Genomic DNA, 288358 nt, shown 5'->3' on the forward strand with positions numbered 1-288358 from the left:
ACATAAAATTGTAAAAGCAAAAACTTCCTAACGTAACATACAAAGTTATAAATCTCGACGTTTACGTTTAATTCAGAGCTCCAAATTCTTTTCGTCATGCGCTCTTTTTAATACAAAGATCTAATGGTGTAGCGATAAGGTTGATTTTTCTTTGGCAGTTTGTCGATTACGTCTAAAGAATAAGACTGATATCGGTAGACCGATTTAAAAATGGTTACCTAACAGAGCGTAACACAGATCCTACTCAACGGGAAATACCGTACTATAAAGACAATTGCAAAATAGTTGTACAGTAAACAAAGAATAACAATTATTTTCAACAGAGTGTAATTAAGATATTATATGCGGTAATTAATATGGATATCACATCTAATCTTAAAAGTTTTGATTTAGAACAATTTATTTGGTTAGTTTTCAATAGTTTTCTTGACTGTTCTTTTTTGTTTAATCTCATATAGATACATTTTCATTCACAGACCTAGAAGAGAATATAATATATAAATAACTAGAACTACTTACATTTCTTTAAAATTTTCAATAATATCAATATGCATACGTATTTTACTAAGTAAAAGGTGATCGAGAAAGTTAAAGGGTAGCAATAACAATCGGAGCCGTAGACTTTTGTCGCTTGAACTGCAGAAATGACGCCAGTTATTTGCAACACAAACGATAACAGTGAAAGCAGTAGCGGTTTTTTACTATTTCTTACTTTTATTGTCGTTCAGAGTCACGAATATAATCTAAATCTAACTCCATCATCAACTGAACTGAACTGATGGGATTTGCCTAATAGTAGGACATTTATAGGCAATAAAGTTATTAATTATTACGCATAGCGTATAATAGATATTATCATATAATCAATTAAAAATTAAATTGTACCAAAACAAAATAAACCCAAATATTCAAGTGAAAACAGACAAAACTTGTAAAAAAAACTAGCGTATAAAGTCCATGGGGAAATAGCATAGTTTTGTTTTCCGCTCTCTAACTTAATCACTCGCAGCTTTGCGAGCCAGAGTGGGAGGGGATCTCATTCGAGAAGTTCAGTGGGAAACCAGTTACCTTCTGACTACGTGACGTGCGCGTGAGTGCTTTGACCATAGATTATACACTTATATATTGGGCTTTGACTTTGACTGTTTGTGCCTGTGTTTCAAACAATGTTTAATGTCGATTGAGGTGAGTGACATAATATTTATGAAATGCCGTATCTCAAAAAAAAATACTAGTATTTTTTTTTCGTCAATGTTGTGTACAGCTTTATCGATCTACATTTAAAGTTCGTGTTTGTTGACTGGACGCCACTGTCTCATAATTTTGTTTCTTAGTTTTTGATATTCAAAAAGAAGTTATAAATATTAAATGATTGTAAAAGAAACTATAATTATTATTATTGTATGAATTTATACAGATATTATAAGAATAAGACTAATTATAAGTATTGTTTACATCAATTACATTTTATATAAAGCAAAACCTCCGCTACTTTTGATTTAAACTGATACAAAATCGTGTTGTTTAACCGTAAGCATAACATAAATTAATAATATTAGTCATTAAATTACAATGAACTTACGTATTCAATCCCAAGAAAAATCCGTGGATGTTCATTTTTGCAAACAAGGTTGTGATCGAAGAAGTTTTCTCTTTAGCTGACATAGTTTTTGAAGCATAACTTTTTACTCTGTTTGTTGGTAGTAATTCATAATAATACGGGATATTCTAGTGAACAAAACTTGATATACATGTATGTCAACATTAAAAAGTATTTATTATAATCATGATTAAATAATTATTAATTAAAAAATAATATACCTATCATAATTTTTTTTGTAAGATTTTATTTAAATTGAGGAGTTATATTATTTAATCTTTATTGAATACTTCAAATTAAGTTTTGTGACACTATCATAAGTTAAATCAAGCATCTTTTAAATACTTCAATTATTTGAGTAACACCCAATAATTTTATATTTGATATTATTTACACTTGATTAAGAATATATATTAGCTAAAATAAAGATAAATAAAAAGATATGAAGTATTTCAAATCTTTTTAATCCTTTTTATATAGTTAGAGTTAGTTTACGTTCGAGGGTTCGAGGGTTTGTTACTTGCCTTATAAAGACGTTTTAGATCGAAGTTACTGTGTGAGGTTAATGCTAAATAATTTTAAGCACGTGTACGTATAAACGGAGTTTGCAGATTCTCACGACTATTCTAATTCACAAGTGATAGCATCTTGGAAAATAATATTTTTTATATCCATTACTTACCGTTCGACAAACAAAATATAAATATATCTATATATATAATAAAATGGTAGGAAAGTCAAAACTATACATTGGATATTTTTTTAAAAGAATACTTGGGGTGTGATCTACAATCGATACCGAAGCCAAAAATATAGTTTTTAGAATTTTTGTCTGTTTGTCTGTATGTATGTCCGGGATAAACTCAAAAAGTACTGCATGAATTTACTTCAAATTTAACACGAATATTATTAAGAAGTCGGGTCAACATATAGGCTACAAATTATCACGCTATCACCTACGGGAAACGAGCAGTGAACCTTTATTTCTTCAATGCATTCTGTAACAACGTGTAATCTAACGACGCATATTTGAATGTTGTTGTTATTATGTTAATAACCATGCTATAAGCTAGCTTCATACTATAAATAAAGACATTCTGTAGTATATTTAGTATCAGCATTGCACCCGTGCGAAGCCGGGGCGGGTCGCTAGTACCTAATAAAGTAATGGCCTCCAGACCATAATTTTTTTTGTCACGATAGAAACGGATATCTTTAATATCTTTCTTTATCTTCTAACAAACACAGCCATCTGTTTCTAATGTAAGCAACTTATTGCTTGTGTTATAGATAACAGGCGACTGATATAGCTACAAATATGTATTTCGATAAATATACATATAAATAGAGCACAAAAATCTTAGTATATTCTGTATAAACATTAACAAAAAAAAATATTCAGGTTACTTTTTCTCTGTTGTCAATGATTACTACTACTCTATAATAAAACATATTGTATCAGTAAATTTTATTAATTAAATTCAAATTATTCTTAACTACGTGTCGTTTAAGTTTCAAGTTTTCATAGTTATTTACTATTTTATTTTGTTGTGCATACATTTATTTCTGTTTGTTGTTTGTCAGTAGACACATTAACGCCATAAATGTTCACACACCGATGCGGAGTGGAGAGTTGAACAAGTAGGTCGCTCCATCTTGTTCAACGTAATGGTATTCAGTTTAAACGTTTATTCGGAGAATGAAGATAAATATTATAATTTAATATCTCTTGTAGACTGAAATATGCTTTCTGATAATTTTGTTTAGTTTAGTTTTTATGGCGTAATCGCTGTCCAGTACAAATTTACGTTATTGAAATTCAGTAAAAAGTTTTCAAATAAGTCCATGTCGCAACTATTTACTTAAAACAAAGGCCATAGTTATTTATTAAACATTTCTCTGAACTAAATATTACACAAACTTTCTTTTAAATCAGGTTTTAGTTGACAAACTAGTTGCGGTTTTAGATAAACCTGCGCCGATCTTTCATTATCCCTTACTCTAGCGTGCAAACTAATCTCTATTACTATTGTCGTAGAAACCACCACAGAGTTACATTCAGTAACTTAATTTATTTTTTTATTTGGCTTCAATTTGGCCATGTCTTTTCATCACGACTTTATTTTGTATGTAAAGCTTGTGTGAAACAGTGTCTGAACTTTGTACATATTTATACTTTCAAAGCTCTTACTGAACGATCTTACTTACCTATAAGTGATATATTATATGTGTTTTTGTCAAGCTTACATTTATAGTATTGTGTAGCTACGGCATCAAAGAATATAGCCGTAAGAGGCGAGGGATAACACAGTGCCACTACCACCTTGGAACTTATAAAGCCAACCGATGGTGGGATAACCATCCAACTGCTGGCTTTGAAATACACAGGCCGAAGACGGGCAGCAGCGTCTTCGGTGCGACAAAGCCAGCCTTGCGGTCACCAACCCGCATGCCCAGCGTGGTAATTATGGGCAACACACATGAGTTCACGCCATTATTGGCGCGAACTTGTGGAGGCCTATGTCCAGCAGTGGACTGCAATAGGCTGAAATGATGATGATGATGATATTACTATATTTTTTGAAGTAAAACTTTTTTCGCACGCTTAACTTGGAGAGTAAGCTGGTGAATGCGTGACGTGAGCGTTACGAAAAGTATGATCGGACGAGGCGAACGGACGTTTAATTAATTATATCACTGAATAAATTTATGACGCTCGCTTTCGCTGACGCTATTTTTTAAGCTCTGGTGTAATGGTGTGTGTGCAGTGTCGGCGGCGCCTAAACACCGATGGTCGTGGATTCGATTCCCGCTCGGAGTGGATATTTGTGTTTATAAAAGTATTTATTACCGGTTGTTATCATGTACACCTGATAGCGATCGTTACTCATAGTAGGGAATATATTCACCGACCCGCACTGCAGCAGCGTGGTGGAATAATCTCTGATCCATCTCCTACATGGGAAAAGAGGCCTATAGCAGTGGAATATTACATGCTGAAGCGAATAAAATTTTACTGTGCAATATTTTCTATTATTTGGATATGACTCCATATCAAGTATAATAGATCCTTCATGCCTTTCACGGCACGCTTAATGGTTGTCATTTCGAAGTTGTATTCTAAAGATGATGAAATAAAATTATAACAAATGAAGCGATTGTGACGTCACCGTCATCGATACTAGTAGACGAGATCTAGACACTAATACGCTAACGTGGGAAAACTTATCAAGTTTTTGGAGCATTGTGATCTTGATTTGCTTGATGATTACCACTACACGAATGTTAGTGTACTTCGCGGACATATTAGTTATCGCCAAAGATATTGTACCCCAATGATGATTCTGCTGCATGCAAAACCAATTGCATAAGTTAATAATAATAATAATTATAATAAAACTTTATTGTACACCAAGAAAGAAGAAAGTAATATTAACAATATTTAGTAGAAAATGTACAAAAAGTGTCCCTATTACTAAAAAGCAATATCTTCTAGGCAACCTTAGGGCAAAGGAGATGTTTTGATAGTTGTGTGGTTGGGCTGATAATACTTTAGCTGAAAATACTGGTCGATATTGGCAGTGGGCCTATGTTTTCGATGATCTAATTTTATATTCGGGTTACTGGGTTGATAAGATGGAGTGCTCTCGCACATTGTACTTGACTTTCTCGCCAAAGTGGTTCGCATATATACAAGCGTTTTACTATTAAAAAAAAGCTTTGGATTCATTACAAAGTGAGCAAGTCAGCGTCAAGTATTCTATACAAAGTGACACTAAGAGGTACACAGTACATGATTGTCTTCACCATGCATCATTGTGATAGGATGCAATAGTATAAGTTAAGCGATTTCTCCAAGGTTCAATTAAATAAAAGTACATGCACAGCAATAAGAGAAGGTATGTCGACGAACGACGTACGCAATCTAAGTTTTCTACTTCGTTCGAAGAAAATGCCAATTGTTTCATTCTATAATGGGTACAAAAAGTAACTTTTCTTTGAATACATATATTTTTTGTATTTCGCTATTGAAATATCAATCATTATGATATCAATCATCATAAGCGTTTAAAGAAGACCATATTGGTAATGGCGATACGACACCTATATTTTAACTAATATGTAAAAATAAAACGTTGTACTTACAGCATGCGCGTCACAGTCAAACTTATTTGAAGGATAAAGTATATAGTTAAATTTTAACTTGACTTCATTCACTTAAGTTATTTCGTTGAAGCTAATATATATTTATCGTTTCTTTTAATAAAATGTCCTATCACAAGAGTTTGAAACATTATCTTATTTCTATAGAACGTGTAAAACGAATTTAGTTCCCACGCAAAAGAAGAACTTGTTTTTAAGATACATCATACCAAAATAAAATACAACGGTCATTTAAATATTTTCCCTCATATGCGCAGACAAGTTTAAAAAAAAAGAATAATTTTCCTTAATTTTACGATGATGATTAGATTTATAATTTTTGTAGAACCTGTTACTAGACATAGCAGGTAAATTAATTCTTGCATAAAGCTCGAAATTTGATTTTATATTTATTTACTAGCTGACCTCGCAAACGTTGTTTTTTAAACCCCCTTACCCCCCTATAACTTAGGGGTATGAAAAATAGATGTTGGCCTATTCTCAGACCTACCCGATATACACACAAAATTTCATAAAAATCTATCCAGTCGTTTTGGAGGAGCATTTTAACTAACATGACACGAGAATTTTATATATAAGATTTGTGTTCGCTATTGTCAAAACAAGATTGGTAAAAAAGAAAAAACTCGATATATAACGAAAAAAAGAATGGCGATACGAAGTTCGATAGTATGAAATAAAAAATGAATTAGGTATGACTACACTACTTTGATTGTTCCGTTATGTAATGCGTCCCAATAGCATTGCTACTGACTCATGAAACTTGAGTAATTATAAAACTACAAACAACAAATACTGTAAAACAGCTTTTTATGGTCGACTTCTTTATTACTTTATTAAAAAGCATGCTAAAATTAAACGCATATTAAATAATGCACACAAATAAAAAGTAGAAATTAAGATTCACTATAATAAAAGAAGTAAGCAAATTGCTATTGTGTTATTTAGGTATTTGTAAATATTTAATATTGCTACTTAAGTATAATAGCTGTATAACTGTTTAGGATGACCGACTACGAGCGTATTAAGGCAAGTTGCCTACAACGGCGTGAACTGTGGGAAGATCCAGACTTTCCGGCCGTTCAGCCTTCTGTGTTCTACCATCAAGTCCCGCCTTTCACCTTTGAATGGAAACGAGCAAAAGTAAGTACGCTATTTTAAATCGAACAGAAGCGATGATAATATTCTTATGCTTTCTATATCGTGTACTATAACTGGTACCTACCGACTTTTAGGAACCTTAATTAAATTATTTTAAATCAGGATTATAAAAAAAAAACTATAATTTAAATGTTGTCCTAAAAATATAGTGAAACAAAAAATATAATATTAAATAGACATATAATAACAGTTTAAAGTAATATCTATAGTATCTGTATAAAATTATGTTGCATAACCCACGTGTTTCTTGAAGAAGAACCAAGTGCTATTTTTTGTCTTATTGTAAAAGTGAAGTTAATGTCAAATCAAATTACTTATTCTTGTTAGGATTTTCTCCTTCACGCCTAAATTTTGTAACATACATAATATACATATTATATATAATATATAAACGCAAGTTACAGTTTAGGTACTCTCTATTCCAAGATACGTTCCAAAAACGTATGCTAATGCCGACTTACATGTCAATTGTAGGTCACTGGCCACCTGATTACTTTCACCTTTCCTTTATGTATATTCATAAACAAATCGTGAATATAAATAAAATCTCAGCAACACCATGAACTGGTGTTGCTAGTGTGAATCGTTTTTTTATTATGAAGTATAGAATTTTTAAATGTTGATGACAACGTAGCAAAAAGAAATAAATACGTGTTGTTATAATCTATGTATATCTATACATAGATTATAACAACACGTATATTACTATACTATACATTATATAAAAGCGAAAGGTCACTCATCACGAAACCTCACGAAATTTGGCCGGTAGGTTCCTTATAAAGCGTAGACATCCGCTAAGAACGGATTTTACGAAACTCGACCCCTAAGGGGGTAAAACGGGAGTTGGAAGTTTGTATGAAAGTCCTATGTTTTTGAAGTAAGAGACTTGAAATTTAAAATGTATGCTCTATAGATGGAGAAAAGGTGTCCAAATAATGTATCATTGGACATAAACTCCCTTTTGGGGTTAAAACGGGGGATGGTAGGTTGACTCACTCATCACACAATTTCAGAAACTATAACAGCTACAAATTTGTATTTGGCAGGTAGGTTCCTTATAGGGCGTAGACATCCGCTAAGGACGGATTTTAGGAACCCAAGGGGATAAAATGGGGGTTGGAAGTTTGTATGAAAATCCTATGTTTTTGAAGTAAGAGACTTGAAATTTAAAATATATGCTCTATAGATGCTGAGGAATTGTCCAAATATGCATCGTAATCTATATATATATATATATATATATATATATATATATATATATATATATATATATATATATATATAAAAGAGAAAGGTCACTGACTCACTCATCATGAGAATCCAAAAACCGCTGGATGCTCCCATCCATCCAGGATGGACAAAGATGAAATTTGGCAGGGAGGTAGATTATAATTAGTAGACGTCCGCTAAGAACGGATTTTGCGTTATTCCACCAACTACTAATGTTCGGGAATAACTTCGTCGTTTATGAACCGATTTTGATAATTCTTTTTTTGTTGGAAAGGAGATATCCCTAGTTTGGTACTATAATAAGGAAACTAGGATCTGATGATGGGGTCCCAGAGAAATCGAGGAAAACTCTCGAAAATCCGCATAACTTTTTACTGGGTGTACCGATTTTAATGATTTTTAATTTAATCGAAAGCCGATGTTTATCGTGTGGTTTTATTTAAATTTCATCGAGATCTGCCCGAGTATAAATTTTTTCGTCTTCCTTAGAAGGACCGGACCAGGCATGCCTGATCAGAACTAGACAAGGCATGTAACGCAGATGATTGGTCTGGACCTGATCAGGATAAGATGAGATTTCCTGATCGGGTCCAGATCAGGAAATCTCATCTCATCCTGATCAGCCGGTTCGGTCCGGTCCTTGTAAAAAACACGAATGTATATTTTTAAAAAATTGTTTACCAAAAAAAAAAGCGAATTGATATTATAAATATGTTACTTAACATAATTATTATGATATTTATTTCCGTTTATTTTTTCCAATGTATTATTTATCTATGTTTTTACTTTAAATATTAATTATTTTTATGTTATTAATTAATTATTATTGTTAGTTAAATTTTATTTTATAACTTCTAATAATTAACTACTAATTAATTATTACTTACGACTGGTCCACTCTCTAGAAATGGACTCCCTGCTAGGCTGTCCTGATAACTGTATATATACTAAGTGCGCTTAAAAACATCAATAGCGCGATTCAGGCTCAGTTTGCGTAATTTCTTTCTGGCTATCCTGATCTGGACCGGACCGGGTCCTGATCCAGTATGCCTTACCATACTTGATTATATTTTACATCAGGCTATCCTGATCTAAACCGGACCGGGTCCTGATCCAGTATGCCTTACCATACTTGATTATATTTTACATCAGGCTGTCCTTATCTGGAGTGGGCCGGGTCCTGGTCCAGTATGCCTTACCATACTATATTATATTTTACATCAGGCTATCCTTGTCTGGACCAGACCTGGTCCTGATAGAGCTTGCCGGATTTGGCATGTCTCATTCTATCCTGATCCGGTCCAGATACATGATCTGGTTGAGCCTGACCTTTTTTCTAGTCGGGTGATTACAACTTTTGGAGTAATCTTTGATAATGCGTATTTACTTGACTATTTTTTTGTCTACCTACATATTCGGTCGGTTTTTCTTCGTATGCCTGCAAACACAATTATTGTGATGTGAATCTAGCAATTAATAAACTGTATTTAATACAACTGTGCAAAATTTTGTTATAATAAAGCGAAATAAAAATAAAACTTGGAAACAAATCACAAAATATAATAATTATTTCTTATTCATGTAGCTTTATTCATGGAACATACCAAATAGGACTGCTTGATGCTTCGTCGTACATATGTTTTGTAAAAGAATCTCCTGTATTATACATCAACATAGGTATCTATCTGCTAATATAAAATATTCAATATTTTATGCGGAATATGTCGGTTTGTTTCTCAAAAATAAAAATCATTTTCTGAAGTTGAATAAAATTAATTATAATAGCGTTTAATGAAAGCCTTACTTTGTTATCTTTGACACTGCAGAAGATAAGGCAAAATACAGTTTTAATTCGCTAACAATGCGTATTATCAACTAATTGTTATATATTAATTACTTATCTTTTATGAAACAAATAAGTTTAATAAACTTGTTTTATAAGTACTTTTATAGGACATAGGTTTTTATAAAATATATAATAGGACATTGGTACAATTTATAAATACTATTAATTATTTTATTTACAGTTATTAATAAATATTTGATACATTTTTAGTGTCTTATGATTTTAGTTTATTTCCCATGATGTAGGAAATGTATAATTAAAAAAAAATTATAAATTTTGATATAAACTAACATACCTATTACAACAAACAGTTTTCTTAGAATAATTTATTACGTATTTCTATAACGTTTATCTATTTTTCTATTACATATTGTAAAAAGAACGTATCAAATGTGAATAAATATAAAATATATAATAACTAAATTTATTATTTTTTTGATTTCAACTACCATATTGTGTAATAGTGATAACCCATCACTTGAGACTAAACCTCAAACAGGGTAGGTAAGTTTCTAATTATCATATAAAAGGAATTTCTGTCGAAAGCCTGCTGCTATATCTTATAATTATGTATCACTTGGGTCTTTCGTAACGAAGTTGAACATGAAGGAAACATAACAGTTTTGCTTAGTTATTCAATTACTCGTTATTAACTAAGTCAAAGAATTTAGCCACCCCCTCTCTTCCCATGGGTGTCGTAAGAGGCGACTAAGGGATAACAAGGTTCCACAACCATCTTGGAACTTAAGAAGCCGACAGATGGCGGGATAACCATCCAACTGCTGGCTTTGAAATACACAGGCCGAAGACGGGCAGCAGCGTCTTCGGTGCGACAAAGCCAATACTGCGGTCACCAACCCACCACCACCAGCGTGGTGACTATGGGCAAAACACATTAGTTCACGTTATTTTTGGCGTAAACTTGTGGAAGCCTATGTCCAGCAGTGGACTGTATAGGCTGTAATGTATGTATGTATGTAACTAAGTCAGAGAGAACAAAACTTCATAACTTATAAAATTTTATTAGCAATTCCAGACACGATTAAGAAAAGGCAAGAACATGTTGAAACGGACAAGTTATTACCGTTATCCAGTAACCACGAAGCGCTAAGCGTTTTAAGCGGTGAAAAATTTTGCTACAGAAAACCAAATAAAATATGAAATAAAACTTTGAAACTAACCGATATCAATCACTTTTTACATTTTTAGAAAGGTATTTTAGTCGTAGAATTTGTAATAAGCACATAAGTTTCAAGTGAAATAGTGAAAAGAGAAATAATCATGACATTTAGTATTAAATAATTTATTTTTACATGTTTTACATTGAAAAGGAAAAGTTGAGTTCAACCTGAATTTCGCTCTTTTTTTTAGGACAGTTTTAGAAAACTATTAGAGTCACAATAATCATCTTGTGCTTGATTTTAAAGGTATAGTATATTAATTTATTTGCATTTTTCGTTTAACAAACGCCTACCTTTCTCCTTCTTTGGAGATTGGCCAATTCGCAATGATTGCTTAATAAGTTTCGATTTTTCCGTGCTTGAATGTAACCAAGGCCTCAGCCGTTGACCTTCGCTATTTAGCTGCCATTCGCGGTGACGCGTTCACATTAACGTAATATAACACAAGTTCATAAGCACATGGCGACTGATTGATGTAATGAATTGGTTTAATTTTTTTTTTCTAAAAAGAAATTAGTGAAAGACTTTTAGGCATTTACGAAAACAAGAAAAATGAGAAAAAATTACAGGACAATAGAAAATACGTTATTTTCGTACCATTTCTATTGTTTTTAGTTTTTTGTTTTTACATTTACAATTGCTCTCTATAAAGGGCCGTACCGTTACTTTAAAATTAATTTCATTAAACTAATCATAGAGATAAATGATAAATAATCGAGTGTATTCATATTAAACCTCAGTGGCGTAGCGAGGGGGAGAGCAATCATCTGAGTGCAGGCATCAGGCCTCGGGCGCTACTCACAAAGGGGCGCCAAATGGTCCGCAAAACAAAAAATTGCTGGACATAATTGTATAGTTTCGAAGGGAGCTAAAAAGGTATTGTGCCCCGGGCGCGAGTGAAGCTCACTACGTCACTGGTAATCTTTTATGTTTCATTCTGCTTTACTCATACAGGAAATTAATTAGGATTTATCATGATAGTTAGACGTACAAATATTTTATATTAATTCATCAATGCATTTTATTTATATAAACATAATATTTATAGTCAAAAAGAGATCTAATTTATTTATATTTTCATTATTTAATATTTAAGATCTTAGAAAATTAAATAAACCACCTGTAATATTAAAAATTATATATATTTAATGCTTATCGAATAGACTCTATAATCATATCAAAAATAAATAAAAGAGCAACTTGGCTTGTGTCTCTGACCAGATCATCAACAACAAACAGTTTAGATGGAAATATAATGTTATCACCCGCTAATCAAGGTCGTCCACTACCTACGTATACTCGAATGTATGTGCAGTAATACTTTGAAGCTGTTGTTGGTACTAAATATGCAACCACATGTCGCTTTTGGTATTTCCTACCTATGTACACATTGTGTGGCATACATATATGGCAATGTATTATCGTTAATAGTGTATGTAGGTTAATATTTATTGCAAACTGTTTAATTATGAAGTGGTACAAAGTTTAGCCTGTAAAGATATTAAAAGATAAAGTATCCTATAACTGACTCAGAACGGTAATGGAATTTGTAAGTAAAAGGTGCATTGACTGCAACAGGCCGTCTGCATGTCCACCAAAAAGTTATGTCTTTCAGGCAACCTGTGGGGCTTTGAGTAACAATACTATGATTACTTTTCTCTTAACTTCTGATCACCTATCGCTACCTTCCCAGCCTAGAATCGGAAATTAATTATTATCTGTATAAAGTTTTTACAAACTGATTGGAATTTATTAATTACGAATCCTGACTACAATATACAATCCATCAACCCGCAGTTGAGCAAAGTAAATTTAGAACCAGCTTTTATTTCGATGTAGAGAAAGCAAGCTCGATTCAATTCAATTTATTAGGATTATATTCTTAAAAAAATATTTTTATATTTTCAGTGACTACCTATCGATATACTACTATACTAATATATATATTTTACTTTTGTTAGAACAAGTTTTGAAATTCCGAACCTACCTCAACTTTTGCTTGTTTAACGAGTTTCGTAATTGTTCACAGGAACTGTACACAAACCCTAAGTTTATACTTGACAGCAGCGATACTTTCGACGTAGTAACCGGCAGACTTGGTGAGTTTATGAAATCCTAATCCAAGCAAATAACTCTTTCTTAAGAGTAGTTCTCTTAAGATATGACGAATTAATATTCTTATACTTACGTCATGGGTCCTTAAGCTTTTTTCTAAACTAATTATTTTAAGTAAAGTCGTATGATTTTATTAAACATGTTATACCTTACAAGTTATAAAAGGTAAAAATAAGCTGCAGGTATACATATATTATAATCTCGACGATTTTCTCATTATACGTATCACAAGAGAAAGTAACTATGTATTAGGTACTTGTTTTTCATAAATTAGACCGATACTACTTTTTTTACTGCTTTAATTATGCTTTTCTACAAAGTTTTTAGGCATAAAGTTATGCTATGCGAAAACATTTTATAATTTAGCTAGTAAATTTACATATTTTAATTATGTGCAAAGCGAATATGAAGAATACATTAATCTTCCTAGCAAACATGAATGGTGTGTCTAGTTGCTATCCCAAAATCTATACTAAAATTAGTTTATGAAGTTTAAATTCAAACGTATGTAATAGAGCCTTTTTTGTATAATATTTTAAAAATAATTTACACGTAGGAGCTGTGCCATAAACAAAAAATATCGTTGATTCTTTAAAATGTACTTGATTAATTTTAAATCTTCAAATATGTACTTAGAACGCATATAAAATCTTATATTGAGATACGATCCAAACTGTTCCATTTACTGCACTATTTATCTTTTCAGTTCATTAGCGAAGTATTTAGTTTCAATTTTACGCTTTAATAACGATTTTATAAAAGGCTTTGCGAAGTAACATAGTTATTCTAATACTTACCGTAAGTATTAGAATAATTATCTTATAACAAATATTAGAAATATTTTAAAAAATTGTTGCAGGAGACAAATGGCTGTTATCGTGCGTTGGAGTCTTATATCTATGCAAAGGTCTTTTCTATAGAGTTGTACCCGCGGACCAAAGAATAGACTCTAATTATGCAGGCGTTTTCAGGTCTGTTTACACCTAACATCGTATATACGCTTAGGTTAATATGTTTGCCACCCTTTTTAGAAAAAAACAATTACTCCACATTAATTATATATAATTTTATAGATAATTGCTTGATCTACCGGGATCCACAACTAAAAAATTTATCATTGCTTTTATTTTTATAAATCAATTTATTATATAATTCTATATATGACGGCTTTAATTTTGAAACAACGTCAACATGATTGCCGGACGGTAAATTTTTTACTTATTTAATGCGAATTATTCGCACAGGTATTGCTAAAAAGATGAGGATAATATTCTATATTATGTATTGTAAATCGTTCTCGGGATTGAAGACAATATGAGTTTACCGTCATTAGAATATTAATTCTGACGAACGCAAATTGCACAAATTATAATTTTGTCTTTATTGTTTTTTCTATCAGCTACCTGATGGTAAGCGAATATCGTAGGGTGTAGCTTAGGAGTATAGTCGCTTGCAATACCAGAAGCATCGCAAGCGCGTTGCCGACTCCAACCCCCTCAAGGAGCTCTGATCACCTTACTTACCACAGGAACATCATGCTTGAAATCGGTATAATTTAGTTTTACATAAATTAAGATAATGTTACAGATTTCGACTATGGTGGTGTGGACAGTGGGTGGAAGTTTTGGTAGATGACAGGCTTCCGACAGTACATGGAAAACTGGCGTTCATGCATTGTAGTCATTCAGAACAGCTCTGGCCAGCTTTATTGGAAAAAGCTTATGCGAAGTTAGTAAAATAAATTTAAATAAAAAATTATAAATAAATGTCTTATATTCATCCCCTTAATAAGATGGAAAATCTCTGTTAGGACTTACTTGGGACTATAATTTAGAAATTAGTATTAGTGTGACCTTTAAAATGACTAAATTAACTATAGAAAACAAATAAATCGTAAAAAATAATACATATACATAGCTAAAATTATTCAAAACGGTATTTTAACCGTGTTTTGTTTTTCATTTTGCGTAACTCGATATTTCGACATTAGTTATAAATGTCTTGTTCACGACACTGAAATTTGCGGGTAGATCTTGACGGCATTAGCAGTGTCCATACCGGACTACCCCTTATCTCGTCTAACATACAAACGCAGCATAACGTACAAACGCACCAAGACATTCGTAGCTAATGCCGAAATATTGAGCTCTGAAAAATGAAAAAAAAAACAGTAAATATCCCATTTTGAATATTTTTAGCAATAAAAATAACCATTTTAATTTAAAATCTCATACATATGTATTCAAATAAATAAATTGTTGATTTATAGTATAATTTTTGTACTTGTCTATTAAGGAGCCAAAAAATCATCACATTGTCAGCTCATCAATAGACTTGAATTGATTTTATTTTTTTATTTGTATACATCTATTTATGTATTTATTGACTTATTTTCTATATTACTAACAGAATGCATGGTTCTTACGAAGCACTTAAATACGGCAATCTCCTGGACTGCCTGGCAGATCTCACGGGAGGTATAACAGAGTCGCTGAACGTTGCAGATCTTAAGGACGCCGCCGCCCTTCACAACTTAATGAAAACAACGAGTGTTGTTACAGCGTATAGATTACCAAATGTAAGACTATAAAAACATATAAATACTTGTTTGCAGTTTACTTTTTCTAATATTATTACATATATTTACAGGCAGTATCTCATTCCGTTAAAAGTATAGAATCGGGTATGAATTACAGACTTTATAACGTGGAAAGGGTAAGTTTAGTTATCTTCTAAAATATACTTAAATAGTCAAAAATAAACGGTAGCATCACACGAGATATGTTTTAAGTTCCTGCAATTGCTTATTATGTAATCATTTTATAATAAATATATTTTAATTATTTATTAAATAAAATATAAAAATGCTATTTTCGTTTTCAGATAGAAACAATAGATGGACCAGTATATCTAGTGAGATTAGCTAGACCATTAGCGCCGGGAGACACGCATATCACACATTTTATTTTAGACCATGCAAGGTATCTGTTATAATGTTTGTTAATAAATATGTATTTTGGTGCTTATCACCACTTAACACATCTATACAAAAAAATAAAATTGGAGTGTCTGCTAAAATAACCGCTTTTTACGAAATGCATATGGATGCATGCAAATACGGTACATATTACCAAAATAACGTTTTTTTACAATTTTTGTCTGTCTGTTTATCTGTTTATTCCGGCTAATCTCTGAAACAGCTGAACCGATTTTGACGGGACTTACTGGCAGATAGCTGGTGTAATAAGGATTAACTTAGGCTACTTTTATTTTAGAAATTTATTTTGTAACTCTGCGACCTGAAAAATGTTTTTTGTTAAATTACACGAGTACAAAGTCGCGAGCATAGCTAATTAAAGAAACAAAAGAACATTTTGAGTATCTGCAATTTTAGACAATTATAAATTACAGCTTTAATTACCGTATGGCTATGGCAGAATAGAATATAGTCACCCCCTTTTTTTCCATGGGTGTCGTAAGAGGTGACAAATGGATTACAAAGTTGCACTACCAACCTGAAACAGGTGCAGCCGACGGATGGCGTGATAACCATTCAACGGCTGTTTTATAAATACACAGATCAGAGACGGGCAGTAGTGTCTTTGCTGCGATAAAGCCAGTCCTCGGTCATCAACCTGCATGCCAATCGTAGTGAGTATGGGCAAAACCCTTATGATTACGTGGTGATTATGGGCATTATCCCTATGATTTCGAAGCATGCACTTCGGCCCTCAGTCGCGGCAACGGTAGGACGGAGGGCGCTAAGAACTCAGTGAGGGTTACAGGAGGTTTATACCCTACACTACATCTGATGACGTATAATGGACGGACGGCTAGACCTCACCTCACCGGACTCGAAGTAAAACTATGTCGTATAACTGGAGTATACTGGGGTTGTCTGAGGTCTGAAGAGAGGGCGAGAACACGATGATCCTGGACTCCGGGTACTTATTCTACTGTCGTGAAAGTGATGAGCTTTCCCAAGTAGCGTTGGTTTTCTGATTCACAAGTCTCTTACTAGCGACTTTGTGGAAGTCAGCAGTGTGTCGACCTGGGTAATGTACTTAGTACAGGTAATCCCGCGGCACAGATGCATATCCGCCGACCTCATCACACTCTGACAATGAAGTCGAGGCCACGTATGAGGATATTTATTGGAATTTACAGGAATCACAGAATGCTGTGACGAGGAACGAGATAGATTTCATCATAGCGGATAAGAAACGCATATTTAGAAATGTCTCCGTGGTAAATATATATAACAACTCTTAATGATAAGATCAGAAATGAGACTATCCGCGAGAGAACAAAGGTCCGACATAGCCTGTAAAATAAAAGTTGGAAAATAAAGTTGAAAAGGCGGTGATCACTCTGTCGCAGGACCGATGGCCGTTGGAGCTGACGTGTCCTGGAGACCGCGTGTTGGCAAATGAAGGACGCCATCCGGCCCGTGGGACCAATGATCTGTGTAAGATCGCCGGTGGGGGCTGGATGAGGACTGCGGAGAACTGGGAAGTTTGGTACGAACTTGGGGAGGCCTACGTTGAGCAATGCACTGGGATAGGCTGAAGTGAAGCAAAATAATAAATTGCAGATATTCCTCACAATATACCGTTAAAAAATATATTTTATATTGTTTGAAGAACAAAATAAACATGTTTCTTATAATTTTCATGATACATTCTAGTTGGAGTTCCATATCAGTCCACGAACGTGAACGTCTAACATCGACAACAAAAGGTTTCTGGATGTTGTACAATGACTTCACATCAATGTTTTCACGAGTAGAAATGGTACATTTAGACGCAGAAACGAGTAAAGCTGAAACTTCGCTAACTGACAAACAGAAGTGGCAAGTAAAGAGTCATCAAGGGCGGTGGAAGAAAGGCGTTACGGCTGGTGGTTGTAGAAATCACGTTAGTAAGTAGTCATGGTGTCTGTATATCTATTAATTTAATGTGTTTTATAAAAACAAAGGAGATGGAAACGATTCTATACATTCTTGGGCCAAGATGTAATGAAATGAAAATGGTATCAGTTATTTCATTTACGCTTATTGATCCCTCGCTGAAAATTATCTATATTTTGGCTATCAGAGAGTGGAGTTATTAAACTCTTTGTAAAAGTGAGGTTATGTTACAATGTCTATAAAAAAACCCGATCACTAAGTTCTTGTAGTACTAATGTTTGTTATATTTAGTGAAGAATGTTTGAAATCTCATTACAAATATTAATATACACTTGAAAATAAAAATAATAAATAAATATTAGGAATGGACTCAGAATTCATCGGAAAACAGTAAACACGAAACGAGTGACGGACACAGTATACTATTAGTCAGCTGCAAACAGCAAGCAAACATTTTTTTTTTAATTCTGTAATCGATTATAGTTAAATCGCTACCCAAATAATTTGACGAAAACTATTTTTCTCAATTTCCTCCGCTTCCAGATTCAGAATTGAGCTGATATTTTATATTTTAGAATAAAGAAAATATGACCAATTTTTTAAACCATATCTCTACTCATTACATTTTGGCACAAAAGTTCCCATCTCCTTTAGGGATTTCTAAAGTACGAATATCTGAAACCCAAACCTAATAAAAACCTAATAAACATAATTTTGTAGTGCCTAGTCCGTTTTGTTTAATATCGAGACTCCTGTACAATTTGTGTATAATCTTAGCTATAGAGCTAAAGAGTCTTATTTCAAAGTGTCTTGTCATGGCATAGACTCAATGATGTCGTAAATAAAGAGTATATTTTTATTACAGATTTCTTCCACATGAATCCACAAATACAAATCTTATTAAACGAACCAGACACTGTGATCATATCACTAAACCAACACAGTATCATGGAACCCAAAGTTATAGGATTCAGTATTTATAAGATTCCAAAAACATTGACTGAAACGGCGTCACCCTTATTTTTCAAGAAAACCAAGAGCTCCATCAATTCACAGTACACGAACAGCAGGCAAGTCAGTGAAAGGTGAGTTCTAAGAAAATAAAATTGACACTATAACAACGCGAAGCATATAGCTTAAAGCATAGTGCCGGACTGCGGCGAAACTAAATTTTATATTGACCTTTGAGCCATGCGAAATCATTTATTAACGAAGAAGTTTCGATGTTAATTAAATAAAAAAGAGTAAATCTTCATAAACTATTGTTCTTATTGCAAAATCTCAGTTTAATTTTTTTGTAATTGCGAATAGGGAAGTAGATAGTTTTCTGATAAAGGTTGTATAAGATACAGAGAACCCCCTTTCAACAGGTCCCTTTTAGTTATTAAGTAACATAAGACATAACATTGGAAATCGTGAGGATTTTGTTTATATACCAACAAAGTTTTAACGTATTAGCTAACGTATTTAACTATATCTATGAATCTATATTTCTAAGATGTGTGAAGCATTTATTACTATAATACACGTAATTTTCAGATGTAGCCTCGACGCGGGCGCCTATTTAGTGATACCGACAACATTTGAACCAAGACAGGAAGCAAACTTTTCATTAAGAGTCTATTCCATAAAACAACTTAAAATGAGAGTATTAGATTGCACACCGCAAATGTTGAAAGCAGCAGTGCTTAAGGCGCCTCCTGGTGTTGAATCAACTAGCTTTGCTCAGTATGAATCGCAATTCCTTCAGCTAGCAGACGAACATAAAACCATAAACGCTTTCGAATTGCAAGAACTCCTCGAAAGATGTTTACCCAATGACTACATCAAAAGCTGTGCGACAATAGAGACGTGCAGGCAAATCGTATTGTCGATGGAAGTATCCTTTAAAATAATAATCAAATAAATATTTTATACAGCATTAAGTTGCTTACTTTAGGAACAGGCGACAGTGTGTGTATTGGGTAAAAAAAAAAAAAAAAACGATATATAATTAAGACGAATTGGTGCAGCGATCACAGTAGTGTCTGTTCCGGGTTCCATCCCCACCCCATATAGCAAAAATTGTATAGGTTATACAAATATTTATTGTGGTCGGAGCATCTGTGGTTATGTATTGTACCTATGTGTTTCTAGATCGCGAAGTGACAGGTGTAAATCCTAGTAAGGGACGCGGAATGTCAAGCGTTTTTTAATTATTTATATATTTGAACTATTCGAAAAACACTGAATATCTATTTATTGAAATAATTTAGAACTTCTTTGTTTATCTGTTTTTACGTCACTTCACGTTACCTTTTATTTATATGGTAGCTACAATTCGAAAGATATACATAATACGAGCAATGCCATTTCTTAATGTTATAGTTCTCACATAAAGTATGATTTTTGTTTATATCCAATTTTTCCTAAATTTTAAATTCAGAAAGATGGTTCCGGCCGTATAACTCTCTCCGACTTCAAGGACCTTATTTGTAGTCTAAAGCATTGGCAAGTTGTTTTCCGAGCACACGCACCAGAAAAAATGAGTGTTCTTAAAATTGAAAAATTTCGTGATGCTCTGCGTGACGTTGGTTTTGTTATACCAGAGCGAGCGTTGTCTCTACTGGTTCTAAAGTATATGAGAAAAGACGGCATGTTGCGATTTGGTGATTTCGTCTCGGCAGTTGTACTCCTTCATAGAGCTTTTCGTAAGTTTATAAAATAGCCATTAAGAAATTGTACCTGTCTATTTTTTTATATCTTAACAATATTTAATTTTAGAATTACGTATAATATTTTGACTAATCTATATATTACTAGTGGTCGCCTAGTGGTCGACCATAACCGGTTGGAGTAATTCGACCATAATTAATTTAAATTATAAGTATGAACAAAAGAGTATAATATGCGTGTGTCAAATATATGGTAGTGTTTAGTTTCACGTATTATTATACGCAAAGCAAAAACTTTGTACCCCTTTTTACAAAAATTGCGTGGACGGAGATGTATGAAATTTCGCACACTTATGAGTAGTTTATGTAGAGAAAGAGTGCAGAATGTTAATTTTTTTTTAATTATGCATAAAAATACAATAAATCTATAAAAAAAAAAACAATGCACACACTACCATGTATTTGACACACACCATATGTACTCTTTTGTTTATTATTATAGAAGTATGTATATCTTTGACAACAGAACCTTGATAATGTTCAAATTTATAATTTAAATTAATTATGGTCGAATTTCGACCACTGAGCGACCACTAGTATACGTAAATACGTATTCTAACACTTATCGTATATAATATCGCATTTATAACTAATTCATATTTTATAGGAAGCTCGGTTGTACCCTGAACACAAACAATAAGCTTGCAATAGCTATGGAAAACTTTATGAACTTTGTTGTTCAGGTTATAACAGTTTCCACTATATCCTGCATTAAATGATCCCAAATTAATTCGCTTACTATTTGATGGTTCCGAAAATTAACATGCTTGATGCCCATGTCAAATTTCAGATATGTTCTTCAGTAACTGCTCTACGAGTACTTTCAAAGTTAATTTAACATTTGCGGAGGTAGGTACATTAGTATTGCTTTATGTCGCTAACCATCTTCCAGTCTTCTGCATCTAATTAAAGCTAACTGTTACGTGAAAATAGCATAGTAATCATACGCTAATGTGCCTGGTGACAATCGTTGTCGATTTAGTTTTGACAACACGTTAGCGGCAAATTTACAGCGCTGGGTTGCGGCTGATGCGAAAGCGGTGGCGGGTTCGATCATATTTAAAAAATAAATAGCCGGAGTTCCCAGAGAACCAATATTTAGTGGAGCGAGGCTAATATTTGACTCACTAAGATAAAGGGTGGAGGCTGAGAAGGCCGCAATATTAATTGCTTTTCTTTTTATTAAAGATAAATCACTTTTTTTTGTATTGAATTATTACAAAAAAAATTGTCATTATAAGTACGCATAACACTCTAAACTCAAAATGCTAATATAAGAAAGACAAACTATTTTAATTTTATTCTAAGAATATGATTAAAGACAACATATTCAAATTTAATAAATTTTTATTTATTTATGCACAAAATAAAAATATTTTTATAACCTTGACATCCGCATCGGCGTATGTAATAATTTCGCATCCGCAAACTGCAAATCCGCAACAACAACCCTGCTATGAACATGAGACCAAATTCATACTTAAAAAATAATATATTGTGTCGTCTTTTTAACGGACCTTCAAAAAAGGAGGAGGGTCTCAATTAGACTGTTTTTTTTTTTTATGTGGGTGGACTGATTTCGATGACTTTTTTAATCGAATGGTGGTGAGTGTTATGTGGTCCCATTTAAGTTAACAACAAGAGAGATAAAACAAGAGATATAACAAGTATTTTGCGAGTTATCTAGTAATGCGTATTTAATTGACATTTTTTTTGTTGATTTACCTCATGTTTACCTATGTTTGTTCTACCTCAGCTTCTCACCGATTTTGATGATTCTTATTTTAAACTAAAGGTGATACTTGTTTTGTAATCTTATTTAAATTTGGTCGAGATCTGATGAGTACTTTTTAAGTAATCTTTGATACCGCGTCTTTGATTGACATTTTTTCGTCTACTTACGTTATATTGCGAGCAAACACATAATTATATTGCCTATAAACAATGTATAATGGTTACTGTATTACTTAATGCTTATATAACATTGAATATATCACATTGAGATTCTTACGTTATAATATGGTTATTATAAGAATACTACTATGTGGTCTACTGTGTGGCTACGGTAGTAAAGAATATAGCCACCCCCCCTCTTCCCGTGGGTGTCGTAAGAGGCGCCTAAGAACTTACAAAGCCGACCGATAGCGGGATAACCATCCAACTGCTGGCTTTGAAATACACAGGCCGAAGACGGGCAACAGTGTTTTCGGTGCGACAAAGCCAGCCCTGCGGTCACCAACCCGCCTGCCCAGCGTGGTGACTATGGGCAAAAAACACAAGTTCACTTACACAACTTATGGAGGCCTAAGTCCAGCAGTGGACTGTGATCGGCTGAAATGATGATGATGATGATGATGATGAATATGTTACAATATCGTTACAACAATTTTTGCATACGAGTATACATATGTCCATCGCGTCCATTTAATTATGCAGTGATTTGTTTTTTTTTTTTTTGTTTGTATTACAAAATTATTTAGTACTAAAAAACGTATCGCTAAAAAACTTCTAATCAATATTAATCTCATTCAAAGTATTGTAATCATATTATGTTTATTTTTTTCAGTGGCTGAGGTCGGCTTTGACATGCTGATGTTAGGATAATAGTACCTATTTATGTATAAAATGAATGCATTTAATGTGTCACAGAACTTAACTATAAATTGTTTAAGAAATGTTTGTACTAATTTAAACTTTAATTAATGCTGTAAAAATATCAGATTTAGAAAAAATATTTCTTGTAACTTTTTTTTTGGACCTTACTAAAAAAAATCTATTTGTGTTATATACTTTAGGACAAGATTACATAAACCTTTTATGAACTAATTGTAAAGCTTTGATCTCTATAAAATGAATCATTACTTAGATAGTAGGTACAACATTATAGATGGAAATAATTTTTTTTTTCAAAATTGTACATATTTGTACTGTTATTTTTTTTAATTCCACCGATTCATCATCATAAAGTCATGATTTTTTTATATGAAAATGTTTGTTAGAGGTTTAAACCATTAACTTAAAATCTTAGGTAACTAATTGTTTTCACTTAGGAATCTGTAAATAGTATCTGTATTTTATAGATTGGTATAAGTTCTGTAGTGTACTGCATACTAAAAATAAGTTATAAACATATCGTAAAGCTTTTAGAATATTATACGTATGAGAGATTGTACTTTTAATATCAAAATAAAATATACCATACTTGTGGCAAGTATTTTTATTTAAATAATTTTCAAATAAGAAATTTTGACGAACAACCCCTTTGGTGTAGTGGTGAGAGTAGTCGCCTAAAGCACGGAATACCATTGCGGGTTCGATTCCGCTTGGGATGGATATTCTTACCGGTTTCAATGTCTATTCTTGACTGTCTGTTGAAAAAAAATGCTAGTTATCGTTTAATTCATTTATTCTTCTTTCTAATGTACAACTAGATGGAATAATATTCTAAACTTGGTAAAATTTGTTACTTAACATTATTATTAAATACATTGACTAAACTATTATTGTACTTAAAAATAATGCAAAAATTGCAAGGCCATTGCTACAAACATTTGTAAAAGTTAAACAAAACATTGACACTACACTTTGAAAGAATACAAGGTTTGAAATATTAAAATGAATGTAAAAGATTTTCATTGCACGTAGTCACGTAGCACGTATCAGTACCTCATTATATATAACAAGCAATGTGATAGAAGACTATGGTATTTATATAACATTTGTCAAGCACTAGTGAGTTTGTAAATTGAATAGCCAAGGTAATTATCACAATTTGTCTATATCTTTGAACAGCGTAGTTACAGATCACACATTTTAAGTACATATCGATGCCTAACAGCCAAAAAGGGTTAAGCGACATTTTTTGAGAAACTGAGTTATATATATAGTTTATATATATAGTTGTATTCGATTCTAACTATATATATAACTCAGTTTCTCAAAAAATGTCGCTTAACCCTTTTTGGCTATTAGGCATCGATATTATACTTGTGACAAGAAATGTAATTAAGCCGTTACATAAAGCTTCTAAATTTTACATAACAATAATACTTTGTCTTTATAACTAAAACATTTTATTTTAGTATGTATGAATCAAATACAAACGCCACATTTATTTAATTACATTATTTTTTTGTCTAAATAACATTTTCTATCTATCATTATTGTTTTTATTGGTAACGTTGATTTGTTTGGGATCATCAGACTGCAGCGAGGTAGCCTTATGTAGTTCATACAACTGAACTAACTGTTCATCAGTCATATAGTCTAAGATTTTTGGGTCCAAATATTTTCCAAGAGTTTTCTTTTTAGCCTGATGCAAAGGCTTCGTCTGTTTTGCTAACTTGATTGCATAATTCTAAAAATAATAAATAATTTAATAATTACATGAGTTTTACACATTCTAATAGTTAAAGGTATTAAAAAACATTGGGATTTTAAAACCAACAAACCTGATAAAGTGATAAGTCACATATTAGTAATAGTGCAGACAGTGGCAACAAAATCTAAACTACAAAGTAACTTATTACAACAATATTGATAGTTTAAAACATGTATTATATCTTGGTAGTAAAAATATCAAATATTACTTACAGTCCATTCATGAAGAAAAATACTAGCTTCTTGCGGGTTGCAATTTTTATGTCTCTTGAATTCTTCTCTTGCATAGTTATCACCTAATATCCGGAGTTCAGCAGGCATGGCTCGATGCACACGAAAAATTAATTTATACAACATTCTTACTCGTAATGCATGGTCTGCAGCAAACATTTTGAAAAATTTCATGTACCTTATTTCTTGTTATTTAACCTGAAATTACATCGCAACATTTTCAGAATTATTGACATTTTAATATTATAGAAATGATATCACGTTCAATTGATAAAGTCTTTAATTTAAATATAAAAAACAATTTATAAAAAGTAGCGAATTTACTAGTGTGTGATCACTTTGTAAATTGGATAACCAGAATAAGAATAAATTAATGACAATGACATACTTATTATTAACAATAAAAATTAAGAAATAAAAACGGTAATTGTAAATTTTATTTCTTCATATTCAATTATTCATGTTATTTTTAGAAAAACATTATCCAATTTATCGATTGGTTCAATAGCTTTTAGTCGTGTCCGTGAAGCGCGGTTGATTCCACCAATGTCAAAGAGTATGAAAGATAATGGCCAATTTCACTAGGTATTTCATTTTAGCTACTTCACACTCTCACTTTCTCTACTTTTTGATTTTGGAAGAATAAATTGACAGCAAGGAAATTGACATTAATTGTGCTGTGTTTCCATTCTAAAAAAATGATACTTAATTCCTTTCTAATTATAATTTCTCGGCGCAAATAATATGAGTTAGCTTATTTATTACTATTTAAATACAATGAAATATCCTGAAAATATTAACTGTGGTGACGCCACACTTAATACTTGATTCTTATTTGACTGACTGATTGCAAAAAATAAATGTCTATAACGTTTTAATTAAAGTAATGAAACCTGTAAATTGTGCCAAATAGATGTGCAAAAAACGGTTAAATTTCAAAATAAATTAAGCTAGTTCTCAAAGAAATGTGGCACAAGAGATGGTGGTTTCGATAAATTTATCATTTTAGTAAAGTATGCAAATATTGAGTATTTTTATATGAAAATCCGTTTTTAGTTCTTAATGTATAGAATTGATAAAGGGAAGTAAATTGACAATAATTTTACGAAATATTAAAACTTCAGCTTGTAATATCACCCTGATAGGGCTCTTTACCCATGTAGGAGAAGGATCAGCAGATCTTAATCCACCACGTTGCTCCAATGCGAGTTGGCGGATAGCAAAATAATTATACCTTATTAAAAAAATGTTGCTTGGAGATTGAAGATGAATTGTACAGTTTGTTGAGAAAAACATATGGAAATGTACTTTTAGAAAATTAACTATTAGTTCCGTATGTACCGATGCATCTGCTTTGTCGTGTCTTGCATTTGTGCTGACATAGGAAAAATATTGTATGGATTTGATTTTGCAGTAAACTCAATAATTACGATAGAAGCGATAAGTTTGTTCTTAATGCAAAATTAGTTTATGTTAAATAAATACAAAATTATTGCGAGCTGAAAACTATTGCAAATAACAAAAAAAAAACAATATCGATAGATACAATATGACGACATAAGTGAATGCGATTTTTTTTAGTACATTGTTAAGAAACTTGCCAATCATATGAATAACATAGGTAGTCCCAGTGGCGGACTAAAGGGGGGGGGGTGGAAGGGGCGGCCCGCCCCGGGTCTCCGGTCCTGGGGGGCCCCCAAATGCCTCCGCGTTCCCTTGATCAAATCCTAAACAAGACTTTAAAAATGTGCTACATAATTTCATCAAGATCAAAACACTACAGCCATCTAGACTTTTTACGCGGTACTAATATTCTTTTAATATTGCTGAACGTGTCAAATACGCTGGGGGAATTTCCGTCTTTGTAGCGGGTATTTAACAAATGTAGTGCAAAAAATTCACTCTTATTCGCTTACATTAACATTCACTACATGTCTTTTTTTCAAATTTTGAAGTAATAAACGCGATTTTCCCAAAATCTCTCTGGGTACAGGAATCACCAAACTAAAGGCCTTGAATGAGTATTTAATGACTGAACGAACCAGACAAGAACGACAGAAGAATCAGATGACGCTCTAGCTGTAGCAGTTGGTAATCGGATAGAAATTTATGATGAATTTAACAAGGAGCAAGTTCCTCAAGAAGTAAAAAGGTACTGCAGACATGTGAAAGCCACTGATACGAAATGGAGAGCCCAAGAAATCCTTCAATTTATAATAAAATTACTTAGTAGTAGGGACTTTAGTGAATCGCTACCCTCTATATCGCTTATACTTCAATACTTCTTAACCATTTGCGTCTCGGTTGCATCATGCGAGAGGAGTTTTTCGAAACTTAAACTAATTAAAAATTATCTTCGGTCCACAATGGGTCAAGAGCGACTGGTTAATCTAGCCGTGCTTTCAATAGAAAGAAAAGTTTCAAAAGAAATTGATTTTACAGAAATTATTGAGGGTCTGGAAACACACACAATACACATACGCCCATACCACGACAAACATCTGTATGGCCAATACAAATTTTTGTCATGTGCGGGGATTGAACCCGCGACCGCTAACGCAAAGGCCAGTTCTGTGACCACTGCGTCAACGCCTCGAATACGTTGAAGTTGTTGAACACTTGTCAGATTTTAATGAAATAAACATAAAAACTACACTTTTTTAAAGCTAGGGGGCCTCATTCAGCTTTGCCGCCCCAGGCCTCTAACGGGCTTAGTCCGCCACTGGGTAGTCCTTAACCCTTTAGTATAAGTAATTTTTAACCTATCATCTAAAAGAAAGAACTCTGTTGAAGTACAGTAAGTAACATTTTTATTTTTCTAAACATATTTTTTAACTTATCTGTTGATATTCGTGTAAATAAAGGTACCCAGATGAGGGAGGTCGAATACTATTAAAATTATTTTTAATAGTCTTCTCTGTTATTTGTTTCATTTTAAACTATATCACGCTCGTATAAAATTCTATTATACCTTTAGCAAAAAAGTTTTTATAGCACTTTAGGAATTATTAAATCAGTTTTTATCGTCAAGATACGCTTCCTAATTAAGGAACTCCTTTTCCTTGGGTATAGGTATTCGTGAATTTTTCCTTACAAAACCCATTAATTCATCAAATATATAAAATTCTCGTGTCGCGGTCTTTGTAGTTAAACTCCCCCGAAACGGCTTGACCGATTCTCATGAAATTTTGTGTGCATATTGGGTAGATCTGAGAATCGAACAACATCTATTTTTCATCCCCCTAAATGTTAAGGGTAGTCCACCCCTAATTTTTTTTTAATTTTAAGATTAATTATTTATTTTTTATTTTTTTATGATACAAACATTAAAAAATACATACAACCCTAAATGTTCACCCTTCTACCACTAACCCCTATTTTTAAATAGCGTTTAGCGGCAAGACAACGTTTGCCGAGTCAGATAGTTTTATTTATAAAAGCAAATATCTAACGTCGTAAAGATGCTACGAGTATATTGCTTATTATTGTAATAAGCAAATTTCTTACTATTTGTAGAAATTGGGTCATACCTATTTATGTATATGCGGTTCTTTTTCTGCATTCTGAAGACAATTCAGAAAAGTTTAATGGTAACTTAAGTTTCTAATCACCACATTCGCTTCAGCCTGTAACATGCCACTACTGGGCATAGGCCTCTTTCCCAATGTAGGAGAAGGATCGGAGCTTAATCCACCACGCTGCTCCAATGCGGGTTGGCGGATATATTCCCTCCTATGAGTAACGATCGCTATCAGGTGTATATGATAACAACCGGGACCGACGGCTTAACGTGCTCTCCGAGGCACGGTGGGGAGACCTATAAGGACTGCACAAACACCCAGACCACGGCAAACACCTGTATGGCCAATACAAATGTTTGTCATGTGCGAGGATCGAACCCGCAACCGCCAGCGCAACCGGCATAATCCATGGCTGTGACCGCTGCGCCAACGCGGCGTCGACCACATAATTTATAACGATATTTTCGATATTGCTATAGGAGGTGAAAGTATTGGTATCAATAAACCCCTAATCTTACTGTTTCCTCTCTTTTTCTTTTTCCGTTTTTCTTGCCAATTCTTCCTCCGATTTTTCTGATCTTTCTCGTTGTTGATACTTTGACCCTGCTCCTTCACTTTTTTTATTATTTATATTTTTTCTAGTCTTTTGTGTCCTAACTTAAAACAACTTCCTCTTGGCTTTTTGCTAACGAACTACCTAAGGGTAAAATTATAATTAATTAATAAATTAAATATATTAAGTCTTTGATAATAACCCTATTAAAATATCTATACAAATCTGTAAAATTGGGATGTCTGTTTGTAATATTAAAATAATCGCTTGTTACTAAAGTCGTATGGATGTGTACACGGTACATAAACTAAAATAATATTTTTTACAATTTTTGTCTGTCTGTCTGTCTGTCTGCCTGTCAGTCTGTTTATTCCCGCTAATCTCTGAAACGGCTGGACCGAATTTGACAGGACCTTTCACTGGCAGATAGCTGATGTAATAAGAAGCAACTTAGGCTCATTTTATTTTAGAAATTTAAATATTTTTAAACTATTCGAACTGAACAAAAACTTTTTTATTAAATTCCGCGCGGACGACGTCGCAGGCACAGCTAGTCTATTCGTAAAGTAGCTTAAACAACAACAATAACATTGAGGTCAAGTTAAAAAGAACGTCAGATTGTGATACCTAAACGTCATTTTAAAAAAAAGACACACTTATTTCAACACACCTATCCTTGGGATCAGTTAGATTGTACTGACGCATACAATCCCCGGGTGAGTTGTTTTTGACATAAACGTTTTTGTGTGATTTACGTTAGTCTGCGACTACAGTTTATGGAGAAATTACCGTGAACAACATTTAGATACAAATTACTCAAAATATATGTTTTTTTTTTATGTATTGTTTCAATAACGTTAAATTTAAGAATGTGCAGAACTATTGTTATAAATTGAAGCTCATATGTAAGATTTCTTTTTTTATAACTTCCAAAAGTATTGAGAGAGAGATATCTTCTAATAAGAAGAAAAATCTAAAAAATATTTAAAGAGAATCTAAAAAAATATTTAGATTCTTATTTTTACGCCGCCTCTATAATAAAAAGTTTGTTATAGTAAAATGCAGTCCAAAAATTGGCAATTAGTATTTTAACTCAGCGTACCCGCGACTTCGTCCGCGTTTAATTTAACAAAAAAGTTATTGTTCAGTTCGAAGAGTTATAAAATATATAAATTTCTAAAATAAAAGTAGTCTAAGTTACTCCGTCCTACATCACGTCAGCTATCTGCCAGTGAAAGTCTCGTTAAAATCGGTCCAGCCGTTTCAGAGATTAGCTGGAACAAACAGAAAGATAGACAAAAATTGTATAAAAAATATTTTAGTATACGTATTTAATTTATTTATTTATTCTTAATGTACACCAAAATACAGACACATATAAAAAAAGATACAATACAAGATGTACAAAGACGATCTTATCGCTAAATAGCGATTTCTTCCAGATAACTTTTGGGTACTGGACACGATACAGTAGCAGCGGTTAGAAGTGTGCACAAATTATTATTATGCATTTAGAACAAAGTGGTTATTTTAATATTACAAACAGACATTTTATTAATGTTATTTATTTATTTTTTAATAAAGAATTTCTTTTAAAATCTGCTTGACTAGTTACAGTGCCACAATTTTCAGAACTACGTAAAATTAAATTATATATGAATATTTTTAAAACAATTAAGTATCACACTTGCATAAATTACGTTTAACTTCAATGAGCCGACAAACAATTTCAGTATTCGTTAATTTTTACTCTTTCCTGTGTGCATAAAAATGACATATATAATACATACATACATTTTTTTAAAGTGTATATTTAAAAATTACTTGTGGCACTTTTTCAAACCCAGACAAGATGACAATATAAAATACTTTCAAATTTTTTTATACATTTTTGTTTATCGTAAATATCATGTTTTCATATAGATATATTCTGCGTTGCATGCCTTATCCGGTCCGAGCATGCCCGGTCCGGACTTTCTAAGGAACACGAAAAAATTTCTACTCGGGATAGTGCTAAAATAGTTAATTGATTAAAAAATAAAAACTAAATGTTCTTAGTATTATTTTACTATTGATGGTTATAAAAATGGGTTATACATAAAACTAAAGTTATTGTTTCAACTCAAGATACCACTCTTTTAACGAGAGAGGTATAAAAATAAAAACACGATCACAAAGAGGTTCTCAATTCGGTTGGTATTTTTTTAAGTATGTAGGTACATCGATTATGCCGAAATTTCTGATCCAATTTTAGTTAATATTTTTTTGTTCGATGCGGAATAATTTCCATTTGGTCTCATAAAAGTTTAATACAGACTCGGTATTTCTTTTATTTTATACGCTTATTTTTTAGTGGGTGTACCTTTATGATTATTTTTTTTTAACCCCCGATGCAAAAAGAGAGGGGTATTATAAGTTTAACGTGTCTGTCTGTATATCTGTCTGTGGTCCATACCACAAACAGATATACACAGACACAGATAGCTCCCAAACGGATGAACCGATTTTCGTTTCGTTTTTTTTTTTTTGTTTCATAGAGAATTTTATCCCGAGTGTTCTTAGCGATGTTTTATGAAAATCTGTTCAGCCGTTTGAAAATCATCATTCAGCTCTTTTCTAATTTAGGAGGGTATCTGACTAATTTCATTTTACTTTTATTATTAACTGAATGCTGTGTTTGTCATGTGGTCCCATTTAAATATAATCGATATCTGACAAGTACGTTTTGAGTTATCTTTAGTAATGCATATTATATGACTGTTTTTTCGTCTACTTACGTTATATTACTTGCCAAAGTTATTGAAGTTGGCTTTTTTTTTCGTTGGCGAATAAAATACTTTTTTTTAAGTCAACCACGCTGCTCCAATGCGGGTTGGCCGATATATTCCCTACTATGAGTAACAATCGCTATCAGGTGTAGATGATAACAATCGCGACCGACAGCTTAACGTCATCTCCGAGGCATAGCGGGAGATCCACAAGCACTGCACAAACGCCCAGACCACGACAAATATCTGTAAGACCAATACAAATGTTTGTCATGTGTGGAGATTGAACCTGCAACCGCCAGCGCAACAGCCACAAACCAGTGCTGTGGCCGTTGTGCCAACAATTATAAACTATTATTTTTATTTCAAACAGTAATAAATTCATTGTGTTTTTTAATTTAGTTAGTAAAAGTGTTTTTAAGTAGACGTCTTTTTTCCTTAAATCTTAATCCTTAAACTTTGATAAATTGTTACGCAAATAGGTAATTAAATGAGTGTTAATAATGTACATATACTTTTATAAATAGATATCAATATTATTAGTGAACGTTGATTGGTATTGATTTGCATTATAATTTACTGAGATACATAACTTTATATGCCTTAAATGGAACCATCCATGTGTTTTGTCCCATGTGTAATATGTTATGAAGTTGTGTGACATTGTGTAATGTATTTTAATTTTGTCATTCCATATCCAAAATTATTGTACATGCTAACATTTATAAGTAGTATAGTAGTCGCAAAAGAAATGTTAATAGATATTTATAGTTTTATTTTCTAAAGTATTTCTTTTCGCATCGCGCACCAGTTCACGGGTAGTACCTAATTACTTGCGGCGAGTGGTGCCATCGAGTGTCCGTATCATAATGGCTTACTTTTTCTATGAACGTGAAAAATTGATTAAAATTCTATTTATATCATATTTTTGTTCTGTAATAGGCTTTGAACATTATTATTTTTTGATTTGTTAGTATAAGAGTATTAGTATAGGTATTAGTATGAGAGTAGTTGTAGAGTTATGTATAGCAATAGAATATAGTATTGTAGTCTATTTGCATTAAGAAAATAGTGACTCATTCACTTAGTTTAGCAATTCTCTTTGGTCAAAAAAATCGTAATAAATTAGAATACCTTTTTTTTAGCGTCGGGAAAATCCTCATGGACACCCTCCGGCGCGGGGGCACCAGAAGGGATTCAGACTCCTACTGAATAAAAACCACCACGTGTGTTCCAACTAGGCGCCTATGTGGCGGGGTCGCGGGACGCTGTACCCCACCCGCAACCCCCACCGACGCTTGCCCTTGCGGGCCCACCGCGGTGCAAAGCACCTCGGAAGGCGCACTCGAACACAAAGCGCGCCTTCCCCGACATGGGACCGTGCAATGCGAACGACGAATCCCCAACCCATCGCCCCCCCCGCGGGCGGGGATTAAGCCCCCAGCCCGCATACCGCGCCATACGGCGCTGCGCCTCAACGACGCAACCTCCTCGCGCCACCCCGGCGCTCCAGGCATAGCCCGAGGCGGACAGTGCCAACCTGGATCGACAAAGGCCAGGATGACCACACCGGCTGACTGCAGCATCGGTGGGAGGGCGCGCTGTCGCGCGCCTTAGGGCGGGCGAGCGAACCCACCCACCCCGTCTTTCACGTGGGGGAAGGAAAAACCGACTCCCACGTCTCCGCGCCATCTCAGCGCCACATCCATCGCCGCACCTCCGTACCAAAACACACTTGATCTCACAGGTCCACTCTAATGACCAGAACGGCACCCGGAGCGCATCGTCTGGTTTTGGTCCGCAAGGGTCCGAAGACCCCTACCGCCTCCACTATCCGCCAACCCGGGGACGCGCCTAGTAGAAGTCCAGCAACTCCTCCCTTTGGGGCCTAGGCCCTAGGCCTAGGTCTGGGCCCAGGCCCCAAGCGGGTCTGGGAATAAATTAGAATGCCTGTTTTAGCTTATATATATTCTTTATTGCACTTTTAAAAAATTTACAGTTATTTGTATACAGATTTAGTTAGCAACGGTGGACTTATCTCTAGAAGTGATCTCTTCCAGCCAACCTGTGATAGTGAGAACTAATGTTACATAGCAGGCGGAGAGAGTACAGTAATGTAAACATCATACAGAATCTTGAAAATAAAAACCTAATTAAATCATATTCATAACATCATGCAATATACATATACATACTACATATACACACCACTGCTTATATAAGAATATACACATAAATATTACTTATATATTTATATAAAATACATACATATTAGCTTAATTTATACAAATAAATAAAATTGGAGTATCTGTATGTAATATTAAAATAACCGCTTTTAACTAAATTCATATGTATGTATATACGCTACACATACACAAATAACGTTTTTTTTATATTTTTTGTCTGTCTGTCTGTTTGTTCCAGCTAATCTCTGAAACGGCTGGACCGATTTTGACGGGACTTTCACTGGCAGATAGCTGATGTAGAAAGGAGTAACTTAGGCTACTTTTATTTTAGATTTTTTTATAACCCTACGAACTAAACAATAATTATTTTGTTAAATTCTCCGCGGACGAAGTCACGGGCCCAGCTAGTTCGATAATAAATTTTAACACGACATTATTCACCTACATGTTTTTTTTTTTTTTACGACTCATATAAAAGAAGCAGTAAATGTTAATAGAAGTAGAATAGCAAGAATCGGGTTGTCAGCTCTAGAAACCTCAGCAATTGCCCGTTGTTGATTCTGGACTAATGTGCTATTTACCGACTTGGGCATTAGGTAAAGTTTTTTCTTCTAAACTGAGTAAATTAAACTTAAACAAAGTGAAAGCGCACATTGAAACACGTTGCTACTCCACCTTATTATCCATTTACGAGTATTCAATATATTTCCGCCTGAATACATCATATTCTATTAAAAGGCTTAAGTAATAAAATAAAATAAATATTTTTCATATATTGCCTGAACCTTTTAAGTATGGCATAAAATACCTAGGTATTCTATAGAATCCTGGATATCATTTTCTCGATATATCGTTTACCCCTAACATAATAATGCACATATAGCCTTGGTTTGAATCATTGTGTTATGCCAGGGTATGAATTACGATCTCGAAGGGGACTTGTCACTGCTGAGCGTTATCACCGCGATGCTCGGCGACGACGAGTCCTGGAAGGCGATGGTCTCTTTCTGTGAGACAGTAATGTCCCAGAAAGAGAACGACGAGCGGATGAGAGAGGGGGCCGCCGACGAGGCCTCCGTCCGCAGGTGACGAACGGGGGTGCGTAGGAGGCGCTACTTAATGCGTTTCCAGTAACGCCCCTGTGCCCTGTGGCCGGGATGGGAACCCGGTCCTGCTAGACATGGCGTCGTCGGGATTGTTCAGAGGTGAGCCGGACAGTCCGCATGGAGGAGAAGTCTGGTCTTTTCGCCGAGGCCAGCCTGTCGCTGGAGGGATCCGTTGCCTGCAGATCCGGGACCCTCCGATTAAAGCGGCTGAAGGATCCCGCAAGGGTTTTGGTCGGTAGTGCACCCCCAAGTGCTGAAGCCGACATACGGTCTAGGAATGCCTACCCGGGCATCCTGGATATCACCCGTAAATGGCTTACCATGCGATATCAAAAAAAGGGTATGAATTACGATAGTACCTACCTAACATATACAAAATTGAGGCACCTTGTATACAAAAAAAAATCAAAATAACAATCAAGATTAGAGATTTAGATTAGCAGGTATATTAAAGAAGGGTTCAAAAACATTCATAGACTTTTTTCCCTATTTACAACAAACACACACGGTCATCGGCTCCTAAAGTAAGCAACTTAATGCTTCTGTTATAGGTACCAGCCCACTGATATAGCTACATATTTTTAAACTATCAGAAAGATACTGTGTAACGTCTCATGAAGCTGAATTAATTAAAAAGCAAAAAAGAGTATATAGAAAACAGTTAGTGAATAACAAAATTCCACTGTGTGCAAATAGTTTCGTATCTAAAATACCTCAACGATATTAGTACGAGTGTAGTATAAAGAGTACATATGACTGATAACGTTTTAGTGATTTTTATCTTATATGTTAGTTATATTCAAGATATTTCACCTCATTAAATGTAACAGTGTTATGTAATTCACGAAACAACAAATATGTATTGTTGCCATTTAAAAAAAAGATTCTGTCATTCTCACTCTCAGTGCTGTAATAGTAAGCGCGGGCGCGGCATTTTTCTCCGGTCGTCTCATGAGCCTCGAGCAGTGTGGTAGTGTAGTGTACGTTAGTGTGGCCTTCGATTAACTAGGTGAGTGATTAAATAATTTGATTTAAAAATAAATTTCATCGTTACACTGCAGCGTATTAATATTTTTATTTCGCAAATCCAACTGATTATTTACTCTGCACCAATATTTATAAAACTAAGATAATTGTACTTTAGTATATGCATATATTCTTAGGTATGAGAGCAGATAACATAATAAAATATAATTAGATTAGGGACGCAATTATGTTAATATATATAGGAGTTGTAATAATTATTCTTTCTGTATTTAATCACTGAACCTATTATTAAATACGAGTATAATCAAGTATAATTAGTGGTGAACGCACTACTGCAAGTAGTGTTCAAAAGCAGGCAGACTGCTTAATTTGTCCCTTTCAGTCGATTATAGTATTATTATATTGCTATTGCGTATTGTGTGACGTGAATATTATTTATGTACAGATGTTAAATATTCTTTACAATTAAAAAATATTTTATATTTATAAATAGTATGATTGATGAATTTGCTAAGCGAAAGCATCTAATTAATTTGTTTTCAATAAAAGTTTAGGCCATGTGAGGAAAGCAAATGCTGACGTTCCTATGTAACGTGAACCCACCGGATTAGTTGGCCATGCGATCGATAAGCAGCGTCATGGAATCTGTACATAATTAATTCACCAGTAAACAGTCAAGTATCTTTAATGATAATTGTTGAAAGGTATCATTATGTTGTAACTAGTAAATAATCATAATAATTTATCAGTGTTTGAAAAAATGTGCGCCTGCGATGTTTGTATGTGCATGTAGTATAATACCAAAAATATATTAAAATAATTCTATACATTAAATTACATAGATACTAATCCGATCTGGGTGTTTTAAACGAATAAAATTAAAAATAGATCACATCATCTGTAACTGACAAAGAAAGTTTGTTATCGTTTGTTTATTGAATATTTCAAATGTAAAGCTTGCGACATTAAGTTTAAGCGTTTTTTGCTCCTCGAACTTGCATAATTTAAATTATGTCATAATAAAATCATAATATCTAACAATAATTTTTATAATAATTAAATAACTAACAAGAACAGTATCTAAGTAACCACAAAACCATTACATTATCTTTTATATTTGGAGCACATAAACGACGTCGTTTGAGTAGTGGTCATAGCAACTGGTTATTTTAAAGCGTTCGCGGGTTTGACACTGTTGTCATAAGTTTGTACATGTGGTTACTGATCCTCGATGCACTTTCCTTTTTTGGGGAACATTTGATGTAAAACGTATATTTCTTCAATGTCAGACAAAATGCAAGCAGGCCAATGTCAGGCAAATTTTAAGTTTTATGTATAAAGTAAGTTATATAATTATGTACAGAATAATAATAATTATTATTAATTAAAATTAAAATATTGTCCATTGTTGTTTGTGACGGAAGAAACAGTTTAAAAAAAGTTATAAAGTTTTTTATAGGAGAACATCGAGACACGAGTTTAAAAAAAATATTAACTTATTTGTAATTTATATCAAAAAGAAGAAACGAAACGAAAAACTTTCCAGATCTATCTGCTTGTTTCTATTTTAGTCTTGTTATATAGAGACGCCAAACATATCAAAATCGCATGATGCGTTTGTATAATACGTTAGAATAAAGAAGCCCAACGACCGTATAATAAGCAGGTATTATTCATGTGACGTTATGTCCTTTGAGCAAACTGAAAAGTCTATATGTCAAGTCGACAATCGTTGCTATTTATATTTAATTTACAATGAAAAACTTCTGTACAAAGTATCTAAAGAGTTTATTTATCCTGTACACAAAAGCGTACAAAATTAGCTAACCTAAGATGTGAGATATATTGAGATATATTGAATGTCACAATATGTATGTAAATTTTCCTAAGATTTGAACTATAGATATATTGTGTCACAACATGTATATTAATTTTTTTATTTATAATCTATGTTACTTATTTTGTTTATCGACTTTATGTTTTCAACATAAACAAAATAACATATACGAACGCGAGTTAATGTTACGGTAGTGAAAGCGACCGGGCACGCGGTGACGAGCCAATTCTCACTTTCTCCTCAGCTGATGTTTGGTATGACCGCGATGAGTTCTCGTCTTGCATTTAGAATGTCACTATAAATACATATATGCCTTTTAATTTTAAAGAATCTACTTTTGAAGCCTAAAACGACCTCAGCTTATACAAATTTAAAAAAAAATCTTAATTGTAAGTACCTAAAGACTAATATAAACGCGTGATAAAAATCAACTGATTAAACACTCATTTAGGAAATATCGAACATTTTCACGAGTTCTCGAAAGTGATATTCTATAGATCAGCGAGTAAAAGTAAATGTTGGCGAGCAGGTACCTCGCAGGTACTCGTATATTTTTACTTATATAACTTTGTTAGAAATGCGACATAGCATTTCTTAATCTATTTGTTTCAAAGTCATTTAATATTACTTAGTGTCAACACAATCTATGTTATAAAACGTAATACGTTACATAAACAATATTATTATTATAAATAATATTAATATTATTTAGAAACTCTGCGTACTACACTGGTATAAACAGCCGGTTACAAAGCTTTTATTATTAAAAACAGAATTCAGAAATAAAAAAAAAATATGATCTCTTCACAAAATTGACAAAATATTAATAAAATTGCACGCCTCATAATCGAAGCGGATGAGGTTGTGCTCTACACTCGCTTTACAATAATCAAGCGATTTCTTTAACTAAAATTGTCTTTATTTATTTTCTATCGCACTTGTAGAACAATCTAATATATAAAATTCTCGTGTCACGGTGTTTGTAGTTAAACTCCTCCGAAACGGCTTGACCGATTCTCATGATATTTTGTGTGCATATTGGGTAGATCTGAGAATCGAACATCTATTTTTCATCTCCCTAAATGTTAAGGGTAGTCCACCCCATTTTTTTTAATTTTTAGATAAATTATATATTTACAAAACAACGTTTGCGTGGTCAGCTAGTATATACATATAATGCAAAACTCTGCCGGGTCAGGTTATATATTTATAAAGTTAAAATTATGAGAATCCGAATATACTTATTTAAAATAATTAATGATTCGATTGGACTAACGTCATTTCATAGCGTATTAATATAAAACATTAAATTATAATAAATCTTCATATTTCAACTTTATTCTTTTGTAGCGTATAATCACACGGTCTGAAGGAACCACCCTAGCGATGCGAACTAAAGTTATTGAAACGTGAAGTTCACAGACGGATGTATCGATATTACTGAATAAACATCGTGCAGGAATCTCATTATCGACACTTATCATTATTGATAAGATTGTACTTATGTACAATCTGGTGTCAACAAAGTTAACAGAACTAGGCGATCGACGCGATTTTATCAGCATTAAAATTAATTACGAGTATACGTTGTATGAAAAAATTCGCACAAAATTGTTGCACAAGTAAAAAGTCCTTTGAAAAGAAAAATGGCATTGAAATGAGAAAAGACATTAATTTTTTTTTAAATAAACTTTTAAACCGAATTAATTAATTTAAGTCGATATTGAACCAATTATATGGTAGGTAGGTACGTTATTCTTGTCGCTGGAAATATAATTTTCATGTTAATTTACTGTATTTCGATTCTAAAAAGCTATATAATTATATTTGGTCCAATAAAGAATTTATTATTTATTTAATTGTAAACTAGTGGTCACCCAGTAGTCGAAATTCGACCATAAATAATTTAAATTATAAGTTTGAACATTGTTAAGGTTCTGTTGAAAGACTACTTCTATAATGATAAAAGAAAAGAGTGTATAAATCGTGTGTGTGTGTGTGTGTGTGTGTTTGTGTGTGTGCGCGCGTGTGTGTGTGTGTGTGTGTGTGTGTGTGTGTGTGTCATGGTAGTGTGTGTAATATTGATTTATATATTCAATATATTTTTAGCATTATTTTAAAATCTTAGCATTCTGCACTCCTTCTCTTTATAAATTATAAGTGTGCGAAATTTCTAACTACTCTGTCCTCGCAATTTTCGTAAAAAGGGGTACAAAGTTTTTGCTTCACGTATTAATATATAGAAGATAAGCTAAGTATATGTTATCAGACGATTTTTCACTATAATGTTATTGCTAATTAATACCATTGCATCTAAGAAAAACAAATGGTTAAAATAACTTTTATTTTGTATGTATACAAGGACCTATATTATATATATCTACATTATTATGGCAATCCGTAATCACTGCCGTACCGATCTAACAAGGCGTAATTCGATTTATATATTGTCAATAACTTTAAAAGACAGTTTAATAAAAAATATCAACAGCTATATAAACGTAAAACTGTTACTAATTAGGTTCAATAAAAAATTTTTCTCCGAGTACGAATACAGTGTAGCATAAACGGATATAACTTTTAACAAGTTTGCCTCACAAAACACGTAGTAAGGAGGAAGTTCCATTCTGCTTCAGAACGTCTAATTAATTGTTGAATCATACTGTTTATTGGAACGAAGTTGCTTTCGACAGGCTTGACATTTGGCTAGGTGACCGAACTGAGAAAAATGTGAGACTAAAACCATAAGAAAAATATATAACGGAAGTGACGTAATCAGTCACACGACTGTATAATATGACGTTTGTAAAACTAAAATATTACTAGTAAACTTTTTTAAATTATTTATGTAATTTTATACTGTCGACAAAAATAAATAAAGACATGTTTTTTATTTCACTCAATACTTTGAATTATTATTATTATTATTATTTTGTTTGATTTATTTTATTTTACGGTATTTATTATTTTCTAAAATACTAAATTCCCTCAATACTTTGATGTACTTAATTAAAAACCAATCAACAAAATTAAAAATAAAATCAAGAACTAGAAAATATATATATATATAATTCAATTTTTTTTTCAAATTGTGTTACTTCTATACTATCCGAAGGAACTTCGTTCCCATAACACCACATAATTTTAATATCTATTTATTTTGTTTAGTTGTTGTATCAAAATAACACAATATTAACATATACTTTTAAAAAAATGTTGTTAAGAACGTTTTAAAAAATAAAAAGAAAACGCCTTCGTTTGACTGTTCTAATCGACTTCAAAAAAAAAGAAGAGTTCTCACTTCGATAGTATTTTTATTTCATGTCTATTTTTATCCTTTTACTGGTTATGCCGATATCGATAATTCATTTTGCACTCGAAAGCTGAATCTCGTCATCCGAACTCTTTGAATTTTAATGAGACGTTGCAAAAGAGAATTATTCAGTTATACCGAATAATGCGTATGTATATGAAGTAATTTTTTTTCTTGTTTGAGAAAAAACACAATTATATAAGATAAGGCTGTACTTTATGTATATGTGCTTAAATTAATAGAATGAGTGTAACATTTAAAATAACGCTTAGGTTTTAAGATCTTTTATTTATGATTATATCTGTCTATTGTCAATGTCTATCTTGTTGTTATTAAATTCTAATATATAAAATTCTCGTGTCATGGTGTTAAACATTGAACTCCTCCGAAACGGCTCGACCGATTTTAATTAAATTTTGTGGTCATATCGGGTAGGTCTGAGAATCGGCCAACATCTATTTTTCATCCCCCTAAGTTATAACGGGGGGGGGGTTGAGGAAGTTACTAACATATATTGCAAAACAACGTTTGCGGGGTCAGATAGTAAATAAATAAATAAAGCTTCGTATTCCTTCGCACTGTAATTGATTCACAGAATTAATGCACGTGTGAGGCAAGGTGAGAGATCAGTGTGACATATCGATCAACTCTATCAATATACGTATAAGTTTGCTGAATTTTTTTTTATTTATATAATAATTTCATTTGTATAAAACTACAGTGCCCTATGCGCGTTGCTACGCTTTTTTGTATTTTTATTTGTTTGATTGTATCAACTCAGAAACCTTTGTGGGCTCATGCACAACTTTGCTGAAGATCATGACATGATTAAATGCATAGTTTACGATTCTATTAAGGTCATACAGACAAACGTTCATTTATATATATATAGATTGAGATATTATTGAGATTATAAGGAAGCTATTTTCTGAAATTCTACCACCAAGTGGCTTAAATAAGGGTTGAAAGTTTGTATGGTAAGTTGTTTATTAAGTTAGAAGCGTTAAATTACTATATTCATAGTATTCTATATATATATTACTTTACTAAATTCTACGCTTAAAGTTGTAAAATAGTTTTTGAATGTTTATATTTAAAGTCCGTCATTTTGGAAGTGATAAACGTAAAAACTTGTTTAAGCGAACCTCCTATAGCCACATTTTTTTCTATATATCACCTTTTTTAAGTTTTCTTTTATGTACCTTTTCCTGACAGTAATGAAAAACAAGAATTATTTAGCTTGGTGCAGTCGTTCGCAAGTAACGCACGTACATTCACTTCGTTAAATCATTTTTGTTTATATATGTAGTAGGTTGAACAGTAAGTTGAAGAATAAATTATATAATTAATTGGTGCGCGAGCAAAAATGCAGCTAGTATAAAATATACTTAATATACTCTGTTATGTTGACTTTTCTTATAAATTGCTATCTTATTAGTATTTCCGGTTGAAGCTAATCAATACATATAATAAAAACGTAACGGATCGCTGTTTGTACATCGAATATAGGTATATGAGAAAAAACATCCTTATCAACACCCAAAACAATGATTGTTAGAATTTTTCTCTGTTTGTCTGTGCGTTTATGCATGATAATCTTAAAAACGGCTTATCCGATTTCGATGTGGTTTTCACTAATATTTTGTGTTAAGCTCCACTTAACATTTAATGTTTGTTTCACGTCAATCGGTTCATAAATAAAAATGTTATGTCAATTTAAAGCATCGCGTTGATGGTGACGATCGTCGTCATTATTCTACGCGGACGAGGTCGCAAGCACAGTTAGTATTTACTAAAATAATAATAAAGTAAAAGTAATTGACATTTTTAACGATATGCCGCTGGACATTGCAACATTTTTGCATTTCTCGATTCTATGAAATTCGCTTTAGTAATTGAAGAAAATTTCAAATAACTCCCTCGAGCTTTAACTTAATAAGATTTTCTCGGAAATATCAGTAATATACTCGTAAGTCAACGTATAACATATAATATTCCATTTTATCCAGAGTTATTTCATTAGGAATTTAAGTTTACTTATTGCGCTCTTTATTTTAGTTGTCGCAAGGATAAATGTTGGTTAAGTCACAAAATTTCTGATTATCGCCATTCTTTCATTTGTAACTTATTTTAAATAGCAGTTACTATTTTGAAATATTTTATTAATAATACATAAATGAATTTAATATTTTCATCCCATAAGAATCTTCTTCAAAGCAGTAGAGAAAACTTATGAAAAAATTCGGTTACTTATAATTATTATAGTTTATACAAATAAATAAAATTGAAGTATCTGTTTGTAATATTAAAATAACCGCTCTTTACTAAATGCATAATATGTGTATACACGGCACATATACCAAAATAACATTTTTTACAATTTTTATCTGTCTGTCTGTCTGTCTGTTTGTTCCGGCTAATCTCTAAAGCGGGAGACCGATTTTGACGGGACTTTCACTGGCAGATAGCTGATGTAGAAAGGAGTAACTTAGGCTACTTTTATATTAGCAATTTATTTATTTTATAACTTTGTGAAATGAAAAATAACTTTTTTGTTAAATTCCACGCGGACAAAGTCGCGGGCACAGCTAGTAGTTTTGTAAATCCTCTGAAACAGACAAGCAATTATTATATAACACAGCAGACAATGGTTACACAAACATTCAATCAGGTGAAAAACTCAAATGATAGAGCTCGTGGGGCGCAAAAATCGAAGGGTGTATCCCCTTACAAAACCCCCGAAGGCTGTAATTGAAAAATTGATTTTTAAATTTTAACAAACTTTTTATTAAAAGGTTCACTGAAACGGTTGTGTATAATTTTTGTTACATTTGTAGAGTATCGGTTACAAAGGAAACAGAAACAAAAATATCATTTTTTCCTCTTTTACACAGTGCATCACTGACTACCTATAATACCTTAAAACCTGTGTTTGACGTATGTTTTAACAGATTTCAATGCACTCACTGAAGGCTTTGTAGTCTACAAAAGCCATGTATGACGGCGCCGGGCGACGACCATTATACATTGACGTGCACTTACAAAGGATTTCAAATTGTAATAGTTTCATGGTGATTGGCAAGAACAAAGCCTTTATAAATATTCGATAACTTAATTTTTTGCTATTATACTCAGGTAAATATTTTTTGTCGTTTTGTTTTGAAACTAATGAATAATAAGTATCATTCCTATTATTTTAATAGACATAGTAAGCTTGACCTTTGAGATCTGGTAATCAGACTCTTGGTATGCGGAAGAAACGGTATTCGTTTATTAATTTAAGGTGAACAAAGTCAAGGAAGTTTAAGAGATTAAAGGTTCATACTTAAGTAATCATGATTCACAAACTGTCTGTACGCGTTGTAGACTACTCGTGATTACATGTTCATCCTCGATACATAATATTATAACAAATATTATTCACTTCACACATTTCATCCAAAAGTTGGCGCCACAAATCGCGTTAACTCTTGTGTGTTGCCCATAGTCACCACGCTGACAGGCGGGTTGGTGAACGCAGAGCTAGCTTTCTCCCACCGAAGACGCTGCTGTCCGTCTTCGGTCTGTGTATTTTAAAGCCAGCGGCTATAAATAAAAATAAATATCTTAAAAGTATAAATAAATATCTAGTATATATCTTTTTGTTTCATATTCTAAATTAATATTTAGTTCTTAAGTTTTGAAATATTGATAAATATCTTATAACATACACACACGATCGTCTGTCCCTATGGTAAACCACTTAATGCTTCTGTTACAGGTAACAGCCGGCTGCTATATTTTTTTTGATACATATATATAGAAATAACACATATATAAATATATCAATGCAAATATTACACCCAGACTCAGCTGGAATCGAACCCGCAACCCGCAGAACAAAAGTCAGGGACACTACAAACTGCGCCAACGGGCTAGTTGGATGCTTATCCCACCATTGCATCGGTCGGCTTTTTAAGTTCCAAATAGGTAGTGGAACTGTGTTATTCCTTACTCGCCTCTTACGACACCCACGGGAAGAAAGGGGGTGGCTATTCTATTACAGCCGTAACCACAATGCAACCAATTATTATAATGAGCTAATTCCAAAAAGTTAAGACAGAGGTTTTTATATAGACTTTAATATTTTAAATGACATTTTTCACTGAAGAAAAAAGTTCTATGTTGGTCTATATTTGTATTCTACGAATGGCGGCCATTACTAAAAAAATATATAATCTGTTGATTGAAAGAGTGATCATTTAAGGTGGTCCTATACTTAATAATGAACAAAACGACGAACCAGGAAAAACGGGTAAAGCTGAGCTGAGCTGCTGGTAAACGATAAAAGATAGGGAATAATTCTACGAATTACCGTACCGTATCGCCTTAGCAGTCACTTCGATGAAACAGTTCGTATTTAATTTATTTATATTTTCCTTTTTCCTTGAAGTCAGTACAATCGTTATTCTAATTATTTAATTAACTACTTAAGTAAAATTTTGTCCAAATTACAAATGGTTTTCGTATTTTTGTTAATATTTTAAGTATTGAAAGAGAAGTCGTACATTGTCTGGGACCATTAAAAAATAATAAATATGTACAAGTCGACTACGATTGCACAGGTTTAAACGTTAGTGGTTTTTTTTTTGTCGGTATTTTTTGTTATTCTATGTATTATTAATATTGTATAAACGATAATAATAATAAAGTATACGTAGCTAAAATCAAAAAAAATACATAGCTATACCAGTCGACTGTTACCTATAACACAAGCATTAAGTTACTTACTTTAGTAAAAGACGACCGTGTGTGTATTGAATAGAAAAAAAAGGATAAAAAAAAATTAACAATGCAAAACGTATTGTTGGGAAGTACGCTCGTCTTAAATATTAAATTAATTATGAACATTCGGAGTATTAAATTCTACTTCTTCATTTTTGTTTTTTTTTTTCAATTCATGCAAAAATGGTTTTTATCATTTTGTACTCTGTTATATAACGAAATACTGAAACAGATACAATCAAACGACGAAGGCAAAGATGCTACTTAAGTACTTCTGAGAAATATTTAATACCGTCTTCCTTGTAATCTAGGAAACTTGAAATAGAATTGTAGAAATGTTTTTCTTCAAGAAGAGCGAGCAGTACCTACTGCAATCTTTCTGGCGGCACCACTTTGACTAACGAAATATTGCAATGTTGATTATACGCTTCAGTCTGTAATATCCCACTACTGGGCATAGGCCTCTATCCCCATGTAGGAGAAGGATCGGAGCTTAACCACCACGCCTCCAATGCGGGTTGGCGGATATATTCCCTACTATGAGTAACGATCGCTATTAGGTGTACATGATAACAACCGGGACCGACGGCTTAACGTGCTCTCCGAGCACTCCGCACGGTGGGGAGACCCACAAGGACTGCACAAACACCCAGACCACGGCAAACACCTGTATGGCCAATACAAATGTTTGTCATGTGCGGGGATCGAACCCGTAACCGCCAGCGCAACAGGTACAATCCATGGCTGTGACCGTTGCGCCAACGCGGCGTCAATGTTGATTATATCGAAATGACAGTCTATCTGTCCGCCCTGTCTGACTGAGAGATTCCATTGAAGCAAGGCGTGAGACATGGATATTTTATCTCTCCGAAACAGTTCAATGTTTGCTTTAAAAGATGCTCTCAAGCTTCTGTAATAGGAAAGTTTTATTTCGGACCTATGTTTTAATCCCTATTAAGGACGGTCAATAAATTTTATTTAATATGTATTCTTGAACATCTTACAATTGATTATTTAGTTAAATTAGGATCTTAGTTTAATAATTTATAAACAGCAATGGTAGAATAAATAAATTTTTCATTGCAAGGGTTTGCAAATTATTGTTAATATGTTATATAATAAATATGGTTTTGTTACTAATTTTAATTGCATAAATCCCTTTTTACGAAAGTCTCATTCAAGTATGGTTTTTTACACATGCCCGTTGCAGTCGACATCAGAGATGACAATTTAATTATTTTGGGGTGATCTCAAAGACTATTAATTACATACGCTGTACAGTGCGTTGGACACGCCCTCCCTTTGATTTTGCTGCCGTGTGTCTACATTTCGGACGCGTTAATAATTCGTCGAACTAGATGGACAATAGTATCTATACATATAATAAAATGGGTAATGGGTATAAAAAAAGGGTGTAATCTACAATCGACACCGAAGCCAAAAATATAGTTTTTAGAATTTTTGTCTATTTGTCTTTATGTATGTCCGGGATAAACTCAAAAAAGGCTGCATGGATTTACTTCAAATTTTGCACGAATATTATTAAGAAGTCGGGTCAACATATAGGCTACATATTATCACGCTATCACCAACGGGGAACGAGCAGTGGAACCTTTATTTCTTCAACGCATTCTGTAACAACATGTAATCTAACGATTTTTGAATTTTAACGATATTTGAATGTTGTTGTTATTATGTTAATAACCGTGCTATAAGCTAGCTTCACACTATAAATAAAGACATTCTTTAGTAAGTATATTTAGTTTCAGCATTGCACCCGTGCGAAGCCGGGGCGGGTCGCTAGTAGACTTTATAAAGAGAAAGTCAACTGAACATTTATATTTACTTTTAATAATGGCTTGTTCGTGATAAAGATATCATATAAATAAACAATTTTTCGGTTTATGTTAGAACTACAAATTACTTAAGTTGTAGGTTTTTAATAAACTCGGATACGATTATAAGATTTTTTTGAACTGATCGAGAAATTACATATTATATTCAAAAACTTAAATTATGCTTTTAACCAAAACGTTAACCAATTAGGCGTGCACCAAAACTCAACGCCAATGAAACGGCGTAGGACGGTTAGTCCTGTAGCAGTATGTATAGAATTTCTAAATATGTATTCCCTAAATACAAACATACATGATACGGAAAAATAACCATTCATTAATATAATGATTTACTATATCTTACTTTAGTATGTAACAGCGTCACAGTATGTTTTGATGAATATCTTATATTTTTTTCGACGGTGCGTGGTTTCATTCGATTATAACATGTACGTTAGTGGGTGTAACCGAAACCATAATTTGTTTAAAATACTGTTTCTACTGAGTCTTGATGAATTACTTGAAATCGAATACTTCTTAATAATCACTAGCTCAATATCAAAATATCAAACAAATTTACAATAATAGCAGCAGAAGTGTTTTACTGCAAAAACATTACAAAACAAACATATATAGACTTTTATATTTTATGATTTATATAGTAGAATTTTTTTTTTTTTTTTTTTTTTGGTGATTTAATTTAATATGAATTTGTTATTCATAACTTTATTTGTATGTTGTGCGTCTGTTTTCTTATTCCGAAATGTATGTAACACCTATAATTAAGGCAACACTTGTACTTAATATTTTTGTAAAAATACGTTCTTTTTCTGATCTTGTTAGTGTATGTTTTGTTGGTGTTAATGTCGACATCCGGATCAGGATCCGGGACCCTTCAATTAAAGCGGCCGAAGGCTTCCCCCGCAGGGGTTTGGTCGGTATTTCACCCCCAAGTGCTGAAGCCAACATACGGTCTAGGACTATCCGGGCGTCCGGGATATACCCGTAATGGGTTCCCCTGCGATAAAAAAAGGAGTTAATGTCAAATAAATAAATGTTTAGTTGCTTTACAAGTTGTATTGTAGCGTAATGTGTCAGCCTTAACTAGTCGTAAGTGGACTGGACAAAAGCTTCGCCTCATATTTAAGAGAATTAAAGCGAGCTAGCTATGAGACTAAATTTAATATCATAGGGACGTGAAATCTTTTTACCCAGGAGCGGAATAAATATCTAAAAAATTATTTGAATTAGGGCGCCAAGATATTACTGCACAAACGAATGATGACGTATTTAGAATAAAACACAAGAAACACTTTCACTAAATACATATTATTACAGCAGAAACTAATTCACCATGATTGATGATATACAATTATTTCACTATTAGGAGGTAGTCTTAAATTAATCTAGTTTATAAAAACAGCAATCACACATAATCCAATATGTTCTGGATATCACCTGCACTGAACGGTGATAGCCGACGAGTCCATGTGTTTGCCAGCGTCACGATGAATACAGCACTGTGGTCATAATGTAATCCACCGACATACCCCATTCTTATGCAGCATTACAATATGGTAATAGGTAACTCAGATAATACATATTATACTTCTAGCCTCGTTAAAACAAAACTAAAAAAGCATAGACGTGCGGATTCAGATGAGGGTTATCATTCCCTTGTTACCGGTACGGAACATGTTTTGCTAACCGACTTCAAAAAAAGGAGGAGGTTACACAATTCGACTGTATACATGTACATACATATATTTTTTTTAATCTATGTTTGAGGATAACTCCGTCATTTATGAACCGATTTTAATAATTCTTTTTTTGTTAGAAAGGAGATATCCCTAGTTTGGTATTATGATAAGGAAACCTGGATCTGATGATGGGATCCCAGAGAAATAGAGGGAAACTCTCGAAAATCCGCATAACTTTTCACTGGGTGTACCGATTTTAATGATTTTTAATTTAATCGAAAGCCGATGTTTATCATGTTTAAATTTCATCGAGATCTGATAACAACTTTTGGAGTAATCTTTGATAATGCGTATTTACTTGACTATTTTTTCGTCTTCATACGTTGTATTACTTGTCGATATAATTGAAATCGGTTTTTCTTTGTTTGCCTGCAAAAACACAATTATAATATACAAGATTAGCGGATAGGATAAATGCATTTTGTGGCATCCTTTTATTATTGACACTAGTTGAAGTTAAATTAAAAAAAAAATATGGGCTCACGCCCAACCCAACAAGGATTCGGAACAGAGAAATGAATTTTATGTGATCTCATCTTGAGTGAATTAAAATTATTGAAAGCGAATGACATATCTTTGAGGTTTGACAGATCAAACAAAGTCTGCGCGTGCGACAGAACGCGTGAAGATATTTGTTGCTAGACTTAATTAATTGTGATTTTGTGTTATGTTATGAAAGTCACAAATACTAGACTTAACCAAAATTATACGAAAATTGCTGAAATGAAATTACAATAAGGCAAGGCTACGATTTCCCTTAAAGATATAAGAAGAATATATGCAAAGAACCTCCTGGAACACCTAAAAATGTTATAATACATCCTTATTACATCAGATAGGAAAACAATAGGTCTCGAAATTTCCGTATATACTAATAACATATACACGTAGGTGTCTTCTTGTAATATACATATTTCGCTTCACCGAGGAACGCTAGCTGAAATTCACGTCCATTTTTAAATAAATCTTTAAATATCCTGCGGTACTCATCTACACATTCGTAGATACGCAGAAACTCTGTAGCGGTACTCTAAGCGGACTTTTATTTTTAATTATATAATACCTATTTATTATCAATAATACAATCGAAATAATTGCTTTAATTTAATTTTATTGATGGTAACAATATTCTTATTCATTAAAAAATTATTCTACAATATTTCAATTTCCCGCCCTCTGAATTCGAATACCTAAAATTTTTAATTAAACATTTGAATCAGTCTGCCACTGTTTATAAACGAAATGTAAAATATTTTATTGTTGTTTTCTTGTTTCACTAATTAGGAATTTATTAATTCAGTCTGTCACTATTTAAAATTAATTATATTTTGTTTATAAATTGTGACGGACATTTGAATATCAAACAATTTAACAGTTTAAAATATTGTTTCGCCAATGTGAGTGACAATGGTGAAGACATGGAGATTATAATAATTGTAACAGTATTAGTTCAGCCTATTGTAGTCGACTGCTAGACATAGGAATCCCAAGTTCACGCAAAACAACGGTTTTCCGCAATTATCAACCAGCCTCTACCGGTAACCTTACGTAGATCGTCGGTCCAGCAGGCTGGAGGTAAACGCACACTGCGTTTGACAACACGTGGTCTCCACTCAATAACACACCTGGTTCAGCGACACAGATAACCACCCCACTACCACATTAACTTGCTAAATCTGTGGGATAAGTCGGTTACTTTCTGTCTCTGCAGATAGTCGCATTTCGTTGACTTTCGTCGTCGCGTACGTTGAGTGACTATATTTGCGGACTAATCCCCTTGTCAGCATCAGAGATCGGTCGGTTATTCTTAAAGAGAGACTTATCTTCCCACTCTTGAAGAATAGTAGCCCCACAATCCTAGTCCATGCCTCCGGCTTACCCGGCGGCCCCGGTAATGTCGGGGTTAAAAAACCTCGCCAAGGCCTTAAGGACCGGTCTTCCTGCGGCCTTAAGGAGCTACGTCGATTTCGTCGACTTCGATAGCCGGGATGTCTTCCAAAAAATGACGCAGCAGTGGTATACGTGGATCTTTGGTGTCACAAATGTCATGCGCTCGACGAGTACAACTGACTATAAAATGTCTCGACCTTCGAAGTAGTTTCATATATAGCCTGCATTATACCCTCCTACATGGTCTCGACATCATCGTTAGTGTAACGAGGTTGGCGCATATACCTTTCAGGGAGTACCAGTCAGTGTGTTTAAGTTTACACAATATTGCTAGTAAGAGTCTTGTAAACCAGAAAACCGACACCACCTTGGAAAAGCCCATCCTTCACGGAAGTAGAACAACTGCCCGGAGTTCAGGATCATTGTATCTTCGCCTTCTCTTCGGACTTTGGATAACTCTTATAAGTTCAATTTCATGTGTCTTAAGCTTTACTTCAAGTTCAGTGAATTAAAGTATGTCCATTAAATGTAGCCAGGTGTAATGTACTTGTTTGGCAGTATCTCGTAATCCCGAGATTTCTGGCTCCCTCCGACCCAACGTTATCGTGACCGCTGCCGTAGCTGAGACTAGATGGGCTGCCGGGAACTGCGGGCCGAAGTTCTTGCAACGAACTTACGAATTTAGCAATTAGTCACAACGCTGGGCTGGTGCCTGTCTTCGGTCTGTGTATTTGAAAGCCAGTAGTTTAAGAATTTATAAACTAAAATGTAATTATGTGCTAAAAGTCAATATATAATAATTAATACAAGACGTGTTACACATGAATGTCAATACTTGCATATAAAATTAATTGAATAAAACGAGTATGTCATCCTAATATGCTTACGGTACTTAATTAGTGCTTGAATGCCGTCGATCTGTTCATTTCTCACTAACTGGATGATTGAATTGATGGTCACCCCTGCCCAAACGCTTGCCACCCCATACTATGGGGAGAGGTGAAAATTTAATTTCTAAATTTCAATGCACTTTATATAATCACGTGTCTGCCAACATAGCTTGACCAAAACAGACAAAAGTTATACAGCAAATGATTAAGCTGATTTGAATGGAACTGTAAATGTTATGACTAAATTATTATATGTTATATTTTTATTTATCTTATCTTTTATCTAATTTGACTAACTATACTAACTATATATATATATATATATATATATATATATATATATATATATATACTAGCTGACCTGGCGAACTTCGTATCGCCTTATTCTTTTCTGAATAATAACATAATATATCAAAATAAAATATAGCCTATCTTTTAAGTTGGATCAAACTGCACACGGTGTTCAAATTTGATTAAAATCGGTTAAGTAGTTTAGGAGTCCATTGAGGACAAACATTATGACACGAGATTTATATATATTAAGATGTATTATTTATAAGTATATCGAAAAAAAAAATATGTTGCTATACCAGTCGGCTGTTAGATATAACACAAACATTAAGTTGCTTACTTTAGGAACAAACGACCGTGTGTGTATTGTGTAAATATTTATTTATTTATTATTTATTTATTTTATCTAATACAATATTTCTATATCTTAAAAATAATATAAAAAATTCAAATGTTTATAAGATATATTAAAATAATATCTTAAATATCTAATACGATATTTTTATATCTTTTTTATATCTCAAAGTTCAAAGCTTAAAACAAAAAACTTAAAGAAAACACAACAACTTAAAGAAAAATTTCAAGGTGATTATTGTGTAAATCAACTAACGCAGTTCGGAGTTTATATTTATACCATTCACGTTATACAACTTCTTTAAAAGCGTGGAACCGAAACCTTCATTGTACTTTGAACAATAAGTCCTGAAGTAAAACTTACTTCATGGATGGTTTTATAACATATAACTTTATTCAATTCAATATTTCAATAATTTCGTATAGTTTTAATAAACTAACTGCCCGGACAGACTCTTTCTGTCAAAAGTTAATAGTAATTTTTTTTAGTAGTAATACCTTCCGTGGGCCTCAGAGACCATAGAAATGTGGGCCTTAAGAATCATACAAAAAAATAAATAAGCCGAATTGTTCCAGCCATTCTCGGGTTATGCGCTTAGCAACATTCATTTTTATTTATATACTCGTAAAATATCAATATGTAGTAAGATTTATCTTACCCTCCAATGACTAATTAATTAAATACATACTACCTACATCACAATAATAAAATATAACGGATCGCTGTCGGTACATGGAAGATAGTTGAGATTTTTTTTTTTTTATTTGGGACCTTTATCAACGCAAATAACACCCAAAACAATTATTGTTAGAATCTTTGTCTGTTTGTCAGTCCGTTTGTGCATGCTAAGATTTAGATGTGGTTTTCACTAATATGTTGTGGTGAGCTTCACTTAAAATTTAGTGTTTGTTTCATGTCAATCAGTTCATATGTAAAAAAGTTCTGCCAATTTAAAGAATCACGTTGAACATGTTTCACTATTCAGCGTGGACGAAGTCGCGAGCATAGCTAGTAAGAAATAAAATCGTTCCTTATTTTTTTAACATTTAAATAGCCTTATTTTCATTAAAAAAAAAAAAGAATATTTTAACAATTCTTGTAACTAACGAAAGGGTGGTGGGTGGATGGTGGAGTTAGGGTGTGAGTCGTGAGTACTGGAGGATATATACGGCCAGGTACTGCCTCAGGTTTTCCATTAGATCCTAGGCAGCGGGATGAGTTGGTCGTTACATTAATAGTGCCGGCTTTGTTCTAAATTTTATTTTAAATTACAATGTTTTATTTGAATAAATTTGTTCGATTCAGACGTAGTCGCGGCCATCCTGTTGAAGATGTGAGTATAATTTTTCACATGGTTTTATAAAGAGTTTTCAGATTTTTTTTAATAGTATGCTAATATTACATTTATATATTTATTTTTGCAAATTCAGAATAACATTTAAAAAAAAAACAAAAAGTTTAAAGGCGGTCTATCACTAACAGCGTTCTCTTAGACTGACAACCGCTATCAATAGAGAAAATACTGATAACATAACAGTAAAGTATGGATATTAATTATTTAACAATTATTTATTATAGTAAGTACTGGAGCACTAAAAGATGTCTTCCATTGAGAGTAAAAATAAAACCACTCGCTTGACCCACGGCTATTTGTTTCACATACAGATCTACGTACATACATTTTTCCCCAGGACACAAAATGTACATACATTGATCATATTCTACATATCTCTATCAAAAAACTGCACTTAGTAGTTGGGATGGGTGAAACTTACAATATTATATGATAAAATACAAAAGTAGATAATACTTTTGATTTAGTAAAACTTTTCAATATTGTTATTGTTTATTAATATAACCTTAATTGTAAAAGTGTGAATTGTACCTTTATTTGTTACGAATAAAATACTTTTTTTTTTTCAATATACTGTGTGTAATTTGTATTCCACAAGTATAAATATTTCCATATTTAAATTTCAAACGGACACGTATTTACCGTTTTTCGAGATCTACGCTCTTACGCTAGTTTTAATTTTTTTGACTAATGCTATATAATAGATTTAAATAGTCACTCATTAATTTACAAATATTATAACAACTATGATTTTATTTTTTGGTTGATAAATATCATAAATTTTTGGCAATTAAGTAAAGTTGTTATCTTTATAGCTACTTAGCAAATTAATATTCCTAAGCAAGTTGTCGTATACCTTAACAGTGTATTTTGCTGTCTTATAAATCTGAATGATATTGGCCTACAGCACGTTGAACTTGCATTGCGAATAAATGCGCATAAAAAATAAACATATACATTACAGTTGCATAGAGGAAATCTAATATATAAAATTCTCACAGTGTCACAGTTTTCGTTGCCATACTCCTCCGAAACGGCTTGACCGATTTTGATGAAATTTTTTGTGCTTATCCGGTATCTATGAGAATCGGCCAACATCTATTTTTCATCCCCCTAAATGTTAGGGGTAGTCCACCCCTAAATTTTATTTTTTATTTTTTAGACAAAATTTTTAATTTCTATTTTTTTATGATAGAACATTAAAAAATACATACAACTCTAAATTTTCACCCTTCTACCACCAACCCCTATTTTTTAATAGCGTTTAGCGGCAACACAACGTTTGCCGGATCAGCAAGTTTTATATATTATAATGTATTTTCCATTTTAAATAAAATGTTTCTGACTTCGATTTGAAGGAAGTTCATTGAAATTTATAAATTTATAAAATCTCTTTATTAAATTTAATTAAATATACAAAATATTATACATATTTACAATTCACAACTTAAGAACTAAATATTTACAGATAGTTTTGGTATAAATCATGTCCGCGTGGAATTGTGCCAAGAATGCTGGCAGCATTTCCCCGTTGAATCGCTATGCCGATTCTCTGGGCAAAAAATGCACCAGCCCTCTTGTCACCAGTGGAGGCAATAAGGCGAGGTGTTATTTCATTTAAAAAATTTTTTGCACTGCTACTCCAAGGTCCAAGTGTTTCGACTGCAAACGGCACAAAGATGTAATTTGGAATTAGTGAAAATATGTTTTTGATTTTATGAAATCTGTATTAAATTTATAAAGCCAATTATAAAATATTATAATAAATAGGCTAAAAAAAAACTCTAAGTAGACAGCAACTACATTCAGGTATACATTCAAGAAGAAAATTACTCGAAGTAGTTTAACTCTAACTCCGTGGCACGATGAGGAGACCCACAAGGACAGACATCCAAACTGGATAGAAATATTTGTACAAATACAAATATCCACCCCGAGCGGGAATCGAACAAGAAATTGTCAGTGTTTTAGGCGACTACTCGCACCACTAATACACCAGATCGGTCTTCAAATAGTATATGACAACTATATTTATAGCAAGTGTCATCCTCTAATAATTTAAAAAATCTAATGCCTTATCCCACTTAAGTTAGGTGGCCACAACATGTTTTCCTCTTCCATTCCTCTCTATTATTCCTCACTTCAGCCCTTACTCCTTTCTTTCTCATATCCTCACTCACACAATCCATCCATTGCTTTTTCGGTCTGCCGATCGCTCTTCGTCCTTCGACATTCATCCCTAATATTCTTTTACCAACATAGCGCTCATCCCTCCTCATTACATGCCCACACCACGCTAACCTATTGCTCCTCATTTTCTCCGTCACGGGTGCTACTTTCAAACTTCCCCTTATATACCTCATTTCTAATCCGATCTTTCATTCTCATTTTATTCTCATTCACATCTTAGCATTCTAATCTCGACTGCGTGCACTCTTCTTTCATCTGTCACTTTCGTTGCCCAACATTCTGATCCATGCATTACGACATATTCCATGACATAAACATCGGTTTATACCGCCACTAACTGGTAATTTACATTTTTGGACTTAGTACATTTTAAAATATATAAATCACACTATAACTTAGTTAATTTAGTCGTAATAACTAATAATAATTGAAGTACCTAAAACCTATTAATACCGTCTAACAAATTAAAATAAATAAAATAATATATAACAGACATTTAAAAAAACCGATAAAATACGAGAAACTAAAATTTTACTTTACCATTTTTCTGGCATCATTATTTAAACTAAAATCAAATTAAAGGTTTCTAATACTTTAAGTGTCGGAGATACGCCTCAGACAGAAATATAGACAGAATAGTGAAGTAGGTCCGTATTAAATAATATATAAAAAAAACTCTTCAACTTTAGGAACTTATCGAGCGAAGTACTTATCTTCTAGGTATACTTACGTATATATATACTTAAGTACTTACGTATATACCTACTTATGATGTACAGGTAAAGTAACAATAGAGAAACTAATGACAATAGAATTAGAAATAACGGTCGCAAACATAAATTTCAAAGTTATAAGTCGACTTTTCAACTAATCGGCTTTTATATAACGAATTTAATTTAATTTAATTTACTCTTTATTGTACACATAAGAATATATAATATTAAAAAAATAATAAAGAATATATAATATACTGACTTGCTGTCGACAAGTCATAAAATTACTTTTGCTTTAAATATTATTATATTTCTGTAAATATATACAATTTCGTTACATTTGTAACGAAACAAAGATTTGATAACTTTATTTATGACACGCTGTCCGAATCTGCGATTTGACTAAAGTGCGTATGCGTTTTTACTTTTATCCCTACTCCCAAGATAACGATGGATTACGGGATAAAAAGTACTGTTTTTTTTAACATAAGTTAGTTAAGCATGCTCGCTTTTACACACTCTAAATTGACGTACAAAGGAATTATAAATGAGGAGTTCTAATTTATCTGAAGTATAATCCGATAAAGGTATAATCTGTTTTATTTAATGACATTTTGTATTTTTATAGATATTTCAAAACATAAAATTTATTTTTAGTAAATTATGTGTGTGGATCTTCCTGGCAGGCCCGAGGGCCTGTTTGGGTACGGGCCTTGAGGCTACACTCTTTACCCGGGCTTTCATCATCGGGGTACTTGCCTCCGGGATCACGTCATTATGGCCCGAATTAGGGCCAGGGTCCTTAGACCTTTAAAGTTGTTGCCTGGTTAAAATAAAACAGTCCTACCGTTAGGTTGTTCCCTCAGTTCCCATAGTAAATTAAAATAGAAAAAGAAATAAAGTTTCTTCAATCGCACAGATGGCGCTGCACGAGACGCCAATGTCAGTGCAGGCCGTCTTGCGCGAGCCTGCCGGCCCGGAGATGGCGCCGCGTGCCGAGCCAGAAGAAGACGACTTCCTAGAAGCCGTAAGTACTATTATATAAAAAAATAACAATAACATCAACCATTTGCGATTCGGAATTGCACACGAAGTATTGTCATACTATCATATAATGTGGTAAACATTTTATACATGGAGCCAAAATGTAAACGACAAGAAGAAAAAAGAAATTTGAAGCTAGGTGAAGTACTAGCAGAACGGAAGGCAGGTCGTATCTGAGAATGTCTCAAAAGTTGTACTTAACACAATTACTTGTAAGAATTTATTTTTTTAATTACTAAGTAAGACTTACCACCCAGGCCAGACCGGCTTCCTATGGAAAGTCAGCTACTGGAATATCTTTTAAGTTACGCCAAATTCAAACGATAGGGACATGGAATGTGCGTGGCTTACTTAGCCTCGGAAAACTTAACATCTTGAAGACGGAGATCTCTCCTTGCGGCTTTAACATTTGTGGACTCAGTGAAACGGATTGGAAAGGTTATGGATACTCTTTATTCACAATTTGGTCTTTGGTAGAAAATATTATTACTTTGTTCCTCCATCGGTCTTGCTCTGGACAGAGATGACCTCGCCGTAGGTCTTTCCTTGCGCTTCGTGAGTGGTCAAAATGCGTGACCATTAACCGGTTCCGTATCTTCCGATTTTCTTTTGCGTATAAACCAAGTACAGGGTTTCTCCTTGTGCCATCTCTATTAACGCGTCAGTATACTTATTCAATACTAGCCGACTCGTGCCCACTTCGTTGGGCGTTAATTATTATTTTTGTGATACAAATATATAGTAAAGTTTTCATCTCGCTCGTATTTCCCCGACTTGATTTACATATACTATTATTTTTCATTGAATTTTATGTTCAATAACAATAAAATATAGCGTGTATTACTCCTAAATAGTGTACCTTCCTGTTACTGAAAGAATTTTCATGATCGGATCAGTATTTGCGAAGATTACCCACTACAACAAAGACTAAAACAAACAAAGTTTGAAAATTTACCTCTTTATAATATTAGTATAGAAATGTTATTGTATAGCTCGCTAATGGCATAGGCTCGGCTGTGGGTAAGACAACCCCCAAGTGATATTTATTTGACGATGTAGAAATTACTTTTAATCGTACTTCCCAATTTATCCACATAACTTCTGGTATGCTAGCCCAAAAGATGATATGGATCTCAAGAATCGTGTCGTCCAACATTACTGTCATGCAATTGACAATCACTAGAATCGGGTCTTCTGTAGATGTTAAAAATTTGTATAGGGCAATGTTTATGTTCTGTAATGTTGGAAGCTACCTTTACGAAGTTTCTCGTCGTTATATATGTACACCGAGGTATATTTTCTCGTCATACTTGATAATCCGGGACGTGTTATTATGTGAATGCTTGCTGATATGTACAGGTATTTTTGCAAGTAACTTTATTGACTTCCCGAATCGCGGTTACTGTGAACAGAAAATGAACATAGTTTATACCCAGAGTTATTATACATAGTTATTATATTTATACCCTCTAGTGGCTTAAATCCTATCTAGCTTTCTTGGATAGTTCACCCATAAGAACTACTTTTTTATATTTATAGTAACATCCATGACCTCGTATTTGCTAGTGCGTTTTTAACTAAAAATATCTAGCATTTAATTCTTCTCCGCGAGCGGTTTTTTTATATTGGCATTTCAGGCCCGTGGTCCTCAGAATGCCTAGAAAAGCTAGGAAATTGTCCGATACTAACAACTTTTTTTTGTTACAAATTAATAAGACACAAATGTATAATTTTTTATAAACATACATTTTCATTTTTTTTTCAAATAAAGCTAAGGCAGTTCCGTCGCTACCACGTATACTCATCATCATCATTCAACATCATTACAGCCTATCACAGTCCACTGCTGGACATAGGCCTCCACAAGTTTACGCCAAAAATAGCGTGAACTCATGTGTTTTGCCCATAGTCACCACGCTGGGCAGGCGGGTTGGTGACCGCAGGGCTGGCTTTGTCGCACCGAAGACGCTGCTGCCCGTCTTCGGCCTGTGTATTTCAAAGCCAGCAGTTGGATGGTTATCCCGCCACCGATCGGCTTTTTAAGTTCCAATGTGGTAGCGGAACTGTGTTATCCCTTAGTCGCCTCTTACGACACCCACGGGAAGAGAGGGGGTGGCTAAATTCTTTAGTACCGTAACCACACAGTACACCACACCACGTATACTAATGACTGCTAACTGCGGTCTTTCAAATTGGGGGTTCGGTATTTTTTATTAATAATAATAATAATAATATTTTTTTGTTTTCGTGGGTTAATAAGAAGATGACATAATCTGATGGCTAGGGTAGGTATATAATTCAAAGAATCTATGGTCGTTGGGATCACAACATGCAAACACAAACTCAAAAGCGAATGAATGATGATAGTCAGTAGTCTCCACGTTGATAGACTGCGTTTAGCGAGACGTTCGTTGTCGATGGATTTTGTTGGGTATCGGTGGCTAATTCACCTTTACGTTTAAGTTTAGGAACCAGGAAAGATAATTGCTAGAGCGGCTGCCCCTTTTCTTTTTACGTGGGGAAAATCCATCATGGATACCCTCCAGCGCGGGGACGCCAGAGGGTTATGGCAGACTCTCACTGACTAAAAAACCACCACGTGTGAGCAGTCGTCCGCCTGGGTGGGGCGAGATAGTGTCGCGCTAGCATTCGCCACCTCGCCCGTAGGCCCGGCCAAAGCTTCCCGGCCCCAGCACAATGGTGGGGTGGCCTCGCTCACAACAAGGCCACCCCTCAGACGTCTGGGGTCGTGTCGGCCGAAGTCCCCCGACTATCGGCCGGCCCCACTGTTACGAGACGGTAGGAGGTGGACATACCGTCTCCTCCTTGCCCCCGTACGTCTACGCCGGAGTGGGTCAGCAGAGGCGTCTTCCTCTATGGCCCGCTCCGCGGTCTCCTTCTGCGTCATTGCCTCTTCGCAGAAGGAGACCGCCGCCTGCCACGATCTCTCGCTGTCAAGCATGGCCTTTACGACACTCGGCAGCGAGAGATACCGTCCGAGAACCGCTGAAAGCATGCGCCGCTGCGGTTCTCAAGCGGCGCACACCTCCAGCGTGTGGAGCGTCGTATCTTCTGGCGCTCCACACTCGTTACAGGCTGGAGTCGCCTCTCGTCTCGCGATTTGGTGAAGGTACTTACTGAAGCATCCATGTCCGGAAAGTACCTGCACCAGACGGAAGGTCAGCGGCCCGAACCGCCGCCTCACTCACTTCCGGAAGACCGGCTTCACTGCGTCCACCGTCCACTGCCCGGGGACTGGCAGGTCCTCCGTCCACCGCCGGAAAAGGGTATCCTGCGCTAGCCTCTACATGCGTGCGAGCTCCTCCCACGTAGGAGGCTCCCCCCGGGATTTCCTCGCCACCACAATATGATATGTTTCGGCGAGGATCTCCGCCTTTACTTTAAATATTATTTTTATTTATTTTTATGTTATTAATTTATTATTATTAATAATTAAATTTTATTTATTAACTTCTAATAATTAACTACTAATTAACTATTACTTACGACTGCTCCACTGTGTAGAAATGGACTCCCTGCTAAACTGTTCTCATAACTGTATATATACTAAGTGCGCTTAAAAACATTAATAGCGCGATTCAGGTTCAGTTCGCGTAATTTCTATCAGGCTATCCTGGTCTGGACCGGACCGGGTCCTGATCCAGTATGCCTTACCATACTTGATTATATTTTACATCAGGACCTTTTTTCTAGTCGGGTATTCCCTACTATGAGTAACGATCGCTATCATATGTACATGATAACAACCGGGACCGACAGCTTAACGTGCTCTCCGAGGCACGGTAGGGAGACCCACAAGGTCTAACAACCAGACCGAAAATAAATATTTGTATAAACACAAGTATCCACTCCGAGCGGGAATCGAAACCGAGACCGTCGGTTTTTAATCACCGCCGACACGGCACACGCACCATTACACCAGACCGGTCATCAAATTTCAAGTTCGTAATATAAAAAATAAAGGACTTTCATACAAACTTATAACAAAAAGCCCGTAGACCTTTTGATCCGGCCCTACTAAGAACCCCGGTCTTAGTGGACGTCTACGACCTATAAACTACTTCTCTGTCACATTTCATCTTTATGAGTCCAGTGGTTTTTGAGATTTCATGATGAGTCAATTGTCTAACAAATATATATATATATATATATATATATATATATATATATATACTAGCTGTGCCCGCGACTTCGCCCGCGTTGAAATCAGTGTGTCACAAAGTTTTCCCGGCAAACTTTCAGTGAAACTCTCATCCAAATCGGCTTAGCCGTTCCGTAAACCTTGAAGCCCTGTCTCCATTGGAGAAACCGCACGAAAATCCGTTCAGCAGATTTTGAGAGAATCGCATACACTTTTGGGGACTTTGTTTTATAATACACTAACTGTTGCCCGCGACTACGTCCGCGTAGTTATGAAGATATGCATTACTATTAAGATGTTTAACGCAAATTATTTTTTTATTTCAGTCACTTGAAATGCTTATCACACTGAGTAACTTTTTAAAAGGCACAATTTAGTATGATTTAATAGTTATTTTATAAAACCTCCATACACCACATTTTAGTTTTATTTTCAGGCTGCAGTATAAATAACCTATCAGGCTTATAGCTGCTGTATATGTTTCATACAAATTATCAACTCCAATTAAATCCAGCAGCAGTGGAATATCGAAAATCCGTTCTTAGCGGACGTCGACTAACTATAATTTACCTCCCTGCTAAATTACATCTTTGTCCATCCTGGATGGATGGACCATCCAGCGGTTTTTGAGTTCTCGTGATGAGTGAGTCAGTGACCTTTTTAACCGACTTCCAAAAAAAGAGGGAAGTTCTCAATTCGACTGTTATTTTTTTTTTCTTTTTTTTATGTAGTGGTGTGTGTCAATTGGTCCCATTTAAATTTATTTGAGATCTAACAACTTTTCGAGTTATATCTAATAATGCGTATTTACTTGACGCTTTTTTCGTCGACCTGCGTTGTATTATATCGCATAACTTTCTACTGGATGTACCAATTTTGATAATCCTTTTTTTGTTGGAAAGGAGATATCTCTAGTTTGGTACCATGATAAGGAAACCAAGCTCTAATGATGGGATCCCAGGGAAATCGAAGGAAATTCTCGAAAATCCGCAATAACTTTTTACTGGGTGTACCGATTTTGATAATTTTTATTTAAATCAAAAGGTGATGTTTATTATGTGGTCACATATAAATTTTATCGAGATCTGATAACTACTTTTTGAGTAATCTTTGATAACGCGTAGTTACTTGACTATTTTTTCGTCGATCTATTACTCGTCGATGTAATTGAAGTCGGTTTTTTTTTTCGTTTGCGAGCAAACACAATTATTCTTTTATATATATAGATTACAATGCATTATTTGGACACATCCTCAACATCTATAGAGCATACATTTTAAATTTCAAGTATCTTACTTCAAAAACATAGCCACGACAAACATCAATATGGCCAAAACAAATATCTGTCGTGAGTAGGGATCGAACCCGCGACCGCCAGCGCAACAGTCAGTACTGTGACCGCTGCGCCAACGCGTCGTCAAATTACGCGTCAAGTTATGCGCGTCGTTTTATCCCCTTAGGGGTCTAGTTTTGTAAAATCCGTTCTTAGCGGATGTTTACGTCCTATAAGAAACCTACCTGCCAAATTTCAAGTTTGTAGGTGTTATAGTTTCGAGAGTGAGTGACCTTTCGCTTTTATATATATATATTTATTTACTTATAAGGGATGGTACACAGCACAGAAAAAATTATAAAACAATGAATTGTAAATATGTATAATATTTTGTATAAATAAAAAAAAAATTAAAATTATATTTAAAAAGAATGGGGTTATTTTTACGAGTAAAACTAATACATTGACATTTCTAGATATAACATTTATATTGTTTTTTGTATAGTAATCAAATAGGTTGTTAAGATCATGTTGTAACCGCTTACAATCATCAACCGTGCGTACGCTCATGTATACTTTTTTGTCGTCAGCATAGAGTAAGTGTTTTGAGTTTACAAGAACCGCACTTATGTCGTATATATATATATATATATATATATATATATATATATATATATACTAGCTGTGCGCGCGACTTCGTTCTCGTGGAATTTAACAAAAAAGTTTTCAATTCGCTAAATTATAAAATAAATAAATTTCTTAAACAAAAGTAGCCTAAGTTACTCCGCATTACATAAGCTATCAGCCAGTGAAAGTCCCTTCAAAATCGGCCCAGCCGTTTCGGAGATTAGCCGGAACAAACAGACAGACAGACAAAAATTTTAAAAAAATGTTAATATGGTTTTAAGCTTTGACGCCGCGTTGGTGTAACGGTTACAGCCATGTATTGTACCTGTTGCGTTGGGGGTTGCGGGTTCGGGTTCGTGACAAACATTTGTATTGGCCATACGGGTGTTTGCCGTGGTCTGAGTATTTGTCCAGTGTCAGAGTGCAGTCCTTGTGGGTCTCCCCACCGTGCCTCGGAGAGCACATTAAGCCGTCGGTCCCGGTTGTTATCATGTACACCTGATAGCGATCGTTACTCGTAGTAGGGAATATATCCGCCAACTCGCATTGGAGCAGCGTGGTGGATTAAGCTCTGATCCTTCTCCTACATCGGGAAAGAGGCCTATGCCCAGTAGTGCGATATTACAGGCTGAAGCGAATAGCGATGGTTTTAAAAAATGTTATTTGGATTTATATGTACCGTGTATACATAAATATGAATTTAGTTAAAGGCGGTTATTTTAATATTACAAACAGACACTCCAATTTTATTTATTTGTGTATATATATATATATATATATATATATACACACAGAAGATTAAGCCGATACAAATATTAATATTTTCTTATTGTTACAGGAAGATTTTGAAGACGCCAGCGAAGAACTAATGTAAGTAGAATAACTTTTCGACTCTTATGAATTTTTCTCGTTAGCAAATAACTATCATTTTTGCTATAGTTCCATAAGGCATTATATAATCATTACAGCTTATACAGTCCACTGCTGAACATAGGCCTCCACAAGTTTACGCCAAAAATAACGTGAACTCATGTGTTTTGCCCATAGTCACCACGCTGGGCAGGCGGGTTGGTGACCATTGTATAATAAATAAGACTAATTATTAATCCGTCATACAATTTCTGTTATTGGGAATATGATGACGACATATATTGTGGGGAAACATATTTAATGTTTTAATTACTAGACATTGTTTTCTCTCTATTCACATGAAATATGCATAGATATACTACGAGTAAAACTGATGTGCTAAATGTATTATATATCTAAGAATTAGATAGTTTGTCATGCGTTGCTCTTCCTCCCTAATTAATTCTTATATATAAAATTGTCGTGTCACAATGTTAGTTACAATACTCCTCCAAAACGGCTGGATCGATTTTTATGAAATTTTGTGTGCAACTAGGGTAGGTCTGAGAGTCGGTCAACGTCTATTTTTCATACCCTTAAGTTATAAGGGGGTTAAGGGGGTTCATAACATATATGGCAAAACAACGTTTGCGAGGTCAGCTAGTGATACTCGTATTATAAATGTGAATGGAAGTTTGTTTGTTACACTTTCACGCGAAAACTACTTAACCGATCATCATTAAACTTTGCACCCATATTCTATATTATAATTAGAAGGTATTAGAAGTAATACAGGATACTTTTTAATTAAAAAAAAGTTCAATGCGAGTGAAACCGTGGGTAAAATATACATATGTTCATTGATTCCCTTGCTAAATACTTTTTTTTCTTATTAAACAAAAAGAAAACAATGTTTATCTCTTCGATTTTTTTTACACCTTTCGAAGAATTGAAATTTAAGGAAAATAAATAAATTGATAATTCTGAGAAACCCTTTGATACTATTTATAACTTTTCAGAGATACTTCGGCTGCTGTGGATTTACATTCCGCTCTGGAGGACTGTGAAAAGGCTATGACGCTATTTTTCAACAATCAAATAGATGACGCTATCGCCATAATGACTCCGTGGTAAGTGAAAAATTGTCACTCTCATATTGAAGGTGTGTACTTTTTATTTGACGCTGCCGTCTTCGGCCTGTGTATTTCAAAGCCAACAGTAGGAATGGTCTGAATGAATTATAAAAGTTAAATCAACAATGAGATGCCAATCTAGTAAATATTATACTTTATCAATTGAAGTACTCATATAAGTTTGACGCAAAATTTTACAAGTGACAAAAACCGTGCCAGGCTTCTGCTCTATCTGTGTCAAATAAAGAGTCAGGTCACTGGTTACACGCAATGCCGTCAAAAAATCTTAGAACACTTTTAGACAGTGAAAGTTTTAGAATTGCTCTCGGTCTCCGGTTGGGAGCTCCACTGTGCTTTGAACACAGATGTCCGTGCGGAAAAGAGGTCGATTCTTTCGGACTACACGGCCTTTCCTGTAACAAGAGTTCAGGTAGGTTTTCCCGCCACGGTTGCCTAAACGATACCATAAAAAGAGCTCTTGCCACCATCGACGTTCCTGCTCTTATCGAGCCTACTGGAATTAGTCGCAATGATGGCAAGAGACCTGATGGACTGACGTTGGTTCCCTGGGAAAGGGGACGGGCGCTTTTGTGGGACGCAACCTGCGTTGACACACTTGCTCCGTCTCATATCAGGGAAACAGCCTTAAAAGCGGGAGCCGCAGCGGAAAAAGCTGAAACGACTAAACGGCACAAATATTCGTCACTAATTCCAAATTACATCTTTGTGCCGTTTGCAGTCGAAACACTTGGACTTTGGAGTAGCAGTGCTAAATTTTTTTTTAAATGAGATAGCTCCTCGCCTTATTGCCTCCACTGGTGACAAGAGGGCTGATGCATTTTTTGTACAGAGAATCGGCATAGCGATTCAACGGGGAAATGCTGCCAGAATTCTTGGCACAATTCCACGCGGACGTGATTTATACCAAAACTATCTGTAAATATTTAGTTCTTAAGTTATGAATTGTAAATATGTATAATGTTTAATAAACTATTGTTAAAATTGAAGTAATGATACAATGTTCATGTCATAGTTTTGCAGTCTAATAATTACATTCAAGATAATTGGTTGTTTAAAATAATTATATTTTATCGAGGTTAAAGTAATACTAGTGCAGTGAAGACAAGATACTGTTTTAACAGTATCTTTTAATTATTATTAGAGTTCATAGTAAACAAAAATCAAAAAATAAAAAAAAACAGGTTAAAATTTGGGGGCTTGAAGAAGTGGTGATGATGATGAAGGTTGCGCTGATTTTCATGCTCGGGGTCACCAGTTTGGGGGAGTGAGGGAAAGAGGGTGTTGAGTTCCTATGTAGCGAGAATAGATGTCGCTACAGAGTAAGAACTGAGTTTCTTGCCGATTTTTCTCAGCAGAATCTACATTCTAAATAGTTGGAAGCTTCATATAAATCTTAATTTATTTTTCAAAGACTAAATCAAATTGTGATTTTTGTAATGACTACTTGTTTAAAATTGCTTAAAAAGCCTACTCGAATATTTGATTTTTTAACCGACTTCAAAAAAAGGAGGAGGTTACTCAATTCGACCGTATATATATTTTTTTTTTTTTATGTATGTTCGGGGATAACTTCTTCGTTTATGAACCGATTTTGATAATTCTTTTTTTGTTGGAAAGGAGATATTCATAGTTTGGTACCATGATAAGAAAACCAGGATCTGATGATGGGATCCCAGAGAAATCGAGGGAAACTTTCAAAAATCGTAAGGGTGACTAGTAATTTTAATCATGTTTTCATTAAGCACTATAAAGCACTACTATTTAATAAAGGTCTGGAGTCGATCTGATGATGGAAAAGAAAGATAGTCGAGGGAACTCTTCAACAATTTATAGCAATTACCTGCTGTTTGAACTTAATTCGTTTCTGTTGATGAGAACTTTGCACCTGTATGAGTTATAAGTGCCATTACAGTCTGATGATGGAGACAAAAGTTAGTCGAGGGAACTCTTTAACGATTTATAGCAATTACCTGCTGTTTGAACTTAATTCGTTTCTATTGATGAGAACTTTGCATATATATGAATTATAAGTGCCATTTCAGTCTGATGATGGAGACGAAAGATAGTCGAGGGTTCTCTTCAACGACTTATAGCAATTACCTGCTGTTTGAACTTAATTCGTTTCTATTGATGAGAACTTTGCACCTATATGAGTTACAAGTGCCATTAAAGTCTGATGATGGAGATGAAAGATAGTCGAGGGAACTTTTCAACGATTTATAGCAATTACCTGCTGTGTGATCATCTGTGTCGCAGGACCAGGTTTGATGATGGAGCCCATGAACACTCGAGAGAATTTCTCAACAATTTTCAGCAGTTACCTTTTGCTGTTTGACGACCGCTTTGATATAATGGTGCATGTGCCGTGTCGGCGGCGCCTAAACACCGACGGTCGCGGGTTCTATTCCAGCTCGGAGTGAATATTTATGTTTATATAAATATTTATTTTTGGTCTAGTTGTTAATCCTTGTGGTTCTCCCAACCTAGCCTCGGAGAACACGCTAGGCTGTCAGTCCCGGTTGTTATTACGTACACCTGATAGCGAACTTTACTCATAGTATGTCGACGCGTTAGCGCAGCGGTCACAGCACCGGCTGTTGCGCTGGCGTTAGTGGGTTCAATCCCCGCGCACGACAAACATTTGTATTGGCCATATAGATGTTTGTCATGATCTGGGTGTTTGTGCTTGTGTATTGTGTATGTTTCCGAACCCCTGACATAAGAGAAAAAGCATCCTTGTTAGGTCTACCCATCACTAAAAATTGTAAAATAAAATAATTTTTAACAAAAAAAAAACCGACTTCAAAAAGGAAACTAAAAAGTGAAAAATAAATTTACTTAGTACAAAGTAATTCGTATTTTGATTTAGTTAATCAGAAATGATTAAATAAATATTTTATAATTTTGAAGTTGGTGCCAAGTAAATACTACAACAACCTGGCTACAATAACAAATACAAACAACACACACACACACACACAACAAACAAGTACAAAAAATATTATTAGATATGTCAAAACAATAACAGAATAATAACAGTATTCAAACTAATAGTCAATGAAACAAATTATGAAAGAAAACTGAATACAACTTACGAGTAGATACTAGAGTAGTTATTGTTTTACTTGGCACCGACTTCAAAATTATAAAATATTTATTTAATCATTTCTGATTAACTAAATCAAAATACGAATTACTTTGTACTAAGTAAATTTATTTTTCACTTTTTAGTTTCCTTTTTGAAGTCGGTTTTTTTTTTGTTAAAAATTATCTATATTCATATTTTATACCGTTAGTCATAGGCACAAATGTATCAAGAGTAATTGTAAATACAACTACTCTTGATAAAACATTTATGAACTAGCAGTTATACCATATATCAAATTTACTATAAAATTTGTTACATAAAAAATAAAAATGCACCTAATTAATACGAACTGAGCTTCTATTTGTAGCATTTTAAACAATAACTCTTTATCACCCGTCAGCTAATTGCTGTCACAATATCAAATTAAATATTGTAATCATTTTCTTAATATTAATTGAAAATATACAAAGACTATGATATGATACTTTGTTATGATATATTTTAGGATTAAATTTTGATTTGTTAAATAGTTGTGAATCATTACAGTCTGTAATATTGACAAGAAACTCGCGCAAACCAACATAATTATTGTCGAACCCACAATAATTTAAAAAAGAATATAGTTTAATTAGTTTAGCAAATTAATCCTTACAAATTTTTGAATCGTTATATCTCAGAAACGGTGGCTCGTAGCAAAAGCATTTTTTATATATAATTTTGTCCTACAATTTTGTCTGAAGTATTTTTAACCGACTTCAAAAAAGGAGGAGGTTACTCAATTCGACCGTAATATATATATATATATATATATATATATATATATAGATAGATATATTATGTATGTTCGGGGATAACTCCGTCGTTTATGAACCGATTTTCATTATTCTTTTTTTGATGGAAAGGAGATATCCCTAGTTTGGTACCATGATAAGGAAACCTGGATCTGATAATGGGATCCCAGAGAAATCGAGTTAAGCTCTCGAAAATCCTCATAACTTTTTACTGCGTGTACCGATTTTGATGATTTTTAATTTAATCGAAAGCCGATGTTTATCATGTGGTCACATTTAAATTTCATCGCGATTTGATCACAACTTTTGGAGTAATCTTTGATAATGCGTATTAACTTGACTATTTTTTCGCCTACCTACGTTGCATTACTTGTCGATATAATAGAAGTCAATTTTTCTTCGTTTGCCTGCAAACACAATTATTATGACAAAACTTGCTGTTTTACTGAAAATCGCGAAAAACTCATTTTTTTTTACCTTTGACCTTATATAAAAAAAAACATACAAGGAATAGATGGAGAACTCTCAAATTTTATTTATAATTATATTTTGAACGATTTCACCAATTTTCAGCTTGTTGTAAATTTATGTAGCTTCGAATGTCTAAATTGACCGGACTAATAACATTCTTTAACAAAAACTTCGTTTGAAACATTCTGCCCTATTTCGGTAAAAGACAGTACTACGTTAACTGCTTTTGTAAAATTTTCATGTCATTTTATATTTCTTTTAAGATTACAATTATAAAATATAAAATACCATTAGACCTATATGATTAAAACTTTATTGTTATTATAATATCATTTATTTAGTTAAAACTAAGTCAAAACTTTAACTCAATTTTCTCAGTTTTCGATTTTGATACTCTGTCGCCTTTACCTAAGCACGGTAGCGTTGCTTTTGGTACAAAAAAGGTAAAATTGTACAATTTTTCCCAGGAAACACGTTTCTCTGTACCATGCTCACGGGGCGGCTATATTTGAGTTCATCCCAGCTATGCTGACTCTAGAGCCAGCTCAGATCCAATGCGCACACACAGCTTTACGTCACACTTTCACCCTCTGTGCTCGTATGCGCAGGAATTATACCTTCGTGCAGTCCATCGGCGCCATCATTAAGAAGGTTTGTATTAATAACCTAACTAATATTACACAATTGAAAGATTTTGGGGATGAATTAATGTATTTTTGTTTGTTACTCTATCACACAAAAACTACTGAATGAATTGTTATAATACTTGGTACATAGATAGCTAAAGATCCAGAAAAGGCTTAATTATCCTAAGATTTCCACGGGATCGGTAATTACTCGTGTCGTGATTAAATATGTTTTAATATACACACACATACTATCGTTTATTTCAAAGGTAAACAGCCAACTGATAGGCATTCATATTTTTTAAAGTAAATGCTTATAATAATTTGCAGCAGCCAGACACGTGGAGGGAATCGCATCCACAATACCCGGAGCAGTTAAAAAACTGCGTTAATAAAAGATTTCAATTAATATTACAGAAAAACGATCACAATGGTGCTCAAAATAACTTGTTTTGACATTGAAGTAGTTAGTTTTTACATTGTTTTATTTTTAAAAGAAGCGACGTGATAAAAAATTCAAAGTACAAAACATAATTACCTAAAAATTATTATTCTCTACAAGTAGTGAATGATGTATTTACATGGCGTCATGATTAACGCTTTGCGTGTGATCTTGCTAGTCTCGAATTTTTTGTGAACGCCTCACATTCAGTGGAAACTTCTAGTAATTTATTCACTTCTGTTTCTGGGGCCTACAATCACACAAGATACGCAAACATAAACTCCAGAGCACAACAAACACCAGTATAACTTGTATGTTTGAAAGGAGTGGAGATCTAACTTGTGACCGAAAGCAGAATATGTAGTCAGCAAAACAAACATTAAGTACTGTCAAAATTATTATAATAAAAATATACTTATTAACACGCTTTTATTGTTAGCTTGACCTTAGTTCATGTAACGGAATATTTAAACTTCATTTTCACCAATGTCATAAAGTCTGATTTACTTGAAAATTTGCACGTATTTTAAGCGCCGATGACAATACAATAATTTCTTAATTTCATACTAAGATCCTGAGTAGGATAACCAGAAAAAAAAATCTACTTTTTTTGTTTGATTTGCTATTAAAAGCGTGTTTCTTTTATTTCTTTTTAACTATATGTATTACTAAATACAATACAATACACGTACTATTTATGTCACACGAATAATAATCTTACAAGTACAGTGTAAAAATGTTTACAAAAGAAATGTACAAGAGGTAACCTTAGGTCTACGTCATTCATTTAAAGTAATTAACAAAACGGTGGAGGTAGGAAGCGTTGGCAAATTGACAAACTACTATTTAATTTTTTTTTTTTTTTTTTTTTTGTTAAAAAGCCAAACTACGGTGGGTATTCCGAAGACGAGGCGCACGCTGAACTCGTACATTCTGAAGCTCTACTACTTCTAGCTTGTCTTGGTGCTCTTGAAGGAGAAGAAAATATGACCGGTTTGGTTCGTGCTTCACTGCGTATTAAGACCTCGTTTAATGGTTACAAGTATGTTTGATCTAATTTTAAATTTGCAAATACTGAAAATACACTAATGAATATTATAATATTGGAGAAATAATATTCGAGTTTTGTTTATGATTAACTGTCGTTATATAATTCTCATGATATTTCGTCCCAAGATTCACCAATAAATAACTTCGTGTGCGTTTTACATCTAAACGATCTAGCCTAATTGGTCTTGCCCGAATTTCAACGCACAGCCAAAAATTTTCATAACAAGTACTAATATATACTTTTTACTATCTGTTATTACAATACAACATTATGATCTAGTAGATCTAGGATCTACCCGCACAATGACTCATAAAAAAATCTCACAATAGTCTTATCCAACTGTCTTTCAATCAGAAACTGTGCTAAGATTTTGGAAAAGAAGAGATGGGAGAGTGAATCCTCTCGCACGCACTTCGAGAGTGGAGTTCGCCTCGGCCTCGCCACCTTCAACGTGATGATATCGTTGTTACCGCCGAAGGTGATAACCCTGCTGGAATTCGTCGGATTCACTGCTGATAAGGTAATATATTAGCTTATGAGAATTTCACATAGAAATGGACGAAATTTTAACACAATCAAAAATGATGAAGATTGATGTGATGACTTTGATTCAAAATTTGAACCAGCCTGTTTGGAGAAGTATCTTAACCTTATAGAAGACCCCAGCCAAATAAGATTGTTCTTAAGAAGCTTTAAGTGAGGTAGGGTGCAGCCAAAAATAACCTGTTAAAAATATGGAGCAGCCCGACTGGGAAAGTACCTCGGCCTTACAGAAGATCACAGCTAAATAATACTGCTTTCAAGCAGTACTGTGTCCCTGTGGCGAATAAGCTGACCAAAGCTCCTGGGGGTAATTGAAGGTAGGGTCGGTAATGCGCTTGCAATGCTTCTGGTGTTGAAGGCGTCTATAAGCTACGGTAGTCGCTTACCATCAGGTTGGTTCCTATGGTGAGAGAGGTATCAGTGCTCCTGATGTTGTGGGCGTCTATAAGCTACGGTAGTCGCTTACCATCAGGTAGCCGACGGTAAACGTTTATCGTCAGGCGGATTGTACGCTTGTTTGCTACCTAGTTGCATTAAAAATCAAGTTTTTAATCTCTATCAAAAATTAAGATGTGTCTTAACCGATACTATTTCGTTGTTAAGAATTTACGACTTCTTCTACTAAATTTAATCAATAATCTATACAAATAAATAAAATTGGAGTGTCTGTTGGTAAAAATAACCGCTTTTTACTAAATGCGACACGGTACATATACCAAAATAACATTTTTTACAAATTTGGTCTGTCTGTTTATTCCGGCTAATCTCTGAAATGGCTGGACCGATTTGGACGGGACTTTCATTGACAGATAACTGATGTAATAAGGAGTAACATAGTATACTTTTATTTTAGAAATTTATTTATTTTATAACTCTGCGAACTGAAAAATAACTTTTTTGTAAATTTTACGCGGACGAAGTCGCGGGCATAGCTAGTTGTAGGATATAATTGTTGATCGTGTAATAATGTTTTAGGAGAAAGGAAAGTCCGAATTAATCAACGGCTCTCGCTCGCCCGGACTCCGGTCTGTGCTCTGTGACTTGACGCTGCTCGTATACTTCCTGATCATTGGTCACTTCGCCGCTATTCCTCCTGATTTTATTTTGGCTGAAAGATTGATAAGTAATGGTCTAAAAGTGAGTACGTACATCAGGATCCTAAATAAAATGCTACAAAAATAAAAAGCTTAATTTTTCTATATATATTATCTATCTAGCTATTTGTTAAAAATATCAAATTAGAAAACTGTATTAGAAATATGTATCCATTACAAGCATAAGAGGCTATGAATTAGTGAAATTAGATGAAATTCTCAAACTGATCTCCTGATTCATTGACTAAATTGATTTTATACCCGCAGCGATATCCAAACAGCGTGTGGTTCATAATGTTTAAAGCACGTATGCAAATGTTGAGTGGTATGATCGAAGAAGCTATAGAAAGCTACGAAACAGCATCAAGGACAGCTGACTTGTGGCCACAACTGAAACATCTCACATACTGGGAAATGATCTGGGCTTTCGCGTAAGTTGTTAAGATAATACAAGGTTTTTGTGATTTATGTCAAAACTAAAAAAAAAAATATCTAAAGAATTCATAACTATGATGAATAAAAACGTAATCTAATGAAATTTTATTACGTTGCAAGTAGATACGTAGGTACAGCTGAGGCAAACTAAATTAAATCGCTTGTAGTAGGTACATATTAGTTATATATGGATCTTGTGACTAAACTACTGCTTATAATTGGCTAATATTGTCTATTTAGCTTAGATATGGTATGTACTATATTTTAATTATTAAATGTCCTTCACAGGCCTTCACTTGTATCCACTCTGTATAACATATGACCATTATTACAGTATGATACAGTATTACAGTATGACCATTGCATATGACCATAAGCGATAATTAGCTTGTTTAGAGTTTGAACGGTTTTCTTATACAGGGACTCTTGTTCGCAAATTACTTGAACAGCTTTAAATATCGTATAATTTTCTGCAGGATGATGATGAGATGGTCTGACGCCGCGATATATGCATCGAAACTCGCTAACGACAGCAAATGGTCGAAAACTATTTATATGTACACGGAGGCCGCAATGAATCTTGAACGAGGATATATAGTTAGTATTGAAGAACGCAAGCACAATGCCGATCTACTCCTGTACGTATTATCAATATGTAAAAAAAGGAAAAAAAGTTCTAAATATACTCTGCAATATTTTATTTTATAGTAATTATAAATAGTATTAAGTTACAAAATGTTGTAATTAGTTTGATGCTGTTTAAATTATATTTTGTTGTTTTTATTTTTTATCTAGCTTTTTTTAGGTTTTTAAAAGAATTTTATCAGTATTCAAGTTTTATGGATTCAAACAAACAAGAAACTCTTTACTTCAAAAAATTTGATACAATATAAGATATCACATAGCTTGTAGTTATTACTAGCGCTTAATTACTTACGCAGTACCTACGACTTATCCGTTACTTTCCTATTATTTATAATGTACAATTTTATATATTTAATGTCTCATGCTTCTTGTAAATAATTATATCTTACTAAACAAATTTCATCAAGCGCTAGTAGAAACTATACGCCACGTTAAATTTATACCTGTGCATATTACACTCGACATATGCGGTAACAACTCGCTACCACTTGTTGCGTACAAATGTTTGAATATTAGGACCTATTTCATCGGTTGTCAATACAGTTAATTTTAAATACTTATAAATATATACATCGAATTTATCAGCAGGAAACAAAACAAAACCTTTAGACATTTTTCACGTGAACTAATATTTTGCGACTTGTGAAAGTCGCAAATATAAATACAACAAATAGGAGATAGTAACAAATAAAATCATAAACTTTTATCCGTTAGACATATTTATACTTCAGATGGCTTTATCAGCGAAGGGTGAAACAGGTCCTTACTGTATGAGATTAAAATATTTGGAGAAAATAGCACAGATACCTATACAAAGTCTCAAAGCGACACGTAAAGACCTATAATAATTCTGTTTTCTTTCGGATTTAAGCAACTTTGAAAAAACGTTTAAACGGTTACAACTTACTAATTTAAAAATAACTAATCTAATTATATTACGGTCTATTTTTACCTCCCAAATATACATTTCGCTCTCAGTTTAAGATTCAATAAGTGACTCTTACTAATTTAAAAATAACTAATCTAATTATATTACGGTCTATTTTTAATAATATTGTTCACCTATATACCTCTCAAATATACATTTCGCTCTCAGTTTAAGATTCAATAAGTGACTCAAGGATATGAATATATTCTCAGACCTACCCGATATGCACACAAAATTTCATGAGAATCGGTCAAGCCGTTTCGGAGGAGTTTGACTACAAACACCGCGAAACGAGAATTTTATATAATAGATTATAGATTGTTTAGTAATTTGTCGCATGTTAAATATTGATCTGTTTTTGCATGTTAATATTTTATTAGTGTATTTTTTTTTTCAAAATATTTCCAAGTGTATTATGAGCACGTTTTCAAGGTATGTTATGTCTATTTTTGTTTGCGCTTTTTATTTTTCGTTGGTTCGCTTACGTAGCATGGTGTTATCACAGGAATGCGTCATGTTATAGACAGCGGCTATTGGGGCGGTCTTTGCCAATGGAAAAATTCGTTATCCGTCGCTGCGAACGTTGGGCTCGACGAGGCTACCTGGTTCTACCTGGCGTAGAGATGGTATGTCTGTGGAATATGTTTCCACCTCTCGCCAACGAGCCCCACTACGCCGACCGTATGCTAAAGGTGAGCCTTTTTTTCAAAATATCGTTATTTCTGGATTTTTTAGCTTAATCTACCACACTACTTCACTATGTGTTGCTGGATAATTGCCCTTCTATGATAACAACCGGGACCGATATCTTTACGTGCTCTCCGCAAAGGTGGACTTATCTTTGGAAGAGATCTCTTCCAGTCAACCAATCGTCATGAGAATGTGTCATGTAGCGGCGTAGACAGTGCATGTAAAAAAAATAACTAAATAACTCCTAACATATTACATAAGTACAAATATGAATACATATGAATACAGATGCATACTTAAATACATAGTACTTGGGTGACCGACCTTAGCTCGGTATTTTTAGTAAATCGTGTTTTTTGGAAATCATATTTAAATACGAATTACTTATTGATAAAATATGAATAATATTTTCCGATTCTACCGACATAATAATAAAAAATATGAACTGATTATTTAAATAAAAAATCATGAGTGCAATTTGAAAAAAAAAACCAAATTAATCGATCTGGAGACATGGGGTTTTGAACCGTGGTCTTCTTGGTCGATTCCATCCGGCCGATTTTCTACCTGAGCTATTACAACTCTGTTGACAGTCGTGAAATTTACCTTCATATTCTAACGATATTGTAGCTATTTTTTTAATTGCCGAAAAACAGGAATAAAACGACATTTTCTAAAAATGAATTATAGATAGATCGATTTATCACTCTCGTAATCCCCTGCATACTAAATTTTATGAAACTCATTGGAACCGTTTCCGACATTCAGATTATATATATACAAGAATTGCTCGTTTAATAGTTTTAGATAAACATAAACATGGGACACCAGGTAGGAACACAATTTGAAAAAAAATGTTGAATTTTATATATTTTTTCTAGTTCTTGATTTTTTTTTTTTTTTTGTTGATTGGTTTTTAATTAAGTACTTAAAAGTATTTAGGAAATTTAGTATTTTAGAAAACAAAATAATAATAACAATAATTCAAACTATTAAGTGAAATAAAAAAAAAACATATGTCTTTATTTATTTTTGTCGACAGTATAAAATTACATAAATAATTTAAATAGAAGTTTACTAGTAATATTTTAGTTTTACAAACGTCATACATATTATACAGTCTTGTGACCGATATTACGTCACTTCCGTTATATATTTTTCTTACGGTTTTAGTATTACATTTTTTCAGTTCGGTCGCCCATGCCAAATGTCAAACCTGCCGTAAGGAACTTCGTTCCAATAACCTGATTAAACATTTAATTTATGTTTGAAGGAAACATGGGAAGGACTTTTTTGGGAATTTGTTCCACAGAAAAGAATCGCTTACTATGTAATTATAATTTAACAGTTATAAATTTGCAACTTATACAAACATTAATATCTGCTAAGAGCTAGAATCAAACCCGCGATTATCGGTGTTTAGGCGACTACACGCCGCTACATCCTTTTCTTACATGGAGTAAGCCCATGTTCAGCAGTAGGACGTTACAGCCTGAATCAATCCAATTAAGTATTATCTGATACGAAATTGTTTGTTTCTTATCTGATAAAATTGTTCACAGCTTATAGAACAAACGGATGACGAGATCCACAGCGTCATGAACTCAAAGTACGGCATAGATTCGGAGCGACGGTACACGCCTGCATTCGACTTGGACGATGTAGCACTGGTTCGATTCCTGCGCGGCAGCTTGTTGTTAGCCATGTCTCTGCCACGGCTTGCCATACGACATTTGGAATCTGTGCTCTCGTGAGTACTAGTTGTATAATTATGTTTGCTCGCAAACGAAAAAAACTGGCTTCAATTAGGTACATCGACAAGTAATAAAAATTAATTAGACGAAAAAAATAGTAAAGTAAATACGCGTTATCAAAGATTACTCAAAAAGTAGTCATCAGATTTCGATCAAATTTAAATGAGACCATAAGACAAGCATCAGGCTTCGATTAGAACAATAATCATTAATATTATGCTACTCTAGTGGAAAACACATACACAGCTCACTACGTTATAGTAGAAGTAGTTTTACTGGATATCTGATAGATGGTGTTACGAAAAAGCAGGCACCATCTCTTAAATACGCGTCTTCAATGATAACTCAAAAGGTACTTATTATATTTGATAGATGGCGTTGTGACAAAGTATTGAACTTATCTACAGGCATGTCCCCGCACCGGCAATGTAAATGCGTATTTAACATCAAAGATAACTCAAAAAGAACTCGTTATATCTCGATCATAGTTAAATGAGACCACGTGATAAGTATTAGCTTTTGATTTATAAAACAAACATCAAAATCAGGCAGGTGACGAAAAAACAGTCGACTAAATACGCATTATTAGATATAACTTAAAAAATTACTTGTCAAATTTCAATCAAATTTAAATGGAGCCATAAGACAAGCATCAGTTTTTGACTAAAACAAGAATCATCAAAATCAGTACATTAAGTGAAAAGTTATGCGGTATAATACAACGTAAGTCGACGAAAATATAGTCAAGTAAATACGCATTATTGGATATAACGCAAAAAGTACTTGTAAGATCGAATCAAATTTAAATGAGACTACAGTCTTGTAGTCACATCGCCTTTCGATTAAATCATCGATATCGGTCCATCCAGTCAAAAGTGCTGGGGTTACATTTCAAAAATACAATCGAATTGAGAACCTCTTCCACTTGTACCCTGACAAATACATAAATAAATTTTTGTTACAGTATGAAAGACGATATAAAAGAAAATACGTTTTTGTTACCATATGCGACGGTAGAGATGGCCATGGCATATTACGCTCTAGGAGATCCAGATCGAGCCGTAGAACTATTACAAGAGGCTAGGTAAATATTTACTATACTCTTGAGTCTATTTGGCGAAACTATTTTCAAAATACACTAGCTGATTCGTTTTAGAATTTTTTCAATTTTCTTACTTTCTTTTCCGTAAACACATTTTACCAAGTAAAACAAAACTTTAATAAAATACAGCGTGTGTTGCTGTCTTACCGCACGGTAGAAGTGAAAACTTCATTGGCAATCCATACCAATAATAACTATTAAATTAGTAATGACAATTATTAGGAACGTATTAATTGAATATAGTAAACACAACGATACAACAGCGAAAAGCAGCTGTCTGTATCTTTCTCGCTCGGGACCACTCGGCCGTCCCGAGTTCACCCTATCGAGCCTTTCGGAACCAATCTCAGAGCGTGACGGATCAGCCTAACTTACCACTTACGAAAAAATGTGTATGCGACGCGCCAAAAGAAGTTTTCACATCAAACAATTTTTTTTGTTAAATCTGTCCAGCCTTTCGTTATCCTTATAAACCCATTTGGCGATTCATTTTTATTCAAACAGAACATTAGAATATATATATATATCTATCCTCTAGAAAAAAGTATTCCGGCTACTTACTGGAATCTCGCCTACACTTCCGAATACACTCGAAGCTGGAATTAATACACGCGGGAGAGCAGAACACAGTAGTGCAAGGGACAACAGCGAGCGCGGTGGCGGTGTCAAGCGTGAACACGCTCGCTGCGAGCGCGAGCACGAGCACGGCCCCGGGTCAGCGTGTCACGTGAGGCCGGCTGCGGGGCAGGCGGGGCATGACCCGCGCTGCCCTGCGAGCCGCGCGCTTCTTCATCTGCCCCGCCTTCTACCCGGGTCACGGACAGGCCCGGTATGACGTAGACCAATAATTTATTTTTTTTAATTATAATTCTATCATATTCAATATTGTGCTTAACTGTGTGGACCTTAAAGGTAAAGTTAAGTAGCGTTCGAGGTAGCTATCTATAAACACTGTATTCATTCTACAGCTTCATTTTAGTGAGATAAAATAGCTTGTAACAAAAAAAAAATACAATATGCAGTTAGCATAAATAGACCGAAGTTTTAAATAAAGATGACATAAAATTTAAGATGATTGGTTTACTTCTAAAATTTTAACACATCATATAGGAAGTGGGAATTTTCAAAAATAGTTTTGGCAACCAAATGACACAGACAATTCACTACTTGCCGTATTTGAACGTAAACTTAAAATAAGAACAAACTTAAAATAATATTTGACTTAGTTACAAAACAGATAAATCACCATCCATTTACTTCAAATAAATTTAAATTTGTTTATAACTATTTTTGAAAATACCCTTCTGAATTATTCTCTGTTATTGGTAGGTATACGTACTCAAAAATGATATTGTCTTGCTTAAATAATTTATATTGTTATGTACAGATGAATCGTTTTAATTATTTTCGACAAATTAATTTAAGTGTGGTCGTTTATATTTAATAAACATTTGTGATAAATTAAGTTATAACCTTTTTAAATGTAAATTAAGTATGAACAAATAGCTTATATTCATGTGTATTGGCATCAAGTACACATAATTTAGTCTTTTAAGCATCTAAACGTTAATGTTTTAATATTTTTATTAATTATGCTTGTGATATACCTATGACAACTAGTATGTGGTACAAAAGATGTATTTAATTTTTTCGTTGGTTTTTAAAGATAAAAGTAAATGTACATTGTAATGTTATTATTTTTTGTAAATAAAATTTTCTGACTGACTTATATAATGGATGGAGTGTTTTTGTATGTTGTATTGTAGTGACGAACAAAAATAAAAAAAAGTTCGTGGGCAAGGTAACTTTAAATGTTTTATATTTGTACTTAAGATTTAAAAAAAAATGGATGTTCGGGAATAATATTATTCAAATTATACAAAGTAAATGTAAAACATTACGTGTCTTTTATTTTATTATTATGTAATAACTTCTGAAGATATAAATAGGTCAAACAATGGATATTAACCTACTAAACATTTTTCCTCTTCGATCAAGCCTAAGACATGGAGATTGAGCGCTATATCAATACCTAAGATTAAAAGGTGGCAAGTACTAACAATGATTCAAGTCTAAAGTTTTTAAGTCGAAAATTCTATAATAATCCACAAAAAGTTTTTTTTATCACACATACCCACAAATTCGTCTGTTTCTAAGATAAGCAACTTAATGCTTACCTTACGGCTGATACGCACCCAATATATTTATTTATTGTTTCTGAATAGACTATGTATATATATATATATATATATATATATATATATCAATGTTTACGTAAGCATGGGGGAGGGGCAGGCTTTTGCTGACTTTCGCTGACAAGGAGTTTAAAATTACTAAAATTCTGCTTACGTAATACTTGAATGACCCCTTTATAATTACTGGCATATTTTGTATGTCGGCCATGCTTCTAATTTATCTCCCGCGTCTCTTTTTCTCGCTCTCGCTCTCTAAACACGACAAAAGATATATCCGTTCAAAAATGAGTAAAAATGGTTGAATTTAAATAATAAAATATTGAAACGATATTTTAGATTTTACAGAGCGTATGGTAATTTTTTTGTTTCCAGACATTGTGAGTGTTAACTACACAGCCTACTACTGAAAACAACTACTTTTTTGCACTACAGACCTATAAATATTTTTTTTTAAATAAGGAGTAACTTAGTCTACTTCTTTTGAAATTTATTTATTTTATAACTCTGGGAACTGAATAATAACTTTTATTAAATTCCACGCGTACTGTTATGAACAAATATTATATTAATAAAATGCAACATATGCAGAGTATGTAAGCCTGGGAAATTATACAAAATTGTTAAGTCAGCAATAAAACCCGTCGCTTCCACTTTTATTATATTTAGTCAGTTCGAGTCCGATTTTATGTTAGAACAGTTGTCAATAATTAAATTAATTTGGAGCAGTAAATAAGGTGTTTTTTTTAAAAGGACCAACGGAGAGTCATCCTAACAGTACGAAGTCCCGGGCACAACTAGTTTCTAAAATAAAAGTAACCTAAGTTGTTCCTTACTGCCAGTGAAAGTCCTGTCAAAATCGGGCCAGCCATTTCAGACATTAGCCGGAACAAACAGACAGACAGAAAAAATTTAAAAAAAATGTTATTGTGGTATATGTACCGTGTATACATCTATATGCAATTAGTAACAAGCGGTTATTTTAATATTACAAACAGACACACAGAACAAACACACTGTCTGTGTTGGTGGTAACAATTGTATTAAAGTTTTTAGTTATTACTGCTAGTAAGAACATTGAATTCTTCGACGACAATCGAATTCATATTGCGTTCTATCTTTCGCTACTTTTTCGTTGTCGATAGGGGGCAAGCTTTAAATTTTTTATTAATTGAAAAAATTGAGATGAAGGAGGCAATCCTTCTTAAATGTACCTACCGCCCGGGGCCATGGTCTAACGTTGTCATCCATGTGTATAGTCCATTTAGTTTTAGAGTAAAAAATTCAATTTAGGTCAGGCCATACTAGAAAATACCTCCAACCGGATAATACGTATACTGTAGGTCATACAGTGTACTTCGATTACTTTCTTTGAAAAATTTATGGTAGTAACAGCGCCATCTATGGTGCTTAAATAAAACACTGTCGAACTTCGTCGTCTCATTTCTTTAACAATATCACTTTTTTCATTTACAATATAAAGTATAGATGTCACTAGGAACTAAAATAACTTTCAATACCATACAAACAAGGTTTGGGTTTTAACCGACTTCCAAAAAAGGAGGAGGTTCTCAATTCGATTGTATTTTTTTTTTTGTAGGTATAATTACCATGTGTAAGTAAATAATGAGCTTATAATTTGTAGTCCCACCCGCGACGGAGCAGCGCTAAGGGTCAAGTTCCAATCATTCCAATGCTGACGATGAGAATGAGATGAGAAATGAGACGATGCCTGTTCCCACGAGTAGAATAATCTGATGAAACAGACTGATTCAAAAATCAAAATTGATAGATTTGTAGGTATTGTAAATACCTGTCTATAATACACAAAATTTTCTCCTGGTTTGTCTATCGTTGCCTGAATTTATCTACATCCTGAAACTTGTTTAAAGCACATATAAACAACGAAAACATCGTCTATAAAAGGAATAAACTTAGATTATAGTACATTTTGATGTACTTGCTTATTTATATCAAGAAATTTGAAAGAAAATAATATTAATTTGAGATCCCATTTATAACTCTTATCTAATAATGTGATATATATCTTGATCGCTTAATAAAACATTAAATAACGGACACAAAAAATAACTATTTATGTTGTAATACAAAATCTTATATTTTACACACTCAACGCTCTTTAAAGAGAAAGCTCTTTGAAATGTAACGTTGAGCTTAAACACATCCTAGATACAATTATTCAAACATTTTTTTATAAACATAAATATGTAATGTATATGGACGTGTAGCGTTTACACATATGAAAATCAGTTAGCAACGTTAAAATAAGTTATTATAGGGAACGTTTTAAATATTCTTCGTTGTTTTTTATCTTATATATAAAAATGAATCGTAAAATGTGTTTGTAAGCGTATAACTCACCAACCAATACCAATTCTTTTTTTTAAATGTTCGTTGAAGTCCAAGGATGGTTTTTACGGCGAGAAAAATTCGAATAATTTCCTAAAAAAACCCCATTTCTTTTTCCCATACAAACGTTTTCTAACTAAAATGTAGAGTCAATTTAAACTTTATAGCTATTCAATAAAATTCATGTTAAATAATATATTAGGGTGCATTCTACGTAAGTTATTAATGATTAAATTGATCTTATTCGTAGACCGCATTTTAATTTAATTTACATACACTATAAAAGGTATTAACTAGCTATTTCACATTACTTATTATATTGTTGCGGGGGCGTTGACAATGGAAAATTCCCGTTTTTAAACTATCGACTCCAAATTTGGTATTTTATTTTCAATATATTTTCATAAATATTTATTGTATCCAGAATGATATCCCTTTTAAAGGAATCTCAATAACAATTACTTCAACCAAATTTTTTTAATTTTGTTACAGAAAACAGTTTAGAATACATTATATTTCAGCAAACAAAAAGTTTAACAACAGAAGACAGTCATGCCGCCTAACCGCAGGTAACAAAAGATTATTTTAAGTCATGTCAATGGAGGTTAGTATAAAGATAATTGGGATACGGGATAGCTATTCGATATTAAACTACAGTGGCTGTATGGTTTTCGAAATCGGTTAAATTAAGGACTCGTTTAAAAATGACAGTATTGATCGATTAACAATATCAGAAAAAATAAATTAAAAAAATAAATGAAAACCCGTCATATGCAATTATGCACATTTATTATTAATAATTGTGTTTGCTCGCAAACGAAAAAAAAACCGACTACAGTTACATCGACGAGTAATACAACGTAGATCGACGAAAAAATAGTCAAGTAACTACGCGTTATCAAAGTTTACTCAAAAAGTAATTATCAGATCTCAATAAAATTTATATGTGACCACATAACAAACATTAGCTTTCGATTAAATTAAAAATTATTAAAATCGGTACATCCGGTAAAAAGTTATTGGGTATTTTCAAGAGTTTCCCTCGATTTCTCTGGGATCCCATCATCAGATTCTGGTTTCCTTAACATGGTACTAAACTAGGGATATCTTCTTTCCACCAAAAAAGGAATTATCAAAATCGGTACATCCAGTAGAAATTTATGCGGTATAATACAACGTAGGTCAACGAAAAAAGCGTCAAGTAAAAACGCATTATTAGATATAACTCGAAAAGTAGTTGTTAGATCTCAAATAAATTTAAATGGGACCAATTGAAACACACCTTTCGATTAAAGAAAAATTTGTCGAAATCGGTCCACACGGTCACAAGTTCTGATGTAACATACATAAAAAAAATACAGTCGAATTGAGAACCTCCTCCTTCTTTAAAAGTCGGTTAAAAATCAGTTTTATTTGGGTAATCACAGAAAATGTATGTTGATATATTGTAGGAGTAATTAAAAACAAATCTCAAATGCATTAAATTTTATCATTGTAAATAATTTAAATGTTTTATGTTCGCCATTAATGGCGAACATAAAACATTTAAATTATTTACAATGATAAAATTTTACTATATGCATCGATCCAACTTCCATGTCCTATAATTACGTCGAACCAGAAGTCTCTTAGTACTGTTTTCGCGTCCATTACGACCACGGTGAAGTTTTTTACCGTAACAACCAATCATCATCATTCCAGCCTATTGCAGTCCACTGTTGGACATAAGCCTTCACAAGTTCGGGCCAAAAATGCGTGAACTCGTGTGTGTTGCCCATATTCACCACGCTGGGCAGGCGGGTTGGTGAACAACCAATAATTAATTTCTAAATCAGCTGAGAAATTTAAAAAAAGCTATTGTCGTAATCATAACCTCTACATAAAAAAAAACATTTTGTATATATTTTTTATCATTTTAATGAGATATGTCTTTTTCATTTTCTTATTTTATTTAAAAAAATATAAATAATGTTATGAAATTGGCCAGCTATAAATAAAAGCTTATGGCGATTTTCTGTGTAACTCCAGTACAATTCCCGGCAGGGTAGATTGGGTACGGTTGAAACGGTGGACGGTTGAAACAAAGCGAATATCTCGTGAACTGTGCGTGAAGAGGTGAGGGGTACAAAGGGAGAACGAAGCGGTCGACAGGTCGAAACATGAATTTCAGTGTTGCGTCATTCTTCGCGCGCTGTACTTGTGTATAGGAGACCCCATTGTGTTTTTTGACTGAAAAGTAAGTATTTTTGTTCGTGCACTTTTGCTATTATTATGGTTTTGATTAAAGTTACAGTATTAAAAGTTTTGTATTGTTTTAGTTGACGTTTGTAGAATATGGCAGTATATTAGTTTTATTCCAAATTTATTATCAATCTTCCTGTAAACAGTTTTATACCTAGAAGGGGGATTGGGGACAGTTGAAACACTTTTTGTGGGTACGGTTGAAACATTTTATTTATTGAATTTTCTTGTTTCTCAGATGCCAAGGGTACGCCAAAGGAAGACTACGAGAGGTCGGGCTGACTTATCAACGTACAAACAAGCCTATGAAGATGTAAAAGCGGGGTCTTCGTTAAGAACAGCGGCAGAAAAGAATGGACTAAACTACTGTTCCCTGTTGAGGTACGTACGTAAACGAGATGCGACTGGTGGCGATGAAAATCAAGAAATGGGATATAAGGCTCACAATCGAGTGTTTAACCAGGAACAAGAGCGTGAGCTATCTAAATATTTAATTAGATGTGCAGATATATATTTTGGCCTAACTAAAAAGGATGTTATGAAATTGGCATACGAACTAACCGTCAAATACAACTTATTACGACCTTGGACTTGGGATGACAAAGAAATGGCTGGTGAAGAATGGTTTCGCATGTTTATGAAAAGAAATCCTGAACTGTCAGTACGTGTAGCTCAGGCTACAAGTCTTTCTAGGGCGACTAGCTTTAATAGAAGTAACGTAGATGCTTTTTATGAAAATTTGGCTACTGTTATGGAGCGTTATAAATTTGAACCACAAAATATATATAATGTTGATGAGACCGGCATAACTACTGTACAAAAGCCCGACAGAATAGTAGCTAGACGGGGTGCTCGTCAAGTAGGTTCAGTGACATCAGCCGAGAGGGGTACTTTAGTCACAGTAGCCTTTGCGGTGAATGCCATCGGAAGTGCTATTCCGCCATTCTTTGTCTTTCCGCGAGTGCGATACCAAGATCACTTTGTCAGGGATGGGCCAATAGGATCTGCAGGAAGTGCAAATCCTTCCGGCTGGATGCAGGATGAAACATTTATTCATTTTCTGGAACACTTCAAAAAACATACAAATCCTTCTTCTTCACATAAAGTTTTACTTGTGCTTGATAACCACTATTCACATTCACATTAATGCACTTGATTTTTGCAAGACGAATAGCATTGTGATGCTATCTTTCCCACCCCACTGCTCACATAAACTTCAACCGCTTGATCAATCTGTATTCGGTCCGCTGAAGAAAGCTATAAATTCGACCTGTGATGGATGGATGAGAAGTCACCCTGGCAAGACTATGTCAATATATGACATCCCAAGGATTTTAGCTACTGCTATGCCCCTTGTTCTTACACAATGAAACATTCAAGCTGGCTTTCGCGTAACTGGGATTGTGCCATTTAATCGGCATTTGTTTACTGAACTCGATTTTGCTCCTGCATTTGTAACAGATAGGCCAAATCCTGTAAACGCAATCGAGGCAGCTGATGGCCCTATTCAGTATACTAATACACTTGAAGATAAAACGCCACCACAATCACCTTCTATTTTAACCTGTGAACTACCAGAAGATTTTTCTAATGCAGATCTTTTTGTAGAACAACAGACTACAAACATTCCACAGTATACACAACTCCCAGACAGAGAACAGAAAAACATTATTACGCATCCAGAACCTTTGATCTCGCTACCCAGACATCAAAGTAGTGTGCAGCAAATTTAACTCAAACCCTCTACAAGTTCTCAATCCATTCCTGTGTTGTTAAATCAAACAGAAAATATCGCGACTTCTAGTACACCACTTTTGTTTTCCCTGAAATAGTACGACCACTACCAAAAGCTCCTGCAAGGAAATTAACAAACAGGGGCGAAAAACTAGGAAATCTACAATCTACACAGATACGCCCGAAAAGGAAGAGATAAGAAGAGAATATGAAAACAGACTGAAACGAACCAAAGCCAAGCAAGTTAAGAAAAGATTAGATGGAGGAAGGATTAAAAGAAATGCTACAAACAGAAACAAAACACATGAATTATCATCATCAGAAGAAGAGGATTGCTACTGCCTTGTTTGCATGTCAGCATATTCGAAAAGCAGACCGAGGGAAAAATGGATCCAATGCACAAAATGTAAAATGTGGGCGCATGAAGAGTGCACAGAAGGTTATCTTAGTTATGTTTGTCACAATTGTGATTCCGAATGATCTCATAACCACTTAAGTATTTTTGTTTAAAGGTTGATTTTTTATAGAAATAGAATATTATTTAGTTTCTGTAGCTGAAGAGCTAAAAATTTTTTTAAGCTGTTCTATTTTATTTTCTTAATCAAAAAGTATTATTCTTTTGTTTTGTTATTTGTTTATCTATGCATCCAAATGTAGATGTTTATAGAAATAATTTTTAATGTTTTTCTCAAAGTGTTTTGTTAGCTGGAGTGCTAACATCTAGTTTAATATAATGAATGCTGTTGATTTTTGGGAAATATAATAGCAAGTAGTACATACACAAATAAAACAAATAAATTATCGTCTCCAACATCTGATTGTTATATAAGTAGTATAAGTTGTAATTAACATAAACCTTTAAAGACTGATTAATAATAATGTTAAATCCTAAGTGTTGTACAAAGATTTGAATATTGATGCAAAATATTTGTGATATTCCACTGTGCCATTACGAGTCGTTAAATTTTATTAGATGATTATTAAAACATGTTTATTTATTATATTTTGTATTATTTGCATGTGTTTCAATTGACCCCAGACACTGTTTCAACCGACCCTGGCATGGGGACGGCTGAAACAAATTACATTTTTTTTAATTTGATTTTATACATACAATACAATACGGTAATTTCAAATAACATTGCCCATTAGTAGACAGATATACGGTCTTTTATTTAATATAGTTCCTTCATCGCTCGCTTAATTAATGCTGATGCTATGCACGACAAAAGCTAAAATGTTTCAACCGTACCCAGTCTACCCTACCTATGCATTTCCACTGCAATTCTTGATTTATTACAATTTTTTTTAAACCAAGATACTTTACCTATACATTTTAGTTCTGAGAAAAAAACTTTGTTTTATTAAAGTTTTTAGCTACCTTAACAAAGGAATCAAACAAAAGGAATATTGTATTGTAAATAAATAAATAAATAATAAATTGTTAGTTGTCATCTCAGCACAAAGTTAATAACGATAGAAACAGTTTGTTTAAGGAATCGTATTAAATATTTTCTATGGTTGTCAAAAATATCAGTGAATAAAAAATATCACACGAACTCTTAAATAGAAGACAGCGAAAGCCGCATGCACCTCGTGAATAAAATTTTCATAAAATTCTTAAAGTTCACAATTTCATCCAAATCCTCTAGACGAATACCTAACATACGACACATACTTGCAATGTTGAGAAAGAAATTTGTAGCATCAATGAAATCGCTATTTACAGATCACTGCGTTACATGGTTACAATGTATTTCGTTCACGGCACCGTGTAGGTATATCGAATTCCTATTATTACTAGTTCCTCTCCCAGAGAAGGTAAGAATGATCTATTGTAATAGAAGTATTATGGGTACGTAGTAAAAACCGACAATAGAACCCTAAAATGGAGTTTAGTTATTTTTACGTTAATTCTACCAAGTGGTTGGGAACACGATGTAACACTAAAAATTTCAAATGTAAAATAATTTAAACTTTATACGAGTATAAGAGAAAACCGGGATAGCTGGCCACTTTTTTAAATAGACTCCTAATTTTAAACGCATTATTTTTTTATGTTCAATTTCTATGAATATAGAAATAGCTTTATCCTTTATAGTAACTTATTATTAGTATTTTTAAACTTATCAATTACAGATTTTGGAGAATTTAACTTTTTGTTGACCTCCTTTTTCGAGGATACCTACCCATATGGATAGTTGCCCCACCATAAAAATACTAACAAAGATAGCCTGTATTGTAGGATAGATGCCTTTCATTATGTGTAAATGAAAAACCCAATGAAATATTAAGGGTTCGTTCTACTTCTAAAACAGCAATCTCTAATGTCAGTGTTAGTGGTTGTCAAACATGTCACAGAACCGATGGCTGATGGAGCAGACGTATCCTGGAGTGGAGGCCACGTCTTGACAAACACAATGTGGGCGTCCTCCACCCTGTTGAACCGACGATCAACGTAACATCGCCTGTGAAGGCAGGATGCGAGTTTGCGATAACCGAGATGGTCGGCACGAACTTTGAGAGGTCTATGTCATATCGAGCAAAGGACTGCGATATGCTGGTTTTGTGAACAGAAGCAGCATTTCAAAAGCCAAAGATGGACATTGCTTTACCTTTCTCGGCTAATTTGCTTTGACGACATGCACCTTTTTTCAGGTTTATTATTCAGTTGAACTCCGGATTAATCCATATTGTATATCCTTTTTAATTACTCCAACAGATCATTGTCGGTGAGGGCTTTGATCAAAAGATCCTATAAGTAATTTAAATCTCCACTTCTAACGGCCGGTTTCAATATCTTACTAGCGATTCGTATGGAGTATAGGTACTTACGTCCAAATTCTATCTCTAGTCAGCAACTGGCCGTAAGATATTTAGTTCTAGCCACAGAAAACCTTCAGCTTGTTTGTTGTGTTGTTGTCAAACTGGCCGTAAGATATTTAGTTCTAGCCACAGATAAACCTTCAGCTTGTCTGATAGACAGCTCCGGATTTCATTCAATATAACTTTTGAATCCTAGCCCTAGCCATTATAGCCCAGTTTTAGCCCCATAGTTTCAGCAAATTAATAAACTAACATGCATATGACACGTCTATTTCGGGCAAATCTGTATCTACAAGCTTTTGAATGTGCTTTAAAAACTTAGGATATTTTCCTGAAGAGAAATACCTACGTTTGCAGCATAACGCCTTCACAATGTTATCGATAGAATCCTAAGCTGTCAGAAATTTTCGTTTATCCCCCCATTTTTTTTTGTTCATTTCATCGAAAGCTTGTAGTTTGTAGATGTTCTGTAGCCTAGAACATACTCGAGCTCGAACTCCTTCTTTTATTTTGTATTTTCGCGTTATAGATATGCTACAATAAGCAGAGTTCAAATATTAATATACGTTAATAGATATAAAAATAACAGAATACTACAATTTTTATTAAATACACTTACATTACTTTATAGGAAACGGAACGATAGCTTAACGTGTTCTCCAAGGTACGGTGGGGAGACCCACAAGGATAGACATCGAGACGCTTCAGTCTATAGGCCTCTTTCCCCGTATAGGAGAAGAATCAGAGCTTAATCCACCACATCGAGACAGAAAAGAAATATTTCTAATAATAAAAATATCCATCTCGAGCGGGAATCAATGCCGCAACCGCCGGTGTTTAAACGAATTAGGTAATAATTAATTACTATCATTTAATAATAATTATTATTATTTAATAATTACTATAAAAACGATGCCCATTATTTTTTTGTCTGTTGGAAAATTAAACATCACGACGAGTATTCCTTGGAGTGGCCGTATTGTATCGTCCTTCTACAACACTGTCTTTTTTTAAACATTTTAAAATGTAACCTAATAGTTTTCCGCAAACGAAAAATCGAGTTCAAATAAATCGACAAATAATAACAACGTAAGTAGACAAAAAATAGTCAAGTAAATACGCGCTATCAAAGATTACTAAAAAACATCATCCGATTAAAGAAGAATAATCATAATTATTTATAATGAATAAACTGTTACCCTAGTTGACAATATATGCATCCTTGGATCAATTCTTCACTGAAGAAGTTTTAATGAAGTCAGATAGATGGCGTTGTGATCAAGTACGCACCGTCTCTTAAAACACGTCATCAAAAATTACTCAAAAAGTACTCATTATATCTCGACAAACTACATAACAATTAGCCTTTGATTTATAAAAGAAACATTAAAATCGGTGCACCCAGTAAAAAGTTATGAGGTATAATAACAAAAAACCGTCAAGTAAATACGCGTTATCAATAATTACTCAAAAAGTAGTTAAAATTTAAATAAGACTACATGACAAGCATTAGCTTTCGATTAAACTAAGAATCATCAAAATCGATATACCCAATAAAAAGTTATGCTGCTTAATAAAACGTAGGTCGACGAAAAAATAATCAAGTAAATACGCATTATTAGTTATAAGTACTTGTCAAATCTCAATTAAATTTTAATGGGACCACATGACACGCAACAACTTTCAATTAAAACAAAATTCATCGAAATCGGACCACCTAGTCAAAACTTCTGATGTAATATTTAACATTTTAAAAATATACGAGTATAGAATTGAGAATCTCCTCTTTTTTTGGAGGTCGTTTAAAAAGTCATTTACGGTGCACAATAAATCCACAAATTCGAACATAATTTAAGAATCACTTACAGTTTTGTTAACCGACTTCCAAAAAAGGAGGAGGTTCTCAATTCGACTGTATTTTTTTTTAATGTATGTTACATCAGAACTTTTGACCGGGTAGACCGATTTCGACAAATTTTGTTTTAATCGAAAAGTGGTGTGTGCCAATTGGTCCCATTTAAATTTATTTGAGATCTAACAACTACTTTTCGAGCTATATCTAATAATGCGTTTTTACTTGACGCTTTTTTTGTCGACCTACGTTGTATTATACCGCATAACTTTCTACCTGATGTACCGATTTTGATAATTATTTTTTGTTGGAAAGGGGATATCCCTAGTTTTGTACCGTGATAAGAAAACCAGGATCTGATGATGGGATCCCAGAGAAATCGAGGGAAACTCTCGAAAATCCGTAATAACTTTTTACTGGGTGTACCGATTTTGATAATTTTTAATTTAATCGAAAGCTGATGTTTATCATGTGGTCACATATAAATTTTATCGAGATCTGATAACTACTTTTTGAGTAATCTTTGATTACGCGTAGTTGCTTGACTATTTTTTCGTCGATCTACGTTGTATTACTTGTCGATGTAATTGAAGTCGGTTTTTTTCGTTTGCGAGCAAACACAATTATTTTAATTTCTACGTATACCTAGTAGATACACTACAAAAAATAGTTCTACACCTACCATGTTAAGAGTGTATGCTACCTCAAATTGCTTATTTTCCACTCGGCAGGATGTCCATATCTTCCAAACTACTGAATATATAAGTTTGAAATTAATGTATGGTAAAGTTTAGGACATAAACTATCTTTTATATGTTTCGAAAACACAATTCCATAAAACTTTCTCGATACAAAAAAAGTTACTTCTATTTTTGTATTAAAACCTAAATTTCTCAGTAAATATAGAAGTTATGGACTTGAGATTAAGCATGGTAATTGAAATAAGTATGAAGAACATTTTATATGTTGCGTTTTTTAAAAAATAACTATTGATAATGTTTGTGGGGAGATAATACACATAATTCGCGCGATGAACAACCAAGCGTTCTCAATTCTCATATGTATTTAGTACGGGTGAAATCTGAATTCGAGCTGAGGTAGTGTAGCCCCTTAATACTTTAATTCAAACACATTCAATTTATAATCATTTCGTAGTTTCCGATATTATCGTGTATAGTAAGTAAGTCCCGTTTATATGAAAATCTTTTAAAAATCTTTAAAAATTTATTCCAACTATCTGTCGCTTTTAACGCCGTAGTAAAAAATACCTACACTGTGGGATGAACGAGAAAAAGCTTAATACCTTACTCACTTTATGGATAAGAAAAGGAGGTACGCTATAAAGGTAACACGTAATACGATTAATATTTTGTTATTATCATAAACATATACCAAATTATGAAATTACGATTGTAAGAGTTTTTACTAGCGAAAATTAATAATAAAGGACCCAAGTTACTAACTAAAAGACAGTGTCTTTTTTTAGCAGGTATTTATTATTTTAAAATAATTATGACTAAAGCACATTTTATCTTCTATGAAAAACGTTTGATATGTATATATATAAATACGTGAAGTAAATACTTTGTACACTGCGCGTAAATTGCGCGGACGGAGGAGTATGAAATTTCGTACACTTAAAGTTTATACAGAAAATGAGTGTAGAATGCTAATATATTTTTTATTTTGTATAAAAATATATTAAATAAAAAAACATTACACACACTACCATGTAATTATACACACACGTGTATTAATTAAACTCTTCTGTTGATTGTCAGTCTGTAGTCAAATTGAAAAATTATAAAAAAGGTTCTTTATTTCAATTATTTCTTGGTTTTTTTAAATTAAATTTTTAATTATGGTCGACTTTCGACCATTGGGCGACCACTAGTTTTATTAAATCAAGTTCAGGTATCTTTATAATCAACAATCGTAATATCTATTGGCTAATGTGTTACTTTAGTTTCAAATTAATTTATACGTAATCAAAAAATTAAATGAAGACATTTAAGCTATAGATATCTAAAGTAACTCAGTCACTATTAATTAATCAATTGTTAATTTAAATGTGTCTCTAACAAAGCTAACAAATTTGTAGATATGGTCGGTACGTGTCTTACGGCCTGTTACTGTGGGGTAATGCTGCTGATATTGAGACGATATTTATCTTGCAAAAAAGGGCTATTCGTGGCATTTACGATCTTGGAGCTCGAGTCTCCCAACGGGATGTTTTCCAAAAGGTGGACATATTAACAATTGCGTCGCAGTATATTTATAACAATATTATGTATATTCACCAAAATATTCATTGTTTTGAAATAAATAGTAATAATCGCATTGTAAACACGAGAAGGAATAACAAAATTGTAACTCCAAGTTTCCGACTGCGCAAAGTAAACGTTTCCGTTCTAGGTCATGGTATTCGCATGTATAATAAAATCCCACAAACGATTTTGGGATTGACTCAACATAAATTTAGTTTTTATTAAAAAAAAAAAATAATAGATAAAGCTTATTACTATTTTGATAAAAATCCTAATAATATTTTTTTTGGTCACAATTTAAATAAACTCATATAATAAATATAATATAGCGTATCACACATATATATATTAAATAAGAAAAGCTATAATATCAAATAGTACAAACTATTTTAATTATATTGATATTAAACCTCTTTCATCACGTCACGGACAGTGCATGGCCACCGTGACGGCAAATATATTGACGCGTTCTGAATTCATCCGCTCACCAATTTGATTATGAGACAAAAGAAAGACGATCCGTCGAGCACGTCACTCCACGTACACCAGGAACACTTTTTCACAGTAAAGATATCTTAAAATTAAGAAATAAGCCAAAATGAGTGAGCAATTGAAAACTGTGTCAGCAATGAATAAGCTATACATTGGGAATCTTCCAACGGAAGCTGACGAAGACTCAGTGCGCCAATTGTTCATGGAGCACAACCTTACGGTTGCTGAAATATCAGTAAAACGCGGAGGCTATGCCTTTGTTGACTTTCCTGATCAATCGGCTGCTGATCGAGCTATTGATAAATTACATGGTAAAAATGTAACAATCGCAAAAACTTAATCTCATACCTAAACTTAAGATATTAATATAAATCGTGTGTACTTTCCCAGGTTATTCCTACTGCGGTCTTCCTCTGATCGTGGAACCGTCGGTTGCAAACAAAAAAATGTAAGTTAAAAATATTTAAATTAATTGTCATGTATTTAAACAAATATAAGTATAGTTTAAAATACGACGCAGTTTCTAGCAGAGATTTGATTGTAGCGCTTGCAGCCTACTTCAAAACGTGTGATACAGTTTTAACTCTTAAATATTTTGCGGAAAATTAATAATTCTTCAGTGATTTTAACACTATGACTTTTAAAAACTCTTTTACCTTATATTATAAACTCTTTAACTGTTATAAAATAAGCACACTATCTTCACTAGTATGCAATAAAGTAAATATCATCGAATGGGTAACTAATAATATGAATTTATTTACTACTAAAATGTTATATATAGCCCATAGCCTTCCTCGAAAAATGAATTAAAATACGTTCTTTAATTTGAGGGAAAAGTTTTTGCCGTATCGACGGGACGAACATTAAATATTTGACAGGTGCGAAACCCATAAACTATAAAAATGAAAGACAAAATGTATTGAATTTTTTTATTCTTTTTTTTTTCGTCAATTTACCAATGTTTTTAATAGTGATTTTGCTATTCGTAACAGAGGCAAACACAACAAATCAAAACCATGAAAATCGGTCCAGCCGTTCTCGAGTTATAACTGTTCGAACAAATCCGACTTGTTTTATTTTAAACAATGTATTGTAAAAAGCGCTGTGGTGGTACCTCTACAAGCAGCGACAGTAATAATAAATTTAATAACTTGAGACTTGTGCGTTTTAAAATTTAAAAATAAACAATTTTGGTTTGAATATTTAGGAGGCACGGTGCTTATGAGTAGCTGTGTTTCGCGCGGAGTGTTTCGCGCGGAGTGTTTTACGTGGGATGTAGGATAAAAGTTACAAAAGTTGAATATTTTATTTCTTTCATAAATATCAAACTAAAAAAAATGAAATATTTTAGTAAATATTCAAACGATTTTATATAGTATAGACATATACGATATAGCTACGTCACCAGGCATCTCGATCTTCTGTTTCGGAGAAGGTTGCATGTTTACCTGCTCCGATTTAACAACTTATTGTCCTCGCTTAAACAATGCCTCGATGGATCAGCAATATCTAGAATCAGCGCTCTAGTTCTTCTAAAAACAACCGTCTGACTGCGCCACGTGGCGTTTATGAATTAGTTAGTTAGTTCAGCCTATTGCAGTCCACTGCTGGACATAGGCCTCCCCAAGTTCGCGCCGCTTATGAATTGATCTATACAAATAAATAAAATTGGAGTGTCTGTTTGTAATATTTAAATAACCGCTTTTTACTAAATGCATGTGAATGATACACGGTACATATACCGAAATAAGATTTTTTACAATTTTTACAATTTTTGTCTGTCTGTCTATCTATCTGTCGGATTGTTCCGGCTAATCTCAGAAACGGCTTGACCGATTTTGACGGGACTTTTACAGATAGCTGATCTAATAAGGAGTAACTTAGGCTACTTTTATTTTAGATTTTTTTTTGTAACTACGAATTAAACAATATATATTTTTTTTATTCTACGCAGACGAAGGCGCGGGCACAGCTAATCTTACCAATATTTGACGTACCTTTAACACTTTAACAGCCGATCACGTACTGTGTACGGGCAGTGTCGATCAACTCGGTACGCCGATCACGTACTCCGTACGGCTTTGACTTTCCTATCGTCTGTTTAAATACCACGTGCCCGGTGCGTGAATGGCGTGTAACCTCGGTGTAGAATGACTCTTTATCTACGCACACATGTATGATTCACCGACGGGAGGTGCGGGGTGGAGACAGGACAAGCGATCTTTCACGGCGCGTCGCCAGTGCGCCCACGCCACTAACGTGAGAGTACGTCCTTGCATTTTGGCGCGAAATGGCTTCCGCTCGGCGCAGTTACCGGCTCGATTCTAAAGAAATTCTTGATGCTTTGGTAAATGATGTTGACTCAGACATTGAGGAAGACCCGGAAATTCAAATTGAAGGTAAATTATTGTATTTTATTATTGTATTTTTATTCAAATATACCCTTTTTGCGACGTATAGATTTTTATTAGTGTTTTCTCTCTCCAGAGGTAATTCAAGACTTACAAGAGGTGGTATCGGTCCAAGATGAAGTAAATGATGATGCTGACATGTCAGAAAACGTATCTGAACCAGACCAGGGACGGAGCCGGGGTCGCTCGAGACCTACACTTCGTGGCAGAACGAGATCGCGCGGCGGACGCGTTCGGTCAGGAGCGCGCTCGACCACCCGCTGTCGCGGCGGCAGACATGCAACAACTTCTATCAGGGAAATGGATGAAGGTAATGGATGGTCATACCAAGCAGCGGAGCAGCCGCCAGAAAATCCAGTATTTCAAGAAATATCTCGCGTATTAGCTCCGATTGATGAAAATTCGTCACTGTTCGATTGTTTCTCAATTTTTTTTCCTGATTCTTTTTGGAACTTGCTCAAGACTGAAACAAATCGTTATGCAGCTCAAATGAAGGCTAAACAAACGCGACAAGGTATCCTGAAACCTGGCACTATGCTTTATATATGGAAACCTGTCACGAAACAGGAACTAAAAACTTTTTTTTCCATAGTGATTCATATGACACTCGTTCAAAAAGAAAGTTTCGATTCTTACTGGTCAACTCGTGAAATAATAGAAACTTCATTTGCCAGAAAGCACATGAATAGGAACCGATTCAGAGCTATTTACAGCTGTCTTCATTTGAACGACAACTCAAATTATAAACCACGTAATGATCCCGAATACGATGCTTTTTTCAAACTCCGACCGTATTTCAATGAACTGTGTTTTCTGTGTGAGAACAGTTTTTATCCCAACGAAAACTTGACGATCGATGAGGGCACTTGTGGATTTAGGGGTCGAGTGCACTTCAGAGTTTACAATAAAGATAAGCCCGATAAATACGGTATGAAAGTGTACATGCTTTGTGACGCGGAAACGGGCTACATACTACGCATGGTTCCCTATGTCGGCGACTCGAAATCTGTCGAGACTATTATCACGGAATTGAGTGAACCATATTTTGGTAAATGGCACACCATTTATATGGATCGTTTTTTTACGAGTCCGACAATTGCAGACTTACTTTGGCTGAAGAAAACTCGCACTGTCGGCACAGTGATGGCAAATCGTCGTGGTCTGCCACAGGATTGGCGACAACAATCTTTGGAAAAAGATGAAATGGCTTTTTGTCACCGCGGAAATCTAACTGCCTGTAAATGGAGAGATAAGCGTGATGTACTTATACTCACGACGAAACATGGAGCTAGCTGGACAGAGGTGGATGCAAAAGTCAAAGGTGTGGGCGTAACCAAAAAGGTGAAACCAGACTGCATCCTCGACTATAACCATTATAAATTGGCGTAGATCTCAATGACCAATATGTGTCCTATTATTCGTTAAATAGAAAAAGTATGAAATGGTGGAAAAAAATGTTTTTCAATTTAGTAGCGCGTTCTCTGGTAAACGCTTACATTTTATACAATAAATCCAGAGAACAACGACGCCGCCTGCGATTCTCGCAGTTTCTGATGGACTGTGGTGAACAGCTGGTGGAAACTGCATCAGATGCTGAAGCAGGACCCTCCCGTGGTCCACATGCTGTCGGGACTAGCACGAGGCTCGTCGGCAGGCACTTCATGGAGAGGATTCCAAGCTCGGAAAAGAAAGATAAAGTCGCACGAGTTTGCAAAGTGTGTGCCGACATTTTAAAAAAAGAAACCGGAAAAAGGGGGCGCAAAGAGACCATTTATTACTGCCCAGACTGCAATGTTCCCCTGTGCTACTATCCCTGCTTCAAAATATTCCACACAAAAAAAAATTACGTTACATAATTAGCTCAAGTATGTAAGATTGTTTATGTTGGAGTTTTTTTTTTTTCGATTTTAGACCTCTTTTCTTAATTTTTTTTCATAAATATTATTTTTTATTACAAATGTTTTTTATTTCATCCCTAAAAATATAAAGAACAATAGTACATATAAAAAAAGAATAATAGACATATCACAGATAGTTTTTATTTTATGAGTCATAGAATATCGGCAAAAAACGCCGGCGTACCAGGGAAAGCCGCCTTTATAACGGTCGGCTGTTAAAGTGTTAATCTCTACAAATTTTTCATCGTGTTGGTCTTGTAAATTATTTTAGATTTTAAACAAATTCTACTGCAAAGTAGTAGATATGTACATTTTTTCTCGACACAGTTGTAAGAATTTAAGTAGGATATTGCGATTGAAATTATGGAATATACTTCACTTTTAGCTTACTAACAAGTATTGAATATGTCAATATATTTTTATGAGGAGTTTCATGGTTGGATGTGAAAACTTGGAGTAATCGACATCGATACACATATAGCTTGTCTATTTTATTCTTTGAAACTTGAAGCATTTTTCCTATTGGATTTCAAAAAATGTTTTGTAGATGTTACTCTTTGTTACCTTTTAGTTCCAGTAAGTAACACAAATGTTTCTTTTTTAATTTTCAGCGTGAATGTACCAAACTTACAAAGCGCGAGTGCGATCCAGTTGAAGGAGGCCAGCAACGAGTCCTCGACCGGCGGGAGAGAGTGGAGGTAAATCTCTAAATTTACTGTTATCGGCCACATCGTCGTATATTTCGTGTATTCTGTATACACTACGAAACCACTAACGAAACCAATCGAAACTACATTCTCGACACTCTGTCGCTAGGATTTGTCAAATTTACGTAAAGACTACGTAGTAACTAGTAAGCATGGTCCAGATCAACCGGTGGGGGTCGAGCTGCCTCCCTTCGTTGAGACTGCGGCGGCTCAATTGACCACTTGTTGCGCGCTTGCTCGCTCGCTCTCTCTGAACTTGTTGCAGTTCATTTTTACGCTGTTCTACGCGTTCTTTGATTGTTAATACTTACTCAACTAAAGGCATTTCAAACATTTGAGTTTGGTTGATCTAGTCTATAGAATTTTCTAATGCATGGAACAATTGTGGACTTATGTTTGTTTTAGGAATGGGTATTTATTAAATGTTATTTGTGATTTATTATAAGTTCAATATGAAATTAACTCACTCAAAACGGGAATTCTGCGAATCATGGATGAATTTCACGAATCGATTGTAAAATCGCTACTTCTTAAATATACTTGATGCCTGTTGGTTTTCATAGATCTTAAATAATTGTTTTTTTAACCGACTTCCAAAAAAGGAGGAGGTTCTCAATTCGACTGTATTTTTTTTTTTTTTTTTTTTTTTATGTATGTTACATCAGAACTTTTGACCGGGTAGACCGATTTCGACAAATTTTGTTTTAATCGAAAGGTGGTGTGTGCCAATTGGTCCCATTTAAATTTATTTGAGATCTAATAACTACTTTGCGAGTTATATCTAATAATGCGTTTTTACTTGACGCTTTTTTCGTCGACCTGTGTTGTATTATACCGAATAACTTTCTACTGGATGTACCGATTTTGATAATTATTTTTTTGTTGGAAAGGGGATATCCCTAGTTTAGTACCGTGATAAGGAAACCAGGATCTGATGATGGGATCCCAGAGAAATCGAGGGAAACTCTCGAAAATCCGTAATAACTTTTTACTGGGTGTACCCATTTTGATAATTTTTAATTTAATCGAAAGCTGATGTTTATCATGTGGTCACATATAAATTTTATCGACATCTGATAATTACTTTTTGAGGAATCTTTGATAATGCGTAGTTGCTTGACTATATTTTCGTCAATCTACGTTGTATTACTTGTCTATGTAATTGAAGTCGGTTTTTTTTTTCGTTTGCGAGCAAACACAATTATTTTTACGCTTCTTTTGCATGTAGTGATCACCTTAAAAAATTTAACACTTAGCTGTATTATATTTACTAAGGTTAAGGTACTTTATTGTGTAATTAGTGTTAACAATTACTGGTGATTCTTTAAAAATAATCTATACATTTAAGCATCCCATCTCAATAGACTTTTTTATTCTTGGAGAAGATGCAAGGACATTACACTATTTCGATATGTTGTTTTTTATTTATTATTTTTTTAACTGCTGCCTAAACATACTTCTTAGTATTATAACGGTTAAGTGAGGCTGCAAGTTCAGAAAAGTTAAAAACAATTACAATGGGAAATTGGGAATTAAAGCGCTCGCGGCGCCGAAAGCAACAAGAATGAACAATTTGCGTCTTGTTGCGGCCTCTTGCTCCTCAATGAACATGTGAATGCTTACTATTTTCCTCAAAGGTCTCTTAACCGGCAACAAGTTTCTGAAGGGATTTTAATACTCTACACGTGTTCGCAGTGTATGTATGTTTATAATCGTCGCAGATGTAATATCAGTGTGTACACATATCGAGCCAACCGTCTCATATACGCCCTTTTCCGCTGGGTCCCCCCGTCTTGCCCCGCTCCCTTCGAGGCGACCCTCGCCTCGCGGGAACGTTATGTAAGATCACAAATCAGTTGGGGTAGTTCTTTTGTCATCTTCCAACTGAATTTAATTTTAAAAGTTGGGACCGTTGCGAGAGAGTTGTCAGGTTTCTCTTTGTCATTGTACCGAGCGCTCTTATCTAACGGTTAAATATATTCCAATCTTTTTATCTCCTAAAGCTTTGCAACACCTCTCGCTTTAAATATAATGAAATATCTAATGCTCTCACGTTCGTTACGCAAGGGGAGCCGGCCGTTACCTGTTTTTTTTTTTGTAGTGTTGTATCAATTCAAGTATTAGAAACAGATTATCGTTTATTAGGAAACAGTTGTTTGCGTACAAATTTGTGAATTAGTCATAGAAAACAAACGTAGTGAGCGTAGTAAAATGGTGCGCTAGAATAGTAGGGCGCGCGGACGTGGTAGTAACGTGGAATGAGAATAGAGGGTGTCGGGCAGGGCGGCAGCAGCCACGTGATACGTCTCACGATCGATGCCAGCAGTCACGTTGCACCGTTCGGATCCCCCCCCCCCTCCCGCCAAACACCACTGTCGCCGCCATCGCAGATGCCGCCCAGACTAACCTGCTCTAAGCTTTTAACTTCCATCACAATTCAATTTGTAGCATATTTCTTCAACTTATTTCGTGAAATTCGGTTAAACATAGTTATAAACTTCCAGGAGATAGAGGATTAGAGGCACTTATTTAAAAATTATGTAAATAAAGGTAATGGTCGTTTTCCACATCACGAATTTAAGTGTATTTGGAGCATCTGATCATTCTTATTCTTGCAAGGGTAAAAATAAATCGTGAAACTTAAATCCGCCATATGAAAGCCATTATTGTTATGTCCGAGCGTGGTCTGCTGCTCATTATCAAAGAAATCGTACGTGTAACGAAAACACTTGCCCATCATTATATATAACTCTGCCATAACTAATTGAAAGTTGTATCTGCAGAATATATCTCTAAAAATATACCAATTTGAAATAAAAACTACCCCATGCAATTCCTCTGCACTGTTATTCGTGTGCAAATATTTGCATGTTATATAACATTTAACTATCTAAAGGATAAATTTACAATAGCAGATTTGTATACCTACTCATGAAGTCTTGACTAACAATTTTCATACATAGTTACACAAAATATTAGCGTAGACCTTCATGAAGTAATAATACAGTCGTACAACAGTTTATAATTTATCTTCAATACCAAAGCAAAAATTACTCACTTCTTATTTTTCTAACATCTGTAGCATTCTATTATTTAGACGCCGCGTTGGCGCAACGGTCCCAGCCATGGATTGTGCCTGTTGCGCTGACGGTTGTGGGTTCGATCCCCGCACATGACAAACATTTGTATTGGCCATACAGGTGTTTGCCGTGGTCTGGGTGTTTGTGCAGTCCTTGTGGGTCTCCCCACCGTGCCTCGGAGAGCAGCGATTGTTACTCATAGTAGAGAATATATCCGCCAACCCGCATTGGTGCAGCGTGGTGGATTCAGCACTGATCCTTCTCCTACGTGGGGAAAGAGGCCTATGCCTAGTAGTGGGATATTACAGGCTAAAGCGACTATTAATTATGGCATTACTCTGTTTCGAAGCTGTCGTCGGATTCATATTGAGTTATTTAATTGACATTCATATATTTTAAAAACTAAACGCATTTAGTGTCTATAATATATATTTATAAACATAAATAAGCTTTTTTTCATTTATTTAGGTTTAATAAACTAAATATTTTCCAACAAATCATATATCTATACTAATATTATAAAGAAGTAAAGTTTATAACTTTATTTGTATGTAGGGGGTAATCTTCGCAAATACTGATCCGATCATGAAAATTCTTTCACTAACAGAAAGCTACACTATTCAGGAGTGATATAGGCTATATTTGATTGTAATTGAGCAAAAAATTCAGTAAATAAAAAAAAGATTAAAATATAATATCAAAATGGTAAATAAACTAGCGCCATCTATCGCTATTAGAAAACAATTTATTAGTCTTTCGATGTTATTAATTTAGTCTTATTTTAGTCTATCGACGACGTTTTCGATTTTTGATAGATGGCGTTAGAGCAACTATTATTTATTTAAGTGCTATAAAATTTGTTCTTATTTGGTTCTGTAAATTAAAATAATAAATACACGGGAGCAACATATTATTTATTTAAGTGCTATAAAATTTTATTTGGTTAATATAATAATAATTAACGCCCAACGAAGTGGGCACGGGTCGGCTAGTGTTTAATATATCAACAAATATGTATATTGCTTGAATTTTTATTATTATCATATTTAAAAGAGCATTCGAGTAACGCGTTAAAATATGCGTTTTTAGTGTTCTTAGTATACAAAAGTTATTAATGTTAGCGGTGAGTAATGATAATTTAGTAAAAGATTACTTTCGTTACAAATTATGCAATTTGCGCGCAAAAGAAACTTTATATTTCTATTGTTGTGTTTAAGTCAATACTTTGAAAAGGACAATTGACTAAATATTATGACTATTTCATAGTTTGTGTGAGAAAACCGAAACATTGGTTAATCATGATCATTACATCCAAAGTAATGTTATTTTGTTACAGTAAAGATTGTGACTGCATGAAGACTGACAAAAAGGGATAGACCGCCTAAAAAAGGTGTACTGTTAGCCTAACGTTCACTAGATAGATTTTTGTAGTAGTTACCTAATATATCTAATACTATTAAACGAGCAATTCTTGTATATAGAATCTCGGAAACGGCTCCAACGATTTCATGAAATTTAGTATACAGGTATAGGTAGGATGCATTTTTAGGAAATGTCTTTTTATTCCTGTTTTTAGGCCATGAAAAAATTGCCATAATATCGTTAGTATACGAAGATAAATTTCGCGATTGTTAATAAAGTTGTATCAGGTGGGGAAATCGGCCGGTCGAGATCGACCGAGAAGACCACGGTTCAAATTCCCATGTCTCCAGATCGATTATTTTTTCCCTTTTTTTTTCTAATTGCACTCATGATTTTTATTTAAATAACAAGTTCATATCTATAATATAAAAATGAGTCGCTGAATGTGTTGCTAAGCGCAAAACTCGAGAACGGTTGGACCGATTTCGCTAATTCTTTTTTTAAAATATTCCTTGAAGTACGAGGATGGTTCTTCCGGAGAGAAAAATTCTAAAAAAAAAAAAAAAAAAATCTGAAAAAGTCTAAAAACAACACTTTTCTATACTCCCATACAAAAGATTTGTGATAATACTTAAAAATCAATTTTAACTTTAATACCATACGATAAAGTTTGTGTTAGGCGATACGAAGTTCGCCGGGTCAGCTAGTTTTTTATAGAAATGGAAAATATTATTCATATTTTACCAATATGTAATTAGTATTTAAATATGATTTATGATATGACTGTTCGAAAAGATTGTTCTTAATAATTTCATTTATTAATTTTGGTAAAAGCCAAAGATCATTCCATACCTGATGCAAAATCCAGCAAACAGCCCTATGGATTTTTTTAAATCTCATAAAAACCTGGACAAATCAGTGGCGTGCATAAAGTTTTTAGATAGGGTAGGCAGTCAAAAAAAATTTGAACAGCCACACTGCACTTACTTTCTCGCAATTTTTTCCTAATTTAATTTTGTTGGGAATAGAGGCTTTTAGATAATTTCTAGAACAGACAAGTTAATTATTGGACACGTAAAGTGCATTTATACTAATAATGCAGGCATACAAATACACGTACAGCAACCAACTGATACCTATTAGACTTGGCTAACTCATGAGTGATACAAATGAAACATCAAACAAATCAGTTACTGGATAGACACAGTGACCTCATAAGGCCGGTACTCTGATAATTTCGTTAGTGTCAAACATAGGAAATCATTGATAACACTATTAATTAGTTACGAAATTGTATTCCTAATGAAAGTACTTGTTTATTTATTAATAAATGAAAAAATATTACGTCATTGTTATTTATGTGTTAAATCGATACGCCTGAACAATTTTTAATTTTTCTGTAAAATCGAATGTGTTGAATTTCGATGCACTATTTACTTCCATCAAACACACGTCTCCGTTACATATTTCACAAGTAAACTTATTCATCACTAATATATTAATATTTTCACTAATAACAAGAACGCACAAACGAAAAATTAAAAAGTGAATTGTCATAATATTAATCTGTGGAATGTTGCGATTACGCGACCGTGTCAAAAATCATAATTATTAGTACAAACGGTATCGAATTCAAGATAATTTAATTTGACAGGTTATTCTTAGGCAGTGCCTAATTTCGTTGTTAAACCGACCAATTTTAAAAACACAATACTTTGTTACGCGCGCGACATTATAAAATTGTAGGATTATATTAGTGTCTTACTGTCATTGCTAACATTTAAATATCCGATTATAGGAAGAAGTTTCATAAAAGGCCCGTCGTCGATGCGCACGAAGCGCTGATATCGCATACCTATATGACGGCGGGTTTTTTTGAAGCGGATTTAAATTGAATTATGATTTATGTCTTCAAAAATATGTATTCAAAAATAATTGTAATGTTCATGTTTTATATATCATTTTTAGTAACATGCCAGGGTAGGCAGTACCTTTCTGCCTATATGAAATGCACGCTACGGGGACAAATGCAGACCAAATTCACATAGATCTCAGTCTCTCATAGCTCAGTATGAGAATTTGGTCGCATTTGTCCGTGCTTTTATGAGGCTTGAGATTTTTTGCTTAGAGAGGTCATTTGTGCTGCCCTGTTGGTTCAATAAGCACGCGCTAACTGCTCAAACTGGTTTGCACAAATAATCGCGAAGTAATACTCGAGTGTGGTAACATGCTTTGAAAAACGATCAACGAGTTTTTACTCACGCCCTAAGAGGCACACTGCCTTGTATGAGTAGTTTTAAATAGTTAAATTTAGAAGCCGTTAATAAAAGAAGTTAAAAAGCAATTTTTTAACGTTATTAATATTGATTTTGATTATTATAAAATAGAATCATTATGTAAATTACCACGATATTACGATATATTATACAATAGTACCTACGGGATTACGGGATCCAACTTATCTTTGACTATAAGTATTGGTTTCGTTCATATTGATTTGAGATTTGACTACATCATTTTGTTCACTAAGTAGTAATTTTCTACCACTATGTGTATATGTAATTAAGTTTATGGCAAGCTTAGGTATATGTACGTAATTTACTTAGTGCAGGAAGTTTCGTTAGCGCATTTTTTTAGTGTATACGTATATTTCAGAAATATTTCCGGTTCAGAGAAATAAAACTGTCATATATTTTTGTTGATCCAACTACCATACTTAACTGAATTCCAAAAAGGGTGAGGCTCTCACTACTGCTTTTTTTTGTGTGTTACGTTATAACTTTTTACTAGGTGGACCGATTTTAATAATCTTTTAATCGAAATGTGGTGCTTCGCATGTAGCATTTAAATTTAATTGCAATCTAACTAGTAGGTCGGTACCTTTTTAGTTACTTCGAATAATGCGTATTTACCAGACACAGAGACTATTTTATTACTAGTCGATGTAATTGAAGTCAGTTCATTTTCGTTTGCGAACAAGCGTTATTATAAATTTCTAAAAACCACACACTTAATTTGCTTACCTAAACGTTCATTACATGAACTGCGATAGTGTTAGTATCTTCCAAAAAATACCCTAGGTGGTTTTTAAAATCAAACTTGATAATATAGTGCTGTGCTACACTGCAGACCATAGCGTAGTTTAATATAATATAAAAGTTGAAGCCGGTTTTTTCTTTCGTTTTGCGAACAAATAATAATTGTTGATTAATTTTTGTTCGTAGTTAATAATTTTTGATTTACTTATGTTATATTTTATCGCACTTTTACAATTTAACAATTTGATTGTCGAAATTCAAATTTGGCAAGGGCGAACTTATCAACCACATGAAGTATGAACATATATCGGCTTCTCACATTATCATTTCCATTCACAGTTACTGGCCCCTTTCTAAGAATCGACTCGTGACCTTCGTAGTCTTTAACCTTCCTTTAAAACAGGTTTTCGAATGAGAAAATATTTTTTTTAATGGAGCGGTGAGACTTAAATATTAGACCTGAGATTAGAACATTAGAAGAAACTAAAAAATTGTTCTACTATAATTATAATAATAGTAAGTAAAGATTCTAAATGTAGCAGCTGCGCAGCGACATCTACCACTCGTTAAAGTTTCTCAACCGTGTCGTCAAGCGACATCTGTTAGACGTATTATATAATTAGCCTGTGTTCAAATTGTTTGTTATATTTACATTTTATGAATACCATGGTTTGATGATAAATGATGTAAGCTGACTACTGGGTAGGAATACGTTAATCAAAGCATTTAGACTCCGTTCTGTTTACATTCCACTTAATAAGTATATTTATCTGATAAAATAGGTACCATTTTCGTTGTGTAGCGAATAAGACATTAAAGATACAGTTCAAATTATGAGGGAATGTTTCCGAAATGAAGATGTCAAAAATTATATGGTGCAAATAAGCCAAAATTTGAACTTAGAGGTTGTAATTCAATTTTGGCGTATCCTCTTTCAGAACCTGCTAAACTATTGTATAAGATTGTAAACATTGGTATGCGACGACGACCTCATTAATTTTCTCGTAACATGTGTAATGTTACATGTACAGAGTGGCGTAGTCCTTATGGACTAAAGTCCTTAAATAAAAAAAATAAAAAAAAATTGTGCAGAAATGGTTTTCAATGGGCAATTATAGTATTGTAACAAAAGTTGTGATGCAACAATTGTGAGTAGTAATAATTTTATATTCTGCTAATAAATTGGAGACAAATTAAAGATATTATTCCTAGTAATAGCTTCAATTTGTCTCCAAACGTCTTGCTACGATTTACTATATAAACAAAACCATAATTATTAAATAATTTTGCAAAACTGTATTAAATAGGTAATTTTGCAATTTGATATACCTACGTACACACGTAATGACCGAAAAAAGTGAAGTACGCGGTGATATTGAAAAATAAAAACGAGTGTGCTTTAGACCACACAACTGAAGTAAAACTTACGAAACGTAACCCTCTCTCTTTCTAGCTTCCCTAACTTATATTGCCCTCTCTACTTCCGTTCGCCTCGCCCGATCACACTTTTCGTAGCGCTCTCGTCACGCATTCACCAGCTTTCTCCCTAATTCAAACCTACACCATATTATAAGTTAGATCTCAAGATTCACATCTGTGATAACAATGCTCACATGAAGACACCTATAATCCGTTTATCTTAAATATTGTGGTGTACATATACTTAATTTAAATATTATATATAGAGGATTAAAAAAATTCAAATAATTTGGGTTACAGAAAACAAAAAGAAAAATTGTAAGTAATTACTATTATACTCGTACTATATCTGTAAAACATGTAATTAATAAAAAAGTCCTAAAAAAAATAATTGCGAGATATTGGTATGGTATTGGTTACCTTATATGTAGGAAATAGTTTCACAATCAGTGCTATATTCTTTAACGCCAGTAAGGGATGAGGTGGGGGGGGAGTTAGTGGTGGAAGAGTGAGTGCATTCGCACACTACGCGTAGCGTGAGATGGCCTAGGTGCTTGCTATTAGTTAATGCGTAACCGTCCCCGCCCGACCCCCACCTTTATACCCTTTACCCCTCGTGTAGTGCATCTATGTACTCGTGCTATAAGAGCGAATATATTAAAAGCTATTCTATCGTGTCATGAGTGAAATTTAACTGTACCCGTCACGCCCACCCTCCGAACGAATATACAAGAAAAAAAACTTCAAATCTTCAGCATATTTTAGAAAAACATACCTAAATAAATTAATTGTTCGTCATTTCTAAAATATATAAAAAAAATTAAACCTAATCTAAGGTCGAATGGAGCTTTGCACTCTTTTATGAGCAGTTGGAAGATCTACAAGTACAGTATAAGTCTAACAAAGCTCGTTTGGCTGTGCATGAGGGGGTGTTGGTTCCGACACTCATGTACGGGAGTGAAAGTTGGGTATGGCGGAAGAAACACGAAAGCAGAATAAATGCAGTTGAAATGAGAGCGTTAAGAAGTATGATAGGAGTTTAAACTGAGTGACAGGATAAGAAATAGTGAGATAAGGAAACGTTGTGGTCTGAAAGAAGATGTAGTGACAAAAATTGAGAGAATGAGTGAAGAACAATTGACGAAAAAAGTGTATTGTGTAGTGTATGTAAAAAATTTGCAGCATAACCTCCATCAGCTTTCGAATAAAAAAAGAACCATCAAAATCGGTATATCCGGTAAGAAGAAAACATAGTCAATTTGAAAACTTCATCCTTTTTTGGAGTCCGTAATAACATTATTATTATTAGTCTGCTACTAAAAATATTTAACAAAAACGCAATATGCATTTAAATAACATTAGTTGCTTTGTTATTCAAACCATTCAAAGAAACAATATACTTACATATTTGCGATGCACAGGAGATGGGGACTTTTGGGCCAAAATGTAATGAGTAGGGATATGGTTTAAAAAATTGATCACTTTTTTATTTTAAAATATAAAATATCAGCTCAATTCTGAATCTGGAAGTGGATCAAATTATTTGGGTATCGATTCAACTATAATCGATTACAGAATTCAAAAAGAAAATGTTTGCACTAGTTAATTAACTCAAGGTATTTAGATGCGCAATTAAAGCTGTAAACAATAAAGTGCATTTAAATAAAGTTGCATAAATAGAGAAAATATCAAGTTTTATCGGATAAACCAAAATGATTATCGATTTCGTATTGATTTAAAATAAATCATATTTTTAATGACAGCTTTGACAGCTGACTGACAGTAATACTGTGTCCGTCACTCGTTATGTGTTTACTGTTTTCCGATGCATTCTGAGTAAATTCCTGATATTTATTTATGGTTTCAAGTGTATATCAATATTTGTAATGAGTTTTCAAACATTCTTCACTTATTATAACAAACATTAGTGCTGCAAGTTGGGTTTTTTATAGACATTGTAACATAACCTCACTTTTACAAAAAGTTTAATAACTCCACTCTCAGATAGCCAAAATATAGATAATTTTCAGCGAGGGATCAATAAGCCTAAATGCATTAAATGATACCATTTTCATTTCATTATATTTTGGCCCAAGAATGTATGGAATCGTTTCCATTTACCAACAAGTCCACCACTATCAAAAATCTGTGTGATCACGGGATAAGAAGTATTTTTGTAACTACTTTAAGCTTAGGGTTAAAGGGTCGTATATATTGACATCTATATTTACATAAAGGATGATTATGATCGTCTGCATACCCAGCGTAGCCCTATTTATAATGTGTCTCATTATAAATCCAAGACAGCGTCGACGTCGCGACGAGTGATTTCCGACGAGGTAATTGTGTAACGCAGAGTACCTCAAGGCAGAAGGCGCAGTCTATCACCCTAGCTGCGACTTACCTTTTCGATTTGATAAACCAGCGAATGCTTTATCTAATTTTAAAACCATATCCTGCTTGTTTATTATAAACACTTGGGTTGTCATATTACTTTTCATATTGAAATAATAAAAAAATTCTACCCATGCTTAAAGTAAAAAAATTAATTTAAAAAAATCTATAGCACGTAACATACATATAATTACTACTAGCGAGTAGCGACCTCTGTCTGTCCATATTTTTTTACACTATAAGTTCTCACCAAAATATCGTAAACTAAAACATTCTCCGAAACACGCTGCATCTTATGGTATAAGTATTATTCCGATCGGTTTAGTAGTTTTTGTACAGTGTGTTAGTTTAACACATTAATCTAATACCTTTAAACGAGCAATTCTTTTATATATATGTATAATTTGAATCTCGGACACGGCCCCAACCAACCCCTTTCAACCCTTCCATTCACACTCGATTCACATCATCTGATATGCACAGGTCGATTGTCATGAAATTTCGTATATAGGATAGGTTTCGGGGGGGGGGGGGGGGATAAATCCGTCTAGCTAGGATTCATTTTTAGAAAATGCCGTTTTATCCCTGATTTTAGTTATCGTATCGTTAGAATAGGAAAATTTCACAATTGTAATATATTTGTAATAGCTCAGGTGGAAAATCGGCCGATCGGCATTGGCCGAGTAGTACACAGCTCAAATCCCCATGTCCCTAGATCGATTAAATTTTCCTTTTTTTTCTAATTGCACTCATGGTTTTTTATTTAAATGACCAGTTCATATCTATAATATAAAAATGAGTCGCTGAATGTGTTGCTAAGCGCAAAACTCGAGAACGGTTGGACCGATTTCGCTAATTCTTTTTTTAAAATATTCCTTGAAGTACGAGGATGGTTCTTACGGAGAGAAAAATTCTAAAAAAAAAATAATAAAATTAAAGAATCGACTGTTAGGCGATACGAAGTTCGCCGGGTCAGCTAGTTTTTTATAATTATGTCGGTAATAAAATCGGAAAATATTTTTCATATTTTATCAACATGTAATTCGTATTTAAACATGATTTCCAAAAACACGATTTACTAAAAATACCGAGCTAAGCTCTGTCACTCAGGTACTAAAGCATATTCGAAGTGGTCTCCATAGGCTGCAATATATATAGTCCTTTAGACGTTGAGACCAGTTATCAATAGAAGCACGCACTCTTTCCATGGTAAAATTCGTCTCTACCAATCGTATGGATTATTTTAGGGACTCCAAATTATCATGGCATTTAGAGTAAGCCGTAATCTCTAAAACTAACCATAAGTCATAACTCAGCGGATTAAGATCGGGACTAGATGACGCCGAGTCTTCAGCTCTGATAAGCCCAGGAACGTTGGTTTTTAACCAAGATTGGGTGGATCGAGCTTTATGACCCGGCGCCGAGTCTTGCTGAAAGGACCATTCTTGGTTATTGAACATGGCGTTGAGGGGCTTAACTATCTTCTCAAGAATGGTATCTTGATACACTTGCACCGATGTTTTGATACCTTTTTCTTCTTCATAGCTAATACGCCACTAAATCATCAGTGAAGTCGGATAATGCCCACGTTGTACTCTGTCGACTAATTGGGAAGCTTCCTTAGAGCTTTGAGCATAAATACAGTAATTGTGTTTGTTAAAATATTGCTCAGTTTTTATTGTTACGTTAGCTGTATGGCACGCTACGCCGTCTTGTTGAAACCAAATGTCGTCTGTCATCCTCTTCAATTTTGGGAAACAATAACACGCTTAGCATGGCGCGGTAGCGATCGCCATTCACTGTAACGGCGTTTCCTTGCTCATTTTCGAAGAAAAATGGCCCAATAGTGCCACCAGACAGTCACTCGTTTAAGACAGTCAGTCACAGACAGTCTCATTTAATTTTATTAGTATGTAAAAACTGACCAAATTTAATAGCTCGGATCGTAGTTCCTGCGGCTGGATCTGAGACTTCTCGTGAGACATGGACTATGAAAGGACCTTTGTCGTCCTCTGAGTAGCTCTTAGGAGCTTCGGAAAAAGAAGGATGAACATAAACGGTCTGTATAGAGGAATAGCGGCTGTAGGGTCATTAATAGTTATTTTTGGAGAGGGATTAGTGGACAGATCATCGGCTGCCATACGTTTTAGAGAACTCTGAGGATCATCAAGATCCGGTGGATCCGGAGGTCTGTCTAGGTCCATTATAATTAAAAGAAAGAAAAAATAAAAAAAAATTGGTTAGAAAAAAATAATTTGATTATTCTAGTTAAAATACAAAAAAAAAACGCACTTACCAGAGCTTACAAATGTTACAATTACCCACTATTTTAACTAAAAAAATTACAATAAATCCTAATAAAAATAAATTAAGCGACAACAATCTCTCTAATACGTGTGTGTGTCAACCACCAATTCGCGCCAAAAAAAACTATATAAAAAAAATAAATGAGGCTAAGCGCATATTCCGAAAATGGCTCGCCAAATCGGCTATTTTATTTTTGCATGTTCCTTAAGGTCCACGGAAGGTTTTGATACTTAAAAAAAAATTAAAATTTAACTTTTTCTATTATCTTTTGATGCTGTGTGGTGATGCATCAAAGGATATAGGCACCCCCTCTTCCTGTAGGTGTCGTAAGAGGCGAATAAAGGATAACATTGTTCCCCTACTACCTTGGAACTTAAAAAGCCGACCGATGGCGGCATAACCATCAAGACGGACCCCGAAGACGGGCAGCAGCGTCTTCGATGCGACATAGCCAGCCCTGCGGTCACCAACCCGCCCAGCGTGTTGACCATGGGCAAAACACATGATTTCACGCCATTTTTGGCGTGGACTTGTGGTAAAAATCAATCAACAAAAAAAAAATCAAGAATTAGAAAATATATATAAAATTCAACTTTTTTTTCTTATTGTGTTGCTTCTATACTATCCGAAGGGACTTCGTTCCTATCTGGTGTCCCATGACAGCACAAATTTTTTTTTCGCTTACATTGCAAATATTTCTTCTATTTTTTATATTTAGTATCAGCTTTGCATCCGTGCGAAGCCGGGGCGAGTCGGTAGTAAAACTACATATTTTGTCTGGAACAGTCATATCAATCGTGGGGATAAAGTCTATGTTATTTAAATTGTGAATGAGAATTTTGCGGTTAGGTCTCGTAACGAAAAGCGGAGCGCCTTGTGGCGTACACTTGTATAACTTGTATTTGGTGCAAAGAGAAGCAGTCAGTCACAGCATACGATGAACCGTGCAAAGCGCTGCAGCGTACACGCCTGCGTTTTATCTAGGATCTTATAACGAAGGGATTGATACAGCTTTTACTCACGAAATATTTACTTATTTCTAAACGCGTTCAAGGTCGTGACCGTAAATTATGTTTAAGTATGTTTCTTTTATCAGGTTTTTACAGTTAAGCTCAATATTCATATCACCTAAGCAATCAGAGCAAAGAAGAAAACAGATGTATCTGTTTTTTCTTTTTTTTCTGCAATGTAGTTAAAAAATAATCTAATACCGAATAAAATAGCAGTTACTGATATAGTATAATGAGCTTATATTATATTTAATTCTAGTTTCGGTTATTACATGTACAACAACATTAATGTCATTGTTTTTTATTATTTGTTCTAACTTTAAGTTAATGATATTATTATATTTTTTTTTGTATAGATCTTAGGGGAGGGGGGCCATTCATTAATTACGTGAGCCATTTTTCGATCAGTTTAGACCCCGCCCCCCCTAGGTGATATTTAATGAGATTTACCTGGACCCTTTACATGAGATTGACGCTGAATATAATAGTTTGACGGGAAATAATAAACTGTTCAAGTATATTAGAGGTAGTTAATTTATTTAAATTAAATGAAATTCAAAGCAAAAATTAAATGATTTTAATAGCCATGAGATTTTTTTGTAGCGGTCAAAATGAACACTCAAAAAATATATATTTTTCTTATATTTTACCTAAGTATATTGATTGAAGTTGATGTGAGAGTCGAAAATACCCCCCTCGGTTTAAATGAGATTTGATGAGATTTCATTTGAGCCCTGCCCATTCTCAACTCACGTAATTAATGGATGTCACTTTATATTAACATAAACGACTACTATCTTTCCATATAATATTCAAAATTTAGACAATTATACAATAAACAAACCGATTTCGTTTCGATAATCATATCCATATTTAAAATATAACCAAACGTTAATAAAAATAAATGTAGATAAATTCAGTAAGTGGTTTCTAGGATTATACTTGTGGTTTCGATTCTCGCACCAGTCCAACGATATCACTCTCACGTCTTATAACAACAATTTTCCTCTTCGTAGGTATCACTTTTCGTGAACATAGATGGACATAATAAATGAACGGTCCGAATAAAGTTCTAGGCTCCTGTTTTAATACCAGTGAACATATTTTGACTTTTATACTAGACTAGACCATCAGGTAGGTGGTAGGTATATAGTTATTTTAAATTTGATCTACTCGTAAGTCGTCATATTACATACAATATTGCTCTTTATGAAACTAATAATTTTACCTTCACTATAAAATATCTAATTTACAAACGGGTTATCGAATGAAATTTCAAAATATACTTTGCACAAATATACCATGTAATCTACTCTTATCATAAATCGTATCCGGTGTTACAGATAGTTGGAAAATATGTGCCATATTTAAAAAAGAGCTACTATGTAATAAGACATGAGTTTTGTGGAGATAATTACAGTCAGAAGCTTATATCACGTGTTTGAGATGTGCATCCGACGTAGCCAAAGAAAAGGCGCGAGCCACGTGCGGCAGTTGTGTTGCCTAGCGACGCGCGGGCGTCGGGGCGCCACATTCTCACGCCGCCCGCGCCCTTCGCCGCCGCCCGCACGTCTCACCCGCAACACGCTCGGGCCTCGGGCTCGCCACCGAGCCCAAGTACCGCCGACCAGTCGGCACCGAGAGCGCTTGCTTATTCGCCGTATTTGGCGCCTACTCCTCACGCACTCAGTGACAGCCGCACCCGCCGGTGCGTGCACTGTGACCCTTTCTTATTCAATCTAACTTACAATTCTGCAATTAACCATTGAAACCACCGACATGGACGGAGACGTATCCCAGGGTGCTTCCAGAGGCCCCTCTCCTACGTATGAGGAAAGGTATGCAACACGTCTCACTCCTCCTACTTGATATCCCGCTTTACCCATTCGCTTGGATGAAAATTGATTCCGTTCCGATTTTGATTTTTCGTAATTATTATAATTTTGATTCCTAATATTTATCGTTTTTTATAAGATATACAACACTTTAATATACATTTATAAAAACTATGTTACACGAAGAAATACCTACTCTATATTTTGAAAGATTGATACTATCTTCGGTTGTCAAATGTTGATGATTCTTATAATTTATTATTATTTGTATTACAAATCAAAAGTAACGAAAAGGGAGCTAAAATGATTCAAATATTATGGTATTTCGTGCTTATCGTAATTGTTTAACAAATTTTTAAAAAACGATTAAATTGTGTATAATTTATTAATTTTATATTAATCTAGCTGTGCCCGCGACTGTCCGCGTGAAATTTAACAAAAAATTATTGTTTAGTTCGCAGAGTTATAAAATAAAAATAAAAATAAACTAAAATAAAAGTTGCCTAAGTCACTCCTTATTACATCAGCTATCTGCCAGTGACAGTTCCGTCAAAATCATTGCAGCCGTTTCAGAGATTAGCCGGAACAAACAGACAGACAGACAAAAATGGTAAAAAACGTTATTTTGGTATATGTACCAAGTATACATACATATGAATTTAGTAAAAAGCGGTTATTTTAATATTATAAATAGACACTCTTATTTTATTTATTTGTATAGATTAAAAAAAAACTAGGTACTTTTTATATAAAATGTATAAATATGTAACGAAGTAGTATAGAAGTAAGGGCAACTACCGTTTCTTACAAATGAAGGGTATGAAATAATCTTGGGATGTTTTGGATATACATTCATAAATATGTGCCCACGACTTCGTCCGCGTGGAATAGTAACTGTGAGCAGCATTTTTTGGATATATCTTTTGGTTTATTTTTGGACTATAAACACTGTCGTTTGGGTATTTACATATTCAAACTGATTCTTGAATGTGGCGTAACTTTTTTTATTTATGAACCGATTGACATGAAACAAACACTAAATGTTAAGTGAAGCTTACCACGAGATATTAGTGATAACCGCAAATAAATCGGATAAGCCGTTTCAGAGATTAGCATGCACAAACATATTACATTTAGATTTTGATTATATGTATTGATATCGATAGCACCCGCAGAACTATGTTGTTCGAACAGGCACTCTTATAACGAGATTTAAATTCTAAGGTGCTAAAGTTTTAAATTTTACAATTTTGTAATTGTATGAAAAAGAATCCTTAACTAAGATAATGACTAATGTAATAGTTAAAAAAATATATTACCTACCACTTCTCATTCAAAGTTGAAATTAATGTTTTGTTAACTACAACATTGGTAGTAATGGTTGATTTATTTTTTTCGTATTAATCGTAAATAATAATAATACACGGTCGCTTTTCATACACATTTAAATGTGTATGCTCGTTATTTTGTAAACTACGTCTTGGAAAGTCTCTCGGCTTAGGGCCTGTTTTACCGGTTATTGATAACGCTATTTGACGGATGACAGTAACAGACAGATAAAAAAAAAATTGATGTTTCACCTTCGAATTCCACTGTGTTCATGAGATAGTTTACGCCATTTTTTGGCACGAACTTGTGGAGGCCTGTGTCCAACAGTGGACTGTGATAGGTTGAAATGATATGAGATGGTTTATTCATTGAGGCAAAGCAGGTTCTAATCGTCTATCCTAACTTCTACTGTTATAGTTTAATCGATCGATCGAAATCATCCGATAAAAGATCTCTTGCTATTAGCAATATCTTTAACTTGAGAATACCGCAAGGGCTTCTTATGTTTTTTTGTTTTTGTTTTGGTCATTACTTGTGGTGTGTATTGGTCTTCCTGGATTTAACGCAGAGTTCGTCTACATATTTTAGAATAAATTAAAACTTTTATTAAGTTAATAAAAAACATACAAACATATTTTTAAGTTAATATACTATAGTCATTATAGGATAGTTGTTAAGTATACGTTTTCATTATATGTTTTTTATAAGATTAACTTTTAATTTGATTCAGATCAGTAATTACTGAAAGTATTTGACAATATTTTATTGTCACCTAGTAGTTCAGTCATTTTAGGCATTTTAAACCCCAATCTACGGAAAAATTCCTAGTTAACTGAATTTTTGTATACACCTTTTTTAAGGCGTTGTAATGAAGATGTGAAAAATCGACATTGATATCGTGCCGGCTAAAAAAGCTGTAAAGGTCAAAAGGTCAAGAGAATCAGTTTTTCGCGAATAACTCGCGACTTATTTCTCGGAGGTCAATAGAGCAGAGGAGTAGAGCGCTGAGATGCGTCGACGTTATGAAGATGCACTCGTTTCCTAGATGGACTACTAGGTGACGTGTAAGCTAACGCGACAGAATAAGTTGCCCCGTCTGTTAAACTGTCAGTGAGTCGCTAGAAAATGTGAAATTATATAATTTTCTGCGCAATTTATTTCATTTTTATCTCGTTCGTTATTTTATACAAATTATTCGAAAACTGAAAAAACAATTATCAGAATTGGTACACCGTTCACTAGTTTTGCTCTTAGCAACACGTTAGGTATTCAATTCTAATTGTCAATCAAAATTCAAATGCAAAAGTAATTAAAAAAATAATATATCATTTCATACATACGCGGTTTTATTACAAGACAATATATTCTTACCGTATAATTAGTCTGAAAACTACAGGTGCTCGGTTGTTAAAATAAAACATCGTTGCAGAATATCAATGATGATACTAAAATAATGAAAACGTGTGTGGTTTCGTACCCGATGATATTAATCTCGGATGAGTATATCAAATTAACGTGTACGAAGTGTCGTAATAAGCAATTTGCTTATAGCGAAGCGAACCGGACGCATGCTCAGCTAACTGCAACGCTTGTTAGTGTTCCTAAGCTTTTTGCACTACTTACCCTTTACTGCTTGTCATATTCATATAGTTTTTCATGCTTTTTATTAGTTTCACCTGTATGTTTGTATATTTATAACCGACTCCTTTGGCTTCCATTTTGAACCACTTCAAACGTTCAGATTTAATTTAAACTAAAAAAACTTTTAACTTAAACACTAATTAATAAAATTATTCCTTTTTAGTTTAGTTTATTTATGAAAGCGTATTTTTTTAGTTCTTTTTTAAACTAGGTATTTTTTATTTGTAATTGACACATTAGAAGTACAACGACGATAAATACTAGCGACCCGCCCCGGCTTCGCACGATTGCAGAAACTACGGGAACGACGGGAACACGGGAAGCGACTTTAATTTATACTATTTTATAATGATATTTAGATATACGCTTCAGCCTGTAATATCCTATTGCTGGGCACAGGCCTCTTTCCTCATGTAGGAGAAGGATCCGAGCTTAATCCACCGGCTGTTCCAATGCAGGTTGGCCGATATATTCCCTACTATGAATAACAATCGCTATCAGGTTTACATCCCTGCTGAAAATTTCAAAATAAAAAATGCTGATTCGTATAGGAAGTTATTGCAAACTATTGTGTTTGAAAAATAGATTCCAAAATTTTCATACAATTTTTATCTGTTTTGATCTAGATCCAGATAGCCCTAGAAAAATAGGAGTAAAATCATGTGAAACAACTAACGCTGACGCTCAGTGACGCTTAGAGTGTGATTTTAAAGCGCTTTTAGTTGTTTATATACGATATAAGTAGAATTTTTTGTTATATAATATAAAATTAACAAGTAAATATCTCACACTCCACGTTTCCCCTCTATTGATGCACCGTGTCGGTCTGGATCCCGAAAAACAGAACACGACTACAAACTCCCAGACCACGACAAACACTCGCCTTTGGTACACAATTTTTTTTTCATGAGGTTAGTGCAGTAACCAATCCGTAAATCCAAAACAATAGCAACAGATCGTTTGATTCTTTTGTTTTCTGAATTAAAATTTGTTATGGCAGAGATGTCTTATAAATTATTATAAGCGGCTGGATCGATTTTGACGAGACTTTCACTGGCAAATATCTGATGTAGTAAGAAGCAGTGAGTTAGGCTACTTTTATTTAAAAAAAAATTATTTTATAACTGCGAACTGAAAAATAACTTTTTTATTAAATTTGCACGCGGACGAAGTCGCGGCCACAGCCAGCTAGTAATAAAGATCGATTTATTATTATTATTTTTTTAATAAATGAACACACGGCTATTTGTTACTATTGTAATTAATACACACACCGGCATATTTAGCGGAACATAAAATAAAGGTTTATTTATATCAGTATTATATAAGGTTGCTGGCTGGTTTATACGTCATTTAATTTTATAAGAAATATTTTCAAATTAAGAAAACAACTAAACATCACATTTTATGCCATTGTTTCAATTTTATTCAAATACACCTTATCTGGAGCGAACTTCGAGTATTTCTTCCTTCTGAGTTTGATTTAAAATTTCATTGAAATACTGTTTTTTGTTGGTTTTTTTAATCGCGTATCTTTTTGGAGTTGAGGACTGAATTATGCCTGACTTAGCCCTAACGGAGATTGCCAGGGCACTCGAAATGCGAAGAAATGGTCAAACCTACAGAGTGATATCCAGAGATCTTCGTCGACCAGTTTTAACGATCCAGCGCAGTATCTAACGGTTCAGGGAGACCGGTACTTATGTGAGAAGAGCAGGACAAGGCAAAAAAAACGCACTTCGAGTAGGGATGATTGTTTCATTCGGCTTCGTGTACGTAGGAACCACCGTTTGACAGCCGTCCAAGCTCGACATGAGTTAGAAGCAGTGCGGGGTGTAACCGTAAGTGAGCGTACGGTACGAAGAAGGTTCGAAGAAGCTGGTTTGGGTTCATTTGCCCGCCAAGGCTCCAAGGCTCGAGGTAAATCATTGTAAAAAACAGATTAACTTTTGCTCAGAAACATCGACTTTGGAACGTAGACCAATGGAGTAAGTTATTGTTTAGTGATGAGTGCAGAATTCTCTTAAATTAAATTGACGGCAGGCAAAGAATATACAGACGCAAAGGAGAACGATACATTCAGACAAATTTTGAAACTACAGTTGCATACGGTGGTGGATCAATAATGGTTTGGGCGGGCATTCGTTTGGGAGCTCGCAAAGACTTGGTAGTGATTGACAGAGGGAGTCTGGCTGCAGACAGCTATATCACAGAAGTTTAAGAAGAAAAAGTCGTACCGTTTGCCCCATATATCGATGACTCGGTGATTTTGTTTTTATGCAGGATAATTGCTCGGCCGCATACCGCTCGGGTAACTCAAGCTTATCTTAATGCTATGAATATCACTGTTATGTAGTGGCCAGCGAGATCACCAGATATGATCCCAACAGAGCACGTTTGGGACTTGCTGAAAAGAAAAGTTAAGTCCAGAATTCCAGCTCCTGCCAACGTGGATGAACTGAGAATCGCCGTAGTTGAGGAATGGCGGAGACTATCCCAGGAGACCATCGATAACATCATTCTCAGTATGCCTAGATGGGTAGAAACTTTAATAAGAGCACGTGGAGGAAATACGCGATATTAATCAGCATTTGTCTAATTTAATTAATTATTTTAATATTAATTTTCACTTTCCCCGGTTACATGAAAAGTTCAAAAATGTACAATTTTTCACAGATAGCCTTTACTCCCAAAATCTGTTCTTAATGTGATCTCATTTTAAGAAAAACAAATGAAACTTTAAATAACAAAAGAAGTGTAGTAAGTAGATTTTAAAATAAAACCATATTTCTTTTAATTATAGAAATTTTTTTTGTGTTCCGCTAAATATCGGCATATGTTTCGGCGTGTGTTTATTTTTTAATTCATTATTTTAATCAAATTAGAATATTTTCGTTACTATACAAAAAAGGAATAATATGATACAAACTTCTTTTGCTCTGTAAATACTCGAACTTAATGAAAAAAGATCATCTTCATACTTTTTCTTTGTCTTATTTTTTATTTTTATACACCAAACTATAGTGGACCTGCATTGCTTTGTAAAGAAAAATATGTAATTTGAAACGTTTTGCAAAATGAATTATACATCTTTCTATTTTGGTAGGTATACAAATATATTCCTAGCCTCTCTGTCAGAACCAATTACATTAAAAGAAAATAATGCATTGTGGTAGGTAAATAGAAAAATGCGATAAGTTACAAAAAGAAAAAAATCATGAAAATGTAGCGGTATTTCTCGAAATGTTAGTATGTCAGTTAATGACAACGACATAAAGATCGGTGGTGTTTTTAATATAAATAATCTTAAGTAATATCCCCCCCCCCCCATATTGTGAAAGAAATTCTAATTTTTATACTTTGTAGATAAAAAAATTAAAAATATTGAAAATGAAACGATTTCGCGTGGTAGTTAATAAATAGTTTTTTTTTTTTCGATAAGAACAAAAGTAACAATTTTAGCTTGACCATAATTATGTGATTGTATTTGTTGGCATTCCGTATAGTCGTCAGGCTCAGCTTTAGCTTAATGTAAAAACAAACTGAGTAACACAAGTTTGTTTTGTCTCTCATGAACACCGCGACTGGTTGCTACGGTAATTTATTAAAGATAACTTAGTTAACTTGGCAAACGATATTAACCTATTCTCATTAAATTGATAATAAATTAGTTTTAACATACATTAAAATATTATGCCCAGTTGTGGGATATTACAGGCTGAAGCGTAAAATATTTTATATTTACTTCAAAACTCAACTAATGATAAGTAACATTTTTAATAATATACTTACTTTAACTTCTTATATACATATTTACGGCGAAAGAAAATTGTTTTGCTATTGACCTTTATGTATGGATATGTTTGTATGTATGAATGTTGATTTATATCCTCATACATTCTAATCACGACGTTAGAGTACGTATTATTTTTTACGGTAAATATTGATTACTTTAATTTTTTTACCTTGCTTTTAAAAAGCTGGCAATAAACTTAAAGTTAACTGACTTATATTTATTGCCAATAACTTTTTTATCATACTAGATTTTACATGCGACTAACCGTGATCGCAATTAGTGGTCGAGCCTGACCTTTTTTCTAGTCGGGGTATTGCAGAGACAAATATACTATTAGGCAAATAACTGAAATTCTCAAGTTGTTTTGGCTTTTATGCTATGTAAAGTTTTTTTTAGGCAAGATATACAGCTTAAAACATAGCATAATAAGAAATAGCTATTAAAAATTAGTGTAGAACAAAAGATTTTTAACATTCAATGTTATACGTATTACATTTTTTTTTGGAAATCTGTATATAATGCTAACATTACCGTCTCAATCTCGATTTCTAAGAAAAGCAAGATGTTAATAATGTAGTGTCCCCGATCAGTGAATTGTAAACGAGTTAATAAATCTTTGAATAATATCCCTTGCTCCATATCATTGTCAAACAATTTTCGTAGTGTTTGCAATTTACAATTCGCTTGTTACCGTTATTTCATTCCAGCAATCAAGCGTTTATATATACATATATTTTTTAATAGTCTTGAGAGGAGTTCCGCATACGTAATAACATACAGATATTTTTATATTTACTATTTTAATTAAATTACTATTTGGAGCACGGAGTAGTATATAGTATTTCTATGGTCTGTGATTTGAAGTGATCGATGATTGCTTGGACCGAAGGGCGTGGAAGTGTCGCAGGCAGCGGCGCAGCTTTACGCGCATCACTCCGCCGACTTGCCCGGAGAACTGTTGCTGAGGTCGTTGCCACCGAGTTTTTAATGTAGTGAACATAAAATATAATTCTTATCGACACATCTATAAAAACAGCTGACTGTAATATTCGAAGTGACTTAACAAAAAATATTTTATATTGGGAAAATATTGTTATTCTTTTTTATTATAATTTTTACGATAGTAATTAATATACCTAGATTTTTACTTGATAAATACCTTAAATAATTCGATATCGTTATTAAAACTTACAATCTCCGAGACAGTCTAAGACACGAAGTAGACGTGATCTTCACCCATCTGCTTAATGAATAAAAATTAAATGATTATGTTCTTTAATATGTTAACAATAAATAGCAAAAAATTTGATAAGGAAATTCCTGACCAGGGTATTTATTTTATTATTGTATTCGGCAACCGCCATTCAAACCAGACTTTTGGTAGGCAACCTTTGTCCAACCTTGTAAGATTTCTATATTAAACATGTGGGTGAAAGTAACTAGAATAATACGCATTAAATATACCTGTTTACACCTTTTTTTACCCAGAGAAAATCCCTAACGGATGCCTTCAGCCCGGGGGAGCTGGAGGGTATGTATACCGCACGGACTAAAACCTCTGGGGTGTTCCTTTGACACGCCTGGGCGGAATCTCGGGGACGCGGTTGCACTTCAGCGATACCGCAGTACCGCTAGCGATTGCCTTAAGAGCTCATCGCGATTAGTAACTCCTGAGATGCTTCCTCGAACACAAAAGTCGCCTCCCTTCTCAGGACCGTGCAATGAGGACGATATAACTCCCGATCTATCACCCGCTGGTCCGGCGTTACGACGGCAGATTGGCCAGGTAGGCTCTGCGTCGCCGACCGCGCCTTCCACGACAAATCGGGAACGAGTTGGGTCTTCTTCTCGCTCCTGCTCTGCCGCTTCCTTCTGCAGCAGTAATTTTTCAGATAGTTAGCTGACCCCGCAACTATCTGTTTTGCCATATATGTTATTAATCTTCTTATAACTTAGGGGTATTAAAATATTTGTTGACCGATTCTCAGACCTACCCGATATCCACACAAAATTTCATAAAAATAGATCCAGCCGTTTGGGAGGAGTATTGTGGTAACTGACATTTTGATACGAGAATTTTATATATAAGTTTTCATCCATCAAGCATATGTATTTATTTATTGGTTTACCAGCAGTTATACAGATGGTAAAGTTCGTCTCTAGTTCATATCTCTCCTACTAAGAGATTAGATCTAAAAAGTGGAAACATCTTCAGTTCAACAAATGTTACTAATTAGTTCTTAACAAAATATTATTGACTTCAAGTATCGAGAAAATTTCTTCTTATTTTCAATATATTTATGTGTAGAGGGGCGTACGCCTGCTCCTGATGCACTTCCACGTCTAGGCGCCCACGTCTTTATTTAATTTTAATAATTTGAATATAACATTGTTAATATATTTCTGATGTTCCACAGATATTTAAGTACAACCAATTAGTTGTCGTTGCTAGTTTTCTATTCTCAGATTCATAATATGATGGCCGATTCGATTTCTAAATCAATAGAAATTTCTTCTAGTTGAGCTAATTATTATCTTTGTTAAATGTTACAACAATTATTTAATTAATATTGTAGCTGAGTCATCATCAGCCGTGTAGGTAATTGTTTAGATTTTACGTATTTTTATTTAATGTTATTTAATACATAAATGTATTTTTTACCTCCTTACAATTTTCACCTTTTAACTTTTTATTGAAGAGACTATCTGTGCGTGCGACTTGTCCGCATGGAAATTAACAAAATAATTATTGTTCGGTTCGCAGTTACCCTTATTACATCAGCTATATGCCACTGAAAGTTCCGTTCAAATCGGTCCAGCCACTTCCGAGATCAACCGGAACAAACAGACAGACAGACAAAAATTATAAAAAAAAATATTTTGGTATATGTACCGTGTATACATACATATGAACTTAGTTAAAAGCGGTTGTTTTAATATTACCAACAGACACTCTAATTATTTGTATAGATTCAATTTATCTATTATAAACGAGCCCCGATCCAATATAGTTCGTCTAGTATGAAAAGTAGTGCAAAGCGTAAAATATAGAAAGTAAATATTGGTAAAATAATTAAGAACGTTTAATAAAAAGTAAACCACAATTTTAAAATATTCTAAAAAACATAACGCAAAAGTATTCGTCTACCCTTGTCACTCACGCAAAATAGTTCGTGTACCACTTAGTTGTGTCGCCTTTGCTCTCAATGACAACTTTAATGCGAAGAGGCATGGTTGCAACCAACGCTGCATACTCCTCAAGCGTAATTGACTCCCAGTCAGCCAAGAGTTTTTGTTTAAGTCGCTCTTCGATCTTGATGGATTTTTACGGAGAACTTTTTTCATTTTTCACCATAGGGTTTCAATTGGCGACAAGTCCGGGCTGTTGCATGGCCATTCAATTGTAGCGACGCTTTTCGCCAGTAGCCACGTCTTTATTGTCCTTGCAGTATGGCAGTAAGCACCATCCTGTTGAAAAATGAAGGAATCTTGATGCTTGAGTGACGGAATAGAGGGCAGTAAATTCTCTCCCAAAAGGTTTTGATACCTTGCAGAATTGTTAGAACCATCCACAAACTGCATACCACCAACACCTTGTGCAGACATGCAGCCCCCATATCATAAGAGACGCCGGAAACTTCACTTTGCGTTTGAGACAATCAGTATGAAATGCCTCATTTTTGTTCCGAATCACTTTTTTCCTTTCATCGCCGACTGTCACTTCAAATTTGGACTCGTCACTCCAAATGATACTACGCCACTGATCGAAAGTCCAATTTAAAAGATCACGAGCAAACTTCAAACTCTTTTTCTTTTGTACAGCAGTCAACAGTGATTTCTCCTTAGCGGTGTAAAATCCGTAACCCATTCTTTTAGTTCTACAGCTCGAGCACGATGATTATGTTTGATGATTTTCTTCAGGATTCTGTTTTTTGCTGCACTTGTGATGCGTGGTCGACCAGTTTTCTTCAAACAAGAAGTCGTTCTATTCTTTTTATAGTGCTGAATGATAGATTGGACTGTAGACCTAGGAAGTATCAAGGCTTTAGATATTTGGTAACTTGATTTGCCAGCACACCCCACACCCCAAACCCCCACAAACTATTCGCTTTCGAAGCTCTCTCTTCGAATTAAAAAATACTGATAAAAATTAAATTTTCAGAATTTATACTGTCTCACTTGACAACACAGAATTACTTTTACAAATTTAAACTATGCAACATAATTTTACAAAGAAGGATTAATCACCGATAGACGAACTCTTTTGCATTGATTAACAATTAGACGAACTATTTAGGTTATAACTTCTTCGAATTTAAAACGAGTTATGTATACATTTAAAAAGCTAAAATAGTTTATTGGTTCATAATTAAAAAATGGCATAAGTAACGCGACATGCGATTGTAGAACAGCTTAATGTTTTGTACGATTCAGCCTGTAATATTCCACTACTGGGCATAGGCCTCTTTCCCCATATAGGAGAAGGATCGGAGCTTAATCCACCACGCTGCTCCACTGCGGGTTGGCGGATATATTCCCTACTACGATTAACGATCAATATCAGGTGTACATGATAACAATCGGGACCGACGGCTTAACGTGTTCTCCGAGGCACGGTGGGGAAACCCACAAGGACTGCACAAACACCCAGACCACGGCAAACCCCTATATGGCCAATACAAGTGTTTGTCATGTGCGGGGATCGAACCCGCAACCGCCAGCGCAACAGGTCGTCACAGCCATGTGACGCCGCGTTGTCGCCACGGTCGTCGCGTGTAAATATTTTACATAGATATATAAAAATAATGAAGTTAGAAAAAATTTCACACTAGACGAACTATTTTGCATCGGGGCTCGTATTATTTATGACCTATGGACACAAACATTAACTTGGTCGGTTACCTTAGGACCAGGTACTGTGTGAGTATGTTAAAAAAAATTGAAAGTAATTACAACCTAACCTTTTAAAATTAAGTAATCGAAAACTCTTCGTAAACACCAAATTGTTAAATATTCCAAAAGAGAGCAGACTGAACTCGGGAGGCAGTAAGTGCAATCGCACGCGTCTTCGGCACGCGCGTGTCCCCTTGCTATGGCACGAACACGTTCACTTTACATGTACTTTCTCCGCAAAACACAATCTCTCAATCCCCTTTGACCCTTTATTATACGAATTTCATTTATCACCGTTCCACAAAGCCGTCTTTCCCTTTAGCCATACACGCGGCTTCGCTGAAATCGTTTATTTGTGACCGCCTCGAAATGGAGTTTTTGTTAAATTTTAATAAGATACTAATTTATCGATATAAGTAATTCACTTATGACCTATTTAACAGTTGTGTAGTTTGTTGTTGTTGTAGCAGTTTGTGTAGTGTTGTTGTTTATTGTGTTTTATGTGTGTAACAATATTAACATACAGACAAACATTCATTTTTATATACATAGAATATGTGTCTAAACCTTGTCCTTTATTTATTGAATAATAATAATATTAAAATAACGAGTGCAATTAGATTAAAAAATAATAATAATAATCGAATTCGAACCGTTGTCTTCCCATTTCGGAGCCGGCCGATTTGACAACTGAGCTATTATAAACTTATTGGTAAAATTTACCTTCGTATTCTAATGATATTGTTAGACATTTTTCATTGCCCATGGATAAAACGACATTTTCTAAAAATGAATTAACCTTTGAAATCTCCTGCATACTAAAATTCATGAAACTCGTTGTAGCCGTTTCCGAGATTCAGATTAAGGTATTTTTTTTTATGTCACTAGGTCGGCAAACAAGCACATACAAGCAACATACACACATACATACACACACACATACACACACACATATACATATGTTTTTTTTTTTATGTCACTAGGTCGGCAAACAAGTGTACGGCTCACCTGATGGTAAGCGATTACCGTAGCTTATAGACACCTGCAACACTAGAAGCATCGCAAGCGCGTTGCCGACCCAATCCCCAATCCCCACAGGAGCTCTGGTCACCTTACTCACCAACAGGAACACGATACTGCTTGAAAACAGTATTATTTTGCTGTGATCTTCTGTAAGGTCGAGGTACTACCCCAGTCGGGCTGCTCCATATTTTGAGCAGGAAATTCCTGCTGTACCCCACCTCAGTTATTAAATGGATAACTTAATAAAGGTATTAGATGGATAACTTGAAATTTAACTGTCATTGCTCAAATACCATGTATCAAAGCTCGACTACACTGTTCAAGAATCATTGAGCGCTTAAATATTAAATAAACCAGTTTGTGCAGCTAGGCGCGTGCTTGTGGACGGCGCTCAAAGCGCGACTTGCGTAAACATTGCATTGCGAACAATTTTCAGTGCCAGTTTTCTATGTGTGGAGGGGCAAGTTAACTTCTAACTTATGTAAATGTTTATGTGCCTTCTTTTTTAACAGCTTGAATAATTACAGCATTAGGAAAAAAAAATATCGAGCATCTTTATAAAAGACAACAAACTTATATTTCATTTATGTACAATGGTCGGTAAAAAGACGTCACAAATAAGATTTACAACAACCAAGGGCGGCCTGTGTCTAAAAAAAAAAGTTTACTCTATTAGTATTATTGTCACATAATTTGTATTTACTATGATTAAAAAACCTTGCGCCGGCAGCGCACTCTCTCTAACCTTTAAACAGTCTCGTCCTAAAGTCCTACAAAATTTTCCTGTGAACTGCAGTAAACTTTTATACCAGTGTTATGTGCTATAGGGGAGAGTGGGGTAACCTTTAGCTTAATATTAGCTTCTACGCGCGACTACGTCCGCGTGGAACAGATGCGCGCAATACTTGATCATTATTTTGCTGCGATGTTATTTTAAAACTGCGGTATCTCCTGAGATACTCATTGAAATCGAATTATGTAAAAGGCTATTTTGTTTTAAATTAAATACTTGTGAAATACCGTATTTATTTAGATAAGGATTAATATCATGTTTATAAAAACATATTCGCAAATAATGCATTATTATAGAAGAAACTTGGTTAGCATAAAAAAGGTTATAGTGAGCCAAACTTAAGAGATATTATACGCTGTCGCGGACTTTTATTAAGATCTTTTAAAGATGGTCAATTCTGTCATACATGATTTTCGCGAAACTTTAACTGTTTTCACAGCGCACGCAGCGGAAACTCTCAAAAGGAAAAAAGATCTCCCGATTTTGAAACTTTCTTCATTGGTGCTCCGCTCCTTTTGGTCTTAGTATGATGATATATAGCCTATAACCTTCCTTAATAAATGGTCTATCTAACACTAAAAGCATTTTTCGAATCGGACCAGTAGTTTCTGAGATTAGCCCGTTCAAACAAACAAACAAACAAACAAACTCTTCAGCTTTATAATAATTATTAGCATAGATTAGTATTTGTAAATGCTTGACGATTCTTCACACCTGTCTTGAAACTTTGAGTGCATAGCATTTTCACTTCCTTTTAATAATAATTAATAATTAAGTAAGCCTTTTTTATTTTCTCAATAAAAAGTTAATATCACATTAATTATACTACGATTTCAATAGCCGATTTCAATAGCATGCATTAATATTAATGAAATTCAAAACAAAAAAAGATACATAAAAATCCTAACTAAATTTCAAAATTCATTGGTTAAATTTAATTTTATTAATAATTACCAAAAATATTTCTTTGTTTATTAAGGACCTCTCTATGGAGTAAAGGCCTCGTCCATTTTTCTCCACATAATTCTGTCACTCGCTTTATTAGTCCATTCTTTTCCCACTGTTTTCAAAATTTCATCGAGCCATCTTTCCGCCGATCTACCCTTGGTTCTCTTGCCTATAGGTCCTTTTCAGAATGTAATCTTTTTCGTCCATCTGTCTTCTTTCATACGTGCATAATATGGCCGGCCCACTTCCAATTCAATCTTTTACAGTGTTCCAGAGCATCGATTAAATTTGTTGTTTGTCTTATATCCGTGTTTCTCTTTTTGTGTCTCAACTTTAGATTTAGATTGTTCCGTTCCATGGCTCTTTGAGTTGTTAATATTTTGTTTCTGGTTTGTTTGTTAAAAGTCCATGTTTGGGATGCGTAGGTGAGAGAAGGTAAGATACAAGAGTCCAACACAATTTTCTTCAGCTTCATTGACATATTTGACTTAAGATATTCTTTCAGGCTCCAAAATTTATTCCAGGCTATGCTTACGTGTCTGATTAGTTCGTCTTGGTGTCTAGTTTTTTTAAATGACACTTCTATTTTTTTTTTTATGTCAGTAGGTGGGCAAACAAGCGTACGGCTCACCTGATGGTAAGCGATTACCGTAGCCTATAGACGCCTGCAACACCAGAAGCATCGCAAGCCTGTTGCCGACCCAATCCCCAATCCCCCCAGGAGCTCTGGTCACCTTACTCACCAACAGGAACACAATACTGCTTGAAAACAGTATTATTTTGCTGTGATCTTCTGTAAGGTCGAGGTACTACCCAGGTCGGGCTGCTCCATATTTTGAGCAGGGAATTCCTTTGTTGTGAATTGTTTTGCAGAACTGTAATAAATATTCTGGGAGAGAGGGGATCACCTTGACGAAGGCCTCTACATATATTGATTTCTGTGCCTCTTTTGTCTAATATTACTCTGATTGTGCTTTTCTTATATATGTATTGTATGAGCTCAATCGTTTCTGATGATACATCACATTCCTGTAACGCTCTCTACATGCTGATATGAGATATAGAGTCAAATGCTTTCACTTCTTTTTATGCGCTTCTTATTTTTCTTTCTTTCTTTTTTCTAAAATATTTTTCATAGGACTACTGGTTATTATAGCTGAATATTTTCTCCTGATTTTTTTTTATATTTTTTAGTTGTTGCACTGGTAATTTCGTGGCACCTGAAACATATTTGACTATGTATAAATAGGTTCGTGAAGATACAGAGCTGAAAGCAGAGAAACATACAAAGGAACTTCCACGAATACACTTATTTCATCTAAATTTATAATTTTTATCATCTGCGCAACGCAGTCGACTTCTGGACATAAATTATAAAATAAAAGATAATTACGGACGTTCAGGATTACCCCACAGAAATCGTTCGTCATTACCCAACAGAAATTAAATATAATTTCATTACAGTAACCTAGAAAATGAGTTTTAGAGATATTTAGGGTCAGATAGTGAGAGAATAACCATACAGAAAGTAAGTTTTTGGCAGCTTTAGCAGTAGACTGAAGTTCAGTCCGATTATTATTAAGGAAGGTTAGAGCAATGTCATCAGTGAAAGAAACAATTTTACATCGAGGGAGATAGAGATTGCAAAGATCGTTTATAAATACTAGAAATAGCGTAGGACCTAATATGCTAACCTGGGGTACACCGTATGTGATTTGTAATTTCAAAACTCTTCACTAATAATTTTCATGTTCAGTTTGTTGAGACCGACCCGAGAGATAACTACAGCAAATTTTCAGCTGATTATTTCTGACACCCATTCTCTCAAGTTTTCCTAAAAGGAAGTTGACAGAAACAGTATCAAAATCAGTGATGAAACGGGTAGCAGTTTGGCCGGATACCGGATACCGGATATTAGGCCAACCATGTGGCCGAATAGCCGAATATCCGGCGGAACTTAGCTGTTTGGTGTATCGCACACACACACACTTGTCTTTCTTCCCGTGGGGGTCGTAAAAGGCGACCGAGGGATAAACCTGGCTCAAAATCATCAGGGTCCTGGAGAAGGAAAACTTCATTTGAAACCTGGAATGGGGTCTCCGTCAAGCATTCGTGGCATAGCTCTAAAATGCGAAATACTCTTGTTGCCGAACTGGCTCCACACGTATCGACTCGTCGTTCCTGTGGGCCTAGCCATTGCGGTCGAGAGGGTGGCGCTAAGCTTAGGCAACTCTGTGTTTTCCTGAAGAGTGTCCTAGGCGACACTGTGTCTGTCTGACACTATCTAAATCGTCTTGAAAACAGGAAGCAAATATGCTTCCTTTAATGCTTCCGGAAAATGCCATTAACGAAACAAAGATTAAAAATATGGCTAAGGACAGGGGTCAATAATCAGATATATCTTTTTAATTTGATAGTACATATATCATCCCAACCAAGAGCAGCATTAGATTTTAGGGAGTTAATCACTACAATTATTTCATCTACACCTGTTTCCTCCATAAAAAAAGAAGGATGACAATGTACACTGTTATTAAACTTTTTAGAAGAATACTAGCTGACTCAGCAAGCGTTGTCTTGCCGCTAAACGCTATTTAAAAATAGGGGTTGGTCGTAGAGGGTTGAAAATTTAGGGTTTGTCTATTTTTTTTAATGTTGTATCTAAAAAAATAAAAAATTAATAATTTATCTAAAAATTAAAAAAAATAGGAGTTTACTACCCTTAACATTTAGGGGGATGAAAAATAGAAGTTGTTCGATTCTCAGACCTACCCAATATGCACACAAAATTCGGAGGAGTTCAACTACAAACACGGCGACACGACAATTTTATACATTAGATAATAACACGTTCTGTTTCACTTTGTTAGCGAGATTAGCTCCTATATTAATAAATAATTGATTGTCATCATTACAAACATTTTGAGGAGAATAATTTTTAAACAATAATTTTGAATTTTGTTTTAGATTTGATGTAAAACAAATTTTATTTAAAGTATATTTCATAAATATTTAGCATTGTTTCCAGCTTTACTAATTTCATGAGAATCGATTGTGCCACAGATTACAAACAATCGGTAGAAATAAATACTAAAATGTAAATAAGGTTAATTATATGTTATTTAATCAGACAGACAACAACATTTTTAGGTTGAACAATAAATTAAAATATTAACATTAAAGTTTTAATTTCTTCTTATAAGACATACAAATAAAACAACTAAAATAGGTCAATTCCTTTTATTAACACGGGTCGTCAGTACCAACATTTATACTAGATTCGTCCGATGAGGAGTCTTCAGTAATATTATTGATTAGCTCTTGTGGGCATAAATTATGAAATGCAATGTCACGGCCTCAACCAGACATTATGACTCTCTTAGTTCTCTCCACCACACTTGCACAGTTCTCGGCCGTCACGTCACGTCACGGCGTTATAGAGTAATTGCAACATTTTATTCGCTGTGAATAAAATGTTAGGGCTAAAATATATGGAATAAATTGTTTCTTGTAGCATGCCCTTTTACTTTTGCCCATATAAGTTCTATGGCGTTGTATTGGCTGTGATCTACGGCGTTGTATGGAGGAATGCTAAGGACGATTTGACCATATTATGATGCCATTTCATCGATACCGTTTTTTTTTTTTTTTTGGTTTTTAATATTTTTAACAATGAAAAATATTTAACATGGAATCGTTCACAATTACTCCATTTTCGCGTAGCCAATTAATATCGTGTTTTTTGTTGGCTTGCATTGGCATTTTGTCAATTTGGCGAGAGTGGTTGGACGCGTTATGAATAAAGATTATATTTATTTTCATATTTATTATAGTGGTCGCCCAGTGGTCGAAATTCGACCATAATTAATTTAAATTATAGGTTTGAACATTATAAAGTTCTATTATAGACTATACTTGTACAATAATAAACAAAAGAGTATTTATGCGTGTGCGTGTCAAATACATGATAGTGTGAATAATGTTTTTTTTTTATTATTGATTTAATGATTTTATGCATAATTTTAAAATAATTCTGAACTCCTTCTCTATATAAACTGCACACTCCAGCCTCCGTCCGCGAAATTTTCGTACAAAGGGGTACAAAGTTTTTGCTTCAAGTATAATAATATGTATAGAAGATATTATATTTTTAACAAAAAAAAAAATAGCGATATCGATTATTACGTAGGACCTTTAGGACATCACTATAACTTGTCAATCGTCGAGCTGTCAAACAACTATTAATAAAATGAACACACTATTAACGGTTTACGATACTAGAATGACCGTCGTAAACGACCTTTTTTATCAATCGCTGCACAGCGGGATATAGTTGTACGTTTAACACGCTGATTTTATGAAGTCACTAATGTTACGCTTTACTCTTGATATCGACGCTTAAAATGTAATGCGTTATAAACTTCGCACTAGCGTCTATTTATGTTAATTAAAACCTACTAATACGGATGCCTTCAAACAAAATTCTCATGTTCTGAGTATATTACCGTCTCGTTCATCCTTGGAAACTACAGTCCGCAATATTAAAAACGTAGTATTGTAGTAGAATACTACGCTTAGGAGGCCTTTCGTTTCGCAATGTCGTAGTAATACTCGCACTACAGGCCGTCGACCGATTTATGGACGTAATTGGTCAGTGTTTTGAATTGTTCTATTTGGCTGAGCAAGAGATTGTCGGACACAATGAGTTGAGTTATATAAATAGATTACGTTTACAATTGTAAACAAGTTTAAAAAAAAATAATGAATATCGAATTTGTGCTTGGACACTAGTTTTTCCTTTAAATCCTATAAATCTAATCGATTTAAAGTTTTCTGTCTCGTATTTTCGGAGTATTCTGTGAGGATTGAATTTGGTTTGAAGATGACAATTAAATTTTTTCTGCTTTGTTTACATGTGGAGCTCCGGTGGGATACACTGTACTCGATCTCGTATTAATTGAAGTAAGTGTACGTGGTCTAGACGCCCATTTCCTCTGCCCGTTCGTTGACACCAGTCTCCCCGCGCGTCCCAGGCCGCCGCCTTGTCGCGCGCGCCCTCACGATCTAGTACCAACCGGAAACTGCGCGTGTTCGTCACGCTCGCTGGTGTCCTACACCTCGGAGAAGTACTACCGTACAAAAATGACTCACACGTTTATTATTATTTATCTTTGGGAAATTCCTAGTCAGTGTATCATGTAAAGATTCGAGGATCCGTTTAAACTTTAGAGATTATCTTTTAATAAAAGCATTTAAGTTAATCAGAAATGTAAGTGTTAAATAGTTTTATAATTTCACGACTGTACTTTAAAGCATATTGGACGAGCACAACGAAAATCTACATATCTTATTTTTCATAGAAAAATATTTTCTACATACTTACTGTGCATAGATTAAAAATAATTGTTTGCAGGCAAACGAAAAAAAAACCGACTTCAATTATATCGATAAGTAAATACAACGTAGGTAGACGAAAAATTAGTCAAGTAAATACACATTATCAAAGATTCCTCCAAAAGTTGTAATAAGATCTCGATGAAATTTAAATGTACATGATAAACATCGGCTATCGATTGAATAAAAAATCATCAAAATCGGTACACCCAGCAAAAAGTTATGCGGATTTTCGAGTTTCCCTCGATTTCTCTGGGATCCCATCATCAGATCCTGGTTTCCTGATCATGGTACCACACCAGGGATATTTCCTTTCCAACAAAAATTATATACGGTCGAATTGAGTAACCTCCTCCTTTTTCGAAGTCGGTTAAATAACAATTACTGTTGTAAGTAACTGCGATAAACTGCCTTGTAGGAAAAGTCCTTTACGCATTGCTGTACTTTATTTACCTTTAATTACACCTGATCTACGATTCACCGGTTTTTCTGGTCGTATAGTTTTACTTTGAAATTCGCACTATAATCACAACAACTTTTGTAACGTACCAAATAAATTCACCTGTTTTCATGGTCTAAAAAAATTAAACTAATCTATGCACAGATATCAAGACACAGACAAGAGACGTAAAACTAACACGTTTCTTTTTATGGGGTATTAAGCATCTACTCGTATGCAGAACTTGCTATATGTTGAGAAAATATTTGCATAGTGAAATATATATATATATATATATATATATATACTAGCTGACCTGGCGAACTTCGTATCACCTTATTTTTTTCTGAAATATAATAATAACATAATATATCAAAATAAAATATAGCCTATCTTTTAAGTTGGATCAAACTGCACACGGTGTGCAAATTTGACTAAAATCGGTTAAGTAGTTTAGGAGTCCATTGAGGACAAACATTGTGACACGAGATTTATATATATTAAGATATATATATATATATATATAAAATGACAACAGGTTGAAAAAACCTTTTGTGACCAATTAACTTGCATATAAATTTAAGAACCATCTATGTACTAATCAATAAATTTTACTGATGTAGTGTTTCACGCTATAATGACTTGACTAGTCTATACAAATAAATGTCTGTTTGTAATATTAAAACTAACCACTTTTTACTAAATGCATATGGATCTATAGACGGTACATATACCAAAATATTTTCTTTTACAATTTCTGTCTGTCTTTCTGTCTGTTTGTTCTGGCTAATCTCTGAAACGGCTGGACCGATTTTGACGGGGCTTCTACTGGCAGATAGGTGATATATTAAGGAGTAACTTAGGCTACTTTTATTTTAGAAATTTATTTATTTTATAACTCTGCGAACTGAACAATAACTTTTTTGTTAAATTCCACGCGGACGAAGTCACGAGCACAGCTAGTATAAAGATGTCCCTATATCGGTAAAAAAAAATTTACGAGCCTTCTTTTACGAATTCTATTTCTAAACTACCTAGACTTACTCAAGTACAAAGTTTTGTCTTCCTACGTCAACAGCAACACGTGCCGACTTGTCTCTGAAGATTTTGAAAATTGCTGTTTTTAGCCCTTTCTGTTAAGTAGCTGTTACAATTAAAATATTTTTATTTTTTATAAATAATAATCATAAATAATGGGGTCCTATTTAATAACTGAGGTAGGGCACAGCAGGAATTTCCTGCTCAAAATATGGAGCAGCCCGACTGGGGTAGTACCTCGACCTTACAGAAGATCACAGCTAAATAATACTGTTTTCAAGCAGTATTGTGTTCCTGTTGGTGAGTAAGGTGACCAGAGCTCCTGGGGGGATTGGGGATTGGGTCGGCAACGCGCTTGCGAACGAACGAACGATGGCTCTTCCTGACAGGCCTGCGGGCCTGTCCGGGTACGGGCTTTTAGGCATAGCCTCTCCACCCGGGCTGTCATCACCGAGGGACTACGCCCTCGGGATCTGTGTTTTGACCCGATGGGTCAGGGCCATACCTACTTAAAGTAGGCTATGGCCTGTTAGCAATTGAGGTCGGCAAGTCTGGTCTGGTTGGAGTTCGAGAGGACACCGCGGTTGCAACCCGGGTGTCCTAGCCGTCGTCGTAGTCGTCACTTTCGTCGCCACCGACACCGGCGCTGGGAACCGGCGGTGACAGCAGGAGCTCACGAGGCAGGGGACGTCCGTCTGGCGGTCTCGCGTGAAGCGGTGCGATACCGTGGAGGTGTGTCCACGCGCTCCTGTCCGCGCGGGCGAACATGGCGCGTGCGAGGCGACGCACATACTCCTCCACGGTGGGCGTCTTGGTGTCTCTGTGTATGACGTCGTTCCTGACGTACCTCGGAGCTCCTACTATCAAACGTAGGCACCGGTTCTGCTGGACCTGAAGCCGTCTGGCCTGGCTCGCCGAGCAGAGGGCGTACCAAGCCGGGGCCGCATACGTTAATCGCGAGCGATCTTGTCGGTAGTCTAGAGGTGAAGACCGAGTGGAGCTTCGACCGGGCCGCCGCTGCATGGATGACCTGGTTGACGGTCGGAACCATGCGCAGCCTCCGGTCGATGTGGACCCCCAGATACCTCACTGAGGTCTTCCACTCTACGCCCTGGCCTCGGAGAGTAAGCTGGCGCCACGGCTTGTACCCGCCGGTAAGCAGAGCGGCCGTCTTCCCAACGTTGACGGCCATCCTCCACTTATCCAGCCACTCGGGGAGCAGGTCCAGCAGACGTTGGATCTTGTTGGTGGCGACGAAGTGATGATACGACGACGCGAAGTAGGCGCTGTCGTCCGCATACAGCGCCAACATCACGTCGTCCTCGAACTCCATTAGATGATCCTTGAGCGTCGGGATGTCGTCCGTGTACACCGCGTATAGGCGCGGCGACAGACAGCTGCCCTGGGGTACTCCAGCCCGGATGGGGCGCGGTTGGGAGTCCACGCCTTCCACCGAGACGTAGAAGCTACGGCCTTCCAGGAACGACGCCACTACTCGCACAAGCGCGGGCGGCGTCGTCGTACCGATCACCTTGGCCAGGAGCCCGGCGTGCCATACACGATCGAAGGCCTTCTCCATGTCGAGAAAGACCCCGACCGTGCAGTGCCGGTTGTTCAACTCACTGGCCAGGTGACCAAGGACTCTCGCCAGCTGGAGCGTCGTCGAGTGGCCGCCGCGAAACCCGAACTGTTCCTCGCGCAAGGGGAGGTGTGGCGCGAGTCTTCGCAGCAGCAGACGCTCGAACAGCTTGGCGATGTGCGAGAGTAGCGTGATCGGCCGGTAGCTTCCAGGGAGGCGGCGGTCCTTCCCGGGCTTGGGGAGGACGATTACCTTCCCTGTTTTCCACGCCTCGGGGAAGTGTCCCGACTGGAGTATCCCATTAAAGAGTCTCGTGAGCGCTGCGAGACACCCGACAGGCAGCTGCATCAATACGGCGTTGGTGATCCCGTCGGCGCCTGGCGCCTTCCGCTGAGGTAGGCGGAGGATCGCCCTCCGTAGCTCGGACAGGGTGATGAGCTCGTCACCCCGGAGCATCGGAGTGGGCGCCGATAGGAATCGGTCCACTTGGTCGCGGACTGCCGCGTGATGACGGACGACATCCTCGCTCTCTGTATTGGCCGGGTTCGGGGTAAACTGCCCCTCCATGTACTCTGCCAGGATCTCCGCTCTCTCCTTGGCAGAGTATACCCTTTTACCCGCTCGGTCCATGAGCGGGTAGATGGGTGTGTCCACTCCGGTTAACTTTTTGCAGAGGCTGTACAGGCTTGTCTCGCGCTCGGTCGCTCGATCGACGGCGGCCTCCCAGTTGTCGTCATCGAGAGCAACGAGCGCGCGCCTTACCTCCTCTGCAAGCCGATTCAGGTCACGCTTCACTCTCGGGCAGCGAGTGCGCGCCCAGAGCTTTCGAAGCTGACGCTTCCTCCGCATCTTCTCGCGAAGTGAGCTCGGAAGTCGGTCCCTGTTACCCGTAGGCGGGCCTTGCGTAGTAGTCGCCGCATCCTTGGCCGACTTGATTGCGCCGCAGATTTTCGCGGTCGCCGCTTCGACGTAGGCAGACGTCGCAACAGGGACCGTGAGCTCGAACCCCGCGAGTGCAGCGCTGAAGCGCTCCCAGTCGACCCGCGATCTGGGCCTGCGGGCCACTGTGCAACTTCGCTGGAGGGCGAGCATGACCAGAATCGGTAAGTGTTGCGTGTTGAGGTCGTACACCACCTCAACATCGGCAACGGTTGTCAATCCGTGGTGCAGCACTATGTCCAGTACGTCCGGCTGCTGTCTGGGATTGGTCGGTATATGGGTCGGCGCTCCGGGACCCATTATACCGTAGCCGTGACGTTCGCTATCCTCGAACAGTTGCCTTCCGGCCGGGGTGATGACGCGCGCGCCCCAGCTGGGGTGCTTCGCGTTGAGATCACCCACGACTAGTGTAGGTTTCTGTGAGCTGAAGAGCGTCTGGAAATCAGTGCTGCAGAAAGTCAGTCCGGGTGGTTTGTAGGCGGCATACAGCAGGAGTTCCTCCTCGTCCCCCGCATGCACCCTAACGCCCTGTGTACGAGTGCTGGTGTACGGTGCATGCTCCACTTCCTCGTGTACTATATCCCTCCTCACCAGGGCTGCCGTGCCCCTGTAGGGGAATCCCCGGGGAGAGATCTCGTCGCGCCGGTACACGAAGAAGTTCGGGACTCGGAGCTCGACCTCCTTCGAGAGCTTCGTCTCGCCCAGGAGGATGACGTGGATGTCCCTTGACTGGGCGAGCAGTGTCAGCTCCCGAACGTGGCCTCTGATGCCGCCTGGGTTCCAGTAAAGTATCCTTAGCTGGAATTTAGCTGTGAGAGGGCAGCAATTCCAGCCGAGATCGCCGGCGCAATGTCCTGACCCTGGGTGTACGCCACCAGGATCGACGTCAGGGCCTCCATGAACAGCCGGATCGCGGCAACCGTGTCCGGGCTCGGGGCCCTGGCTGTTGTTGGTCTTGAGGAGGGGGGGTCTCGGTCGCTCGGCGCAGATGCCGCCGCCTCTCGTTGCCGCGGCTGCGGAGTCGAGGCGGCTGCGGGTTCCGCCCGGGCCGGCCTGGCCGCCCGCTTTCTGCGTCTGGTCTTCTTCTTCTTTTTGTTGGGCTTGTTGGTGTTACCTCCCCCTGTTCCAGCCTGCTGTTGCTGCTGGCCTCTGGCGGTAGGAGGGTTGGCGGGTGCAATTAATGTGGTCGGAGGTCTTGGCTCCGCTCGCTCCGTCGAGGGGGGCTCCACAGGTCCCTCTTCCTGTGGAGCTCCTCCCAACCCCTCGGCTTGGGTCTTCGGCTGCTCCTTTTTCTTCAGTGCACCTTGACGCCGCGGTTGCGGCACTGGTGCAGGTGGCGGTTCGGGGTCGGTCAACACGACCTGATGGCGCGCGGGGGGGCGGGACGGGGCCAACGAGATGCCCCTCTTCCTCGCCTCACGCTTAAATACCGCGCACCTGCGGTCCTTAGCGGTGTGCGCCTTCTTACAATTGGCGCAAGTTGGAGGCTGCTCCATGGGTCTGGGGCAGTCCCTCGCCAAGTGTTCGCCGGCGCAGCGAACACATTTTATCGGCCGATGGCAGTTGGCCGACGCTTGGCCAAAGGCCTGGCAGCGGTGGCACTGGGGGGGCGCCCTGTTGCCCCGCCACGCCTCGATGACTAGGCCGCGCTTGCGATGCTTCTGGTGTTGCAGGCGTCTATAAGCTACGGTAATATCTTACCATCAGGTGAGCCGTACGCTTGTTTGTTGACCTAGTGGTATAAAAAAAAATTATAAGAAGGTAAAATTAAAGGTCAGAATTTACAGTTAGAGTTACTGTCTTTTGAAGGATATTACAGTCAGGATACACCTTTCTATGCTCTTGTACAAAATGTAATAATAGTTACGTTTGTTTTTCTTTAGGAGCAATCAAACCATGAAAATGTATGAGTCCACAGCAGCGTGCCGTGGACATGGGGCCGGGCCCTAAGTGTTACTGCTATTTTAGGTGTATCATTAACTCTAAAAAGAACTTTTCTTTTTTTGTCTCTAAATAGACAACATCTTCGTTCCATGTAGAACGGAGCTCTGGAAGTAGTTGTCGTCATTTCTAATCGAGAAAATAAACTTATTTTGGCTGACACAAAATCACTTAATAATTTTACAAAATAAATTTATAATCAGAGAAAACAGTATAAAAACAAACTATGCGTTCTTACTTAATCGTTATTTTGACGGAATTTATCTCTTCCCAGAATCACACAAACTCTCTTGTCGTCTCTTTGTAAGTTCGCAATAGTGTTTCCCCCGATATGTTTGTCAATTTCATTGTCAACTAGTATTACGATGGCAACTTCTTCTGACAAGTATATACCAAAGATGTGAGTAAACTTGCTCAAAGCTGCTTTGGAGGTCAATTTGTCAATATCTTTATATTCTAGTTGATTCAGTACCGGTACCTTCACCGCCAGACTATAATTATCCAAGTTATGGTTTCACATACATGACCGCAATGAATAAATAAACGCCTTGAAAGTGCTCGTTTAACCTTGGTGCTTATTTTTTTACAGATTACAATAAACACAATGTCGAAGATTAAATAGCTCTAGCTGATCCACCTTGCATAAAGCATAGCTCAGGAGTAATCTATAATTCCAGGAGATATTTTAATTTTTTTCTATATACATATCTCTTAAGTAATAGTAAATTAGTTTAATTACTTCCAGTTCAAACAATATATGTATCGCAAAATCATTGCAGCTGAGATCTTGTGCTTTTAATACAGCTTAAAATATATAGACAGACTGACTTAATTGACATATATCTAAAGCTACAACTAAACTAAATCTCTTAAGTAATAGTAAATTAGTTTAATTACTTCCAGTTCAAACAATATATGTATCGCAAAATCATCGCAGCTGAGATCTTGTGCTTTTAATACAGCTTGAAATATATAGACAAAATGACTTAATTGACATATTTATATCTAAAGCTACAACTAAACTAAGCGGGGTCAAAAGTCTTTCCTTCCTCTTTTTTGCAGTCATCCAGAACTTACTGTTTGAGAGGTTTAGAACAAGGGTTCTTCAAAGCTTTCAATAGAGCTGGTAGGTTCATTGTAATGTCCTTGGTTCGTACAAAGTTTTGTGTATCCAGAGATGACGAGATCTTCGAGAGACGAAACTTCCGAAACACATTTACTCAGTTTTGTTTTTAGATTTCTCTTTTTTTTTCGTTCTTTCAATTTCTTTTTTCTCGGCTAACTTATTGTCTACACCCGTTAAACATCCTAGATAGTCTGGTTCTCTTTGTTTTTGTAAAAAATATTTGTATCTAAATTATTTTGAAAATCCTCATCACGGCGCTTGTAAACAAATTGTATTCTTTGGATTTTTTGTTTCTAAGCATGGTAAAGGTTAACAAGTTTTATTTCACATTTAGGTATAGCTCTGGATATGATTTAACTGATGGATATGATCTTACTTAATATAATGCACTCTTCAATGACGATATTTGTGCTTACTACCAGAAATTTTGCTTCGACGAATGTTGAAAAAGTCCTGCAAGGACTTGACTTTTAAATAATAAATTTGCGTCAGTTATTTGGTGAACTAAGTCACAAACTAAGAAAATACTTTTTTATTAATTCTTTATTCCACTACCATCTTCTAAATATAATAAAAATACGTGCTAATCATAAGAATCACCAAAAATAAATGACAAATACCGCGTGTACGCGCCGCTACTTTCGCGCAATTTGTATGAATACGAGTATGATTCGATGCAAGTCACTCATATACACACATCAGCCTATCGTAGTCCACTGCTGGACTTAGGCCTCCATAAGTTCGTGCCAAAAATGGCGTGAACTATGTGTTTTGCCCATAGTCACCACGCTGGACAGGCGGGTTGGTCACCGCAGGGCTGGCTTTGTCGCACCGAAGACGCTGCTACCCGTCTGCGGCCTGTATATTTCAAAGCGAGCAGTTGGATGGTTATCCCGCCATCGGTCGGCTTTTTAAGTTCCAAGATGATAGTGGAACTGTGTTATCCCTTAGCCTCTTACGACACCCACAGGAAGAGAGAGGGTGGCTATACTTTTAATATACCATTTTTTTTAGTTTGCCTAATTTATTTGACTAATTTACAAGAATTGCCTGCCTCCTTATGAGCCTTATCCGCCGACCCGCAGTGGAGCAGCGGATCAAAGCTACTAATGAAGCTAACACATAGCTTCATTAGTAGCTTTGATCCTTCTTTTCTTACACGGAGAAAGAGGCATATTCCCAGTGGGATATTACAAGCTCATCGTATTTGTTTTAATGTCACTAACTAATATCACCCATAAGATAGGTGTTAAAATACATATTTTTATTCCTATATCCTATAAATTATTAAAAAAAAAAATCAAATTCGAGTATCCTGTGTGTTACATAATTGAAAAACTAATTACTTTGACATGGCGTGTGCTTTTTTGGTCTTATTGGTTTATTGCAACTTGAAATACGATTTTGTTTGAATTAAAGAGCAAAATACCAAATGCTCTCTTTGCCATTGTAAAGGTTTAGGCATATAAGGAACATTGGTCGTTTAGATGACTAGGTGACGTGATGATGTTTGAGGCGGGGTGCGGGCTGGCGTCGCGGCGGCGCGCTGCAAGCGGGTGGGGCTGCGCGCCATTGGCCATCACGGCGCCGGGTGCAGAGCGGCGACGCATGCACCTCGATGCACTCCGCCCATTGCCTGCTACATCCGCGCCCTTTCTGAACCACGAAGTCCACGACGCAGTCCTCATCATTATAATTTAATTTCGGAAAAAAAGTCAATTGTTTTAAAAGTTTATTAGTATTGTGTTGAATACTATTATGCGTAGAAAACGCGTAATAGCAGCTCATTCGAGTTTCACAGCTGTAATATACCTATCGCTCAGATCTGTAGCGTGATGCCTTATAACTTCTCTAACCCTTTTATAAAGAACGTAGCACAAATAAAAAAATTGGTGAAACCAGATCGGTAATTAATTCACAATATTGTCCAGGGGATCTCGTTGCCAGCGGATGTCATCTAACGTTCTTAGCGGTCGCAACGACGGCTTTCTGCTCACATCAGCATTGCTCGCATCGTTCATAAACCTGTTTTCGTTTCGTAACTCGCAATACGAAAATTAAAGATTATATTGTAGTATACTTACTTGCAATACTTTTATATTAGCAACGTATATTAATTACTGTGAAGTAACCGTTAATTATAATATTTATTAACGTACGTATAAAGTTGAACAAAACGTTTGGATTACCTACTTGTACTACGTTATTAAATTTATAATTTTAGCATAATAAAATAAACTAAAAATCTTCGGGTAATATTGATGAGATTTTGGTGGTTTATTTCTAAAAGACGTAAGTGTTTTCTAATGTTTGCGCGAATTTCACTCATTATAATGAAACAACTTTTTCGGATTTTATCGCGGTTCATTAAATTTTTAGATGCCCGATGTTTCGGATACTTTACAGCAACCATGGTCACGGAAGGTCCTCCGAAAAAGTTATTTCATTATAATGATTTCATTATAATGATCTCATTAAGCTAGTACTCGAATTCTATATCTTAATCTGTACAATATTATTTATAAGGGTTTAAATTATTGGTAATTGGTGGTATATTTAAATTATTTGGTACTTCAGTTAATAAGTAGAACCAATTTAAAGTCAAAATTTACGTACATGACGATAAGTTATTTGTATTAAACCCAAGTAGAGGCCGCTAGCATTGCGACGATGGCGGGCGGCGCGCGCGGTGCGATTATGAATGGCGCGTGACGCAGTGCTCACTCAGTACCGTCCTATGCAAGCACGCGCGCCCGCGCCGCACTCACTCCGCTGCTCTCGCTCACTGCGCTCGAACGGTACGCTCTCTCCGCCACCATGTCGGTTAACGCAATTTTTTTTATTCGAAGACCCATTTTAACGTTTTCACCGTATTATTTTTTTTATACGCCTTTTTATCCGCATACAACTTCATAAAAGAGGTGTTACAGTGAACTTGTTTTGTAGAGACAGTGTAAGCAGTTACTCTGACGAGGTCTTTATTGAGCGAGAGCTTAGGGTCTGGACGCGGGCCGTTTGAAGGGCGTTTTCTCCTTGGAATAGCGTCCGCTCTTCGGTCGGTAGTTGTTCTAAGGTGAAGCGGGACACGAGGCGGGTGACGCCTGTACCGGACGAAGTAGGCGGTATCTGGCGACCGCCCTCCGCGGGCCTCGGACGGGCGCCGTAGAAAAGGCATTGGCGCGGGGCGCCGTAACACGGACCCACTAACGAATATACTTCACGAACTCTATAATTTTAGTGGTTGAACATGAAATCCCTTTATTATCGATAAAGTACTCTTATTCAATGAAAAAAAAGTATATAATTACAACAGAAATCTATTTTATAGAAACAGCAGTGTAAAAACTTGTTTACAGTTAGTTCTTAAGTAACCATTTATCCAAAGATATACCTACTCAATTAGAATACTGCTTTATCTCAAACGTGCCTAAAACGATACTAAAAATTAAATATTACTCTTCTTTAGTGTGTTAAATATAAATCGCGAGGAAATTGTTGGAAAATTCCTAACCAGGCTATATTACATTCGGCAACCGCTATTCAAACCAGACTTAACAGGCGATCCTGTGTATTTGCAATGAAACAGCGCTCATTTTTAAGATTTATTTATATAACGTGGGTGAAAATATCTAGAAGAATATAATTATATTAATGTATCTGTTTATACCTGCCAACGCAGTAGTTATGCCAGGTAAATAATGTACAACCCAACGTTTGTATTTCCTACAGGCTTCAAACTGTCGGTAGGTATTAAATTTACTCTTTAAACTCGTAGGTACATCTTCAAATAAATAATTTTTCAAATTTGAATTAAATATAGCACGGTCAAAACTTTTAAGGCAACCCTTTTGCAATTATTTTTCTAATATACTTAAATAAATATATAATAATTTCATCTATTAAGCAGATGGGTGAAGTTCGTATCTCCTACCATAAGCTAAACGGTTGTATTTTACGGCATGATCCGCATAATACTGCACAAGGTGTAAATTTTCAGTTGTTTCGATTAATCAAACCGCAAATCTTTTTTGCATAATATATTATTTCATTTTATTTACGATAAACGATCGATACCCGTACCTCACTAACTGCGCCGCGCTCCCCGCGGGCCTCGATTCTGCCACGCCCAGCGCGCGCATTCTCCAACAAAATACACACGAAATGGATGCAAAGAGAATCGAGTCGACCCGGCGTCCCTTGTAGCTCGCGCGGTTCAGTCACGCACGTCACATCAGTCAGTCGAGTAGCGATCTCGATAGTCTGCGAACCGTACGCACGGCGCACACGTGCCCTCGCGCCCGTCCCTTATCCACACCGCCGCTCACCGCGCGACGATCGCTCTCGGTGCCGATCCGACCGGTGCCTCGCTCGCTTTTGACCTATTATGTAATACGAAAATAAACACCGCGCCTTTAACAGCGAGCACGTGTGCGCACCGACTGCTGTACATCGCCGTCCACATCCGACCACCAGCAAATTCATCACCACGGCCTAAGATAACGCGAATCTACATCTCTAATTTGTGTAGTTCCTTCCAGTTGCCTACTACTTAGGAACATATTTTTTTCGACCAATTATTTATTTCAAATCGATAGTTGCTTTGTTGGTGCCATAACTCCCGTATTATTGGAATATATTCCGTATAATTTGAAGGTGATTGTGTCGTAGTGATTTATTAACCTCTTCAATCTATTTGTGCAAAATGTCTAACTCAGTGGAACAGCAATTTGGCGAACTTAGCCTTTCACAAGAAGATCATGACCAAATCTTCGAACAAGAGGACCATCAGGATCAAAGGTTGGTTGTTATTGGGAAATTGTTATATTTTAATTTGTACACGGAATAAAATTACTTGACTTTGCCTTATCTTCTTATTTGTGAATTCATAATCATTTACACAAATTGCTGAAGTGATAATTGCTTATATGACGGGGATTAACGAAAACAGTTTCGCATAAAGCTTGTGCGCTATTTTAAATTATAAAACTCCAGTTTTACAAACTCAACCATTAATACTTCTAGTCGTGACTAAGATTGGAATGAAATATAATGGAATATTCAATATTTTTAAATTTGAAACTTTTTTTTTTCATGACTAAAAGTAGGGGTTTGAAAATTAAACAACTTGCAGTACTCGCTCAAAACGAAACTCATACTGCACGGAAACCAGTTTGATTTTAATGTTTCTCATACATTCATCCGTGCGCCATCAAACTAGAATAAATTGTTAAATGCTGTGATGTACTTTATTGTTGTTTTGTAAAATGACATAAGACAACTAATGTTTTCTAACTAAAGATTGTTTAACAAATATTAACTTTTACACTAGGCGTCCATTCTACCATTAAATTCCCGTTAATACTAAATACTTGTTTCACACTACATCAGAAGTTCATATTTATTATTGCTGTAGCAAGATGCCGCGGCGAGACAACGCCGCGCTTGCCGCTTTGTGATAATTTCTTCGTAACGCGGCACACATGTATCTAGGGTTGCCAGATCGAATGACCTTTTTATCGGGGGAAAAAAAACAATTTTTTCAGGATTTTGGAACTCGGTCGGGAGAAACAAAAATAAAATCAAATTAAAGTTAACATTAAAAACAACAATTAACGCTATTGTTACATCGTCCGCTTCCGATACAAATGTTTACATAAAGTATTTAAGTAACAAAAAAATATAAAATAGTTTTCTCATTACTTATCATATTATCAAAAACTAACGAAATTTAATAAAGGAATTTATTGTTTAGCTTGTCTCGTATTTTGTGTTACTTTTCACTGATTTCACCATTTCTGTGGTTTTTCACTATTTTACTAGAAATTCAAATAATTTACCTCAAAATTGAGTCAAATTGTTACCTCTGCTTTTATTATTTCCATACACATTTGGTTCCTTTCTTTAGTGTAAAGATTGTTCAGTAAACTAATCACTATTCCCCAATAACCATTGCTTTCTGGAATGGACAGCACAAAACGCATAACTTTTTTTTTTAACTTTTTTTTATCTCATTCCTCATACTAATAGAATAGGCCCATATTTTGTCATCGGAAATATTCATTTTTCCTTCTTTGAGGTGATTTGAATTAAATGTTTCTTTTAAAGAACAATAATCATTAGAAATGTTGAATCTTTCTAGTAGATCCAAGATCTCATTCCTTGAGAACACTCCTTTTTTAGTCAAAATAGGGAGGAATTGTCACTGAAATCAGATCGTTTTTAACCGACTTCCAAAAAAGGAGGAGGTTCTCAATTCGACTGTATTTTTTTTTTTTTTTTTTATGTATGTTACATCAGAACTTTTGACTGGGTGGAGCGATTTCGACAAATTTTCTTTTAATCGAAAGGTGGTGTGTGCCAATTGGTCCCATTTAAATTTATTTGAGATCTAACAACTACTTTTCGAGCTATATCTAATAATGCGTTTTTACTTGACGCTTTTTTCGTCGACCTACGTTGTATTATACCGCATAACTTTCTATTGGATGTACCGATTTTGATAATTCTTTTTTTGTTGGAAAGGAGGTATCCCAAGTTTAGTACCATGATAAGGAAACCAGGATCTGATGATGAGATCCTAGAGAAATCGAGGGAAACTCTTGAAAATCCGCAATAACTTTTTACTAGGTGTACCGATTTTGATAATTCTTTTTTTGTTGGAAAGTAGATATCCCTAGTTTAGTACCATGATATTTCATCGAGATCTGATTACAACTTTTGGAGTAATCTTTGATAATGCGTTGTTACTTGACTATTTTTTCGTCGATCTACGTTGTATTACTCGTCGATGTAATTGAAGTCGGTTTTTTTTTTCGTTTGCGAGCAAACACAATTATTCTAAGTATTGTGAAGTATTGACCTCATTGTTACATCGTTTGTCCTCCGGAAAAAAAAGCAACATGTCTGTGTTGAGACTGTTTAAAATTTGTGACTTGTGGTGATTCTCGCCATTTGAATTGTTACTCGCTTTGTATATGTCCTACTTGTGTTTTTTTTTTTATATACAAAGATATATCCAGAGGCTTATAATGCCCGTGCTTTTATTCCAATTTTTATTTTGTCAATAATCGTTACTTGGTATCTACATAACCTGCAGCTTACATCAAGAAAACCAATTAATTATTCTTAGTGTAATGCAGACGTGAGTCCACCAACCAAAATTAATTGATATCTTATATGCAAAAAGATATAGATATTTTTTTTTAATATTATTATTTTTATTTTATTTTTTATTATATTGCACCTTACGTTAATTAATATTGTCATTTTTATTATGATCTGTGTTTATATATACACTTACTTGCTATCTACAATATATTTACCCTTATTTTCTAGTTACCGTATATGTACACTTATGACCTACTTGGCCTACTACAATATACACTTAACCTGTGTTGATATTATTAGTAAGTTATTATTATCATTTTTTTACTTAGGAAATCTTTTTATCCGTTTTTCTGTTTTTTTTTTTCATTATTTTATATTTATTTGTTTTTTAACTACCTACTTGGATGTTAGAGTAATACAATGCAAAAAGATTAGACATAGGTATATATTTTTTATATTAACAAATAGCTGTGCCCGCGACTTCGCCCGCGTTTAAAAATTACCAAAAAAGTTATTTTTCAGTTCGAAGAGTTATTCTAATAAATAAATTTCTAAAATAAAATTAGCCTAAGTTACTCCTTATTACATCAGCTATCTGCCAGTGAAGGTCCAGTCAAAATCGGTCCAACCGTTTCAGAGACTAGCCGGAACAAACAGACAGACCGACAAAAATTGTAAAAAATGTTATTTTGGTATATGTACCGTGTATACATAATGTATCCATAATAACTCCCACACAATTTTATTTATTGTAGAGATGTATAGATTAAATAATTAGATTAATAAACAGAAACATTTATCTATCACTCCAATTTTATTTATTTGTATAGATTAATAAATAGTCTTTGATACGAACTACACGTGATCTTCACCCATCTGCTTAATAGATATAAATTTACCAATTCTCTTTTTTAGTCTACTTTTTTCAGTTACGATAAACGGTGAAAAAGTTAGCAGGAAAATTCTTGGCCAGGTTTAAATTATATTCAACAACCACCACTCAAAACAGACTTATTTGCAATGAAAATTCGCTCATTTTGATATAAGATTTATTTATTAAACATACTCACATGATCCATCCACCCAAATCAATCGTCGCCGTTCTCACCAACTAGGGTTTCGGAAGATTGAGGCTTTTTGGAGATTTTACGTAAGGTGCTTGGCTTAAAAGATTTCAAGATTCAACTTACTTCTGCCAATTTGGCTAATGGGCTGAAGCAAAAATTGATGTTTTATTTCCATTCAAAATTGTTTTCTGATGAAATGGGTACGTAAATAAGCATAATTGTTGCATTTGGAGTGAGGATAATATGTACAAGCTTATGTCGAAATATCATTGTATCCACGGAAAATTACTGTTTGGTGGGCTTTATGGCCTTTATTATTCAATGTCTTCAAAAACGGTGAAGTTCAGAATGTAATTAATATTATCGACGGTGAACGGTATCGGGATATGATGAGGAATTTTTTTGTACCTCAATTAACTGGCATTAACCTTGCTTGACATGTGGTGGTTCCAACAGGATGGATCCACATGCCACACAGCGCGCGCTAGAATTGATTTACTCTAAGAAGCTTTTGATGAAAGAATAATTTCACGTAATGTTCAATTAATTGGCCACCAAGATCGTGTTAGTTAGCCATTATTATATTACCATTGTATTTTTTTTAATGTTCTATAAAGTCAATTGACTATATAACGATCGATAAACCATAGACAATTACTATATTGGCGAAATACCCGCAAATGCAGCGAAAAGCTTGTGAAAGTTGGAGTTACAGAGGCGCCAGTTATGCCACATAGCCGAAATCATATTTCAACATTAATGTCATGAAATTTTCTATTCAATAAAGCTCGTTTCATTTATATTATAAATATAATAGATTAATTATGATTTAAGCTTGTTTAACGCTAAAAAAATCACCCTTACTATCAGGAATCTGCATCAATTTCAGTGGAAAAAAGTGGCTACTATATTTGGTTGCGGCTGTACAAGAAGTAGAGACGAGACGACGAACGTTCTTGACACCCAGTTGAGGTCTTTCTATTGAAAGCAGTGGAAAAAATCACGATATGATAATTTGACTCCTATTATAATACTATTAAACGAGCAATTCTTAATATATACCTATATATATAATCTGAATCTCGGAAACGGCTCCAATGTTTTACATGAAATTTAGTATGCAGGGGATTTCGGGGGCGATAAATCAATATAGTTAGGATTCATTTTTAGAAGTTGTCGTTGTGAAGTGTGAAAATGGCTACAATATCGTTAGAATACGAAGGTAAATTTCGCAGTTGTCAATACAGTTGTAATACTTAGGTGGGAAATCGGCCGGTCGGGATCGACCGAGAAGACCACAGTTCAAATCGCCATGTCCCCAGTTCGATTATTTTTTCCCTTTTTTTTCTAATTGCACACATGATTTTTTATTTAAATAACCAGTTCATATTTTTTATTATTATGTCGGTAAAATCGGAAAATATTATTCATATATTCTAAATATGTAATTCGTATTTAAATATGATTTACAAAAAACACGATTTACTAAAAATACCGAGCTAACACTTACCCACCCAGGACACCCACGTACTAAAAAATAATTTCACAAACAAATACTTAATAATACATATATCGCAATCCACATTAAATTTTTGTCTTCATTTTTTGAAATAAATATTTGCATTGCGAAATCATAATTCATTTACATACATACGTATTTAGTTGGTTGTCAAATAAATTTTAGTAAGTATTATTGGTAGGGCACTAAAATAAGAATTAAAAAAACGCGCATGTGCCCTTCTATATAACTTGTGAGAGTATTACTAGACTTCACACATTCATAAATATAAGTATGCACGTCCTGTCGGTGGATACCTGGAAACATTTATTTATCAATTGAGCTACTAATATTATTAAAATGAATAATAGGTTACTATAACATCAGATACCCAATACAAATACACATTTGCTTTTTGCTATTTGATCGTAAAAACTCGATGGAACAATTTTGTTTTTAAATTCCGGCAACCTCTGAATCTAAAACAATGCGCTGCGAACGTTAAAATATCAGAGTCGCTGGTTTTTCTGTTCTGTAGAGACAGAATTACGAATCTAAATCTGTAGCTTTCTGCCCTATAGGGTTTGAATCGGTTTATTCAGAAGGGCCAAATAGTTGTAAAAAAACTCATTTCAGTAATATAATTTTTGTTATCTTTCTTCACTTTGAATGTCAAAGATAACCCGGGCATCCTTATAACTCGATTTATAATCCTGATAAACAGACATAAACTTCAGAAGTTGAATCTTCTATAGAGAGATTATCATCCTATTTTAAAATAGCAAAGATATAGTCCAGTGTTTAGTCTTAGAAGTAGAACGTGACATATTTTTACCTAAAGTAATACCCAAATTAGACACAAAAGAGAGTAATAGACACAATTTTCGGTTCATGGCTTTAATTGACGACTATAAACCTAGATAGAAATTGGCATAAATAAAAATAGTATTCAGTGGTAATTATTTAAGTTTCTTCAATCCTTTCCAAATGTCATGAATAATTATTTATTCTTTTCGATTGTCGGTTATAAGTTTCCCTTTTATTATTTTGGTTTTAAAATTTGTTAATTTATACAATCTGAATCAATTTACTATAATTTAGTATATATAAAATGTAGATGCAGGCTATTTCATACACGTATTTCTACATATTATGTGTATAAGAATAGAAATTGGCATAAATAAAAATAGTATTCAGTGGTAATTATTTAAGTTTCTTCAATCCTTTTCAAATGTCATGAATAATTATTTATTCTTTTCGATTGTCGGTTATAAGTTTCCCTTTTATTATTTTGGTTTTAAAATTTGTTAATTTATACAATCTGAATCAATTTACTATAATTTAGTATATATAAAATGTAGATGCAGGCTATTTCATACACGTATTTCTACATATTATGTGTATAAGAATGACTTGCAACTGGCGTGGACCGGAGGTGGTGCACCTGTCAGCTGGCAGGTGGCGGAGGAATGCACGTGCCGTGCCATGCAACCGGCCCTTGTCCGACTGCACTAGTCTTTTATATACATCGATAGCAACTTAAGGGATTTATCACTATGAGAAAAAGTTATATTGCTCTTTAAAAGATTGTGCTACCACTTTTATTCCCGATTTAAATTTGTTAATTTGACCTCTTATTTTTATTAAGTTCCTAGATTGTATCTTGATCTTTCTACATTCAAATTTTTATTAAGTTTTCATTATCCGGGCAAATTCTAGTAGTATATATTAATACGTGAAGCAAAAACTTTAAACCCATTTTTACGAAAATTGCGCGGACGGAAGGGTATGAATCGCTCACTAATAGTTTACGACCTGGTACCCGCGACTTCATCTGCGCAGGATTAATAAGTACTTCGAGTAGCTTATTATCTTCTCAATATCTATCTTTATACCATAATTCATCAAAATTGAAACTTGGTTGATATACATATATCGTTATATTTTGGACAGTTCATACACTATTGTTAAAAATTTATAGCCTGTGTATTACTCTAATGTATAAGCTATATTATTGCAAGCAAGCTTTCAATAAAATCCATTCGGTAGTTTTTGCGTGAAAGAGGAACAAACATCCATACTTCCAAACTTTCGCGTTTATAATATTAGAAGGATATAGAGGAGTGCAGAATGCTAATATATATATATATATATATAAATTATGCGTACAAAATACATTAAACGAATTTAAAAAAAAACATTACACACTACCATTTAGTTGACACACACGTGTGTGTGTGTGTGTGTGTGTGTGTGACGCATACCTATATACTTTTTTGTTTATTATTATCGAAGTAATCTTTGAAAAAGAACAACTTATAATTTAAATTAATTATGGTCCAATTTCGACCACCGGGCGACCACTAGTAAAAGTTAAACTTGTGTGCTAATTGTTATGACAACAATGTTTTTAACTTATGCAATATTCAAAAATAAAAAATAAAATGTTTACCTGGTTTGATCTCGAGAGTTGTAATGTTTACTATTTACCAATTGTTTATACATAAAACGATTTTATCTTTAACAATGTTGCAATTAATTCTGAACTCATCAATGAAATAGAATCACTTGTGCAGTTTGCGACATAGATACGGCGATTTGCAATACCGTAATCCACGTACTGAGTATTTATTCCGAGGTCACGTAACATCTGTTATTTAATTATTTCTATTTTAACTTTTAGTCAAATAGGAATGTTCTCGCCGTGGTAAGTTATATGATTAACATTAATTATTTTGCCGAGGGTTCCTGCATTCACTTCACCAACTGGTGAATTGGAATACGATAAAATTATTAGAATCATATTGTATTAACACATAACCTATTACCTACATACTATTTTGTTTAATTGTTTAAAGTCGCACACACTACACATTTCACTCTCTCAAGTGTCTCCAATATTTTCTTCCTTTCCAAACGAAAATTATGCTTGCGCAAACCCTTCTACTGCCTATCCTTGATTATGCTGATGTATGCTATCTGGATGTGATTGAGGAGCTACTTACAAAGTTAGAACGACTCCAAAATCTTGCCATAAGGGTCATTTTTGGCCTGCGAAAATTTGATCGCATCACTCACTTTCGTGCTCAGTTAAAATGGCTCCCCATTCGTCTTCGGCGTGATATGCACATCCTTTCCACTCTCTTTAATATCCTTCATGATCCAAATGCTCCATCGTATCTTCGATCCCGATTTCACCTACTGCCCTCTCCTACTCGTTCCAGGCGCCCTGGCATTACAGCTAAGCTAGACATACCGAAATATAAATAAAATAATAATAGTAATAGTAATACAAAATTTAAGTTAAATTCTTATTCGGTACGCGCCTCCATACTATGGAACAAACTCCCAAGAGTCATTCAAACTAGTCCTTTCCTTGTTTCCTTTAAATATAAATTAAAGAAACACTTGCTTTCACTAGCTAATGTGTAATCTCATCTGTATATTATAGAATATGTATGTATTTACTTATATATTATAGTGAGTATGTATATGTTTATGTATTTGTATAAGTATATTTGTATTTTGGTATGTATCTTTATATGTATTTGTTAATATGTAGTATGTTACATTTTTGTATATATATAAATTTTATTATCATTTTTTTTGTCTTTGGTGTTTTTTTATATTTTTTATTTATTTTTCTTCTTAATGAATACTTCTTGCACTGTTTGCCTCGCTATATAAAACACTTACTCATGACCATGGGTTGACAGGAAGAAATCTCTTTCAGAGACAAGTCCACCTTTGCCATAAACCCCACTATTATTTTATGTTTTATATCTATTTTTTTGAGTGCAATAAAGTATATAATAAAAGTTGTGTTCCGGTTAAAAATAATTACCTTGAATTTAATTTTTTTTTACGTATATACTCACAATAATAATATAATATTTTTAACTAATATAATATTACTTTTAACACTACACTCGTCTACATTGTTTCGTAAAATAAACCTAGTTAGTGATCAATCGCTAATTTCTATTCCTACATTTAGGACGATTTTTTCCTAAATTTCTATGAAGTAAATAGTGGCGATACCATTTCATTAGCATGTTAGGTAGTCCTAAAATAAGATATGAATATAATACATGTTTTACAATGTATGGTTTTGTTGAATATAAAAAACAAAACAAACTATGCTCAGTAAATAGTGTCGGTACCATTTCATTAGCATGTTAGGTAGTCCTAAAATAAGATATGTGATATAATACGTTTTACGGTAATGGTCCCAATAATATTTTTTCTCATATATCTTAAATGTACAAACAGTGGCCCGCTACATTTTTATTATATGTATTGCAGTGGCGTGCATAAAGTTTTTAGACAGGGTAGGCAGTCAAAAAAAAAATATGAAGTCACACTGTACTTCCTTTCTCGCAATTTTTTCCTAATTAATTTCAATTTTGTTGGGAATAGAGGCTTTTAGATAATTTCAAGAACACGTAAAGTGCATTTATACTATAATAATGCAGGCATACAAATACACGCATACAGCAACCAACCGATATTTATCAAACAAATCAGTTACTGGGATAGACTGTGACCTCATAAGGCCAGCACTCTGATAATTTCGTTTGTGTCAAACATAGGTAATCATTGATAACAGTATTAATTAGTTACGATTGTATGCTTAATGAAAGTACTTGTTTATTTATTAATAAATGAAAAAATATAACGTCATTGTTATTTGTATGTTAAATCGATACGTCTGAAGAATTTTTAATTTATCCGTAAAATCGAACGTGTTGAATTTGGATGCACTATTTACTTTCATCAAACACACATCTCCGTTACATATTTCACAAGTGAACTTATTCACCACTAATATATTAATATTTTCACTAATAACAAGAACGCACAAACGAAAAATTCAAAGTGAATTACTACTATTACGAAATTTATCTCTGGAATGTTGCGATTATGCGACCGTGTCAAAAATCATAATTATTGGTAAAAACTGTATCGAATTCAAGACAATTTGATTTGACAGGTTATTCTTAGGCTGTGCCTATTCTCATTGTTAAACCGACCAATGTTAAAAACACAATACTTTGTTCGTATTCCATATGACGCGCGGCATATAATATAAAATTGTAGGATTATATAATGTCCTCCTGTCATTTCTAACATTTTGTTAGCGATTGTAGGCAGAAGTTTCATAAAAGGCCCGTCGTCGATTCGCGCGAAGCGCTGATATCGCATATATATTACGGCGGGTTTTTTAGTTGAAGCGGATTTAAATTGAATTACGGATGATGTCTTTTTTAAAAATATGTAATGTTCATATTTTATATATCATTTTTAGTAACATGACAAGGTAGGCAGTGCCTTTCTGCCTATATGGAATGCACGCTACGGATGTATTGATGTATTAATTAATATATTTTAATAATGTATTAATGAATAAGTAGATAAATACTGTATTGATTATATTGTAAAAAAAAATCTATACAAATAAATAAAATTAGTGTCTGTTTGTAATATTGAAATAACAGCTTTTTACTAAATGCATATGGATGTATACACGGTACATGTAAAAAATGTTTACAATTTTTGTCTGTCTGTTTGTTACGGCTATTCTCTGAAATGGCTCGACCGATTTAAACGGGACTGTCACTTGCAGACAGCTGGTGTGGTAAGGAGTAACTTAAGCTACTCTTATTTTAGAAATTTATTTATTTGATAACACTGCGATCTAAACAATATTTTTTTTTTGTTAAATTCCACGTGGACGAAGTCGCGAGCACAGCTAGTAAATAAATAAAAAACATTTAATAATTCAATTTCCTCATCTTGTCTTTTTTATTCTATCTTATAAATAAACATATGTACATTTGTCGGTGGTTACAACAAATAATTAAATACTAACAATACCCGTGAGAATAATTCGCATTAAATAAGTATAATAATTATCACTACAAAATTGCAGAAAAGTATACGTGAGTTGATTTGAAATTAAACAAATAATTTACCGACCGTCAATCATGTTGACGTTGTTTCAAAATTAAAGCCGTCATATACCTATATAACTTTAATAATTAATAAATTTACAAAAACAAAAGCAATAATAATTTTTTTAGTTGTGGATGCCGGTGGAGCAAGCAATTATATGTATAAAATGATATATAATTTATGTGGAGTAATTGTGAGATTTTTTCCTAAAAGGGAAGGTAAACATAACCTTAGCGTATTAATATGATGATTGATGATTGTCAAATAAAGCAATCGTTATATTGATAGAAACATTATATAAAATCGAATAAAAAAATACGAGCCATGAACTTCGGTTCGTAATGCATGTTTTCTTTTTGCGATATGCTGTCTGCAATATCTGCAATGTCAGTACGAGAATTTTGTCCTTGAAAGTTGCAGAGTAGAGTAATTAGTGAGTGGGGTGAATGGATTGTTAGTTTTTATCAGGTAGGCGGCGGGAGAAGCGCGGGCGGCGGGCGGTAGCGGTCGCCGTCTTGCATTGCATGACCGTTGTGCCGAGGCCCGCGCCCGCACCCCGGCCGTCGCTGAGCCCGCCGCGCCCGCCGCACCGCACTGCAGCACCGTTCTACGCGTTCAGTCATTCGGCGACGCTCGCGCTGGTTCCACTTTTTTAGCGCGTCCATCCGCATTTCCCTCTCATCCCGGTTTCATTTTCGATTAGAGTTCCGGCAGTATCCAATCCATTTTTTGTTTATGTTTTTATATAAAATCGTACATTAGTCTCGTTGTAGTCCTGTTTACCCAATATCTAGAGCTTCGGCGCCTGTGTAACCAAGTCATCTCAGCCGCGCCAGTTACGCAGTCTACTAATGGACACTATGGCGAAATACCGCAGGTATGCTCATCGAAGAGAAGACGCTACACGTCTCTCCGGGCGGCGAATGACATGCTTTATCACTACTGCCTCTCACTCTATTGTGATAACTTCTGCAATACTTTCTACTGGACATAAAATTTATGTATCTTATTGAAAAAAAAAAAAATTGTGTTTACCGTTCGTTCACACGGCTGTTACCTAGTATTTGGTTCAATTCTTGATTGAAATGAATTGCACATAAGCACGTGGTGGTTAAAGTAAAATGGCGGCGCCGGCGGCGGCGCGGTATGAGTCACTGTTTCGAGCGCCGAGCACACGCTACTTGCTGATAAAACTTCGTTAAACGCTGAATGACACAGTATAATAATGTACACCTATATAAGTATATTGGAAAATTGCAAGCAAACGGTCGATGCCATGATTATTTACACAATATCTGATGAAACCGGTTCTACAACTCTTAAACTTTTTTGTTGACTTAATAAAATAAGACTGTTGTTCTTCAATACTTTGTAATTGATAAATAGTTACGCTAATCATTTATAGCACACAAATAAAAAGATTTTTTGTATTAAAATAAAATAGTTTCTTTACAACAAATATTCTAAAACAAGCTTTAATATAAACAACACATGTTGGTTTATCGTATATCGCAGCTAAAAGACACGTCAATATAAAACTTGTGGTGATATTTGTGTGATCAAACACAAGAACGATGTTAAAAAAGATTAATATAACGTAATAACTTTCCTTTTTGCGCTTGATGATTTTCATCGATTTTTACTTTCAAGAAACTACCTACTCAAAAGCTATATAAAAAATTGAATAATATAATCGTAAAAATTTATAAACTAAGCAACAAGTAGGTATTTTATTTTCATAAAAATATCAAATTAAAAATTAAACTGCGTGAATATAAATTAAAACTACACTACAAATTATGCAATTTGGTAAGGAAAGAAGAATAATTATACAAAATTATATTCATTCAATATAGCAAAACAACTAATACGTTGGCATCTAAAAAACAAAAGAGGAGTATTAATCTTATATATAAATTTCCCGTGTCACAATGTCATTTACATTTACAGTACAGTTAGTTACGTTTACAGTTACGGCATTAAAGAATATAGCCACCCCCTTTCTTCCCGTGAGTGTCGTAAGAGGGGACTAAGGGATAACACAGTTCCACTACCAGCTTGGAACTTAAAAAGCCGACCGATGGCGGGATAACCATCGAATTACAGGTTTTGAAATACACAGGCCGAAGACGGGCAGCAGCGTCTTCGGTGCGACAAAGCCAGCCCTGCAAACCCGCCTGCCCAGCGTGGTGACTATGGGCAAAACACATGAGTTCACGCCATTTTTGGCCTGAACTTGTGGAGGCCCATGTCCAGCAGTGGACTGTGAAAGGCTGAAATGATGATGATGATGAATGATGAATGTTAGTTACAATACTCCTCCGAAACGGCTGGACTGATTTTTATGAAATTTATTAATTAATAATTATGGGTTTGGTATTAAGGGGGTTAAAAACATTAATGGCAAATTCAGTCAGTCAGCTAGTTTATTAACTTTAACACAGTTAAATTGTGTTTTTACTAGGAAAGTTTTGGGGTAATTGTTGATTTCTTTAATTCTTTTTGGTTTTTTGGAGGCTGAATCCGAATTGAGGTTTGCGGACAAAATTTCCTGACGTAACATTGAAAAAAATCTGTTTGTTTTCCGATTTTTGCCTAAATTTTAAATATAATCTATAAATTTTTTAAGTAGATAGTTCACTTACAGAAATGAAAGTACTTATAATTGTGTTTGCTCACAAACGAAAAAAAAACCGACTTCAATTACATCGACAAGTAATACAACGTAGATCGACGATAAAATAGTCAAGCAACTACGCGTTATCAAAGATTACTCAAAAAGTACTTATTAGGTCTCGATAAAATTTATATGTGACCACATGATAAACATCAGCTTTCGATTAAATTAAAAATTATCAAAATCGGTACACCCAGTAAAAAGTTATTACGGATTTTCGAGAGTTTCCCTCGATTTCTCTAGGATCCCATCATCAGATCCTGGTTTCCTTATCACGGTACCAAACTAGAAATATCCCCTTTCCAACAAAAAAAGAATTATCAAAATCGGTACATCCAGTAGAAAGTTATGCGGTATAATACAACGTAGGTCGACGAAAAAAGCGTCAAGTAAAAACGCATTATTAGATATAACTCGAAAAATAGTTGTTAGATCTCAAATAAATTTAAATGGGACCAATTGGCACACACCACCTTTCGATTAAAACAAAATTTGTCGAAATCGGTCCACACGGTCAAAAGTTCTGATGTAACATACATTAAAAATATACAGTCGAATTGAGAACCTCCTCCTTTTTTGGAAGTCGGTTAAAATTTTTCTTTAAATATCATTACTTAGGTTTTTTTTTTCTAATCAACCATTGGGTCTCTAATGCGAGTTGAAAATAGGCAATTTTCAGCGGTCTCTGCAAAACCCACTTTTTACATTCCAAAACTATTTTTTTCTAGCTGTGCACGCGACTTTGTCCGCGTGAGTTCAACGTGATTCTTTAAATTGGCATAACTTTTTTATTTATAAACCGATTGACATAAACAAACCCCAAGTGTTAAGCTAAGCTTGCCAAAATATATTTGTAAAAACTACATTTAAATCCGATAAGCCGTTTCTGAGATTAGCATGCATAAACGCACAAACAAACACAAAAATTCTGATCATCATTGTTTTGGGTGCTATTTGCGTTGATAATGGTCCCAATAATATTTTTAACCGACTTCCAAAAAAGGAGGAGGTTCTCAATTGGACTGTATTTTTTTTTAAAGTATGTTACATCAGAACTTTTGCCCGTGTGGACCGATTTCAACATTTTTTTTTAAATCGAAAGGTGGTGTGTGGCTATTGGTCCCATTTAAATTTATTTGAGATCTAACATCTACTTTTCGAGTTATATCTAATAATGCGTTTTTACTTGACGCTTTTTTCGCCGACCTACGTTGTATTATACCGCATAACTTTTTACTGTTAACTAGTAACTAGTTTAGTACCATGATAAGGAAACCAGTATCTGATGATGGGATCCCAGAGAAATCGAGGGAAACTCTTGAAAATCCGCAATAATTTCTTACTGGGTGTACCGATTTTATTTAATCGAAAGCTGATGTTTGTCATGTGGTCACATAAATTTTATTGAGATCTGATAACTACTTTTTGAGTAATCTTTGATAACGCGTAGTTACTTGACTATTTTTTCGTCGATCTACGTTGAATTACTCGTCGATGTAATTGAAGTCGGTTTTTTTTTCGTTTGCGAGCAAACACAATTATTTCTCATGTCTTAAATGTACAGACAGCGACCCGTTATATTTTTTATTATATTTATTGATTAAAATGCTGTTATTTGATAAATTAATCCTAGTTTACTGCACAAGTTATTAAAAATAAAAAAAGGAGCGAAATTATTAAGTCAGTATCAAAAAGGTAGGAACTAACTCTAACTACTTCTAACAAAATAATACTCAAAATATCGTAACTTATGGATCGTATATTAATAATATTACAAATTACAATATGCAAAATTTATATAAGCCGTTGCTTTTAAGAAGGTCCTGGCTGAGTTTCTTCGGTGGCGATGGGTAGGCTCTTTACAATCTATTTGCAATCCTCATCTCACCTTAAGAAATGACACCACCTCTTTCAATTTCCAGAACAAGCAGAATATGATGTACCGGGAACAATCCATTATTTTGACCCATTTATTTGTTACAAATTCGTTAATCTTCGTGAAGATTTATTAAATAAAACCGTTTTACCGTATCTATCTATATATTAATAATAATAATAATAGTAATATTTTTTTTCAGAAATAAATCCATATTTAAAATTAAATTAAATTATGTGTTGGTAACAAAAACACTTAAAATAAAATAAAACAAAAAGACGGTTAATAACAATTACATTATATACCAGCAAACGTTGTTTTGCCATATATATTATGAAAATTTAGGGTTGTATGTATTTTTTGATGCTAAATCATAATAAAATAAATTATCAAAATATATAAAGAAAAATTATAGGGGTAAATTTAGGAGGATGAAAAATAGACGTTGTTCGATTCTCAGAGCTACCCAATATGCACACAAAAATTCATGAGAATTTGTCAAGGCGTTTCGAATGAATTTAAGTACAAACACCGCGACACGAGAATTTTATATAGGTAAAGTATTAGATAAAATTAAATAAAATACGTGAACAAAAACTTTGTACACCTTTTTACGAAAATTGCGCAGACGGAGTATAAAATTTCACACACTTATAAGAGGAGTGCAGAATGCTAATATTTTTTTAAAATAATGTATAAAAAAATACATTAAATCAATAAAAAAAAATTTTACACACACACAATAATTACAATTTAATTACAACACAAATTGGGAATAAGTTATAGACTGTAGATTAATATTGTTTTTACTGAATGTCAAACGCAATAGCTAATCTATATAAATAAAAATGAATGTTGCTTAGCGAATAACTCGGGAATGGGCCGACCAATTCGGCTTATTTATTTTTTTGTGTTCCTTAAGGCCCACGGCAGGCTTTTAATACTAAAAATAAAATTAAAATAAATTTACTAAATTTTGACAGAACTCGAATTTCAAATTATCTTTATTTTAAAAATATAGAATTCTTTATTTATAATTAGTCATTTGTTTAATGGTTAGCGTAACATCGCATTTGTTTGTACGTTTTTCGTCATCATGGATATATTAAAAATTCGAGTGATTATGGAGTATGAGTTCCGTCGTGGTAGCAAAGCGGCATAAGTGGCACGCAACATCAACGACGTTTACGGTGCGAACACTACTAACGATCGTACCACCCGTTATTGGTTTGCTCGCTTTCGTTCCGGAAATTTTGACCTAAAAGTGGCCATTGACGATCAGTTTAACTGATCAGTTTTTCGCGTCAGTTGAAATATTTGCCCATTGACTGGCGTCACTCCACCCCTTCAGTTTTCGTCCGACCGGGCTGTTTAAAGGACGTGTAGGTACTACCTATTTTTGTTGAGAAAAAAAATGGATTCTGATTCCGAAGTAGAAACATTAATTCTTAAAGCGGCTAGGTACTGTTTGATGCCATATACTGGTCTACAATGATCTTTCATTTTATATGAACAGTTTTTATTATTAGTTGTACCTCATCTGTATTAAGTATGTCAATGGTCAATCGATCATGCACGGTATCGTTGATACCATTAATTATAAACGTATTTATTTATTTCTAAGTATTATTTATATGTATTTATATTAAAAAAAAGTATATCAGCCGGCAGTTACCTATAGCACAAGCATTCCATTGATTACTGTAGAAAGAAACTCGGCTCAAAAATAATTTACACGGTTTATAATTCAGTATATTTGCTAAACAAATTAAATTAAAAGTCTATTAAAATGTAAGCTTTTAAGTAATTATGGTTCAATTTTTAATTTATTTTTTAAAAATACTCGTTGTTTTATATGCGCAGTTGTTTGACTATTACGATTATTAGGCACTAAAAGATTGATTATAGAATTAATTCTTTCAAATGCTATAGATGTAGCAAAAGAAATCGAATATTTAATAGTTTCTTTTTTGTTTTTTTGATTAAATAATATTCAACAGCTATTTACAGCATATACACACACAAACATACACACACACATATACATATGTTTTTTTTTTATGTCACTAGGTCGGCAAACAAGCGTACGGCTCACTTGATGGTAAGCGATTACCGTAGCTTATAGACGTCTGCAACACCAGAAGCATCGCAAGCGCGTTGCCGACCCAATCCCCCCCCCCCCCCAGGAGCTCTGGTCACCTTACTCAGCAACAGGAACACAATACTGCTTGAAAACAGTATTATTTTGCTGTGATCTTCTGTAAGGTCGAGGTACTACCCCAGTCGGGATGCTCCATATTTTGAGCAGGAAATTCCTGCTGTGCCCTACCTCAGTTAAAGATGTTTGTATAAGAGATTCTTAAAAATTGATAACGAATCAGAATGGCGAACATTTCCAGGTAGGCTATTCCATAGTTTAATGCACAGCCTTAATCGTAAGAGTTGCTGTACACTTGCGATTGCGAGACAAACATTTTCAGCCGATTGTCTCTACGTGATCGAAGGTTTAATATATATATCGACCCTTGAAAGGCAATCCTTACTAACCGACATAAATCCGTAAAAAAAAAATACAGTCGAATTGAGAACCTCCTCCTTTTTTGGAAGTCGGTTAAAAATGAATTATATATACCATTCGAATCGCCAGATTTTTCTGCGTCTTGGTAGATTGGTAGCTTTACGATGAGTTTTGTTGTCGCTTAGATATTGCGTGATTTCGATTAGATCTACATTTTGTGCTTACTAAACAACCAAAAAAAGCTATTTTAAGAATATCTAGCAGCTACGACATTCTTAACCTTAGGAATATGAACTTAGTGTGGTTTTCATGTATTTAATTTTTCATTTATTTGTATTTACGTATTTTCACTTGTTATGAAATTTTCCTTCGAAACCACTTAGTAGATTTTACCTACTACCTCAATTGTAATTTATGTGGTTTATATATTTTAACTTGTTAATATATTTTATGAGTGTCATTTATACAAGTTAACTTGAAATAAAGTGGAAGTATATTAGAGTTTAGATATTTTTATTTGTACAAAATGTTTCTTTTTTATCCTCAGTTCCTTGTCATAGTAATTAAGGACAGCAATTTTAATAACTATGTCAAATAAATTTACACTTATCATCACTCCAACTAATTTTGCTGCTATTTTACAAGAATTTTATTTGTTTAGTTTACTATTTTTAATAGTTAGTTTATTAAAAATTCATAATTCATTTACTAAAAATGTGTTATATTTTTTTTGAAAGTATATATATATATATATATATATATATATGTTTTTGGAACATAATACCAGTTTATTATTAATTATTAAACTAATAATAATTGTTGATATGATAAATTTTAATAAATTTTCAATAAATAATTTGCAATAGTGTCACGTTTTGCTTGCAGTCGTCAACTTATTCTAATATATTCTAAGTTTATTAGCAACTTATAATATAATAATAATAATTAGATAAAAAACATTAAACTAAAAAACCTTAAGTATATATATATATACATAATATAATAATTAAAAAATATTATTAAAAGGAGTCCCTTTAGGCAAGGTTTCGAAGATGCTGGCAGCGTTCCCCTTTGAATAGCTAGACTAATTCTTTGTCCGAAGTAGCTGCCAGCTCTTCGGTCTCCTGTGACGTCGAATAACCTTTTCGATATTTCCTTAAAAAGTGTTATAGCACTAGGACCCCACGGACCAAGGGTCTCGACACCGAATGGGACAAAATCATATTCGGAGCCTAGACCCTGTATTTGTCTGCTTTTGTTTTTTCCGCCGCTTCACAAGCCGCATCAGCTCTGTTGTTGGTTCCATGTAGATGGGAAGGGGCCAGCGTGTCTGAACAGGTTGCATCCCATACCAGCACCCGGCCCATCTTCCATGGAATCAAACTCATACCGTCCGGTCTCTTGCAATACCAGTCGGCTCAAGTAGACTTGGCACGTTGACGGTGGCAAGGGACCGGCGTATGATATCGTTAAGTGCGGCATGTCTCGAGAAGCGGCCTGCACTTTTTAGGCATGACAGACCGTGATGTCCTAGCTTATCGACATCACTGCCACAGGGACATTTATGAGGAGCGCAGACCGGAACCCCAAGCCGTAGACAGGTTGCGATTCGGAGCGTGTCAGGGTCAAGAAATATTCCTGTATTTGTTGAAGGGTACGCGTGAAGCCAGTAGCCGGCCTCATGCGTACCCACGGCCAAAAGCCTAGCACGCGCCGAGCCTGTACTAGAGCTTAAAAGATTTTCATAAGTCAATTTGCAGTTTATGTCGTCCCAGCTCCTCTGTGAATTTGGAGAAACTGGAAAATTTTGACCTGGGCATTAAGAAAGCGTTTCTAGCTTCTTCAAACGCAATATATATATATATATATATATATATATAATTATATATATATATATATATATATATATATATATATATATATATATATATATATATTTCGTATATTTTCGTTGTATTCTCTTCCTTTTACAATGGGTTTCACCCTACTATAATTTTTTTAGTTTCAAAAATTATCGCCACTGGTCTATAGTGTTATCCATAACATCCTTATTGTATATGAGAGAGAACTGATTATACACATACATTTTTGATTAGAAAATATGTCGTATTACTCACACAATAATTCCATTATTATTAAAACTTATTTTTATTAATGATACTGCTTCCCATCTAGAAAACTTACGAATCTGACCGCAATGATATTATGAATCCTGAATATTCCTGTTTATCGTTAAGTTATACTTTTAAACTAATCAATTTAGTAGTAAAATTTATATAATTTTATTATCAAAATAGATTACAATACAAGTTGGTTCTTCTACAGGTCTCTATTTTATAGGTCGTAAAGGTCATTTGCAAATATATAATTATAATAGGGTCCTGTGGTCACTCTATTATTGGCTCTTGTACTGTCTCTTGTAATTGTACCATAGTTCGACCCTTTACCGCTATAAATCCTTTTACCCCTTTTAATATAAAGGGGCGTATACGTACCTATATTTTACAAGTTATGATCCGGGAGCCAGGTAGATATTTAGTCAATTATTTCCTCCTAATCGAAACTTGGTATATAACATCGTAATCCAAACATCGTAATACAGGGATTTATATTATGAATACCATCAACTGCGACTCCGTGGGTGGGGCGGGGCGTGCAGTGGAAGTAATTAAAATCAGTCATTGGCTCCCGGACCATTACATGATAATTTATGATTGTTTCTACATATAATTCTAATAAATAAAATCAATTATTCACTGTTACCTAACTATAAATGGGGTTCATCATCACCATCACTTGACCCTATCGCAGTCCACTGCTAGAAAAGGCCTTCACAAGTTCGGGCCAAAAATGGCGTGAACTCATGTATGTTGTGTTGCCCATAGTCACCACGCTGGGCAGACGGGTTGGTGACTGCAGGGCTGGCTTTGTCGCACCGAAAACGCTGCTGCTTGTCTTCGGTCTGTGTATTTCAAAACCAGCAGTTGGATGGTTATCCCGTCATCGGTCGGCTTTATAAGTTCAAAGGTGGTAGTGTTATCCCTTGGTCGCCTCTTACGACACCCACGGGGTGGCTATATTCTTTACTGCCGTAGCCACACAGCATATTATACGCGGTTCTAACAAAATATTTTTCCTCGATTTAGTACTTTTATATTTATATTTTTAGTATTTATTTATATATTATATATATAATGTAATGAGTATGTATTTATTTGTGTATTTAATTCTTTATATGTTTATAATATATACTATCTATATATATATATATATATATTATTGTATTATTAGATTGTAGGATCTACTTTGTTTTTAATTTTCTGTTTTGCCTCTTAATAAACCCTACTCTTTTTATTTTAAAATCTCCTCTACCCCAAGGTTGTCTGGAAGAAATCGCTTACCTAGCGATAAGACCGCCTTTGTGCATAATATTGTTTTGAAAATTTTATTTTTAAAGATGTATGTTATGTAATATGCACAATAAAGTATATTTCTTCTTCTTCTTCTTCTACTTTTTAAAATCCTTTGGAATCGTCAATTATTGTGTTTGCAAGCAAACGAAAAAAAAAAAACGACTTCAATTATATCGACAAGTACCTAATACAACGTAGGTAGACGAAAAGTAAATACGCATTATTAAAAATTACTCCAAAAGTTGTAATAAGATCTCGATGAAATTTAAATATGACCACATGCTAAACATCGGCTTTCGATTAAATTAAAAATTATCAAAATCGGTACACCCAGTAAAAAGTTATGCGGATTTTCGAGTTTCCCTCGATTTCTCTGGTATCACATCATCAGGTCTTGATATATCTAGCTGCTGCCCGCGACGGCGTCTGCGTGAACGCTATACAGCACCAAAAATACCTACGATTCTACCTTTTAAATTAACATTCATTTACCCGTGTCTTCTTTACATTTCATATCTACAGAAAAATCTCATAGATGGCGCTGCTTTAAAATTGTCTTGTAATAAAATAAAAAAAATATAAATATATATATTATAATAAATAGTGTGAAGCTAGCTTATACAGCATGATTATTAACATAATAACAACAACATTCAAATATGCGTCGTTAGATTACACGTTGTTACAGAATGCGTTGAGGAAATAAAGGTTCACTGCTCGTTCCCGGTAGGTGATAGTATGATAATATGTAGCCTATATGTTGACCCGACTTCTTAATAATATTCGTGCCAAATTTGAAGTAAATCCATGCGGTACTTTTTGAGTTTATCCCGGACATACATACAGACAAACAGACAAAAATTCTAAAAACTATATTTTTGGCTTCGGTATCGATTGTAGATCACGCCCAAGTATTCTTTTAAAAAAAATATTCAATGTACAGTTTTGACTTTCCTACCATTTTATTATAGATATAGATATACGGTCGAATTGAGTAACCTCTTTTTTTTGAAGTCGGTTATAAAATGAATCAAAATTTACTAAAAATATACCTACATATTTTACGATATCGAAAAATTGGTTAATGTTTCCACTAGTTATTATCGGGTCAGCCAAATAATAGCTTCTTGTGTAAAGTTTTAACTTAAACAAAAAGTTTCATAAATTTTTACATAATGATTATTATTTACAGTTTTTTATGTTGTTTTGTAAACATTTAAATATTTTTATTATTTAGCAATTTAGTTGAAATTAATTACGTAATATAGAACTTTTTATATATATATTGAGTATTGTTTTCAGTTTATTGAAATGTTTGTACATAGTCTTGCCCTAAATATTGTTACAAAGAAGAAGAAAAAAACATTTCTCTACTGCATGTTACATTAATTACCAGTATAGTGTTAGTTTCATACTGATTAAGATCGGGACAAGATGACCGCCAGTTTTCAGCTTTGATGAAGTCCGGAACCAAGATTGGGTTGATCGAGCTTATGACCCGGCGCCGAGTCTTGCCGAAAAGACCATTGTTGGTTATTGAACATGGTTTTGTTAAGGGGCTTAACTACCTTTTCAAGAGTGGTATCTTGATATGTTTTCATATCTTTTAGAAAAATATGGCTGAGTCACTCCTTCATAGCTAACACCCCACCAAACCATCACTGAATCCGGATAATGCCCACGTTGTTATTCTGTTGACTAATTGGGAAGCTTCCTTTGAGCTCTGAGCATAAATACAGTCATTTTGTTTGTTAAAATATTGCTCAATTGTAAAAATGTTCTCATCCGTAAACAAAATATTTCTGTGACCTCCCTTTGCGTACCGCTTAAATTTGTAGCTATTTTGATTTAACCACCCTATTCTTTTTTAAATTAGCAGTTATGAAATAACCAGTGAGTCTTTTATAGGCTGCAAGTCCTAAGTAATCTTTTAAAATACGCGATATGGTTCTAGGTGCCATCTTCATCTCCTAAGATAAAATATTTTGCTTTCAAACAGGATTTCTACGGATTCTTTCCCTTACAGCTTTGATAGTCTTTTTCGTACGAACACTACGTGGACGGCTAGATCTTTTTCTGTCACAAACAAAGGAAGGTTCATTGTACCTATCAATAGCCCGGTACACAAACTTGACTAATACCAAGCGTATGGAGAGTATTAAAAATTGTATTTGACTACATACATACTTTATGTAATGCAATCACATGGATTCGGTTCTCTTTATCACCCCACTCGCATTTTAATATCAACTAGTAGTCGCCTAGAGGTCAAAATTCGACCATAATTAATTTAAATTATAAGTTTGAACATTACTAAAATAGGTACTGTTTACGAAGATTATAGTTGTATTATAATAAAAAAGGAGTATACGTGTGTGTGTCAAATACATTGTAGTGTGTAATGTTCTTTTTTTATTAATTTAATAATTTCATTCATAATTTAAAAAAAAATATTAGCATTCTGCACTCCTCTATATACCTAAACTATAAGTGTGCGAAATTTCATACTCCTCCGTCCACGCAATTTTCGTAAAAAGGGGTACAAAGTTTTTGTTTCACGTGTTAATATTTAGATAAACATTTTACTATGTATTGGCGTGAAAATGAGAACACAAGGAACAATCATATAAAAATGACTTTCTAAATTCAAATGTAATATTTTGTTTATTTTTGATTGTAACAATATTTATGACCAGACATAATAATTTATTGAAAAATTTTATACTGAATAAAAAAGTAACAAATATTATTTTAAGACTATGTACCTAATTTAAATGCTTAAAAGTAGAAATGCGCGAGGCAGTTGAAAGACAAGTTACAATATTACCATATAATAAATTGTATTGCAATATATTAAGTATTAATTCTTAAACGAGATAACATTTACTAATGCGGGCTTTACGCGTGCGTAAGCAATATCCCTTCGTGAGTATAGTGGTTAACTAGGTAAATACACTGCCAGAGGTCACGCATTGAATGCGAGAGTGCAATGGAATCACTACTTGTGAATGGCAACGATCGCAATTGGCGCGGGAGGGGGCGAAGTAGTGCGCTGCCGATGATGTCATCTCCGTTCCGCCATTTTGTATTGAGGGTTGGCTAGCCGCCTGCTGCCGCCATTACGGAACTAAATATTTGTTTCAATATGTTAATTTGAAATAATTCAATGATATGCAAGTTTTGTTTCTATACGGTCTTATTGGTTTATACCATGCAAGATTCCTATAAAATTTAATAAATATTTTCTTTGGAATAAATTACGATGTTTTGCAATAAAAAGTGATTACCTATCACTTTTTATAACCTATATCGCTTCTCACAGCCGATCAAGGATTCTCATCAGTGGGCTCCCCCTGCATGCTCGCTTCGACACCATCGAGCCCCTGCTCTCACAGTATGGCAACGTGCAACATTGCGACAAAGCAAACTCACGCGATGCCAACACCCAAGCGGTGTACATCACATTCGAGACCCCGGAGCAGGCGCAGCAGTGAGTATAGTCTACAAAATTTGATGACTTCCATTGGGTCCTGTCTTCTCCTATGTCGGGTGCTTGTTGGTACTGCTTTTCTGCGCTTTGTGGACTCTCTTTGCATGATTTTTGATGTCTTTTTCTAACCTTCTTCCTTTCTTACTATCGCAAATTTTATTTCAGGGTATCAATTTACATTCCATAAATTGAATGCATGGATTTGCTGTTTAATCTATCACCTAAGTGTGTTCAAAAAACTTCAGATTGCAAAACTATTTCATTGTATTTTTTATTGCATGCGTCGATTTATATTTTTACACCTATATTACGTTTGTACACAATTTAGACTAAAAATATAATTTGGTTTATAAGTTTTGTGTATCATTGTAAAAAAAAACGAATTTATTTCATACATGATTTGCATAATTCTCACAGTATAGAAGTAAAGATAAGAATTAAGATTATCACGAAATAAGGAGCAAACTACAATTTGTTTAGTGTAAGAAAAAATAATATAAGTTTTGTGTGACAGGGCTATCAATGGTCTAAACGGGTGCGAAGTGGAGGGCAGTCGTATGAAGGTGGAGGCGGCGGATGGGATGGCGCGAGGCGGCCGGCGTGGGCGGCCGGGTGGCGGCCGCGGCGGCGGCGGCGCACCTGGCACTGGGGCTCGCCCTACGGACTTCCCGTTGCGCTTACTCGTTCAAAGCGACATGGTTGGCGCTATCATCGGCCGCCAGGGCAGCACCATCCGTCTCATCACCCAGCAAAGCCGTGCTCGTGTCGATGTTCACCGTAAAGATAATGTCGGCTCACTGGAGAAGGCAATCACCATTTACGGCAACCCTGACAATTGCACAAATGCGTGTAAAAGAATACTCGAAGTGATGCAGCAGGAAGCAAATAATACAAACAAAGGGTCTGTATTTTTTTAATTAAAATATATGTAAAAATATATTATATTATCAAAATATATGACTAAAACATAAGTTTGTGCAATTCTCCACGTCGTTGTGCTAAAATTATGTGGTGATACCTGTACAGTTAAATTACTTTGCACTTACAATATAACATGTCTTAGTGTAAACTCTAAAATAATGATTCTAACAAGATCGTTTCTCAAACAAAGGATAAAAGTTTCTTTTATATAAAATTCTCATATCACAGTGCTAGGGGCCAAACTCCTCCAAATCGATTTGACCAATTGTTATGAAATTTTTATGCGTTTTTCATTTTTTGGCAAAATTTTTATGTTTTGGCATTGAAAAATACATACAACCCTAAATTTTTAACCCATCTACCAACCCCTGTTTTTTATTTAATAGCGTTTAACGACAAAACAACGTTTGCCGGGTTAGCAAGTAATATATCCTCGTCCTGCCCAGGCGCTTAATTTCTAACTTACTAAATATGCCCATTGCCATTCCTACAGTACAATATATTTCTAAGCGTTCCTGCCCAGAACAACTTTCGATGATTTTTGCAACTTACACTAGAAATATTTATTATTATTTATTATTTTTTTGGGATATAAGGGCACTGTGTTTTACTGATTCTTGTGGCAATTTGGTCGATATCTTTTGGTCTTTTAAAAGGACACTAGGCAATCCTATTTATGCTATTTATCAATTTTAGAGAACATTGGGTACATTAAAATAAAACTTCGTAAGATACGTATAATCAAACTTTTATTGAATTTAATAATTCAGTCTTCACAGAGATCCATCATAGTAGCTCAACTAATCAACTTTCGAATTTTGTTCGGTATCATTTGGCACATAAGACGGCTCTAATATATTGAGTGTTTTTGGTTGAAATTGCTGTTCCAACCATACTTTTTAAAGGGATATTGACGACGACGGCACACTGACTACTGACCTTCCTCGTTCATGAGAACTACCTGCAGACGATCCTCGTACTGCTCTTCCGCGGTCACTTCTTGCAGTCGAATAGTTAACTCCTTCAGATTCCGAGGAATCGCTGTCGCTTACCCATTGTCTTTCCCGTGCTGGATTATGTTGTGGATCTCCACAGTCATCATCTGAAGTTATGAAGTCGCCTATGTCTGAATTCTCGAGAAAACTTTCAATATTCAGTGTCCCTCAAGTCTATACCAATAACAAGTATTATTAACTAAATGTACCCGATGGGATTTTAAAAGGACATAATACAGTTTTTCATTTGTAAAAATAATAATAAAAATAAAAAGAAACTACTAAAATATTACTTATTTGGGTTATGTAACTATTAAACTCAAGATTTAAAAACTTATTGCTCACTAAAAATCTATGATTACAATGAAAAAAAATGGATAAATCTTACCTCTACGTGGACGACGTTCCATCTTGACCATGTGGACTGACACTAACGTAAGGTATTTTGTCTATGTAATCCAAAATGGATGCTCCGTCATTGACAACAATCCAACCAATCAGGCGCAAGTAGTAAAATTGTAATAAAAAGGCAATCGAGACTAATAGGCGCGAAATTCGAATAATAATAATAAAGACGTTTATTCACAAAGCATAAAAAAACAAAAGATTTCCTAGTCTAATTTACAGAGATTTTATAAAAAAAATGCTATGAATATGTCATTTATAAATGACACTGGGCAAGTATATTTTGAGATTTAAAAAGAACAATGGACAGGACGAGTATATAAACCTTTAATTTTTTTTTTTTTTTTTATTTTTTTTTGTAAGACTCGCCTAGTCACAACATTTTCCATTATCACTTGACGAAAATTCTAGGTTCAAATGTAAAATATTTTAATGAGGGAACTTCCATAAATTAAGAGAGCTCAAAAGGGGGTGGGGGAGGAAGGTCCAATGAAATCTCATTTAAGCCGAGGTCGATAATCAAAAATCTCACATCAACTTGAAAATATAAAATATTAAGGATGTTAAAAAAAATCATTTTGAGGGTTTATTTTGCCAGCTAAAATAAATCTCATGGCTAATCAAATTGTTTAGTTTTTGCTTTGAATTTTATTTAATTTAAATAAATTAACTATAGTATACTTGGACAGTTTATTATTTCCCGTTAATCTCTATTATATTTAGCGTCAATTTAACGTAAGGGAAGGGGGGGTCCAGGCAAATCTCACTAAATCACCCATACCAAATACTCACCCAAGGAACTGATTAAAAAATATCTCACGTAATTAAGTGCAATCACATTACTGTTAAAGAGATACAACTTAAAAGGTCGATATTTAAGAATTTTTAACTTTTTAAAAAATTATTTCCATATCTGTAACAGATACAAATAAAATTAAGAAATTAAAAGAAAAATTATAAATAAATAAATAACATATATTATGGGTGTAGTTTATAACATATTTTATTGTATATTTTCATATTTATTGTATACTATCTGTGCACGCGACTTCGTCCGCGTAGAATTAAAACAAAAATTATTGTTCAGTTACTAGTTACAAAATAAAAAAATTTAAATAAAAAAAATCTACAATAAAAGTAGCCTAAGTTACTCTTTATTACATCAGCTATCTGCCAGTGAAAGTCCCGACGTGGTACGAGATCCCACTGCAAATTAGTGCATGTATCGAGGTTTTCCTAAAAATCAAATTTTTATGTATATTTACGATTCGAAGAATAAATATCGACCAAGGTTGCTTAACAAAATGTGGCCACTAGTATTTTAATTAAATTTTTGTTAATTTATTTGGTCAGCTGACTTTAATTTTCCTTCAAGATAACTAAAAAAGCTTTTTTTTTTCATGCGATTGCATCTCCAAGCTGCCACTTCCCGCACCACCTACAGAGTCGCAACTGACGATCTTGGATATAATATTTTAATTTCCTAAAGCATGTAACGAAATTTCGATTGGGAGGAAATTGGTCATGAAAATCTGTCACTGGCTCCCGGACCATTAACATTATTTGAGGGATGACCGTATTCAACAGATTTTATTTTTTGGTTTGAGAATGGATCGATTATTCTTTTTCACCATTGCATTGCATTACATTTTTAGGGATATTTCTATTAACAATTGTGAATCTAAAAATTATACTTGATTAATTGAAGCGAAACAGGTTTTAATAGCCTATTCTACCCGATAACTTATTCGTAACTAATATGCAGGACAAACCTTAGCAACAAAAATCAGCTCCTAAATGCTAAATTATCTTTACAGAGAAATATGTCTCAAGATCCTGGCACATAATAATCTAATCGGACGCATCATTGGCAAAGGTGGAAATACCATTAAAAGAATTATGCAAGAAACTGATACCAAGATCACTGTATCTTCTATAAATGATATTAATAGCTTCAATTTGGAGCGAATCATTACTGTTAAAGGAACCATTGAAAACATGGCTAAAGCAGAGTCACAAATTTCAGCAAAACTACGCCAGAGTTACGAAAATGATCTGCAGGCAAGTATTTATTAAAAACTAGCGACCCGCCCTGGCCTCGCACGGTTGCCAAAACTATCAGCGTACTTCTACTATTTTATGCATGTATTATCAACGTGAAGCAAAAACTATACCTCTTTTTACGAAAATTGCGCAAGGAGTATGAAATTTCGTACACTTTCAGGAGATAAGATTGCTAATATTTTTTAAAAATTATGCATAAAAATATATTAAATCAATAAAAAAAAACATTACACACGCTATAGTCGTTACAAAATAATAGGCCCGTTTGGACATAAATAGCCAAAAACCATACAACACTCTGCATTCGATACTCACGATAAATCGATTCAAGTTTGTATGAGTATTTGATCGTTTTGATTATGTAATGTAAAGTGTATTTGATTAAAATTTTGATCAGAAAAACTTAAACACGACACAACATTTAATTACGATTAAAATCGAATGAAGCTGGTAAAATTCAGTAATTAATTAGTTACAGCACTAGCGTTTTAAAAAAAAAACTAACTGTTTTTGAGATATTTCGTAATAATTAGAAATACCATGCTACTATAAAGTAAGCGCGAAAAGAATACTCCCAATATATTTTATCATATTATTCGCCAAAAATCGTGCGTATGTTTTAAAAACACTTTATTTTATTGTTTCTTACAGTTTCATACCAAGTTACGTTCTAGGGTATTTGTCAAATGTCCAAACGGGCCTCTTATTTAATGACGACTTTACCATTTATTTGACACATACGCATATTATTATACTCTTTTGTATATTGTCACTCTGTAGTCAAATTAATTTTTTTTTAAGAAGGATCTTTATTTTCAGAACTTTTTGGTTTTCTTTAATTTATATTTTTAATTGTGGTCGAGTTTAGACCTCTAGGCGACCACTAGTACATATAAACCTTCCTCTGGAATCACTCTATTTACGAAAGAAAACCTCATCAAAATCCGTTGCGTAGTTTTAAAGATATTAAGTATAGGTACATACAGTAGGAAGCGACTTTGTTTTGTGCTATGTAATGTAATATTATACTGCTTTACAATAGCCTTGAACTAAATTTTAAAGCTAAGACAAAAATAAATAAGTGTTTTGTGTTAATTTACTATCTCAATGAGCATGATGATTTTCACGATACTAAATAACTTATATATTCAATAGCAAATTAAATCTTCTTACATCCTAACTAGTGATGTTGCCGGATCGTCAAAAATGGATATCCGCGGATACGGATCCGGATACGGATATTTACGGCCGAACCCAATATTCAGTCTATCTCTGGTTATGTCCTACTAGAGACAGAAATATCTATCTATCATTCATTTTACTGACCCAATAAACTTGTCGACGATAGGCAATCTTATCCTTCAAAGCTATCTATCGAGAGGGAGGATAGCTTACCAGAGATAACAGTTCGTATGAAAATGACAGTTTAAGCGTCCCAATAATAATAGTTCTATCTATCAGTAACGTTGGTTTCTTTAGTAGCAACAATATCCGATCTATAGTTTTCGGGGGATAACTAAGATTTATTAATTGCAAAAGTATTTTCTTTGTTTAAAATAAAATTAATTTCGAGTGAAAAATAATGACAGACTCAAGTTCAAGTAGCAGTTCAAGTGATATTGCTCTTTTGCAACAATTAATTGAATAAAAATAATAAGTTTCTTGTGAAATAATACTTACTTTACTCATCTTGTGAATAAAATAATATATAATTGTGTTTGCTCGCAAACGAAAAAAAAACGACTTCAATTACATCGACAAGTAATACAACGTAGATCGACGAAAAAATAGTCAAGTAACTACGGTTATCAAAGATTACTCAAAAAGTAGTTATCAGATCTCGATAAAATTTATATGTGACCACATGATAAACATCAGCTTTCGATTAAATTAAAAATTATCAAAATCGGTACACCCAGTAAAAAGTTATTAAGGATTTTCGAGAGTTTCCCTCGATTTCTCTGGGATCCCATCATCAGATCCTGGTTTCCTTATCACGGTACCAAACTAGGGATATCCCCTTTCCAACAAAAAAGAATTATCAAAATCGGTACATCCAGTAGAAAGTTATGCAGTATAATACAACGTAGGTCGACAAAAAAAGCGTCAAGTAAAAACGCATTATTACATATAACTCGAAAAGTAGTGGTTAGATCTCAAATAAATTTAAATGGGACCAATTGGCACACATCACCTTTCGATTAAAACAAAATTTGTCGAAATCGGTCTACCCGGTCAAAAGTTCTGATGTAACATACATAAAAAAAAAACAATACAGTCGAATTGAGAACCTCCTCCTTTTTTGGAAGTCGGTTAACAATTTGGTGAATGATTGTATAATTTGCAATGATCAAAGCAAGTTATCACTTGGGTCGCAAATTATACAAATTCAAACGAAACGACGATTAAATAAAGCGTAATGGCCTCGTAGCGTCTTGTCGCGTCGTGTTAAAACGTTCCGTTACTAGATTTACCATGCATTCCATATTAAAATAATATCATTTATTATGAATTAAAAAATCTGTGTAAAAATTAATTTGCCCATATTTTTATACAATAACAAGATTACTTTATATAACAAGATTACTTTAATATGAATAAAATTTGTATGACAAATTTAAATACTACAAAACATCTATGTAACATAACTGAGGCCGTCTGTGATGCTGCGTATACTGGAATGTAAGGGAGAGCTCAGGTAGCCGGTCTATCTACAGCTTACGGCCGAACCCAATATTCAATCTATCTCTGGTTATGTCCTACTAGAGACAGAAATATCTATCTATCATTCATTTTACTGACCCAATAAACTTGTCGACGATAGGCAATCTTATCCTTCAAAGCTGTCTATCGACGAGAGGGAGGATAGCTTACTAGAGATAACAGTTCGTATGAAAATGACAGTGTAAGCGTCCCAATAATAATAGAGTTCTATCTGTCAGTAACGTTGGTTATCTTTAGTAACAACAATATCCGATCTATAGTTTTCGGGGGATAACTAAGATTTATTAATTGAAAAAGTATTTTCTTTGTTTAAAATAAAATTAATTTCGAGTGAAAAATAATGGCAGACTCAAGTTCAAGTAGCAGTTCAAGTGATATTGCTCTTTTGCAACAATTAATTGAATAAAAATAATAAGTTTCTTGTGAAATAATACTTACTTTACTCATCTTGTGAATAAAACAAACAATTTGGTGAATGATTGTACCTATAATTTGCAATGATTTGTATAATTTGAATTTTGATTTGTAAAAAAAATTATACAAATTCAAACGAAACAACGATTCAATAATGCGTAATGGCGTCGTAGCGTCTTTTCGTGTCGTGTTAAAACGTTCCGTTACTAGATTTACCATGGATTCCATATTAAAATAATATCATTTATTATAAATTAAAAAGTCTGTGTAAAAATTAATTTGTCCATATTTTTATAAAACAAGATTACTTTAATATGAATAAAATTTGTATGACAAATTTAAATACTACAAAACATCTGTGTAACATAACTGAGGCCGTCTGTGACGCTGCGTATACTGGAATGTAAGGAAGAGCTCAGGTAGCCGGTCTATCTACAGCTAACTGGAGATAGTAGTCCCCTATGCGAATTATTGGGACAACTACAAAGGATAGATAGTTAGTTATTAGCAGTCGATGATAACTACCTATCTCTATCTTTAGATTGAATATTGGGTTCGGCCGTTAGTGGAGATAGTAGTCCCCTATCCGAATTATTGGGACAACTACAAAGGATAGATAGTTATTAGCAGTCGATGATAACTACCTATCTCTATCTTTAGATTGAATATTGGGTTCGGCCGTAAGTGTCAAGATCCGCGGATACGGATACGGGATCTTTATTTACTTACGGCCGAACCCAATATTCAATCTATCTCTGGTTATGTCCTACTAGAGACAGAAATATCTATCTATCATTCATTTTACTGACCCAATAAACTTGTCGACGATAGGCAATCCTATCCTTCAAAGCTGTCTATCGACGAGAGGGAGGATAGCTTACCAGAGATAACAGTTCGTATGAAAATGACAGTGTAAGTGTCCCAATATTAATAGAGTTCTATCTGTCAGTAGCGTTGGTTATCTTTAGTAACAACAATATCCGATCTATAGTTTTCGGGGGATAACTAAGATTTATTAATTGAAAAAGTATTTTCTTTGTTTAAAATAAAATTAATTTCGAGTGAAAAATAATGGCAGACTCAAGTTCAAGTAGCAGTTCAAGTGATATTGCTCTTTTGCAACAATTAATTGAATAAAAATAATAAGTTTCTTGTGAAATAATACTTACTTTACTCATCTTGTGAATAAAACAAAAAATTTGGTGAATGATTGTATAATTTGCAGTGATTTGTATAATTTGAATTTTGATTTGTAAAAAAAACAAAAAAAAAATACAAACGAAACGACGATTCAATAAAGCGTAATGGCGTCATAGCGTCTTTTCGTGTCGTGTTAAAACGTTCCGTTACTAGATTTACCATGGATTCCATATTAAAATAATATCATTTATTATAAATTAAAAAGTCTATGTAAAAATTAATTTGTCCATATTTTTATAAAACAAGATTACTTTAATATGAATAAAATTTGTATGACAAATTTAAATACTACAAAACATCTGTGTAACATAACTGAGGCCGTCTGTGACGCTACGTATACTGGAATGTAAGGAAGAGCTCAGGTAGCCGGTCTATCTACAGCTAACTGGAGATAGTAGTCCCCTATGCGAATTATTGGGACAACTACAAAGGATAGATAGTTAGTTATTAGCAGTCGATGATAACTACCTATCTCTATCTTTAGATTGAATATTGGGTTCGGCCGTTAATCAGTGTGTCGGCACGTGAAACGGCCTGATAACGATAGTTAACGTCATGCCCGCCGTAACGACGGGTAGGACTGGTTTCAACTTGATTTACGCGCGTATTGTTTTGTTAACCGACTTTCACAAAAGGGAGGAGATTCTCAATTCGTAAATTTTTTTTTAATGTATGCTACCTCAGAACTTTTTACTGAATAGACTGATTTCGATGATACTTTTTTTTAATTGAATGTGTTGTGTGTCACGTGGCCCTATTAAAATTTAATTGAAATTTAAGAAACACTTTACTAGTTATATCTAATAATAGGTATTTACTGGACAACTTTCGTCGATTTACGTTTGTGTTATCATAGTACATAACTTGTCACTGGGTTCACCGATTTTAATAATTCTTATTCTATTCGAAAGCTGGTGCTTGTCTTGTAGTTTCAATTAAATCTGATCGAGATCTGATAACTACTTTTGTAATTGAAGTCGGTTTTTTTTTCGTTTGCGAGAAACCATTATTTAGCAACCAAGTCCAGGAAACGGCGAGAATCTAAAAAGCTTAATAAACTGCGGTAAAATCCGACAAAGTTCTTTCAATAAAAAAGTTAATTGTTTTTCATTTTATTATATTTATAAAAATAAAGTCATAACTTTCTATGTGCAAAATTGATCTTATAAGATAGTGGATTTAGTATATTTGAGTTCTATACTTTAGTATGGTAACTTACTAGAATATATGTTTGGTATTAAAGGTGACAAGGGATTTTTTAATTATACTTCTCTAAGTTACTCGTATTATACAGTATTTTATCCTGTCAATTGAATTTGTAAATTAATAAAAGATCCGCATGAAAAGTGACGGATACGGATCTTATTTTTCCCGTGGATATCCGCGGATACGGATACGGATATCTGGAACATCACTAATCCTAACCAAAAGTAAGAACAGGTATCTGGTATTTATAACAACAACAGAAACTGAATTTGAAAAAAGTCTACCTAAGCACAGTAAAGTCCATTTGTAGCTAGACAACATTTGCTTAGAAATTTTTAAGATTGTTTATTTATGAGTTATTTTTCGCTGAACAGGTGCTGGCGCCGCAGAGCATTATGTTCCCAGGACTGCATCCGATGGCGATGATGTCGACCGGCCGCGGATTTTGTGGTGCACCGCCTCCCTTCCCACCGCCCATTTATGCGCCGCTGGCTGGCCAGGGCGGTGCGCAACAGGGTGCAGGCGACTCGCAAGAGACCACTTATTTGTATATCCCTAATAATGCGGTGGGCGCTATCATTGGTACTAAGGGTTCGCATATTCGGAACATCATTCGATTCAGTAATGCTTCTGTGAAAATAGCGCCACTCGAACAAGATAAAGGAGTGGAGGGCGGCACCAGCGCGGGCGCAGGTACTGCAGCTGCACAACAAGAGCGCAAGGTTACCATCGTAGGCAGCCCCGAGGCACAGTGGAAGGTATAGAAATCAGTTACGGACTTTAAACTGTATATTAGATCATAAATAATATATTTCAGAATGTAACACTAATATTTCATATTTCAGGCGCAGTATCTGATCTTTGAAAAGATGCGAGAGGAAGGTTTTATGTCCGGTTCTGATGACGTGCGACTGACTGTTGAGATTGTTGTGGCTTCGTCTCAAGTCGGGCGCATCATCGGCAAGGGAGGACAAAATGTTCGTGAGCTCCAACGTGTCACTGGCTCGTTGATCAAGCTCCCGGAGCAGCCGCAACCGCCTGCAGCCGCTGCGCACGATCATGAGACCACAGTGCACATTGTTGGACCATTCTACAGCGTCCAGGTTTGTACCAATAAAAATCGTGTACTTTTTTGTATTTTAATACATTAACAATTATTGATATATAAATTGAGAAGAGAGCTTATTTATAACCGCACCTGACCATGTGACAATACTTATGTTATATGTTTTTATTTAAGTGGCGGGATAGTGTAGTATGTTGTTAATTTGGTTTAATACACATATTTGCGACCCTCACTTGCTGCATGTATTTGCGGTGTTAAATAAAAACTATGTATACTAGTAGTTTTATATATCATAATAACAATTTTACATTCAATCATGGTAAAAAAAAAAAATAATCAAAAGAATTTTTCAACTAACTTTTTTTTTTTTTTTTTTAATAAAGGCATTGCAAAGTCATTTAGTATGGTAATGAAAAATTAGAACAAAGCTAATATGTTGCTAAGCGAAATTTGTAAGTTGTTCATTTTTGAGATGATATATTAAAGTTAATTTTTTTTAATGTTAGTTATTTAGTATTCATTAATATTTGAAGCAAAGGTAAATTAAGTTTTTCATTTATGTCGAGGATGTCTTTCTAAAAATAATCAATTAATCATGCTTAGTCTAAAAAAAAAACTAAGTTAAATTTTCATTAAAAAAGTAAGTAAGAGTAATAGCTACAATTAGGTCGTCGAAAAAATTGTCAATGAATACGCATAATTAAATGTGAGAAATAATTTTAAAAAAATCTCTTCAGATCTCGATCAAGTTACATGCACCAGCTTCCATTTAAAAAAAAATAATACTCAAAATCGAAGAAGATGAAGTAACACACATAAAAATATTTAGAATCATCCCTTTTTCTCGGTTAAAAAGTACATGCACCAGCTTCCATTTCAAAAAAAAAAAGAATACTCAAAATAGAAGAAGATGAAGTAACACACATACAAATATTTAGAACCATCCCTTTTTCTCGGTTAAAAAGTAGAATCTTCTAAAAGAAAATCGATTTCAAAATAGTAAAAAAAAAATAAGATACTTAGATACGGAATTGTGTTATTCAAGAGTATTTTAATGTCCAATTTTTTAATTGTTTTGGAAATTGATTTATATTTTTATTGCATAATTATTGTTGTCGCGTCATTTGGAAGATAAACATTTTGTTCACCTGCTGAACTTACATAAATACATGAAGATATGAATTGTTTATAAGAAAGATTTTTGAAACTTAATATAAACGTATATTACAAAAACCATTACGAACATTTCAAAATTTTTATATGGTAAACTATCTTGTTGGTATTGATTATATAATTTCATCTCAAAATTGAACTATACTGATATAATTTAGAAAAAAATAAAAGTAAATAGGTAGGATATTTAGGATGTTGTTAAGATTTGAGTTGAATGAAAGGCTTATATTTGTGCATGTAAGAGAATGTTATTTATTATGTTTTAAACGAACGTCGCACGTATACACGAGTACATGTAGTTACAAGTCCAGTTTCGAGGTTGCGGTCGTCGGGGAGTCGTCGGCCGCCTTAAGATAAGTACTCAATTTTAAATAGCTGGCGCGATGCGAAATGGTTCAAGTAATTGGCGACTCACTGCGGTATAATAAATGTTTAAATGTTGTAGCAGTTGCCCGAAGCGGGATGAGAGCCCTGTGACGACGTGCACACAGTTGGTGATGTCACAATGAAATGCCACTTAACGGCCGTCATGACAGCACGTTTTAGTTTTCATCTTTCGATAGGTGAGTTCTTCTTCTATTTATATAAACACGAGGCGAATGTATCAATCAAACACTGCGACGTTTTATTGAATAAATGTTAAATAAATACTCTTTGTATTTTTATTATTAACAATGTAAGTTTACGTGGACGTTGTAACTACATGTACATAGTTATAGGGTATATAAGTTCCTTGAAAATTGTGTGAATATATTATGCGATAATTTGTTTGACTATAAGAATGAAAGGTTTTCGTTTCAAATGAAGTATGAAGGATGTATGAAGGAAACCTTTACTTGGTGTGCTTATGTTAATATAATATTTTTTTTGCTGTGCGATAAACGTGTGCTTTTCGTCTATTTTACGTTATTCTTTTACCTAAAGAGATGCGCATCGAAATGGTAATTTTATCTCGATGTATTAGATAGTATGACAAAATAGTGATGTAACCCGTTGCTGGTTGCAGTCAGCGCAGCGGCGCATTCGTGCGATGGTTGCGCAGGCGAGCGCCCCCGGCCGCCACCGCCGTGCCGCGCCGCCGCCGCCGCCCGCGCAGCAGTAGGCAGCGGCAGCTTCGCCGTTACCGACACCACCACCACCCGCCGCCACCTCTCCGCCGTCACTCCACAGCCAGCCCCGCTCCGCCTCAGCCCGAATCCCACCCTGAACTCTAGACCGAAGACCCGGCTCGGTTCAGCTCTGTCCTTTAACCCGCTGTGCGCAAACTTTGAGCGCTTCGATTTGTTGGCAGCCTGTGTCCAATGTTGTTGTTGACGTAATTATATTAACGTAGTGAATTATAATTAAATACTATTGACGAATTTTATCCCAGGATTAACGTTAATAATAATTAATTGGATATCTATCTATACATAACCTATATATATATATATATATATATATATATATATATATATATATATATATATATATATATATATATATATATATTATATATTATTCATATACACTATTTTTTTAACGATAGTGACAGTTATGAATTATTAGCCGGAATATATTTAATTGTTATATTGTTTTCATACCATGTTATACAGCATTGTAAAGAGTTTTCACTTAAGCAATAGTTGACGATTATGTTCTCTATACATATACACATGTTAGTAGCAATAGGTTCTATAGTACAGCACAATTTTTATACAAACGAGAAGTAAAGCATATTTTGTTTTGTTATGAAATAATAGATTAATCTGTTGAAACACTACAATATACTGTTACTATTAGTCGAAAGGGTGTGTGGGAGTGCGAACACTGATATGGAATGGAGAAACACGACATCGCTTTACTCATGAGGCTCAATGACAAAAGCTTTGCATCTTAAAGTAAGAAAATCATAAACAACGTGCGTGCAAGCCGATAAGAGGTGCTTGACCGACCGCCGACTTATGGATGGGCTGACCAACAGACTGACTGACCATAAGACGGACCACGCGACAGACTGACTAGGGGACTATTATGTCGAATCAACCAGCGGCGCTGCACTTCACCTGCGATGGATATAAATATTTTTGATATAGTAGTCAACGTTGGACGGTAAGGTTTAAAAGGTACGAGTTTTAATTTTTAAGTGACATTTGTTGATCGTTTTCTTTGTAATTTTGTCTTTGTTAGCTTTATAACGGTTTTCCTGTATCGATGCGACATGGCGATCGTTAACCGAGCCGCACCGGCGCTGCCAGTGCGGAGCGATGCGGAGCGGTCGTTCGGTTCCACGCAACGATACGGCTTTATGCGAGTGTACGATTTGCGTTATAATTGTGCCAAGTGAGATTTAATTATGAAAGTTTTAAGATTAAGTGAATGATATCAAAATTAATGAAAAAGCTTATTTATATTATATAAGCTATATTTATATTTATAATTGTGATAATAATATATGGAAGTTTTGTCAAAAATTTAGGAATGTTTTAACGTTCTTAATATATTACGTCTCTCGAGCAGTGGTGTAACGAACCTTCGCCTAATGTTTACTAAAAGATTTTTTTTTGCATAAAGCCTAGCTGTTTTCCATCCAATATAACTTGTCAACGGCGTAGGTATGTAGTTCGAGGCAGATATATAAATTGCATGTCAAATCAAGCTATTGTGTATCATATAAGCTTCAATATTTTTTTTTCACACTAGATGATTTCTTCACTAATAGTATAATGAATATAGCAATTTTTACTCATTTATTTAGAAATTTCCCACAAACGAATAACTAAGATCCAACATAGCATCGTTGACATTCGCTATTATATCATTCATTACAACTCTGCTCAGAGGTTAAAATGTATAAATTATATAAAACACGCCGTAGATTAGCGTTCGCTCCCAGGTGCATAAAATAATTTTCATTAACTTTAAACTGGCCCGCCGCTCCGCCGCGACTTTAACCACCTGAGCGCCTATGCAGCCGCTAGCAGACCACACCTGGATACTTCCACATATTATTTAAAATTATCTCGCTCTTGGCATTTATTTTCACCTAATGTACAATTACCGAACGATTTATAGATTTGTATCCGCGGAGCTAAACAATTTATAACAACAATTTTAATAAATATTTGAAATAGTCGTTCTTTGCGAGTTTTTGCTGTACCTTTCTGCATACCGTACATAATGTAACTATTTATGTCTAATATTTTGTATTTTCCTGACTACCTATTGAATTTATTTTTCGAAATAAATATCATATAAGGTCGCTTATTATTGGTTAATTTGGGGTATCTATATAACCGCATTTTAAAGGCGGTGTTTAGATAAGAAAAATTTAAGTTTTGAAAAGTCTTTGAAAGATGACAGTAGTTGGACAATAAGTAAAAACTTTATTTGACTTATCATGACAATCAGAAAACATAACGAACATATAAATAACTTGCAAAGCACTAAGGTCAATATTGGGAACAACTGGTATAATTGAGGACGAGATATAAATATGAATTGAATGTTATGGTAAATAAAGGTGTACTTTAAACGTTCCTTGCTTAATCTAAGGAAACCCTTCGCTCCCGCTTGTCATTTCATGCCGTACTGTTATTATGTTATTTATATTATTACAAATGGCAATTCAACTTAAACAAATTTTTATCATTGCATGTTTTATGCACTCGTGTACTAAAATATTAGTAAACAATTGGAACGTCTTTTTTACTTATTTTATGACCATTAAGTAATAACAAAGTTAATAAATATGTATGATATTCAGATGCAAGACAGCGTATGCGTGGGGTAGTTTTAGTTTTAAACAATAGGTTCATAGATATTACGATACACGTCTCATACTGGGTTTTTGCGAAGTTTATGTTTATCAAGATTTTGAACTGTCATTTTGCTTCTTCATGTAAATGTGGCTTTTTATGTAAGCCTTATTGTAGCCTAAGTTTTTCCTGTTTGATTGTGAAGAGATCTTATCATGTAACGATTTGTTAGTATTCTGATACACTATAGGTGTGTATTTTATTGAATATTAACAAAATGTACACGATATGATCTTTGACATTATTAGCTACTCAATTAAAGTTAAAAGTTCCTTAATCTTTTTAGGCACATTTTGTAGTTGTGTGGCTAATAAAGTTGTCAAAATGTATTAATAATAGTAACAATTCGCGTTTTTGCAACAATCGTACTACCTAGTAGTTACACCATATTGCGAATAGTCTAGGAATCTAGGTAAATAAGAAGGCGCCTGCCAAAAACCAGGTAAACGGAAACTGGCCGGCGATTGTTTTTTTTTTTCCTTTTATAAAATATCAATCTGTTTCAAACCTTCATCTGAACAGTTCAAAAATACCCACAGGTATAACCTCGATTTACTAAGTAAAATATGCGCGAGCGCGTCGGCCGGTTTTTTTTTGCAGTACACTGTTAAACGGTCGCTCTACGGCGACCGGAGGAGTGTACATATATATAGGCATGTCGTTAATTCCTTCCAATTGTAAGCAAGAGTACCATAATATTGCACGTTATGATTTGTAATGTGTTAGGAGGCAGAAATTAATAGTTTTAGTTGATTATTGTATCGTTGTGAAGTAGTGTTAAGTTGAGGCAGGCGCGGGCGCGCGGCCCGAGACTGAACTACATCGCCGCTTTGCCCGCGCTCAGCCATCTGAATGTCATTCTCGCTGGTAAAATATACTTTATCATTCTTGTTTGATGGTTCTACTGTTATTAAACATTATATATTCATTTCTCATGTGTGTAATCAATATTTTGTGTATTTGGCGTGTGATCGACTGAATTATCGATTTCATTTTGTGTATGATGAATGTATCGTTTAAATAGTATATGCAAAAGGAATATTACGATTAAATATTGATTGACTTGTTTCATATGAGAGCGCGGTCGAGCACACGGCATTAAGTGCCGAAAGCGCAAAGCCTCGCGAGCTGTGCCCGAGGGTCATGTATTGAGGAGCTGTTATTGTTGCTTCTCGTCTTGAGTATATTAAGGTCCAATGTACATTTTAAGAAGGTTGACTTTTTATCAGTATCTGTTCGTATTGGACGTTTCTTGCATATTCAACCAAAATTTTCTTTGAATTTTTACTGTTAATTTTAGAACCATTTTTAATTGGTATAAGTTCAGAAACTAATAACTACCTCAATATTACTAAATGAATATGATAATTATCTTTGTGCATGTTTTTGGGAACTGAATTAAAAAAATACAAAAAATCAATATAGTAATAAGAATGCTATTTTAAACAATAATGGAAAATTGTCAAATTTAGGTTTCTTAACGTAATAAAATTAATGAGAATTTAGTTGTATTATTATTTTTATACTCGTAATTTCGAGATTTTAAGATAGACATAAAGGTTCTCCTCCTTTAGGGGTTTTTTTAAGGACTCGATAGTGCCAAATGAGCACAGATAATTTCGCCAATGTCACGTAGAAAATATTAAAAGTTGTATTGTTTTTACATACCTTAATAGTAGCAAATTTTTCGAGTTATCTAAAAAGTTTACCACTGAATAATTGTGTTTGCAGACAAACGAAAAAAAACCGACTTTAATTACAACGACAAGTAATACAACGTAGATCGACGAAAAAATAGTCAAGTAACTACGGTTATCAAAGATTACTCAAAAAGTAGTTATCAGATCTCGATAAAATTTAAATGTGACCATATGATAAACAGCATCTTTTGATTAAATTAAAAATTATCAAAATCGGTACACCAGTAAAAATTATTTATATTATGCGGATCTTCGAGAGTTTCCCTCGATTTCCCTGGGATTCCATCATCATATAATACAACGTACGTCGACGAAAAAAGCGTCAAGTAAAAACGCATTATTAGATATAACTCGAAAACTAGTTGTAAGATTTCAAATAAATTTAAATGGAACCAATTGGCACATACCACCTATCGATTAAAAAAAAATTGTCGAAATCGGTCCACCCGGTCAAAAGTTCTGATGTAACATACATAAAAAAAAATACAGTCGAATTGAGTACCTCCTCCTTTTTTGGAAGTCGGTTAAAAAAATACAAAAATTGCGCGCGGAACTTTATCAAAGTTTTTGACATTAACTTACTTTGAAAGCTCATTTTTCAGACAGTTGATTTACGAAGTTTGTTAAGGTAACAAATTTTATAAATTTAATTTTACGCACTAAATGTGGACCACGTAAAAATGAAAAAATAATTTTGCGAATTGACTGTCAAAATTACCCCGAGTGACCGTACGGCCAGAAATATGTAATCTCAGTTCTCACAGTCGTTGAAGATCCGAACCTGTCGATCTTCACCGAGCTGACAATAGAATGAAACATACGCTTTAGCCTGTAATATCCCACTACTGGGCATAGGCCTCACCCCATGTAGAAGGATCGGATCTTAATCCACCACGCTGCTCCAATGCGGGTTGGCGGATATATTCCCTACTATGAGTAATGATCGCTATCAGGTGTACATGATAACAACCGGAACCGACGGCTTAACGTGCTCTCCGAGACACGGTAAGGAGACCCCACAAGGACTGCACAAACACCCAGACCACGAAAAACACCTGTATGGCCAATACAAATGTTTGTCATGTGCGGGGATCGAACTCGCCACCACCAGAATAATAGTACATCCATGGCAGTGACCGTTGCGCCAACGCGGCGTCTGATATATGCTAATAAAACATACTTTATAATTTTGTAGGTATATTAGATAATTTATATCAAAAATAGGTTGCCTAAAGAAATCCTGGACTGACTAGGTATTTTTAACCGACTTCCAAAAAAGGAGGAGGTTCTCAATTCGACTGTATTTTTTTTTTTTTTTTTTTTTTTTTTTTTTATGTATGTTACATCAGAACTTTTGACCGGGTAGACCGATTTCGACAAATTTTGTTTTAATCGAAAGGTTTTGTGTGCCAATTGGTCCCATTTAAATTTATTTGAGATCTAACAACTACTTTTCGAGTTATATCTAATAATGCGTTTTTACTTGACGCTTTTTTCGTCGACGTACGTTGTATTATACCGCATAACTTTCTACTGGATGTACCAATTTTGATAATTCTTTTTTTGTTGGAAAGGGGATATCCCTAGTTTAGTACCGTGATAAGGAAACCAGGATCTGATGATGGGATCCCAGAGAAATCGAGGGAAACTCGAAAATCCGTAATAACTTTTTACTGGGTGTACCGATTTTGATAATTTTTAATTTAATCGAAAGCTGATGTTTATCATGTGGTTACATATAAATTTTATCGAGATCTGATGACTACTTTTTGAGTAATCTTTGATAACGCGTAGTTGCTTGACTATGTTTTCGTCGATCTACGTTGTATTACTTGTCGATGTAATTGAAGTCGGTTTTTTTTTCGTTTGCGAGCAAACACAATTATTAATTATTTTTATTGAATTTTTCATAAAAAATTAATACTCTGGAGATGGACACGGGCTGAAAGTCTCTTGATTTTGTGTTGATTTGTGTTAAGTCTTTTGCACGAGCATTACGTATTAAAATTGTGTTTGCAGGCAAACGGAGAAAAACCGACTTCAATTATATCGACAAGTAGTACAACGTAGGTAGACGAAAAAGTAGTTGAGTCTACGCACTATCAAAGATTACTTCAAAAATTGTAATCAGATCTCGATGAAATTTAAATATGACCACATGATAAGCATCGGCTTTCGATTAAATTAAAAATCATCAAAATCGGTACACCCAGTAAAAAGTTATGCGGATTTATGAGTTCTCTATTTCTCTAGGATCCCATCATCAGATCCTGGTTTTCTTGTCATGGTACCAAACTAGGAAAATCTCCTTTCCCACAAAAAAAAGAATTATCAAAATCGGTTCATAAACGACGGAGTTATTCCCGAACATACATATTATATATATATATTTAAATCTATAATATATATAAACACGAAAGGTCACTCATCACGAAATCTCCAAAACTATAACACCTGAAAACTTGAAATTTGGCAGGTAGGCTCCTTATAAGACGTAGGCATCCGCTAAGAACGGATTTTATGAAAAACTACCCCTAAGGGGGTGAAACGGGGGTTGGAAGTTTGTATGAAAGTCCTATATTTTTGAAGTAAGAGACTTGAAATTTCAAATGTAAGCTCTATAGATGGTGAAAAGGTGTCCAAATAATGTATCTTTAGAAATCAACCCCTTTTTGGGGTTAAAACGGGGGATAGTAGGTCGGCTCACTGATCACGAAATCTCCGAAACTATAACAGTTACAAACTTGAAATTTGGCAAAAAGGCTTCTTATAGGGCATAGACATCCGCTAAGAACGAATTTTACAAAATTCAACCCTTAAGGGGATAAAAAGGGGGTTGAAGGTTTGTATGAAAGTCCTATGTTTTTGAAGTAAGAGACTTGACATTTCAAATGTAAGCTCTATAGATGGTGAAAATTTGTCCAAATAATGTATCTTTAAAAAATCAACTCTCTTTTGGAGTTAAAACGGGGGATGGTAGGTTGACTCACTCATCACGAAACCTCCAAAACTATAACAGCCACAAACTTGAAATTTGGCAGGTAGGTACCTTATAGGGCTTAGACATCCGCTAAGAACTGATTTTACGAAAATCGACCCGTAAGGGGATAAAGCGGGGGTCGGAAGTTTGTATGAAAATCTTATGTTTCTGAAGAGACTTGAAATTTAAAATATATGCTCTATAGATGGTGAGGAGGTGTCCAAAAAATGCATCGTAATCTATATATATATATATATATATATACTAGCTGTGCCCGCGGCTTCGCCCGCCTTGAAATCAGTTTGTCACAAAGTTTTCCCGGCAAACTTCCTGTGAAACTCTTATCAAAATTGGCTTAGCCGTTCCGTAAACCTTCCTCTTGAAGCCCTCTCTCCATTGGTGAAACCGCATGAAAATCCGTTTAGTAGATTTTGAGGGAATCGATCACATACGCTTTTGGGGACTTTGTTTTATAATACACTTACGGCCGAACCCAATATTCAATCTAAAGATAGAGATAGGTAGTTATCATCGACTGCTAATAACTAACTATCTATCCTTTGTAGTTGTCCCAATAACTCGCATAGGGGACTACTATCTCCAGTTAGCTGTAGATAGACCGGCTACCTGAGCTCTTCCTTACATTCCAGTATACACAGCGTCACAGACGGCCTCAGTTATGTTACACAGATGTTTTGTAGTATTTAAATTTGTCATACAAATTTTATTCATATTAAAGTAATCTTGTTTTATAAAAATATGGACAAATTAATTTTTACACAGACTTTTTAATTTATAATAAATGATATTATTTTAATATGGAATCCATGGTAAATCTAGTAACGGAACGTTTTAACACGACACGAAAAGACGCTACGACGCCATTACGCTTTATTGAATCGTCGTTTCGTTTGAATTTGTATAATTTTTTTACAAATCAAAATTCAAATTATACAAATCATTGCAAATTATAGGTACAATCATTCACCAAATTGTTTGTTTTATTCACAAGATGAGTAAAGTAAGTATTATTTCACAAGAAACTTATTAATTTTATTCAATTAATTGTTGCAAAAGTGCAATATCACTTGAACTGCTACTTGAACTTGAGTCTGCCATTATTTTTCACTCGAAATTAATTTTATTTTAAACAAAGAAAATACTTTTTCAATTAATAAATCTTAGTTATCCCCCGAAAACTATAGATCGGATATTGTTGTTACTAAAGATAACCAACGTTACTGACAGATAGAACTCTATTATTATTGGGACGCTTACACTGTCATTTTCATACGAACTGTTATCTCTAGTAAGCTATCCTCCCTCTCGTCGATAGATAGCTTTGAAGGATAAGATTGCCTATCGTCGACAAGTTTATTGGGTCAGTAAAATGAATGATAGATAGATATTTCTGTCTCTAGTAGGACATAACCAGAGATAGATTGAATATTGGGTTCGGCCGTAAATGTTGCCCGCGACTACGTCCGCTTGGTTATGAAGATATGCATTACTATTAATATGCATTACTAATCTATAATATATAAAAGAGAAAGGTCACTAACTCACTCATCAGGAGAACTCAAAAACCGCTGGATGGTCTATCTATCCAGGTTGGACAAAGATTAAATTTGGCAGAGAGGTAGATTATAGTTAGCAGACGTCTGCTAAGAACGGATTTTACGATATTCCACCTCTAAGGGGGTTTAATTGGGGTTGATAGGTTATATGAAACATATACAGCCTGAAAATAAAACAAAAAATGTGGTGTATAGAGAGGTTTTATAAAAATAACTATTAAATTATACCAAATTGTGCCTTTTAAAAAGTTACTCAGTTTAATAAGCATTTCAAGTGACTGAAATAACAAAATAATTTGCGTTAAACATCTTAATAGTAATGCATATCTTCATAACCACGCGGACGTAGTCGCGGGCAACAGTTAGTGTATTATAAAATAAAGTCCCCAAAAGTGTATGTGATCGATTCGCTCAAAATCTACTGAACGGATTTTCATGCGGTTTCACCGTTGGAGAGAGGGCTCCACCATTGGCAGGAAGAAGGTTTATGGAACGGCTAAGCCGATTTTGATGAGAGTTTCACTGGAAGTTTGCCGGGAAAACTTTGTGACATACTAATTTCAACGCGGGCGAAGCCGCGGGCACAACTAGTATATATATATATAATATACTTCTACGTAATAACTTCGTCGTTTGGTCGAATTGAGTAACCTTCTCCTTTTTTTTTGAAGTCGGTTAAAAATGATGTTCATACACCTATGACAGACACGGGAAAAAAATATAACCTTCCGATTCAATATCACTCCGTTGAATTGCCATTACTACAAATAGCATTGTTTGATTTCTGAAATATATCTCATTTTAAGTGAATATTAGGTAAATTCTTATGAGAAATAAAGTTCTTTAAACTATATTTATTAGTTCTTCGTCGTCGTATTATCACCGTTTCTCACTGCACAATAAATTTAAATAAAACAACTTAATAAAAGATTTAATTATGTCTTCGTCAATATCAAATTCTTCGTCTGACACAAATTCGTCATCGTCATCACCTTTTAGAATTCGTATTAATTCTTCAGCAGTCGTAATGGTACATTTCAATTTTAAAAACACGAACGTAAAACTTACTAACTCACTACTATGTCACAAAAACACTCGCAACACTAATGGAAAATTCCATACGGTTGTGACGTCATGAACGGTCGTGTTTATCCAACGCAGGCGCTGGCTCTGTACTCTGTACTGGCTATACTGGCGAAAAGGACTCAGTCTAGGGATGGGAATTAGCATTTATAACGTACAAAAATAACTAAATCGCTAATTTCTTACAAAATATAGATTTACAAAGAGCAAAAACAACACGTTATTAAATAACTATTACAGACTTAATGTACTTTATTTTATTCAATAACTTTGTATTTAATATTACATAATGTTTTTAACCGACTTCCAAAAAAGGTGGAGGTTCTCAATTCGACTGTATTTTTTTTTTTTTTTTTTTTTTTTTTTTTTTTATGTATGTTACATCAGAACTTTTGACCGGGTAGACCGATTTCGACAAATTTTGTTTTAATCGAAAGGTGGTGTGTGCCAATTGGTCCCATTTAAATTTATTTGAGATTTAACAACTACTTTTCGAGTTATATCCAATAATGCGTTTTTACTTGCCGCTTTTTTCGTCGACCTACGTTGTATTATACCACATAACTTTCTACTGGATGTACCGATTTTGATAATTTTTTTTTTTGTTGGAAAGGGGATATCCCTAGTTTGGTACCGTGATAAGGAAACTAGGATCTGATGATGGAATCCTAGAGAAATCGAGGGAAACTCGAAAATCCTCAATAACTTTTTACTGGATGTACCGATTTTGATAATTTTTAATTTAATCGAAAGCTGATGTTTATCATGTAGTCACATATAAATTTTATCGAGATCTGATAACTACTTTTTGAGTAATCTTTGATAACGCGTAGTTGCTTGACTATTTTTTCTTCGATCTGCGTTGTATTACTTGTCGATGTAATTGAAGTCGGTTTTTTTTTCGTTTGCGCGCAAACACAATTATTGTTTATGAATATTCCATATCTTATAAATTCTAACATTATGTCTCATCACTACTGTCGGACAAATACGACATAGGCGTTTGAAGTCAATACACTTTCTCCAAGATAATATTAGTAAATTTGCCTTGATTGAAATAGTATTTTATTTTTGTATATAGTAAATCTGAATTGTAACACTAATTAAAAGGTTGAATAGATAAACTTTCGAAAAAAAGAAATGTATTTTAGGCTGTAATGTCATACCTAATATGTTTAGAAATTGAATATATGATTCACAGGGTTTTATGTTGGATAAATCCGACTCAGGCGGAATAAGCTCTAAAGTTTTTGTCGGATAAATTCGAGTCAGGCGGTGAAAGGGTTAAAGTATTAAGCTCAATTTTTTTACACTTATGACAGTTGCTACTCTCTGCCGGACACCCCTTTAATAAATTATAATTTTACTTTCGTTATAAAATAAAGGTTAAATTTTGTAATGTTACTTAGGGTCCTATAAAAAAACATTACCTCAATAGCCGGACAATTTTAGATTGGTGAAGTCCATATCAGGCAAAAAAAGAAGAATTTCTACTCTAACAATAGATAAGTATAAGCCATACATACATTAAAAACGGATACACAAGACAATATCCACATAATTGTGATTAACTTTGTGGTTTATGTAGAAAACATATAGTTAAAGAAATCAAACTTGTTAATATGAATCCCTTGAATCCAAATATTTCAAAAATATCAAGCGGGTTGATGAGAGAGCAAGAATGAATTCGAATAAAATTAAAATATCTTTTAAACGGGCAGCTTTACTTTAGCCAAGGCCTTTTTGAAATCCCGACGCTTATTATATTTAACATAATTTAAGAGCATATATCCATCCTCCGTGGAAAGGGTAGGCGTTATTAGGTGTATTCCTAAAGAAATAGGAAACAAAGAATTGTTTGAAAAAATTTGCTGTGATAGAGACGTTTTAATACGTAGATTTATGAAACGCGAAAAAGACAATTTAATCCTCATCAAATCAATTTAATCATTTTCAAGTAGGTACTTCTCTACCTGAATATATTTTGTTAGACGGATGGAGATATAAACTTACATATATCCCTCTGGTATTACAATGTTTTAAATGTTTAAAATTCAATCACTCAGCTAAAATATGTCGTAGTGAACAGGTTTGTTCCAAATGCTCTGAAAATCATTCATATAAAGATTGTATTTCTGAAACGTTAAAGTGTACTAATTGCTCTGGAAATCATCTAGCTATTTTAAAAGATTGTCCAATAAAAGCAGCTAGAATATAAAAAATAGGCAATCTTATGCAATGGCTACTATAAATAGAGATATTGTTAACTTTCCCGTTCTTCCTAGGAGTAGCATACAGAAATACACAACTTTCACAATGACAAATATACAGCAATAAAAATAAAGAATTAGCTCATGTACCACCAAATATAGATAACTTTAATATCTCAGATATGTTAAATAATACATAACTCATGAGTTCGATAGTAAAAACATTAGTAGCATTAGGAAATTCTGAATTAATTAAGACCACACCTCATATTAAGGAAATTTTTATTAAAAACTTATCTGAATAGTGGATATTATAAAATTAGTACAACATAATATAAAGTATTAATAATAAAAAACCTTTGTTACAAACACTTTTATTTGAAAATGAAATAGATATACATATGTTTTTATGAAACATAACAACATAAAAAGTTCCCAATCACACTTTAACATGCCTGGGTATGATTTTATTTTTAAAAATGCTGAAAATGAACATTGTGGTGAAGCCTTTTTAATTAAAAGTTCTACAAAATATGTCCAATTTTTAACTCCAAATTTCCAAGATGTTCAAACGATTGCCATTTCTGTTGATACAAAAGTAGCTCCTCTAACTATTCTGTGTGTATATTGTCCATCTAAAAATAAAATTAATATTTCTAAATTAAAAAATATTATAACCAGTCTCCCTAAACTATACTTATATAATATCAGGTGATTTTAATGCGCATCATGTAGCATTTGGATGCACTTTAACTAAAACGAGGGGTAAAAATCTATATGATTTGATAGATGAGATAAATTTGTGTATTCTTAATACTGGTAGTGCCACTACCGTACGTAGGCCAAATGACAACATGTCTGCCATTGATGTTACTTTATTTAGTCCAGAGTTAGCACCCATATGCGACTGGTATATTGGTGAGGAGCCATTATGTAAATATTATTACCCAATATTTACTAATATAATTGCATCTCCAACTACTTATGAGATTAATAAAAATGTAAATAAATATATCTATACTAATATTATAAAGCTGAAAAGTTTGTTTGTTTGTTTGTTTGAACGCGCTAATCTCGGAAACTATAACATTTATCGAGGAAGATTATAGGCTTTTATTATATCATCACGCTAAGACCAATCTGGGGTTCTTTTTTCTTTTTGTGAGCTTCCGCTGCATGCGCCGTGAAAACAGTTAAAGTTTCGCAAAAATCATGTATGATAGAATTGATCCTCCTTAAAAGTTCTATAAATTTTGTAATACATTACAGTTATTCAACTATTTTCTCAATATTGTTATTTCTTGCACTGTGTCCCCCGCTATATGACACTCTCTCATGACCATTGGTTGACTGGAAGAGATCTCTTCTAGGGATAAGTCCACCTTTGCCATCAACTATATATGTAATTTTCTGTATATTCTGTTGTTAAGTGCAATAAAGTATATATTGTAAAAAAAGTCCGCGACAGCATATATATATCTTTTATGGTTGGCTTATTATAACCTTTTTTATGCTAAGTTTTTTCTAAAATAATGCATTATTTGCGAAGATGTTTTTATAAACATGATATTAATCCTTATCTAAATAAATACGTTATTCATCACAATAGCATATTTAATTTGAAACAAAATAGCCTTTTATATAATTCGATTTCAATGAGTATCTCAGGAGATATCGCAATTTTAAAATAACATCGCAGCAAATAACGCGCGCCTCTGTTCCACGCGGACGAAGTCGCGCTCAGAAGCTAGTGTATAATAAAGCTAACTGGGAAAAATACTATTTTCTTTCAGAAAGTCATTTCAACAATTTTGAGGTAACCAATGAAGATCCTTTAGGATCTTAAAATTTTTCGTCATATCCTAAATAATTTAAAAGAGGAACGTGTTCCCAAATTGAAATATGACACCAAAAAAAGAGAGATAATAAAACCCCTTCTTCTTGGTGGAATGACATTTGTGCAAAGGCTGTAAAGGATTGTAAGTCAGCTTTATGTATTTACCGCCGGAATTTGATTATGGAAAATTATCTAAACTATAAAAAATGGAAGCTAAGAAAAACAGGATTATTAAAGAAGAAAAAAGGAAAAGTTGGAAAAATTTATGCACTTCATTTAATAGATACATTCCCATTAGCATTATATGGAACTTTATAAAAAGATTTAATCGCATAAAAATCGGTTCTCAGTAGAAATGATAGTTTTATATCAGAATTTTTTGATAAACATACAAAGACTGAAATTAAAAATGATACTTGTTTGGATAATTTATTTGATAAGACAAAAGAAGATAAAAATAATGAATTTCTTCCAAAACAATTTAGTTGGGATAAATTAACTGCCAAGGAAAGATTCGACACCTGGTTTGGATGACTAAGTTACATAAAGTAGCGCAATTAGTTCTTCTAAATATATACAATCTTTTATGGTCTTTTCAAATTGTTCCTGAATCGTGAAAAACACAATGTATTTTTCAAATTTTAAAAAATAACAAACCAATTCAATGTCATAACTCTTATCGACCTATCTCTCTCACTTCTTGCGTATGGAAATATATTTGAACACATGATTAAAGTAAGGTTGTATTCATCATTATCATCATTACAGCCTATACAGTCCACTGCTAAAAAGGTTGGATTATTTTGTAGAAACAAATTCTTTATTACCTGATTATCAACTAGGTTTCAGAAAAGGTAAAAGTGTAGTTGAAGGCTTCGTTTCATTCATTGCTGACATTAAAAATTCTATCTTTGCTCACTCTAATGCAATCTGTGTATTTCTGAATGTTAAGGGGTGCATATGATAATGTAAACTTGTTTCAATTGATCAGAGTTTTGAGTGAATTAAAAATTCCTAGAAAGTTATTAAGATGGATATTCAACAATAATCTTACAGTATATGTTAAATTTAATAATATTATACATGGGCCTAGGTATGCACATAAAGGATTAATGCAAGATGCTATTTTATCATCAATTTTATACAATCTATCTATACACATCTCAGATCCAAAATAATGTGAAAGAAAATAATGTAAATATCCTACAATATGCAGATGATTTAGTCATGTATTCTGTTATTCAAAATATAAATATAGCTAAATATACTATAACCAAGGTCTTAGTCAATTGCAAACTTTTCACCATAAAATAACTTAAATTAAATATTAATTCTTCCAAAAGTTCTGTTAAGTTATTCGGAAAATCAAATTGTAATGTTCAAGTTACATGTGACAATGAATATATCCCCATTGTAAAGGAACAAAAATTCGTTGGTGTACATATACATACTATACAAAATCGGGATCTAATTTATGGGGCCTGTGGGAAGAGGGAATAAAGGTGGGTTTGTGTGCTAGAATATAGGTATAGAAATTCGAGAAATACCCAAAACCGAATCGGAGCACAAAAATTATTCGTTAGTGTTCCAAAGAATGTCAAAGTGCGCCGAAAGTGGTTGCAACTCTCGGAGGGATCATTACATAGCGAATAGTACAAATATTTTCTCCTGTGAAGACCGTTTCGGTGTAAGTAAACATAATATTTATATATTTTTAATAATTTATTACATTCTGAATGTAAATAATTTGTATTGATTTGAGGTTATAATACCACTAATGTTTTTAACAGAATATCTTGTGCAACTCACTTCACTGGTACAATATTTCTCTGTTTTCCATAATATTAATAACAAATTGTAACTACAGACTTATGATTTCAAAAAGCATTACACTTAAAGGTCCTGATAAACTTGTTTGTTTGTTACAGATGTAAAATGACATGGCAAATTACTACCAGTACAAAATGGGTTTCAGCCGGAAAATAATTTTAAAAGTTAAATAAAGTGAATATATTCAACAACCTAGAATAAACAATAATGAGCCTACTGCTATTGCAGTCGAAGCTTGTACAAAAAGTATGCAAACTTAGTCTCTACAGCATACTGAAATTATTTCTACGCTTCCAGAGTTTTATTCCAGTTAACTAAGACAGTAATATCATATAATTTCTAAATAATTTGTTAATTAATAAATCCTTTTTTATTTCAGAATCATCCCAAAAATGTGAGAAAAGTGTGTTAACAGAACCCGTTGTAATAGTTGAAAAATCAGTCCAGTGTCATTTTATAAATAAAGTGCGTACGAGAAGCAAGAGAGTGCAAACTAAGTCCCTAACAAGAGATACAGCTATTTCTCCTCTCAATACTACTGGTTTGTATAGTTATACTTCTCCATTGTAAATGAATTCATGCTTTTGCCAAAAAAGCCATCTGCATCTGGTGCTAATAATATAAAGAAAAGGATCAAATTCGTGGATGATGAAAAATCAGCGAGTTATGTATCTTTATATAAAGAAAATCCTTTACAACAAGATTCTTCCTGACTTACAGCTAGCTACTCCATCAAAGGTGTCTGAATCCAGTACAAGCATTACATGGACAAATGAAGATGTTGAAAAAATGAAATGTATGCAGAATACTTTGCACTTAATAGTAAAAAAGCCAATGATGTATATTGGAATCCCTGTTGACTGCTATTTTTTTAGTTCATTTAATACATAAACACACCCGCATACCACATGGACATATATTAATATGCTTGAAAAAAATTAAATTAAATAGTACTTTTTCTGAACTTGAAGATAATTTTGAACTACTTGTTTTAATTAATTTATATTTGGGAGTTTTAAATAAAACTATTCCGTTCTGTGAATAAATTTCAAAAATGTTTTTTTATTTTTTATTCCTGACAACAAAGAAAAGTCAATCAAAATTTTATAAAAAGATTCTATCATCATTTATAAATGATAACTATAAAAGTTATTGCTTGCGGTGCAGTTCATCATTATTTTACTTTTTTATGATAAAATTTAAGTTACCGCTGAACTGTCAATTATACTTACTTTGCTGTTTTGATAACCGATAACCGATTTTGACAATTCTTTTTTTGTTGGTTTGTTGGAAAGGAGATATACCAAGTGTGGTACCATGATAAAGAAAATAATATCTGATGTTGTAATCCCAGAGAAATCTAGAGAAACCCTCGAAAATCGTAGTGACGACTAGTGCGTTTGTTAATTTTGTCTACTTACGTTGTACGACACACTACAACTACAACTTGTCGATATAATTGGAGTCGGTTTTTTTTTCGTTTGCGAGCAAACACAATTATTTAGTTCCGAAGCAAAGAAATCGGAATTATTTTTGAAAAATAATCCGACCATGATTGCGTCGATTTGGGGCAGGTTTCTGCTGTCTGCTTTTACAAAATCGTTGTCCATAATAGAGCTGACAAAATTTGTAAAATATTGAAAATAAATTACACAAAAACAATGGATAATCTTTTAAAACAAATTCGAAAGCGTATAAACACAACAAGTAGTTAAATGCGGTTACAACTACAAGCAAGTGACGTCATCATAAACTCGACCAATCAGGAACGTTCTGTGTCACGTGACATACGCTTAAAAAATGAATTTCTATTCATTGATTTTTTAAATTAATTAATTATTTTTACAAACTTACATTAATCAATAACCATTTTTAAACTCATAATATATACTGATAACAGCAATTTACACTTTATTTTTCACATTGTCAATAGCCCATTTAAGACTATTGAAATTTTATTGGAATTTTATATTTCGCGCCATTACTACACATGCTGCAATTGCTCGCAGCGCCATTCGAAATGCAACCCAAATAGTCGTCGTTCTGAATGAAGTTCAAATACTCGACAACAGATGACGCCACCACTTAATTTCCAAGTTGAAGTGTTGGAAAAGCCCTTATATCTTTAAAAACACTTTAGGTTAAAACATGAACTTTCTCGTTCGAGGGGGGATAAAGGGCTATCACACTATATAAGTCCGACTGCCGGCCTAGCATGCATACAACGAGATATCTCTTGACGAGAGAGAGAGATAATGTCTACATCGAGTATTTTCTCGATTACCCTAACATGCGCACTACGAGAGACAAAATTCTCTTCCGAAGACTTCGCCTTGTCGAGTAGAGAAACATTATCAACCATAATCACAACTGAATATCATTCTTATTTCTTATGTCGTAAAGTTGAATTTACAAGGTTATTGACCAATTTCAAACGAGTGACACATGTTTTATTTAACAATGTTCTCGGCCTTTTGGCTAAGATAAAAAGTGTATATCTAATTTAAAAAATCTAATATGGAAAATAAAACGGCGTAAGTAAATGAATTTAATTATATATGTAAAACAATATGCTCGGGTTGTGCTTTATATCTTGTCGCACATTAGATAATTGTAATTCTATCACGCATTGTTTGTTTTTTTTTTTCTTTTTTTAATTTTTAAAATTTAGATAATTGTAATTCTATCACGCATTGTTTGTTTGTTTTTTTTTTTTTTAATTTTTAAAATTTTTTGAATTTTTGAATTTTTTTTTTGATTATTGATTTTACTTTTATTCTATTTAATTTTATTTTTAGTTATTGATTTTTTTAATATAATTTTGTTTTGTTTTTTATTCTGAATATTGTCTTGTCTTGTTGTACTAACCCAATATGGACTTATACTTTGGTCTGAAATAAAGTATTATTATTATTATTATTAAAATTAAAATAGGCACCCGGTTTTATTTATTTTTTATTTATCGTCTTTCTCGTCGATAATATTGAAGACGAGAAGTTTCTCTTCCTAAAACGACAAAATTCGACAAAATTACGATGTCATGTTAGCTTCCGTAGAGATAAATATCACAGATCACTAAAATTTAATGATTATCTCTTCTTGACGTAACGAGAAGAGTATCGCGTGCACGCATGTTAGCTACTGTAGACATAGAGAGATAATACGAGAAAAGGGGTAGACAAAATTTTGTCGTGGCGCGCATGCTAGGCCTGTGACTCCGTTTTAAGTTTTATCGGCACGCACATTTTATCAACTTAGTTTTATTATATATAATGAATAAATATAATGATAATGATATATTAGTATTGTAACCAAAAAATAAATTAGCCAAATTGGTCGATGCATTCTCGAGTTTTGCGCTTATCAACAATCATTTTTATGTATATAAGATTACGTTTGACATTGAGTAAAGACAAACAATATTAATCTATAGTCTATAATCTATTCTAAATTTTATTGATGCGTGTGTGTCAAATATATGGAAGTGTGTGTAATTTTTTTTATTGGTTTAATATTTTTTTTTAATGCATAATTTATAAAAAATACTAGCTGACCTGGCGAACTTCGTATCACCTTATTATTTTCTGAAATATAATAATAACATAATATATCAAAATAAAATATAGCCTATCTTTTAAGTTGGATCGAACTGCACATGGTGTGCGAATTTTATTATAATCGGTTAAGTGGTTTAGGAGTCCATTGAGGACAAACATTGTGACACGAGATTTATATATATTAAGATTAGCATTCTGCACTCCTTTTCCATATAAACTATAAATGTGCGAAATGTCATACTCCTCCGTCCGCACAAATTTCGTAAAAACGGGTTTTTGCTTTACGTATTAATATATCCATATATATAAGAAATTTCCACCTATATATTGATTCATCACGATACCTCTGGAACCATAAGGCTTAGAAGTAGAGACTTGAAATTTGGTAGGAATATTCTTTTTGCCGAGTAGAGCTCAGCTAAGAACAGATTTTAAGAAATTCCACTCCAGATGGGGTTGCGGGGGTGTTAACAATGGAAAATTCCCGATTTTAAACTATAGCTCCCATCGACTCCAAATTTGGTAGGAATCTCCTATATGTGATGTAGAAATGATCAATGAGCGGATTTTATGATAACACATCCCCTATAAGGCCTGCGGGGGTGGGCGTTAACCATTAAAAATTTTAAATGTATGTAACTCCGAAACTACTGGACTAATTTTTATTAAATTTTGTAAGCATCTGTAATTTGGTCCAACTTGGGAGATAGGGTAGTTTTTATCTCAATTTAAACCGGTAGGTGGCGCTGATATCGGTATTTAAGCAATCAAATTTGGTAGTTGTTTTCCGGGCAGGACGTCTGCCGGGTCCGCCAGTGATTTTTATAATAATTTAATCACATAGTTTTAAGAAGTATAGATGTGTTTTTAGTATTTAAATCTAAAAAAAATTATTCTTTTTATTTTTAAATTACATTCCAATTACTAAGAACGACCAAATTGTCGTACATTTTTATATGTAAATGTAGGTATATAAAATTAATACATATCTTAATATATATAAATTACGCGTCACGTTGTTTGTCCGCAATGAACTACTGAAATACTTAACCGATTTTAATGAAATTTTGACATATAACTTTGTCCAACTTAAAAGATATATATTTTATTTCGATATATATAATGAATATATTCCACGAAAAAATAAATAAGACTAAGAAGTTCGTCCAGTCAGCTAGTATGTATATAAAAAAATAACTGTAATTTTATCTTCAGCCTCACTCAGCTTATATTCTTTACCGTTTTATAACTAAAACAACACGTGTGTGCAGAGCACTTCCGATTGGAGTATAAAAATCTAGTAAAAATTCTTTTAATTTTCGTTATTTCAATACTCTTGAGTACCTATCTCACTCAGACTGGTAATTTTGAAATGAATGCAATGAATATGGCATACATATATTTGAAAATATTTGATAGAAGTGTTATAGCAGCTTACAAATATAAATCTTTAGATAGTTTTGACGTAAATCTTTTTATATGAAAGTGCGACATAATGGACTCTTTGGATTTGTGTAACAAAAAGCATTGTTTTCTGGTAGCGGAATTGGATAACGCGTGCTGCCTGCTAAATGAATTTTAGTTGAGCCACGCCATGTAACAGATAGTTTTTGTGTTTTGTACTTTAAAGCTTTAACATTTGGAAAATCTATATAAAATTCGTTATCTAATTCCGCAGCTGCTTGTGACAACTCTATGCCAATGGTCCCCTGATTTTGTGTTAACTTATGTAACAATTTTTGTCGGTTGAATTTGGTTTGAGTAACAATATTTTCGTTAGACTTTTTTAATTTATTGACTCTTGAGACGTGAGGTACAGTATGCTTTGTCTTCTGCGAGGTCAATATATAAGATGTGGTGGTGGTGTCTTTTGCTGTTTTAGAAAATGACAATTTTTTTTTCTGAAGAGCTAAAACAACAATACACTTTGTTTAATTATAGAATGTAAAAGTTAAAGAAGAAGCTTAGTAACGTATTTTTATAACTTAATATTTATTAATTATTATTCCCTATGAAAATTCCTGTAGAAAAACTTATGAATGCTTATGCATATTTCCTATGAGATATTTTTTGAGACACAAAGAGAGTATCAATTTAATAAATTTGGTGAAAATCAAACGTACCGTGGCTAGTCGGAGGAGTTGTTACAGTTTCCGGCATATTCGTAGATGTTGTAGTTAGAGGAGTTTTTTCTTTAGTCGTGTAGGATGTAGTTATCACAAGATTCGTGATGATGGGTGAAGAACTTTCCGATTCCATTAATATATGCCTATTGGTATTGTTGTTGTTATGGCTATTGATTATTGTTGTAGTTGGACCAGAAGTAGCAGCAGATTTATTAAAAGTAGCTTCAGTAGAAGTAGATTTAATAGCAGTAGATTTAGTAGAAATAGATTTAATATAAGTAGATTTAGGAGAAGTAATTGTAGTGGTAGTAGTTGTAGGTTGCGTAGTTAGGGATGTATCGCGTATATTGACACTGCCTGGTTGTGGTCCAAATGCATCATCGTAGAACCGTCGTAGTGCACTAGCGTTCTCCTCGTCGTCTGTACTTGTATGTACATAAATAAAGTACAACATTTTAAAAACGTTATTTATTTTTATGTAAAAACAAGAATAGAAATAAATTTGTAGAAACTATAGTATAACTTACCGTAATCTTTATTGTAATTGTGTCTTCGTGCCGGAACATCTAGAAATACAGTAATTTGGGCTTGCTTTATAATGAACATATTTACACTTTATTAAACGATATTTTTAATTTATGCCGACGTACTTACTTAAATTAAACAATATTTAACACTTTAGTAAAAGCTTCTGTTATTGGGGACGAAAATTAAGACTAAATTGCTTCTAATATGGATTTCATATAATCGTTATTGTCAGAGGCGGCTCATCCTAAAGAGCGCTGGTTCAGTGCACTCCCACAAAAATTACATAGGTAATCTTAATAAAAGAAACAGGAAAATCGATAAAATGCACACAGAAAATTTACACAAATATGAATACGCAAACAGGAATTGCAAAACGAAATATACAGTACTCAATATCCATTACTATGTTAGCAGTATTCGTTATTTTGAATTAATACACGCACCAAAATCAGCACAAAAAAAAAAGCGAAACCAACGTGCAGAATGTTAATCATATTTAATTATTAATCTCGCAGGAACATTCTTAGAGCATCAAGTGCAAGTTATTTTTTATTTCATTGGTTCATTATCTATACTTTATTGTATATAAAAAACGATAAAATAAAAAAATAACTACATAAATAAAATCAATATCCGTTTAATATTTCAAAATAATACTTATTCCTTTAAGATATAGTACCTGGGTGACCGAGCTTAGCTCAGTATTTTTAGTAAATCATGTTTTTTGGAAATCATCCTGAGTAGAAATTTCTTCGTCTTCCTTACAAGAACCAACCAAGAACTAGATAAGACATGTAACGCAGATGATTGGTCTGGACCTGATCAGGATGAAATGAGATTTCCTGATCAGGTCCAGATCAGGAAATCCATCTCATCCTGATCAGCCAGTTCGGCCCGGTCCTTTTAAAAACATGAATGTATATTCTTGAAAAAATTGTTTAACAAAAAAACAAATAAAGCGAATTGATATTATAAATATGTTACTTAACATAATTATTATGATATTTATTTCCGTTAATTTTTTCCAATGTATTATTTATTTATTTTTTTACTTTAAATATTAATTATTTTTATTTATTTTTATGTTATTAATTAATTATTATTATTAATTAAATTTTGTCTATTAACTTCTAATAATTAACTATTAATTAACTATTTCCTATTACTTACGACTGCTCCACTGTGTAGAAATGGACTCCCTGCTAGACTGTCCTGATAAGTGCGCCTAAAAACTTTAATAGCGCGATTCAGGCTCAGTTCGCGTAATTTCTTTCAGGCTATTCTGATCTGGACCGGACCGGGTCCTGATCCAGTATGCCTTACCATACTTGATTATATTTTACATCAGGCTATCCTGATCTGGACCGGACCGGGTCCTGATCCAGTATGCCTTACCATACTTGATTATATTTTAAATCAAGCTATCCTTGCCTGGACCAGACCTGGTCCTGATAGAGCTTGCCGGATCTGGCATGCCTCATTCTATCCTGATCCGGTCCAGATACATGATCTGGTTGAGCCTGACCTTTTACGCATTACATATTGATAAATATGAATAATATTTTCCGATTTTGACGACATAATAATAAAAAATATGTACTGGTTATTTAAATAAAAAATTATGAGTGCAATTAGAAAAAAAAAAGGAAAAAAATAATCGATCTGGATACATGGAGATTTGAATAATGGTCTTCTCGGTCGATCGCGACCGGCCGATTTCCCACCTGAGCTATTACAACTTTATTAATAATTGCGAAATTTACCTTCGTATTCTAACGATATTGTAGCCATTTTTGCATTGCCTAAAAAATGACACGACGAAGATAAAACGGCATTTTCTAAAAATGAATCCTAGCTGTATCGATTTATCGCCCCCGAAATCCCCTGAATACTAAATTTTATGTAAAACATATATATATACAAGAATTGCTCGTTTAATAGTATTAGTTATGTATTTCCTTGATAAAGACATACATTTTCATTTTCCATTTCTATTTTCCATGAATGGTTGAAAAGTTGCTGAAAATATATCCGACGATTATTATTATTCAACTATCAATTCATTTTATAATAAATAATAGTCGTGCCTTAAATTTTTTAATTAATTGAATATCATGTACATCATTTATCGGATAATCTTACAATCAATGAATAAATACGTGGTACCTACAAATTACATACAATGAATTTAAAAGAATATTTCATGGTTCGTGTTAATATACTTAGCTTTCGATTTACAGATTTTCCGCGAAAAAAGTTTGCATAAATATTCTGGAATCCACACTTTAAAATAGTTTGACTCATAATATCGCTTAAATACTTTTTTATTGTGTTAAAATAAACAATCGCCTAAAACGTGCAGTGACTTTTATGCGAATCATATGTTCACTTGTATGAGAAAAATGACCTCAAGTTGCCGCCGTTTACCGACCGATGGCGTTGCTGTACCTTCGCCGCGATATCAAAGAAGCCTATATATATAATACCTACCCGAACATTTCACGTCAAGTTGTAACCAGTGGAGCGCCAGCGATTGCGCTACTATGAAACCAAGTTTAGTACGATTCCTAGCATTGTATTCAAAGAGTGCGAAAGAGAAACATCGATTCAGGCCAGCGCGTGAAACAAAAGATTTTGCATAATAATTGTGTTTGCAGGCAAACGAAAAAAAAATCGGCTTCAATTGTATCGAAAACAACGTAGGTAGATGAAAAATGAGTCAAGTAAATACGCATTATCAAAGATTACTACAAAAGTTGTAATCAGATCTCGATGAAATTTAAATGTGACTACATGATAAATATCGGCCTTCGATTAAATTAAAAACTATTAAAACCGGTACACCCAGTAAAAAGCTATGCGGATTTTCGAGTTTCCCTCGATTTCTCTTATCGTGGTACCAAACCAGGGATATTTCCTTTCCAACAAAAAAAGAATTATCAAAATCGGTTCATAAACACATATATATATATATATATATATATATATATATATATATATATATATATGTATAACATACACTTTTTATATGCGCTGCCTACGAAACATCCTGGATATAAGTTGGAAAGACAGAGTGACCAACGAGAGGATTCTTCAAATAGCGCGAATGCCCAGTCTAACTGCTATGCTTAAACAGCGTCGGCTGCGTTGGTTGGGGCATGTGCGCCGGATGGATCCCTCTCGACTTCCGCGGCAGATCATGCTTGGCCCAGTCGCGAATGCAAGGACGGATGTTGGGAGGCCTTTCCTCCGTTTTAAAGACTGCGCCAAGCGCTATATGGTGGCTTTTAACATAAACCACAAAAGCTGGGAAAAATTAGCCGAGAACAACCAATGGCGTAAGAGCGTGAAGGATGGTCAACAACATCATGATAAAGCCTGGTTTGGACTCTTATCGGACAGGATAAACAAAAAACATCAAAACAGCGACATCAATGACTCTAGTGCATCTTTTCCCTGTTCAGTGTATGACAGAGTCTGCTGCTCCCGTATCGGCTTGTACACCCATCAGAAAAATACTCCTCAGGCACCGTTTAAATCGTCTGGAATGGACGTAAAGGCCTTAAGTAGTACAGTGTATTGTTATTTTATTAAAAAGTGTGAAAAGACTAGAAATTATGCGCCTCGACCTGAAAACTAAGGCACGCCCTAAAATTGGACTTAATCATAAATGTAGTACGAGAACTAAATCTTTTACGCGTGTTTTTAAATCTGAACAAAATTTCACAACACCTTCATTGTGTGGACGTGAAGAAAGCAAAGAACAACACTCCGTGTTGCTCCATGGTCTAACCCAATTAAATGACTACCAACATTATTAATGTGGTACCGTAAAAAGACACATGAATAAACAATATTAGAAGTAGCTTTTTTCTGGAAAAAAAACTGCGTGCGTACAAAGTACACATTTCAGAGGTGCAACTTCTTTGGAAATAACTAATTTTTAAGTCTCGTTTATATTTATACAAATTTAAAGCTTTAGATTTCCGTTACAGCGCCATCTAGTTAGTTTGCAATGTAATAGTATCGATATTAATGTAACAACCTTTGTAGTTTCTAGTCGTGGGTCGTAACGTCTTTTATGTGTAATCGGTTATACGTAGTTTCGTGGATACGCGTAACTAGTTTCGAAACTGCTTATTTTTCGAAACTAGTTATTTTTGTATACAGTATCAGTACGGGACGGCGACGTCATATTACTTTTGTTTGTATTATGGTTATGAAGTAGTTATGTGTTATAACTTGTAATACATACGAATGCCGTTACGTGCGTTAATATTGATGGATAGTATAATTAAATTAAATTCTCTTCATATTTTATCCAGGCTTACGACTGGCTGCAAAACATGTTATTTAAATTACTTTTTGATTTTTGTATAGTCATAATAATCGATGCAGGCGTATTTAGAAGTTCATTTGATTTTTTATGTACAGTTTTTAATTATTTTTCGAAATACATACATACATACATATAATTAAAAATACAACAAAAAACCCATACTATTTTAGTATATACTTCAACACGAGACAATAACATTAATCGTTAATAATTAATCACTCGTCAATTGTCTTAACTTAATGCTAAATAGTAAATTCGAAAATATTTAAAAAGAAACACGACCGAAATTAAAATTTCTTTAAAAAAACTGTGCGTATTAAAATAAACTTAAGCTCATAGTCAATTGCGTACAAAATCCCATGAGCATATTCGAAAACAAAGATGCATCTATAGTACTTATAGCCATCTCTTTTTATCCTACGCGTAAGCGTATCTGCGTATTGTAATGATTAATATTAGTAACCTGTTACGTTATTAGGCAAAACGCTTATGCGCCGGTCGTTGTGTCAAGTTTTTGATAAAACTGCGTACGCAAAAAAACTGCGTACCTACGTAAAATAATCGTTACATTCGTATCGGCGAAACTACGTATATGGTTATTAGCTTCGTAACTAGTTACTGAAACCGATTACGTTAAATAACGCCCACCGCTAGTAGTTTCTATAGTATACGCTAGGTTAGGTTGGTATGTAGGTACACGCTGTTGTTCGACAAAAACGTTGTACACCTTCGTGACGCTAATATTATTATTATTGTGTTATAAGAAAGAAATAACCCTCATGCGCCTAAAAAAGTATCACTTCAAAAACAATATTTAATTTTCGGACAGTTGTAGTAAATTGAAAATTAAATGTTTAAAACATTACGAGTCGTTGTGGCACACGTCAGCCACTCTTCTGTATAATTCTGCATTTTTGTGTTCCCTCGCAGTACTCGATTATAGTCTAAACAAACAAAGAAGAAAAATATACAAAAACATACGATTACTTTGGACAAAAATAATAACAACGCGTAGTTCTTTTAAACCTGACTTGAGAAGTTCAACCAGGACAATTGCTTGATCCAACAGTTTTTGCTCCACAGATTCGCTTGTAATAACTGCTGAGTCCACTTGCTTAATGGGCAACATCATCCATTCCACGTAACATAGAAAAATACATACACTAAGCACAAGGTGGGCCTGGCGATTATAAATTTTACCTATATCCATTTTTTTTTGTTTACATTATAATAAGTTTTTGATAAATCCATGTACTGGAGCTATAAGAATATTTTCTTGGAAAAACCATATGCGATTATTTTTATTTTTATGAAATTGAAAATATAATTCAAAAATGTAACATTTTATAGCACATAAAATTTATGTAATTTATTTGGAATATTCGTTACGTTTCTAAGTACTTATTAAATACTAGCTGTGCTCGCGACTTCGTCCGCGTGGAATTAAACAAAAAAGCTATTTTTCATTTCGCAGAGTTATAAAATAAATAAATTTTTAAAATAGCCTAACTTACTCCTTACTACACCAGCTATATGCCAGCGAAAGTCCCGTCAAAATCGGTCCAGGCGTTTCAGAGATTAGCCGGAACAAACAGACAGACAGACAGACAACATTTTTATAAAGTGTTTTTGGTTGGTTTATGTATACATCCAAAATGTATTAGGTCTTTACCTCTTATTCTTTACTGCCGTAACCACACAGCGAGCGAGCTTAACGAGTATAGACTATTTTTATATGTGTAACCATGTTTCGCTTGAAATTACTTTTTTCTCTGCATTAATATGCCACTTATTAATATTAGTAACATTATAGAGCAAATGTAAATCGTCATCTCTTGTCTACTACCACAACTTTTATAAAAAGATGATTATTACTAGTTTATTTATTTGTCATAGATGTCGCTACTACATCAACAAAATGAAAGGTGTAAGGGGTGACTTGGGATAAACCAAGAGTTTTTGCCTTAATAACTAAAATTATTTATTTTTTTTGGAAAATATGCGTTTTAAATTTAAATTAGTAATTTAATCTGGGTAAATTCAGTTTTCAAAAGTTTTCAATTTTTGCTCTTGTATTTGCGTGCAAATATAAGTTTGACTGTGCTGTGTGGCTACGCCACTAAAGAATTTAGCCACCCTCTCTCTTCCCGTGGGTGTCGTAAGAGGCGACTAAGGGATAACAAGGTTCCACAACCACATTGGAACTTAAGAAGCCGACCGATGGCGGGATAACCATCCAACTGCTGGCTTTGAAATACACAGGCCGAAGACGGGCAGCAGCGTCTTCGGTGCGACAAAGCCAGTACTGCGGTCACCAACCCGCCTGCCCAGCGTGGTGACTATGGGCAAAACACATGAGTTCACGTTATTTTTGGCGTCAACTTGTGGAGGCCTATGTCCAGCAGTGGACTGTATAGGCTGTAATGATGATAAGTTTGACTAGCCCGTTGGCGCAGTTTGTAGTGACTCCAGAGTTGTGGGTTCGATTCCTACCCCGAGTTGGGTGTAATATATTTATTTACATATGTATTATTTGTACGTTTATCAATATATATATATATAACTACTACTAAATAAAACTACCGGGTTGAACTGTGGTTTGGACGAGATTTATTGTACTAGTTTAAGCTAAGAGTCAACCACTAAGGCTTCTTTGTCCCCTCGTTTGTTAAAAACAAATTTCGTTTCTCAATCATACATATAATAAAAATGTAACAGGCCGCTGTCTGTACATTTAAGATACATGAGAAAAAATATGATTGGGACCATTATCAATGCAAATAGCAGACAAAACAATGATTGTCAAAATTGTTGTCTGTTTGTCTGTGCGTTTGTGCACGCTTATCTCAGAAACGGCTTATCCGATTTAGATGTGGTTTTTAGTTTTTACTCATATATTGTGGCAAGCCTGTTTGTTTCATGTCAATCGGTTCATAAATAAAAAAGTTGTGCCAATTTAAACAATCACGTTGAACATGTAGTCACTATTCGATGCGGACGGAGGCGCGAGTACAGCTAGTACCATAATAGAACCAAATTATAGTGCGATTTACTTTACAAGTGACACCCTCTTGTAATGAATAGGAAAATTATATATAACTAACTATATAAAAATGATATTTAATAGTTGGTAAGATCGATCAAATTGGAAGAAATGTGCTAAATATAAATTGTTATAAATCTTAATTTGTTCATTGTATATAATAATAAAGCCTTTTTATTTCCATGCCCATTACATTGAATTTAAAGTAACTTAATTACTACAAATAAAAAGGATGCGTTTAGGGTATGGTTGCTCACTGGATATAGGCCTCCTACAACTTCTTTTGTATTCCTTTTTAACCGACTTCGAAAAAAAGAGGAGGTTCTCAATTCGACTGTATTTTTTTTAATGTATGTTACTTCAGAACTTTTGACTGGGTGGGGCGATTTCGACACATTTTCCTTTGATCGAAAGGTGGCGTGTGTCATTTGGTCCCATTTAAATTTATTTGAGATCTAACAACTACTTTATGAGTTATATCTAACAATGCGTTTTTACTTGACGCTTTTTTCGTCGACCTACGTTGTATTATACCGCATTACTTTTTACTGGATGTCGATAAATTCTTTTTTTGTTGGAAAGGAGATATTCCTAGTTTCGTACCATCATGATAAGGACTGTATTTTTTTTTATGTATATTACATCAGAACTTTTGCCCGTGTGGACCGATTTCAACAAATTTTTTTTAAATCGAAAGGTGGTGTGTGTCAATTGGTCCCATTTAAATTTATTTGAGATCTAACATCTACTTTTCGAGTTATATCTAATAATGCGTTTTTACTTGACGTTTTTTCGTCTAGCTACGTTGTATTATACCGCATAACTTTCTACTGTTAACTAGTAACTAGTTTAGTACCATGATAAGGAAACCAGAATCTGATGATGGGATCCCAGAGGAATCGAGGGAAACTCTCGAAAATCTGCAATAACTTTTTACTGGGTGTACCGATTTTGATAATTTTTAATTTAATCGAAAGCTGATGCTTATCATGTGGTCACATATAAATTTTATCGAGATCTGATGACTACTTTTTGAATAATCTTTGATAACGCGTAGTTACTTGACTATTTTTTCGTCGATCTACGTTGTATCACTCGTCGATGTAATTGAAGTCGGTTTTTTTTTCGTTTGCAAGCAAACACAATTATTGATTAAAAATCCTACACCATGTTGTCCTTGTTGAGTATCTCCAGTATAGCAGAAATTTTTAAAAAATTATATGTGCAGATGTAGAGGTGCTGGTTAGTCGGGGGGTTGTAGTCATATTGTCCCGCGGTGACTGGCCGTGTTTGGAGAAGAGGAGGGGCCAGCTTTCATTTAATTACTACTGTTTTTTATTAATGATTTGCGGTGGTTTGTTCTAAGTTATACTGCACTTATTTTTTTTTTTTTTTTGATACTAAGTAATTATCTATATTGTTGTTTTTGTTATCTATATTGTTGTTGTTGCTTTTCCTTTTTGTTTGTGGATTTCGGTGTTGTCGTTTCCGGTGACTCTGATAAAGGTCTTTTCTTGTTATCTAACTTTTGGTTCTCAGCTTGTTGTTTTTTTTTTACTCTGGCGGATGACAATTTTATCTTATTTTGCTATCGCCAGTCGGCCCTGTTCTCTTTCTTTGTTGACTTCTTTTTGGAGTTCCTTCGTTTGGTGACTATTTCAAGGGAGAAATCTTCTTTGAGTAAGGTGTTTATTGTTCTAGCTTTTTCTTGTTCTTTAGTATTTTTATTTTAAGCCCCATTGTTGTAAGTGTTACAACAATAGGCCTCACTTATTCGCCCTTTTTTCCAAGACTTCTTACGTACTCAATACTGTTACCGTCGCATTTAATGTTATGTATGCTGTTCAATATGTCTAACACTTTTTCTCTAAATCCCAATAACTTCTTTCACTTTCTGCGACTCTTCGTTAAAGTTCTTTCTAGATTATTTATTTTTACTGTCTGTGCTTCCAGCTTTTGCTCTATAATCTCATTTCTGGTTTCCAAGTTTTTAAATTTCTCATCAATATTGTTGTTTATAGTGTTTTTAATATCCTCCTCCATATCCTCCATATCAATTTTCTGTTGCCTTATTCCTTCTTGCACCGCCTCTAGCCGTTTTTTATCTCGTCGTTATTTACTTACTTCGTATATATAAGCAGAGTTGTGGTAAGTAGCTCCCTCTTGCGGTGAGCAGAAAAACTCATTCGATATTGAGATAGTTGCGCGATTTTTCTATCCACCGATAGATGTCGCTAACAGTGCAGTAAAATAAGACGATAGCGAGCTTTCCCGAAGTTATCCTAAAATATATATATAATATATATAATATATATAAATATATTGTTGTGATTATGTACACTTGTTTTTTTTTAGTCCCACACTCGTTTAACAAAATATCCTTGTAGTTGTTTTGGTTCATTTTTCTTCTCACTTACAGTTCTTGATAACAGTCGCAAATGTTTAATTGTTTTTTGTTCTTTCAGTTAAATTTTTAACTAGCTAGGTAGCTACTGCCTACCTACAAAATAAATTTTCTAAATTTGTATCTAATGATGCCATAAGCAATCTTCCTCTATCTGTAAGTGAAATAAAAAGAATTAATTGAACAAAAAAAATGTGAATAGGTAAGTACGTATCGTAGGTAGAGTATGTACCTATAATATGTTATTCCTTCTGCCCTTGCTTTAATTTTCGTGTGGTCGTTTTTTTTTCTCGATCGTCTCTGGTGCTAACTCTAGATGGAATGCCCTAAGCAATTGCTTAAATAGCTTATAGGCTAATCCACTGTGAAGAAGAAAATATCAAAAATCAAGTCTATGAATAAATACGTTACACGCCATCTATTTTTCTAATACAGAAACAGTTTTTACCACTTGAACTCTATGCCATCTATCGAATAAGTATAATACTATGTTATTCAGTCCTTTCCTACATGGAGAAAACGCCATTGCTCATACTTGTCATAATGCTCTCAGATAATGCCTATTATTTGTGTAAGAATATAATTTTGTCACATGTTTAACAATAACGAATATTTGATTCAGCTTGTAATGAATACGTAATCTCCGAGGCACTGTAATGAGACCCACAAGGACAGACACCCAAATCGAAAACAAATATATATTTGTACAAATGCAAATATCTACCCCAAGCCAGAATCGAACTTAAAACCATGTTTAGGCGATAAACGGCTCACACACCACTACACCAGAGCGGTTGTGACTAATAAACTTATTTTTAATTTTTATTAATTTCTTGTAGAAGAGAAAATAAAACACTGATTGTTTTACAATTACATTTTATTGTAAATGAAAAAAAGCATATAACGAACGTAAAATACATCACCAGTATAGATCAATGCGTATAATTTTAAACGATTTATACCTAAAGGAAACAAATAATTCGTTTAACTAGCTCCATCTCAAACACTTCACTTATTATTAATAATTAAAAATAGTAGTATAATATATTTTTTGTAATATTGACTTGATGAAATATTATTCACTTTTGACATTACATTTACTTGTCATAAATTATTAGTATTTTAAGACTATGAAATCTTATATTAAAATTTTTGGGTCCACGAAAACTAAAATTGTTGAAAAAAATACACTATTGATATTATATTATTACATGGTATAGCTACAGTAAAAAATGAGTAAAATGCTTGGATGCGAGCTAAATATTGTGAAATCATTTGTGCTTAATGTATAATAATAGAATAGAATAAGTAATTTGCACTTTTATATATCAGATTGATGCTGTCAAGATTATAAAGTATCTCGCTACTACAGAGAAAATACTTCTAAATTTTTATTACGAAAGGTTATGTTCAGCCAAGCACTAATTCAAAGAGAGATTTCAATAATACAATCGTTTTCTAGACTATCTAGGCAACAGCTACAATACAGTGGACCAGTTTAGTTTAAATTACAAAAAATATTGATAAAAAAATTGCAGGAAATAGCTTATTAGTCAATTTCAATATTAATTAGTCTTTGTAAATATATTATTTTTTTTTTTTGCATTTGAAACAATTAAGTATGAATAAGTGTTCGTATATTTATAGCAATAAATTAAACGATTTTTAGAGATTAATTTATTCAATTTTAAACTTTCAGACATAAAAACCTATTCTAGTCGCACCATGGTATATATTTTTGTAGTTGGCGATAAATTTATAAAACTTAATGGTGTCTTAGGAAGGACTGAATGAAAATTGACTAATATTTATTTATTCTAGCAACACTTTACTTTATTTGTCACAAAACAGGGAGACATCGGTATAAGTTGGAGATAAACAAGTAACATCGTTTCTAATCCTTTACCTATATACGTTTATTTAGATTTCTAGTCATAAATATAAATAATACATAATTTATTATTACAAATTAAATGTATTAATGTAAAATTCAAATTGAATATCAATTTTGGTCGCTGAAAAACCACAAAAATACATTTTGTACGAAATAAAGCAGAAATTAGTTACTTTGTTTACTTTTAATAATAATAAAAAAATGTTTCTTTTAATTCATTTTTACTTTAACAACTTAATTCGAGCTTAATATTAAAACATATTTTAAAATATGACCATTATTTTCATATAGCATAACAAAAGTTTAAAAAAATATATTTCAAAGTAACAAATAAATAAATAAATAAGAAATAAAAAACCAGAAATCATTAACAAAACTAAAATAAAATACGTCAGAGACAATTTTTCAAAACCTATTTATTAAGACTTATCTGCAAAAAAAGTATTAATATAATATGTAGGGTTCCAAAATAATTTAACTTAGCTAAAATTTATCTACAAGAAGGTTCTTCAAAGAGAAAAAATATATGTACATTTCTATGGTTCACGTTAAATTAAGTAATGCAACTGTAACCATACTACTTAGTCTTGTACCATAGCTGTAGTAATAGAACAAGCGATGTCTGCAATTTGGCTATTCGGAATCAAGACACATATACATATAGATGTCAGAACACACATTACAGAAGTGAATTCTGAAACATGAAATACTGTCATTGCTTATTTCGTATTCACATAATTTCATTAAATATATTGCAGTTATGTTACAGAACAGCACGGTTCAATGGGTATCTGATAAGTAGACAAAAGTTAAATCTGAAAATCTACGTATTGTAAAAATTTAAAGTTATCTAGGATCATGGTACGAATAAATACGAGTATGATAGTAGATATAAGGAAAATGTTTAGAAATTTATTTTAAATATTTTTTTTTAAGAATTCGATGATATTGTATAATGATTGTAAGGTAAAATTATTTCACCTTTTAAATTAATTGAATACTTCTCGTAGCTAAGACATCATTAATTACGTCAATTTTTTATTTTAATAATGTAGTAGGTATAGATATCTTGCAATCTACGAACGCGCGGCGCCCTTAGTTGCGTGAGTGATCAATCTATATAAGCGTCAGTGTAGGCGTGAGTGACTGTGCGTACGGTTAGCAAACAAAAGTTCATTAATTCAATTTATGGATTTCCATTTTTATATTTTAAGTATATTTTGGAGTTTACTCCTTAACAATCGATTTTCATACAAGGCCCCCGGTATGAAAACAATATGAAGAGTCAAATCTACTGAACGAATGACCTCGTTACGTTTTTTTAATGCCATCATCATCATCAGCTATTGGGTTCCGATAGACGGCGTTATTTGATGCGTTTATATTTACAATTTGACATGCTTTTAGTCTTTAACTTAGACTAGTAAGCCCTTTTTTGTGCCTATTTAGACATCCGATCTGAGGAGTAAACTCCAGTCTTGCGTTGGAACTGACACACACACATTTTTTTAATTTACTTATAATTTTTAATTTACTTAAAATAAACAACATCGTTAAAGTAACTACTAATTTACATTAGTAATAATAAATAATTACAGGTAGAAAATTAAAATAAACACAAAAGAAATGTTATCCTAAACAATACCTTAATTCTACACAAAATAAAATGCTCTCTCAGTTATAGATAATATAAATTAATAAAATTGGACTGTTTGTTTATATAATTAAAGTAACCACTTTTTACTAAGTGTATATGGATCATACATCCACACGTACACGGTACATATACCAACATAACATTTTTTACAATTTTTGTCTGTTTGTCTGTTCCGACTAATCTTTGAAACGGCTAGACCGATTTTGACGGGACTTTCACTGGCAGATAGCTAAAGTAGTAAGGAGTAACTTAGGCTACTTTTATTTTAGAAATTTATTTATTTTATAACTCTGCGAACTGAAATATAACTTTTTTTTAATTCCACGCGGACGGTGTCGCGGGCACAGCTAGTTAGTAAAAAATAATATTAATTTATATCACTACGGTATGAATAAAGGCTACAAATAACGCAAAGTATTACCTTTCTTTCACTTTTGTGATTTTGACCTGCTGACCGTAATTCGTAAACACTACCAACGTGGAAACAGTGACTCGAGCAATAGCTCGTTTACTACTGACCGTCAGATCGATAAAGTGCCGTGAAATTATCGTACTTTCGGAAAAATTATCGAACTTCAAAATAAAAATAATTAAAATTCAAGTTTTTAAGTGTAACTCACATTGAACAACTGTTTTCAAATGTCAATAGGCTAAAAAAAGGTCGTCCACCAAAAAAAAAATTCTGAACAACTGTCTTCGAATTTCAAAAAAAAAGCTCATTGGTTCAAACTATCGTAAAATTTCATAAAATTTCAAAATTCAGTCGGCCAAAAAAGGTCGTTGCTCCAAAATCATTATTTGTGGAGAAATCGTTGCGTTTCAATATTTCGTTAGGACAGACAGAATCATCGTACAAATCGCGTATGTCGACCGCTCCGTCGGGTACACACACTAATGAAAATGTGTATTTACGATTACAACTACAAATAAAGGCCACGCGCGCTCGTAGATTGCAAGATTTATATCTAATAACTAGCTGCTGCCCGCGACGTCATCTGCGTGAACGCTATACAGCACCAAAAATACCTACGATTATACCTTTTAAAATAACATTCATTTACCCGTTTCTTCTTTACATTTCATATCTACAGAAAAATCTTATAAATTGCGCTGCTTTAAAATTGTCTTGTCTACTTATATTCATTTAATTATGTTTATCGGCTTAGTTACTTATATTGCGTGATTTTTATAGTGTGAAGCTAGCTTATATAGCATGGTTATTAACATAATAACAACAACATTCAAATATGCGTCGTTAGATTACACGTTGTTACAGAATGCGTTGAGGAAATAAAGGTTCACTGCTCGTTCCCGGTAGGTGATAATATATAGCCTATATGATAATATATAGCCTATATGTTGACCCGACTTCTTAATAATATTCGTGCCAAATTTGAAGTAAATCCATGCGGTACTTTTTGAGTTTATCCCGGACATACATACAGACAAACAGACAAAAATTCTAAAAACTATATTTTTGGCTTCGGTATCGATTGTAGATCACACCCCAAGTATTCTTTAAAAAAAATATTCAATGTACAGTTTTGACTTTCTTACCATTTTATTATATGTAGTAAGAACCATTTTATTATATGTCTTTTAAAACATTATTCAATAATTTTATTGTGATGTGTATCAATTTTATTAATATTTTTTTATTAAGTACATGACGCTTTTACGATATTACTGTTACACGATATTTTTGTAAATAAACAAAATATTGCCAGTTTTATGTTGAATATACCTACCATTACTTTAGTTTGAAACAGTATGACATTTACTTTGTTAAATTCAGTATGAAAGGTAGGTTGTTTTTGCGGTTTAGATAGGGATTAATATTGATTTTTAATTTAGTGAAGCTATATAAGGTTTGATACTGCATCGTCAATCATCTGTAGTCACAGATCTAATCTACGTCTACGAAATTAAGTAGAAAATTGCATTAAGCAAAACTATTCTATTCGACTTCTGTATTTCATTACAGTAAAATGGCCAGTTTTCTGACACTATTGCTTCATAAAAGTTAAGGCAAATTCATATTATACTTATATATTATCTTAACCTATGTCCACTAATAGATTTTCTATTCACTTTCACGTACTACAAATTGCATCACTTTTTAATCACCCCTAATTTTTAAGGAAACTCTATGTTGTTTAGTTAACTTATGTCGTCTAATTCTACCTTAAAGAATTATAGATTTTTCATGTATTTGGCTAAAAATTTGAAATAACTCACTTATCGGAATAATTTTGAAAAGCGATAAATATATTAAAATTTCAACGTTGGATTTACGACTTTTTAAAATCTGTATTCTAATTGACACATTTGTCGGTGCTATTCTAACATTGACAGGTAATGAAAGAAAAACTCATAGATCTTAACTACATAAAACCTGTCGCACAGAGTTTTATCTGTAGCACTTTTACACAATATATTTAAAATAAAGGCTGAATGATCTTTATTTAAAACTATAATAATTAAAATTATCAGAAGTAGACGAGTAAGTTTTCGTTTCACTTAAAAGGGATACGCCTCTATATAATTATTCAGGAAAATAAAGAGATAGTACGTTTTTTAAATCTAAATACCAATACTTAAGAGTAAAAATATAACTGGATATTTCATAACGTTGTGTATATGTTTGTCTAATAATAATACCTACTTTTATTTATTAAACGTCTTCAATTTTTCAAAACGTAACATACACGCTTAATAACCTACAATTCAATAATAAAAACCACAAAAAAAATTCGTTGTCAACTTCGATATTATTGCTATCGTTGTTTTATTGCTTTTATACGATTCATATAAATATAACTTTCAAAATACTACAATAATTCCTAACTCGTGGGACATACTTCTATCTTAAGCAAAATATCTTACAAACCTATATGCGGTGACTACGTCATAAATACACCTACAAAAGTTAAGAAAAAAGTAATACAAAAATATTACATAACATACAATTTTATATTTTTATGATAGAATTACAGTTGAAGTTTTATTTTGTTTATTTTAAAAAATGCCATTCCGTTTCTCAATATTTTAACAAAGATGAAAAGTTAATTGTGTGTCTATATTTTACGTGTAATACATCTGTACTGAGGTGGCATAGCAGTAAAATGGAATTATACGCTTTTAGCTGTCTCTCTTCTTTGATATTAAAGTAATAACAAAAAGAGAAATAATTAAAAAGATTGTTAAAAAATCTCAGCTAATAAAAGTGAGCTAACTATCGTTTAAAGTAGCGTAGTTTAATTTATGTATTTTATGCAAAAAATAATCTTGATGAATTAAACAGTATCAGAGCTTCTTCCGGTAACATTACAAATAAAAAATATACGCACAAACACGCGGAAATTTTACAAAATATCAATTTATAGCATTCTAAATTCATTTTGCACAAATCTTTGTGATCGTTGTCCAGCTTCCACATGTGATACACTCTATCAGCGCCAATATTACTTCAATGCTGTTTACGCTAAACTAAATCTAAGACTTAATGAATATTAAAGTAAATAATATTGCTTTTACGATGTCATTTTTTTTTAAATATATTTCTAGGTCTAAGTTATCGCTAGATTGCTATAGTGTATTATTGCTTAGATATTGCTAATTTGGACAATCTTAAATGTTATTATATCACTGTAATTGTGTTTTATTATAAATCTATAAATTTTTAAAAACTTCTATTTCGTATCATTTATATACAATTTGTCAAAAGGAACCAATGAATTGTGACGTCGGAGCCTTCTTAAATACGCTCAGCATTGTAAAATAATATATAATAGGTATTGAAAAACCTATTATAAAATAACATGTTGAAACTCTACATTTATATAAATAATAATAATAATATTATAAATACGTCGATATTTATAATACGTTTGTTTATATAATGTTTGTAATAAAAAAATTACTTTTTTATGCAATATGATTATTTGTGTAACTATTATTTTTTGATAATTTAAAATTTGATATCTTCTACTCTTATATTATTAATAAATTATAGCAATCAAATTAAACTAATATTTAACTGTTACAGTTGGTACCTATATTTCGAGTTTTAATTAAGTAATGAAGCTTGAACTTTTGAATATAAGTGTTAATTTCATTATCTTTTACAAAAAAATCCTATAAACAAAATCCCAAAAACAGTCGTTAGTCTGCGACGAGTGTTCTTGTTGCAATCAAAATTAGATCCAACATTCTTCCAAACTATCAATTCTACTATCAGCTACGTCGTAGGAAATGTTTTGTTTTAATTATAACATAGCTTTTTTAGATTTTTAAAATAAAAGAATATTCTTAGTAATTCCTTAGAACGTACGAAATGTTTTTATATAATTTTTTTTTTAAGTTTTGGTTTTGATATTTTAAATTTTATTAGTTGAAGACTCTTCAGTCCATTTATTATTATTAGCTATTCTATACGTAATTATAGCAATTGTAAGTCTACTGCTATAGTTGTAAAGAAGAAAATTTGGTACACAATCAAATATTTACATTAAAATATCGTTATATATTTTTGTATATAAATTGGTTTCATCATTATCAATATTGCTTACTGTTACTAGCTTAACGTATTTCCTCTACAACTACAATAACGTTAGTATATATATTTGAATAAAATATCTCGATTAAGTTGTTTTAAAAGCCAATATTTTAGCATCTACGAAGACAAAAGGGACTAGATAGATAATGTCACTAGGGTTAATTGAAGGGTTATGTTAAAGAGTACAAACGCTAGATTCTACACAAATGGCTTGAAATTTCAATAGATAAGAGGAGGAAACAATGGAGGGTAAGTGACGGAAATTAGAAGTAATGAAGTAATAAGAATAGTAATTTAACATTGAAAACAATATTGGTATCACAATATAATAATAAGTTACACAATGTTCGATGTTAATTTCGTTTCAATAATTTATCAATTTATTCAAGACTTCGAAGCACCAAAAACATCTACCAAATATCAATAAACGATGAATATAAACTACGTAAATTCTACCATAATATTGCTTATACATTAATATTATATTGCTTGTTACGCGCAACCATTGTCTGGTAAAGCATGGCCATATCAATGATACTATCATTTATACGTATAAATATAAATAATAAAAAATGTGCATTGTTTTCGAACGCGTTATGTATGTTTCAAACTAATAACAAAAATATGAAAGGTTTTCTTTGTAATAAAACTTAATGTTGTCAGTCAATTGTGAATAAATAAAACAAATCTTAAATCTACATCTAACTGTTGATTTATTTAACCGTACAGGAACTTTAAATAGAGGATTTTTTAATTGACAGGGTTAACTGAAATTCACTGATAAAGAATTGACTCGCGAGGCTTCAACTAATTTGCTAGGGGTGACGTCGACGACGTAGAGGGTGGAAAATTTATGCAATCCAGACTTGTGCTAATAATACCTACGTGTAGAGAAGTACATCGCATGAATACATACTTGCACTTGTACTTGTGCACGAGGAACACTTTCGAGCCCTCTGCGTAGCAGATGTCACACTCCTCTACGAGAGCTACGGAACGCTACGGGGATAGTATTAAGTCTGCTGCGTCCATTGACATCGGTGCGCGACTTGATAGTGCCTACATTATTATTGCTTTTCGAATACCCATTTCTTCCGAGCACCTCGTGCTCACCTCAGTAACCTATCGTTAATACTACCTTATTCTAAACTAGTTTATTGCCAATTATGTTCGACTTGACACTAATAACACACTCAATCTAAAGGCATGCTCGCTGAGTGACGCGGCGAAGCCCGTCCCATATAGCCGTCGCGTGGCTCGCCGCCGCCCGTCCATAACCATTTATTTTAATAATATATGTGTTACATTTAAATTTCACTCAAATATTTTATGAATTATGAGATAATTAAAAATGATGGTTTCGGAAAACAAAATTGTCCGTAAAGTTGCTCGACAACTTAAATGACAATACAGTGATGATGAAGGATTAAGGAATTGCGCGTTAAACATATGGACGTACGTTGAAGTATGAGAGACGAGAGGGGTGTGGTGTCGGGCGCGCGGTCGCCGCTAAGGCACTGTCGCGGGCGGCGGCGAGTGCCCGGCGACGCGACGCAGTGTGTGGAGCTTCGGACGGAAAGTTTTAGCAAGTTCCTCACCGAGACGGACGACGCGGCGCGCTCGGGCGCTCCGCCTTCGTCCCCTAACGAACTCGGCACTGGTGCTTGTGACTCCACTTTGTCTTAAACCTAATATTCTAACCTACTTCGCTGTTTGTAAAAATCACCTACAAAAGATATTAGTTTCATTCGTATTTTTTACTTCTATGTATATAAGGGTATATTTTATCGACATGTATATACATACATAATTCAATGTTTGACGTTATAAGGACGTTTATCGCTACGGCCTATAGCCGCTGTTGCGGCGCTACGGGGTCGTACGTGATTCGTTGTTTGCGAAACGTTGCTCGATTGCGGCACGACACACTTAGCGGACATTCGTCTCTGCTTCGGGCCGTGCGCGTCTACCTATTTTAGAATTTGTATATATTTATAATAATTATGCTAGTAAACTAAATTCATAATAATACTTTAAGTTTATATGTAAATCTTACAACAGTGATTACGGTCCCTGGTTGCGTTAGGTTCGGTCGCGCATTTATCCGGATGCGGCGGCAGGGGATTCCGATGAGGGTGACTCGTCGTCGCGCACACACGCCGATTCTTGGTGTTTATTGAGGTAGCTCTTTAGGGCGAAAGTTTTATGGCAACGTAGGCATTCAAAGTTTTTATCCGCTGAGTGTGTTTGCATGTGTGCCCGTAAGTTAGAACGATCTGCAAATGCCTTTCCACAGTGTGCACATCCATATGGCTTTTCGCCGGTATGAGAGCGGAGGTGACCTTGCAGCAACCAAGGTCGTGAGAACAATTTACCGCAAACGCCGCATACGTGCGAGAGCTGGTGCGTTAGCACGTGCATGGCGAGTGCCGGCATCGACACGTAAGCTTTGCCGCATTCTCCGCAACGCTTTGCAGCTACCGAGTCGAGACTGCGGTGTGTTTGTTTATGTCGAGAAAGATTTGAAGAGGTTGCATAACGTTTTCCGCATTCGCTACAGGTATACTTCGACTTTTGTTCCGGCTGCTGGGCGCTTTCGACTGGTGCGTTTGCGTAATTTTTACGTTTCGAACGTCCATCGCTAACGAAAAAGGCGTCATAAGTATAAGCGACGGTTTCTCTTGGACGCTCCGTTGTCTGCTCCTGAGAAGTTTCGGGCAGAGGCGGTGGTTGTTCCGGGGGTGAAGGGTCGGTGCGCGGCGGTGTCGACAGGAATACTGCATGCTGACTTAAATCGAGAATAGCGTGCGCAGCGTTAAGATCCTCTTCGGCCCGATGGAGGTACGCGCGGTCGCCGAGACAGTAAGGGCGATAAATGTCCTTCTTCTTTGGTGGTAGAGATAGAAGGGTGCCTGTGCTAGAGTAGCACATCGAATTGGATTTGCCGCTCGCCGGTGGCGGAGGAGAGGAGACAGGCGAAGACTGGAGCTGTACTTGGAGAAAAGGTTGTTCTGTTGAGTCGGAGGTGGAGAGGTGCAGAAGTGCGTAGGACAGAGGCTGAGGCGCCGGCTGAGAGGGGCCGGGGGGAGCCGGGCTCACCTCGTTCGGTAGTTGTGCGGTGAATTGCGTGGAAGGCTGCTCCTCAGTGTAACCTGCGAATATAAAAAAAAATGAATTAGTAACATAAAATTTGAGTGTTTTTTAATACATACGTTTCACAATCGTTAAAACTAACTTTACGAAAGAGTAAATTATTATAGTATTTTTTCCTTTAAAATTGTAGAAGTACCTAATCTACGAGTACATACATATGTACTAGATGCCTACATATAAGAATACATACTTATGTACTCGTATTTTTACTATAATATAAACTTTGTTATTTCAATCTCCAAATAACGAAGTTGTAGCAAGAAACGTACAATTAGTTTTTCTTTATTTTTTTTCTTTTGTTTTGTAAACAAACAGTATTGTAGCAATATATAGAAATACATACACAATAGTATCACTCAACCAATAACAGTTTCCGATATTAAAGAAGAACATATAACCAAGTTAAGAAGAGATGCTTAACATTAACAGTTCCATATCAAATACTTAATAATAATACTATTATAAATTAATTAATAGCCAGGGAGAGAAAAAAAACTAAGCAATAAAGAAATTCTAAAATAAAGGCATTAGGGCATTATGGAACAAAAAAAATGTTAAAAAGACAAATAAAAATTAAAAATCAAATTTACAATTAAAATCAAAATTAAAGTTAAAATAAAAATAAAAATTAAGTTAAAAAGAATAAGAATTATTTTCTTATTATGTTAGTTCTATTTTGTAACAGAAAGATGTTGTAATATCTAAAACTAACAATGATGAAATAACTAGTTCATATTTTTATTATTATGTCGGTAAGATCGAAAGATATTATTCATGTTTTATCAATATGTAGTTTGTATTGAAATATGATTTCTAAAAGACACGATTTACTAAAAAAAAAATACCGAGCTAAACTCGGTCACCCAGGTACTATAGTATCTATGTAAGAAGGTAAATTAAATGGGTTGTTTTACTACAACGATGAAGGCATTTTTCGAAAAGATGAATGATGACGATGTTTGAATAAATCAGTAAAATTCTTCGAATATCCAGGTGCCTGTTTGTCTATGGAATATATCGCACCCTTAATAAAACAAAGATGTAACTCAAAAATCGCAAATTGTGGGAATTGGCGTTTGAAGTTTAGCACTTTTTCCGCATTGTGTTTGATTAAAAATTACTAATTATTTGTAATGCTCTTAATGACTTTTACTATTGATATCAGTAGTTTAAAGTACAGAGATTAATAGAATAATAGAAAAACAACTGTGTTACAGTCTATAATAGCTGTAAAATGGAGATGAAAAAAAAGTTCCGACTTAAATCTCTTTATGCCAAAAATTACTTAATATTTTAGGTAGTATTTCAAAAAAATTCTCTTTAGTATTAAATCATAACAAAAAGTTTTAAAAATAAATCACAATGTTTCGTTTTATGATTATTTAATTGTAATTATGACGTTGTATGTATTAATGCATCATTTTTTTACAAAACGAAAACTGAAATTTATCACCTTTTTTTTAAATTAAACAAATTTTTATTAATCATCTCATATTTATATATCTCTTTATGGCTACAAATATTGTTTTTTAAACAAAACAAAAACTATACACTATTATAAGAATTAGGTACAATTAGTCTCTAGGAAATATCTCCTAAAATCACAAATAATTACTAACCACAAATAATCTAATATATAAAATTCTCGTGTCGCGGTGTTTGTAGTTAAACTCCTCCGAAACGGCTAGACCGATTCACACGAAATTTTGTGTGCATATCGGGTAGGTCTGAGAATCGAACAACATCTATTTTTCATACCCCTAAGTTAAAGGGGGGGGGGATTAAGGGGTTTAATAACATATATGGCAAAACAAAGTTTGCGGGGTCAGCTAGTAAATAGTATAAAAATCAGCAGTCTCTTCTTTCTTATAATGTCTATCATCTTGTTTTTGCTCATTGTTTGAATTATCAAATGATACACATAGATCACACTGACCTGTTTTTGGTTGGTGAAACCCTAAGTTAAATACCGTCGGAATCAATATTTTCTGCACATTTGAATCGTCTCGCCATAAGACTCGACGAATTCCAACCACCAGAGCAGGTTGGGTTTCGAAATGGCTACAACACCGTAGACCACATCCATACTGTTCGACAGATTATTCAAAAGACAGAGACATATAATCAGCCGCTGTGTATGGAATTTGTGGACTGCGAGAAAGCCTTCAACTGTGTCGAGACCTGGGCTGTCCTGGACTCTCTGCAGAGATGTCATATCGACTGGCGATATATCGTGGTACTGAGATGTATGTACGACGCAACGACGATGACCGTTCATGTCCAGGACCAGAGAACAATACCTATTTCCCTGCGGCCTGGGGTAAGACAGCAAGATGTAATATCACCAAAACTGTCTACCACTGCGCTGGAGGATATCTTTAAGACCTTGAACAAGGCATCAATGTCAACGGTGAATACATCTCTCACCTTCGTTTCGCCGACGATATCGTCATCTTTGCGGACACGTTAGATGAGTTAGGCCAAATGCTAGCCGGTCTAAACGAGTCCTCCCGACGTGTCGTTCTCTGTATGAACTTGGACAAAACGAAAGTTATGTCTAACAACCAAGTCATACCGAGACAGGTATCGGTCGATGGTACCCTTCTCTAAATTGTTCAGGATTATATTTACTTAGGCCATACTATCCAACTAGGCCGCAACAACTTTGAGAAGGAGGCCGATAGGAGGATTCGGTGGGGCTGGGCGGCATTTGGCAGGCTTCATCGAGTCTTCACTTCGAAGATTCCGCAATGCTTGAAGACAAAAGTCTTCGAGCAATACGTCCTGCCTGTGTTAACATACCGAGCCGAGACATGGACACTGACGAAGGGACTGGTCCACAAATATAAAGTCTCTCAACGTGCAATGGAACTGGCCATGCTTGGGGTTTCCCTCAAAGATAGGATTAGAAACGAGACTACCGCGAGAGAACGAAAGTAACCGATATAGTCCACAGAATTAGCAAGTTGAAGTGGCAGTGGGCTGGTCATCTGTGGCGCAGGACCGGTGGCTATTGGAGCAGACGCGTCTTGGCAAACACAGTGTGTGACGTCCTCTGGCCCGTTGGACCGACGATCTACCTAAGATTGCCAGTGTAAGCTGGATGAGGATTGCGGAAAACCGGGATGTCTAGCGCGAACTTGGGGAGGCCTATGTCCAGCAGTGCATTGCAATAGGCTGAACTGACTGACAAATATTTGGTTTATTATTGCAGTCAGAGTCACAAGAACTTTGATTTTCAAACATAAAATTTCTTCTGTTGACAGGCTTATTAAACAACGTATTAAAATCTACAGTGCATCGTCGTCACTCAGGTCGACGTCACTTAGATCTGTGTATACTGGAGAAATATTGTAACTGGCCACACTATTGTAATTTCGTCGCTCTCTCAGCTGAATTTGCTCATATTTTGCTCAGTTTTTTGTGGTGAATTGGTGTAAGACGTCTTTTCTTTACAATCCGTTGTAACGTTTTGTGGGGCAGGGTTTTGGGTAGGCATTGAACTATTGGAGCTTGAAAAACTGGATGAAGATGAGCTAGAAGAGCTTGACGATGATGAGCGAGATGAATCGGAACTAGATGAAGATGATCTTGAAGACGAACTAGAGGACTGTAAATGGCTACTATTATTTAGGTGTCATTTTTCTCGTCAACTCATAAGTGACAGTAAAATATTGAGTCGGTGTCATCATTTTCGTCAGCTCTGCAGTTACATTTTTGGGCTCTGGAGATATATGTATTTTGTTGATTTTCCTCTTCAACCTGCATAACTTCTTGAGTCTAAAATAACAATAGTTCATAACACTGTAGTATATTTTAAGGATGAATAATAATCATAATTATTTAACGTCAAAATAGCAGCATTGTTGAATGACAATGATCTATTTAGTCGTTTTGCCATAAAAGAGTAACAATCATCCATCCATACGTCATCCTCATAAACTTTCACATTTATTACAGTAATCAGATGAAAAAAAAAATTATAACTTATTACACTATTATTATATTACTTAAAAAGCCGACCGGTGGCGGGATAACCATCCAATTGCTGGCTTTGAAATACACAGGCCGAAGACGGGCAGCAGCGTCTTCGGTGCGACAAAGCCTGTACTGCGGTCACCAACCCGCCTGCCCAGCGTGGTGACTATGGGCAAAACACATAAGTTCACGTTATTTTTGGCGAAAGCTTGTGGAGGCCTATGTCCAGCAGTGGACTGTATAGGTTGTAATGATACACTATTATGTTTATCTTATAACTTTTACGCTCGATACGCTGTAACTCTTCATTGTGGTGTTCAGTTTCTGAATGTGGTATTAAACTTAAAAAAAATTGTGAGCTCTAAGACCATTTTCAAAACCTATACAAATAAGCACAACAGTTACAAGTTATTCTTAACTTTTACACGAAAAGGGAATTAATGTTGAAAGTTTTTACTTATCTTTCGTCATTCTAAATAATAAAAAGAAGTAAACAAAAGTGACTTTTATAAACAGCCTTATTTATTACAATAAAGTGATACTTAAACAATTACTCCAACAACTAAGGCATATATTTCAATATAAAACTGAAGTGTTAGGCGTTAACTTTGTAAAATTTGTCAATTTTTAAAACAAAACCGAAGTAAATCCAAATGTTACACATCATTATCAAATGCGTTTTCTGAGAGAATGAAGTATAACAAAAATCATCTTTTTATTTTAAATCCCTTTTAATCTAATATCGAATTATTTGATGTTACTCAAAACAGCAGCACTTCAATCTCCGCTCACTGCCGGTGCATCTCTGAATCACGCCACTTTATAAGAACTGACTTGTCAGTTCCAGTTGATAGAAAAGAGAGCAACAGTCGCGTATCTCTCTGTATCTTATAGTTAAAACGCCGGAGTCGAAGTCTAACTATTCTTTACGCGACGAAGACGGGTTTTATTGTAAAATCTCCAAATCCACAAATTTTGACTTACATCTTTGTTTTATTAAAGGTGCGATATTATATATATACTGTATGTGGAATATTGTAATAAAAACTTGGATACAATCAAAATTAATTATCTATACAAATAAATAAAATTGGAGTGTCTGTTTGTAATATTGTAGCTCTGCGAACTGAACAATATTTATTAACATAGTTATATACATAAGACTAATATTAATTTAATTTATAATTTATATAAATAATAGACGTGATTTATATAAATAGTATATTATAAATTATATTTTTATTATTATAATATTAAAATTATAAATTACAAATATATAATTAAATTAATATTTGTGTTTGACGTTTGCATATAACACTTTTCATTTCAGAAATAATAAACCTTACGCTATTAAGCAAGTTTTGCGAAGTCAAGGCTGGCAGTTAGCAATTAATAAGAGGATAACTTGTAGAAGTTTTAGCAATAATAACGGTTTAGAATTGCCAGACTTAAACTAAAACCCTAGTCTGCAAGAATTACACCGGGCTCGTTTATAACTTACAGAGGCAACCTGTAGAGCGCACATACTCGTACCAACCTGTAGCTTCTTAGATTTTCGAACTCCTATACTACCTTGCTATAATTAAAATGTATTTAGTAACTATTAACATCTATGCGAAAACTTTGTATTTATATATTTTGCTTTGAATTATTTCGGCATCATGAGGAATCTATATGTACACAATTAGATATACATATAACTTTTAAGGAAAATGAAATATAGTGATAAAATTTAAAATGATGTTAACCGAATAAGAAATAAATAGCAGAATAAAAATATAATTTTAATTAACGAACAGTGTTGAATTTGTTAAGCTAAAAATTAATTAATTTATTTAATAAGTTACAATTCTCCTCCGAAACGGTTGAACCGATTTTTATGAAATTTTGTGTGCATATAGGTAGGTCTGAGAATCAAACAGCGTCTATTTTTATACCCTTAAGTTATGGGGGAGGGCCTTGGTGGAAGTTATATATATATATATGTACGCGAGCTATAACGAACATTGATATAGTGTTGCCCTAAATGTAGTTACGAAGAAAAAAACATTTTTTTTAAATGAAACAATTTTATCGCGGCTTATTAAGTTTTTTAAAAGCCATCCATAAATCATAATCCAGCGGTTTAAGATACGGACTAAACGACAGCCAGTCGTCAGATTTCAGACTATCTTCTTAAGGTATCTTGAGACACTTGTGCCGATATTTGATAACAAAAATATGGCTCAGTCACTCCTTCATAGCAAACACCCCACCAAACCATTACTGAAGTCGGATAATTGGAGTCGGAAGCTTCCTTAGAGCTTTAAGCATAAATAGGCTCATTTTGTTTGTATGGTTGTGGTGTGGAAACAAAATTTTTCTGTGACCACCCTTTGCGTACCGCTTATGTAGTTGCTTTGATTTTACCACCCTATTATTTTTTAAATTATCAGTTAAGAAATGACCAGTGCGTCTCTTATAGGCTGCAAGTTCTAACTCATCTTTTAAAATACACGACATGGTTCTAGGTGCTATCCTCATATCCCGAGATAAAATCTTTTGCTTTCGGACAGGATTTGTTCGAATTATTTCCCTTATTTCTTTAATCACCTTTTTTGTACGAACACTACGTGGACGGTCAGATCTTTTTCTGTCACAAGCAGAGGAGGTTTCACTGTACCTATCAACAGCCCGGTACACAAACTTTTGTCTAATACCAAGCGTATGGAAAGTTTTTAAAATTGTATTTGGTTTCATACCTAGTTTGTGTAATGCAATGGCACCGATTCGGTTCTCTTTATCACCCCACTACATTGTAATATCACAAAATATTTTACAATGTATTGGTGCGAAAATGAGAAAACACAATCAACAATCATATAAAAATGCAATTTCAAATTCAAGTGTAATATTTCGTTTATTTTTAATTGTAACTATTTATGGCCAGACTATGTATATGTATAAAACTTATAACAGTATACGCCTCACGTATGAGTAACGTCTACGTGTAACATTCACCATACCACATAAACTAAACTCTGCTGCTAGATCAAAATATTATCTGGAGCGGTAAAGAGTGAACAGCAGAGGTCAACATAAATCTATACAGCATAGGCACAATCATCGTTTTCATTACTAGCCAGAATAAAAAAAAAACTAAAAGTAAATCTGTTATTATTACAAAAACGACTTTCTGACTTTTTAGTCGTATACAGAATGTCCGGTAATTAAAGGATAACCCCGTAGGTGCGGGGGGGGGGCACGTTTAATAATAACGAATTGATTTTCTCTAAAAAAAAAGATGTGGATAATGGGCCTTGCTATCGCGCATTATATAATAATTCTATCCACAAATGTTTCTTTTTTTTCAAACACTTAAAAATAAAAAATAGTGTATTCGAATTTTTTTATGATAAAGGTTGAGCACCTGAGGTATAAAAAAAACGTAGGAAGACCTAGGTAGCTAATAGCTTAAAAAACATGCCTATTTTATAAAGTTTCTTAAATGGTATTACACTCAATTTTTTTATTGTCAAATTACCGAGTTATTGCTACCTATGTTTCTCTAGCCCTATTTTTCTTAGAACCAAAACAAATAATAAAATAAGAACTTTATTTTGAAAATCAGTGAAAGTGTATTTTGGGGTGGTTAGGATTTTATAAAAATTTAAACAACAATTTCAAATAGGTAGGTACAATTTCAAATAGGTAGTTTTATAATAAATGCTCAAATTGTTTGCCACCTACTTTAATACAGACTCTACATCTTCTTATGAACGACCTTTTTAATAGGCGCGAATACCTGCGCTATCCAATTTCTCGAGCCGCATCCAAAACACGTTACTGTGGGGCTACGGTACTAAAGAAGCCACCCCCTCTCTTCCCGTGGGTGTCGTAAGAGGCGACTAAGGGATAACACAGTTCTGCTACCACCTTGGAACTTAAAAAGCCGACCGGTGGCGGGATAACCATCCAACTGCTGGCTTTGAAATACACAGGCCGAAGACGGGCAGCAGCGTCTTCGGTACGACAAAGCCAGCCCTGCGGTCACCAACCCGCCTGCCCAGCGTGGTGACTATGGGCAAAACACATGAGTTCACGTTATTTTTGGCGTAAACTTGTGGAGGCCTATGTCCAGCAGTGGACTGTATAGGCTGTAATGATGATCCAAAACACGTTGACGAAGTTCTTGTATTGTTGCAACTTGTTTTTCGTATACTTTTTTTTAAGCAGCCTCAATAAAAGAAGTCTATTGGGTTTAGGTCAGGCGATCGAGGTGGCCATAAAATAGGTCCCAAGCGGCCGATCCCTCTCTTGGGATACCCCGTTGTAATAAACCATTATCTTTAAATAATATATATATATATATATATATATATATATATATATATATATATTTTAAGCCTTTTATACCTGCTCAAAGTCTTACAAACCGAACTACCTGTAACGAGTGAATTTGGGTCATTCTATCTTTTGCTGCTATTGTAATGATTTCGAAGGTTAAGTCTACATATAATGGGTGTTTAGAAAGCTAATAATGAGTACTTTATTTTAATTTAAGTTTTATTCGCAAACAACATTAAATTTAAAAAATGTTTTGCGATCAAAATGCAAATGTAGGGTGTGCGATTTATATCCACTCGGCTGTATATTGTTAGAATATGAACGAAACAAAACACATTAAAAAAACTATTCTCTTTTAACCGTCAACGTTAAAGTAAAATCTTTAGACACGAGTGAAATTGGTAGATGTTATGAATACGGAGAAATTCAGCGCCGGCGATCAACGTTCGGTTTTAATTGATCGATTTGTTGTAGAGCACCGAGTCGCTACTAAAATGCAAAAGTGGCATTTAGCTAACAAATTGGTAAATCAATTTGCTAGCAAAAAAATCGACTAGCTTGGCAGGTCGATTATAACAATCCCTCTATTTAAATGAAACCCTCGTTGGTTCTCCGTTATCAATATTTTCGCTTCAAAATGTTTCACAATTGAAGATGAAAGATAGCCTTTAGGTAATTATACGCTAGTTTGTAACCATGGATTATCTGTTTTTTATTACAATTTATCACACATTAGTTTTATTGGTCACGTTGATATTTTTATTTTATTAATATCATATCACATCAGACAAAAATTATAACTATAAAGGAGAGCAAAAATTAGTAGCTTGTCATATTACGTACGAAACAACTAAAGTGAGTGAATTAACTTATTGACTACCTGTTTGTTTTTGTTTAGAGAAGCGTCTGCTTTGTGAAAAAGCTGCAATGTCATTAAATTTCACACAATTTATTTAGTTATTTGCAGCTACTTTGTGACAGCAATGTCGCGAGTTCATAGCAGAGATTAAATAGGTTTAAATATTTGTTTAACTAAACGTTTACATAAAGCCTCAGTTTGAATTAAAAATTCGCCACTGCGCTGTATTTTATTATAGCGTAAAATTTCGTTGACAAAGCGATCGGTTGGTTATGCAAAAGGTGCGCGGCTCCTGTTTTTAAAGTGATTAAAAATTTCGTCGCCACTTTAGTGAAAAATGTTGTATGTATGTAAAACAACGGTTTTTGCTCATAAAGAGCTATGGATATTATAGCCTTTAAACGAGTTTGGCGCGGGTTCTTAAGTTCCTATTGTATCCTTCGATATACATGTAAAAAACTAAAAACATTACTACAATATTTTATTATTGAAATAGTTTAGTATATTAAATTAATTTCCTAATTTATTTACTCACATGAACAAAATTTATTATGTTTTCTCGACAGCTGGCGGGTAAGACTTATATTATAATATATATTTTGTTTATTATTATTTGTTGTTATTGTTTTAGATATACTTTATATATAATACCTACATTTGTTACTTGAAATATACTTAGTACATCAAAATACGATGGATAACAGTAATTTATATGATGACCATGATGCGTTTCTGTATTTCTCTTCTTCTACAGAAACAAATAGTGAAGACAGTTTTCAAAGTATCCCAACACTCGACGAATCTCTTAATTTTAATTTTTCACTTTTTCCAAAGAATTTTAATGTTGTTCATATAAACGCTCAGAGTAATCCTGCACATTATCCTGATATTTTGGCCTCATTTGATAACATAAATCTATACGCTATCCTTGTCTCTGAGTCGTGGCTTAAACCTTGTTTACCTTCAACTTCTTATTTTCTACCGGGTTTTCAGTTAATTCGAAATGACCGCGTACATCGAATTGGTGTTGCCATATATTTGCGTTCCTATATACCTTATAACATTGTCAGTATGTCAGCACCTCAAAACAATCCTTGTGCGAAACATCTATTCTTAGAATTAACTCTTTCTCACTCTAAGATTCTTTTATGTGTTTTTTATAATCCTTCTCTCTCTATTTACTACTTTTCTCATCATCGTAAATAAATAAATTAAAACAAACAAACAAATAAACCAATTTTGCAGGTTTATAATATTAGTACAGTTCAGCAAACCTACACACACGGGGTGATCCGGCCTCCCGCCATCGGTAACGGTCGATTTCGCTGTTGCTCCGTGCAGAAAAAAGTTTTGAAAATTCTAAAAAGTGGTTAAAAGTGGGTGTTTATATGCAAATTATACACCAAAATTTGCGTATTCGTACGCCCTTCACGGTGGTGCATTTTGTTTTCCAAGATTTGGACGTTTCACTAGTGAAAAAAGTGAAAAACCGTGAAAATTCAAAAATTTTAAACATAAAACTTGAAACGCTGCGGAAAGGAAATCGAGGACATATGAATATTTTTACGTCATCCGACGGAGCTTATTAAGCCCGACATTTTGAGGTATCGATCAGATTTTTCCGCGAAAAACTCGCGGACTTATTAAGAAAAAACCTCGGACCACGTGGACACGTGGTTTGTGATCCGGAAGGCCTACAGACAAGTATTGTATATCATTCGACGCGTCTCGGCGAACCCAGCAAAACGACGCATCGATCATTAAGATCAGGTGAGTGGTTCCGGAGATATCAGGAATATTGTGAATTTTCAAAATTCAAAATTATATTTTGTAAAAATAAAAGCGACGACACCCCCAAATTTTTTATTCATTTAATAGCGTTTAATAACTTCTAGCTGCATACCCAATTTCAGATTTTTCAGCTTAGTAGTTTCAGAGATACAAAATTTTTAAAATTTTAGGGTGAGCACGTGGGGTCGCAACCCCCGGCCTGATCTCTCCGGAATCCACTCCCACATATTATAAATATTTAGTTTAAGCCTCAAAATTTTTGTATTTTTTTATGTTGTATTTTAATTTTTCGATAAATTTTTGTAATAAAAACTAGGTTTTTTCTACCCCATAAATCGGGGGTTGTTTTAAAAAATTTCTGGTAGACATAAGCTGTTAGCTCTCGTCGAGACAATTTCAACGAGCCCAAGAACGGGAGGATTCGGGCAAATACAGCCGATTTTAGACGTCTGACGTGATAAGGTGGCCATATTGGCGGCCATCTTGGAAATTGAAAAATCCAGATAACTCCTGTTCTAAGAGTCGGAGAGAGTCGGGACTTTCATACTGTGTTGGTCACGATTTTCTCCGTCCGGTGGTGGGGCTCGGGACTCTGGGTAGAGTCGACCCCTCAAATCTGGAATCCGAGACCAGGAGGTCAAAGATCTCGAAAGGCCCGATACGGAGAGCCGTCGCATGCTATTCTGCGGCCAGGGGTTCCTGAGATATCGAATTTCTATTTTTTGAAGAAGTACGCAGAGGTATCTGGAGCGCGGAAGACCAAAATTAGAAGATGGGATATCTCTGGAACTGCTGGTCGTAGAGCGACGTGGTTTTCACCATTGACAAGCTCTCTTAAAGGGCTCTGGAACTGATCGTTCGTGGTAACTCTATCTAGAGTCCTTGACAAAAAGTAGAGTTTTCTCTACTTTTTGATAGTTTTAAGTTTAATATTAGTATAGTCTTAAGATACGGGCATATTTGCTCGTCATTTTAGTGGTTGACCAATCACTTACCCCTGCTATTGCAGATTTAATAATTGACGAAAATTTCTCTAGACTTTTATATATTGGATCTATTAGAAAAAAAAATATTTGACGCACCTCCGGTATGTCAGGCTCAGGGTTAACCGTCTCAGGCAGAGCCCAAGTGTCGACACACATTCCGATGACTCCGCGAACTCCTAAGCCCTCGTTGGGAAGTGTTCAAAAATCTCTGGACACAAGGCTGACTCCCCTTATAAAGAGAAAAGAGATTCCAAAAGCCAGCTATTACAATGCGAAGAGAAGAGTTTTCACGACATGGAGGGAGGCGGAGAAGGAAAATCTCGATGAGACCAGAAAAGCCCTGGGCGCTGCAAAATATTTGAAAAAAGAAATAAGGGAAACATTAGAAGCAGGCCTAAGGAATACCCACGAATTGTTCGAGGTAATGATCACAACCTTAGAGGCCCAGCTTGATGAACAGGAAAAGTGTCAGAATAGCGCGATTATAGAGAAGGTCGAGGAGCAATCTCGTCTCCTGCTTGAGACACAAGAAATGGTTAAGGACATCAAAGCCAACATTGAAAAACAGCAGGAGGCGGGAGTTGCTCCGAAAACTTACGCCGAGGCGATAACATCTGGGCCCTCACTAAAGGCGCCGGCCGCTCTCCACTCTCTGGTGATATCATCGGAGGACGATCAGATGACCGGGGAGGAAGTCCTCGCCAGATTGAGGGAAGCGGTTGACGCCAAAGAAGGGTGGACCAAGGTCGAGCGTGTAAGAAAGGCGAAAGACAGGAAGGTGGTGATGGCTTTCGCCACCACCACCGAAAGAGCGAAAGTGAGAGAGCGAGTGGAAGCAAAAGGGAAGGGTCTTCTGGTCGAGGAAGTCCAGAACAGGGACCCGCTCCTACTTCTACGGGGAGTCCTCGCGGTTAACACCGACGAGGACATACTCAAGGCCCTAAAGAACCAGAACCGGGAACTCTTTGACGGTCTCGACCAGGAGACCTGCAGAGTGAAAGTGCGCTATCGCCGTAAGGCGAGGAACCCGCACACGGCACACGTGGTGTTGGAAACATCACCACCCCTCTGGAATCGGATCACCAACGCGGGGTACGTGCATATAGACCTCCAGAGGGTAAAAGCCGAGGACCAGTCCCCGCTGGTCCAGTGTTCGAGGTGCCTCGCCTACGGACATAGCAAAAGATTTTGTGTGGAAACGGTGGACGCGTGCAGCCACTGTGGCGGCCCGCACCTAATGGTGGACTGCGTGGACCTCGCGGCATCAATCCCGCCTTCCTGCAGGAACTGCCGAAGAGCGAAGCTGGACAGTGTCCAGCACAATGCTTTCAGCAGTGACTGTCCGGTGAGAGGGAGGTGGGACGAGCTGGCGCGATCGTCCGTCGCTTATTGCTGACAGTGCGATAGTCGGCACAGCGGTGTATTTAAAAGAAGTCTCCGTATCCCTGGCACAGAGTGCGCGAGACATTCTGCAGGGACTCTGGGTCTGGAAGAAACTTATAAGTTTGTTGTGAAACAAAGTTCCTGCAGAACAAGAGGGATACGCCGCGCGTCCTCCGAATCGTGCAATGCGGATGTATGGAAGGATGAATGCAGCCAACTTAGGCAGTAGCTTAAACACCGATTCCTGTCCTAAAAACAGCAGCAAACTATTGAAACGCAATATTCACAAAATGGCGAGCTAATATGTTCCAATTATATAATTATATATAGTTAGGTAGCATAGATTATTAAGTATAGGATAAGGAATTTGTAAAATAGTTTAAGGTTAAAGACTGTCTGACAAAAAATAGACTTTGTAATTAAATTAAAATAGTATTAAGTAGAAATAAGATAATGGGAAAAATTGTAAAAATAACTGAGATAACACAAGTGTATAATATAGTAGCTTTTGAGAGATAGTAAAGTATCTCAAGAAAGTCACTGAGTTAAAACATATAAGCCTACAATTGTAAAAAAGCAGACAATAAAGTAAATTATTTGTTTTCTTTACCCTGATAAGCTTCATAAGAAATAAATATATGTAAGATAGTGTAGAGTAGGAAGCACCTAGTTTGGGAACCCACCCTGAGTATGAAAGATGATGGACGCGAGAAAGAAATTAGTATGAGGAATGAAAGTACGAGAGGCATAAATGATAGAACTGGAATGAAAGAGTACGACGTAGATACAGGCTCCGACCATACATATCGGAGGTTTAGAGAAAAAAAAAAAAAAAAAAAAAAAAAAAAAAAAAAACCTACCCCGACGAACACTGATTAATTTACAAAAACAAAAGTTATAATAGTTTTTTTTAGTTGTGGAAGCCGGTAGAGCTAGCAATTATCTACAAAATGATATGTCATTTATGTGGAGTAATTATGAGGTTTTTACTAAAAAGGGAGGCAAACATCTTACCTTAACCTTAGCTTATTAATATATATGATGATGATATTACTCTACTTTGAAATGTTGCATATAACATTACTTTAAACAATTGAAATAATGGATTAGCTTCTAAATCATGAGATTGCCAAAAAACTGAATAATTTCAGCACTAGACAGATAATGTTTTAGAGTAAGTTCATCAACATATTCTTACACTACATATATATAATACATATTGACTCTGTTTATACAAGATTAGGTTTAAAGAAGGTTGAAAATTCAATCACATAAACTACCGAGAATCCTACATATCAATAATAATACTTTACAATTTTTTCATACACTGATTTTTTGTATTTTTTCCCTGTAAATAAAATGATAAGTGATGGAGTAGAGTTGCATACGTATGAACATTTTCTAGAATATAGTCATATGTCATGTCGTGTTTCCGTTTTTACTTCCAAAAGCCAGCGTATCAAAACAACTTAGTTTATTTGAATGTTTGTTTTTTTTATATTTATTTCTGTCGTTTATCCCGCTTATTAAACGAGTTCCTAGAGGGGCAAGGATGTCTCTACCCAGATCTTTATTAGCTATGATTCAAAAATGTATTTCAGACACTAATTTGGCCTGGCAAAATATTTTTTTGTTTTTCTACAAATATATATATATATATATATATATGCCAGCGGAGTTATATATATAACTATATATATGTATATATATATATATATATATATATATATATATATATATATATATATATATATATATATATATAACTCCGCTGGCAGGGCTTTTTTGAATGACATAACCAAATTTTGTAATTTCATATGATATATATGGTACCTAGATGGTGGAACTATAGGAGGCAAAGTGGACGATGTCATTACAGAATTAATTAGAATGTAAAACGAGTTTGATAAAATGGTTCTCAAATTAAATTTTTCGAAATGTGAAATTTTTGTTCACAGATCTTCTATCTATCTTGTAACTTTCGAAAATTAATTTGGCTCTGGAATTATTTAACAATATACCACCTAACTTAAAAATACTTTGAAGAAGTACACTTTGTCTCCTAGGTGTACCACTTTTTGACAAAAGTGTACAGCTAATTATATTTTGAATAATAAAATCTCTCTTTCTTTCTTTCAATAATAAAATTAAAATATCCGGGGAAAATACTGACGCTAATATATTTCCCTAATTTTACGAAAGCTAATAAATAGTTTTGTATGTTAATAATTTACATCTATACAAATAAATAAAATTGAAGTGTCTGTTTTGTAATATTAAAATAAAAGCTCTTTACTAAATGCATATGGTTGTTGTATACACGGTACATGTACCAAAATAACATTTTTTACAATTTTTGTTTGTCTGTCTGTCTGTCTATTTGTTCTGGCTAATCTCTGAAACGACTAGACCGATATTGACGGAACTTTCACTGGTAGATAGCTGATGTAATAACAAGTAACTTAGGCTACTTTTATTTTAGTATTTTATTTATTTCTCTTTAATTCTTTGATTTTTTTAAAATCTTTTATTGTAGCTAATTTAATTGTAAAACACTATCTTAAGTTCTTGCCATGTGTATGTTATTAGTACATGTCAGTCAAATTTGATGTAGTTATCACCGATAATTTTAGTTACACTTAGAAAGTTCAGCCTATTTCTTCAGTCCACTGCTGGACATAGACCTCCCCAAGTTCGCGCCAGAGATTCCGGTTTTCCGCAATCCTCATCCAGCCTACACCAGCAATCTTACGTAGATCGTCGGTCTAACGGGCCAGAGGACTTTTCTCCGTTTTTTTTTTTTATTACTTTTTTTGGTATTGTATATGTACTTGAAATATGGTAGTTTGTTGGTGTTCAATAAATAAATAACGCAGCAAACTGAAAAATAACTTTTTTTAAATTCCACGCGGACGAAATCGCGGGGACAGCTAGTTTTCATATAAAAATGATAGCTTTTAAGCGACATTGACTTACTACTGAAATCCTTACTCCAGTAAGCCACATGAAAAGTCAAAGACAGGTCATATTTCAACCTTATTATAACAATATCAAAAAAACAAAAAATATAAAAATAATAAGCTCGGATATAATTTGAGGCATTGATACAAAACAAACGTATCAAAATCTAAGCTTAGCGTGCCAACTGCGCGCCGCAAATACAATAGCAAAAACCAACCCGGATAGAGGGATGAGCGAAGGGGTACGCCGCATTGCACCAGTTGAATCTCGACCCCCGAATACCCCGAGGGTGCGCCCCGTCCCCGCCGCGCCCCTCTATACCCCCAACCTGGATACTTGTTGTGTGTTCACAGAGGAGAGAGATGCTTCAAGGATAGATTTGGGCCAAAGTGTAAGACAGAATAAAGTAAAATATACAAAATGTAAGATTTTAAAGTTTAAAGAGAAACTCAAATAAGTTTTTTTTTTCTTTAACTAAATAATCTTAAATATATCGTTTGGTATAAATCTTCAATAATGGCTAAAGTATAACATTCATACAGTATAAAATATATCATTAAATAAATTGTTATAGTACTATAAAAACAGATGCAATTAATTTACAATGTACTTGCTGGGGTGTCCATGGAAGGTGAATGCAATGTCATTTTACTGAATGCAATTTCACACGACGTCATTGTCGATTCGAAAACATTACAAAAATAAGTTTTTATAGCGTAAATTAAGCGATTTCATATTTAGGTCAGACAGAAATGGAGTTCACTCCCGTTCTCCGGAAAAAGCTGTCAAGCAGCTGTTTCGAAGACTCAACATTCTCACATATTTGCCACCACTTGTACATCTTTGCTTGTATTTATTTATTACAAGTTCTTATTGTTATTATCGCATATGTTATGTTTTTCTGTACAAAACATGTATTTCATTATGTATTATATAACAATATTGTTTTAGGGAGTGCAGTTATATAATAATAATTTACCAAATCACGGTTCATCAAATAAAGGTTCGGATAGCATGAATACTTTTAATTTAAAAAATAAAAGAACACGTATATACAATGTAATTATAATGTTTCGATTAAGCGTTCCAGGGGTAAAAATTGTTACATACTACTATAGATATTGATTATAGCTCATTATAAGTAAACGTTAGGTTTTTATGAGAAAATAAATCTTTAAGCCTATGGCCATCCATTACCTTGTGAAAAATAAAAACAAATCCCAAAACAGGAGCTTAATATTATTCCGGGATAAAAGCAACTATGCGCTATTTCAGATCAAATTTCGGCAGTGCTGGCGAGATTGAATAAACAAACATTTATCCATCTAAACTTTCGCGTTTGTAGTGGTAGTCAAATACCTCGACTTTTAGAATAAGTATTACCTAAGATAATTCATAATAAATGCCAAATTTATTATAACACACACACACAAACACAAACACGTACACTAAAATAAATCCTTAACGACGAGGGATCAGACAAATATTAAGATATAAACAATACACAAAATTGTAAAAATGTTGTTTGGCTTCTAGGACTACACGAAGGCTATATACTCTAGTCAACAAATTAAGAAACGCGTTAAATAAAGATAAAGTTCCTAAAAATATGAGCAATCGCTCATTGGACCCGAAAAGACGTCTAGAAAAATGGGTTAGAATGATTTTCTTGCATACAAAAATTGCAAAAGTTATTAGCAAGAGTTGAGTTTGCGTTGAGTTCCATCTCTATTATTAATAATTTAATTTTAACGCAGAAAACAGGGCTATGCGCGGCTGTTAAGATATGCGCGCGCCACCGCCACAGCGAGTACGTCCGGTAATATCTAATATATAAAATTCTCGTGCCGCGGTGTTTGTAGTTAAACTCCTCCGAAACGGCTTGACCGATTCTCATGAAATTTTGTGTGCATATTAGGTAGGTCTGAGAATCAAACAACATCTATTTTTCATATATATATTTAATATTTAATATTAATTTAAAAACTAATTGGTTGCGGGTTCGATCCCCGCACACGACAAACATTTGTATTGGCCATACAGGTGTTTGCTGAGGTCTGGGTGTTTGTGCAGTCCTTGTGGGTCTCCCCACCGTGCCTCGGAGAGCACGTTAAGCCGTCGGTCCCGGTTGTTATCATGTACACCTGATAGCGATCGTTACTCATAGTATCCCTACTATCCGCCGGGAATATATCCGCCAACCCGCATTGGAGCAGCGTGGTGGATTAAGCTCTGATCCTTCTCCTACATGGGGAAAGAGGCCTATGCCCAGTAGTGGGATATTAAAGGCTGAAGCGTAAGTAAAAACTAAAAAAATATGGTGTATTCTAAACACTTGAATGAATAAATTCCCATTGAAAAAACTTATATGTCAATTAAAATTCTTAAATGTCATTTTCCAACAAAACGCGATATTGTTAATCTGTATTAACTGCATTATTCTTAAATATCTCTCCTGTTGTACAATAACTCACCCGTTATAAGTTTTAAATATTATTCTTTTATTTCCTGACGATATGAAAAGATGTTATTTTATCCGTAAAAATAATGGGTATTCTGATTTTATCCGAAGCTAACATTTTGACCTTCGCTAAGCAGAATTTTTGAAGATCTTGGGCTGATTGACGGGATTATATTGAGCTAGTACTTTTCTTATTAACGAATTTAACATTTAATTGGGTTAAATTTTTTTCTCTAACAGTCATATCAAGATAAAGTATTGGTTTTTAATTCAGTTCCTATTATCTTTAGTTTGAATTTTTAGCTGTTTGATTATTATATTATTGACAACAATATCTTCATCTTTGCGATTTTAGTATTAATAAAATCTTACTTTGTCCAACGAAATACCCTTCCACTTTTATAATGTCGTAACATTTTTACACGACAGTAGATAAATAAAGTTCTATTTCGTATTCGCAACATAATTATACAGATCAATGTTTATAGCAATATTATAGACATTCACAAGAATAGCGATTGTTTTGATTTAAATAGTAATAATCGCAGTATAACACGAAATTGGGGAGGCCTATGTCCAGCAGTGGACTGACTGACTTTTTTATGATATATGATTGTATTAACTAATTACTTTAATTTAATTCTGATCGTTGTTTGGGAAATACATATTTTACCGATGTTGTGGTGCCAAGTTATGTATTTTTATGACCGTAACTTTTTATAGAACAAATTCAACTTTGTTCCCCATTAATTCCAAACATATCCAATTAACAAAAATATCGTGTGCCGCAGTTTTTGTGGTCACACTCCTCTGAAAAGGCTGAACCGACCTTTATGAAATTTTTTGTGTACCTGTATTTAGTAAGTATGTGAGTAATTCGTAAAGTATATCCTAAAGTAGTCCCTATACAGAATTATTATTGGTCTTGCGAACAAGCAAACGCGTGAAATTTATGCAATCTTTTACATTTTCTAATATTTTCAAAATTTCTACGTATTTTTCTTAAATTTTTTATTCTATATGAATTTTGAACTAAGTATTAGAAAACTTTAAAAAATAATGAATTAAATAAGTAAAGTTGTTCTCAAGTTATGGAGTAATGGAGGGAAATAATGACTATTTAAAAATAAATATATAGATAGTCATTCGATCATTAGGTAAGCAACTTATTATAACAGCACATTATATATAATATAAATTATTACTATTTTTTAAAATACAAATTAAAATTCAATTTAGTTAAAACGAGTATTTAAATTGAATTTTAAAGAATCTAAATATTAATACGTGAAACAAAAACTTTGTACCCCTATTTTACGAAAATTGCGCGAACGGAGGAGTATGAAATTTCGCTCACTTATAGTTTATATAGAGGAGTGCAGAATGCGAATATTTTTTAAAACTATCTTTAAAAAATACATTAAATCAGTAAAAAAAATACATTTACTACAACTACCATGTATTTGACACACAGACACGCATAGACACTATTTTGTTTATTGTATTATTATAGAAGTATAACAATAGAACCATAATAATGTTCAAACTTATAATTTAAATTAATTAGTATTTTAAATAGTATTTTTAAAACTATAATCCAGTAACTTCTTATTTTCCATAAAAACGTTTGTTAAAATGTGAATTTTTAAAGCATGGAAATTAAATAACAACTAAAAACTTTAAATTAAAACTTTGAATCGTTTTGCTCGAACTATTTCAATATCACTTCATTAAAAGTACCTTACGACTGCAACAAATGGTCCAGTAAAATGATAGAATGCTTTCCTCCCATTATTCTCTTCGTTTCGAATAAATTTCAAAACGAAAGAATAATCATTATATGATCTTTTTGATAATTTATAAAAAGATTTTTCTTGAAAAAGATCTATTAAATTTTTTACTTTTATTATTTATTTCTCTAAGTTGTTTTCGGTGTAAATTTTAACAATTTATTTCAGTCTGAGAAATAGAAATGGAAAAAAATTGTTTATGCAGATTACAAATAGGAGCTTAGTAATATTTCATGTTTTTGAAAACTCGGGTTGCTACGTACGTTACTACTACGTAATAGTTACGAACTCGTAGTAATGATATATTTTTCAGTAAAATAGAGTATCGGTTTTAGTGTATGTTCAAAAAATATATTATATATAGCCTACGAATAACAAGTATAATTTCATAGTTTAATTACCGTAGAATTTATGAAATTGGAAAAGTTTATTGCAATTAATAACTGTTTTAATTTTATTCAATTTTAAAGGCAAAATAGTTGTAGTATTTAAAAATTAAATTTCCAAACCTTCTTTTGATTGAGTAAACTATCTATTACATGTGACAACAATTAAACATATACAATTATCTCACTTTAATTTATTTGGTCCAAGGACCTTATCCTTTGTTTAATCCTCCTCTTACATGGAGAAAGAGGCCTATGCCCCGCCAGTGGGATATTACAGGTTTTATGCAAAAAAAAATTTGTTATTTTAATTTATTTCTTTTATACGACATTTGTTATGTAAAAATGTTTATAATTCCATCGTTTCTTTCCATAAGACATTACTATGATTAATTAAATAAGAAATCAATTTATGACGCCAATGAATACGCACCAATTGAAGGTCTACGGAACTATATCGGCTCTGCATAATTAGCTACATGCGGCAGTGTGAACCAGAAAATCAATAAGTGACCCTCGTTTCATGGTTCGCCACCCAAGCGGTTACGACGTATTGCACCTTCTTGATAAAAAAAAACGAATTAATATTCATAGCAACATAAAAAAAAACATTGCATTATACTTTTATTGATGTCTGGTATTAGATTCTGTTAATGGATAGTTAACAGATAGAGCTTTAAATATTCATGATTTTAAGTTTTTAGTAGTAAATTATTAGTTATTTGGTAAAACTAAATTTAATTTAATTTCGCAATTATTTAATACTAGCTGCCCGGACAGACTTCGTTCTGTCAAAAGTTAATAGTAAAAATTAACTTTTTAAAAAATATATTTTGATTTTTTTTAGTATTTAAGGTTTTATATAAGGTTTTAACCTTCCGTGGGCCTTAAGAAACAAATAAAAACAAATTAGCCGAATTGGTCGAGCCATTCTCGATTTTGCGCTTAGCAACATTCATTTTTATTTATATAGGTTTTAAACAAATTAAAAATATGATATTTGGTACTTAACAAAATATGTAAGTATTTATTTTGTGTGATAAAAATTATAGTTAAACTTCGAATGATTTTTATTTTGAAATAGAATGAGATAATTCGGATGATGAGATTATGGTAATAATTATTTATCTTTTCTTTCCTTATTTGTAAGGTTTTTTAGGTTATTTTTTACATGAGGAGAGTCCTATGCCAAGTTGTGGGTTATATGCATGCATGGCATGAATTGTCTGGGAATAATAGTTTTTTTCTATAATAAAAGTTTTAAGCCTTTTCAACTGTCGGAATAATCGACGAACACAACCAATTTGTTATTTTTTTAAAACTAGGCCGGCAAACAAGCTTACGGCCCACGTGATGGTAAGCGGCTACCGTAGCCTACAGACGCCTGAAACACAAGAAGCATTGAAAGTGCGTTGCCGAACCTACACCCGACCCTTCCCTCGGAGGAGGAGGAACTTAGCGCAGAACATAACTTGAGAAAAACATCACTTATCAAAAATTTGTGTTTTCGAAAGAACACATAGTTTTTATAAAGTATGTTATATATATATATATATATATATCCTTTTATTATAATTATAAGGAAGTTATATAACGAAGTATACGAGTATATAAAAGGATAGTTAATAATATATTTAAAAAAAACTAAAAGATTAAAATAGTATGTAAAAGTTTACGTACTGAAATCTTTTAAAAACTACACTCTAATTCCTCTTCGACGCATTGAACCGTTATTTTTAACTCTGAGAAAACGCGACATGATTTTCCTTTCGTTGCAGACAGGCTCAGTGCCTTCGCTCTTCGCTCTTGCGCTGTCAATCGGTAACACTGCAGGTCGACTGTAAGTAACTCGGGCCAACATAAAAGTAGTGATGTTCCGGATATCCGTATCCGTATCCGCGGATATACGCGGGAAAAGTGAGGTCCGTATCCGTATCCGTCACTTTTTTTGCGGATCTTTTACGGATCTTTTATTAATTTTCAAATTCAATTGACAGGATGAAAAATGCTGCATAATAACTTAGGCTGTTTTTAAGTAATATAATTTAAAAAATTCTATTCCGAGTATTTTTTATTTCTTAAAATCAAATATTTGGCTCCTTTTATTTCGCTTTAGCCTGTAATATCCCGCTTTTGGGCATAGGCCTCTTTCCCCATGTAGGAGAAGGATCAGAGATTAATCCACCACGCTGCTCCAATGCGGGTTGGCGGATATATTCCCTTTAATTGCACACATATAATTTAGGAAGTTACCATACTAATAGTATATAACTCAAATAAACTAAATCAATTATCTTATGAGATCACTAATTACACATAGAAAGTCATGACATTACTTTTATAAATATAAGAAAATGAAAAACAAATAACTTTTTAGTTGAAAGAACTTTTTTGGATTTTATCGCCGACGTTTCTTGGATGGATGGTTGCTAAATAATTGTGTTTCTCGCAAACGAAAAAAAAAACAACTTCAATTACAAAAGTAGTTATCAGATCTTGCTCAAATTTAAACGGGACCACAAGACAAGCATCTGCTTTCGATTAAAACAATAGTCATAAAAATTATTTATAAACAATAATCTGTCATTGCCTACTGCCACTGTCTGCCCTGTCTTGCCCGTCGTTGCGGTGGGCGTGATGTCAACTATCGTTTCAAGGTCACGCATCGACACGAATTAAGTGAGTAAATAAATATCCGTATCCGGATTCGTATCCGCGGATATACATTTTTGACGATCCAGCACATCACTACATAAAAGCTTGTCGCTTCGCTAAACAATTGCAACACCGAAATATAGGCTTGATAGACTTGAAAATAGTATTAAAATATCTACGTGAATTGCAGACTATATAATGTTCCAATGTGTGTATTTTTATTTATTTCTTTAAAATTTAAGATACTTTTAAATTTCTTGAAGAAAAGATATAATTTACATCGTCTGATGAAGTAGCTTTAGATGAAACAACGTCGTCGTTTAGAGCATTGTTTAGGTACTGAACCAGGATTTAACCAACTAGCTGAGCATTTGCGGTCGAATATAATCTATTTTTCGTCACAAGTAACAATGCGATTCAATATGCCTTCGTTTGTCTGTCTGTTGAGCAGTGCAAGGCACGTATCGACGCGTATTTCGCACTGGCGTTTATTCAATTCGTAAGGCACCAATTTGTCTAGCTTCTTTACTTTGCCAATTTAACTCAAATGGACCAATATTGTTTTAGTGCTAACTTCGAAAGCTGCTGCTAATTCAGCTGTAGTTTTAGAATCACCACCCTCCACAATCGCCTTTAATTCGTCATTGTCGACCAACATTTTCGGCCGACCACGTGATTCATTGCTTAGGTCAAAATTTCCGGAACGAAAGTGAGCAAGCCAATAACGGGTGGAACGATCGTTAGTAGTGTATCGTAAACGTCACTGATGTTGCGTGCCGCTTCTGCCGCTTTGCTACCACGACGGAACTTATAGTCCATAATCACTCGAATTTTTTACATATCCATGATGACGAAAAACGTACAAATGCGATGTAAACAGAACGCTAACCGTTAAACAAATGACTAATTATAAAAAAAGAATTCTATGTTTTTAAAATATAAATAATTTGAAATTCGAGTTCTTAGTGATTTTTTTCTTAGTTTTGAAATAGTCAGTGCGACGAAACGGCAATTTCATAGGTAAAGACCTAATCTATAATATAAAAATGAGTCGCTGAATGTGTTGCTAAGCGCAAAACTCGAGAACGGTTGGACCGATTTCGCTAATTCTTTTTTAAAATATTCCTTGAAGTACGAGGATGGTTCTTACGGAGAGAAAAATTCTAAAAAAAAAAATTTAAATTTCCTGAAAAAGTCTAAAAACAACACTTTTCTATACTCCCATACAAAAGGTTTGTGATAATACTTAAAAGTCAATTTGAACTTTAATACCATACGATAAAGTTTGTGTTAGGCGATACGAAGTTCGCCGGGTCAGCTAGTATAAAATATAAAATAAATATTTGTAATGTATGTACTGTGTAGCTACGGCACTAAAGAATATAGCCACTCCTTCTCTTCTCATGGGTGTCGTAAGAGGCGACTAAGGTATAACACAGTTCCACTACCACCTTGGAACTTAAAAAGCCGACCGATGGCGGGATAACCATACAACTGCTGGCTTTGAAATACACAGGCCGAAGACGGGCAGCAGCGTCTTCGGTGCGACAAAGTCAGCCCTGCGGTCACCAACCTGCCTGCCCAGCGTGGTGACTATGGGCAACACACATGAGTTCCGTTATTTTTGGCGTAAACTTGTGGAGGCCTTTGTCCAGCAGTGGACTGTATAGGCTGTAATAATGATGATGATGCACAAAAAATTTGTTTATTTACGACATCACATTAAAAACCTCTAAAACTGTCAGGGTTCCTCTACTATATTTGCATGTATTATTCCTCTGGAAACACTCTATTTACCAAAGCAAACCGCATCAAAATCCGTTGCGTAGTTTTAAAGATCTAAGTATACATACAGCGAGAAGCGACTTTGTTTTATATTATGTAGTGATGATTTACATACATATACCCTTTCTCTTTGTGGTCCAGTCTATTTTAATACCAATCATCCAAATTAATATTTCGACAAATATTACAAACTTTTTAATAACTTTATAGGTATATTGAACACAATATAAAAGTTGAACACAACATATAAGTAACAAATAGCCGTAAAAATTCTTATGAAGGAGTATTTGTAACTAATAAAGAAAAGCTTGTCGAGATAAAAATTCAACGTAAAATGTTTATTACGACTAGAACGTATGAAAAACATATAATACGGGTTTTAACGAGACAGAAGAAAAGATGCTACATTTCATTTAAAATAAATGCAGCACATTTTTATTTAGTCTTGCTGTAATTGCATTTCTCTGTATAAAATACGATTACGTCGTATTCAATGATCGGATTTAGACGCTCGGACGTTCGCGTAATCTCGTCGAACTGCACGGATAAGCATTGTTTTATACACAGTAGCAGTACGAATATATACGATGCGACGAGCTCTTATTCATGTGTTAACTTTTATACAAATATTTATGTGTAATTCTTATTATATATTCTTCATATTCTTCATTAACTCTTAAAAATTATACGAATATTTCTTTTTTTAATACAACTAGGAAAATAACCCTGTCTACCTCTTGGATTAGCGTAGCATATAGATGCCTGCAACACCAGAAGCATCGCCAGCGCGTTGCTGACAATACTTCCAGGAGCCCGATCACTTTTCCCACCACAGGAACACAACACAGCTTGAAAGTAATAATCTTTACTATTATCTCTGTAAGGTCCAGCTTTGAACAAGATATTTCCCGCTGTGCCGTACCTTATAAAATTTTATTTATTTTGTATATTTATACACTTAAAAAGGCATGAATAATATTGAATTTAATTGAAAAAAAGTCTGGTTTTCTCGCAACTACCTAATAATTTTACAGATATTTTATAAAAATACTGAAATAAAACATTAATACCGGTATGTATAGTTAATAAAATAAATACGATTAGTTAATTGTTGACCAAGTGGTTAAAAGATCGAAGTAATTTTAAAGCGATTATTTCCTGAAAAAAAAAATGATGAAATAAGCCTATAAGCGTACTTCTCGGTCGAAGTTTAATTCAAACTAGTGCAAATTACGGGTTGATTGTAGTCTGTTTCTAAGTATTTCCGCGTCGGCTTTACATAGTCTCCGAAGCACAATGAAGGAACAAATGTTTGCGTACCAATGTTTACGTATAAAAATATAAATATCCGATCGTAGTGGAGATCAAATGTCAACATTAATGGGACTCTCAGCACCGTAAAGGTCACCAGACCCATAGGAATCACTTTTAAATTTTTGTAATTCCATTGTTCCCATTTTAATATAGAAAAGAGAAAATAACTGAAGATTTAAATTTAGAACGTAAAGTTGTAAAATTGAAATCTTAATATGAATTGTGTTGTCGCATGGGTTTTATGTTGCCCGATTAATTTATTTTAAAAAGTAGATATATATATAATAAGGTATTTTTGAAGTAAAACTTCTTGCGTGCGCTTGACTCCTCGAATTCCTCGACTCATTACGAAAAGTGTGATCGGTTGGAAAGGCGAAAGGAAGTTGAGAAAGAGATATGTTTTATAATATTTGCCAAAATGATACAGTAAAGTAATTTCAGTAGTTTTAACGGAGGTAGGGCACAGCAGGAAATATCCTGCACGAAATATGGAGCAGCCCGACTGCGGTAGTACCTCGACCTTACATAAGACCACAGTTAAATAATACTGTTTTCAAGCAGTGTTGTGTTTCTGTTGGTGAGTAAGGTGATCAGAGCTCCTAGGGGAATTGAGAGTAGGGGTGGCAAAGTGCACATACATCGTGAAACGAAATTTTTATTTATATACATAAAATATTTAGGTTTCAAGTAGTTACCAATTATGTAAAAAAAAAAAAAAAATTATAGATATGTAAAATTTTTCAGAATTCAAAGTGTTGATTTTCTCAAGATCAACGTTTTTAAAGCAAGAGATTAGCGTCTGCCAGGGCTTTTATTACGTATTGATTCCCTTGAAAATCTATACAAATAAATAAAATTGAAGTGTCTATTTGTAATATTAAAATAACCGCTTTCTACTAAATGCATATGAATGTTTACAATTTTTGCCTGTCTGTCTGTTCGTCTATCTGCCTGTTTGTTCCGGCTAATCTCTGAAACGGCTAGATAAACGGCAAATAACTGTAGTAAGGAGTAACTTACGCTACTTTTATTTTAGAAATTTATTTATTTTATAACTCTACGAACTGAACAATACTTTTTTGTTAAATTGCACGCGGATGAAGTCGCGGGTCTTTCAAGCTACTACTTAATTTGTCTTAAGGTCACGTCATATCATGATAATGTACTGTTTTGTAAGTTTAGTTGAAATTATTTATTGAATAATTTCGTTCATTAATTATTCGAAGCCGAATCAGAAATATTTACAAAGTTCAGTGAACTCGGATAATAAGTATAAAAAAAGTAAACATATTTCAGTTTTAGGTTCTGTTTCCGTCAGTTTGCTTAAGTTCAGAACTTTTTTCTTTATGTGGAACTAGTTAAGAGACCTAATTTTTAAAACTGAAATATAAATTAAAACTAATATAAAAATTAAAGAAGACTACGACGACCTAGAGTTTATTCGTAGAGTGATCTATTTATCAAATAACACGACAGTAACGAAGGACCATTAATATTAGCCAATTTGAAATTTAAAAACCCGATGCACATGTAACCGAAATGATTATCTTATATTGTATACGTAATATTTGTAATTTAATATTTTATTAATTAAGAGACGAATATTAAAAAAACCTTAACACTTGTGTGATAAATTGATTTATATGGAAAATTGAAAAATGTTAGATGTACACCAAAGAATTACGACTAATCTTCAACTGCTTTTGTGTTATATTTAAACTGTGTACCGCCGCATTAGTCGTGCATAAGTAAGGATTCGCATTTTATTTTAATAGTATTTTGATATCAACTAGTAGTCATATCAAAAAAAGTAACATGTTTTTTTTTAAATGATAAATAAACGCAATAGTATGTCGCATGCGCATAGCGTTACAACTATGAGTTAATATGACAGAATTCGCGTGAGTATAAAATTAGCAATCGCAACACAGCAAAGCTTATAGCAAGCCTTTTTATATATTTAAAATTTATATATATATTTACTAACTTTAATGTAATGTGCCTTATGCGTAATGCGTCATCTTACCTTTTTTCTTCAATGTTTTAGGTTATTCCGAACGTCTTGCGATTTGGATGTGTAGTGGTGGTGTCTACTCCATGCAGTTAAACAATAGTACCTTGCCACTCAATTATCTGACAATGTTTGTATTTAATGTAGGGCTATGAGCATGAAGTTCTCCATTTTGTGATAAATAGTATGCATGAACGAGCCCACGCGCGATCATGAGCCTTTTTTACCAAAATAATATTCATGCCGAACGTTCGTAACATGTTCTGTTTGTTTTCTAGTGCATACACTACACAAGTTTCTACCATTATGCGGTAAATGTAAATATTTTAAAGATAACTAAGGTTGATTACGAGTAACAAGTGCTTACCGTTGTAGAGGAGAGTTGGCTCGGGGTCGCGCGGCGAGGGCCCCGGCGCGGTGGCGGCGGGTGCGGGGCTCCGGCCGCGCCCCTCGCCGACCACGTCGATCTCCTCATCGGACTCGTCGGCCAGCTCGGTTGCCGGAGCCGCCTTCCACTTCTTGGCCATGAGGCAGCGCGGCATGGCGGCGCCCGCATCGGCCTCAGCGCGACCGCATCAGCGAGAAACAGACGAACAGAGAAAAAGAGAGAAAAGAGAAAGAGCGGCGCCCCTGGCGAGCGGCGTTACAGGCGATCGCGCGCGTCCTCTAGCGTTGTGAGGGTTTCTCGCGCGGTTGCTGATATATATGCGCGGAGGGGTGGTGCGCGCGCAGATACTTCGATCGATGTGGGCGGAGGGTGGCTTATCACTCCACACCGCACAAACTTTGCCTGCCAACTTGGAACGATACTTACGAAGACGGTGCGGACTCGATCAACGAACCGCGACATAACTTGCTACTCGCAATCAACCAGTGGAAGTAGAGCTGAGCTTTGCTGACGCGCACGCTTCCTACTCCGCGTGCATTAGTTGCTGTCTTAAACTATTAATGTACATTCAAAAGTTTTACTTTAGACGTTAAATCTCAATTGTTGTAAGAACACAAAATTTCGCTATATATTGAAATAGGTCGAGTAGTAGATAAATTTACACAAGTAACGCATTTTGATAATAATTTTTATTGTAATAATTAACGAACTTTTCTGTTTCAATTCAAATTTAATAAGATAAATTCAAATTTATCTTAATACTTATTGATTATCCTTTAGCGCCTTGAACCTTTACTGGTATGTACATACGTAGATAATGCTCCGTAAAGCATTCAATTATCGTAAATATATGTATATCAATATCAGTACTCTTAGTAAGAATGTTGTGAGATCTGTCGCTTGATAGTAAGTAGTACTTAGTACATGTTTCGGAATGTTTCGAGGAAAATGCAGATTGCTATAGTTGTTTCTCTCTATAACTGACCGTGTGGTAAAAACAAAATATAACTAATTACATAACAATCTCCAATTGTTCAAAGTAATTACTTTATTTGAATAAAACTGTATGTAATATTTAATAACAAAACGATCTTATAACGGTATTCAAGAGTCGAACCAAATCGTCGTATCTTTAATTTACTACTACGGTATTTATGGAGCAAAAGAGCACAGTAAGCTATATTTAATTAAAAGGTTGGCATGTATTACGATAAAACACAAAAAGCAAATGAAACAACAAAGGCGGCAGACTAGCGTACGGCTAACATGATGTTATGCGTTTACGGTATGGTAGCCTTTAGATGCCTGCAACACCAGAAGCATCGCAATCGCGTTGGCCACCATATCTAGAGCCCTTCACAAGAGGTCTGGTCACCTTACACACCATAGGAATACGACAATGTTTGATAATGGTATTTCTTGGCTGTGTTCTTCTGTAAGGTCAAGGTTAAGGCCACATTCGGGCCGCTCCAGAAAATTACAATTAATAAAATGTAATGTGTAGTTCTTTATTCAACTCGTTTCTTAATAAATAATTTTATTACTATGTTACTATTTTATTTTATTTAAAATACTCACAACCGTTTTGATGTAACCGATTCGATCGACACATAGAATGAGCATAACACAGGAATTGACATACGAAGACATAATCCAAATAACTTTTTAGTAGATTTTTATGCACTTCTTATCATGAAAACATTATGAATGTAACAAAATTATCAGTCAATTCGATCGAGCCAGTCTCGAGTAATAAGTCTTCGAAGTTTTTATCATTACGAAAGAACAACAACAAAATCGTTGAAGTAAACAAAGAGAAATACAAGAATAATAAGAACCATATGTGTCCTACATTTTATTTTACCATTAATGCAGTTTCTAAGTTACAATACGTATGGTATAACAAAGCAGCTTAATTGTATTTCTGCGATTGGATTACATTGCTCGTCCTTAACCTATGTGCGTTTCATCTACTGTTAAGTGCTATAAACTATAATGTTTACAAAAAATCACTGGTATTTTTATATTATTGAATAGTTTAAAAGTTCATAAAACTATGTAATAATACTACAAGTATATTACAATAATTTTAATACAGGAGATCAAATGACAAGAGATTCATTTTTGGTAAAATTATGACCTACCAGCATCAGTCTCTAGAAAAATTAAATGACTATTTTATCGTTCATTTATGTATAATATTTAAAAATACAATATCGGGTGCATTAAAATTTACTAACTGATGATATAAAATTTTTATTTGCCGTAGATGCTTGTATAAATATGACGTGAAACTAAACTGAACCAGACACATAGAGACATGTGAAGTGAGAGGTTCTATCTGCCGGCGTGGAGTTAAATAGGCAACAGCCTGCCTCTTTGTTAACTTTTGCTCTATGCGTTCGAGATAATGATTCTTGTACTCATATTGGTGTAAACATGAAATTCAACACTAACTTTGTGTTAGTAACAACGTGATACACTTTCTATTTGTACTCCACGTTTTATTAGAATATTGAGCGATTATAATCTTTAATTAAAAATTAAATGGCTAATTAATGAGTTCTGTTGATTAGGTACTGTGGTTTAATAAGTCACAATTTTTCTTTGTTCTTTATTTTACAATAAGATACATATACACCATTATGTCTTTGTGTGTATAAATGTCTCTTACAATTCTAAAAATTTACAAACATTCATAAAAATTTACATTGATTTTTATAATATATTTTTAGTTGTTCATCTTACTGAAAAAATGTTTTGAAATAAAATTAAACACAACTAAGTGAGAACATAATTATAATGCTTTCACATAAAATAAATAATATATTTATGGCTATGTAAATACATTTAATCTTGTATTTGTTTATAATAACATTTTAGCTTTGAATTTGTAAATATCTGTAAGCTGAATCGCATGTTTTAATAACATTATATTAGCATAGTAAAGTCGTTGTAATTATTATATAATATGTGTTATATCTATAACACAACTATTTTGTCTATAAAAATAATTTTAACCAAAATTCGCTTGTATTCGTTGTAATATTTTAATGAGTAAAGTATATTTAGAATACATTTTGAAAATATTAAGTTATTGTTGTTATAAAGAATTATTGGAAATTTACAAAATTGATTTTGAATTTACAAATATTATTTTATAAAAGACATAGTTTTCTAAATTACGAACACACAAAAATTGAATACATCAAAAAACATGAACGAAAATTCTTTAAATATTAAAGTACTACGAGTAACACCAATGAATGTACCTACGCTAAGGTAAGCTACTTATTGAATATATAGAAAATGTGCAAAAGCACTACTTGTCTTTTCATGGTTAGGTAGAACACGTTGTCAAACAGAGCCATTTCGCTTAGAATTTCTTAACGTTGCTTTTGACGTTGCACTCAAAGACTGATGACACTCAATATATTTAGGAAATTAACCTCAAGCGTCTCTCTCTATTATATTTAAAATTTATTTTTTTACTATTTTTAATAATTTATGTAATTTCAAAATAAAGAACGGTTTCCGTTAAAATGTGTGTTTCTAAAAATAAATTTACTCATAGCTCCTTTAAATAGAATCCTAAAATCTTATAGTGTTGAGTAAGAAGTAGACATTGATTTACTTCCTTATAACTTAATAGCATACAAAATTAAAATACATAAATATTATGATATTATAATACGAGTACACAGATAAAGTATCGCTACGAATTTCCTAAGCTCTTTGATGTCATGTCGTCATTAAGTTAGTTGCCGTCATTAGTTGTGAGTTTTCAATGTACCTAACAAGTGGACTGTGACTCAAACAAAGAAATTAACCCATAATTGTATTAGTTTCAACTTTATTATTGTTATCTTTTCATCTTTTAGTATTGTTTTACATATATATAGAAAATTTATATATAGAATATATTTTTGTTTGTAATTTACGCCATGCTTCGTTTCATTTCATTGATGTGAAACCCTGTTGAGTTAAACATTAATTGCGATGGTATGGTTTTAAAAATATTTAATAGAGTTAATTGTTTTTTATATTTTATTATCTTGCTATAAAATAAATAAAGAAACGTTATATAAATTTATTGTACATGTGTTTAATCTCAACTGAAGATCGTCAATTTTTTAAGGAGTTAAGTTATTAACTTTTTGAAATACATATTGTGACTTGTTTGATTGTTTGATTCAGCCTGTAATATTCTATACTGCTGGGCATAAGCCTCTTTTTCTATATTGGAGAAGGGTATATTGTGATTTCTACGTGCTGTAGATAGCAGATAATGCTGTAGGATTTTCTCTACGTAAAAAAAAATATTAATCGGGAAACCAATTAAAAAAACTTGGAATTATTCTTACTCAATTATAATGAAGTAATTCAATGGGAAACTAATATCACCTAATATAACTTAAAACTTTTTACTCTAAACATGTATGTATATGTACGTGTCTGGCATCATGCCCCGGGCGCTACTCACAAAGGGGCGGTAAATGATCCTCAAAACAAAAAATTGCTAGATAATTTTTATTTTTATTATAATTGATTGATTTCTAGAAAATAATTTCAGATTTAGTGACAGTGTCATATAATAAATGTTAACTCGTAAATAAAAAGGAACACTAATAGACTTAAGCAAACTGGAATATATTCTTGGTAAGTAATAAAACAAATAAGATTACTTACTACATCTACTCGACGATTCTATTATTCAGTGAGCTTATGAGTTTATTTATTTATTTGCGAATATATTTTACATATAATATTATATGGTTTTCGAAAATCGCCCCGGGTGCGAGTTAAGCTAGTTACGCCACTGTCAGAAACTATTAAATTTTTCCCTTTCTGACTTTGTTATGTTCAATTGAAGAGACAGTATGTTCGAGTACTGAAGTGTTGTCACAAATGTACACATCAACTATACACACGTTGCTCTGTTTTCATTTCCTGTTGTTACAAATTTTCGTATTATGTAGAGGGACGGCTCTAATGATATTTGAATTAAAAAAAAAATAACACTTGATCGCAAGTTTTCTATACTCATATTCGTGTTATTCATACACTTTATTACTGATTGTGAAACAAATATAGATAATATACTAATAATACACCTTGTAATTTTTTTGATAAGTGGGTAAACAATTCCAAACTTATGTATTCGTTCCACCCGAAAATATGTATATACAGTATTTTAAATTCTTATTATAGAATAACAATTTTGATAAAAGTTTCCACAATTTATAAACTATCAAACTTATGAAATATGGTCAAATATAGTTAATAATTACATCGCCTACAAAAAATTGTACAGAAAGTATTGCTTTTGATTTCGCTTAATATTAAGTTACATAATATATACTATATTAAGTTATACTCACGCAATTTCATACACAGTAACCAGAACTTATAAAGTTGCAGTTAGTTAAATTAGTTATTTAAACAGTGAATTTACTTGTGTGAGATTCAGTAGTACTTACACGTAGTTTACATTAGAGCAAACTTCACTTACTTTACGAGTATATGTGTAAAAGTATTACTAGGTTAAACTGATCAAGACAAAGACTATATTATTTAAAGTGTGAAATAATAAAAATTGCCGCGTCACGTAATTCTTCTATATTAAAAATTTAAATGAGACAATTTTATTTTTATTACTAGTTAAGCAGTACATCCGTGCAAGGTCTTCTTTGAAGTATGCTACTAGTAAATCATAAACTGTAATTTAAAAGCTTTTATATTAAAGTTGATTGACATAATTTTTATTAAAATTTGATTAATTATATTCACTGAAGATTAATCGTGCCTTTACGAGTATAGGATGTATTTTTTTTTAAATTAATTTCATTCGGTTCGTAAAGATTTACTCCCATCAATATATGTAAAATTAAAGCAGATGATTTGCCTGACATCATTACTTGTTACATACATACGTGATTTGGCTTACAATTTACAAAACTAATTGGAGATTTGTGTCAGAGTTAGAGGTTCAAGGTCTGAAACTATGAAGAGTTATTTATCCTTATTTTCATTAAAAGAAATTAAATTTAATAAAGTATATATGTGATGAATATTGTGTAAAAGAAAAGATCTGACATTCTGACATGTATGCAAAGCACTCGACGGTGAGCATGTCGTTGAGTGTTTTGAGTTTACCATGAAGATATCATTTTTCCGGCACAAAGTTTGGAAGACTTGACTCGATGATTTGAGTTAATTACTGCGGTTCTTTGGAACTTACTTTTACATTGATACGTCAACACAGCTCGCTTCTATCAGTCTTTTTACAGGTTCATTCGAAAACCGTGTTCAGTATTAATATTATTTTTATATAATTAACATTTCACGCTTTCAAAGAGCCGTGTTTCTTTATGAATTGACATTATTCATAATTTATTTGTAATGTATTTTATTAACATAAACCAAACTTTTAATTTTACCTCGCTTGGCTTCTAAATATATGCAATATATTACAAATATTTTAACGAGAAATTGACAAATGATCAATAAATTGACAAAATATTAATTAAAGGTAGGTAAAATTATTAAGTGCTCGAGTTCATAACCCTGAAATCTAAATACCCTATTAGCTAATTTTAAAGTTAATTTAATAAATTGCACGAGGACATTGCTTTATTTTTCTCTCCATTTAACTTAAAGTCAACTATAACAACGCAACAGCGTAAAGTCTAAACGAACGCAAATATTGTTAAAGCTAATTAATTAATCGACTAGAATAAGACTTTAAAAGAACTTGAAACAAACAAAAGTACAAAAGTACAGTATGTGTGTTTTATTTCGTTTACTATACCTAAATATAATTCTGAATTCGTGCAAACATTATGTTTTATTTTAATAATGTAAATATTGCGGTCTAGTTAGGCAAAAAATTATATTTATTTCCGATTGTATGTCTGTAGTAAAATAAATATAGGCCATGGCTCGAAGAGGACGAAATATTGTTTAAAAATAAAACTATAAATTTTAAGAATACCTTTTTTTTATATTAGGCTTTATATTATAGGCCTTTTGTTCGAATAGTTTTTTTTCTAATTATTTTTTCGTGTTTATTTCTATACCTATTATTATATCAAGTCTGATTTTATGGATAATTTAAACGTGTAACATCAATAAATTTTGATAAATATATTAATAATATTTTTCGTTGAAATATCGTACTTTTGACAATTATTATTGATTTTTATCATTGTTGCGTTGTTAAATATGCAATAACATATAATATTTAGGAAAATTTAAAAATTTAAATTACTGTAGTGGTTATGTTAGTATTAAATTAAATATTTAACTTTTTTTGTATAAATAAGACGTAGACGTTTTAAAATATTGACGTTTAATATACTTGTTGACTATGTTTTGTAAATAACAACCACAAACGTATGCTGATATCATTAGCGGGCAAATTACTTAATGTAAAAATCGACTTACAACCGTTTTGGTAATTTATAATTCTATAATAACGACCAGTGTACGTTTAGTAAGCTACTCAATTACTCACTACTTTATCACGCTGTGCTTATTACTTTTATAAAAAAAGCAACTAATATTATTCGTATCTTAGTCGTTTTATTTATTAAAAAATAAATGTTTTTGGAGTTTGTCACGACCCTTAATAATACACATAATATAATCATACATCTAAGTCTTACGGTAACTAGCTTATGTAAATGAAATTACATCACAAGTACTGTTTCGAAAATTCTATGCATGTCTCTATAAAAATATTTTCTTAACTTCCATTTTCCATTTTCCTTTACCGTCATCGCGTCAGAGTTGTTTTCAATGATATTCTTATAACGTATCAATAAGTTTATCTAAATTAGTACTTACACTACCGAATCTTATGTATGTCAAGCTTTGGTTTTTGTAATGATAATTTCAATTAATATATGTCGATTCGATCTTATTATGCCTAAGTCTCTATCTATGTATAATATTACCTTTAACGACTTTGGATTTGACTATTGTATTAATTATACTAAATATACATGTTAGTTATTTATACATACTCACACACAAATGCACACAGCCACACAGATATTCTAATATGTTTAAATAACAGTCTGATTTCCGAATTATTATATATAACTAATAAAAATAGTGGCGTATAATTTTTAAAGAAATTAAATTATAACTTGATGTTAAATTAAAATACAATTCAATTATTTTCTTTTTTTTTCTTTAAAAGGACGTTGGTTCTTCGATGAAAAATATAAATAATAATAATAATGCATATATCAATATCTGTCAATAAAAAACTACTGTATATAGGTATGTAACGCGGTATTGTGATTTTTTTCATACGCTTAATTACGATATAATAATTCAAATAAAATAAAAACACAAGTGCATGTGAGGCGCGGTGCCGAGCGCGCCGGGCAACAGTTTGGTCCTTTTAGCGCGCGGGCGCCGCCCACGAGTCTACTCTCTACAGACTACGCATCGCACGCTACTCGTGCACCTAAAACTTTCTTCTATTCAAATTAGTTTATTGCTCTCTTTGTACCACAGCTCGACGGTTTCATTAAGTCTCTACGTATCACCGTAACTACTACCTATAATGTCTCGCATCACGCGTGTGGCGTATACTTACCGTACGATTTAAAATTACTACGTATAATAAATTACGTTAATATCATTTGTAGGCTCTTGCCATAAATTGACATGATTAAATCCGTCGAAGCTGGATTTCTCTACTCTGAAGAAAAAAAGTACGTTTTTACATATTATAATAAGAGCCGTATCAATATTAGGTACACAATTATTGCTTATCATTTTTGCCGCCGGATCAACCTTACTTATTATACTATATGTTTCAATATAAAGATGTAAAGAAGTTCATAGAGAAGTTATTCGTTGCAATTTTAACAGACTTCTGCGCATTTCAATCGTTCATGAAGACCAAGCACGTCGTCTCTAAATGTTTTGTGAGGTAACTCTTGAGAGCGAATGTTTTGTGACAGCGACAGCATTCGTAATTTTTTTCTGCTGAATGTGTTTGCAAATGGGCTCGTAAGTTTGAGCGATCCGCAAATGCCTTGCCGCAACCGGAGACGGGACAATCGTAAGGTCTTTCACCAGTATGTGAACGCAAGTGTCCGCGCAGAAGCCACGGTCGTGAAAACTGTTTACCACAAACTCCGCAGACGTGCCCCATTCTGTGTGTCAGGACGTGCATGGCCAGAGCTGGCATGGACACGTACGCCTTGCCGCAATCGTTACAACGTTTTGCAGCATGTGAATCAAGACTACGATGAGTTTGCTTGTGACGGGATAAGTTTGATGAAGTTGCGTACTGCTTACCACATTCGTCACAATCATATTTAACATTTTTATCCTTTTGCTGAGGTGGTGAGTTTACCTCGATTAAATCAGGTTCGAGTTCCGGTTCAGGCTCCAGTTCGGGTGCAGGTTCGGGCTCGGGTACGGCTGGTGGGTCGGACACGGGAACTGGGTTGACCGGTTGTAGAGTCTCAATAACAGGAACCGGAACGGGCTCTACAAATTGAATTTGAGGCTCTTGTAAAGGTTGATAAGCAAGATAACTGACTTGAGGTTCAAGCATATATTCGAATTGCGACATAGGTGGAACCGATGGGACAACGTGGTAGACAGGCTCGGGAGGTTCCTCGGTGATGATAAAAATGTTCGTAGGCTGTATTGTGTAGGTATAAAGGGGCACCATAGGTGGTTCGGGAGGCTGCAGTACAGTGACCAGTGGGGCGGGTGGAGCAAGTGGCGGCAGTGGAGGTGGAGGAAGCGACGGCAAGCTGTTGGCGAGTGAGAGCAGGTCGTGTGCAGCTTCAGTGTCTGCCGCTGTCCGCTCCGACATTTGTATCTTCGCAGGCTCCTCATTTTCCGCAGCGTCCGGTTCTGCAACAAACACGTAAGCAATTTTATAATATATAGAAAATATAAGGCAAAGACAGTGATATCACCTAGGTATCAAGAAAGAAAAATTAATTGTACAATATGAGGCAAGACCACAATTTTTTTTAAAATATAGTATAAAGTCCTAGAAATTAAACACAAAATTAGATATTTTATTTCATTGCATTTAATATTTACTAAGTACAAAAGTGCAATTAATACCTATGTATTTAATTTTTTCAAACTTCATACTTGGATTTCACCATCTTATTATTATTATTATTATTATTATTATTTATTCTTTATTGTACACATTAAAAGAAGTTTACAATTTATTAAACAATTCAAGAAAGAAATGTACAACAGGCGGTCTTATCGCTAAACAGCGATAAGACCGACATCTTCTGAAACGTTATTACTATGTGACCTTAAATTTCTTTACTAACACATTATTTTAACATTTCTTTTATACGGTTAAAAGACTTCGTGGAAAATGCATGTTAGTTTTGAGTGTAAAAGTGCTTAATTAAAAGTGAAGTGGCTAAACCGGAGGCATTTTATCTTCTATTTGATAAACATATGTTATATAATATTATGATGTGGATGTAATGTGATTCGAATTTTTGTCATTTTATTATTTACCTTTTGAAACATTTCTTTTCCATTCTAACATAAGTAGACCTTTATTGAAGCGTCAAAAAAAAACAGTACGTATTGTATGATTTTATGATTTAAGACAAATTTTAAAAAGAACCAGAACGAGAATCTCAATTTGAAAACAAATTATATATGAAATTAAAAGCTAAAAATCAATTAATCGACCTATATTAGAACTACATATGTAGTTGTGGGAATGCCTTCTCCAACTTCCTTCGAATTAAAGCGAGTTCCTATATTCAAAAACAATTTAATTTACTAACAAACAGTTTAATTTTGTATACGTCGAGTTAGGACATTCGGAGACGGGCCAAAGAGCTGGGTGGATAATTAATTCTTCCAGTAATGTTTAATTTTCTTCTCTAATATTTTTTTCAAGAGTTTCAAGCTACCTGTCGAGTTAGTCAAATATTTGAAACATTTTCTTCAGTTGTAGTAGCATGTATTTTTTTTTTGGCATATTAAATGTATTAGCATCGTGGTTAGACTCAGAAATATTACTGATGTGACGTTCATCATACAGATATGGATAGATATAGGTAAATAAGCAGGTACTTATTGGTTACAGATATTCGTATGGTTACAGATATTCGGTGTTAAAGGAAATATCCAAGTACTTACTACTTACTTTATGCGTACGAATAAAACCTGGTCGTAAACGATTACCATAGCTTATAGAGCCGTGCAACACCAGTAGCATCGCAAGCGCTTTGCTAACCATCACTCATCACATGAACATAATACTTGAAACAGTATTATTTAGCTGTGATCTTCTGTAAGGTCGAGGTACTGCCCCAGTCGGGCTGCTCCAGAGCAGGATATTCCCTGCTGTGCCCTACCTCAGTGAAGTTTAACTTTAATGAGTAGTTTACTTTCCTTACTACAATGAGTTAATAATTATTATTGTATTTATTACCGTTAGAAATTTTGAGTACTCTGTGTTTTTACACGATAATTGATGAATCCCAAAAATATTTAGTTGCAAAATTTATGCCTTTATGCTGCACACGGCTTGTTTTATTAAACCGGAAAATTGTAAAAACAGCACAACATTTATTGTTAATCAATAAATGTTGTGCTGTTTTTACAATTTTCCGGTCCCCGGATCCCCTCTGCGATAGATCCCTGCGAAATTATCCGTAACTTTTATATTCGTTTATGTTAAGGTTACGGATAGATTTTTATTTCGGATATCCAATAGTTTCTGTTTGCAAGTCACATCTGTTTGCAAGTCACTACAATGTGAATTTCTTTAATTATCGTTAAATAAATCAAGCAACTTCATTTTTTTTCAGCTTTAATTACAGTAGAATACCTTTACCATATGTAGGTAACGCATCTAAAGCTAATTGGTATGGTTGAAAACGATCGAAAGAAAGAACTCGTACATTTAAGATCCATACGCTATCTTTTAATAGAGGGCATATTTTTAACCGATTTTCAAAAAGCAGGAGTTTCTCAATTCGACTGATTTTTTTATGTGTTGTTTACATCAGAACTTTTAACCGGGTCGACCAATTTGAAAAAAAAAATTTTAATTGAAAGGTGGTGTGTATCATTTAAATTTATTTGAGATCTAACAACTACTTTTCGAGTTATATCTAATAATGCGTTTTTACTTGACGCTTTTTTCGTCGACCTACGTTGTATTATATATACCACATAACTTATTACTGGATGTGCCGATTTTGATATTTTTTTTTTTTTGTTGGAAAGAAGATATCCCTAGTTTGGTACCATGATAAAGAAACCAGGATTTGATGATGGAATCCCAGAGAAATCGAGGGAAACTCTCGAAAATCCGCATAACTTTTTACTAGGTGTACCGATTTTGATAATTTTTAATTTTATCGAAAGCGGGTGTTTATCTTGTGGTCACATTTAAATTTTATCGAGATCTGATAACTACTTTTGGAGTAATCTTTGATAATGCGTATTTACTTGACTATTTTTTCATTTACCTACGTTGTTACTGCTTGTCGATGTAATTGAAGTCGGTTTTTTTTCGTTTGCCTGTAAACACAATTATTTTATAATATGACGAACCGGACTCAGTCCCCGGCTTCGGCAATTTGGCACTGAATCTGGTAAGTGCAAAATTATTACGGATCCCCTAGATTACCGGATTCAGTTTTCCGAATTGCAATCCCTACTCGTTACGTTTCTCCTGCAATCCCCCCACAGAGCCTTATTTCTTAAAAAATGAATGTGCTTTAGACCATATAACTGAAGTAAAACTTCTTTAGCTCTATCTAATTGATATCTCCCTCTCAACTTCCGTTCGCCTCAGCCGATCACATTTTTCGCAACGCTCTCATCACGATTTACTAGCTTACTCACTAAGTCAAGCGTGCGTAAAGAAATTTTACTACAAAAAGCTTAATTTTTCGATTATAAGTCACACTAGCAAGTGAGCTGTTCAAAGAACTATCTTCAGGTAAAAGATCTTAATTTCGCAAATGCTGCTTTACCAAAGCACGGTTCGACCCGGTTCGTGATTTTGCGGTTCTCGATTTCGCAGTTTATCATTCTTCTAAGACTTTTCCAATATACTTCATTTTCTACTTAACTCTATCGAACTTAATTCGAACCCGTGTCTCAGGAATATACTGAACGGAACAAAATAAGCATGATGCATATATTATTCCTACTTTTACTTACATTTTGATATGTATACAATAACCTACTTATGTATATTATTACCAAAATATCTGTAGTTAATGACGCAGAGCTGTCATGAGAGCTATTTTTTCCTCTTATTTAGTGCTATTCTGTGTGATTTTTGAGAATTGTACCATTTTATAGTTTATTGTTTCTTCGACCTATTTTGGAATCATAATTTAGAGGAAATAAGAGAACCCTTTTTAATCTTTTGTCAGTTCTAGGTCTAGGTTTCTAAAGAGATATTATACGAAAACTTCTGAATTATATTATAACGTATTTTGAAATGTCAGTTATAAGTCTTAAATGCCAACCCGCAGTGGAGCAGCTTGGCTCTTAATTAAGCTCCAACCCTTCTCCTGCATGGAGAAAGAGGCCTATGCCCAGCAGTGGGATGTTACAGGCTGAATGCGTTATGCGTAAGTCTTAAATACAGAAGGTAAATGGCTAAACACAACATAAAAAACATTATATTGTTTTTAAATAAAACAGTGAAAAAAATGAAAATTTAAAAAAAGTGCGTGCGTACAAAGTACACATGTCAGAAGTGATACTTCTTTGGCAAACTAATTTTCAAGTCTCGTTTATATTTATACAAATCTAAAGCTTTAGATTTCCGTTCCAGCGTCATCGACAAAAACGTTGCCGTTTCATCAAACGTTGCCGTTTCATCCGTAAAAATTTTACACTCATGCACCTAAAGAAATTTTACTTCAAACATAAAGACGTTTGCGAATGGATTTTAAGCTAAGTATTGGTTAAAAAGCGTAAAACAATGACACTGACATTATTTGAATTTACTTTTATAGATACTTTTAGATGGAACTGGTATTGTGAAATTGTTCTTTTTTGTAATCTATCTCACCGTAAGCACTTTTATAACGAATGGAAAAGCTGAATTTTATAGATTTTTCAACTAAATTGAAATGAATAAAATGCACAGTAACAATATCAGTAGAAATGTGCATAGTAATTAAACTATTTTATCTGAATAAAAGTGTTATTTTAATGTGTACACTTTTATCTTCTTATTGGACTTTTTTTATAAAAATCACTGTGTAGGAAATTGGCAATAGCGATAATTTGGACCTCTCTTGGAGCTAGGATTATTTAGTCTGTAACTTAACTATTAACACATCACCTACTCGTAGTAGGTATACTAATTCTGCGTTGCACAATAGTTCAACTCACAAGAATTTAAACTTAATAAATTTTACTTTGTTTTTACTATTACAGTTTTGTTCTTGAATAATTTAAAAGGTATGAAAAATAATAAAAACAGATTGTTCCAGAATTTGAAAATATTTACTAAACACATTTTTTAAAAAAATTTACTCCTTTACAATCACATCTTAAATTTTATTTTATGGTGGACACTATAGTTCGACTTAAAGATAATCATATTACTGTCCCTAATTAATCAATTCATTTTAAACAGTTTCAACGGCCTATATCTATATATACACATTCATCACTATTTGATGTTTATATCGTAAAAGTTACCCTTAAATTAACATCCACGGCACATCTCACTAATGGACATCAGAAATCCGCTCACCGTTAATGCTTTTGCAGAAAAGAGTACATTTTTAAAGAGACCCAAAATTCAATTCGAATTTCGAATTCGATTCCATTTCGATTATATAAATTTTAATTAATAAGAAATTAATTAATATAGTCATATTTATTAGTAAACGCTGTCATTTCACTCGTTAATTAATACAATTTTTAAAATAGCTTTTTGGGTTAAATGTTTGCAATTATGTTGGATTATAATTAAATGCAGTAATGTTAAATTACAAAATATTTATGAAAAACTTTAAAACTAGATTTAAATACGAGTCTACAGTAACGTTGGCTGAGTGTAATGTGGATTGCATTTGAAAAACATTTTCTAAAAAGCGCATTAAATTATATTACACTATTTTTCACAGAGAAGAAGTTTTTCCTCAACATTAAAACACTTAACGAATTTTCTGTTTAGATCAAATAGTAAAACATATATTTGGTGACTTATCTGGAGACGTTGACACTGGTCTGAGCACCTGCTGGCCTTGCGAGAACTATGCTTTATCATGATTTCTTTGAATTTTACTAAAATTTACTTATTCACTACACTCATTACTTCCCTGTGACTTGTGAATACCAATGTTTTTGTACTTTCTGTCTTTTAATTTAATAATCATTATTATTATATACACTAGCTGACTCGGCAAACGTTGTCTTGCCGCTAAACGCTATTTAAAATAGGGGTTGGTGGTAGAAGGGTGAAAATTTAGAGTTGTATGTGTTTTTAAACGCCAAATCATAATAAAATAAAGAATAAATAATTTATCTAAAAATTAAAAAAAAATAGGTGTGGCGTCTCGTGTCGCGGTGTTTGTAGTTAAACTCCTCCAAACGGCTTGACCGATTCTCATATCATCCCCCTAAATCTTAAGGGTAGTAGAACTCTAATACCTACTCTTTTTAAGCCTAAGAACCTAACATACGCAACTTCGTACATCTTAACAGTTTATACTAATAAAAGTGGTCGCTCAGCGGTCGAAATTCAACCATAATCAATTTAAATTATAAGTCATTCTTATAGCACAATGTTAGATACCACGCTTCTTCGAAACTCTAATATTTCAAAAATAATTATTTGATCAGTCATCGGTAAAGGTATAACTTGTACATCGTTAAAGCATCGTTAAATAATTATCTCAAAGTTCCTTTGAGAGTTTAGATTCCTTTAAGTGGTGTTTTATTTTTAGTCAGTGAATTCCTGTATATTTATTTCAAAGTTGTTAGGGCGTTTGATGTTTACATTCAATATGAAGTTTCGCGTTCATATATTCTTTTTTAGCGACTGTTATTTAAATTTATAGCTTAATATTACTAATATCTCAACCGCGATGTACATACGCCCACATGTCTAAAAATAGTGCGAAGTTGAATATAAAGATGTTTTAAGCAAAGTAAAGCTTTGAAACTCAGTTATCAATTCGAAAAATAATAGACGACTCCGCAATTTTTACGGTGCACATAATCGTCCATCTCAGCAAGCTAAAGGTGTCGCAGAATTTATAAAAAACTTCATTTCACCTTCTCTAAAATTCGGAGTTTAAATCATGCCATTACACCAATACGTCGATTAAATGGGCGTTCTGAAGAAAACATCGCTATTGTACTAATAACACGGCTAATTATATTGTAACCTTAATTATGCATTTATTTCGAGATTTTACAACATTATGCATATTTATAATTCACAACTTAAGAACTAAATATTTACAAATAGGTCCGGTATATATCATATATCTGCGTGGCATAAATACACCTAGAGTTTGACATAGCTGGAGAGCGATATTGGTCCTGGAATGTTTTTTGCTGAGAATGTCGATAACCATGTTATTTTTGCAAAAACTAGAAATATTCCAAAAGAATTATATAATTACCCCAGTTCAAAGACCGATCTTCCTCGTAAATAAGATACGCAAAGTGAACAAAATAATACTTGAAAACAATATATTTCACAGTTGATAAAGAGACATTTACACTCGTCAGTCTGCCTACAATAAGACCCAGTTGTAGCCAAATACAACAATTACAAAAAAACGAATATTATTACAAACATCGCATTACAGTATGAACCACTTAACACATTCATTCAAAAAAACGAGGCTGATTATTAATTATTATAGATTACTACGAGTAGCTGACTCAGCAAACGTTGTCTTGCCGCTAAACGCTATTTAAAAATAAGGGTTTATCTTAGAAGGTTGAAAATTTAGGGTTGTATGTATTTTTTAATGTTGTATCATAAAAAAAAATAATAATTTATCTAAAAATTAAAAAAAATTGAGGTGGACTACCCTTAACATTTAGGGGGATGAAAAAAAGATGTTCGATTCTCAAACCTACCCAATATGCACACAAAAATTCATGAGAATCGGTCAAGCCGTTTCGGAGGAGTTTAACTACAGACACCGCGACACGAGAATTTTATATATTAGATATATATATATATATATATATATATATATATATATGATTACAAGCAATTAGATATTTAACAAGTTGTAATTTAAATGCGTTGTGAGTGTAAACCTTTTATTGTTGAAAGTATTTTGTTATACATCTGTGCTTCTTCCGAAGACGGGCCCAGACGCTGCACTCACCATTACAGAGCGATGTCAGTATAGAAATAAATAAGTTGAGTTTAATTCTCAACACTGCTGCACAGCAAATAGACAGCCATGCTTTTATCAAATATGGCAGGTTACTTCGACCTATAGCATAGCTCATCTCTTTTTTTAACAGAGTTTGGTTAGTTTATAAATGAATCGTTTTTTTATTTAGTTATCAAAGTTCTCAGAATTTATCTGAACTGATATTCCGGAAAACTACATGTACAACAAATAATGATATAACGATTCTCGAAATGTCATTCTATTTTGTTCGCTTTGATTTAAACCACGAGGTTTGTGGCAACTCCCGGCCGCCCGCTGACCCTCCTCGCCCTGGGCGGAATTGAAAGGGTGACATTCAATCCCAACTCTCTAAAATCGAATATAGTATTATGTGTATGTGTGCAATATAAATCAACCAGTACCGTCTCAAAACACTAATAGATGTTTTGCTTGCTTTGCAATGCATACTTTGATTTTCACTTTAGTCACTTTATGTTTAATTTTTAAGTTATCCCGGACATATATGTTCTTTACACAAAAAACCTATATGTATTCATGTCAATAAAAATCAAATAATTATTTTAAAGTGTATTCGTTAGTATTTTACTATTAAAATCCGTGTTTTTGATAGGCGTTACTTACCCTAACATGACGTTATTTTAATGTGCTTTATAATAAACTAAAAGTTTCTACTCTTTCAGCAAGTATTTCCAATTTTTATTGTGTGTATTTCTTGTAAAATTATAACAACACTTGCAAGCGTGTGAAGACCACTAAAGGGATATCAAGTAGCTTAGGGATCGTTGATGATTAGATCCTATAATATAATCCTACTAATATTATAAACGCGAAAGTTTGTATGTATGGATGTATGAAGGTTTGTTCCTCTTTCACGTAAAAACTACCGAATGGATTTTAATGAAAGCTAACAATATTATAGCTTATACATTAGAATAACACATAGGCTATGATTTTTAAAGATAGTGTATGAATTGTCCAAAATATAACGATAATTGTTAAGTAAGTCGGAAAAAAAATTGCCATCTGCGAGCTATTTTGGCGTACGCTGTAAAAACTATAGAGTTTACACCGTATATAATGTAAAAGATAAATGTTTTTGATAATCTATAATATAAAAATGAGTCGCTGAATGTGTTGCTAAGCGCAAAACTCGAGAACCGTTGGACCGATTTCGCTAATTCTTTTTTTTAAATGTTCCTTGAAGTACGAGGATGGTTCTTACGGAGAGAAAAATTCTAAAAAAAAAATTTAAATTTCCTGAAAAAGTCTAAAAACAACACTTTTCTATACTCCCATACAAAAGGTTTGTGATAATACTTAAAAGTCACTGTTAGGCGATACGAAGTTCGCCGGGTCAGCTAGTTGATAATATATTTCTAATGCATATTTGGTAGTATCAAATTGATTTTTATGTCGCAGAACCAATTTTGATGAATTTTGGTATAAAGATAAATACTGAGAAGATAATAAGCTACTAGGAGTACTTACTAATCCTGAGCAGGTATCAGCTAGTTGAAAATAAAATTATGTGGTGTCATGGGACACCGGGTAGGAACGAAGTTCCTTCGGTTCGTATAGAAGCAACACAATTTGAAAAAAAATGTTGAATTTTATATGTATTTCCTAATTCTTTATTTTTTTTTTTTTTAATTTTGTTTATTGGTTTTTAATTAAGTACATAAAAGTATTTAGGAAATTTAGTATTTTAGAAAATAACAAATACTGTAAAATGAAATAAATCAAAGAAAATAATAATAATAAGGTTCCACCGAGCTCCGAAAAACAGTCGTCAACGACAGACGACGAATATCAAACACCGCCGTCTACCGCGGAATCGGATGCTGACGATGCTGACTCATCTACGTGACCATCTAACCGTCGACAAGTCATACGCCCGCCACCAGCTTGCTTGGAGATTCAGGGACAACACGCTCCCACAAGAAATCCCGCTGCCGGTGGTGCTGTGCGCCGCATGAGATGGACTCAAAAAAGGAATGAGAGTGTCATGCGAGCGTACCATGAGGCGACAGGTGGTGGAATTAACCTCACTGCGTATCGTTCAACGATGTTGTCTCTGTTTCAGGCGCTTGTAGCAACCGTCACCGTAACTGCACAACGACTATCGGATCAAGTACGAGCCATTAAGCGTTGTCACCTCCTGGATGAATCAGTACTTGAGCGGCTGCGTACAAATTTACCACAACTTGATACTGTTAGTCACATTTGTGCTATACAAACATCACAAAAAGAGCAAAGAGAGATAATAAATTTAAGTTTAAATCATATATCTCTTAACAGTGTTGATTTGTCGGTAAATGAACAGGATAATGAGCCTATGAGGAGAGCTTTGGAGGATGCTATCTTGAAATATAGATCCTTGCCACCAAATATTAGGCCACAGCTACCTCGTTTGCGTATTCACAGACGTAATTTGGCCTTAGTAGGTGTTATGGATAAAATTTTACAAGAATATTTAGATAGTACTCAAAATTTATCCGATACTCACTCACTTCTGTACTGTGGAGCTGCAGCTGTTTGTAGTGTAGCTGATGTGAAGTTTACATCAAATAAAATTACTTTACCATCCCAAACGGCTCCAGCTTGGTAGGCCAGAATTGAAAAACGAATAAATTTAACCAGAAAACTAATAGCCAAATTAACAACAGGTAACAGGCGTTAAAAAATCATGTGGTTTGTACACCAAGCTTTTGCGGGTACAAATATAAGATCCAACGAGTACATAACATCAGTCTCAGATCACATAGATTTTCCGACGCAAAAACTCTGTGCATGGGCAAAACGCATAAGAGGTATAAAAAACGCAGGGATCGATATCATCAAAATAGCATATTTCAAAGCGACCAACGAAAGGTATACAGGAATTGGAAACTTTGCACTGCTAATGTGGTCAACGGTGATAGATATTATATATATATACCGACCCGAGAATCGATAAATAATTTTTGGCGAAGTATTTGGTCGAACCCCATTGACCACATTGAGAGTGATTGGATGGATGTTGTCAGGAGGAGATGCAGCTCACTTCCACAAATAAAACAAATAAAAATAAATTCAGAAGATATAAGTTATGCAACCCGTTCAACGTCGAATTGGAAATGTCCTGGACTGGACGGATTGCATAACTTTTGGCTTAAATGGTTTCATAGTTCGCATCTCATCCTGGCATCACAATTTCAAGATGCAATTTCTACTAATTCATTACCAAAATTTATGACGACTGGCACCACATTCCTGTTATACAAATCGGGACGTACCGCTAATCCTAAAAACTACCTTCCTATAACTTGCTTACCCACCGTCGTGCAGCTGTTCTCGTCGCAAAAATTACAAAACATATTAATTACTACAAATAATATTTTGGCTACGACTCCGAACGGATGTAAGTCTGGTAGTCACGGTATCAAGGCACTTCTCCTCATAGACATGACCATATGCCAACAGGTACGTCGAAACTGGAAAAATCTGGCTACCGCTTGGATTGACTACAAGAAAGCGTATGATTCAGTGCCTCATTCATGGCTTTTGAAAGTAATGGAGCTATACAAAATGGATGCTGCTTTGTGCTCTTTTCTGAGTACGTGCATGAGACAGTGAAACACTTTTTTTTGTCATCTGGGTGCGGTCGATGTTTCTGGATCAACTGAACCGATAAGGATTATGCGGGGTATTTTTCAAGGCGATAGTTTGAGTCCATTGTGGTTTTGTCTAGCCTTGAATTCTTTAAGCACCTTATTAGAGGATTCAAGGTTGGGCTTTCACCTCCGTAGAGGAAACAAAGCAATATCTCACCTACTTTATATGGATGATTTGAAGCTTTTCGCATCGAAACTACCAGACTTATACAAGTTGTTAAAAATAGCAGAAACCTTTAGCACTTGTATAAGAATGGATTGGAATGATTTATTTTATTATACGGTATGTATTATTTTCTAAAATACTCAATTTCCTAAATACTTTTACGTACTTAATAAAAACCAATCAACAAAATTATTATATTTTTATTTGTCTTTTTTGTAAATATATTTAAAAATGTAATCATAAGAAAATATATTGAATAAAAGAAATAATAATAATAATTCAAACTATTAAGTGATATAAAAAAACATATGTCTTTATTTATTTTTGTCGACAGTATAAAATTACATAAATAATTTTAAAAAGTTTACTAGTTATATTTTAGTTTTACAAACGTAATATTATACAGTCAGTATATATATGACTGATATTACGTCACTTCCGTTATATATTTTTCTTACGGTTTTAGTATCACATTTTTTTCAGTTCGGTCGCCCAGCCAATTCTCAAGCCTGCCGTAAGGAACTTCGTTCCAATATGCTTATGGGGTCCGCAACAATAAGAAGCGCCAGACAATATTAATTATTAATCTTTTTGTCCTTACCTGTATTCATCTTCATATGAGCTTGTATTTACGTACAGAAAACTGTTACACTAAAGTGGCATTTAGAAAAAAAAAAGAAATAGCCTGTCAATGTAAGAAGGCAAATAGGGATAAAAAATGTTTAATGCTTGACGATTCTATAAAAAATTTTAATGAGCAATTTAAGTTCAGTGATATATGTATTGATCAAACTACGGATACTAGTTCAAGGTGCACGCGATTGAAAATTTGATTAAAACGTTAAATTATTTATATCCATAATAGATAATGATAAAAGATGTGTTTAAATCGCATTTTGTTACTATTTAATAAGTAACAAAATGCGGCTTATACATGATATAGAAGGCCTGAAGAAACCTCCCAAGTGTGGTTTTTTGCGTCGCACTCGAAGAGTTCCGTAATACTGTGCACCTGTTAAACGTTTACGCTATCTATTTTACTTTATTTTCACAAAACTTATGATTATAAGAATATCTTTCTTTAGTGACGATGTTTTATGTAGCCACCTACTTTGGGATATTTTTTTCATATTGTCATTTTAGGGGCGAAAGTAATTCATAGGCTATGAACATTTTTAGTATCTATTGTGGTTATCAAAGGTGAAGGCTGAAGAAACGCGATGTCTTATCAATATAAGTTACGACAAATTTAGTACCTATGGATCCAAGGATTCACAACAAAACGCAAGGTTTTGTAGATCAGTAGGTATATATTACACTATGGATGTTCACGTCTGAAATAAGCGCTTATTATTATTATATATATATTTTTGATCGATTTTTGAAGTGAAACTTCTTTAGGCGCTTGATGACAAAATTTTTATGGATGAAACGGCAACGTTTTAATGAAACGGCAACGTTTTAATGAAACGGCAACGTTTTTGTCGATGGTCCTGGAACGGAAACCTAAAGCTTTAGATTTGTATAATTATAAACGAGACTTAAAAATTAGTTTGGCAAAGAAGTATCACTTCTGACATGTATACTTTGTACGCACGCACTTTTTTTTACTTTTTTTGTTTAAATCATTTCACATTTTACAATACAAATACTCTTTATTGTAGACTATCAGAGAAAAAAATTTACATAAAAAGAAAGAAAATATAGACATGTACAAAAGGCAGTTTTATCGCTAAAAGAGCGATTTTATAGGTTTATTATTCAAATATTGATCATGTTTCTCAGTTAATTAAAATATTTATCACAATACTCGACATTTAAAATATTTTTTTAAATATATAAAATAATAAATTTATTTTGCCCGCTCCTTTATTGATAGTAGTGTTAAAATATGGGAAGAGAAAACTCAATTGGATTTTTACTTCACGATATGCAAACAAGGCAGTGTGAATTCACATCATTCTGTAATTTTTGGGATGGTGCAATCAACAATGAACAAATAATATACATTCCGTTGTTTCCGTTCGTCCACGAGTTTTTAAGCACTTAAACTTAGTAGGTACTAATTTATTTACGTAGTAATTTGAGTTCTTAATTTTTTTTTTTCGAGTAAAGTATCACTCCTGTCCGCCCTCTAAATGTTCATTTTCGGTTATGAAATAAATTCACTACAGCTATATGCAGACATAGAAAGAAGTGTTGTCACAACTAGTTAAGCCATACATGCTCAATGGGGTTTAAGTCAGGGCTGCGTGCTGGTCACTCCATATGTCTGATACTGGCTTCTTAAAAATAGGTAAACACTATCTGAGCTGTGTGCGAGTATTGTCTTGCATAAAAACTGCATTCTCGCCCGTGTCCATTACTAATGGACCAACGTAGTCATTCAGAATTTCAGTAATATATCCTTTTCTTATATACAGGCTTGGTTATAGCGCTCCCGGTCTTCTGTACACTCTTTTTCTCCCGTCGTGCTTGTATAAACAGAATCTAGACTCGTCTAAAAACATAACTCAACCTTAAGTTTCTGTAGTGTGTGCTATGTGGCTAAGGCATTAAAGAACATAGCCACCCCACTCTTCCCGTGGGTGTCGTAAGAGGCGACTAAGGGATAACACAGTTCCACGACCACCTTGGAACTTAAAAACCCGACCGATGGCGGGATAACCATCCAACTGCTGGCTTTGAAATACACAGGCAGAAGACGGGCAGCAGCGTTTTCGGTACGACAAAGCCAGCCCTGTGGTCACCAACACGCCTGCCCAGCGTAGTGACTATGGGCAACACACATGAGTTCACGTCATTTTTGACACGTACTTGGGGAAGCCTATGTCCAGCAGTGGACTGCGATAGGCTGAAGTGAAGTGAATCAGTTTTTACCCGCGACTTATCTGCTTAGAATTAATATTTTGAGTAAACTATTATATATTTTTTTAGAACCTTTAACAATCTTTATTCGACGTAAATAATAAAAAAATGATCAGTAATTTTGACGTAAAGTCTACCCAACAATATTTAAGTAATTGAGTACAAATATATTTAATCATTGTAATTATTTATAAAAACCGGCTTATAAACTGCGTTCTTGGTTTTTCATCTTTATGTGAACGTTTTGAAGGCTCAAAATCCGTTTGCATGCTACTTACAATTCTCAATGAGAACACTTTTTTTTAATCAACTTAGTATAGATAAATAAATTAAAATGTGACTAAATTACCTGTGACGGCTGTGTCTTCGGCCGGGCTGTAGCAAGGCGGAGCCACGCTGGCCTCTGTAGGACTGCAGAGGGGCGGGCCATCGTGTCGTTGGATGCCTTTCTTCACCATGTAGCAGCGCGGCATCGCGGCCAACGCTGTTATACAAAATTACTTCAATAAAATGTTTAAAGAAACGATCGTTTTTAAGTAGGTACTTATTTGTCTTCCCACAAATATATTTCATCTAAAACATTGTATTTTATAAAAAGAAGCGGCGGCACACCAACACACTTATAAAGACTTAAGTCCTTATAGTACAAATACGAGTACAAATACTCTTTATTGTAAATTAACAGAGAAAAATTTTACACTGAAAGGAAAATATAAACATGTACAAAAGCCGGTCGGAAAGCCATTTCAGGTCGCTAAAAGAGCGATCTCTTCCAGATAAAATGAAAAGGACATAACAAAGAATTAGACAAAACAACTAAAAAAACTTACGCAGATTAAACCTAGGCATAAATATATATATATATATATATATATATATATATATATATATATATATTATAAGAGCGTTAAAGGAAAAAGCATAAGCTTAAAAAAAGTTCGGTGGAAAGAAAATACTTTACGAAGAAACCTTTCAAGCTCGGTATCCGTATCCGCCACTTTTCTCGCGGATCTTATACGGATCTTTTATTAATTTTCATATTTTATTGACAGGATAAAATGCTGCATAATAACTTAGATTGTGTGATTAAGTAGTATAATTAACAAATATTTGGCACATTTTATTGCAAACATATATCCTTACAAATAACTTTTTTTTGAAAGAATTCTTTTGGATTTTATCGCAGTTTATTATGTTTTTTAGACGCCCGACGTCTCCTGGACCTGGTTGCTAAACAAAAGTAATACGTACGCAATACTACCTAAGGTTGCCTGATAGTCGGGATTTGGCGGGATTCTCCAGAATTTTTGTATACCTTCCTGACTCCCGACAAAGAAAAAAAATTCACGAAAGACAACTTCAGTTTAGAAAACAATAATCATTCAAAACAATCATCATCAAAGTTCGGAATTTTCGTCAAACGAAACGTTGCCACTCGGCGCTCCGGCAGCATTGGCATGTTGTTATGCAACTAATGTAGAGCACAGTAGGAAATATCCTACTCAAAATTTGGAGCTTGGCCTTAGTCCATCTATTGCAGACGATTTAGACAGTGTCAGACAGACACTGTGTCGCCTAGGACACTCTAGGAAAACGCAGAGTTGCCTAAGCTCTGCGCCACCTTCTCGGCCTCACTGACTAGGCCCACAGGAACGACGAGTCGATACATGTGGAGTCAGTTCGGCTGCAGGAGTGTTTCTCTTTTTTGAGCTATGCCACGAATGCTTGACGGAGACCCCTTTCCGGGTTGCAAATGAAGTTTTTCTTCTCCAGGACCCAGATGGTTTTGAGCCCGTTTTATGCCTCGGTCGCCTTTTCCGACCCCCACGGGAAGAAAGGGGGTTGTGTTATTCTACTCGTCCGACACCACACGGCATACTAGTAGTAGGAGGTACTTCGAACTTAATAATACTGATCACAGCTAAATAATACTGATTTCTAGCAGCTTTGTGTTTTTGTGGCGAGTAAGGTGTCCTGAGGGTTAAGGGTAGGGTTAGGAACGCGCTTGCGATGCTTCTGGTGTTGCAACTGTCGATAAGTATAAAAAAAGATGCTGTAATGAGAAAGCTACTAGCCAACTCAAAGGCTGATTGCAAGATAAATTCTATAGCAGTATAAACAGATCCATATCAATTAGAGTATCCGATGCTGAAAAGGAACAATTTTATAAAGAAGTAGAGTAGTTTTTCAAACGAGCTATTAAGTATTTAGAAGAAGGATTTTATTTCAGAGAGAACTCCTTCTATAAAAGACTCCCAATTTTCACTAAAACAAACGAAAAAAAAAACCGACTTCAATTACATCGACAAGTACATACTAGATCGTTCAATAAGTCCCGAGACTAACCTGGAAATGGCGCATATATTAAAAACTCTTTTGATTTTTAAAAAGTACTGGCTATCAATACAAGAATATGTGTCAAATTTTTAAAAATGGAACAATAAAATTATTGATTTTGAAACATTTAAGTGACGCTACGGTTGTAATTTCGATACAATGGAAAAAAACGAGTTTCGCGTGTTGATAAAACGTTGTTTTTTAATGGGAAAAAATACCGTTGAAGCACAGCAATGGCTTATAAAATGTTATGTAGGATCAGTTCCCTCTAAAGCAACCATTTGTCGGTGGTATGCCGACTTCAAACGCGGTCGCATGGACACCAATGATGGGGAACGCTCAGGTCGTCCAAATGAAGCAGTGACTCAACAAAATATTAACCAAGTCCTCAAAATTGTATTGGAAGATCGGAAGGTAAAAGTGCGAGAGATAGCCGAGATAGTGAAGATTTCAGCTGGTAGTGTTTTCACTATTTTACATAAAAATATGGCCATGAAAAAGCTTTTTTCTAAGTGGGTGCCGCGTTTGCTTACAACTAATCAAAAGGAACAACGTATCAATGATTCAGAGCGATGTTTGGCGCTGATGAATCATAATAAAAAGGATTTTTTACGTCGGTATGTAACAATGGATGAAACCTGGATATACCATTTCACTCCGGAATCCAATCGGCAGGCAGCGGAGTGGATAGCGGCTGGTGAAAGCCGCCCGAAGCGTCCAAAGACTCAGAAATCGGCCGGTAAGGTTATGGCGTCTATATTTTGGGATGCGCATGGAATACTTTTCATCGACTACCTTGAAAAGGGGCAAAATATAAATAGTGACTATTACATGTGCTTATTGGAGCGATTGGAGTACGAAATTGCGGATAAACGGCCTCACATGAACAAAAAGAAAGTGGTGTTTCACCAGGACAACGCGCCTTGTCACAAGTCCGTGAGAACGATGGCCAAAATTAACGAATTGGGCTTCGAATTGCTTCCTCATCCCCTATTATTCGCCAGACTTGGCCCCCAGCGATTACTGGCTGTTTGCAGACCTCAAAAAAATGCTTCAGGGTAAGAAATTTGACTCAAATAGTGAAGTTATCGCTGCAACGGAGGCCTATTTTGAAGCCAAAGACAAATCGTTCTACACACATGGGATAGAAAAGTTAGAAAAGCGTTGGAGGGACTGTATCGCTCTTGGAGGAGACTATGTTGATGAATAAAAATTAATTTTATAAAAAAGACCTTTTTTTAGTACTTAGTCTCGGGACTTATTGAACCACGTGTTACATACAACGTACACTGTAAAAATTTTTTGTAAAATTATCATTTTTTTACTCAACATGAGATGGCTAAATTACTAATCAGTGTGTATGAATTCAAATTATAACACATTTTGAGTAATTTTCCAAGACATATGAGAAAATTTGCTAAGATGCGCTTTAATTTTACAATCTTAGAGTATAAATCTTACTTGTATTGTAATTTCACGGAACAGTTTATTAAATTTTAATAACAAACTTTGAAGATTTACCAAAATTTTTAGTAATTTGAGATACTATATTTTTTTGTAAAATTACCAAATATTTTATAATTCGAATTACTGTGAAGTGTTTAGAAATTTACAAATTTTGTTATTATTTTTACAATTTGAACTGTAAAATTACACAATACATTGTAAAATTACTAAAAAATACTATTTGTCTGTTGCCATGTATAATTTTACTAAACAGGTTATCAATTTTCGATACCAAGCTCCTTAAATTTACTAACATTGTTTGTGTTTTGAATTACTAATTTTGTTGTAAATTTACAAAACAATATTGTAATTTAAACTACAATCAAAGTATTGAAAATTCAAAAAAAAATTTTGGTATTTTTACTATTCTTATTGTA

The 288358-nt window shown here is 34.0% G+C and overlaps 6 protein-coding genes and 1 long non-coding RNA gene across 7 annotated transcripts; 3 read left to right on the forward strand and 4 right to left on the reverse strand.

Moving 5' to 3' along the window:
- Positions 1-6769: 6769 nt before the first annotated feature.
- On the forward strand, positions 6770-24130 carry LOC123668576 (calpain-C). Its single transcript, XM_045602308.1, has 12 exons — positions 6770-6907; positions 13215-13284; positions 14160-14271; positions 14888-15028; positions 15710-15878; positions 15950-16015; positions 16184-16281; positions 17988-18220; positions 19075-19294; positions 19749-20088; positions 20635-20899; positions 23490-24130. The coding sequence occupies exons 1-12, from the start codon at positions 6770-6772 to the stop codon at positions 23525-23527; spliced, it is 1890 nt and encodes a 629-aa protein (XP_045458264.1). The 3' UTR covers positions 23528-24130.
- An 849-nt stretch (positions 24131-24979) lies between these two features.
- Positions 24980-26209, reverse strand: LOC123668577 (succinate dehydrogenase assembly factor 3, mitochondrial). The gene is made up of 3 exons (XM_045602309.1): positions 25923-26209; positions 25517-25732; positions 24980-25280 (listed from the first exon to the last, which is right to left on the reverse strand). Exons 2-3 carry the CDS (start codon positions 25706-25708, stop codon positions 25074-25076), a joined length of 399 nt encoding a protein of 132 aa, XP_045458265.1. The 5' UTR covers positions 25709-25732; positions 25923-26209; the 3' UTR covers positions 24980-25073.
- A 10368-nt stretch (positions 26210-36577) lies between these two features.
- On the forward strand, positions 36578-82354 carry LOC123668805 (tetratricopeptide repeat protein 39B-like). The gene is made up of 16 exons (XM_045602498.1): positions 36578-36677; positions 58767-58874; positions 65792-65823; positions 66822-66932; positions 71774-71957; positions 73256-73416; positions 73780-73945; positions 74944-75105; positions 75330-75493; positions 75974-76204; positions 76439-76454; positions 76874-76973; positions 77503-77762; positions 79323-79510; positions 80479-80598; positions 81155-82354. The coding sequence occupies exons 2-16, from the start codon at positions 58767-58769 to the stop codon at positions 81345-81347; spliced, it is 2196 nt and encodes a 731-aa protein (XP_045458454.1). The 5' UTR covers positions 36578-36677; the 3' UTR covers positions 81348-82354.
- A 14372-nt stretch (positions 82355-96726) lies between these two features.
- LOC123668806 (insulin-like growth factor 2 mRNA-binding protein 3) lies at positions 96727-187804 on the forward strand. The gene is made up of 9 exons (XM_045602499.1): positions 96727-96901; positions 96981-97021; positions 161438-161466; positions 174367-174534; positions 175049-175435; positions 178673-178916; positions 184838-185221; positions 185309-185566; positions 187709-187804. The coding sequence occupies exons 1-9, from the start codon at positions 96727-96729 to the stop codon at positions 187802-187804; spliced, it is 1782 nt and encodes a 593-aa protein (XP_045458455.1).
- LOC123669014 lies at positions 176188-176967 on the reverse strand. Its single transcript, XR_006745664.1, has 2 exons — positions 176839-176967; positions 176188-176557 (listed from the first exon to the last, which is right to left on the reverse strand). It is a non-coding gene; the product is annotated as an uncharacterized LOC123669014 (long non-coding RNA).
- A 42118-nt stretch (positions 187805-229922) lies between the features above and the next one.
- Positions 229923-260203, reverse strand: LOC123668808 (transcriptional repressor scratch 2-like). Its single transcript, XM_045602500.1, has 2 exons — positions 260029-260203; positions 229923-230974 (listed from the first exon to the last, which is right to left on the reverse strand). Exons 1-2 carry the CDS (start codon positions 260201-260203, stop codon positions 229923-229925), a joined length of 1227 nt encoding a protein of 408 aa, XP_045458456.1.
- Positions 260204-268951: 8748 nt separating this feature from the next.
- LOC123668809 (zinc finger protein SNAI2-like) lies at positions 268952-284611 on the reverse strand. Its single transcript, XM_045602501.1, has 2 exons — positions 284488-284611; positions 268952-269940 (listed from the first exon to the last, which is right to left on the reverse strand). Exons 1-2 carry the CDS (start codon positions 284609-284611, stop codon positions 268952-268954), a joined length of 1113 nt encoding a protein of 370 aa, XP_045458457.1.
- Positions 284612-288358: the final 3747 nt, after the last annotated feature.

This window comes from Melitaea cinxia, chromosome Z (assembly GCF_905220565.1).
Source record: "Melitaea cinxia chromosome Z, ilMelCinx1.1, whole genome shotgun sequence".
Taxonomy (NCBI): Eukaryota; Metazoa; Arthropoda; class Insecta; order Lepidoptera; family Nymphalidae; genus Melitaea; species Melitaea cinxia.

Excerpts from the sequence above, each read along its gene's own strand:
- LOC123668805 (XM_045602498.1), top strand. The coding sequence starts at position 58,767 with ATGGCGCTGCACGAGACGCCAATGTCAGTGCAGGCCGTCTTGCGCGAG. Across the intron at positions 71,958-73,255 it reads TCGGCGCCATCATTAAGAAG|CCAAACTACGGTGGGTATTC; the intron begins GTTTGTATTAAT and ends TTTGTTAAAAAG. Across the intron at positions 80,599-81,154 it reads GAACTATTACAAGAGGCTAG|AAAAAAGTATTCCGGCTACT; the intron begins GTAAATATTTAC and ends TCTATCCTCTAG.
- LOC123668808 (XM_045602500.1), bottom strand. The coding sequence starts at position 260,203 with ATGCCGCGCTGCCTCATGGCCAAGAAGTGGAAGGCGGCTCCGGCAACC. Across the intron at positions 230,975-260,028 it reads GCCAACTCTCCTCTACAACG|GTTACACTGAGGAGCAGCCT; the intron begins GTAAGCACTTGT and ends TTATATTCGCAG.
- LOC123668806 (XM_045602499.1), top strand. The coding sequence starts at position 96,727 with ATGAATAAGCTATACATTGGGAATCTTCCAACGGAAGCTGACGAAGAC. Across the intron at positions 161,467-174,366 it reads TCGAAGAGAAGACGCTACAC|CCGATCAAGGATTCTCATCA; the intron begins GTCTCTCCGGGC and ends CGCTTCTCACAG. Across the intron at positions 175,436-178,672 it reads GCAAATAATACAAACAAAGG|AGAAATATGTCTCAAGATCC; the intron begins GTCTGTATTTTT and ends TTATCTTTACAG.
- LOC123668577 (XM_045602309.1), bottom strand. The coding sequence starts at position 25,708 with ATGAAATTTTTCAAAATGTTTGCTGCAGACCATGCATTACGAGTAAGA. Across the intron at positions 25,281-25,516 it reads TTTTTCTTCATGAATGGACT|AATTATGCAATCAAGTTAGC; the intron begins GTAAGTAATATT and ends TATTATTTTTAG.
- LOC123668809 (XM_045602501.1), bottom strand. The coding sequence starts at position 284,611 with ATGCCGCGCTGCTACATGGTGAAGAAAGGCATCCAACGACACGATGGC. Across the intron at positions 269,941-284,487 it reads CGAAGACACAGCCGTCACAG|AACCGGACGCTGCGGAAAAT; the intron begins GTAATTTAGTCA and ends TGTTTGTTGCAG.
- LOC123668576 (XM_045602308.1), top strand. The coding sequence starts at position 6,770 with ATGACCGACTACGAGCGTATTAAGGCAAGTTGCCTACAACGGCGTGAA. Across the intron at positions 14,272-14,887 it reads AATTATGCAGGCGTTTTCAG|ATTTCGACTATGGTGGTGTG; the intron begins GTCTGTTTACAC and ends ATAATGTTACAG. Across the intron at positions 18,221-19,074 it reads TGGTTGTAGAAATCACGTTA|ATTTCTTCCACATGAATCCA; the intron begins GTAAGTAGTCAT and ends TTTTTATTACAG.